At 51.1% G+C, this 278,075-nt stretch overlaps 14 protein-coding genes across 41 annotated transcripts; 8 read left to right on the top strand and 6 right to left on the bottom strand.

Moving 5' to 3' along the window:
- Positions 1-58,839: 58,839 nt before the first annotated feature.
- On the bottom strand, positions 58,840-81,612 carry HAUS8 (HAUS augmin like complex subunit 8). The gene is made up of 11 exons (XM_036893343.2): positions 81,391-81,612; positions 76,978-77,042; positions 73,990-74,057; positions 66,623-66,704; positions 64,542-64,634; positions 64,333-64,430; positions 63,679-63,744; positions 63,447-63,605; positions 61,998-62,139; positions 60,035-60,176; positions 58,840-59,255 (listed from the first exon to the last, which is right to left on the bottom strand). The coding sequence occupies exons 1-11, from the start codon at positions 81,417-81,419 to the stop codon at positions 59,057-59,059; spliced, it is 1,143 nt and encodes a 380-aa protein (XP_036749238.2). The 5' UTR covers positions 81,420-81,612; the 3' UTR covers positions 58,840-59,056.
- An 83-nt stretch (positions 81,613-81,695) lies between these two features.
- MYO9B (myosin IXB) lies at positions 81,696-175,701 on the top strand. 11 transcript variants are annotated; one of them, XM_036893348.2, is made up of 42 exons: positions 81,696-81,831; positions 97,068-97,963; positions 125,682-125,776; positions 137,627-137,689; positions 138,123-138,222; positions 138,477-138,577; positions 140,373-140,502; positions 141,945-142,034; positions 143,367-143,483; positions 143,780-143,914; positions 147,669-147,790; positions 149,406-149,547; positions 149,997-150,201; positions 150,767-150,845; positions 151,981-152,070; positions 153,235-153,348; positions 154,788-154,827; positions 155,814-155,936; positions 156,820-156,900; positions 158,713-158,823; positions 160,016-160,138; positions 161,147-161,296; positions 161,379-161,545; positions 162,190-163,110; positions 163,749-163,821; positions 164,020-164,144; positions 165,728-165,861; positions 166,106-166,296; positions 167,437-167,535; positions 167,647-167,817; positions 167,906-167,947; positions 168,277-168,388; positions 169,431-169,501; positions 169,896-170,088; positions 170,208-170,336; positions 170,626-170,731; positions 170,987-171,118; positions 171,992-172,115; positions 172,849-172,896; positions 173,227-173,360; positions 174,039-174,166; positions 174,287-175,701. In XM_036893348.2, exons 2-42 carry the CDS (start codon positions 97,124-97,126, stop codon positions 174,700-174,702), a joined length of 6,567 nt encoding a protein of 2,188 aa, XP_036749243.2. In that variant the 5' UTR covers positions 81,696-81,831; positions 97,068-97,123; the 3' UTR covers positions 174,703-175,701. The 11 variants fall into 11 exon arrangements, with proteins under 11 accessions (XP_036749243.2, XP_036749244.2, XP_036749241.2 ...); XM_036893349.2 differs by having other exon boundaries at positions 150,764-150,845; positions 167,909-167,947; XM_036893346.2 differs by having other exon boundaries at positions 150,764-150,845.
- A 745-nt stretch (positions 175,702-176,446) lies between these two features.
- USE1 (unconventional SNARE in the ER 1) lies at positions 176,447-180,715 on the top strand. Of its 2 annotated transcripts, none has more exons than XM_036893358.2 (8): positions 176,447-177,071; positions 177,363-177,412; positions 177,534-177,642; positions 177,726-177,878; positions 178,396-178,408; positions 178,854-178,881; positions 179,151-179,325; positions 179,568-180,715. In XM_036893358.2, exons 1-8 carry the CDS (start codon positions 176,931-176,933, stop codon positions 179,748-179,750), a joined length of 852 nt encoding a protein of 283 aa, XP_036749253.1. In that variant the 5' UTR covers positions 176,447-176,930; the 3' UTR covers positions 179,751-180,715. The 2 variants fall into 2 exon arrangements, with proteins under 2 accessions (XP_036749253.1, XP_036749255.1); XM_036893360.2 differs by having other exon boundaries at positions 176,534-177,071; positions 177,564-177,642.
- OCEL1 (occludin/ELL domain containing 1) lies at positions 179,741-183,965 on the top strand. Of its 3 annotated transcripts, none has more exons than XM_057490237.1 (7): positions 179,741-179,875; positions 181,686-181,888; positions 182,209-182,385; positions 182,515-182,717; positions 182,933-183,098; positions 183,336-183,389; positions 183,573-183,965. In XM_057490237.1, exons 2-7 carry the CDS (start codon positions 181,781-181,783, stop codon positions 183,693-183,695), a joined length of 831 nt encoding a protein of 276 aa, XP_057346220.1. In that variant the 5' UTR covers positions 179,741-179,875; positions 181,686-181,780; the 3' UTR covers positions 183,696-183,965. The 3 variants fall into 3 exon arrangements, with proteins under 3 accessions (XP_057346220.1, XP_036749257.1, XP_057346219.1); XM_036893362.2 differs by having other exon boundaries at positions 179,755-179,875; positions 181,660-181,849; XM_057490236.1 differs by having other exon boundaries at positions 179,755-179,875; positions 181,660-181,888.
- Positions 183,966-186,545: 2,580 nt separating this feature from the next.
- Positions 186,546-195,557, bottom strand: NR2F6 (nuclear receptor subfamily 2 group F member 6). The gene is made up of 4 exons (XM_036893379.2): positions 194,558-195,557; positions 190,959-191,053; positions 188,525-189,112; positions 186,546-187,288 (listed from the first exon to the last, which is right to left on the bottom strand). The coding sequence occupies exons 1-4, from the start codon at positions 194,839-194,841 to the stop codon at positions 187,014-187,016; spliced, it is 1,242 nt and encodes a 413-aa protein (XP_036749274.2). The 5' UTR covers positions 194,842-195,557; the 3' UTR covers positions 186,546-187,013.
- Positions 195,558-198,971: 3,414 nt separating this feature from the next.
- Positions 198,972-207,176, bottom strand: USHBP1 (USH1 protein network component harmonin binding protein 1). 5 transcript variants are annotated; one of them, XM_036893370.2, is made up of 13 exons: positions 206,895-207,086; positions 206,441-206,545; positions 206,211-206,350; positions 205,542-205,977; positions 203,389-203,508; positions 203,081-203,217; positions 202,764-202,904; positions 202,307-202,477; positions 201,366-201,615; positions 200,609-200,812; positions 199,773-199,879; positions 199,461-199,583; positions 198,972-199,229 (listed from the first exon to the last, which is right to left on the bottom strand). In XM_036893370.2, exons 2-13 carry the CDS (start codon positions 206,492-206,494, stop codon positions 199,049-199,051), a joined length of 2,064 nt encoding a protein of 687 aa, XP_036749265.2. In that variant the 5' UTR covers positions 206,495-206,545; positions 206,895-207,086; the 3' UTR covers positions 198,972-199,048. The 5 variants fall into 5 exon arrangements, with proteins under 5 accessions (XP_036749265.2, XP_036749266.2, XP_057346218.1 ...); XM_036893371.2 differs by having other exon boundaries at positions 203,081-203,184; positions 206,441-207,103; XM_057490235.1 differs by lacking the exon at positions 206,211-206,350 and having other exon boundaries at positions 206,895-206,911.
- A 1,510-nt stretch (positions 207,177-208,686) lies between these two features.
- BABAM1 (BRISC and BRCA1 A complex member 1) lies at positions 208,687-216,733 on the top strand. Of its 5 annotated transcripts, none has more exons than XM_036893383.2 (10): positions 208,687-208,832; positions 209,593-209,637; positions 210,032-210,358; positions 211,123-211,181; positions 211,897-212,017; positions 212,100-212,178; positions 212,961-212,985; positions 214,237-214,366; positions 214,574-214,660; positions 215,389-215,881. In XM_036893383.2, exons 3-10 carry the CDS (start codon positions 210,080-210,082, stop codon positions 215,590-215,592), a joined length of 984 nt encoding a protein of 327 aa, XP_036749278.1. In that variant the 5' UTR covers positions 208,687-208,832; positions 209,593-209,637; positions 210,032-210,079; the 3' UTR covers positions 215,593-215,881. The 5 variants fall into 5 exon arrangements, with proteins under 5 accessions (XP_036749278.1, XP_036749277.1, XP_036749276.1 ...); XM_036893382.2 differs by having other exon boundaries at positions 210,029-210,358; XM_036893381.2 differs by having other exon boundaries at positions 208,688-208,832; positions 210,067-210,358.
- A 166-nt stretch (positions 216,734-216,899) lies between these two features.
- On the top strand, positions 216,900-224,643 carry ANKLE1 (ankyrin repeat and LEM domain containing 1). 3 transcript variants are annotated; one of them, XM_036893377.2, is made up of 10 exons: positions 216,900-217,094; positions 217,168-217,320; positions 217,699-217,804; positions 217,910-218,048; positions 218,294-218,350; positions 218,846-219,028; positions 219,149-219,326; positions 219,615-219,774; positions 219,880-220,009; positions 220,265-224,643. In XM_036893377.2, the coding sequence occupies exons 1-10, from the start codon at positions 217,033-217,035 to the stop codon at positions 220,435-220,437; spliced, it is 1,341 nt and encodes a 446-aa protein (XP_036749272.1). In that variant the 5' UTR covers positions 216,900-217,032; the 3' UTR covers positions 220,438-224,643. The 3 variants fall into 3 exon arrangements, with proteins under 3 accessions (XP_036749272.1, XP_036749271.1, XP_036749270.1); XM_036893376.2 differs by having other exon boundaries at positions 218,294-219,028; positions 219,880-220,013; XM_036893375.2 differs by having other exon boundaries at positions 218,294-219,028; positions 220,265-223,210.
- A 139-nt stretch (positions 224,644-224,782) lies between these two features.
- Positions 224,783-230,667, bottom strand: ABHD8 (abhydrolase domain containing 8). Its single transcript, XM_036893340.2, has 5 exons — positions 230,411-230,667; positions 228,465-229,212; positions 226,549-226,719; positions 226,197-226,413; positions 224,783-225,475 (listed from the first exon to the last, which is right to left on the bottom strand). The coding sequence occupies exons 2-5, from the start codon at positions 229,202-229,204 to the stop codon at positions 225,308-225,310; spliced, it is 1,296 nt and encodes a 431-aa protein (XP_036749235.1). The 5' UTR covers positions 229,205-229,212; positions 230,411-230,667; the 3' UTR covers positions 224,783-225,307.
- Positions 230,668-232,275: 1,608 nt separating this feature from the next.
- On the top strand, positions 232,276-233,585 carry MRPL34 (mitochondrial ribosomal protein L34). Its single transcript, XM_036893342.2, has 2 exons — positions 232,276-232,500; positions 232,688-233,585. Exons 1-2 carry the CDS (start codon positions 232,427-232,429, stop codon positions 232,899-232,901), a joined length of 288 nt encoding a protein of 95 aa, XP_036749237.1. The 5' UTR covers positions 232,276-232,426; the 3' UTR covers positions 232,902-233,585.
- Positions 233,586-233,960: 375 nt separating this feature from the next.
- On the top strand, positions 233,961-241,039 carry DDA1 (DET1 and DDB1 associated 1). The gene is made up of 6 exons (XM_057489213.1): positions 233,961-233,975; positions 234,089-234,484; positions 238,425-238,505; positions 238,721-238,772; positions 239,477-239,538; positions 240,384-241,039. Exons 1-6 carry the CDS (start codon positions 233,961-233,963, stop codon positions 240,492-240,494), a joined length of 717 nt encoding a protein of 238 aa, XP_057345196.1. The 3' UTR covers positions 240,495-241,039.
- Positions 241,040-242,949: 1,910 nt separating this feature from the next.
- Positions 242,950-252,587, bottom strand: ANO8 (anoctamin 8). Of its 4 annotated transcripts, none has more exons than XM_036893334.2 (18): positions 252,258-252,586; positions 251,391-251,501; positions 251,132-251,264; positions 250,812-250,950; positions 250,635-250,731; positions 249,907-250,023; positions 249,698-249,825; positions 249,441-249,602; positions 248,964-249,116; positions 248,723-248,849; positions 248,542-248,597; positions 248,363-248,437; positions 246,795-247,583; positions 246,342-246,533; positions 246,096-246,227; positions 245,898-246,008; positions 244,385-245,051; positions 242,950-243,558 (listed from the first exon to the last, which is right to left on the bottom strand). In XM_036893334.2, exons 1-18 carry the CDS (start codon positions 252,361-252,363, stop codon positions 243,185-243,187), a joined length of 3,669 nt encoding a protein of 1,222 aa, XP_036749229.2. In that variant the 5' UTR covers positions 252,364-252,586; the 3' UTR covers positions 242,950-243,184. The 4 variants fall into 4 exon arrangements, with proteins under 4 accessions (XP_036749229.2, XP_036749230.2, XP_057346217.1 ...); XM_036893335.2 differs by having other exon boundaries at positions 245,898-245,987; XM_057490234.1 differs by lacking the exon at positions 245,898-246,008 and having other exon boundaries at positions 252,258-252,587.
- A 196-nt stretch (positions 252,588-252,783) lies between these two features.
- GTPBP3 (GTP binding protein 3, mitochondrial) lies at positions 252,784-257,812 on the top strand. Of its 2 annotated transcripts, none has more exons than XR_005026359.2 (9): positions 252,784-254,347; positions 254,785-255,032; positions 255,143-255,229; positions 255,318-255,520; positions 255,686-255,758; positions 255,853-255,996; positions 256,154-256,319; positions 256,608-256,957; positions 257,072-257,211. XR_005026359.2 is itself a non-coding variant. In XM_036893337.2 (9 exons), exons 1-9 carry the CDS (start codon positions 254,295-254,297, stop codon positions 257,295-257,297), a joined length of 1,479 nt encoding a protein of 492 aa, XP_036749232.2. In that variant the 5' UTR covers positions 252,792-254,294; the 3' UTR covers positions 257,298-257,812. The 2 variants fall into 2 exon arrangements, 1 of the variants encoding a protein (XP_036749232.2); XM_036893337.2 differs by having other exon boundaries at positions 252,792-254,347; positions 256,608-256,886; positions 257,072-257,812.
- A 3,492-nt stretch (positions 257,813-261,304) lies between these two features.
- PLVAP (plasmalemma vesicle associated protein) lies at positions 261,305-273,300 on the bottom strand. Its single transcript, XM_036893339.2, has 6 exons — positions 272,819-273,300; positions 268,553-268,649; positions 267,741-268,453; positions 266,017-266,074; positions 265,789-265,870; positions 261,305-261,980 (listed from the first exon to the last, which is right to left on the bottom strand). Exons 1-6 carry the CDS (start codon positions 273,185-273,187, stop codon positions 261,974-261,976), a joined length of 1,326 nt encoding a protein of 441 aa, XP_036749234.2. The 5' UTR covers positions 273,188-273,300; the 3' UTR covers positions 261,305-261,973.
- Positions 273,301-278,075: the final 4,775 nt, after the last annotated feature.

The raw sequence follows: 278,075 nt of genomic DNA, 5'->3' as shown, positions 1-278,075 counted from the left end.
ATATGATACTGAATCTTAGATAAATTTTAGAATTGTAGGCTATCTGTGGTAGGTATTTTTAAAACCTGCTTTTTATTATAGGGATTAAAAAAAGATTCTCACGGGATAGCTAAATAGAGCTTTTTAAGGTTTAATCAGAGGTTTGTTCCATTAGATACTATGAATAACCCCTTTCTAACTGCTGCTTATCTGCTCTGGGAATTCACATAATTGGTTTTCTACCCCACCTTCTTCACCATCTCTCTCAGTGGTATATCCTCATCACCTCTCTTACCTCTTTAGTGATATCTGTGAGTTTTTTTAAACTTGCTCTGATTTATCAAGATATGTTCTCTAAGCTATGTCAAGGAATCACACTGACACAACTGAGCTGCATAGTTATGTAGTCTTTCATTTGGCATAGACAATGTATTAGATAATTGGGGGTAAACAATACCAGACCTTGATCTGCCACTTTTTAGCTGTGTATAAGTAAGTTCTTAATTGACTTACTAAGATAATTATTCTTTTTAAACAAAGGAGCCTAGCATGCAGAAAGACGTACCCTGTCAAATATTCAGGAGAATCAAATTTCCTGACTATTCCAAAGTTTTTACTACATCCTCCTTCAATTTCTTGGGAACTTCTGGCTTAGCTATAACCTAGAGCTGCCCTACAATTTCCTAAATATCCCTGCCTTGGATCTGCGTCCTAAGGCTTTTGCTGAAATACCAATTTGATGTTCTGGGAAGGGTCATGATTCATGTGACTAGAAACACAATGTCTCTCCACCATCATGTGCTCTTTCCTCTAAACTGAGCTAAGAAAAAAAAATTCCTGGTGTAGTTTTATATTCCTCAACAATGTATACCTTCCAAAAGTTTTTATCTCTCTTAAAGCAGCCTTGTTAAAATACCAGTAGAAGGGAGACAGAATTGACAAGTACGACATCTGAAACAAGAGAAGAGTTTGACAGGGTTTTACCATTTGCTCAAACTTTTCAGCATGTTGGAAACATTTTGACTATGGGTTTGGCTGAATCTCAGTAATGTGCAGCTGAATTAAATTTTTCAAAATCCCTACTAACTACACATTCTTTAGAAACTAATTTTTTAAAAGTTCTACTAGCAACTGTACATTCTTTAGAGACTACATAACACTAAGCTCTTACCTAAGCCATGCCTCGGTGTTGACATGGGAGGCATCACAGTCCAGATTTTGCCAGTTGGATCAAAACATTCCATAGTATTTAAAGTTTTTAAGCCATCGCTTCCTCCGAGGACATAGAGCTTATTATCAATAACTGCAACTCCAAACTGAAACCTAAGGCTACTCATGGTGCTGTTATGTTGCCACCTGTTGGTCCTGAAGTCATATTTTTTCAATTGCATGTTTACCTATTAAAAGGCATATTGGACAAAGTTAAAATGTTCACATTTTATTTATGTACCTATAATTTATAGCATACAATCAGTGATTGCAACTCAAAGTAAAGCAAATAGACCAGATGATTCTTCAACTTGGCAGGCAAGAGAATGGTAATATTTTACCACTCCTGGATCCAAATGAGAGAGTGTGGGGAAGTTGGGGTTCTTATGGCAGGATCCTCACTGAACTTAAACCACCTGATGATGTAACTGGCCTGTTGCTAGGCTACCGCTTCCACACCTTTAGGCAATAAGCTATTATTACTCTATACAGAGAGTTTGGCTCAGTGCTCTGGGCAGAGGCAGAGACGCTAGTGCTCGACCTACCGCCGGCAGAACAAGCCAGGTAGTGAACCCTTTCACCCCAAAGAACATTTTGCTGTCAATTTCTCTGGTCACTTTGAAGCCATAGGAAACTTGCCCAGGGCTGAAACCCATTGGCAAGAAAAAGAGTCAGGATGAAATAGTTTATTTACTATATATGTCTTACACGCTCATAATGGCTTCTTTGACTATACTATGCTACTGGTAGTACTAACACACACAGGTGGCAAACAAAATTATCTTGGAATCTATCACTGACTTATTTACCCATTCACTATAGTTTTAACTACTTATTCATCCAATATATTATACATACTATTGTACCATTCAATATATTAATATGTGCCCTTTTAAAATTCAGCTTGGAGTGTGTTTGGGATTGATGGGGTTAATATATGATTCAAGTAATACAGAAATTAAATGTATAAGCACACAGGACTTGATTGTTTTTCCCACACACTCTGTTGATGTGTAGTGAAGGACTGAGTGATGAGAACCAAAGCAGTTCTCACAGCTCGGAGCCACCTTCATATGGTTTGGTATCCTTGAGAAGCGTCGTGTCCTTGGGCTAGACTCAAGGCCTGATAAGGATGTTCGAGTTCACTGTAAGTTCATTTGGTCAATAAATATGGGGAGTGCCTTTTCAGCATTTCTCTTCAGCTGTTATGCCTTGAGCCCCCTGGCTGGTCCTTTCAGGTCTTCATGTTCTCATCGCATCTCCCTTGTATGCGGGTCAGAGGTGGGAAGGGGAACAAGTGGCACCCAAACAGGGACGGTTGAAACTCAGAACAGGGACCATTGAAACTCAGAACGGCGACATTTGAATCCCAGAGCGGGAAAGCTCTGCTCAGGCGACCCTTGAAAAGCACAGCAAGCAGGTTCTGAAGATCTTCGATCCAGTAAGACTCCCAGGAAATTGCACATAGGGATGGATTGACACGTCAGGGACACTATAATGGGCCAAACTGAAGCTAAAGCTAAACTGGAGGATTATTTAAAATTACTCCGTGCCCTCCTAAAAACATCAGGACTGAAAATTTCTAAGAAGGATTTTGCCCAATTGCATAAATACATTAAAAAGTATTGTTATTGGTTGCCACCACAGGGAACTCTCAAAGAAACTGATTGGGCTAATGTTATGAGAGATTTTAAGAAAGCTCGGAGAGCAATGCTATTTCTGTATCTGTCTGGTCTTTATGTAATTTGATCACTCTCACTTTGCAACCTTTACAAACCTCCCTTTTTTAGGGGATTGCTCAAGATAACCTCAGAGGTGAATATCAGCATCCAAGCCTGCCTTTTCTTTCACTGTCCTTATAGGAGGAAGCCATCTGTGGCACACAACATCGGGTGCTCGTCAGCCACTTAAATGGGACTAGCCTGGCTGCCGACATCAAACTCTCAAGTGACAGGTTCCCCTGCGTCTCCCTCAGTGGATCCCCGTCTCCCTTGTGAGCCAGGAAAGTCACCTGAGTGGAGGCCAGGATTCCCCTTCAGAGGCATCTCCTTGGATGCGAGGGACTGAGGAAGGCCGTGGGCAACTGCGAGAGTCTAGGCTGAGGCTACACTTCAGCGGCTTCTCAAAGGCCCGCGTGTCTGGAATCAGACCCCGACAGCCTGACTGGGTATCCATGAGGAGTGCCTCTCTTTCTGTCTCTCTTTGACTTCCAGCCTGCTTCTTCAGGCCGCCCTGGCTTCTGAATGAGGCAGAGGGCGTCCCTAACTCTCTTCTAACTTCATCAGTTTCATGGAACCCGATGCTCACCACTGCAGGGTAGGAGATCTACGCTTCGATCTTATTCCTGACTTAATACTGTGCTTTTTAATCCCATCAAAATGTGTCTGGGCACCCGTTAGCCACCTAAAAGACAATTGGCTTTGCCTACCAGTCTTAAGTCTCGAGTGAAAGGTTTCCTGGTGTCTGCCGCTCCTTGATCCCCCGCCTCCAGACAGATGGGATTGTCAGGGAGTGGCTGAGCTGATTTCCTACTTTCCTGTCCTCATCTGCGGACTCTGAGGACAGACCAGACCAGTAGACCGTGGTCCTTAGATCTCAGCTCCAGCTGATTGATCCTATGGCGCTGAGTGAACGTCTGGCTAGGCTGCTGCCTATGCGAAAGATGCAAATGATCCTCGACTTCTTATCTCAGAGATCACATTTCTTGCAGTGAGTGACTAGCAGGATAACTCCCAGGCAGTGGGAGAAACTGGTGTTTAAGAGCATAAACCACACCATAAATGTCCATGGCAGCCTCTAAATTTTATCTCTGGCCTTAGGAAAAGTTTCCCTGCTCCCCATTCAAAGCAGTCCTTTTAGGCATGTGCCACTTTCTCCTGTGTAATGTAAATGAAGTCTGTAAAGTGATTAAGCTGAACCCTCAGACCAACATGTAAATGGCTGTATTTTATTGACTCCTTTCCTTAGAGGCAGTTGTCCTGGGGCTAAGCATTTCGTTTTCTGCAGCCCCAGGGAAGTGAAACAAGCCTGTGACTCAGATCAAGACTCTAGCAGCGAAGTCACACAGTCCCTGCACTTAGGCAGGGGGCTCTCAAGGAATGACTAAAGCTTGAGCAGAAAAAACTAGGAAAACTAACTGGGAGCAATTCGATCCCTAAATTCTAAAAAAGAAGTGTCTTATCTTCTTCTGCACACAAACCTGGCCTCAGCACAAACTCTCTGATTAGAGAGGCTTGGCCCCTGAAAGAAGTATGCAATATAATGTTATGCAACTAAATATATTTTGCCACAAGGAAAGAAAAGAGTCAAAAGTCCCATGAACTACTACAATATGGAACTAGTTTTCTAAATTCTTTTTTTTTTTTTAATAATTATTTTTTATTGAAGGGTAGTTGATGCACAGTATTACATTACATTAGTTTCAAGTGTACAACACAGTGATAAAACATTTATATACATAATTCTAGGTTCCAACTATCAAACTACCAAGCTGTTACAATATCTTGACTATATTCCTTATGCTATACATTACATCCCGGTTACTTATTTATTTTACCATTGGAAGTCTGTCCTTTTTTTTTTTTTTTTTTTTTTTGTGAGGGCATCTCTCATATTTATTGATCAAATGGTTGTTAACGACAATAAAATTCTGTACAGGGGAGTCAATGCTCAATGCACAATCATTAATCCGACCCAAGCCTAATTTTCGTCAGTCTCCAATCTTCTGAGGCATAACAAACAAGTTCTTACATGGAGAACAAATTCTTAAATAATGAATAAGTTACATAGTGAACAGTACAAGGGCAGTCATCACAGAAACTTTCGGTTTTGCTCATGCATTATGAACTCTAAACAGTCGGTTCAAATATGAATACTCATTTGGTTTTTATACTTGATTTATATGTGGATACCACATTTCTCTCTTTATTATTATGATTTTTAATAAAATGCTGAAGTGGTAGGTAGATACAAGATAAAGGTAGAAAACATAGTATAGTGTTGTAAGAGAGCAAATGTAGATGATCAGGTGTGTGCCTGTAGACTATGTGTTAATCCAAGCTAGACCAGGGCAATAAAACATCCACGTATGCAGAAGATTTCTCTCAGAACAGGGGGGGTGAGGTTCTAAGCCTCACCTCTGTTGATCCCCAATTTCTCACCTGATGGCCCCCCTGCGACTGTGCCTGTCTTAGGTTGTTCCTCCCTTGAGGAATCTTACCCGTCTCTGGCTAACCAGTCATCTTCCGGGGCCATACAGGGAAATGTGAAGTTGGTAAGTGAGAGGGAAGCCTTATTGTTTGAAAAGGTTAGCTTTTTACTTCTTTGCATATTTATGCCCTGTGGCTTCTATGCCCAGCATTTGTCTTGAGGTATCTTTACCACTTGGAAGAATTATGATACTCGGTAAATTTGATATGAGGCACGAATTCTATTTAAGGGTTGTAATTAGGAAGGAAGAAGAAAAGCTATAGAAGTAGCAGGCGGAAGAAAACATGGGAAGATTGATTATTTCTTTGACATATCTTCTTGTAGAGTACCTCAGCATGTATAGGTTTTAAGCTACTACTTAAATTGCGCACACACATTAATATAATAGGAGTATAGTTACATAACCAAATCATATCTGTAATTACCAGCCATCTCCAGTGAAACCAAGAAAACCAGTTAGGCACCTTAGGCATTTGTGAAAACTTATCTATGATATGGTGGATATTGTCCAGCTGAACTTGAACAGTCTGAGAGAAATCAGACAAATTAAAACAACCCATTCCTGGGGAACGTTCACATGCCATATGTTCTTTTAACAGTAAATAGTCTGTAGTTGTAAGACTTTGGAGCGCTACAATTTGCACTTCTCCAAATTCTTGGTTGAGTTCCAACAGTATAGATCCAGTCAAATTTGTTGTTTTACTGTATGCACAGGCCAGCTTAGATATCTCCTTCCTCATTCCCATGGCAAGTCCAGGAACTGGTGGGATGAGTGCATCTAGAGCTGTAGCAGTGTGTGGATCTTTGTTGGGGTTTTTTGATGATCATCTTCTGGCATGAGTCTTCCAGAGAGTGCAGATGTTGGAAGTTCTTTTTCATATCGTATCTTAGTTCATTTTCGGGGTAGCCCAATTAGGCTTTGATCCTCTGTATAAAAATGTTGTAGAATCACTACTTGCCTTCTCTGTGTTGTACAGCCCTCCCTTTTCTCCTACCTCCCCATGCATGTTAATCTTAATACCCCCCTACTTCTCCCCCCCTTATCCCTCCCTACCCACCCATCCTCCCCAGTCCCTTTCCCTTTGGTACCTGTTAGTCCATTCTTGAGTTCTGTGATTCTGCTGCTGTTTTGTTCCTTCAGTTTTTCCTTTGTTCTTATATTCCACAGATAAGTGAAATCATTTGGTATTTCTCTTTCTCCGCTTGGCTTGTTTCACTGAGCATAATACCCTCCAGCTCCATCCATGTTGCTGCAAATGATTGGATTTGCCCTTTTCTTATGGCTGAGTAGTATTCCATTGTGTATATGTACCACATCTTCTTTATCCATTCATCTATTGATGGACATTTAGGTTGCTTCCAATTCTTGGCTATTGTAAATAGTGCTGCAATAAACATAGGGGTGCATCCGTCTTTCTCAAACTTGATTGCTGCGTTCTTAGGGTAAATTCCTAGGAGTGGAATTCCTGGATCAAATGGTAAGTCTGTTTTGAGCATTTTGATGTACCTCCATACTGCTTTCCACAATGGTTGAACTAACTTACATTCCCACCAGCAGTGTAGGAGGGTTCCCCTTTCTCCACAGCCTCGCCAACATTTGTTGTTGTTTGTCTTTTGGATGGCAGCCATCCTTACTGGTGTGAGGTGATACCTCATTGTAGTTTTAATTTGCATTTCTCTGATAATTAGCGATGTGGAGCATCTTTTCATGTGTCTGTTGGCCATCTGTATTTCTTTTTTGGAGAACTGTCTGTTCAGTTCCTCTGCCCATTTTTTAATTGGGTTATTTGTTTTTTGTTTGTTGAGGCGTGTGAGCTCCTTATATATTCTGGATGTCAAGCCTTTATCGGATGTGTCATTTTCAAATATGTTCTCCCATACTGGAGGGATCCTTCTTGTTCTATTGATGGTGTCTTTTGCTGTACAGAAGCTTTTCAGCTTAATATAGTCCCACTTACTCATTTTTGCTGTTGTTTTCCTTGCCCGGGGAGATATGTTCAAGAAGAGGTCACTCATGTTTATGTCTAAGAGGTTTTTGCCTATGTTTTCTTCCAAGAGTTTAATGGTTTCATGGCTTACATTCAGGTCTTTGATCCATTTTGAGTTTACTTTTGTATATGGGGTTAGACAATGGTCCAGTTTCATTCTCCTACATGTAGCTGTCCAGTTTTGCCAGCACCACCTGTTGAAGAGACTGTCATTTCGCCATTGTATGTCCATGGCTCCTTTATCAAATATTAATTGACCATATATGTCTGGGTTAATGTCTGGATTCTCTAGTCTGTTCCATTGGTCTGTGGCTCTGCTCTTGTGCCAGTACCAAATTGTCTTGATTAGTATGGCTTTATAGTAGAGCTTGAAGTTGGGGAGTGAGATCCCCCCTACTTTATTCTTCTTTCTCAGGATTGCTTTGGCTATTCGGGGTCTTTGGTGTTTCCATATGAATTTTTGAATTATTTGTTCCAGTTCATTGAAGAATGTTGCTGGTAGATTCATAGGGATTGCATCAAATCTGTATATTGCTTTGGGCAGGATGGCCATTTTGACGATAATTATTCTTCCTAGCCACGAGCATGGGATGAGTTTCCATCTGTTAGTGTCCCCTTTAATTTCTCTTAAGAGTGACTTGTAGTTTTCAGAGTATAAGTCTTTCACTTCTTTGGTTAGGTTTATTCCTAGGTATTTTATTTTTTTTGATGCAATTGTGAATGAAGTTGTTTTCCTGATTTCTCTTTCTGTTGGTTCATTGTTAGTATATAGGAAAGCCACAGATTTCTGTGTGTTGATTTTGTATCCTGCAACTTTGCTGTATTCCGATATCAGTTCTAGTAGTTTTGGGGTGGAATCTTTAGGGTTTTTTATGTACAGTATCATGTCATCTGCAAACAGTGACAGTTTAACTTCTCCTTTACCAATCTGGATTCCTTGTATTTCTTTATTGTGTCTCTTTGCCGTGGCTAGGACCTCCAGTACTATGTTAAATAACAGTGGAGAGAGTGGGCATCCCTGTCTAGTTCCTGATCTCCGAGGAAATGCTTTCAGCTTCTCGCTGTTCAATATAATGTTGGCTGTGGGTTTATCATAGATGGCCTTTATTATGTTGAGGTACTTGCCCTCTATTCCCATTTTGCTGAGAGTTTTTAACATGAATGGATGTTGAACTTTGTCAAATGCTTTTTCAGCATCTATGGAGATGATCATGTGGTTTTTGTCTTTCTTTTTGTTGATGTGGTGGATCATGTTGATGGACTTTCGAATGTTGTACCATCCTTGCATCCCTGGGATGAATCCCACTTGGTCATGGTGTATGATCCTTTTGATGTATTTTTGAATTCGGTTTGCTAATATTTTGTTGAGTATTTTTGCATCTACGTTCATCAGGGATATTGGTCTGTGGTTTTCTTTTTTGGTGGGGTCTTTGCCTGTTTTTGGTATTAGGGTGATGTTAGCTTCATAGAATGAGTTTGGGAGTAACCCCTCCTCCTCTATTTTTTGGAAATCTTTAAGGAGAATGGGTATTATGTCTTCCCTGTATGTCTGATAAAATTCCGAGGTAAATCCATCTGCCCCGGGGGTTTTGTTCTTTGGTAGTTTTTTGATTACCGCTTCAATTTCGTTGCTGGTAATTGGTCTGTTTAGATTTTCTGTTTCTTCCTGGGTCAATCTTGAAAGGTTATATTTTTCTAGGAAGTTGTCCATTTCTCCTAGGTTTCCCAGCTTGTTAGCATATAGGTTTTCATAGTATTCTCCAATAATTCTTTGCATTTCCGTGGGGTCCGTCGTGATTTTTCCTTTCTCGTTTCTTATACTGTTGATTTGTGTTGACTCTCTTTTCTTCTTAATAAGTCTGGCTAGAGGCTTATCTATTTTGTTTATTTTCTCGAAGAATCAGCTCTTGGTTTCATTGATTTTTGCTATTGTTTTATTCTTCTCAATTTTATTTATTTCTTCTCTGATCTTTATTATGTCCCTCCTTCTGCTGACCTTAGGCCTCATCTGTTCTTCTTTTTCCAATTTCGATAATTGTGACATTAGACCATTCATTTGGGATTGCTCTTCCTTTTTTAAATATGCTTGGATTGCTATATTCTTTCCTCTGAAGACTGCTTTTGCTGTGTCCCACAGAAGTTGGGGCTTAGTGTTGTTGTTGTCATTTGTTTCCATATATTGCTGGATCTCCATTTTGATTTGGTCATTGATCCATTGATTATTTAGGAGCGTGTTGTTAAGCCTCCATGTGTTTGTGAGCCTCTTTGCTTTCTTTGTACAGTTTATTTGTAGTTTTATGCCTTTGTGGTCTTTAAAGTTGGTTGGTAGGATTTCAATCTTTTGGAATTTTCTGAGGCTCTTTTTGTGACCTAGTATGTGGTCTATTCTGGAGAATGTTCCATGTGCACTTGAGAAGAATGTATATCCCGCTGCTTTTGGATGTAGAGTTCTATAGATGTCTATTAGGTCCATCTGCTCTACTGTGTTGTTCAGTGCTTCCGTGTCCTTACTTATTTTCTGCCTGGTGAATCTATCCTTTGGGGTGAGTGGTGTGTTGAAGTCTCCTAGAATGAATGCATTGCAGTCTATATCCCCCTTTAGTTCTGTTAGTATTTGTTTCACATATGCTGGTGCTCCTGTGTTGGGTGCATATATATTTAGAATGGTTATATCCTCTTTGTTTGACTGAGCCCTTTATCATTATGTAGTGTCCTTCTTTATTTCTTGTTGCTTTCTTTGTTTTGAAGTCTATTTTGTCTGATATTAGTACTGCAACCCCTGCTTTCTTCTCACTGTTGTTTGCTTGAAATGTTTTTCCATCCCTTGACTTTTAGTCTGTACATGTCTTTGGGTTTGAGGTGAGTTTCTTGTAAGCAGCATATAGATGGTTCTTGCTTTTTTATCCATTCTGTTACTCTGTGTCTTTTGATTGGTGCATTCAACCCATTAACATTTAGGGTGACTATTGAAAGATATGTACTTATTGCCTTTGCAGGCTTTAAATTCGTGGTTACCAAAGGTTCAAGGTTAGCCTCTTTAGTATCTTACTGCCTAACTTAGCTCGCTTATTGAGCTGTTATATACACTGTCTGGAGATTCTTTTCTTCTCTCCCTTCTTGTTCCTCCTCCTCAAATCTTCATATGTTGGGTGTTTTGTGCTCTGCTCTTTCTAGGAGTGCTCCCATCTAGAGCAGTCCCTGTAAGATGTTCTGTAGAGGTGGTTTGTGGGAAGCAAATTCCCTCAGCTTTTGTTTATCTGGGAATTGTTTAATCCCACCGTCATATTTGAATGATAGTCGTGCTGGATACAGTATCCTTGGTTCAAGGCCCTTCTGTTTCATTGTATTAAATATATCATGCCATTCTCTTCTGGCCTGTAGGGTTTCTGTTGAGAAATCTGACGTTAGCCTGATGGGTTTCCCTTTATAGGTTACCTTTTTCTCTCTTGCTGCCTTTAACACTCTTTCCTTGTCCTTGATCTTTGCCATTTTAATTATTATGTGTCTTGGTGTTGCCCTTCTTGGATCCTTTCTGTTGGGGGTTCTGTGTATTTCCGTGGTCTGTTTGATTACTTCCTCCCCCAGTGTGGGTAAGTTTTCAGCAATTATTTCTTCTAAGATACTTTCCATCTCTTTGCCTCTCTCTTCTTCTTCTGGGACCCCTATAATACGGATATTGTTCCTTTTGGATTGGTCACACAGTTCTCTTAACATTGTTTCATTCCTGGAGATCCTTTTGTCTCTCTCTATGTCAGCTTCTATGCGTTCCTGTTCTCTGGTTTCAATCCCATCAATGGCCTCTTGCATTCTATCCATTCTGCTTATAAACCCTTCCAGAGTTTGTTTCATTTCTGTGATCTCCTTTCTGGCATCTGTGATCTCCTTCTGGACTTCATCCCATTTCTCTTGCATATTTCTCTGCATCTCTGTCAGCATGTTTATGATTCTTATTTTGAATTCTTTTTCAGGAAGACTGGTTAGGTCTGTCTCCTTCTCTGGTGTTGTCTCTGTGATCTTTGTCAGCCTGTAGCTTTCCCTTTTCATGGTGATAGGAATAGTCTGCAGAACTGGGACAAGTGACGGCTGGAAGGACTTCCTTTCTTGTTGGTTTGTGGCCCTCCTCTCCTGGGAGAACAGCGGCCTCTAGTGGCTTGTGCTGCGCAGCTGGGCGCAGACAGGGTTTCTGCTTCCTGCCCAGCTGCTATGGAGTTAATCTCCGCTGTTGCTGTGGGCGTGGCCTCGCTCGGGCAGCTACTCCAAAATGGTGGAGTCGCGTTGGAGCAGGAGCTGCTGGGAGGCTATTTATCTCTGTAAGGGGCCTCCCTGCTCCCTGCAGCCCAGGGGTTAGGGTGCCCAGAGATCCCGGATTCCCTACCTCTGGATTAAGTGACCCGCCCTGCCCCTTTAAGACTTCCAAAAAGCACCCGCGAAAACAAAACAACAACCACCAGAAAAAAAAAAAAAAGAAAAAAAAATTTTTTAATTAAAAAAAAAAAAAAAAAGGTGGTCGTTCGTTTTTCTTTATTCTCCGGTGCCAGCCTCAGGCCTCTGCTCACCCGTCTTTCTGCCCTGTTTCCCTAGTATTGGGGTCCCTATCCCTTTAAGACTTCCAAAAAGCGCTCGCCAAAACAAAACTGCAAAAAAGCAAAAAAAAATGGTCTCACGCTTTTCTTATGTCCTCTGTCGCCCAGCCTCCAGTGCCTGCTCACTGTTCTTGCTGCCCTGTTTTCCTAGTATCGAGCGCCCTGCACTCTGGCCCGGATGGCTGGGGCTGGGTGCTCGGCAGCCCTGTGCTCCGTCTCCCTCCCGCTCTGCCTGCTCTTCTCCCGCCGGGAGCTGGGGGGAGGGGCGCTCGGCTCCCGCGGGGCCAGGGCTTGTATCTTACCCCCTTCGCGAGGCGCTGGGTTCTCTCAGGTGTGGATGTGGTCTGCTTATTGTCCTGTGTCCTCTGGTCTTTATTCTAGGAAGGGTTGTCTTTGTTATATTTTCACAGATATATGTTGTTTTGGGAGGAGATTTCCGCTGCTCTACTCACGCCGCCATCTTACGCCCCTCCCCTAGTTTTCTAAATTCTTTTAGTGAAAATCTATTCTACTTATTAAGTTCATCGTTATCTTTGAAAATTGGGAAGTCTTAAACTAGACTCCCTGAGATAGAAGAAATTAATTTTTTACAATACTGGCTTTAAATAACTGGTGCTAAATTGTACTTTCATTTCATTTCCAGCTCTCTGGACACACACACACAGTCTCTATCAGCTCCGAGCCTTCATCGGCCCTTTTAGTCTGGGGCCGTCTAAACCTTAACCCAGTTATGTAAACTGCTCGCCCTTAGAGTGTGTTCTTGAAAACTGAAGTACGTTTAATCAAGTAAGCTAAAAAGAAAGAAGGCAATTGAATATTAGTAACTCAAATCTTTATATCAGTTTGTCTGTCTGTGTATGTTTTTATGTGAAAAGTGTTGCTAACTGTAGTCATTATGTCTCAGTCTGTATGTTTGTGTGTCTGAGTGTGTAAATGAAAAGTATTTTCCTACCTCTGGATGGTATTAGTAAAAATTGATTTAAAGATAAGTGCTTGTGAAAATTGGGCATTCTAAAACTTCCAGAAAATCTAATAAAAAATATTAAGCATTAATGCTAATTTAAGTTGAACTGAAACAGACATGTCTTTATAGCTATTAGTTGCCAACGTTTACTTAAAGTCACTTAAGTTAATGTTACCTGTTAAATATTTCAAGAAGATACTTAAAGAAAAGCTTGACTTTGATGTTTTATAAGTAATCTGGCATGGTTGCTAAAAATAAGTAAAGTGTAGCAAATGAACATCTTCATAATAATAGTGTATTAATGTATAACAGTGTATGTATCTGCAAACAGCCTGATAATTTTTGTGGTAACCAAAATTCTTAAATTTTGCTAAGTTATATAGACATATTTTATGCTTAATAAGAAATTGTGCTAACCAAAGGCACATTTCTGAAAATGATCAAATTTGTGCATAGATGTATTGATATGAAGAATGCTGGTGTAACAGTTTACAATGGCCTTTTTTCAGTGTTCACTGAAGGTTAAAGTACCAAATGGTTTTAAGTTCTAATGAAAACTGCTTAATATAATAAGGAAAACATTTCTGTATGCTAAAAATGTATGTTTTAATAAGAGAAGGTATAAGGAATATAAATGCATTGTATTGAAAGTAAAAGAAGATAACTTCAAAAGTACAGCTGTTTGTTTAAAGACAGTGAACACTGAATGTGAAAGGAAAATTATAAAAAGTTTATAAAAAATTGATATAGTCATGTTATGTGAAATTAAAGCAAATAAATCTTGTTATCAAGTACACAGCAAGACTAGAATTTTTGTTAAAAGAACAAAAGTTTATTGCTCTACCTTTAATGTTGAAAGATTGTAAAAAGTTTTCTGATTGTTTATTAAAACAGTTTCTTATTCTTTAAGTCTCAATGACTTGTCTGAGTATTTAAGAAAATAAGATCTTAATATTTAAGACTGTAAGCTAAGTGTTGTTAACAGCTGTGTAACCTTCTGTATTTGCTTTTAAACTGTCTTATTATCATTCTGGTTAAATAATAAATGTTATTTCATAACTATAATTCTATTTAGGCAAGTGCCTTAAAAACTTCTGACAGCTTCCCAAGACCAAAATTTTAAAAGTACTTCTACCTTTAGTTAACTCTGATATTTTCCAGAGGGCCCCTGGAACATGTCAGTGGAATTTCTTCTCATCAAGGAAAATATTTGACTAATTTGGCTTATTTACCTGATATATACTTACCTGGAAAGTGCTGTCAAAAGAAATAATGCTAAACTTTATTATTGAATGTTTAATGTTACAGAAATATCACTCTTCCCCCTAAAGCACTTACTCCTGATGCCAAATTAAATTTACCTGTTAGCACTAGTATAATTAGATTGTGTATGTATTAATTGTACTCATGTACCCTCTTGCTGTAATTCTGCAATCAATGTAAAATGGTCTTCTAGGTATAGACTTCCAAATGGTTGGGTATTTTTGTGTAATAACAAAACATATCAAGTCCTTTCTTCACACTATCAAGGTGTTTGTGCCGTGAGATGCATTCTTCCTGCCCTAATAGATCATCCTGGATATAAGCACAAGAGACTTCTCCGAGCTCTGCCATCTGATTGCAATGACAACTTGAAACTTTCAGATCCTCCCACTGTTGCAGTTGCAGCTGCATTCCTCCTGCCGGTTCCTGGACTTGTCGTAGGAATACAGAAAGAAATATCCAAGCTGGCCTGTGCATACAGTAAAACAAATCTGACTGCTTCTATATTATCTGAACTCAACCAAGAACTGGGAGAAGTACGAGTTACAATACTTCAAAATCGTGCTACTATAGACTATCGTTAAAAGACCATATGGGATAAAACTCTTAGAAAAAAACACAGGCAAAAATCTCTTGGACATAAACATTAGCGACTTCTTCATGAACATATCTCCCCAGGCAAGGGAAACAAAAGCAAAAATGAACAAGTGGGACTATATCAAGCAGAAAAGCTTCTGTACAGCAAAGGACACCATCAATAGAACTAAAAGGCACCCTACAGTATGGGAGAATATATTTATTCGTAAATGACAGATCCGATAAAGGATTGACATCCAAAATATATAAAGACCTCATGCACTTCAACAAACAAAAAGCAAATAATCCAATTAAAAAATGGGCAGAGGAACTGAACAGTTCTCCAAAAAGGAAATTCAGATGGCCAACAGACACATGAAAAGATGCTCCACATCGCTAGTTATCAGAGAAATGCAAATTAAAACCACAATGAGATATCACCTCACACCAGTAAGGATCGCTACCATCCAAAAGACAAACAACAACAAATGTTGGCGAGGTTGTGGAGAAAGGGGAACCCTCCTACACTGCTGGTGGGAATGTAAATTACTTCAACCATTGTGGAAAGCAGTATGGAGGTCCCTCAAAATGCTCAAAATAGACTTACCACTTGACCCAGGAATTCCACTCCTAGGAATTTACCCTAAGAATGCAGCACTCCAGTTTGAAAAAGACAGATGCACCCCTATGTTTATCGCAGCACTATTTACAATAGCCAAGAATTGGAAGCAACCTAAGTTTCCATCAGTAGATGAATGGATAAAGAAGATGTGGTACATATACACAATGGAATATTATTCAGCCATAAGAAGAAAATAAATCCTACCATTTGCAACAGCATGGATGGAGATAGAGGGTATCATGCTCAGTGAAATAAGCCAAGCAGAGAAAGACAAATACCAAATGATTTCACTCATATGTGGAGTATAAGAACAAAAGAAAAACTGAAGGAACAAAATAGCAGCAGAATCACAGAACCCAAGAAGGGACTAACAGTTACCAAAGGAAAAGAGACTGGAGAGAATGGGAGGGTAGGAAGGGATAAGGGCAGGGAAGAAGAAAGGGGATATTATGATTAGCATGTATAATTTGGGGGGTGGGGGAAAGGGGCGGGCTGTGCAACACAGAAGACAAGTAGTGATTCTACAACACCTTGCTATGCTGATGGACAGTGACTGTACTGGGGTTTGTGGGGGGGGACTTGGTGTAGGGGAGAGCCTAGTAAACATAATGTTCTTCATGTAATTGTAGATTAATGATAACAAAAAAATAATAATAAGGGAGGTATTACACCCTGATAGGATAAAGTTAACTGCAAATCAGCGATTAATGCATGCTTTACATATCCTTAATTTTGATCTTTTAAAGGGTGCCAGATGATCAGCTATGGAAGTACATTTTTCTGATAATATTTATTTATCTTTAAAAAAAAAAGCAGTTCCTGTGTGGTGGTCTCCAATAGGTTCTTCACAATGGTATAAAGGTCACGTCAAAGTGTGGGCAAAGGATTTGTTTGTGTTTATACAGAGGACCAAAACCTCATTTGGCTACCCAGAAAATGAATTAAGATATGATATGAAGAAGAACTTCCAACATCAACATCCTCTGGAAGAGTCATCCCAGAAGATGATCATCAAAAAATTTCAACAAAGATCCTGGCGCTGTTGCAGTTGTAGCTGCATTTATCCCGCCAGTTCCTGGACTTGCCATTGGAATGCAGGAGGAGATATCTAAGCTGGCCTGTGCATACAGTAAAACAACAAATTTGACTGGTTCTATATTGTCAGAACTCAACCAAGAATTAGGAGAAGTGTGAGTTGCAGTGCTCCAAAATCATGCTACTATAGACTATCTACTGTTAGGAGAACTTATGGGATGTGAACAGTTCCCAGGAATGTGTTGTTTTAATTTGTCTGATTTTTCTCAAACTATTCAAATTCAGTTAGACAATATCCATCATATTGATAAGTTTTCACAAATGCCTAGGCTACCTAACTGGTTTTCTTCGTTTCACTGGATATGGCCAGTAACTGTAGGTCTGCTTTTGTTATGTATCTGTATTCCTATTCTGTTAATGTGTGTACGCAATTTAATTAGTAGTTTGTTAAAACTTATCCATGCTTATGTTACTCTACAAGAAGTTATGTCAAAGAAATAATCAATCTTCCCATGTTTTCTTCCATCTGCTTCTTCTATAGCTTTTCTTTTTCCTTCCTAATTACAGCACTTTAGTAGAATTCGTGCCTCATATTGGAAATTACCGAGTATCATAATTCTTCCAAGTGGTAAAGATACCTCAAGACAAATGCTGGGCATAGAAGCCACAGGGCATAAATATGCAAAGAAGTAAAAAGCTAACCTTTTCAAACAATATTGCTTCTCTCTCACTTACCAACTTTACATTTCCCTGTATGGCCCCAGAAGACAGCTGGTTAGCCAGAGATGGGTAAGATTCCTCAAGGGAGGAACAACCTAAGACAGGCACAGTCACAGGGGGGCCATCAGGTGAGAAATTGGGGATCAACAGAGGTGAGGCTTAGAACCTCATCCCCTCTGTTTTGACAGAAATCTTCTGCATCCGTGGATGTTTTGTTGCCCTTGTCTAGCTTGAATTTATACTTAGTCTGTAGGCACAGACCTGATCATCTACACTTGCCCTCTTACAGCACTAAATTATGCTTTCTATCTTTATCTTGCATCTACCTACCACTTCAGCATTTTATTTTAAAAAAAATAAGGGAGAAATATGGGATTCACATATAAATCAAGCATAAAAATCAAATGAATAATCATATCTGACTTGATTGTTTACAGTTCATGATGCGTGATCAAAACCAAAAGTTTCTGTGATATGACTGCCCTTGCACTGTTCATCATGTAAGAACTTATTCACCATGTAAGAACTTGTTCACCATGTCCGAACTTATTCACTATGTAAGAACTTGTTCACCATGTAAGAACTTGTTCATTATGCTTCAGAAGATTGGAGACTGTTGAGAGTTAGGCTTGGGGTTGATTAATGATTGTGCATTGAGTCCCCTATACAGAATTTTATTGTTGTTAACAACCATTTGATCAATAAATATGAGAGATACTCTTTCAAAAAAAAAAAAGAACATATGGAATGTGAACAGTTTCCGGGAATGTGTTGTTTCAGTTTGTCTTATTTTTCTCAAACTATTCAATATCAATTAGATGATATCCATCATATCATCAATAAGTTCTCACAAATGCCTGAGTTATCTACCTAGTTTTCTTGGTTTCATTAGATATGACTGGTAATTGTAAGTCTGCTTTTGTTGTGTATCTGTATTCCTGTTCTGTTAATGTATGTACGCAATTTAATTAGTAGTTTGTTAAAACCTAAACATGCTTACCTTACTCTACAAGAAATCATGTCAAAGAAATAATCAATTTTCTCATATTCTCTTCCATCTGCTACTTCTGTATCATTTTTTTCTTCCTTTCAAAATACAGCTTTTTATTAGAATTCGTGCCTTATACTTAAAATTGCTGTGCATCATAACCCTTTCACTGGCAAAGATGTCTTAAAGCAAGTGCTGGACATAGGCCATGGGGCGTAAATCTGTAAAGAAGTGGAAAACTAACCTTTTCAAAGAATATTGCCTCTCTCTCACCTACCAACTCTACATCTCCCTGTATGGCCCCAGAAGATGGCTGGTTAGCCAGAGACAGGTAAGATTCCTCAAGGGAGGAACAACCTAAGACAGGCACAGTCACAGGGTGGCCATCAGGTGAGAGATTGGGGGCCAACAGAGGTGAGGCTTAGAGCCTCAACCCCCAGTTTTGAGAGAAATCTGCACCCATAAATGTTTTATTGTCCTTGCCCAGCTCAGATCAACATTGTCTATAAGTATAAACCTGTCACCTGCACTTACTTTGTAACTGCACTAAATTCATCTTTTCGTTCTGTTTAATGTAAATTCAAGAAATAGACTTTTATTTTATACTGTAGTATATGTTAAAAAAACCTTCCATTAGAAATTTTCTTCTTATTGTACTCATATCTGTGCACTACATAAAAAGGGGAAATGTGGGATTAATGGGGTTAATACATGATTCAAGTAATACAGAAATTAAATGACTTGATTATTTTTCCCACACATTCTGATGTGTGATCAAGGACTGAGTGATGAGAACCAAAGCAGTTCTCATGGCTCGGAGCCACCTTCACACGGTTTGGTGTCCTTGAGAAGCGTCGCTTCCTTGGGCTAGACTCAAGGCCGGATAAGGATGTTCGAGTTCACTGTAAGTTCATTTGGTCAATAAATATGAGGAGTGCCTTTTCGGCATTGCTCTTGAGCTGTTACACCTTGAGTCCCCTGGCTGGTCCTTTCAGATCTTCGATATCTCATCGCATCTCCTCCCTTGTCTGCAGATCAGAAGCGGGAAGGGGACCGACAGGTGTGTGTATGCTAATCTAAAATGCAAATGACTTAAGGAGCAGGAATGATAATTCCTTTTAAATGGGTCTTTGGTGTTGATTCATAGAAAGTTTCATGATGGTGACACAAAGGATTATAATTAAGATTAAAATTAATTATTGATATTAAAATATGACATTGAGTTATTATCTGCTTTATGTGTTAATAGTTCATTTTCTATTCAATTACTGAAATACCAAGTTTACTACCATAGTATATTGTGAAAAGTTTAGGGAATCCCAATCGCACAAAGCCAACCATACAAACAAACAAAAGCAGCTTTCACTTGTTTTTCTACTTTGCGATTTGTGGAGAAAATATAATCTGTTAGCTATTATGAAAACGTAATTAACATCTGAAGCATCTCCACTGGCCAATTATAATGCTATGATAGGAGGTGAGATCAAGTCAGTATTTAAGCAGGATAGATTTTACATTTATAGCTGCTTCTGAAAGTTTTTCTGTGTATAATGGATTGGTGGCAACGTTTCTTTTCTCTAATTTTAAGTCTTTTCTGGTGAATAGTACACTGTAAGTATTTATGTCCGAACACTTTGTATTTTCACAATAAATCTTGTGACTATACAGGCACTCATTTACCCTTTCTCTTTAATCCCTGCATCTTTCACTGATAATGTGGATTTGGCTAAAGGCTGATTGACAGATCAGCAATTGCTATACTGACTACAGTTACTACTGAGAGATCATATACCCCACCTAGCAGAGTGTCTTTTCTAAACTCTAAACAAAATATCTCCAGGTGGTATCATTAAAACTGTAGTATCTACAAACAGACACACCTCTGCTTTCACTCTGTCAATCATCCAATTTTCTGTTTTTATGTTTTTTTATTTTATTTATTTATTTAGTTTTATTTATTTTATCATTAATCTACAACTACATGAAGAACATTATGTTTACTAGGCTCGCTCCTTCACCAAGCCCCCTCCCACAAAGCTCATTACAGTCACTGTCCATCAGCTTAGTAAGATGCTGTAGAATCACTACTTGTCTTCTCTGTGTTGTACAGCCCTCCCCATGCCCCCCCCACATTATACATGCTAATCGTAATGCCCCCTTTCTTTCCCTGCCCTTATCCCTCCCTTCCCACCCATCCTCCCCAGTCCCTTTCCCTTTGGTAACTGTTAGTCCATTCTTGGGTTCTGTGAATCTGCTGCTGTTTTGTTCCTTCAGTTTTTCTTTGTTCTTATACTCCACATATGATTGAAATCATTTGGTACTTGTCTTTCTTCACCTGGCTTATTTCACTGAGCATAATACCCTCTACTCCATCCATGTTGTTGCAAATGGTAGGATTTGTTTTCTTCTTATGGCTCAATAATATTCCATTGTGTATATGTACCACATCTTCTTTATCCATTCATCTACTGATGGACACTCAGGTTGCTTCCATTTCTTGGCTATTGTAAACAGTGCTGCGATAAACATAGGGGTACATCTGTCTCTTTCAAACTAGGCTGCTGCATTCTTAGGGTAAATTCCTTGAAGTGGAATTCCTGGGTCAAATTTTATTTCTATTTTTAGCTTTTTGAGGAACCTCCATATTGCTTTCCTCAATGGTTGAACTTAATTACATTCCCACCAGCAGTGTAGGAGGGTTCCCCTTTCTTCACAACCTCGCCAACATTTGTTGTTTCTCTTTGGATGGTAGCGATCCTTACTGGTGTGAAGTGATACCTCATTATGGCTTTAATTTGTAGTTCTCTGATAACTAGCGATGTGGAGCATCTTTTCATGTGTCTGTTGGCCATCTGAGTTTCTTCTTTGGAGAAGTGTTCACCTCCTCTGCCAATTTTTTTATTTGATTATTTGCTTTATGTTTGTTGAGGTATGTGAGCTCTTTATATATATTTTGGATGTCAACCCTTTATTGGATCTGTAATTTATGAATATATTCTCCCATACTGTAGGATGCCTTATTCTATTGATGGTGTCCTTTGCTGTACAGAAGCTTTTCAGCTTGATATAGTCCCACTTGTTCATTTTTGCTTTTGTTACCCTTGCCCTTGGGGATATGTTCATAAAGAAGTTGCTCATGTTTATGTCCAAGAGATTTTTGCCTATGTTTTTTTCTAAGAGTTTTATGGTTTCATGACTTACATTCAGGTCTTTGATCTATTTTGAGTTTACTTTTGAATATGGGGTTAGACAAATCAGTTTCATTCTCTTACATGTAGCTGTCCAGTTTTGTCAGCACCAACTGTTGAAGAGGCTGTCATTTCCCCATTGTATGTCCATGGCTCCTTTATCATATATTAATTGACCATATATATTTGGGTTAATGTCTGGACTCTCTATTGTATTCCACTGGTCTGTGGGTCTGTTCTTGTGCCAGTACCGCATTGTCTTGATTACTGTGGCTTTGTAGTAGGGCTTGAAGTTAGGAAGTGAAATCCCCCCTGCTTTATTCTTCCTTCTTAGGATTGCTTTGGCTATTTTGGGTCTTTTGTGGTTCCATGTGAATTTTAACACTATTTGTTCCAGTTCATTGAAGAATGCTATTGGTATTTTGATAGGGATTGCATTGAATCTGTAGATTGCTTTAGGCAGGATGACCATTTTGACAATATTAATTCTTCCTAGCCAAGAGCATGGGATGAATTTATGTTTATTCGTGTCCTCTTTTATTTCTCTTAAGAGTGTCTTGTAGTTTTCAGCGTATAGGTCTTTCACTTCCTTGGTTAGGTTTATTCCTAGGTATTTTATTCTTTTTGATGCAATTGTGAGTGGAGTTGTTTTCCTGATTTCTCTTTCTGCTAGTTCATTGTTACTGTAAAGGAGTGCAACAGATTTCTGTGTTTTAATTTTGTATCCTGCAACTTTGCTGAATTCAGACACAATCAACTCTTAATTACAAAATCCTCACCCCACTGTTTTGGCAAACCTGGGTCTACCAACTTATGTGTAAAAAGGTCAGAACTACAGAGAAATAGGTTCTATGAACAGTTCAAAGTAAAGATGATGGCTTCAGAAATGTTTCCTTATTCCTGTTGATAAAATTCTTATTTAAAATCATTACTTTATTCCAGGTTTTAACTGCAGATCTTTTTATCCTTACTTCAAGATTCTTGGTAAACTGGCCTTTGAGTACCTAGCAGAAAACTGACATCAAGGAGTTAGAGGCCACTCTTCTATTTCTGACAAAAATCAAATTTGGAGAACTTGTCCCTTCCGCTTATGATGAATTTTAAATAAGTTAACTTTGAAAAGATTTTATACTACAGAGCAAATGTTCGTATTTAAAAATTGCTGCCACAAAAGTACCTGTTCAGAGTTTAGCCAACACTAATAAAAGGGTTATATCCTGTAAGAAAAAAAGTCACAGTTATGTAAAGAAGCCTAAAATTAGCTTTAGATGCCAATATTTAAATATGGCTTTTATACCACCCTCATAATTCTGAGGGTATTGAGAATATATCCTCTCTTTAAAATGATACTTCCATTTAATTAGCTTGTTCCTGCCACCTTTCACAGCATCCACGTCTACAACAGCATAAAGCGCCCCCACAGTGGATTTTCTAGGCTTGGTCCGAGGGCTTTACAGCATTCGTCTTCTCTCAGGCGAGAGCTGATACTTCATAGCTCCTATCAGAAGTTTTTGGCTCAAGATCAGCAGTAAACACAGGGCTCTCATCAAGACCTGCCAGTAATTAAAAGTAATAATTTACAGTATATGAAATGAGCCCACCATTAGAAAGAACATATTTGTGTGGAGAAATTTGGAGAAAACGAGCTAATTCAAATGTAGAAATGCTATCATTTAATATTTTAAGTTGCTTAGTGACACACTCACTGATGATTTGAAGTGACTAAAGGCCTCCATGTAGTAGCTAAAGAGCTCTGCAGATTTGACATATTATTTGTCTTTGGAATACATACACATTCACTCTCAAGGGGCGAAAGTGAAAAAGAACCCATGAAATGTGCTTTTTAAAGCAGTCAAAGCAAAGGACTGTTGTGTATGTACACTAAGCAAGCATCTCCCAGTCTACTGCATGTCGCTAGACAAGGAGCCACCTTTAATGCTGGATTTAGAGGAGGGAATGCAGACATGCCCACTGAAAATGAAGCAGCACTGCCCGCAGGGTGTCACATCTTTATTATCAAATCACTTTTGTAGGGTATTCTGAAAGCAGGTGCTTTTTATCTGTATGCATGTACATGTGTACATCAATGAAATACATATGTTAACAAGAAGGTAACACATCAGCAAGAGTAGATGGCCAGTCCTTTTTGGCCAAACCATCCCTGCCTGACAGACAGCAAGACCCGAACTGAATGGGATAAACATTAGGTATAGTATTTTTCCTGAGATGAACTGAGAAATTAAGTTTGTTTCAGAATTTATCAAGCATCATTTAGATTGGGTCCCTGGAGTTTGGGGTCCACAGTATCACAGGACATTGAGAAGAGTATCAGATTGTTGTAATAAAGGTGCTGATTTCACTCCCTAAAACTTCCCTGAAGTTTCCTGTTCTGCACTGGTTAATCTCACCTCTTTTCTCACCTTACCTATAATTTCTGATGGATCACTATTTTTACTTGGCTGGTGAGACCATAGACATTTCCTAATGCATACACTGCTGAAAATAGGTTTGAAAATTGGGCTATGTAATTTATTTTCTTCCAAAAATACTGTTCAAAGGTTTACTACATTCTATTCATATATTTCATTTCTAGAATATTTAAGGTCACTTTCAAAATTGTTTTGTAAAGTCTGTATTCTGTATGCCATTACCCACCACTGCCATCATCAGCAAAAGTCCCCAGGAGCCCCCATTCTAGGCTCTAAGGTCTGCTCGGGGGTGGCAGCCCAAGGCACCACTGGTTGTATGGGCTGTAAATGTACCCACCTTCTAACAAAGTAAGAGAAGTCCAAACTAAGCACTTTGCTGAAAGAATGTCATATTGACTTAAAGCAGTGTAGAGTCAAATGTGTCTGATCCTTTATACCAGTGCATCTCAAGTGTTTACATACCTAAGAATCATCTGGAGAACTAGTTAAAACACAAATTCCTTCTCTCTGTCCCCAGAAATTGTTTCAGTATGCATGTGGTTGGGATCAGAAACCGAGTTTCTGACAAGCTTCCAGAGAATGGCATGCAGCTGCTCCAGGGACATTCTGAGTGGCATTGCCTTAGAAAATCTGTTACACTGTATAGGCCCTCTCATGAGATAAACACACATAAGAACATTAACATACAATTTCCATAGATTCTGAAACTTGGGTCTAAGATTACATGCATATTTTAATGTTTCTCTTTTTGGTGTGACTACTGCCTTGCCCTTTGAATAATTTGCTATACCCTGGAGAGCAGTCAATGTTTTTCATTCCATATGGATAGATTCTCAAGCTTACTAGAGTTCCATGGAATTTAACTTAGAGCTAAAAGTAAAAAAGAAAGTAGAGAAATCAGCAAATGAGCATTCTGTTTTTCAATATTAACATTTAATTAGTAAATTTTGTTGAAAATCAATGAATTTTTTAGTGTCTATGACACCACTGATCCACTAGGTCCAGATAAGGTCCTCCTCCCAATGTGGATGATGTTTCAGGACTTTAGCCACAGGCTCTGTATGAAGTGTACAATATATTCATATATATGGTACATAAAGGATATCTACTATTGATCAATTTGCTACAAAGAAAAAAGTGTGGCTTTCACTAATGGTAGAATTATGTAGTGGGATGGTACTCTGCCCTCCCTAAACATCACATACTAAAATTCATTATGAGATGGGTCAGTCCTGAATCTTATCCAAGGGTGTTTGTTTCTAGAATCATTTCTAGGATAATCTTTCAGCATGCATGATGAAGATGCTGTTATGATGGTCTAGTGCATCCGACTATTACAGTATGCTTTCAATCACAGCAGTTAATTACCCATGTTGGTAGTGATTATCCTGAATCTAACTCTCTCCTAGAGTCTCCTCTGACATGCTACTGTACCAGTTATCATCGCCTTGCCTGGAAGGTGGGCAGAAAAACACAAAGAGTTAACCTAGTCACTTTCCTTCGTTGTTACAAGCACCATAGGGATTAATGGCAGGGTTTCAAAGAAAATCCTTGTTTTCTCTGTCTTCATCATAAATATTGCTAATTGAAGCTTGCATATGTCCTTCAAAAATCCTGTACACTCCAACTATCAGAAATCCTCTACATAAAATAAAACTGGGCAACCAAGGAATAGATTAATGCCTAGTGGTAGTTCAGAATGAGAGTTTGGTCTGCCTGGGTAGATGCCCCTGCCTTTTGGTGGCAGTAAGGGCACTCTGATGTAAGAGCAGCATTGCCAGGTCTTGCTGCCTCACCTGCACATCATAACTCACCCACTGCATGACAGCATTGAAAATGGTTTCCTCATCATTCTCATTAACATCATGACTGCACAGAAGTTTGGAAATCCCATTATCTGGAAGCAGGAGGAATTCTTGGCTCTTTATTACCTCAATGGTCTTCTACTGAAACCTCGTACTTTGGAAACTTCTTAACACAATGAAAATATCAAAACATTTCACTTTGTTACATTTCAGAAAAGGCCATAGAGACAGACATATGCATTTATACTGCCTGTGATGGGAGGCATGGGTGGGGGGGGTTGCTTGTGAGGCTGAAGAGCCAAATGCTTCCACTAGGGATATTTGTGGAATACAAGGAAAGACCATAACTGTTTCACGGGCCATGCAGTGAGTAGCCGAGTTGATTTTCTTTCCTAGCTGTTGTGCGTTGCAACAGCTTATGACTCCAGAACTGATGTTGAGTTGGTCTCTAGTCCAAAACCTTAAAAGAAAGGCTGAAAATTTTCAAGGTGGGTACTATGTTGAAGGCCTGGGAGGGGTAGCTCTGGCTGTGCATTTGAGGGGAGAACATGCTGAATTCCTCTGAGATGAGAGGAAGAAATTGATGAAAAACTCTTTTCTCTTATGGCAAAACACGATTTGCTATTAACCAAGGCAAATGTTTCTTTTATAATGGACAACACTTTCTAGAGTCAGGATAATCTAAAAGGGACTCCTGTGGAATTATTTTGGGGGGACAGTGGAACTCTCAATTTTTATATATTATATCTCCATTCTCCCTTCTGTCACGGTGTTATCTTGTATTTTGTCAAGTACAAATTTCAGGCAGCTGTGTTTCATTTTTTATTTCTCAAAACTATTTTTTTCTGATTTATAAGGTCATACATTTTCTTTGAACACAATTATCATTTTCAACATTTTTTTCAGTAAGGATCTCATTTTCAATGCAATGAACTTTATTTCTGAAGTACAGATAAACATGTCTAGTTGGCAATTTATGTTGCCCACTGAATAGATTTTCTGGAAGAAGCGAAAGACACCCTCTGAATAACTGGAGGATCTGGATAAATCAGAACAATCAGCTCCACTCTGAGTCTGTCACTGTGCAACTGAGTTAGCCTAATAGAAAAATATTTCATTTGATACCCCATCAGGAAACTCTGATACCATAAACTCTGAGTTAACTTGCTTGTTTAGACCAAGAGCCCTTTTGTGACTGAAGCAAACAATTGAGAAAGACCTGATGATTTACTGCAGCAGATATCCCCACAGGAAAATCCTCTCACCTACAGCAAAAGAATAGAACTAGTACTGTTCCTACACCTCGTCGTACATCACATTTGTACAGTTCTTCACAATTTACTGGTTTCTTTCATGAACAACTGTCATCAACAATGGGATTTTAAGGGAGGTGGAAATCTTCTGAGGAGAAAAAAGGCTGCATGAACTGTTTGATCTCCTGTGCAGTAAACAGCAAGTATGGATTCAGACCCAAGCCTTCAGGTCTACTTCATTTTGTCTGGTACTGAAACTGCTTTTCATAAGTGACATAATTTTTGTAAAAGGGTTCAGAAAAAGATAAAGCACTGCAAAACTTGTGGTTTCCCATTACTGGTACTATATATACACTCTGAATAGTATAGTGTCAATACTATAGAAGACTCCACACTTCCTTTTCATTTCTATCCACTCTCTAATGTAAAAAAAAGAAAACAAAGTAAATGAGATGATGGGAGGGAGGGAGAGAAGGAGAAAGGAAGTGAGGTGGCCGATATGGATCATAGTACAGTCTATCAGATTGGTTCATGCATTAGAGAAAGCTAAGATGTGATTAAAATGCTTTACATGAGGGTCATATTTAGATATAAACATAAATTAGGTTTTTTGATAGAATTGATTGTGGCTTCAGAGGACCTGCTTAATGAGATGGTTGAAAATTGTTTGTGAATACGAATTAATCTAAATAAAACATAACCATGTGTTGATCTAAAATATCTACATATGGCACTACCATACCCAGTACTATAGAGAAATAGTGAGTCAAGATAAATTCTAAATTGCCTTATATAATTATTTTGCTCCTAATTTCAAGGTAAACACTCTCCTCCATGCCCCTTCCTAAGAGTCTTCTTTTGTGCCTCTGGTTTTGTATTCTTTTGTTTAATCCACACTTAGACACTGTGGTAAAACTTATTAAAGAATATAGCACACTTGCTCAAGGTTTCACTGATGCCGGCTACTGCTTATGTGATTATGATGCTTAATTTTATGTCTCACCTTGAGCCGTGGAGTGTCCAGACTTTTGGTGAAATACTATTTTGAGTGTGTCTGTGAGGGTGTTTCTGGATGAAGCTCTCTCACATTAGGGAGGGCAATCTGTTTACTCAGTGTACAAATCAAGCAACTGTAATTAATTCTTGGAGTATAACACTTTTCTAAGACATTAAACTTATTTGCATTTTATACTATCAATAGTATATTACAAAAGAATTATTACATCAAAAACTATACTTATTTTACTAAAATAACTAAACAACAAGGATTTGGATTGGATTAAAGATGGCGGTGTGTGAGGTGAGGCAGAGACCTCCTCCTAAAACCACATATAATACAAAAATATAATTAATGCAATGCATTCTGAAAGAGTAACAGGAAAGGAGGCTGTACCAGACTGCATACACCTGGAGAAAAGAACAGACCTCACGGAACAGGGTAATGTACCAAAGCTGTGACCAGTGGGGCCCAAGCCCTTCCCCCACACCAGGTCACAGGTGGGAGGAATACAGAGTGGGGACGGAGTGGAAGCCTGGGACTGCTGAACACCTAGCCCTGCAGATATGCTCTGGGATCATGAACCTACATTGCATGGTGCTCTGGTGATTTAGTGAATTTGGAAAGCTAAGACAGGCAAAATACCTGGAGAGATGGAGATTCATGCTGCTTGTGGAAAACAGGGATTCATATCTGGTGGATCTAGGTGGGCAGTCTGAGAGACTTTATAAAACCAACAGGGCTGCTAAAGTGGCAAGGATTGCACAGAGCTTAATGCTCAGGAGAAAGGACACGTAGACAAAATTGTCCAGGTGCACTCTGTGAAGCAGGTTGGGGTGAAGCAGATTGGGAGATTAAATGATCTTCAGGGGCTCCAACCACCTGACTGGCTATGCAGATCCAAGACCCACCACAATGGCACGCAGCCTGCTGTGTCTTCCAGCTAGCCTACACCTGGCTCAGACTTGCAAACTGGCAACCCCTGCCATGGCCTCAGGCCAGCTAGAGGGAAGCCCCACCTACAGCAGCTACAAATGCAAAGCATAGAGGATGACACCTGTGTGTTTGGCACTCTGGTTCTGGTGACAGGCAGAGCAGCCAGGGAACAGAAAAAGCTCTTTCCTCTCCCCAAGAACAAACACCTCTACCCTGCGACCCCCAACATTGCACCAGGAGCCGAGTAGCTCCAGAGAGTAGAGCTTCTGGGCACTAGAAGGCAACACAAATTATGAAATGTTAAAGGAAACTGGTTCAAAGCAAAATTATGAATACACCTGAAAAAGATTCAAATGAAATTAACCTTATGAATCTTCCTGAAAGAGATTTCAAAATAAAAATAATTAACATGCTCATGGAGGTACAGAAAAATATTCAAGAATTCAGGAACGAATTTAGGACAGAGATCCAATCTTTGAAGAACACTATGTGTAAGGTATTAAAAGCAGAGTAGACATGGTGGAGGAGACACATGAAACAGAAATTAGAGAAGAAGAGTACAAAGAAGCTGAAGCATAGAAAGAAAAAAGGATCTCAAAGAATGAAAGAATACTGAGAGAACTGTGTGACGAATCCAAACAGAACAATATTTGTATTATATGGGTACCAGAGGAAGTAATGCAGAAAACTTCCCCAATCTGGGAAAGGAGATAGTCTCTCATGCCATGGAGATGCACAGATCTCCCAACACATGGGATGAAAGGAAGACAACACCAAGAAATATAATAATTAAAATGACAAAGATTAAGGATAAGGAGTGACTATTAAAAGCAGCCAGAGAAAGAAGTAAGATCACATACAAAGTAAAATCCATCTTGATATCATAAGACTTCTCAGCAGAAACCTTACAGGCCAGAAGGGAGTGGCATGATATATTTAATGCAATGAAGCAGAAGGGCCTCAAACCAAGAATACTTTTTCCAGCAAGATTATTATTTAAATTTGAAGGAGGGATTAAACAATTTGCAGATAAGCAAAAGCTGAGAGAATTTAACTTCCACAAACCATCTCTACAGTGTATTTTGGAGGGACTGCTATATATCGAAGTGTTTCTAAGGTTTAATACCTGTCACCAGAGGTAATAAGAAGGGATAGACAAAGAGAACAGAATATGATACCTAATATATAAAAAATGGTAGAGGGAGAAAAGGAGGGAAAAGGGGAACATTTAGATTGTGTTTGTAATAGCATACTAAGTGAGTTAAGTTAGACTCTTAGATAGTAAGGAAGTTACCCTTGAATGTTTGGTAACCATGAATCTAAAGTCTGCAATGGCAATAAGTACATACTTCTTGATAATCACACTAAATGTAAACGTTCTGAATACACCAATCAAAAGACATAGAATCACTGAATGGATAAGAAAACAAGACCCAACTATACGCTGCCTACAAGAAACTCACTTCAAACCCAAAGATATACACAGACTAAAAGTGAAGGGATTGAAAATTATATTTCATGCAACTAACAGAAAAAATCAGGTGTTGCAGTACTTGTATCAGACACAATAGACTTACAAAAAAGAGTAACAAGAGACAAGGACATTACATAACGATAAAAGGGTCAATCCAGCAAAAGGCTATAACCATTATACATATCTATGCACCCAACACAGGAGAACCTACATATGTGAAACAAATACTAACAATTAAAAGGGGAAATAAAATGCAATGCATTTATTCTAGGAGACTTTTAATACTCCACTCACTCTGAAGGACAGATCAATCAGACAAAAAATAAGTAAGGGGACAGAGGTATTGAGCAACACATTGGAACTGAAGAAACTACCAGACATCTCCAGAACTCTACACCCCAAAGCAGCAGGATACATATTCTTCTCAAGTGCCCATGGAACATTTTTAAGAATATATCTTTCACATGGCCACACAAAGAGCCTCAGTAAATTCAAAAAGATTGAATTTGTACCAATCAACTTCACAGATCAGAGTATAAAATGAAATAAATTGTACAAAGAAAACAAAAAGGCCCACAGACACATGAAGGCTTAACAACATGCTCCTAAATGATCAATGTGTCAATGACCAAATTAAAACAGATCAAGCAATATATGAGACAAATGAAAACAACAGCACAACACCCCAACTTCTGTGGGATGCAGTGAAGGCAGTTCTAAGAGGAAAGTATATAGCAACCCAGGTCTATTTAAAGAAGGAAGAACAATCCCAAATGAATAGTCTAAATTCACAATCATTGAAACTGGGAAAAGAAGAACAAATGAGGCCCAGAGTCAGCAGAAGGAGGGACAAACGAAAGCTCAGAGAGGAAATAAATAAAATTGAGAAGAATAAAACAATAGAAAAATTTAATGAAACCAAGAGCTGGTTCTCTGACAAAATAAACAAAATAGTTAAACCCCTAGGCAGACTTATTTTTTAAAAAAGAGAGAATCTACACACATAAACAGAATCAGAAATGAGAAACAAATAATCATGATGGACACCAGAGAAATACAAAGAATTATTAGAGAATACTATGAAAATCCGTATGCTAACAAACTGGATGACCTAGAAGAAATGGACAACTTTCTAGAAAAACACAACCTTCCAAGACTGACCCAGGAAGAAATAGAAAACCTAAACAGACCAATTTCCAGAAATGAAATTGAATCAGTAAATTAAAAACTACAAAAGCACAAAATTTCTGGACCAGAAAGATTCACTGCTGAATTTTATCAGACATTTAGAGAACACATAATACCCATTCTCCTTAAAGTTTTCCAAACAAATAGAAGAGGAGGGAATACTTCCAAACTAATTCTATGAAGCCAGCATCACTGTAAAATCAAAACCAGGCAAAGACACCACAAAAAAAGAAAACTACAGACCAATATCCTTCATGAACATAGATGCAAAAATACTCAACAAAATATTAGCAAACTGAATTCAAAAATACATCAAGAGGATCATACACTGTGATCAAGTGGGATTCATCCCAGGGACGCAAAGATGGTACAATGTTCAAAAACCCATCGACATCATCCACCACATCAACAAAAAGAAGGACAAAAACCACATGATCATCTCCATAGATGCTGAAAAAGCATTTGACATAATTCAACATTGTAAAAACTCTCAAAAAATGGGTATAGAGGGCAAGCACCTCAACATAATAAAGGCCATATATGACAAACCCACAGCCAACATCATACTTAACAGTAAGAAGCTGAAAACTTTTTATCTAAGATTAGGAACAAGACAGAGATGCCCACTCTCCCACTTCTATTCAACATAGTACTGGAAGTCCTAGCCATGTCAATCAGACAACACAAAGAAATAAAAGTCATCCGGATTGGTAAGGAAGAAGGTAAACTGTCCCTGTTTGCAGATGATATGACATTGTGCATAAAAATCTCAAAAGAATTCACTCTATAACTACTAGAACTAATATCTGAACTCAGCAAACTTGCAGGATACAAAATTAACACACAGAAATCTGTTTCATCCCTATACACTAATGATGAACTATCAGAGAGAGAAAAATCAGGAAAACAATTCCATTCACAATTGCATCAAAAAGAATAAAACACCTAGGAATAAACCTAACCAAGGAAGTGAAAGACCTATACCTGAAAACTACGAGACACTTCTAAGAGAAATTAAAGAGGACACTAATAAATGGAACTTCATCCCATGATCTTGAGTAGGAGAATTAATATTGTTAAAATGGCCATTCTGCCTAAAGCAATCTATAGATTCAATGCAATCCCTATCAAAATACTGACAGCATTCTTCAATGGACTGGAACAAATAGTTCTGAAAGTCATATGGAACCACAGAAGATCCCGAGGAGCCAAAGCAATCCTGAGAAGGAAAAATAAAGCACAGGGGATCTTGCTTCCCAACTTCAACCTCCTGAACAAAGTCACAGTAATCAAGACAATTTGGTACTGGCACAAGAACAGACCCATAGATCAGTGGAACAGAATAGAGAGTCCAGATATTAACCCAAGCATACATGGTCAATTGATATACGAAATAGGAGCCTTGGATATACAATGGGGAAATGACAGCCTCTTCAACAGCTGGTGCTGGCAAAACTGGACGGCTACATGTAGGAGAATGAAATGACCATTGTCTAACCCCATACCCAAAAGTAAATTTGAAATGGATCAAAGACCTGAATGTAAGTCATGAAACCATAAAACTCTTAGAAGAGACCGGTGTGGTTGCTGCTTGAGCAGAGAAGAAAGACGGCCTGGCACTGCAGTTTGTGAGAAATAAACAGGTTTTAAACTTTATTTCTCCCTCTGACTGATTTTGGTTTTTAGGGGCATTTTACCCCAGGATTTCCTTTCCCCTGACTTACAATTGGCGTAGTATTGGCAGGATTCCTGTGAACCTGAAATCTGTCATAATGGGTGCGACCTTTGGGAGGGATGCCACTAGAAATGATGGGGAGAAGCAGCGCTCGTGACAAAGGACATGTGTCTACATTCCTGTGGTCGTGGAGGTGCCAACACCACTGCTGGCTGCGCCGACCCCAGCCTAAGCCTAAGGCTTAGTGGCCTGAGCCTAAGGCTACTGCTTCTGCCACTGCTGCTGCTTTTGCTGCCAGCCGGAGCCTGGCCACAACCATAGAAAGGAGCAGAGGTCCAGGTCATCTTGAAGCAACTGGCTGCTGTGTACCATGCCTTGCTGGCTACAGAGCTCATCGCTGGAACACCTCTGACCAAGGTAATAACCTCCTATCCCATTGTGGGGTGGGTGTGAGACTGGACCCAGAGGCCATGGATTGGCATGGCACAGACACCTCAAAAGACAATGTGTAGTGTCCTTCTTTATCTCTTGTTACTTTCTTTGTTTTGAAGTCTTATTTTGTCTGATACTAGTATTGCAACACCTGCTTTTTTCTCCCTATTGTTTGCATGAAATATCTTTTTCCATCCCTTGACTTTTAATCTGTGCATGTCTTTGGGTTTGAGGTGAGTCTCTTGTAAGCAGCATATAGATGGGGTTGCTTTTTTTATTCATTCTATTACTCTGTGTCTTTTGATTGGTGCATTCAGTCCATTTACATTTAGGGTGATTATTGAAAGATATGTTCTTATTGCCATTGCAGGCTTTAGATTCATGGTTACCAAAGGTTCAAGGTTAGCTTCTTTACTACTTTACTGTAACTTAACTCACTTATTGAGCTATTATAAACGCAGCCTGGTGATTATTTCTCTCCCTTTTTATTCCTCCTCCTCCATTCTTCATATGTCGGGTGTTTTGTTCTTTACTCTTTTTAGGAGTGCTCCCATCTAGAGCAGTCCCTCTAAAATACCCTGTAGAGGTGGTTTGTGGGAGGCAAATTCCCTCAACTTTTGCTTGTCTGGGAATTGTTTAATCCCTCCTTCATATTTAAATGATAATCGTGCTGGATACAGTACCCTTGGTTCAAGGCCCTTCTGTTTCATTGTATTAAATATATCATGCCATTCTCTTCTGGCCTGTAGGGTTTCTGTTGAGAAATCTGACGTTAGCCTGATGGGTTTCCCTTTATAGGTTACCTTTTTCTCTCTTGCTGCCTTTAACACTCTTTCCTTGTCCTTGATCTTTGCCATTTTAATTATTACGTGTCTTGGTGTTGTCCTCTTTGGGTCCTTTCTGTTGGAAGTTCTGTGTACTTCCATAGTCTGAGCAACTATTTCCTCCCCCAGTTTGGGGAAGTTCTCAGCAATTATTTCTTCAAAGACACTTTCTATCCCTTTTTCTCTCTCTTCTTCTGGTACCCCTATAATGTGGATATTGTTCCTTTTGGATTGGTCACACAGTTCTCTTAATATTCTTCCATTCCTGGAGATCCTTTTATCTCTCTCTGCGTCAGCTTCTGTGCATTCCTGTTCTCTGGTTTCTATTCCATCAATGGCCTCTTGCATTTTATCCATTCTTCTTATAAATCCTTCCAGAGTTTGTTTCACTTCTGTAATCTCCCTCCGGATGTCTGTAATCTCCCTCCAAACTTCATCCCTTAGCTCTTGCATATTTCTATGCAGCTCTGTCAGCATGTTTATGATTTTTATTTTGAATTCTTTTACAGGGAGACTGGTTAGGTCTATCTCCTTCTCAGGTGTTGTCTCTGTGATTTTTGTCTGTCTCAGATTTTGCCTTTTCATGGCGATAGAGATAGTTTGCGAGCTGGGGTGAGTGATGGCTGGGAGAACTTCCCTTCTTTGTGGCCTTCCTCTCCTGGGAGAACAGCGACCCCTAGCAGCTTGTGCTGGGCAGCTGCTCACAGATGGGGCTTCTGATTCTTGCCCAGCCGCTATGCAGTTTAGCTCCGCAGCTGCTGTGGGTGTGGCCTACCTCAGGCTGCTGCTCCGATATGGCGGAGCTGTGTCAGAGGGGAAATGGTCGGGAGGCTGTTTATCTCCACGAGGGGCCTCCGAGCCGCCCTGCTGCACAGGGGGTTAGGGTGCTGAGAGTTCCCCTGGATTCCCAGCTGCTGGGCTAAGTTTTCTGGGACGCTCTCGTCCAGCTATGGGGTCCCTGTCCCTTTAAGACTTTCAAAAAGTACTTGCTTTTCTTTGTTCCAGGGGCGCCGGCTGTGGGGACCTGCTCCCAGGTCTTACTGTCCTGTTTCCCTAGTATCCAGCACCCCATGCACGCACTGTGTCTGCGGTCTGGTGCGGATGGCTAGGGCTGGGTGCTTAGCAGTCCTGGGCTCCCTCTCCCTCCCCACTCCAACTCCTCTCCTCCTGCCAGAGGCTGGGGGTGAGGGGCGCTCGGGTCCCGTCGGGCCGCGGCTTGTATCTTACCCCCTTCGCCAGACGCTGGGTTCTCGTGGGTGTAGATGTAGCCTGGCTGTTGTCCTGTGTCTTCTGGTCTGTCTTTTAGGGAGAGTTGTATTTGTTGTATTTTCAAAAATATATGCGGTTTTGGGAGGAGATTTCTGCTGCTCTACTCACGCCACCATCTTGGCTCCCAGCCATACATTCTTAATCTTGTCAAGTTGCTCCAAAAAGGAAAATCCAAATCCAGATGTTGCTACTTAACCTAATAACATGATTTGTCCTATGTTGCCTAGAAGCGATAAAACTGCAAATAGTAATAGAAATGGAACCCGGAATAGAAGCGCCAATCTTCTGAGGCCCTGTCAACTGACCAGTGATAGAGACCTAACTGCACCCCGTACTGTGCCCTCTCTCAGCATGAAGCAGCCAGAGCAGTCGTCGCCCCCTTTCCCTAGCAGCAGCTAGGATCTCCATCTGTAGAGGGGGGAATGAGACAGGGACCTTGAGCTTAGACAGAATAGGGTGAGGGCCTCCGGAAAAAGCAAGACAGGATAGTTGCAGTCAGAGCAACGTAACTACATGCAAGGAAACCGTCTACCAAAACTCTGTGTTACACATTAAGCTCTAGAGTCATTCTTCACTGAGATCAGTTAAAGCTCAAAAGGCCGGGAGCAACTTGGCCTGGAATGTTTGAGTGTTCTGCAAATAAAGAAGGGTGTCTCAGCATGACCCATGACTTCACTGTAAACAGCCCTAGCAAACAGACAACAACCCAGCCCACCTTAGGGGCAGGACAGGTGATACAGGTCCACACCCTAGGCCCTCTCTTCCCATTACCAAGGTGTTTGTCGCATAGGATGTATCCTTCCTGCTCTCATAGATCATCCTGGATATATGCACAGAAGATTTCCTCAATCCCTACCATCTGGCTGTGATGACAACTTGAAGCTGTTGAATCCTGCTGCTGTTGCAGTTGCTGCTGCATTCCTTTTGCCAGTGCCCGGACTTGCTACTGGGATGCAAAATGAAATATCTAAGTTGTCCTGTGCGTATAGTAAGACTACAAACTTGACTGCTTCTATATTATCTGAACTCAACCAAGAACTGGGAGAAGTACGAGTTGCGGTACTTCAGAATCGCGCTACTATAGATTATCTATTGTTAAAAGAACATATGGGATGTGAACAGTTTCCAGGAATGTGTTTTAATTTGTCTTATTTTTCTCAAACTATCCAAAATCAATTAGATAATATTTATCATGTTATTGATAAGTTTTCACAAATGCCTGGATTATCAAGTTGATTCTCTTGGTTTCATTGGATCTGGCCAATACTTACAGGTTTACTTCTATTATGTATTTGTCTTCCTGTTCTAGTAATGTGGGTACATCATTTGATCACTAGCTTATTGAAGCCAATACATGCTTATTCGACTTTTCAAGAAGTAATGTCTAAAGAAGTGATTGTTCGCTGTCTACATTACCCCCCATGAAAGTCCATGCAGTGAATAAGTGTATTTTGTGATTTTTATGATTATGCCTGGACATAAGAGTATGAGAAAAGCATTGACCTACTTCAGATGCCTCTTTTTGCTGCATGTTATCTCCCTGTACGGCCCCGGAGGATGGCTGGTTAGCCAGAGATGGGTAAGATTTCCCATGGGAGGAGCAGCCTAAGACAGGCACAGTCTCAGGGGGCCAACAGGCGAGGAGAAGGGGTCAACTGAGGCGAGGCTTAGAACCTCACCCCCACATTTACGTGAGGTATTCTCTGCTGCCCTTGCCCAGCTCAGGTCAAACCTCCGTCTAAAGGCATAGACCCAATCACCTGCAATTACCTTCTATTGGCACTACATCTATTTTCTGTCTTTATTTCACATCATATAAATTTAAGAAGCAGACTTTTATTTCATACTGCAGAATTTGGAGAAGTAAACTATGTCAAAAGCCTTCTGTTAGAAACTATTTGCTATGTTCCTCCTTATATCTATCTACTACTTAAAAGAAAAAGGGGAAAATGTGGGATTAATGGGGTCAAAACATAAATCAAGTAATATAGAAATCAAATGTACAAATATGTGTGGCCTGATTATTTCTCCTACAACTCCTGATGCATGATCAATAACAGAATGAGTAAAGACAAAACAGTTCCTACAACTCGTGACTGCGCTCACATGGTGTTGGTGTCCTTGAGGAGCATCACGCCCTAGGGCTGGACTCAAGGCAGATAATGATTGTGTTTTGATCATGTGTTGAACCCCCTACTCAGAATTCTTTGGATGTTTAAGTTCATTTGATCAATATATATGAGGAGTGCCTTTTCGGCATGGCTGTTGTGCTGTTAGGCCTTGAGTCCCCTGGCTGGCCCTTTGAGGTCTTCGATATCTCATCGCGTCTCCTCCCTTATCTGCGGGTCAGAGGCAGGGAGGGACCGACAAGGTCCCTTACTTCGGATTCTCAGTAGCCAGTGTTCTGATCCTCCTTGTCTTATGCCTAATCAGTATTTTCCCACTCACAGTGAGACCTCATTTGTTTCAGAGAAATTTGTCTGCGTTCTGGCACCAGGATTATCCTGCTGCATGCTTTCATTTTCAATCTCCTCTTCAGCTTGAGCTTCAAAGCCAGTCCTGTTGGTTTAAGGTATTTTCCCATTACACTTAAACACAAGCTATAGTATTCTTTCACTTCTAGTTATGCTACTGGCATAAGTTTTGTATGGTTTTATTTTCTTGCCTTGTTGATCTGTATGGGTTTTGGAGCATGTATGGAAAAATTAAGATTTAGGAAGCTGCTGTTAACTGAAAGGAAACTCAGAGATCTGAAACAATTGTTGTATGTTTGAAATCATTTTTATGTTTTACATAACTAAGTCTTGCCTTGGCTTCTGAGTTAGTCCTTACTCATAAAGGGGAAGGGCTTTAAAAAATACACAATGTCATTTTGTTATAAGACTTACAGTAAGTTTAGCCTTAATTCTCACAGTTTGTGACTCTGAACCAAGTTACTTGTAATATTTGAGGTTCAATTGCACTAATCTGAAAATTTTAAATACAGAGTATTTTTTTCTTCTTCAGTCCAGTTCTAAGCTGGTGCCTGTCATTGACCTCAGGCATATGAGCTTGGTTTTGATTCTCTCTGACCCTTTCCTGCATTACCTACTGGGCTCCTGGACACACCAGGTTGGTAATGCTGAGAGGAAGGTTACTGGGTGGAAGTGCAAATTCCTCCTGGATGGTGGATGATGGAGACTGAAGCTCTGTTCCCAGACAACAGGAAGGAGTAAAGCATCTGCCCCACAGCCACGCTTAGGACTCAACAACCATGTCTCATGCAGCCCAAGGCGGCGCATGCTGAGGGACTCCAGCAGAGGAGAAGAGGAGGTCCACCAGCTCCCTGTGTCGGCTCGTTGGGCACATTTCCCTCCTGTTACTCCGGCCTCTAAGCAATGGTTTCCCTGTGGGACACTGGTCTGGACAGAAAGGAGAGTTTTCCTGGAGATTCTGGGTTCCCAATAGACCAGGTTAGAATCAAGTGAATCTTGTTTTTATTAGTCCTTCCTTATGAAATCTGCTGGCTTCCAGAGTCCTCACTTCCCGACACTGTATGCCAGCCCTAAATGAAAATTTTCTCCAAATTTAAGACTGACCAACCTGAGTTCATTGGACCCCTTGAATCCACAAAATTTTGACTTGTGCTAGAGACACACCCCTGATATCTGCACAAAATTTCTCTTCTGATCAACAAGAAGGACTAAGTTCCTTTGATATAAATCTTGAGCCCCACCCTACTTGGCTTCGTGACAACTTTGCCAAACAATGAGGAATTGTTACAAGTTCAGAGCTGTCACTTAGTCCCTCATTGTGAAGTATTTATTAATTATAAAAAACAGATTTAGGGTTTTTTGCCCCATAATCTGAGCTTGGAACAGGAAAGCATATAGATTCTTCCCTGTAGTCTACACAAGGAACCCAGCCCTGCCAATATCTTGATTTTTGCACAAAGGGACCCATTTCAGGCTTCCAAAACTCCAAAAGCATAAATGTGTTTGTTTAAATTACTATTGTGGTGATTTTACATTAGCATTAGGAATTGAATACAAACATTTATCCAATAAAATTTTGTTAAGGAAACTGAAATCATCATCCTTAATTCATTCATTTAGCATTCACTGGGTGAAGGCTAGGGAATTTTTTGTCCTAATACATTAAGTAGAAGAAATTTAAAATCAATTAGGAGTTATTCACCTTCTTTATCTGGTAGGGTATTTAGAGTATTTCTTATTGCATAAATGGAAATGTGTTTCAGATTTTGATATCTTTGGTGCACTAAGCTATGAAAAGCAATTCATCCTTTAAATTTATGTCTACTGTTTAATTCAATCTTTGTGTCAAAAATTCTACATTCCTCTAATTTCATTCAATTCACATGTTCATTCTTTTCACTTCTGTCCTCTCCACCACGCTCTCAAGTTTCAACATGAGGTTATATTTATGTACATATATCTGAGTGAGTATATTTATTTAAAATAATATTGTATACAAATAAACACACATACAAACTCACATGACCCCATGAACATTTTCTGTGCCTCAACAAGTATGTCCACACATTTCACTTATTTCTTGCAACATTTGTCTGGAGTTATGTTTACTGTCCCATGTTACCTTCAGAAATAAGGAAGTTGAGGCTTAGGGAAATTAAAATTTTAATTATTACATAAAAATGTCACTAAAGCTTGTGCATTTTATGGAAAGATAACAAAATGGAAACATTCAATGTGTATTATAATATTTGTATGGCCTCTTAAACTCACCTAATTGTACATTTTAAAAATATGTGTCGCTTATAGTAGGCAATTATACTCCAGTACATTAGTTAGCAGGTGCAAAAATCTACTGGCTCGTTGATCAGTGTGGGATCTAGAGCACCGATGGCTGATTCACACTGAGCAGTGGCAGGAAAGGCGCCTTCTAACCGGGAAGAAAGCAAAGTGTCACATATAGACATAGAGACAGCAGAAGGAAATTCAAACGATTCCCTCCTGATACTCATTTCTCCATGATATAGAAGATAAATATAAGGATATAGAGTTAACTGATCATATTTTGGTTTAAGAGAGAAGAGCACCATGGCCATGCATGTCATACACAGCCTTAAAAATCACAGTTTACAGACTCACAGGTCATAACAACTCCTTACCATCCAATCGCATCATTTTCTTTTAGCGTGACTTATGCTGCAATAACTAACTCGTGCAACAATCAAAGTGAACAGAAAAAAAGACAATTCTAATAATCTGCTGCTGCTTATTGTTGGCATTTGTTACTTTTTTGAAGAGAGCATCTGTGGTTACTCTGTTATTAATTTATTTCAGACAGCAGTTTTAAAAAGTGTTTCATAGGTTCCTTCACAGATAACCAGGAAATGTCAAAAGGACATGTATGTTTGTGTAGAAAAAAGGTGACTGACATGACTTAACAAAAGTCAAAGCTGTCTTTTGAGTCATTCTTGGGCCATAATGATGAATAGGTTCCTGAGCATAAAAAGATATATAATGCATAACATGGATAATGAACATTCACCATCACTTTAGTGGTTATAATATATCTTAGAAACAGGGAGATATTTCATTTAGAGCAATGCAAGGAGTCATATTATTAGCAGCACTGGAAGTTTTTTCACAGAAACAAGAAGAAAATTCCATAAAACATATTTTCAATAGCCAATCCATCACTCATATGTATAAACCTCCCTACACACGGACACCAACTCTCCATCATCCAATGAGCAGATGCACAGCATGAAAAGTAACATGAACAGAGTGCACAATAACACATTGTGTGATTTAAAAGTTTGCTCCTTATCATATTTAAGGTTACCTCTGACTCTGGGGCCATATACATCAATCCATTCATTAAAATTTGTCTTTCAATGAAGACCTTCTCAGAGACATGCATTTGATGACTGGCTTCTCACAAGGTCAATGTTTGGCATAGTGACACTGAACTGGAGAACAGGATCCTAATAAGGAGAATCAAATTCAATGACCAGCTATAAAATGCACTGTGTGTTAAACATGACATTTTCAGGTAGGGCAGTTAAGGTAGTGGTATGCCAAGAATTGATGTACGCATAAATGTACATACATGTAAGCTCTACTTCCACAGTCTGATCAAAGAGTTACAATTCCTGACTCTGAGGATTTGAGCTAGACAACCACAGGCACTCCATGGGGTGAATGTTCCTTCTAAAGTATTCCCAGCAAATATTTCATAGACGTTTTTATGTCTTCTTTCTGAAAGTGTAAATGAAGGGGTTCAACATGGGCATGACCACAGCGTACATCACCTAGGCTGCTGCACTGGAGTGTGAGCTGGGGGTCTCAGCAGAGCTGAGGTGCAGTCTTAGACTTGTACAATAAAATAAGGAGACAACTGAGAGGTGAAATGCACAGGTATAAAATGCTTTATAGTTCCCGTTAGCTAAGGAGGGTTCACATATGGAGGAAGCTATCTTAGTGTAAAGGACGCAAGGGAGGGTCCACCACCCAACAGGCAAGCTGGCCCACCTGATTAAGGTCACAGAGATAGTGGGGGATTTCCAAGTCTTTGTAGATGGACAGCTGCAACACTATTGTTTGTCAGAAGGATGTAGGGCACTGATGCTCCAGGACAGCAGAATCAGCAGTGCAAAGAGCTGAGGGTTCACAATGACCATGTCATGCAGGGAGTGGCAGGTGGCCACATATCAGTCACAGGCCATCACAGGCAGTACAAAGTGGTCCCACCCTTAAAACTGTATGAAAAACTACATCTGAAATATGCAGTCTTCATAGACTATACCTTTCCTCTGGGTCCGTGTGTTCAGCAGCATCTTTGGGATGGTGGTGTAGGTAAACAAATATCTGAAAAGGACACGTTTTAGAGGAAGAAGTACATGATCATTTTGAGGTGAGAGTCAGAGTTGGTGGCCAGGATAATGAGTGATCAGGTACATGGAGAGGAAAAGCACATCATATTATGGGCTGCAGATCTGGTGTCTCTGAAAATCCCAGAAGAGGAAAATCAGAAACTCCCATGAGGTTCCCTGGTTCCATGTGGTGAAAGTTAGTACAAGAAAGGAGAAAAATTACATGATTAATTATCATGCAAATTTGTGTTATTCACATCACTGAAATGCTAAATTTACATTTTGCAGTCAGGAAATTAATGTCAATATTCTGTGTTGGGGACCTAGTCCCCTTGTCAGTCAGATTGCCCCATGTGCCATCTCTGACTTAGAAAGTTTCCCACACTGATTTTTTTCCCAGGTTGTCATGTATCCAACAGTTAATGAGAAATTCTATTATTCATTCTTAAAAAATATATTGATTGCTGACAATGTTCCAAGTTCAGTATCTTCTAGGCTATCTTTAAGGCCCTATGTGGCAACATATGTTATGTTTATGGAAGCTACCATCATACTAAATTATGAAAATATGAAATGTTTACCTCTATGATCAGGAGCAACAGAAGGGTATTACTCCCACCACTCCTATTCCTCATGGTACTGGAGGTAATCAGGCAAGAGCATGGTACAAAGCAATCAGGCAAGAAAAATAAAAGATCCTACTTGGAAAGGAAGAAGTAAAATTGTCTCTATTTGCAGATGTTATCATTTTATATACAGAAATTCCTAAAGACTCTAACAAAAAATAAATCTAAGTCAAATCAATGAATTCAATAGAGATGCAGGATACAATATAAACATACAAAAATCAGTAGTGTTGTGGAAAGCAGTATGGAGGTCCCTCAAAAAACCAAGAATAGAAATACCATTTGACCCAGGAATTCCACTCCCAGGAATTTACCCTAAGAATGCAGCAGCCCAGTTTGAAAAAGACATATGCACCCCTATGTTTATCACAGCACTACTTACAATAGCCAAGAAATGAAAGCAACCTAAGTGTCCATCAGTAGATGAATGGATAAAGAAGATGTGGTACATATACACAATGGAATATTATTCAGCCATAAGAAGAAAACAAATCCTACCATTTGCAACAGCATGGATGGGGCTAGAGGGTATTCTGCTCAGTGAAATAAGCCAGGTGGAGAAAGACAAGTACCAAGTGATTTCACTCATCTGTGGAGTATAAGAACAAAGGAAAAAACTGAAGGAGCAAAACAGCAGCAGACTCACAGAATCGAAGAATTGACTAACAGTTACCAAAGGGAAAGGGACTGGGGAGGATGGGTGGAAAGGGAGGGAGAAGGGGAAAAGGGGGGCATTATGATTAGCACACATAATGTAGGGCTGGGGCATGGGGAAGGCAGTATAGCACAGAGAAGACAAGTGATTTTATATCATCTTACTATGCTGATGGACAATGACTGTAATGGGGTATGTGGTGGGGACTTGATGATGGGGGGAGTCTAGTAACCATAATGTCACTCATGCAATTGTAGATTAATGAAACCAAAACAAAAAGCAAAGCGAAACAGAAGGAACAAAACAGTAGTAGACCCATAGACAGAAGTGATTAGTGTTTACCAAGGGGGAGGGATTGGGACAGTGAGGGGAATCAAGGGGCACAAAAATTCTCAATCATAATATAAGTAGGTCATGGGAATGGTAGTACAGCATGGAGAATATTGTCAATGATTCTGTAACATCTTTCTACACTGCTAGATAGTAGCTACACTAGAGGGGGTGACTATATGATTAGAGCTACACTAATCATATGGGTACTGCTTAACCACTGTGCTGTACATTTGAAATCAGTTAAGATTGTATGTCAATGATACTTTAATTTAAAAAAGAACAGCTGCTACAAAAAAAAAAAAGAAATACAAGACCCCTCTCAATCAAGTCTATCTGTCCACGCCTGGCCTCTCACTCTCTCCCAATCCCTTCAATACCCAACACTACACTGGTCATACAGTGCTCACTTACCACTTACCACTCCCATGCCCAGGCTACAGGAAGCAATCCACAGACCCAGAGACCTCCAGCCATGGCCTCTTCCTCTTGCTCAGTAAATACTCCGAATGCCTGCCCCTCTCACCAGTGTCCCCAGAGCCTCTGCCCCCAACCTCACACCGGGGCGACTTCACCTGGGCTCTCCTCCTTCACACACAGCCCTCTAGGCCCACTGCCCTCACAGAGTTCCCCACCTACCCCTCAGGGTCACCCACATAGGACTTGGACTGGGTAGTCTGGACTCACTTTCTCAGCCAGCTTGTGAACCCCTCGAGGACAAGGTTGGGATCATCTCTGAGTCTGCCACCAGCACAGAGAAGGCACTAAAAGCTGCTTGTCAGGTGAGTGGCGGTGTGGCTGGAGGGCCCAGGAGCACAGGTCCCCAGCAAAGCCCCAAGCCTAGAGTGAACACTGTGCCCCCTTGGCCTGGGCCCTTGCCCCCATCCTCCCTGAGCCAGGCTGTGGGGAAGATGTACCTATGATGCAGGCAGTAGGCTGTTCAGACCCAAGGAGGGTGCTGTGTGGGACCCCAGGGGTAAAGGCCTCACTGCAGCTCCCATCCACCTGCACCTTCTCCCAGATGCAGAACTCACCCAAGGAGCCCCAGCCAGTGGAGAAGCCAAGGAATCGGCCCTCTGGTGGCTTGGGGAGGTTCCAGGCCATGATGACAGACTCACTGGAAGGTCCTGGACCGTAGCTAACCTGGAAAAAGAGGCCAAGCCTCCTGGATGCTGGAAGGAAGTATGCAGTGGCACTCAGGCAGTAGTGACATGCCATACGGCCATTGGCAGGAAAACTATAGTCACCTCATCCATTAAAACGGTTAACAGAGACCAAAACATGGCATCTACAGATTCCAAAGTCACTGGGCTCCCTGGAACCTGTGGGCCTGTGCACATGCTGTTCCCTCTGCCTGGAACATCCTCCACTCCCTGTTTTGCCTGTTGAACTACTATTCATACTTCAAAACCCAGTTTTGCTATGCCCCTTCTCTGGGTAGCTATGTTAGCTGCTCCTTCCCTATGTCCCCTTTGCTTGATCCAGAAAGCACCACCAGCATCCATTTCATCTCACACTCACTTTCTCCCTGGCCACCTCAGATCCCAGATACCTACACACTTCCTCTACCATGGCTCTCACCACGGTTTTCTGGTAAGCTACTCCAGGCAACATAAACAACATGAGGCAGTATCCTATCTCATCCTCCCTGGCCCCCATCAGAGGCCCCCCATGCCCACTCCAACCAGCCCTCCAGCCTGGATGAGCCCGCCATGCCAGCTGATCCAGAATGTCCTGAATTCATCCCAGGAGAGGATCTTGGCTGTGTGTGCACTAGCCAGGGGCTCGCCCATCTTGCTGGTGGAGACCCAGGACCTGCCATTCTGGTGCACCCCCAGGACAGTCTCGATGATGCCCACTGTGTCCTGGGGCCCAGAGCACAAGGCCACGAGGCCATCGTGAGCTCGCACGGCCGCATCAAAATAGGTAAGGCACCATGGCCGCTGCACATACTGGAACTCATACTTGTTAAGTATGGCGATGTGGACTTTCTCTGGGGGGAGGGAAGAAGAGGGGGTGTTGAAAGTGCACATGGAGGCACACCCTGCCTCCCCTGCCTGTGCCTGGAGCTGAGAACCAGGACTGCAGGGGGCTGCTCTTACTATGCTCTGTATGCAGGTGCAGGACACATGGCGGAACAGAGCTGGCTTAACAGCTTTGCCAGTAGCACACAAAAGATGAAATGCTCACAGAGATAAATCAATCCTACAAGATCTGTACGCTGGAAACTGCAAAAAGCTGCTGAAGCTGACAAAGACCCAAATAAATGGGGGGCTAAACACATGCACGGGACAGAAGACAATAAATGCAAAGATGTTAATTATTCCCCAAATTGATCTATAGATCTAACGCAATCCCAGCAAGGTCTTTTGGAGAAACTAAAGCTAATTCCAGAATTTATCTGGAAATGCAAAGACTAAAAATAGTCAAAACAACTCTGATAAAAAAGAACCAAGTTAGAGGATTCACACCATCCGTCATTGAGACTTACTCTAAAGCTACAGTGATCACAACAGTGTAGTATTCGTGTCAACACAGACAGATGTTCAGTGGAAGAGAATCCGGAGCCCAGAAATGGACACACACATGTACGGAAAACTGATTTTCAACAAAGGTGCAAAGGTAATTCAATAAAGATAGTCTTTTCAACAAATGGTGCTGGAATAGCTGGCTATCCAGATGCACAAAAATGAATGTTGATCCACACCTTGCAGTCTCCAAAAATTAGCTCAGAATGGGTCACAGCCATCTTATAAGGCAAAGCCTAATACTATAAAACTTTGAGAAGAAAATGTAGGATTTGGCAAATATTTCTTAGATACAATAATAAAAGCATAAGCCATAAAAGAAAATGATTGGTTAACTGGACCTCACCAAAATTAAAAACTTCTACTCCTTGAAAGACATGATTAAAAGAAAGACAAGCCACAGACTTGGAGAAATATCTTTACAAAGCGTTTATCTGATAAAGGTCTTGTATCCAGAACATATTTTTTAAACTCAATAAAGTCTAGAGATCTGAACTTCGAGAAGATATACTAATAGCAAATAAGCACATGAAAAGATACTTGACATCATTAATCATGATGGAAATGCAATGAGATACCACTAGATACCTAATAGAATGGATAAATTTAAATGGACTGACAATTCGAAGTGTTGATGCGGATAAGGAAGAATTGACCCTCACCCACTGAGGCAGAAGTGTGTGACTGGCCCTTCTCTGGCCATTGCGCTTGCTGGACACTCTCTGTACCTCTGTACCATTTCCTCTTCATTAATCATGAACAGGTATAATGTCAATTTCAGAGGATCAAGGCGGCACCTTCTGGAACCCACCTTAATTTCCCATGTGCCCCCTTCTGCCCCAGGGCTCTGAGTCACCCTTGTTCCTGGGGCTTTCCCCTAACATGGCCTTAAGACCTCTCTTCCTTGCCCTCCTCCTGCCTGCAGCCGACAGTGTATGCCCTCCCTTCCCACAGGGTAGATGCTCCGTCTTCACTCCGGCTCATGGATGTCCCGCACCTGGACATCACATTCTCTGCTGCTGTGTCCTCAGCTCCTGAGGAGGGTAGGCACCCCCTTCAGCAGCAGGACAGCTGCAACACTGTGTGTGTGTGTGTGTGCCGGAGAGGTAAGGGCCACCGTCCTCTGTAGGGTCGGAGCAAGGACTCACCACTGGGTCAGAACAAGGCATTGTAGGTTTATGCATGGGGGCTCCTTCAGGCTGGAACACAGATATGGGGGGCAACTGAGTGCCAGGGGCAGCTGCCCTCCCGTGGCAATGGCTCCAAGTCCATCCCCTACAGGATGATGCCAGTGTCACAGGTGCACAGAGAAGGACTGGGCTGCCTACCTCCCAGGCCCAGGAGGGGGAACTGAGGATCACTCTCCCTTCCCCAGGCTCTGCACAAACAAACTCAGCAACTGCTCCCAGACTTGTCATGCTTCCTACACCCTCACCCTGTCCTGGTTACCCCCTTCCTCCCAGGTCTCAGCCCTGCTTCTCCCTCTGAGCGGAGAACACTGCGGTAAGAAGGCTATCAGGACCTCCATCTGACGTCTGTGAGCACAGAGAAGGGGCCACGCAGGCTGCCGAGGATGGTGTCTCCGTCGCACTGTCCAACACCTTCCTTGTCTCCTGTCTCTTCCCTCCCTGCTCCTGCTTTTGCCCCTTCCCCCAAAGAGTAGAAGGCAGCTGGCTTGTCCTCCTAAAAGGGGGCACCCAGAATTTAACCTGATATACCTTTCAGGGTGCCATCTGCCCAAAACAAACCCTGTGGGGTTCTGGCTTTTCCAGACCTCTTCTGGCAGTCTCACCAATCTGGTAAGTGGGGGCCACCTGTCCTTAGGTCAGACCTCAAAAGTATGATGCATAGCTGCTGCAGCCAGGCGGCTTCCTGGGGTCCCCACACCCCCTCTGTGACAGGTTGTTTTATGTGTCAACTTGAACAAGCCACCGGATGCCCAGATACCACACCAAACATTACTCCTGGAGGTGTCTGGAAGGGCATCTCTGGAAGAGGTCAGCATTTGAATTGCTGGGCTGGGAAAACAGAATGCCCTCCCCAAGGTGGGTGGGCCTCGTCTGACCTGCTGATGAGGGCCTGGTTATGGAGGGTGGCTGAGTTCTCTCTCTGCCTGGCTGCTTGAGCTGCGACCTCCCTCTCCTCCTGGTTCTCAGCCCTCAGAGTCAAGCTGGAATCTACACCACTGGCTCTCAGGCCTTTGGTCTACAGCTTGCAGATGGCAGATCATGGGACCTGTCAGCCTCCGTAATTGTGTGAGCCACATCCTATAATCAATCTCTTCCTAGAGAGATATATATAATATTTCCTATTGAATTTTTTTCCTCTGGGGAACCCTAATTAATACACCCACTCTTTGCTGGGTGACCTGCGGCCACTGACCTAACCTCTCTGGGCCTCTGTTTTGTCATCTCTAAAGTGATGAAGGGACTGGCCTCCCTGCCTTGTGGGAGTAGGTGTACTCCAGACAGGGTTGGACATCTTCTCAGTGCTATTGAACAATCAGCTCTTGTTCTATTTTCTTATCCCTCACCCTCCACCTACCTCCCCTTTATCTTCTATTAAAGCTGCAGAGGTGGACCTCTTACCCTATGTCTGTACATCCAGGAAGTACCTTCCCAGATCACATCCACTTCCTGCTTTCAGCCCAGGACCCGACCTGGGGGTCTGCACAGGGTCCTGCCTCACCCACACAAGCCACAACCGGACACCCTGACTAAGCACCTCACCAGCAAGTCCTTAGCAAAACTGCCATGGCCCGGGCTGACAGGCCACACGCACCCTTCCAAAGACACAGAGCTGTCCAGCAGGTCTGACATGGTGCCCCAGGGCCGTTCACTCAGCTGGGTTCCAGCGCAAGCCTCTGAGGTTCTGCTTGGGCCTTGGCAGCCCTGCCCTACCAGGCCAGTCCTTTGTCAGGAAAGGGAATGGGGACACTGGGCAGAGGCCTGGCCGTTGTGAGCCCACTGCCGCTTTTGAAGGCTGCATAATCATAAAAATGATTTATAACCAGATGTCCATCAATGGATGTGTGGATAAACAAAATGCAGTCTATCTGTACAATGGAATATTACTCAGCCATACAAATGAATTCATGCACTGATTCATGCCACAGTGTGGATGGACCTTGAAAGCGTCATGCTCAGTGAAAAAAGCCCGACACGTGTTGTGTATGAAATGGCAAGAACAAGCAGATCCCCAAAGACAGAACGCGAGCCTTCTGCTGGTGGTGAGCACACCCCCTGGCTCAGTCTGGCCACCTGGGGCCATCTGGGCCCCTCTCCTCTGCTAGCTCTGCTCCCAGGGGACCCCAGGACCAGCCTCTCTCCACTGCCCGTCTGCCTTGACTTTGCTCCTCCTATTTTAGCCAATCCCGAGTTCCATCTCCTTCACCTCTGTGCTAATACCGGCTCCGGGCCGGGTTCCAGAACGTGACCCCAGTATGATGTCACTATTAATACCTTCAGCAGGACTTTTCTGCAATAGTCACATTCCTGTCTGTTCTATGGATTTGCCCATTCTGGGCATTTCCTATACATGGAATCACACACACATGGCCTTTTGTGTCTGGCTTCTCTCGGTATGATGTTGTGGTCCATCCATGTTGCAGTGTGTCAGGGCTTCATTCCTTTCTGTGGCTGAGTAATATTCCATCATAGTGGGAAACCACGTTCCATGGCACCATTTTTATTTATTCACTCAGCAGCTGATGCACAGTTCCTAAAATGGAAAGGGAGTCCCTGGCTCATATCCAGGATCCCCCAGTGGACCATGACATGACTGGATGACAACAGCTTGAATTTCTCTAGCATACAGGCCAGGCACCACAAAGACCCTTCCTGGGCACACTCTCATTTACCCATCCAGTGGTTTCCGTTTGGGCCCAGGGCTCTCACCCCAGAGCCCACCTCTGGCCAGGAAGCCAGGCCTCCCCTTTCCCCCATGACGCCCACCAGGCTCCTCTCGGGAGTCTGAGTATGTCGGCCTCTTCCTTGTTCCCATAAACTTGACTGAGACGTGCTGTGGGGACTGAACGCTCTCAGCCTTCCAGCAAAAGCGCAAAAGGTCACAGTCCCTGCACCAGCTGGGAAGCCAGATGTCAGCCCCTCCTCCATCTGGCACAGCGCCTGCAGTGGGGCACAGCCATCACCATCTTCCCCACCATGCACTTCTTGGGAAAGCCACTTCTGTCATTTTCACCTTTTCCAGCAGGTGGCACATGGTGTCTCAGGTGGGACCACCAAATGAACCAGGCACTGAGAGCTCTCCAGCACGGTGAAGCTGGGAAAGGGCTTTCCTGTTCTATCAAGCCACGCACCAGGCACCTCCTGTCCAAAAACCCGTTTCTCTAAATCATGCTTCATTTTTGACATTGACATTTCAAGTCTTCAGATGCCTAAATCTCACGTCCCAAATCCCAGAGCTGCCTACAGGAAGTGCACCAGCATATTCTGCAGACTGTTGAGAAGCATAAACGGAAGGAAAAGCTCATCGGCAGGGGTCTCTTGAGATTTCCTCTTCTGTGCATTGAGAAGTTTCTTCTGCAGACAAAGGAAGCAGAATTCCAGGCCTTCAAGTCTGCCTGGCAACTGGGGTGGGGAGAGGGAGCCCTGCTGTCTCCTCCTGTGGCCCAGACAGCATTCCTGGGCCGAGTGTCAGAGGTCTCTGAGTTTCCTCTTGAGACCATCCCATCGTGCTGGCTCCTGGGGTCACATTGCTCATCCAATGACATGCTTGTGCCAGAGGAATCCATCATGCCAACCACGAAGTGGCAGCGATGATCCACCCACCTCCAGGCGAACACCCAACACATGTGACTCCAGGTGGCCATGGAAACTGTGCTCAGCACCACCAGGACCTCATCAGGGAGGAAAGCAGTTGTTTGCAGGGCTCTGGTCTCTTGATGCATCTGAGCAACCCCAGATGAGGCAGCATTGCAACTGCATGCCCAGTATCCAAAGGCGTCATGTGCATTAGCTCCAGCCCTCCCCACGCTGAGGGGTGAGCGTGAGCACCCGTATTAAGGAGCAGGGTGGTAATACCAGGACGCTCGCCCAGACCCACACTGACAGATCCTAGATTCACAGCCAAGAGGTCTGGGAGACCCCAGTGCCCAGGCCCCCATGCAGGCTCTGTGTCCTTCCTGCATGGCCATTCCAATGAATCGTTCCCAATGCTACTCACAGTCCTTATAACTGCCTACGACAAATAGGGAGTCAGGAGACAGAGGCATGCCCTCCTCCAAGATGGTCAGCATGGGGGCCAGGAGATACTTCCCTGTATCCCTTCTGAGTCCCCGGCCACTTCACCAAAGCACACTCTGCAGGAAGGCAGAGGCGGGATGCGGCAGTCCTCCAGCAAGGAAGCCCCCTCAGCTGCCCCAAGCCCAGAGCAGGACCTGAGGGGTCTGCGTTGGTCCAGGCTCAGGCAGGGACCACGAACTCTCGCTGGGGCCCCGCCTCACGATTGAGGGAACAGGGTCCTAGCCAAGTGCCCCATGTGAGAACCTGAGCTTACCTCAACCACCACGCTGCGCCTGATGTGGCGCCTCCCAACGGGGCCCTTTCTGTCGGCAAAATTCTCCTCCAGGTGTTTGAGGAATTTGCCGTCCCGGCAACAGCTTGTTTCTCCGTAAGCTAGGGCTTTGGCTGCGGAGATGTGACAGCCCTCGGAGCTTGCTGTCAGAATAGGTCCCCACCGGGGTGGGGCTGCCCAGGTGAAAGCCCTGTGCATCTGTGTGTGCTGCAGGAGTCTGACCCCAAGGGCCCCTTGCCCTACACCCTCACCATTCCTGTGGGCCTGCTTCCCAGATGCTGCCTGAAAAGGGGGAAATTCTTGAAGAGAAGCACAGGGCTCCCTCCTGTGATGTTGCTGAGACTCGGGTTTCTTGGTCAGATGGCGTTTGCCAGGATGCCCAACAAACCGGATGCCCTTGAGAAATGCCATCTTCACATACACCTGCAGAGGGTGACGTGTGCTCATGGTGCCTGGGGTCTGTGTGCCCTCTGCCACTACCCTCCGTCACCCACTGTGAACCCCACCACCCACTTGTCAGCCCTCTCCCAAAACCTCACTGTCCTTGCAAGGCCCACTTTCTGCTTCCAATCAGAACCAACTATTCACCATGGTCTTGCCCAGAACCCCCTTTTACCCCAGTCCTTCCACCCCCGACAGGTTCAGCTCCCCTCAGTACCAAGGCTGGTTGATGGGCAGCTTCTCCTGCCATGTTCCCCCTGGGGCATCAGATGGGAGGGACCTGCAGGCCCCACAGCGCACTTCTTCTGGCCCTCTCTCCATCCGCTGAGGTCCACAGCGGCATGGTTGAGCTCTGTATGTGTGTAACTGCTGAGCATGTATGCACGTGTCTCTATACGCATACCTATGTGCATGTGTGTAAGCATGGCATGTGCACACATGCACAAATGCATATGTGTGCCTGTGTGCTTATACCCCCCCAACCTAAAACAGGCTCTTTGCTTCACATCCACTTTTCCAACCAGCATTTATGAAGCACCTAATCCATGCAGGCACCCTGCTTGGAGCTAAAGAAACAGAACTGAATGGATGCAAGCGACCCCTGGGCCACAGAGGGTCAACACACCTGTCACACATGCATACAGGTGTCATGTGAAGGATACAAGGAAAGCCGACAGTGGCAAGAATGACAGGGCAGGCATCTGAATCCTTCCAAAGTTCAGGCCCAGCCAGACCCCAGTGTAAACAGCTGGTGCACATTCCAATGAGATGGTGTTCTTCTGGCAAGTTCTTCCAGGGAAGAAAGAAGAAACTCAAGAGCCGAGTGTCAGTGAGGCACATTTTCTGGGTCCTGGTGGGACTGGCTGTCTGTGCTGACGGGGCCTGGATGGGCCTGTCTCCTGGGAACTTGAGGATGGGCGCGTGGCAAGGGCGCTCCTGAAATTGGTGTGTGGCTGTTCCTGAGCATGCTGCGTGGCACGGCTTCCTTCTTGCTGCCTGACAAGCCAACCACCAGTGAGTGCTCGGAGCTGGACTGTGCACGGGTCCTGCCTGCAGATTTGGCAAACAGCCTCCCTTCACGGGGGCCACCCTGTAAATCACAGACCAGGTCTACAGTTTTTCTGCTTTTTTGAAACCAGAGTCCTACTCCTCTTGGCCATAAACTATATAAAAAGAATGGCAAAGGATGGATCATAAAGGTGCTGGGCTTTGGGGCACTGCTCCCAGGCTGACTGCTCTGAGCCTGAAAGCCCCACCCAGGCCATCCCAGGGGCCCGGCCTTGTTCCCACCACAGGGGACCTCACCCAGATGAATGCACAAACCTCAGACTTCCTCCTTCTCTCCTGCTTTCCCCTCCTCCAGACCCTAAAGCTCAGCCACACTGCATCATGGGCAGTTCCTGGCACAGGCCAAGTGGTCTCCTGCCTCTGTTGCTCGTGTGTGCTGTTCCCTCTTCCAGAAATGCCCTTCCAGGCCCTGGTGCCCAAATCAAATATTGCCCAAAGACTCCCACATTCAGTGGAGCTGCCCATTCTTGGGGCTTTCCTGGCTCCTGTACCCACACAATTCTAACACGCTTCTGCCCCCCACTCCCTGGGGGACCTGAGACATAAGACAATGCTTCTCTGAGCTTCCCGTCCAGGAGGGATTCCATCACAGGTCATGTTCCTTGGTGCACACTAGCATTTGGTAATGATAAACACGGCCAACTCTTCAGCTCAGTGCCAGCCGCAGAGGTGCATGCCCGAGGAAGCTGAGTCACTGGCGTCAGAGCTCTGAGGTTGAGCGTAGGCATGTGTCCCATGTCCTGGGCACTGAGGTCTTGTCTTGCCTGCACAAGGCCTGGCCCATGACGGGCGTGGATGACTTTTTGATGACAAGGACTTCGAATCACCGATGTTTTACACCGAGGAATCCTTTCTGGCAGCCTCTGGATGTTTCATTTCTATTCCAGAACCTGTGGTGACCACTTTTTTTTCCAAGTTGGAAATTTCCTTTAAAATACTCAAGGGACAAGAAGTTCCCGTGTGACAGTAAATTATGTGTGGCTTCTACAGAGAGTCAAGTATGCATCGGGAAGCCACAAGCCAATGCGTGCAGCACGCTCGCCCTGCACCAGCCTGACGGCCGTGTGAGGGATCCTTTACATGAGACTCACACGTGATTCCACACAACTCTTCTCAAGCAGGTGTAATCATTCTGTGGAGGAACAGACTGCATAGGAGAGAGTATCACGTAAGCTTGAGGCCACCCTTTGGGCTGGGACTCAGAGCACTGCTGCCCCAGCACTGGGCCAGGCTCAGGTACAATCACAGACCACAGCTGTACCCGTAGAGACTCTCAAGGGACCCTTGCAAATGCTCTCTCCCTCCTGCCCCAGAGCAGCCCGTGGGGTTGAAAGGGGCCGGCGGAGCTCCCATGCCCACTTCACAGACAGGGAAATTGAGGCAAGATGAGTCTGTAAATGGGTATGTCAAGCTAAAGCCCAGAGGGTCTTCTGGGGGCAGCAAGACTCAGATGTGCTGGGACCACAGCTGCACCGTGGGGGCTCTGCCACCCCACTCAGGACCCCCCACCCCCCAGCAGCCTTCGGCCTTAGAGCTGCAAATCCCAACCATTCCTTTCTCTGCATTTTTTCCGGAAAAGCCGAAAGTCTATTTTGGGGGCGTGAAATCTCTTGGTTTCCACAGTGTCAGGGTGAGGCTGCTGCCCACATCTGCCCTTGGTGTGGAATGAGCCAGTGGCCTTGAGGGTGCCCAGGCACTTGGGCAGGACCAGGCTGGTGGGAGCAAGCCTGACACCTGCAGCAGGCCTCTAAGCTGACCTGAGGAGAGCAGCCTTCCCCGACCTGGACCCCTGGCCCTGGGCCCCCCTCGCCTCACTATCTGAGTGGCTCTGACAGATCATTTGGCTGGCAAAGACTGAAATAACTTAATCTGGCCCTTTACACAGAAAGTTTGCAGACTTCTGCTCCATGCCATTACACCGGATTCCTGTGCCCCCATGGCCCAGCTGGGGTGGGAGTCAGGGATGGCGGCTCCATCACGTGTCACCCCGACTCCCCCACATATGCTCACATCCCAACCCCAGCCCCGCCCCACTTCGATGGCCAGTGATTTAGAAGGTGACCCCATCCTGCTTCTGCCACCCCAGCATGACAGAGGCTGTCCCCCATGGCCTCTTCAGGGTGACCCATCCTACCCTTGCCTCTCTGGTAACAAAGCTGACGTTGATGCCGGGGTTCTTGTTTGTGGAGTAGAAGAATGAGCTTCACAAACACTCAAGGGAGGAGAGCCAGGGAGAGGCTTTCACCGAGGGATACAGTGAGAGGACAGAGCTCCCGGCTCAGGCCAGGAGGGGGAGGGGGAGCCCGTGCTGGTGCCTTGTCCAGGGGGTTTATAGGTGCTTGAGAGGCAAAGCGCTGGGGACGCAGACCTGCCAGACGGCCTTCGGGGTTATTGACAAGAAATGTACTGCTCTGATTCCCTCCCAGGATAGCAGCTTCCAGGTCGAGAACATGGACCAAGACTGCCTGCTCTGCTCCCAAGGTGAGCTGAGTTATTGTCTGTTAAAGAGTATAAGAAACTTACTTTTTAACTAACTGCGTTTTAAAATGCAATCCCTTTTTAGTACAGCTGTTATAATTAGAGCACCTACCAGAGTTCTGTGAATTGTCCTAGCAAATTATCAAACTTGGGGGTGGAGGCCGTGGTAATTCCTTGTAACCCTGGAGAGGAGGTCCCACTCCTGGTGACGAACTCCCCGACAAATCCAGTGGGGAACTGACTGGCCCTCCCCTGGAGAGGATTCAAATAAAACTCACTCTGCTTCACTACTGTGTCTCTGTCTTTCACTTCTCTGTTGCAGCAGGGACAAGAACTGAGGAGGAAAAAACCTCAACCTGGAACAACTCTGTCACATTTTGGTAATTCTCACAATATTTCAAACTTTTTCATTATCATATTTGTTATGGTTTTTATTAAGGTATGTGCATTTGTTTTTTAGACAGAATGCTATTGTGCACTCACAGACTCCAGTGTAAGGTAAATGTAACTTTCATATGTGCTGGGAAATCAAAAAATTCATTTGACTCATTTTATTGTGATACTCAATGTGGAAGTGAACCCACAGTATCTCCAAGGGTATGCGTGCACGGGGGAGTGCTGGGTCACATCTTCGGGACAAACCAAGGTCAGATGTCTGTCCACCTGGGCTTTGGCCACCAGCCTCAAAGCTGCCCGGGAGGAAGGAAGTTATGCAGCACCTCCTAGGCCTCTGGTCACCAGGAAGTTCACCCACGACACAGGGGAGGGCAAACCACAAAATAACCGACAATGGAAGGCATGGCGTAAGAGTTGCTATATTTTGCGCATCAATACAGGACTTGCAGCTCACCATGGAGCCATCAGACAGCTGTCCCCATACACGTGGGTTATTCCTGAGAAGCCAGCTGGGTGGACTACTGTAGGGTCTGCTTCCCTTGAGAAAGGGGAACTGTCCAAATCCCCCTATAAATGCCAACCAGGGCAGCCTAGATAAAGTAACTGATGTGCTTGGGTATGCAAACCATGTAGGGCTGGCTTTATGGTAACTGGGATATTCACCCTCTCAATATAACCATGACTTAGGTCATGGTCAATGGTGTGGCTTAGGGGGGCCCTTTTGCATGTGAAATCTTTCATTCTAGCCAATAGCCTGACTGCTGCCAAATCAAGCAACAACCCCACAAGCTTGATGTATTTGCCTATCTTCCCTTCCAGGGTCTAACAGAAGTTAGTGGAAACAGTAGATTAATGAACAGAGTTAGAAGAGGACAGGAGCTTCTTGAGCAGATAGAAAGCATTAGGTGCTTATTAAGAAATGAGATGATAAAACAGCCCACGATGGGGTTGAAGCAGGGGTCTAGAAGGGTGGGTGGACCCAAGGGACCCCCCTTCTGCTCCTTGAATATTCAAGAGCCCTGAACATGTCTGCTCGATTTACCCCAGTTTGGGGAAATTTAAGAAGCTGGCAGGCAGGGTTATGAGAAGCCTGCCCTGGACTCGCCTGATCATCGGGCTGCTCAGGGAATGTAATGACCCAAGAAAAGCACCAGGGTCCTGGGGCATCCCTTCTGTGGGCCCAGTGCTTTTCGCACACAAAGGGGGAGAGGAGGAACTGGTGGAAGAGAAGTTTCTGGGACTCTTTGACACAGGAACTCCATGGGAAGCCCTAATGAGGGCTTCAAATGGACTTGGAGAATATGGGAATATAATGGTTGGCAGGTTTATGGGGAAGCGTGGATGGAAATCAGAATGTTCAAGAAGGCCTCAGTTGAAGAGCTTGTCTCCTTCACTTAGATATTTTACAGGAATGGCTATTACTAGGGAACACTTCCCCTACCTACAATTGTAAATCCAAAACCTAGTCCCAGTTGGGAGTGGAAAGGTTGATGGCATCAAATAGAACAGACATGTCTGAACAGGCTTTAGGCAAAGTGGATGTGGATGTAGCCTAAACACACACTGATGATAGAGACCGTGTCTCGCTGGGGGTCGTTTCCTCTCCCCAGTGTCCTAAGACAGGGGGCATGGCAACAGGAAGCTGTTAATTGTCCACATGGGAGGCAGTAAGACTGCCAGAGCCCACACAGTGTAGTCAGGGCTGCGGAGCTGGCTGCGCAAATTCTGTGCCATTGGAGTCTGGTGGCATACAGACCACAGCTTGTCTACACAGGTGCTGCCTGGTGATGGCCCTGAGGACTCTGAACTGGATGGAGAGTTTGCATTTCAGGCCCAAATCCTACCTTGCTGCCAGATAGGAAACATGTGACTAAGGGACATGATGCTGTCTTGAATGTTAAGCACAGCTGACCTTGAACAACATGGGTTTGAACTGCACGGGTCCACTCACACGCAGATATTTTTTTCAATAACTACATTGGAAACATTTTTGAATATCTGCACAATTTGAAAAAACATTTTCTTTTCTCTAGCTTACTTTGTGGTTGAAGAATACAGTACGTAATACATAGAACATACCAAGTATGTGTTAATCACCTGTTTAAGTTCTTGGTAAGGCTTCCAGTCATCCACAGGCTATTGGTAAAGCTTCCAGGGAGACAAGAGTTCTACGTGGATTTTGGACTATGTGGGGGTCGGTACCCCTAGCCCCCATGTTGTTCAAGGGTCGACTGCATCCATAATGTTTCCAAGGTCCCGAAGCTTGGGACCAGCTGTTCGGAAGACCTTGAGACAACACACACCTTCTATTGCTCCCTTACATAGAAACCAGGGCTCAACTGCAAAAGTTTTATTTTTTAAGTATCAAGTGAGATTATCATACACAAATAGCTATGCTGCTAAACTGAGTGTCTAAAGTGCTTGAGTTTCCAGAATCTCACATACACACACTATGGCACACAGGTGCCCTGAACAAGGACATAGGATGTGTCTTCTTCCATGGTTTGCAGGAAGCTCCCCTCTTAGGGTGGGGACACAGCCTGCATGTGGATTCATGGTGCATCTGGCTCATCGGTGCAGGAGGGAAGTTCACCCCCAACTGCTCCTGAAGCTTCCCTGGCAGCACCTTCTTGATTGAAATACCACTGGCTGGGTAATGTAGGGCCCTGGGCTTCTTCCCAGACCTCCTGGTTGATTAAGGCTGCCTCTTTACTTGCCTCGGCGGAGAGTTCCTGCACCTGGGCCAGGCACCTGCGGAAATGACAGGGTGATGAGGCCTTGCCCCCCTCTGTGCTGAGAGTGGGACGAAGCCTGAGCATTTTGCCTTTGCAGCTGCAACATGGGAGGGGGCTTCAGGCCAACCCTCCTGTGTGCTCACGGGAAAAGTATGGGTACATAAGTTCTGTCTGAACAGAACCTCAGACAAGGAGGCCTGCAAGAGTAGGACCAGGCAGTGGGGAGAGAAAAGATCCATTTGTTTAAAAAGTATTCAGGGCCGCCATGTCAGGACCCAAACTAAGAATGGGTGACAGAGCCGGCAAGGGGGTAGCATGTCAGCCCTCCCATAACATAAATGGCACTGGGGAAGTAAGTACTGACAGAGCAGGTCTGGCCCCATGAACCTATGACCCCTGCAATCTAGAGCCCCTTGGTGTGCCCTGATTTCACCCAAGGGCATGTACAGAAGGAAGCGCCAGAGTAGGTGGCAGCCATTTTCTTAGGAGCCCCTTTCAAATGTTTTAGGCACCTCAGGAAGTATATTAAGCATTGCAGAGAAGAAGAAAACAGGATTCCCTTGTTTGGGAGATGTGGAGGAAAGCCCCACATCTTTCCTGTGGATGGCAGAACTGGGTTGAAGGCACGTTGACCATTCCCTCTTCCGGCCTCCGTGGCCCCCTGCGGACGCCAGGGCTGTCTGCCCTCCAGAGCACAGCGCGCTGCTCCAGCCAGGGAGCCGCCAGAGGCCCATCTCCACCTGCCGACCATGTGGCATGGGGGAGTATCTTTTTCTTAATTATTTTCCGAAATACCTTTGGAGTTCCAGATCCTTCTTTTGGGCCACTTCCTTGAGTTCCTCCAGCAGGTCCAGGGCTTTCCTGTTTTCTTCTGAGCTGCTGATCCCTAGTTCTCCCAGCAGATGGCGTGTGGTAGTCAATTCCCGCTGCAAATGGTCTGGAGGGAAAGGGGTTGTCACCAGGGGTTTCAAGTATGGGACAAGCTGGCGGGGGGACTAGACTTGTCTTGTTTCACTGGAATGTTATGCTGCAGTCATGAACCCAAAGGCAGGAAGGGCCAGGAAGACATCTGTGCGCCGGTGCTGCCTCTGTGCCCCTTTGCCTGAGATCACAGTGGGCCTGGGCCCAGAACAGACCTGGAATGACGCTCTGCTGTCCTCAACAGAAATGAATGCAAAAGGGAAAGAATGCCTGTGCTCCGAGCAACTTAAAAACAAGCCTGTGGCTCCCACTCCCTGACCCCAGAGTCTGGGCACCACCCACCGCAGCAGAGAGCCACCTGCAACCACACCTGTGTTCCACCCCCCACCCCCCCCCACTCTAAGGAAACCAGCGTCTCTCCACTTCAGGCACATGGAGCACCTATACATGTCTAGGTGTCACAGCTGTACAGACAACATTTGGGAAGCCTTATAAGGGTTCTTACAAACACACACCCTGTGGACCCTTGGTGGGGTCTGAATTGTGTCATCCCAAAAAGAAATGGTCAGGTCCTAACCTCAGGCACCTGTGAAGGTGACTTTACTGTAAACAGGAGCTTCACGGATGTGAGTTAGAACAAGGTCACAGGGTGGGGCCTAATCTAGTAACTGGGGTCCTCCTAAGAAGAGGGGAATTTGGACAGCAGAAGCACCCAAGGACAAGGCCTTGTGAAGACAGAGGCAGAGACGGGAGCCATGCAGCCACATGCCAAGGGAGGCCAAGGACTGCAGGTGACACCAGAAGCCAGGAGAGAGGCATGGACAGATTCTCCCCTAGAGCCTCTAGGAGGGCCAAGTCCTGCAGACACCTTAGTCTTGGGCTCCTGGGCTCCTGAACTGGGAGGGAATACATTTTTGTTGTTTTAAGCCCCCTGGTTTGTGGCCCTTTGTTACAGCGGTCCCAGGCCACTCACCACATCCAATCCCAACTCCTGCCAACTGCCTAAGGAACTGGTCTGAGGTGCAGGTCCAGGAGTTAGATGTGCAGCTGACTGCAACAATTACAAAGCTGGTAACCCAGACACAGATACTCGTTTGATGAGGCCCATTTCTCAAGATCCTATGTCATACATGTACTGTCTCACATTGGAAAAGGCCCAATTTTATTAAAAATTGTCTGTGTGAGAATACCAATACTGCAACACACTTTGTGATCTCAAACTGCGTTTGTGGAAAGTTCTGGAGAGAAAGGCTACAAGACTTTAAGTGGAGCTCTCTTACTACAACAGCCTCGAACAAAATATACTCAGACGGCTCTCCTTAGAAATAACCAAACTTATGGGAAGCTGAGACTTGCTTTGAGAAGATGCTCGTTCTCAAGGAAAACTTAAGATTGAGCACTCTTCACAATTGCCAACTCCTTCAAGTGAAAGATCAGCTGGGGATCCTATTCAGGAAAGGGACCCCCGCAGCTCTGCTTAGAAGGCAGGACGGGGTGGGGGTGGGGGTCAGCAGCCCGATCACTCTCCAGCCACCGAGGCACCTTTGAAGAGTCCCCCAAAGCTGGGGCACTGCAGGCTGCTCCCCAGAAAGCCTTCCAGTGTTGGGAAATCACTGGTGGGAGTGGGGGGCAATGACTGAATCCCAGCCTAGTCCTCATGGACCCTGGACAAACTGCAGCCAGCCCACTGCATCGTCTGCCATTCAATGGAGGATGTGCCAACCCCTTCAGGCGCCTGTGACAGAACACGAAGGGATAGGGTGCTCAGCACACAGGAAGCACCAACCACACTTGCCATTCATCCTGCCCCCTGCCTGGCAGACACCCCATTTCCTACCTAAGAACTGCTGCCCGTCTGCACCCAGGTGGACCGATCTCACCGGAAGTTCATGCCTCGTGGCATCCAGCGCTGTTGCAAACGTCCTGTACTGCTCCTTAAAGCATTCGGCCACGGCCACGCAGGGCAAGAGCATCTCGATCTGTAGGCAGCAGGAAAGAGGTCAATAAGATACAATCCTGCAGCCTCTACCCAGGGAAGTTTCACAGCGCATACAGTAAGCAGAGCCCTGTTCATCAAGGGTCTCCTTAGGGATCCTCCAGGAAGCTTCCAGGGTACAGTGAGCTTGCCCCTCACTCCTGGACACCGAGATGGCCCAGCTCATAACAAGGTGGCCCAGGCCTCCCCACCATGAACACACCTTCCAGCACCTTCCTGGGCTGGGCCCTCAATTGGCATCACAGTGGCCCTAGGAAGGCTAGACCCTCCTGCTTGGAAGCACTGAACTGAGACGCCTGGCCCCTGAGACACCATCTCCAGCAACCCACATCAGGGTCCTCATAGGGATTTGTAAGATTCATTTGTTTACCTGTCTTTTCATTTCCTTCTACTGTTGAGTTCCACGAGGGAACCCAGTTCTCAACCCAGGGCCTGGCTTCAGCACATGCCCACACACACATACTATGTATTACAGGAGGAACTGTGTCCTTGCAAATTCCTCTGTTCACGTCCCAACCCCCAGCACCTCAGAATGTGGCCTGACTTGGAGACAGGGCCTTTAGAGAGGTAATGGAGTTAAGGTGGGGTCACTGGGGTGGGCCCTGATCCATGACTGGTGTCCTTATGAAATGGGGAAATTGGGAGACAGACACACCCAGAGAGGATGCCAAGCGAACAGACATGAGGGGACACGGCATCTACAAGCCAAGGAGAGAGGCCCAGGGCCCATCCTTCCCTCACAGCCCTCATGAGGCACCAACCCCGCCAACAGCTCCATCTCCAACTTCCAGCACTGGGAGAGTAAGTGTCCGCTGTCCAAGCCGCTCTGTCTGTGGGACTCTGACAGCAGCTCCTGGACGCACACATACTGGGTGAGGGGCCCCACCCGCCAGGCAGCCCTCTCCAGGTCCCAGGGATTTTCTCCATTACCTTCCCCAGTGTGGACACCTGTCAGGGCACTGAGCCAACAGCCCCATGACAGTGCCTCCCACTAGCACCCTGGCCCCCCAGGGAGGCCCAGAGCGCGTCTCGGCTTCACCGGAACAGGGCCACATGGCCTGACGAGTATGCACACGTGTGTTTTGAATGGACAGATCCCTCTCACTGGTTAGTACATGACATTACGGCCTCGTCTACTTATAAGCTGTCACACACCAACAGCCAAAAGTGGCAAAAGCCAACCAGAGTTAGAGCCAGGCAAGCAGAGACACCCACCGTGAGCACTTCAACCTGCCTGGCAGGATGGCCTTGCCAGCACCACGCAGCCAGGAGACCACGGTCACAACTGACCTGTGAGTCCAGGATGCCCTCCAGCTGCCACGTCCTCCGACAGAGGAGAAGTCTGCGCTTCAGCTCGTAGGCTGTTCTCTGCAGTTTCTCCCTCTCTTTGCACATCATTAGTAAATCCCTTTCTGCCTTTTCTTCAAAAGAAGCCAGGCCCTTCTCCATCTGGGGAGTGGAAGACAGGAGCTCAGACCCGCGGGGGCTCCACCTCCGAACGCTGCGCACGAGCTGCTCTCACCTTCACGGTGAGCAGAGTCAGGAGCACCGTTTGGGATTCCATCATTTCCATCGATTCAGACAGATCCTTACAGAGAGAAAGAGATGCTTTGAGTTGCCAATGAACTGGTGTCAATCCAGCTCTCTCCTCAGAAGGGGTAGAAACCTCATTTGTTCATGTGTACTTTATTTAATGATAATTCTCTATACTGTATTTCAACCCACTCTGATTTTCTGTTTAATCTTTTCAGGCACTCTGTGAGAAGGAAGAGGATGGTCTGCCCGCCTCCCAGTGGCTGGACAGTCAAGCACCAGCTGGAGGGTGCACGCCTGCTCAGTGGCCGGACTCAGGTCTCCAGCCCCAGTGAGACCACAGCCTGGCTGTCCTTCCGCTGGAAGACAAGGCCTGGCACCCTCTCTACCATGGCTTCAGCGAACAAGGCCCCAAATCCCATTTTTCACATAGTCTTTCATTTGTATCTACTGCTGCACGTGTACATGAGGAAACCTAAATTGTATGAATATTCCAAGAACACGTGTGGTCTCAAGTTTGTTCTGAAATGCAGGACTGGCTCATGCCCTTTTGGAGCCCCAGGGCCTTGCGTGGCATCTGGCATTGAGCAGGAGCTTCATCAGATTTACCCGTCACTAGCAGTTTCCTCTTCATCTCACTTACCAGGCTCCTTTTGCACGAGGCAGAAAATGATGATGATGACTCCGTTTTCTGTGACATCCTTTTATGTAATTGTGGAGGTTTTCTAATCATGCTTTTGTCTAACATCAAGAAAAGCATCTTTAAGATGAGAAGAGAGCATCCTTTGGAAGCATGCTGAGATGCACGACAACCCCCATGAAGGAAAAGAAGGGCCAAGAGGAATGGCTTACCACTGATGGCCGAGAGATCCAGATCAGGCGGGGCAGCACCATGCCCTTCCAGCAACGTGGACTGCAGGTTACCTTTGCTGACTCCACTACTATCTGTGGGCCCAGTGAGAACCCCCAGAGGTCAGTACAGTCTGCAAGTACTCCCACATCAAAGCCAGGCGGCAGGCGGCTTTTTTGTACCATACCAACTTGGCTTCCAAAAATTTAGCTTCCTCCGAGACAGCACTAGAGAAGGCTAAAAGGGCTTCTCAAATTTCCAGGTATCAATTCGAGTACATTAGAAAAGAGAAGCATCTTCAGAACTGAAAGATGCTGTGATTGGGATAGGAGAGTCTGACCCAGGCCATGTGCCTGTTCTCTCCTCTGCCCCTTCTCCTCTTTCTCCAGCAGCTTCTGGACTGTTCGTCTTCCCTAAGCCTCCCCTCATCTTTTAGTCTCTATTTAAAAATGTGATATTATGCATTGTAACATCTAAAGTGGGCATTGATATACTGCATGCTTCCATTAAGGGCTCCAGAGGATTGTAAAATTAACAGATGGTATGCAAAATACACTCTGCCATGTTAGGAACTTGACAGAAATCTATTTCATGAATAACTACACAGCTGAGAAAACAAATTCAAAAAGAGCAAGCCCACAATAACCCACAATAATGTGCAGGGCACGGGACCATTTGTGCTCAAATTCTTAAGAAGTTCTAGGTGGATAAACAAAAATCTATCAACAGCAGCTGCCTCCTGAGATGGGAGACGGTGACTCCATCTTTTATTGCTATTGCTTTTGCACTGGTTAAATGTTTTGCCATCTGCATGTATGGCATTTCCATTAAGAAAAGTCATTTTAAGGTGAGGAAGATAAAGAAAAATTATTTCCTATAATACCACACAGCAGAATTCAAACAAACAGTACCTCTAAATAATCATACGTATGCTTAAATTACAGTTTCTCAACCTTGGCACAATTGACATTTGCAGCCTGATAGTTCTTTGTTGTGCAGCCACGTTGTGCACTGCACAGTACGGACCTGCAGCATCCCTGGCCTCCACGCACCTAATGCCAATAGCACCACCCCAAGTCATGACAATCAGAAATGTCTCTAGAAATTACCAAGTCTGAGTCACCTCCAGGTGAGAAACCTGATGTGAAGATGTCACAGGCCCAGTTTCTGACCCCTCTGGCCACAGATTTCCCAGCCTCATGTATGGTCCTCAACCAAGTGCATGAGAAAAGACTAGAAGGCCAGCTCTGCCTCCACATGCCTGCTTCTCAGTCATGCCTGGGTCAAGAAGCAGCACACATTCTGACAAACATTTAAACCAGACTCAGCAAACTCGCTTGAAAGCCAAATCTGAACCCCTATGTTTGTAAATAAAGTTTTATTGGGACACAGACATGTTCCTTTGTGCACATATGGTCTGTGGCTGCCTTCATGTTGCAAACAGCGGAGGTAAGTCTTTGTGACAGACACTATCTGGTCTGTCACTGGATGACCCTTCCCAGATTTAAAGAATGAGCACACTGACTAGGACTCAACACCCAACACAGCACTAGCAGCGGTCCAAGTGGCAGATCATGAGTGAGCTTCTGCCCTCCTGGTCAACATTTTCCATTTTTCTATAATGAATAATATGTATACAATCAGAAACACCAAAAGCTTTTCCCATCACTTTGGTGACAGCTTCTAACAGATATACGAGATCATTACAATGAAGACCCGACCCCAGGTGGTTGAGAGGCAGGGAGAGGAGGCCTCCTGCCGATGATGCCTGCTCTCAGATCTCTAGCCGGGAACCAGCACATGATCAAGGAACTGGTGCCGTAAGGGAGCACCGTGACGGCCATGGGGCTCTTCTCTGGTGCCACAAAGGCAGCACAGGAGTGCCCCCAGTCCCTCTGCCATCCGCCTTCAGCCTACCACGTGCTCCAAATCCATCCTTACACTGAGGCTCTTTGCCTACCTCATTCTTCTGAATGAAAAGAGGCAGTTTTAACTTAGCATACTTGAAAAAAAAATTCACCACCACGCTCAACACTTCCCAAGCTTCAGAGCTGTTCTGCACCTTCCCTCCATCTTTACGTACCTTTGCTCTTCTGGAGCAGGCTGGCTTTCCTTCCAACTTCAGGCACCTTCTCACTGGTCTTTAACTCGTCTGTTGCAGGAAACTGTTAGGGAAACATGTGACATTCAGGAGATAAGACAGCCCCCTTCACAAGAAGGGGGCTCCTTTGTGGTCTATGTAGTTTGCAACTACTCTTACTTTGAGGGACAGGATAGACTTAAGGAGTTCTGACAGCGAATCATGTCTATATAGGATGAACTCATTTTGCCAAAAAGGATACCCTTACATGCCTAGAACATAGGAAGTCACAAAAATGTTTGCTGTTTATTATCTCTGACATGGCAGATTACAGGTGACTGACTTTCTGTATACTTTTTAGTATCTGTAAATTTTATAGAGGGAACATATTACTTTCGTTGTCAGGAAAAACAAAATTTTTGTACAGGTATTGGACTTCAAAACTTACAAAAAAGCAAGCAACACACCGACCTAGCAAGCCATTACAATAACATAAAAGCAGAAAGAAAACCCTGTAAAGAGTGAGAATATTTCAGTGTACACACACCACTCCTATTCAACCTCCTACTGGAGATCTTAGAATAAGAGATAAAAGGTACCCAGTTGGAAAGCATGGAATAAAACTTTCTTCTTGCAGATATGACTCACCACATAGAAAATTCCCAAACATTAAAAAATGCTACTAAAGATAATAAAGTAAGGTTAGCAAGACTGCAGGATAACAAGGTCAATATATATAAAGATTGTATTTCTAGCAATGAATAACTCTGGAAATTAGAATTAAAAGACCATACTATGTAAAAGTTCTCAGCAAAGAAAATAATTTTGTAACCGTGTGTGGTAACAATGGAGCTAACAAGACTTCCTGTATTGATCATTTTGCAATATATATATAAATATTGAATCATTGTTGTAACCTGAAATGAATGTTATGTGTCAGTTTTATCTCAAGAAATAAGACTCATCAAAAAAAAAAAAAGACAGTACCATGTATAACAGCACTAAAAAACATCAAATACTTAGGTGTAAACCTAAGAAAACACAGTAAGGTCAAGACATTGATGAAAGAAATCCAGGAAGACCAAATAAATGAAAACGTATATACCATGTTCCTGAATTGAAAGACTTTGTGGTGTTTTTAGGATGTTATTCTCCCTAAACTGATGCACTGATTCAATATTATCAAAAGCCCTGCAGAAGTGTAGGCAGAAAATGGCAAGCTAAATCTCAGACTTAATAATGCAAGGGCACAGAAACTAGAATAGCCAGTTTTGGAAAAGAACAGAGGAGTTAAATTAACACTACCTGATTTCAAGACTTACTACAAAACTACAGTAATCTTGGCAGAGTTGAACAGGCCTAAAGATGGACACATAGTGAGGAGACCAGCTCCACAAACCAGCTGAAACTGAGAAGAGTGGATGAGGAGCTTGAGGAAAACACAGAGAAAGATACAAGACACGGAAATCAAAGCTGGGATCAGGAGGTTCACTGCCCACGGATGGCGGACAAGTGACACAGTTTATTTTCTGAGCACCACTTACATACACAAGCTCATAATGACGTCATTTCCGTTTCCGGTGATCTCACTTCTGGTGATATCACTCCCTGGTGCCCAGATCCCGAGATGTCACTTCCAGGGTGACATCACATCTGGCCCTCCACATCTCCCCCTTTTTACTTTATTAAAAATGAACGTGATAAAGGTAGTAGACATAATAGAGATTATAGAAAGTCTTCCCTTAAATATCCCATTTTTCATATAGCCCTTCCCTTAAGTTCCCTTAGTGAAAGAGAAAAATGGGGTTATGTCACCGCCTGGTTCTCAACCTGAGAACCAAACCTGGGCAGCAACGCAATCATGGGAGGAGGAGACTTTGCTCAGAAATGGTGAAAATGCAGGCCTCTGCAGAGTCGGCAGGGGGGGAGGATCTGTGCCTCACCTGTCAGGCCCCAAGTTCTCTCCTGATGGCCCCCCTGCGACTGTGCCTGTCTTGGGCTGCTCCTCCCCTGAGGAATCTTACCCGTCTCTGGCTAGCCGGCCGCCTCCGGGGCCAATCAGGGCGATGTGAGGCATGGGGGTGAGAGAGAGGCGGTGGCAGTTTTCATCTCCTTGGCTGCTTATGCCTCTGCGGCCTCCATGCCCAGTCCCTGCTTTAGGGATCCCTTGCCAGCAGGCACGGTCCCAGCTCAGGTAATATATTTTGAGGAACTCAGGCCAGTTTTTTTGATGTAAGATATTTTTTCCGAAACAACAGGGTAGTGAGGTTTTAGAAAAAGTTTGACTTGATAGCAGACCTGACCTCTCTTCCAGATAAGCACGGCTGCTGGCATCTAGTTCTTTATCAGTTTAGGAATAATAAACTATAAATGACAAAAGACTTACAATTTACAGTGGTTAAAGATCTGAGGAGAATTTACTATAAGACAGTTGATACAGGATATTTGGAAATATCTGTAATACAAAATATTCAATAAAGTTTAGCATTATTCCTTTGACAGTGTTTTCCAAGTAATTATATATTAGATAAATAAGCCAAATTAGCCAAATATTTTCCCTAATGAGGAGAAAAATTCCTCTAATATGTTCCAGGGGCCCTCTGGAAAATATCAGAGTTAACTAAAGGTAAAAGCCCCTTTTTGAATTTGATTTTGAGAAGCTGTCAGAAGAAAGTTGTTAAGGCACTTGCCTAAAAAGAATTATAGGTTATTATTAAGTAATACTTATTATTTAACCAGAATGACAATAAAAGGTTTAAACACAAATACAGAAGGTTACCCAGTTGTTAACAACACTTAGCTTACAGTCCTTTTAATATTAAGATCTTATTTTCTTAAGCACTCAATGAACAGCTGTACTTAAGAACAAGTTACCTCCTTTTACTCTCAGTACAATGCCTTTCCATTCCTTCTATCTTCTCTTAGCAAGACACACATTCTTTAGCATACAGAAATGTTTTCCTTATTATATTAAGTAGTTTTAATTAGAACTTAGAACCATTAGGTACCTTAACCTTCAATGAACACTGAAAAATAGGCCATTGTAAACTGTACACCAGCATTCCTCAGATTGATACATTCATAAACATTTTATCATTTCTAGAAATGTGCCTTACAGCACAATTTCTCACTGAGCATAAAATATGTCTATATAACTTAGCAAAATTCTAAGAACTTTGGTTACCACAAAAATTTTTAGGCTGTTTGCAGACATACACAATGTTATACATTAATATACTATTATTATTAAGATGTTCACTTGCTACACTTGTTTACTCATTCTTGGCAACCATGCTAAATTACTTATAAAACTTGTACCAAATATTAGACAAACTCAAGCCTTTCTTTAAGCATCTTTTTGAAAGATTAAACAGATAATATCTGATAGAATCCGGACCTGAGTACCGCCGTCACCGCCGTCGGAATAAGCCCACCCACCATCTCAGAGAGACCTCGGTGTCGTCTTCCCTAGGCTACAAGCATCCTCCAGAGGACGCGTCAGCAAGCCACAAGCCCACCTTTCCCCTGATCCCTCCCTTTAAAGAGCCCGCCAAAGCCCTGGCCATAAAAAATAAAAAGCCTCTTGACTGCTAGAGACCCTTTTCTTTCCTTTGTTCTGCCGGACAGGACAGAGGGGGCCCTCTCAGGTTCAGTAGTAAACCTGCTTGGACTGTTGAGTTCACACCCCCTCTCTTCTTTCAACATCAGCTTAAATGACTTTAAGTAAACTTAGGCAGCTGATAACTATAAGGACACGTCCGTTTCAGTTAAATTAGCATTAATGCTTAATATATTTTATTAGATTTTCTGAAAGTTTTAGAATGCCCAATTTTTACAAGTGCTTGTCTGTAAATTAATTTTTATTAATACCATCTGGAGGTAGAAAAATATTTTTAATTTACACATTTAGACATACAAACATACAGATTGAGATGTAATGACTACAGTCAGCATAAAAGAATACATACACAGACAAAAACTGATAGATTTTCTAGTTACTAATATTCAATTGCAAAGTGATGTAATTATGGATTGAGCTATTGTCTGTTTGCCAAAAAGTAAGTTAAAGATGTTATTCATTCTGCCTACTATGTAGTTTATGGCTGGGCTTGCATGCCAAATTAACTGCCCAGTTTGCCAATTACTAGAGAGAATGAGGTAGACTTGCAAAGGGAGGGAGCAGGAGATCAGGTTATTTTAGGCTTTCCAAGGTCAGCGAGCACTGACTCGGAGTCCTAGGCGGGTCCACGTACTCATTACACTCCCCCTCCCCCACCATGACCCGGATCCTTTCTGAAAGTATTGTTGTTTCTTCTGGGTTAGTTTCTGCTCATATTCAGGAGGCAAAGATTCATCACTCTCTAAGGCCGGGGATTTTACAAGCGCCTCATAGCCAGTCACCGCCTGCTTAAGTTGTTCAGCCACAACGTTCTCTCTTCCAAGAGGTTTATCCGGCAAACGGGAGGCTGGGAGGGAGGAGTCCAAACTTTCTTTCCCTAAATTCCACAGGGCAAATGTTTCCACGGAAAGACCCAAGGCCCATGAAGGGTGAAGTGCTGTTTAAACTGCAGCCCCACTTCTTGCCAAGTCTGCTTAAAAGCAAGAAAAGATTTTAACTGCCAGCTGCGCACATTACTGCCCCGGGCATAAAGCATAGCTTTAAGCCCAAGTACAAAGAGCGACAGGTCTTTTGATCCAGACAGACCCAAAGCTAATAGCGTTAAAGGTACAAACAAAAATTTGAGGGTCTGTCAGTCCTTTGACCCTTGTTATCCCAAGTTTTATTCCTGATGCTAATACTCCCGTAATACCTCTAGGACTTCACCAAGTCCGTACCTTATAGACGCATGTCTATTCCCCAACGGGAGCCGCTCCTCACTGAAAGTGCCAGCCCTGCACATGAGACCTGACTCTTCTCAGGTCCCCTTCACTCCGCACTCAGGTCCCTGTTTGGGCACTAACTGTGGAGACCAGCTCCACAAACCAGCTGGACCTGAGGGGAGTGGATGAGGAGCTTGAGGAAAACACAGAGAAAGATACAAGAAAGACACGGAAATCAAAGCTGGGATCAGGAGGTTCACTGCCAACGGATGGTGGACAAGAGACGCAGTTTATTTTCTGAGAACCACTTATACACACAAGCTCATTATGATGTCACTTCCGTTTCCGGTGATCTCACTTGAGATCACTCCCTGGTGCCCGGATCCAGTGATGTCACTTCTGGAGTGACATCACATCTGGCCCTCCACAATGCAGGACAAGGAATAGAGTCCAGCAATGATGCATACTTATGTGGTCAATTCCTTGTCCACAGAGGTGATGAGACAGTACAATGGGCAGAGGAAAGTCATTTCAACAAATGGTGTTGAAACAAAGGATATCCATACACTTAAAAATGAACTTCAATTCCATCATCACACTACATACAAACATTAATTCAAAATGGGTCACAGACCTAAACATACAACCTAAAACTATAATACTCATAGAAGAAAACATGAGAGAAAATCTTTATGATCTTGGGTTAGGCAAAGATTTCTAAGATTAAACACCAGAAGCATAAGCCATAAAAGCAGAAATAGATAAATCTAACTTCATCAAAATAGAGAACTTCTACTCCTCACAAGACACGTAAAAGAATGAAAAGACAAGCTATGCACTGGGAGAAAATACTGGCCAATCACCATGAAGGGTACACAGGTACCCAGGATACAGAAAGAATTCTCAAAACTCAATAATGAGAAAACAACCCAATTAAAAGATGGGCAAAAGATTTCAATGGACACATCACGAAAGATATGGGAATGGTCAACACACACATTTTAAAAACGCTCAATATCATCAGCTGCTATGGAAATACAAATTAAAACCACAATGAGATACCACTTCAAACCCACTAGAATGGCTTCAGTGCCTAAAGGTACTAATCAGAACTCTCCTGTGTGGCTGACCAGAATTCAAAGAGGTGCAGCCACTTTGGAGAACAGCTGCACGGTGTCTTACAGAGTCATACATATACTTGCAATTCCCCTCCTGGGAGAAATGAAAAGATGTCCACACAGAAGCCTGAGCAGGAATGTTCAAGGAGGTTCTATTCATAATTGCCAAAAACAGCAAACAAACCAACTTCCCTGGAGAATGGCTGACCACACTGTGGTCCCTCCATACAGTGGAATATTCTTCAGCCATCTGAAGGAACCAATACTATCTGTGACAGACAATGACAGAGAAGGACCACCAATGTGCTCTTTATGTGAAAGAAAAAGCCAGGTGCAAGAGGCGGCATTCTGAATGACACTTTTTAAATTGAAAAGGCAAAGTTACAGGGACGGGCAACAGATCATGGCCGCCTGGGGTGCGGAGGGGCTGGCTCTGTCAGAGCACAGGGGGACCCTGGAGGTGACAAACTATTCTGTGCCTTGATCGTGGTGGGTCCATGACCGGATGTATCTGTCTACACCTACCAAAATATACACAGAAGAGACTGACATTTACTCTTTGTAAATTATACCTTAATTTAAAAGATGGGGGGAAAAAAGAAAATGGGTAAGTTCTTAAATCTAAAATACTACAGCATACAGACACATGGGGGTGCTATAACCAAATTTCCAGGGCAACATTAAAATTAAGAAGTGTGGACTGTGCTACTTTACTGAAAATCACTTCCATTACTGTAAACCACAGACTCTGGGTGGTGGTGTGTCATACAGGTTCATGAGTTATAAATATGCACTATGCTGGTGGGGGGTGCTGATAAAAGGGGTGACTATGCATGTGTGGGTACAGGGGGCATATGGGAATTCTCTGTACCTTCTGCTCAATTTTGCTGAGGAAAAACTGCAAGCTAATCTAAAAATATAAGTCCACTTTAAAAGAGATCTCTCTCAGAAGTGTATCCATTTGGGCAAAGGTATCCTTTCTCTTTAAGCTGTATCTTACGTCACCCTGTTAACCTGACATTCACCACCTGACCAGAGTAAAAGATAAGTAGCAGAAATTAAGACTAACAACCTTCACCACATTCTCAGTACCCACACACTGCCACAAAATACATAACTGGGTAATCTACTAATTGTGTTAATTAAACATCACACAAAACATGTTCTCATGTTGTTATGTGTTTTACGCCATCATTTTCAATGGTTTTGTTAACAGCAGATAGTTCGCTAGACTCTTTCCATAGTAATGGGTGAGCAGGCATGTCGTTTTTCTTCATTTTTCTCTAAACCCTGCAGGTGTTTTAAAAATGCCAACCACGGCCGGGGAGCATGTGCTTGTTCCCTTCAGGACCAGGCTGTGCCCAGCTCCCAAGACTTTTCTCAGAATTCCAAGTTCATCAGAACTCCGCTCCCAAACCGTTTCAAACATACCTGATGTGTCACCTTCTTAGTGGCTTTCTTCTCATACTGCAGGTATCGGGACGCGACCACTCTCCCACCTGTGGGGAACACACTCGTTTTTAACAAAACTACGAGGGGAGGATGTGAGGACCCACCGTGCACCCAGGACCCCTGCACTAGCCCTCGGCCATCAGCCCTCTCTGCTCAACAGGAGGACGGGGAGCTGTCCATCATCCTCGAGCAGGGATGGGATACCTACTGTATGCACAAACATTTATGGGACACCTATGACATACAAGTCCATGGGCTAGGGGTAGAACCACAGCGATCCCCAGGAACTCTGATCAAGGAAGGGCAAGGAATGTGCTCCCAAAGGCCAGAGCAGGAAGTTGACTAGGGTGGGACGGGGAAAGGAAGAAAGACCTGCCACAGAATGCTGCTGCGTCTGCCTCCCTCCCCAGTTCACTCCCTGTGGTCGGGACCCCAGTCACCCCTTCCCCAACATGGGCCTGCCTCTCACGTCCTCTCAGCCCCTCCCTAACTCAGGACTGCTCTGGAGCCACTGCACTAAGGCCCTTCACAGACCTAGCCGCATCCCCTGGTGAAAGCCCAGCCCCAGGCCCCCCTCCATGCCTGCCAGGGGCACTGACATGGACGGAGGCACCCCACCTGCCCTCCCAGCCGCCAGGGACACTCACTGCAGCCCGCGGTCACCCAGTCCCCTGTCTGCTCCTCACCCCTCTCCTGGACCTTCCCTCACGCGCTGTCCCCTCTCCCCTCCCACCTCCCACCCCCCGTGGGGCCCCTCCCTCCAGTCAGCTGGTGGCCTTCTCCTGCTTCACTGGGAAGACAGAGGCAGCTCTAGGACACCCTCTATCCTCGGCATCCAAGCTGCCTCCCAGCCTCAGGGCCCTACCACAGCCCCAGCACCCACAGGGACCTCTGCACCTCAGGGTAAGGTGACACGCCCCCCTGCTCTGGGTCCAGAGCCAAGCACTCACCACATAACAAAACGGCCTTAGCAATCCCACCCCCACGTTCCCCCAGTTCCTCCCTCCAAGGACCAGCCTGCTAATTGTACCCCACCCACCCCTCTGGCTCATCCCCCTTCCCTGCGCCCCTGGACAATGGCAGCTCCTCACTCTCTGTCTTGAATCCTATTCCCAACCAAGTCCAGCTCACGATCGCCACCACACCAAATGAACACCTCCAGCAAGCCGGCTGGCCGTCCTGTCCTCTGTGCCAGCAGCGGCACCCAGCACACTCTTCCTTGAAACATCCTGCTCTCCAAGCCAGCCACTCCTCTGGCAGCTGAGAACCGGCCATTCTGCAGGCCTATTAGCTGGTGCAGCCTGAGCACCTCCAGGCACCTCAGGTCCCACCTGACCCGCGGGTCATCCCCCATCTCCCTCACTCACTGTGCTCCCACCACCGCCACCCCCCTTTGCTGTACGGCTCTGCTCAGCCCAGCACCTCCCTCAGACCCAGAGGCTAACCCCCGTCCTGCTGTTTTTGTCCACAGCATCCACCATTGTCCAACACAACCTGTATTCCTTTACTTCTCCATCTGATGCACCACCTGTGTGCCATTTTGATTTAACTGCTACTTAAGCTGTTAAACAATAGATATTACTTTTTTATTCAGGATATATTTCAGCTTAAAGTTATATTATTATGTGTGGATATACATGTAGATTTGGTGTTTTCCAAAAAAAAGACCCAAGGCTCCCCAAGGAGGGGAAATTCTGTCTGTTTTACTCGCTGCCACCTTCCACCACTGCGCAGGGACCAGGTGCTCAGCCATACATCAGCTGCATGATTTCACACTTCTAGGGCCTCTAAAGCTCAGGGGGCTCCCATTTGACTGACAAGACCCAGGGAGAGTGACATAGTCCATGTCACAGGGCTTGACAGTTTGGTTGGGTGAGAGAGACTGTGATTTTAACCATACTGTCCTACCAAGACTTGCGTCTTCTGTTGGGGATTGTGGCTGCATGTCCCAGCCACAATCCTGAGAGGGAAGGCGGGGCACCCAGTGTTAAAGGGGAGCCTGCAGCTGGACACAGAGCCGGTGATCACTCCAGGCACAGAAGGTCATGCCTGAGGGGTGAGTGGGCTCAGATGATCAGGGGACGCCTAGAGCCCGGGGGAAAGAAGGGTCCACCGCTGAACATCCTGCGAAGGATAGGGACGAAGGGCACCCCAATTCCAAGCAGGGGAGACAATCCTGCCTTGGGTCTTTCTAACACTGTCAGCCAAAGAGCTTTGCTTATCTAGGTAGAATCTGAGGTTCCAGGTTCCTTGCACAGTCAAACAGCAGACTCAGCTTTCTGGAAAATCAGAAAGCACCTGTTTGTAGGAAATGGTGGTGGAATTTCCATGGAAGCAATGTCATAATGAAGGGTATAATTTGTGTTCAAGAACTAGATCATGTGTAAATGTAACAGATGTTATAGACAAACCCCAGCAATGCTGTAACGTATAAAACCCCAGTCTTTGGAAGTGTTTCTGCTATAGGTTCTGACATGCATGCTGACCCCAACACACTTCAAGAAAATACTTCGCTGTGTCCAAGGCTTAAGCTCCAATGAGATTCGAGTCTACTGCCCACATCAGGCATGACCAAGAGCCAAGGAGGGCTGTTAACAGTGATCTCAGGCCCACAGTGGATATCAGACACGTGGGCACCCCTACACATACAGGGAGGAAAATGAGACTCTGATGTTCAGTAATGAGCTCAGGTCATGCTCTCCTCACCCTCAGCTTCTGAGTGGCAAGTCCAGGGCACAGCTGGCAACCCCCATGGTGGAAGGGCCCACGGCCCTGGATGACTCACCCTGCTGCTGGCTGCAGGGCTGGGGGACCAGACTGGGAATCCCCCAGGGTGTGACCGACCAGAAGGAAGACAAGCCCTGTCTCCTCTTCTCCAGCCTGGGTTTCCATTCCACCAAGCACTTACTGGTGGAAAAAAATCACTTTTTGTTTCACTCAATCAAGGTAGATTCCGATTTTGCTCACCTTGTATTCTTCTTTCTTTAGGTTTAGCGCCAGAAGGGGCACCAGGACCCCCTGAGGAAGGCTTCCTAAGGAACAGAGAAGGTTGGGTAAGAAGCTGAGGGAAGCCAGCGAGGAGTCGTCCCAGCACCCCACCGCCCACACCGATCTCTATGAGGTGGCAATTTCTTAGATGAGATTTCTCAGATCACCTTGACAGGACAAAGGACACAGAGCCCCAGTCCTGGTCACCTGGGGCAACATAGCACAGCCCAACACCTGAGCTGAGAAGGGCACAGAGCAAGCAGAGTGAGCGTTTTTGCCAAGCACTGAAGAATTCAGGTTAATTCATAGGACCTGTGTGCCCACTGTGTGCCACTGGGGACTCTCAGTGAACAAGAGACAGAGCTCCTTCCCAGGGAAGGTAGGGCATCATTTTCTTGTCAGGCCTGCATGGAGAGTGTCCCAGACAAAGAAGGGAAGGGCAGGAGGGGGGAGCGACAAAGCACCTCTTGCTCAAGTACATGGGGAACACTCTGAGACAGGGGTCAGCAAGGCCAGGGGCACAGGAGAGAGAAGGAAACAGAAAGAGAATGGATGAGCCCTGCGGCTTAGCTGGAGAAGACAGACCAGGACACAGAATCAGAAGGACGGGGTACCAGGCTAGGCTGGCAGGGCTCCAAATTCCCACCTTAACGGCTTGGACCTGTTCCTATAGCCCAGAGTTTCTCTGTAAAAGGGCAGAGTAAAAATTTCCAGGTTGGTGGGCCATATGCTCAAAGTAGCATCTTGCCATTGTAGCATGAAGCTGCCATGGACCATATAGAAAGGGGTGGTACTATATTGCAACACAACTTTATTTACCCACCATGACATTTCCATTTCATACAATTTTCACATGTCACAAAATATAGCTGACACTTGATGGATGCAGGGGTTCGGGACACTAAACCCCCATGCATCCAAAATCCATGTATAACTTGTGACTCTCCCAAATTTAACCACTAATAGCCTACTATTGACTGGAAGCCTCATTGATAACATAAACATTCAATTAACACATGCTTTGAACGTTCTGTGTCATATACTGTATTTACAGTAAACTAGAGAAAATTTTCAAATAGTCACAGGTCTCCAAAAAAAATTTTCCAATATTTTTATTGAAAAAAAAAATCACATATAAGTGGACCCACAGAGTTCAAACTGTGTTGTCCAAGGGTCAACCATTTTCTTCTTTTGATTTTAACAACCACTTAAAAACATACAAAACACTCTCAGATCGCCCACTGTACAAAAGGGCGGGGGGTGCTCTAGCTTTCGCTTGCAGTCTCTTGTGTGTGGAGCCCTGCTACAGGCAACAGGAGAGGGTCACTGTTAAAGCTGTATTTCATGAAGACCACTGGCAGCTGGGAATAGACAGGCCCTCAGGTTCTAGAAGGACAGGGACCAAGTCTGCTCCTCACCATTCCCCAGTGCCTATGTATTCATCTGCTTGAGCTGCCAGGACAAAACACGAGGCTGGCGGCTTAAATAACAGATTTTTACTTCTCACAGTTTTGGGGGCTGGAAGTCCAAGATCAAGGTGTGGGCAAGGTAGGTAGCTGCCTTCACACTGGGGGTTCATGTCACCTCTTGTGAGCACAAGGTGGGCCAGGAAAAGCCTTCTGGAGTCACTTATAAGGACATCAGTCCAATTGGATCAGCACCCACCTTTATGACCTCGCTTAACCTTAATTCCTTCCATAGAGACCCCATCTCCAAATACAGCCACACACGGTTAGAGCTTCAACATATGAATGTGGGGATGGGTGAGGGAGACACACAAATACTCAGTCCATAACACCCACAACCTGGCAGATTAGGAGGCACCTGATAAATACCTGTCAGACAAATAACTCAGAGGTGTTCACTGGAGGGCAATTCTGACCCCTGGAGACATTTGGCAATGTCTGAAGATGTGTGATTGTCAGAATAGAGGAGGTGGTATTGGTATAGTGGGTGGGAGCCAGGGATGCTGTGCAACACCCTATAGCACACAGGATGGCCGCAGAATGTCAGCACTGTCAGGACTGAGAGCCCCCAGCATGGGGAATGGGTGATCGAGAGCATGGGACTAAACAGAGAGAATTCCGAAAGCTGCTACAAAATGATTGGACGCATCAACAAATAATGAACCCTGACCATTATTCAGGCCTAAAAAGGAGTCAAGTACTGACATTCACCATGATGGCTGACTCTCGAAAACATTACCCTGAGTGGAAGAAGCCAAACACATTAAGGCCACATGCTGCATGATCCCATTTATATGAAAAGTCCAGAACAGGCAAATCTATAGAGACAGAAAGCAGGTTGTGGTGCAGAAAAGAGCAGGGAGTGACTGCTAATGGACACAGGTTTCCTCCTGGGCAGATGAAAGTGTTCTGGAATGAGGTACAGGTGGTGGCTGCACAACACTGTGAATGTCTTCATGCCACTGAATCTCTCACTTCAAAATGGTTAATTTGATGTTATATGCACTTCAGCTGAATTTAGAAAAATAAAGAAAGAAGCCTGTAGTAGAAGAGAGGGGTCATAAGGTGGGAATCACTAAGCAGCTGGTAGGTGCTCAAGAGTCAGGGATGCTGCCTAGGTGTCTGGTCTGGGAGAGCACAATGCCACGGACAGAGACCAGCCATGCAGGAGAAGCAGGATGAGGGGCCAGGCAGGGACCTGAGAGCTGTAACCTCTGCTGACAACAGGCTCTAGCAGTGGTGGCTGCCTTCCTGCGGTCACTGCAGCTACCTCCTGGTTATCAGGCTCCAAGGAACCCAAGGTGAGACCCAGGCAGTGTTGGGGGCAGCTCCAGCCCAGTCAGGAGTGGCAACTAACAAATGCTTGCTGGGCCCCACAGAATCCTCTCAACCCTACAAATACCTAATCATTGACTTGCTTTATCCTCATTTTCCAGACCAGAAGGCTTAAATGGGTCACCCTTGGCGAGTTTCAGAGGAGGAAATGGGCAGAGCAAGAATCTACCTAATGGTCTACACCTGCGTTGTGTTAACTACATGTGTTGTGTTAACTACACTCGTGCCAATCTCAGGCACCTCCCCCACCAACCTCGGATAGGCTAATGTCAATCTCACATTTAAGGCAAGGGGCCATGGAAAAAAGACAAGTGATTTCAGTTGGTCTGTTAAATTTTAATTTGCTCTGGGACAATAAACATCAGACGACTAGTAAATAAAACAATCACAGCCCTGGAATCTCACCTCTGTTCTTGTTCTTGCTGTGTGACCCTTAGCAAATGACCTTCCCTCCTGTCTTGCCAATGGGTTTCAGCCCCAGGGAAGTTCACTATGGATTTAATGTGACCAAAGAAATTGACAGCAAAACGTTCTTGGGGTGAAAGGGTTATACCCTTTATTTCCAGGTGGCAGGTCAGTCACTAGAATCCCATCCACTCAGAACGAGTCTTTATGCAGCAAGCCGGTCTCTGCCTCTGGGCCTCTCTGTCTGCACAGCCATCCTCTGGGCCTCTGTCCTCTGCTCTGCTCTCCTGCAGCCTTGAAGCCCTGCCACCATGTCGCGCCCAGAGTACTGGGCGGAGCTCTTTTATAGAGTCAACAGCCATGTATTGCCCACAGGTGTGCAGTGAGCTAGTCAGCCAGGGCCAGGTGAGAATCCTGGCCACAGGAACTCTCATTTTATCCACACCTCCCTGAGCCTCTATCCTCTCATTTGTAAATGGGAGGCATAGGAAAAGCGAGTGGGAAGACTAAAGGAGATACTTTAGGGGCCCAACCCTTGTCCACTACAAAATGGCCATAGTAATAGCGACAGATTAACATTGAGGGGCCGAGCACTGTAGGTTGAGCAGTGGTGTCACAGTGGATAAAATGAGAGTGGCAGCGCCAAGGACAGAGGCCCTGAGGACGGCTGTGCGGAGAGAGGGGCCCAGAGGCAGAGACCGGCTTACTGCATGCTGACTCGTTCTGAGTGAACAGGATTTTTGGGACTGACCTGCCACCTGGAAATAAAGTTGGGTATAACCCTTTCACCCCAAGAACGTTTTGTCGTCAGTTTCTTTGATCACACTGAATCCATAGCGAACTTGCCCGGGGCTGAAACCCATTAGGAAGACAGTCGTCAACATCGCTTCGCAGGGGAAGAAACCAAGACACACACACATAAGTTATGCCACTTAACCAGAAATCACCCAAGATCGAAGCGGCGGACGGAGGACTCGAACTCTTTCGGTAGGGAACTGAGCCCACGTTCCTGAACATGCGCAGAGGCCTCCTCCCGCCTTCCACAGCTGCGCATCCTCGGGGGTCCGAACTGGACTCACCCGAGGATACCCGCACCCAACTTTGCTCCTTCCCTGGCCCAGCCCTCGGCCATAGTAAGTCTTCCCGCCAGCACCCACAAATCCGGACCCATAGCGCTTCAACTCACCCAGCACCGCGCCCCGAGGAATCCGCCATTTTCCCGCCTTCAACTCAAAGGCCCACTTCTCAAGTCCGGGTCCCACCCCCTCGCCCCGGGCCGGGCTATATTGCTGCGCCGCGGGAGGTGTGGCTGCGGGCCTCGGGGTGTCTGGGTGCGGGTGAAACGGGCAACTCCTGAGTGCGCGCCTCTCTGTCCTCCCCTCACACTTGGTTTCGCCCGCCAGCGGCAGGCGGAGGGGCCGGGACCGGGAGGGCGGGGATTCCTGGCGCTCCGCCCCGAGGCGCGCAGGCGTCACGCCCTCGGCCCCGCCCCCGGAACCCGGAAGCAGGAGCGCGCGGGGGAGCGGCGGGCGCGGCGGGGCGGAGCGGAGCGGCCGGACCAGCAGTGGGCGGGCGGCCGGGCAGGGACCCGGCCCGGGACCTGCGGCGCGCGGTGGCCAAGGCCCAGGTGAGTGCCGGGCAGTCCTGGGTCGGGGGCTCGATGTTGAAGCTCTCGTAGGCGGGGTGCCTTGTAGGGGGACGGAGTGGAGGAAGAGCGAAGACGGGGTCGAGGGGGCGGAAACGAGCTTGGGGGTCGTGAAGGGGTTGCTGGAGACCGGGTGGAAGCGGGACGAGACTGGGGAAAGCTGATGGGATGGGCCTCCTGGTGAGGGAATTTGCGGCGGGTGAGTGGAGGCGGTCTTGTGGCTTCGAGCAGCTTCTGTGAAGAGAACGTGGCTTAAGTGGTAGTTGGGGGGTCGCAGGAAATGGGGCTGGGAGGGGGAGAGGCAAGAAGGCAGACTTGAGAGGCCCAGGCTAGGGGAGAGGGGCAAGGCCGATGGAGGCACGGCGGGGTGCGATTGGGGAAAGGGGTGCGGGACGGCTCTGGGGCTTCCGACCGTGGCTGGAAGAGAAGAATGGTACCGAGGGAGGGCGGCGCCTGGGACTCAGTGGGTGCGCGCGAAATGCGAGAGGTCTGAACCCACTGGGTGGGGGCCGGCGCAATTGGGAAGGGAGGAAGTGGGGAATGAGAGGGGTAGAAGTGGGGAAGCTGTAGCAAGAACTAAGGTCCCGCTGTGGGGGCCTGGGAAGAGGGGAGGGAGGGGAGTAGAGTAGCCCCATACAGAGAGGTTGGGGTGCAACTCATGGAGATTGGAGGGGTTCCCTTCCCCTCCTGATTTATTTTCTTCCTGACTTCACCCCCAACGACTGGGTGACTACCGGCGAGTCCCAGATATTCCAGTATTCCGAACTTGCAAACGGCACTACTCTCTTCTTAAGACAGGAGCTGGCTGGAGCCCAGGGGTCCCGGGGAGCAAGGAAGAAGCCTCTGGGCCTCTCTGGGGCCGGAACTGGGTTTCAGAGGAGAGGGAGTGGGTGTGCACGCACCCGTGTGAGCTGGGCTGTCACCACCTCCTCCGAGTTGCATCCTTGGACTTAAATGGGTAAAACAACACACAGGAAATTTGTCCCCCGGCGGCCGTGAGCTCAGCCCTGGAAGCGTGTCCTGCCTCCTTCCCAGGGCACCCTGAGGACTGGGGTCTGTAGGGAAAGCCTCTCCTACGTCTTCGTGTGAGGGGGGAGCTGTTGGAGGGTCCCAGCTCCTGCCTTCCTGATCCGTGTTCTAGGCTTTGAGTCTGCAGACTCTTCAAGCATCCAGGTACAGGAGGAGTTGACTTGGGCTGCTGGGAGGTTGTTCTACCATCCGGTGGGCCTGGGCCTTAGACTGGGTGGTTTTGATCAGCATTTATTTCTTTCCCAACTGTGGGAATCCTTGTTTGGGAAAGGGCTGGGGAGCCTGGGTTTATAGTTCATTTAAATGAATCTGTATAGCTTGAATGTAAAGAGAACCACAGAGAGGTAACCATCCTGTTAACTTCCAGAATGTTCTGGCCCTTAGGCCTCACTTTGCCCAGGACACACATTGAGCATGGGCTTGCCCTGGCCAGGACACCTCCTGAACAGGACCGTAATCTTCAAGTTGCATGGCCCCAACTTCTGTCCCCTCCCTGAGCCAGGAGCATAACCAGGCAGGCTGTCACAGAGGGTCTTGTGTTGAGGGTCCTGACCCAGGTCAAGTCTCTCTGTCTGCTTTGTCACCTGCAAAATGAATGGATCGGTCTCAGTCAACCTTTTTCAACTTTGAAACCCAACCCCCTCTTGACAATATTGGCATCCAGCACATGGCTCCCTTGGATTTCATGCAGCCCTGCAGTGGTGAATCAGCATTGAAACTCGCTGCAGCCATCTGACTTTGTTCAGCTTTCCATTCTACTTATGTCTGGAACGATTTTTTTTTTCCACTGGTCCCTTATCTTTCATATAGAAAATTCCACAAATACTGTATGTGCTTTTGCACATTGCACCTGTTCCCAAAGCTTCCTCTGCATCCTTCTGGTTGGAAATCCCTAGTAAGACTGTCCCTCAGGTCCAGGCCTGTGACTCGGGAGAAGCAAATGGAGACTTTAGTCTCCCCTTTCTGTCTGGCTATAGGATCCATTTTCTTTCCCTAATAGGGGCTTGTTAACTTGCTCCTTCCCTTTCCCTGTCTTCCCAGAGGCATGTATCTTGGATGGGCCCAGAATTCACTTTAGCAAAAGCTGATGGTACCAGGTGCTGGGGGATGAGTCGTCATGCTCTGGAGAAAGGACATGTTTGTCATCGTTCCCCCAGCACCCCATCCTGGGACTAACAGAGTTCAGAGTGGGTGGTCAGTGCAGCAACAGAGGTGGTGCACGAAGTCGTGGGGACAGAATCAAGGATGATCTGCAAGCTTCAGAGCATGGAAAATACTGTCAGGTTTCCTCAGAAGAGGTGGCTGCATCCAACCAGGCCTTGAGCACAGAGGTGTCAAACCAAGCCTGGCAGAGAATTCCCTGCATGGCTCTGCCCTTTATTGAGCATCTTTTGAGATAGATACTTCTATCCCAACTCTTTTATTCTTCCAGACAGCAACCAGGGAGGCCTTGTTCTATTTCTCCAGACATAGAAACTGAGGCTCAGGCAGGCGACAAGATCAGAGATGGCTCCCTGGGCTTTCTAGAGACAGGATCATTGCTAACCTCAAATTGGTGAAGAGCAAATTGCTAGAGCAGTTGCTCAACCACAGCACCATTGACGGTTGAGGCTGGGTTATTCTTTGCTATGAGGGCCACTCAGTGCATTATAGGACATGGGGCAGCAGCCCTGGCTTTCACCCACTAAATGCCAGTAGTGAACGTCCCACTGCACAAGTTGTAACAATGAAATATGTCCCCAGATATGGCTGGCTGTGTGTCCCCTGGAGAACAAGAATCACTGCTACATGTACTACAGAATCACTGCTCTCTGGTAAATTCTGGTTCCTGCCCTAGGCCCACCATTGCCTCTAATGAATCCTTGGTGTTCGTTGACCTGCCAGCAAACCACTGCCAAGGGCAGGTGTGGGGAAAAGAGACCAAAAACTGAATTATACCTTCCAATCAGTTCTTAATCTGGAGTCCTGATAAAAAAGAGGCACTACTGGGAATGGACCATGGGGGAGTTAGCGTGCCCCAAGAATGAACAGCAGAAGGGGGAACAAGCGGTGAGCCAGGGCCATCTTCACGAGCCAGGACAGTAGATGCCATTGTCTCTCTCTCCTTTGTCTCACACCCGACCTGGATTTCTGCAGGCACCACCGTTGTCTCAGAACAAATTGTTGCTTGTCTGCAGGCACCGTCCATGTATCAGAACAAATTGTTGCTTTTCTTCCGAGATTAGAGGTATATTAGATTCTCCTCCTAAGAGCTGTTTTGGAGGTGGCTCCGGATCAGTGTGACTCTTGAAACTATATTATCTCCTGTTTGCCCTCTCGGCCCCAGATGCTATTCGGTCCTCAAGAATAGACAAACTTTTGCTCTTCACGTGTCCTCTGCTCGTTCCCCAACTGTGACATTGCTGCTTTGACTTCCTGGGAGGAAATGGCACGTTCTGAGACCATCCAACCCTTCTGGGTGCTGCTCTCCCACCCCCAATCCCCATCCACCAGCCCTTTGTGTGCCCAGCATCCCCAGCCGACTGTGCCAGGCAGCCCCTGCTCGGCCTCCCTGCAGAGCAAGACAGGCCCTTCTCTCTGTCCGCTTCCGAAACGGACAGTGTAGCAGAACAAAGGATTCTCTCTGAGCACCACTGAGCCCCCGACAAGCCATCCCTCTGCTGGCTGTGGCTCAGAGCTGTGTCATTTCACCTTCCAGTTTTCCTTTTGGCCCAGAAAGGGCTTCGGAGATTAGGCATGTCTTGAAAATGCAGCCGATGAGTTTGGGGTCTACTCATTTCCTCATCTAGACTTTCTGAGCCTGAACCCATTGAGAAATAAAGTAGTGATTCAGGGGTTGTGCTTATAGATTAATTAGAGCAATGAATAAGCTGTCCTGCTCTGACTCATTCGTTTTTATCCAGCTCTGCCCCACTCCACGAGGTTGTGTGTGCCCGAGGGAACCCAGCTACAGGCATTCCATTATTGCCACTGCCTGGTGTATGAGTTTCTTGGGGCCACAGAGAATGGGCAGCTTAAGCCACAGACATTTGTTGTCTCTTGGATCTGGAGGCCACAAGTCTAAGATTAAGGGGGGTTCCTTCTGAGGGCATGAGGGAAAGTTCTTTCCAGGTCTCCCTCCTTGGTAAGGCTCCCCGTGTCTCCCATCTGCTTGTCCGTGTCTAAATTTCCTCTTGTAAGGACACTAGTCCTGTTGGAGCAGGTCCCACCCTAATGGTCTCATTTTAACTTAAGCACCTCTTAAAGACCCTTTCTTCAAATATAATCCAGTTCCGAGGAAGGGGGTTGGGGTGGGACATAGTTCATCCCGAAACATTGGGTAAGAGACAAATTTCATTTTTATTCAGCAAAGAAATTTAGATAAAAAGTCAGACCAGTTGAGAGTGAGTTCATTTTGTTAAGTCTCACTCATTTAAATAAACATTTCAAGGGTGGTGGGCACATTGGCCACTTTGGCAGCATCCCATTGGGGAATTTTCCAGATCTCATTCAAGTCCTCACACTCAGGGTGACCAGCCCAGCCCAGGGAGGAGCAGGTCTTGGGAAACTCCACAATAGGCATGTTTATAGCTAGTCTTGGGAGCCCAGACCGAGATTGATAATTGGGGTATGGGGCTCTGTCCTCCGTTATGGCAATGGTCAGGGGAGGGGATCTAAAAGCAACTCTGTTAATGGGTCAAAGGGACTTTGGGACCAGCTGCTACCCCAGGTGATTGGACAAAAGAAGCGTCTGGGAGATCTGAAAATCGTTCAGCCAAAAGTAACAAGCAGGTGCAAAGCTGGCTCTCGGGGATACGGAGAGAGCAGAAACAGCTTCATCTATTACCAAAGGTGCCCAGCCCCAGGGGAGCTTGCAACCAGAGCCGGGGCCCAGGTGGAGGCTCGCTGGTGGAGGAAGGTGACCTGGGAGCCCCCAACCTACTGACAAGCCCTGATTTGGTTGTCTCCCATGGAGCCTGCTGCCTCGGTAGTGAAGTCAGAGCAGCTCATTGGCAGCAGGACCCTTGGGGCTTGGCCGGGATCTTCCTCTCATGTCAGAATATATCCCTTCTCATCCTGGGGCAGGTGGAACCTAGGGAGCTGAGGCATGACATTTGAGATTTGGCCTCTCAGGTCCCTGGAACACACCTGGGGCTTTCATTCCCCAGTGAGTGTACCAGGGTCCATGCCACTGCTTGGTTAAATCACCAGGGTCCTCGGCAGCCACGCAGAGATGCTGTTTATCAGGGGTGGGCTTGGGAACAGGTGACACAAAAGTCAAGACCTCCAGGGAGCCTGTCTTTTCCCCCGGATGGTCCCTGTTGCCCATCCACCCCCCCGGGTTTAGCAGGGAAAAGAGACAGTGAAGATGGGGAGGCTGAGGAGTGGGACGTTGGGTAGAGAAAGTGGCCTGAACGGGGGCACATGTGTCTAGGCCCTAGGAGCTAGGTCACCCCACAAGGCTGGCTCCCTCCCTCTCTCCCTCATCCTCAACATTCTGTGCTCAAGTAAGCATGGCCTGGAATCTTGAGATGTCTTCTGGGCCTCTGAGGTGCTGGGGCGACCCTAAGGTGTGTGAATGTGCTTTTCTTTCATTTAAAGCACAGTCTCTCAGCCTCAGCATTGGTAGCATCTGGAGCCAGATCGTTCTCTGCGGTGGAGCCATCCTGGGCTCTGTAGGATGTTGAGCAATATCTCTGGCCCCCACCCACTAAATGCCAGTGGCACTCCTTCCCCCACTTTGGACAATCAAAACTGTCTCTGGGAATTGCCAAGTGTCCCCTTAGAGGAGTCACTCCCAGATTGAGAACCTCTGGGTTAGGGGTTTGTGGAGCTCTAAGGGACTTTACATCTGTAATTATCTGACCTGCTGAAGTCCTGGGTTGCTACACACATTTAAATACACCAACTGGGCAGGAAGTGAAAGGGGAGGTAACTCACAGACCCTGATTGATATCATGTAACCCATCAGATATGTATTCAGGTGTATAGTGTGAGCTACCTACATAAACAGATTTTTTTCCAAATAATCAACAGAGCGTTTCTCAGCCTCGGCCCTGCTGACACTTGAGGCTGGGGGGTTCTGTGCCTGGGGCCCATCCTGTGCATCAGATGGTATTGAGGATCATCCCTGGGCTCAACCCTCTGGATGTCTGGAGCTCCCCTAGCCCTGCCATGGTGACAACCAAAATATTTTCAGTTGTTGACAGATGTCCCCGGGGCCAGAGTCAGCCCGAATGAGCCCCGCTGGTGTCGGAAATGCCCAGCTCCAGGGCAGGAAGAGGTGGCTGAGACGCTGAGTGTCAGGCCTGTGGCTGGCCCACAGGGACACCTTTACGCTCTGCCTCTGTGATGGCATTTAGATAGGCTGGGAAGGGAGCCAGTCAGTGGCTGTCACCACAGATGTGGTTAGGGCAAAACTCTGGGCCATTGGCCATCCGGTTAATGGGAGGTCAAACTGAGTCCACAAGTGGAGGCAGGTCTTTGTGGCAGAAACCAGAGGGTGGGTTTTGGGGCCAGGAGAAGAGGCCCTTGCCTGTAACGAAGGTGGAAGGGAGGGGCAGCTGTGGGGATGGAGAGTACCCCACACTGCAGCCAGAGTGTCAGGGGGACTGGGTGGGGCTGGCAACAAAGGTCTGCAGGAATGGAAAAGGACAGGCACAGGGGTCTTGTTTGGAGGACGAGGTGATGGCTGAAAGGGGGTCCCTTTGAGATGGTGGCAATGTCCCAAAATGGACCATGGCGACAATTGCGCACATCTGTGGATATGCTACAGGGCATTAAAAGTAAATAAAAAGCCTACTACGATATATTTATGCAGTACTGAAGTCGCTTCCTGGTAGGCTGTAAACATGAATTGTGCAGCATGTGAATTCTGTTTCAGTAAGTGCGTCAAAAGAAAGAGAGCTTCGTGTGAGAACGAAACAACACTGTTTAGAATTAAACCAGCGGGCTCCCTCCACCCCCAAGGGACCAGCCAAAGGGGGGGATATTAAACACTTGGTGGGAGGCAACTAGTGGTGGTCAGGTGGTAATAGCCTGCCTGCTGGGAGCTCAGAAACCAGCATTTCTGGAGCAGCTACTTTGTTCCAGGTTCCAGGCATGAGGCTTACAGTTCGCAGGCGTTGGTGCCCAAATCCCACATTGCAACCTGTGAGGCAGGACCTGCTCCCCAAGCAAGATCCCCTAGGGGCTGCAACAGGGAAGTTCCATGAGGACAAGTTCCCGTGGACCGGAACAGCCAACCCCAACGGAACACTCAGGCTAAGGCCCAGCCAGCCTCTGTGACCTGGGCTGGCCCAGGAGTCCCCTGCCCCCAGCCCCGCCCAGGGCCTGCAAGGCCCCAGATTGCCTTAAAAGCATAATAGGACCCCATGTGCCACATCCCTGCCTCTCCAGAGCTGCTCACTAGGCTCAGCCCACGAGAGGTTCTCAAAGTGGCTTTCCATCTGTGTGTGAGGACAGGTGGACCGTGTGATTTAGAGAGGGAGTCGTGAAGGATCTCTTCTGCCTGTCCAGACCCTCTTCCTAGAGGCCTTGTATGTCTCCATTTAATGAGCCCACCGATGACCCGGGAAGGACCCAGGCCTATCCAGGGCTGTCCCAGTCCTCCAACCCCACCCCAGACACCTGCTAGAGCCACTGAATAGGTGCCCTTCCCACCTCCCCCTGCCACCATAGTCCACCTGCCATACATGGCCTGGCTGACCCCTTCCTGATGTCATTCTTGTCCTGGGGTTTCCTGCCTCCAACAAACTAGGACTCCTTGTTGGACTTGCGTGAAACTCCAAACTCCTTCCCACATTCATGAAGCCCCACAGGATCTGACCTTCCCGACCTCAGCCCCTCCGCCTCCAGCTTTGGCCCTGCTGGCCACACTGGCCCCCTTGTTCTGAGGCCAGCCCCGCTGCCCCTGCCCTTGGTGCTCGCCGCCCTCGCCTAGGCCTCCATCCCCAAGAGCTCAGCCCGTCCGCCTCCTCACTGTGCGGGCCTCAGCTACCGTCCCCTCTGAGTGCTGCCCTGCCTGCCAGAGGCCCAGAATGGCCACCTTGCCCTGGTGAGTTTCTGTTCCCACCAAGGCACTGCTGACTTCTGAGAACAGATCATCCTCTGCGGTGGGGGCTGTCCTGTGTGCTCAGAGATGTTGAACAGCACCCCTGGCCTACCCAATAGATGCCAGTAGCACCTCCCCATGCCCCAGTGGAGACAGAATGTCTACGGCCTCCAACTGTTGCCAGGTGTCCCCCCGGGGCAGGGCAGAATTGCTTCCAGGAGAACTACTTTTCTACCACACTTGGCTAGACTTTTCCTTTCCAAGGCACTCTTGCTATGGGAATGCCTATTTGATCCTGGGGTGATTTGTCTTCAAGTTCCCTCACAGCCAGGCCTTTACCTCCACATTCTCACTCTTTCCTGGGCTGGGGAGAGCACTGGAGAGACATTTGTTGATGTGTTGAAAGAAGACAGCCTCCTGGGGGGTAGGGTACATAGCCACATAACCTAGGGAGGAGGACCAGGCCTCAAGGTCAGGGCATGACTGCGAAGCCTGCAGCACACACCCGGAGGAATGGCTCTTTCCTGGGGCCCGACCAGAAGTCTTTGGGAGAGGGGCAACTCGAGGAAGAAAGGGACGAGTCAAGAAAGGGTGTCTGGGGTGAGCTTCTGGGGGATTCAAATGAGGCGGAAGGAAGGCTGTGGCCCCTCTTGGTCGGCCGCCTCACTCAGAACATGGAGCAGGTGGTTTCTTCTGTGCCAGGCACCTGGACACATTTCCTGGGGCTGCCGTACTTCAAGCTGAATAGCTAAACAATAGTAATGTACTCTCTATGTGTTCTGGGGGCCAGAAGTCCAAAATCAAGGCATCCGCAGGGCCGTGCTCCCTCCAGAGGGGTCGAGGGTGGGGATCCTTCCTTCCAGCTTCTGAGGGCTCCAGGCGTCCCTCAGCACATGTCCACCATGCACCTGAGATTGCCCCCTCCAGCCTAGTTGAGAAATACGCTTACTCTGTAGCTGTTTCTCAGCCCATCCATCTTCTCAGTAACTTCTTGCTATCATTTCTGCGTCAGAAGTCTCAATGGGCTCAAGGAAATGCACTGAATTTTAAATGGTGCCTCCTAATGCTTCTGCCGTACTGCCGGCCTTCTTTTAGCTTGAGAATGATTTCATCCAATAAACATGTGGCTTCAAATTATGGCCTTATATAAACGAAGCAGCTACACGACACTTTCTGGAGGCCCTGCTCACCCTTTTTTCCCATGAATTCTGGGCCACTCACCAAGCCAAAGAACCTTGCTTTCCTGTGCCCAAGGCCTGGGCCAAACCTTGAGAGTGGCTCATTGATGTTTGTCCACTCGCCCCCAGGGCCTAATTTTTGGTTGCCTCCCTCTCTCTCCTGGGCCTCCTTTCTCTAAGAGCATGTGAGAAAGGCCCTGAATTGAGATTCACATCTTCTCAAAGTGCAGAAAGCATACCAGTGTGGTATCTGTAAAGCATTTTAAGTGTTGATGGTTGAGGTTTTTCGGTGATTTCTTTTACAGTAGTAAAATGCACATAGCATAAGATTTACCATTAGTAACATACAATACATTAATAATTTTGTGCAACCACTGCCTCTGTCTGGTTCCAGAATATTCCCAACACCCTAAAAGGGAACCCTGTCCCCATGAGTAGTCACTCCCCCAGCCCTTGACAACCACTGATGTGCTTTCTGTCTCTGGATTTGTCTGCACTGGACATCTGGTATAAATGGACTCATACACCATATCAGTCCGGCTTCTTTCACTCAATGTTTTCAAAGTTCATCCATGCTGTGGCATGTGCCAGGGCTCCGTTCCTTTTTGTGACTGAGTAGTGTTTCACAGTGTGGATGGACCTCGATTTGTTTATTCATCAGTTTATGGGTATTTTGTTTCCACCTTTTGGCTCTTTCAGTGGGGAATTTCACAGTCTGCCAGCTAGATTTCCATTTGGTGATGGGGCATAGAAGTCCCACAAGTTCTGGGAGACAGATCCTATTAGTTTGGGGAAGGGTTTTGCTTCCTATTCACATTGTGTGCTTCAGTGAACGTTCATTGGAGGGTAGAATGGCAAGATGGCTCAGATTAAGGATGGACATGCTAGGTTTGCAGGACTAGCTGCCCCTGACACATGGCTGCAGCCTGGAATTACTACTTGACCAAGCTGTGCACCAGAAACTGCCGTCCCCCGTTCCTTAGCCCCAGACCTGTTTCCTCTTGTTCAGAGCACGGTCTGGGGATTCTTAGGGCACAGGTTTCACATCCACTTGTGACCAGGACGCTAAGTTACAGTGTGACTAACTTCTAGGTCTCAGGCTCCATTAAGGTTCAAAGAGGAAGGTGTGCTTGAAAGCCAGAGAGGACAGCTTAGCCCCTCCAAGAGAGCTGTCATTGTTTAAGAACGTCCCCTGAAGCTGTGATGATCAAAGTGGCCTGGCACCACGCAGGGATCAGCAGCCCGGAGGCAGACCTGCATGTGTAAAATAATATACCACTGGTGAGAGGAGAGAAGGATTTAAAATGCATTAAAACAATTTTACAGTCCTTGGAGATCATCTGAATCCCCATTTTACCCCACACTGTGCCAGACTGATTAGTGTTTACCCAAATTCATATCCACCCAGAACCTCAGAATGTGCCCTTGACTGGGAATAAGTTCTTAGAGAATATAAATAAAAATCACGAGATGGACTCAGTCTGAATCCAATAACTGGTGTCTTTTTGAGAAGAGGGTAAGACATAGGGCCTGAGAAGGGCACCATGTGATGATAAAGAGGTCAGAGTGGTGTATCTATAGACCAAAGGGTTTGCCAGCAACCACCAGCAGCCAGGAGAGTCACGCAATGCATTCTGAAGCCCTGCTGCTGCTGTGGCTTTAGGTTCATCCAGAAACATGCCACCATGTGTTTCTGTTGCTCAGAGCCTGGTGCTCAGGGCTTTGTCCCAGCAGCCCCCGTTCACCCTCTAGAATAGATTCTCCTTGGATAAAAGCTCAAATGGAAAGAGCAGATCCAGAAGAATGGGTAGCAGACATCATGAAGTGCCCGACAGATCTGACTGCCTGGCAAATGAAATAATTGTATCAAAAAAATGCCATAAGCAAAAGTAAATTGGTATGAATCAGTTTCTAGCTATGATGAAGCAGTAATACCCTTTCTATATAAAGAGCTCTTCCAAAACAAGCTAAGTAGCTGTGGTTCAGTAGGAAAAATAGACAACAGGCATGAACAACTTAAGAAATATCAAAACAGTTGCTCACTACACATAACTTTAAGAAAAACAAAACCCCAGCCTTACAGTCAAAAGAATATCAGTGATAGTCTTCTGTGGCCACTGATGGCTGGGGATTGAGAAAAGCCTCACTGGTACTTGGTGCCAGTGAGGATGCTGTGAGGCGGGCGCTGCCGTGCTTCTCCCGGCAGACCTCTAACTTGGGTGGGTCTCTCCAGAAGGCATTTTGGCAGAATGGACAGAGGGGATATGGCCCAGTTTGTAGGTGAAAGGGTACCACTGGTGGCACAAGGAGACTCTGGGTCTGTGCTTCTGCTGTTGGGGTGACAGTGCACCCTGAGATTTTGTGTTGGGGGCAGAGTTATTCAGGAACTGGTGGAGGGGATCCAGGGGCATTCTGACCTTGAGGACAAGCTTGGCAACCAGGGGAGGCAAAGGTTTGGTCAGTGTCTCACAAGGCTGCAGCCCAGTCCGTGGGGACCAGACTTCCTCCTGTAGGTGGGGAGCTCTAGGCAGCTCCTGTCTGATTGGCCTGAGAAGTCCCTGCAAGGTCAGGCCTTCAAACTGGGCCCAGCTGGGTTAGGAGTGGCCAGCCTGAGTGGGGACCGTGCCGTATCAGGCCTGACGGCCAGGGACTCTGTGGGCTGGCTGTGGGGTCCCCCTAAAGGGCTCTGTATCTAGACCAATCTAGACCCACATCTAGACCAGTGCTTTCAGGGACCCCTGCTGTGGCCTGGGGGAAGGAGGAGGGCCTCCACGGAGGGGCCCTCCTCACCCACTGGTGAGGCAAGAAGGCAGTTCTGTGGACCCCGTGACAACAGGATGTGGTCAGTGGGAGGAGCATGGAACAAGCCCCCTGGGTCAGGGCATGGGGGGGAGAGGTAGCCACAGTGGGCTGGAGGTAGGGCGGATGTCCCTAGGCATGAGCGTGGCACCTGAGGTGTGCGGTAGAGCTGAGCCTGTGGGGGCAGATCCAGGTGTTGCCACTGTCCCAGGGCTGCAGAGCACGTGAGCTGGATCAGAAGAGGCCTCTGGCCAGCAGATGTGACTGACGGGAGCTTGGTGACATCATCTGGAGAGGAGGCATTGTTTTTATGGCGTGGGGGGATAGTGGGCCACAAGGCAAGCGGGAACAGGAAGGGCTGGTTCCAGGCTGCGTGGAAGTGAGGAGGGAACCAGGCTCTACCCTGGCCCAGAGGATCTATAAGTGTCCTAGGCACATGAGCTGTTGTAGTGGGAGGGTCCTCCCCTGGGCAAGTGCCCAGAAGAGGGGAAGGGAGCTACTCGGGGAGGCTACCTAGGGAGAGGGGCCAGGAGAGAGCCACACGGCAGGTCCAGGGCAGGAGAACTCCCTGCAGTGCCCAGGGGATGTCTGCCCCACTCACCCGTTCTCTCTGCTGTCCCTTTCCCACAGCCCTGGCAGTCAGCAGCCATCTTGAGCGATCTTTATGTACTTCCTGCTGGCCCAGGGGGAGGGGCGAGCATTGGCTGGTCCTGTAACTGCCCCACGGTCTCCCAGTCTCTGAGCAGGGAGTCTCCTCCCTGCACCAAGTACCAGAGCTGCAAACATCCCCCATGGCTCTGAGGGCATCTGATGACGGGGTGGCACAGACTACAGCTGACTGAGCTACCCTCAGCCCATCCAGAGGTCAGCCAAACCCTTGCCAGAGCAGGTGGCAGAGGTCTCCAGCAAGAGCAAGAGCATATTGTTTGGCTCTGATGGCTTCTTGATCAGGTCAGCATCTGCTGGGAGGAGAAAGCAGGTGCATCTGTGTGACCCCTCTACCACCTGCCCCCAGGCTGCTTGGGTGTGAGACAGTCCAAAGCCCCTCCTCATCTGTGAGAACCTCCTTGTGGAGCCCACCAGTCGTGTCCTGAAAGCAAGTCAGAGAAGGAGCCAGCTTTGCCTGAAGCCTTGGCTCTGTGCATGTGTGTGCACGTGTGTGCATGTACATATGAAAGTGCTGTGCACATGTCCGTGTCTGCACATGTGTGCCCACAAGCATGCGTGTGTGTGCGCACGTGCATTCATGTCACTGTGATGAAGTTGCATGACTAGTTTGACTCCTGTGTTTCTGACCTAGCTTGGGAACACGTAAACTGTCCACCTGCCACATCCTTGCCACGCTGCCCATGAACCTTCTGTGGTCAGCTCATTCTGTCAGGGTTGGCCCAGGTGAGCAGCACCACCTGGCACTTCTGAACGCCTGACACAGAATCCCAACTGTTTCCTTGCTGCGGCATCTGATTGGGCTCAAGGGATGAATATTTCTAAAAGAGAGCAAGAAGTTTTAAAAAGATGCACTCTGAGAAAGTGGGTTTTTTCATAATCCACTTGATTTTTTAAAACAGCTTATTTGGTATAATCGACACACTGTAAACTCTTATTTAAAGTGTGAGATTTGATGAGCCACTTTCAAACACCTGTGAGCCCACCGCCACAACCAAGATAGTGAATACATCCGTCACCCAGGAAGTCTTCCCAGGCTCCTTTGTCATCCCCCTGCCCCCCAACCCCAAGCAGCCACTGATGAGCTTTCTGTCTCTACAGATGAGTTTGCATTGTCTAGAAATATATATACGTGGGATCATATAGTATGTACTCTTCTTTTTAAGACTTTATTGAGGTAAAATTCACCTAACATACCCTCTTCCCTCCTTTTGCTTTCCTGTTGAACAAACTCCTCTTCATCCTTCAAAACCCTTCTTAGATGTTGCTGCCTGCCTAAAGTATTCTCTGCTTCTCAGGGATAACTGCTTCTCTGTGCACTTAGCTTATACAGCCTCACATTTGTTTGTATATCAGCTTCTCCCACTGGGCTCCTAGCCAAGGTCTGGTTCATCTTTGTATCCTCAGCCACACTTGGGTGGCACACCGTGAGCCCTCACATGACCACACTGCATTTATGTCTCCTCCTTCAAGACAAAAGGAGCTGTTGCTGCATTTTCTTTTTCCCACAGTACTTCAGAAGCAAAGGTTTTTTTTAAAAAAACTTTTTCTTTGGAGTCACTTTAGATTTATAGGAAGGTTACAATGACCTACAGAGAGTCCCCTCTACCCCTCTCCCAGCTTCCCCAAATGTGAACATATTACATTATCAGGGCACGTTTGTACAACTAAGAAACTGACATTGGTACACTGCTATTGACCAACCTCCTGACATTTTCCAGATGTCACCAGTCTTCCATTCATGTTCTCTCTGTGGTCAGGGACCCCTCCCAGGGAACCCCATTGTATTTAGCTGTCACATCTCCCCAGTCTCCTCTGGTCTGGGAAGGCTCTTCAGTCTTCCATTGTTGGCTCATGACCTTTGCAGTCCTGGAGAGGATGCCCCCACCTAGCTCCATCTGATGTTCTTGGGATTAGAATGGGGTTGTGAGTTCTAGAAGCAAATGCACTCTGAACAATTCTCAAGAGTGAGTTTTTGGGAACTCTCCTTGACACACTTTTTCTGTAAAGGACTAGAAAATAAGTATGTTCAGCTCCCAGGCCTTAAGTTTACTATCTGTCACAACTATTCATTTCTGTTGTTACTACAAAAGCCAGCCAGAGATGATGTGTAAATGAGTGGCATGGCTACATTTCAATAAAATTTTAGTTAGAAAAACAAACAGTGAGCCTATCACAGCCTCTTCCCTCCTTTTGCGTTCCTATTGAATGACCCACTTCTCATCCTTCAGAATCCCTCTTAGATGCTGCCACTCACCTAAAGCCTTCCCTGGCTCTCAGGGGTAACAAGGTTGGGTCTTGGGGGACTCTGGTGATGTCAATGCAAGAGATGCAAACCTTGGGTCAGAGGTCCCATTTAAGGTCAAATGGAGGCTCTTCTGTCCTGGCTTTTCAGGAGAGCCCTGTCAGCAGCTGGGGATTTGAGCTATGGGTCTAAGGTTGTTTATCCGGGGGCAGATGTCAGTGTCGCTCTGCCCCCACCACTCTGACCGTGACACCCCCTTCTCTTCCAGTTCCAGGACACGCACCCTGAGCCCGGAAGGCATGCTGAGGCCAGGCTGCCAGCACGATGAGTGTGAACGAGGCGGGCAGCTCCAGCTACCTGGGGCAGGCAGCCTACCACCTGCACATCTACCCACAGCTGGCCACCAGCGAGAGCCAGGCCTCATGCCTTGTGACCGCCACCAAGGACAGCACCACATCCGACGTCATCCAGGATGCCATTGCTCGGCTGCAGCTGGATGGCACCAAGTGCTACGTTCTGGTGGAGGTCAAGGAGACGGGTGGGGAGGAGTGGGTGCTGGACGCCAACGACTCACCTGTGCACCGTGTACTGCTGTGGCCACGGCGGGCACAGAACGAGCACCCACAGGAGGACGGCTACTACTTCTTGCTGCAGGAGCGCAACCCGGACGGCACCATCAAGTACGTGCACATGCAGCTGGTGTCCCAGGCAACAGCGGCCCGGCGCCTGGTGGAGCGTGGGCTCCTGCCCCGGCAGCAAGCAGACTTTGACGACCTGTGCAACCTCCCTGAGCTGACAGAGGAGAACCTCCTGAAGAACCTGAAGCACCGCTTCCTGCAGCAGAAGATCTACACATACGCAGGGAGCATCCTTGTGGCCATCAACCCCTTCAAGTTCCTCCCCATTTACAACCCCAAGTACGTGAAGATGTACGAGAACCAGCAGCTGGGCAAGCTGGAGCCGCATGTGTTTGCGCTGGCTGATGTGGCCTACTACGCCATGCTGCGGAAGCGTGTCAACCAGTGCATCGTGATCTCGGGTGAGAGTGGCTCTGGCAAGACACAGAGCACCAACTTCCTGATCCACTGCCTCGCTGCCCTGAGCCAGAAGGGCTATGCCAGCGGCGTGGAGAGGACCATCCTAGGCGCAGGACCAGTGCTGGAGGTGAGCAGGCAGCCTGCGGGAGGGGCCTCTGTCTCAACGTGAGGGTTTTGTTACTGTCCAGGGTCCAGCGAGGCCGCCGATCTGCTGAAAATGGTTTGCTCAGCCCACGGTTCCCTGGACATAGGAGAATCAGCAAGCCACTCAGAGCCACCAGGGAAGCACCAGGGTTGGTCCAGAGGCAGGGGAGCAAAGGGGAAAAGCGGGCAGGGCAGGAGGCTCTGTTGTGGTTTTCACAGGAAGAAACAGGCGAGACAGGGTAAGCAGGCTTGGCTGACACGCTCGTTTGCCAGTGTGGATAATTTCGGGGCTCTGGGGTACAGGGGCCACCCTGGCTGTCTGTCACCTGGCCTTGCAGGGGGATAGTGGCCCGGATGTAAGAGCCGGATAAGAAGCAGGGCCCCATAGGCCCTGGGTCAGTTGTTGGCATTCAGAAGGTATGCTTGCGGGCGAGTCCTTTGCTCCGTCTAGGAATTGGCCAGTACTGAGGGGGTCAAAGTTTCAGAATATAGAAACTAAAGAGGCCTGGTTAATAAAGCCACCCGTGACCTCTGTGGGACAGCAATCTGTACTATAGGTGTAGGACCCTGAAAGAAAAGGATGGCTTGTCCAAACTGAAGAGTCTGTGATGGGGCATTTCCAGCAGCAGAGGCCATGGGGTGGAAGAAAACCAGAAGGCGTGGTCAGGCCAGGGGCCTGGGGGTCAGTGAGGCAAGCAGAAGGGGGCTGCCTGGCATCACTATAGAGATAGCAAGAGAGGAAAGGCCCTCCTTGCAATGTCCCCATTGGTCAAACCACATGGAAGCCATTGATGGGTCGCATGGTGAGCTTTCTAAATTCGGGGGAAGCAGAAGTGTCTTCGAGATTGGGGTCCACAACTCTGCATTTTTTTCTGCCTTTTATTTTTTTAATAAGATGGTGTAATAAATACTTTTAAACAATTTATTTTAATTTGCTACCTTAAGTAATCAAGCTTCATTAAATACAATAGTACAAATTGTTACATGTCTTAGAGCAGGTTCAGGTTAATAGACACATTGACAGGACAGAGAAGTCTAGGCTCCAGAGTCTATTACTAACCTCTTTTCTTAGTGTGGTAGGCGGTACATTTGTTAAAGGTGGTGAGCTGACACGCATTATAATTAAAGTCCACAGTTTACATTGGGGTTTACCCTTGGTGTTGTGCATTCTGTGGGTTCAGACAGGCATGTGTCACAAAGGCTCTGTTACAGGATTGTAAAGAATAGTTCCACTGGCCTAAAAGTCCTCTGTTCTTCCCTCCTTGCAGCCCCAACAGGCCATGATCTTTCTACTCTCTCCCTCATTTTGCCTTTTCCAGAATGTCGTGCAGTTGGGGTCATACCACCTGTCACCTTTTCAGACCTTCTTGCCCTCAGCAGTATGCATATAAGGTTTGTCCCTGTCTTTTTGTAGCTTGAGACCTCACTTCTGATTGACACCCCATTACACAGATGTGCCACGATCTGTCTATCCATGGGAGCCCAGGCCCTCCCTCCACAGAGTGGAGTGCAGGGGCCCTGCTCTCTAGAGGATTGACCTCCAGCATCTGGCCAGGCCCCCCATCAAGCTACAGGTGTAACTCAGCCCCCTCGGAGGGCTGCCATGAAAATTCTCTGAAATCATATCTAGGCAATACCTGCTGAATATACTTAGTTCCTCTTTCTCTCTGATCATCTCTGAGATCACCCACAATAAATTAATTGTACTTGTACAGCCTGGTCCCGTGCTAACATGCACAGTTTTCCTTGTTAATGTTCCTGTCCCCTGCCCACATTGCCTCCTCTGTTCTAATAATCTGATTATCCTGCAAACAGTTCATGCACATCTGCCATGTGCCAGGTGCCATTCTAGGCTCTAGGCTATGGTGTGGCCAAAAGTGACAAAATAGCCTGCCCTCATGGAGCTGTCACCCCAATGATGAGGCAGGCAGCAAAATAAAGAGCAGGCCAGATACAAGCACACTGGTCAGGCCGGAGGAAGAAGGGGACAGGAGGCAAGCAAGTGACACTGAGCTGGGCACAGGAGGGTTGGTAAGCCATGTGGCATCTGGGAGGCCATAAGGTGCAACGGCTGGGAGGCTGGACAATGCCTGGTGTGTTGGAGCAAGGAGCAGGACAGGAGGAAGGGGACAGGGAGGTGACAGGCAAATCGTCTGGGGCCTTGTGAGCTATGGGAGACTCTGGTGGGAGCTAGAGGGTGTCCCTGGGTTGAGCGGACTCCATCCCAGCTCCAGAAGTCAGCCTCAGTGAAGCTGCCAATGACCCCGCTGCCTCCCAGCAGTGTCCGGGGACCACAGTGGGTACTCTGAGGCAGAGTGTTGGTGCCTGGCCCTGCGGTCCTAGCTAGCACGGAGCAGGCCGTCAGTGGTGTTAACTATTAAGTCCAGGAACAGGAAGGTGGACCCAGTGTTTAGCGAGTCCAGCATTTTGCCAGATGGGCTGCTCATCTGTCATGGAACCAGGCAGGCAGCTGGGTGTGCTGACATTTGGTGAGGACACCGGGGGGACAGGATTGACACCATGGCGCAGCTTCCTTTTGTAACTGAGGGCCATCCAGGGCCAGGACGAGTGTTCTGGGGCTTCCATAAAAGATTATCACAGATAAGGGGGTCTTAAGACAACAGAAACTTACTCTCTTATAGTTCTGGAGGCTAGAAGTCTGAAATTAAGGTGTCAGCATGGCCACACTCCTGCCACAGAGCATAGAGGAGGGTCCTTCCTCGTCTCTTCCAGCCTGTGGTGAACCCAGGCATCCCTTGGCTTGTGTCTGCATCACCCAGTCTCTGCAACTGTGCTCACATGGCCTTCTCTTCTGATAAAGACATCAGTCATTGGATTCAGGGCCCACCCAAATCCAGGATGACCTCATCCTAACTAATTACGTCAGCAGGGACCCCATTTCCAAATAAGGCTACATTCACAGGTTCCAGAGCTCAGGACAAGGCTGTGTGTTTTGGGGAGACACAAGTCAACCCCTAGGCAGCCCCTCTGAGTAACAGATGGTGGTTTCTGGGGCCTTTTTCCTTGAGGAAACCCACAACCCCTCCCACTGGCCTCCAAACTCCTCCCCTGCAGTTGCCGAGAGGGATTCTGGCATATTCTTTGAGGGCTGTTAGTCACCCTCCGTGGTAGGCGTCTGCAACCATGACTCAGATGCCTCTAACCTCACCCGGCTGCCTCCCTGGAGCCTCAAGCTTCAAGGCCAAATTTCCCTAGCGGTTAGGAGCTGCTGGAGGGCGGCGCCCACCCTGCCAGCTTCCAAAACAGGCTTGAGCCAAGTCCACGTCAGCCATAAACATGCATCCTGGGGCGACTGTTTGGAAAGAGAGGAGATTGTTTTAGGTGTGGAGCTGGGCTCCTCAGCCAGAGTGCCACTGATGCCTGGGGTCAGGTCATCCTCTGTGGCAGGGCCGTCCTGGGTGCTGCAGGTGCTGAACAGGAACCCCTGGCCCTCGCCCACAAAGTGTCAGTAGCTCCTTTCCCCCCTCCTCCCAGCTGTGGCTGTGACAGCTGTCCCCCAGACATCATCGAGTGTCCCCCAGGCAAAATCTCCCCCAGGGGAGAACAACTATGCTAAAGGATCCTTTATTAGAGGGGCTGGCCATTTAGAAATTGTAAGTCCTAGCCATTCTGAGCTAAATCAATAGTTACTTTCCAATAACAGAGGTAATTAGTTATTGGCCTTTGGGCCATGGTTTTTATCCCCCTATTCTGAGTCCCCTGGATGGCTCTGCACATTTTAAAGATGAGACATAGTGCCAGAGAGGCACGCGGGTGTGTGAGTGTCCTGGGGCTGAGTCACAAAGCACCACAGTCCAGGGGGCTTACACAGGAATTGGTTCTCACAATCCTGGAGGCCAGAAGCTTGAAATCAAGGAGGATTCCTACTGGAGGCTGTGAGGAAGAATCCACCCCAGGCCTCTCTCCCGGCTACTGGTGGCTGCTGGCAGCCCTTTGGTATTCCTTGGCTTGTGACCACATCAGCCCCATGCTGCCTCCATCTTCACCCGGCCTTCTCCCTGTGTCTCTGAGTCTCTAACTTCCCTTCTCTTATAAGAACACTTGTCACTGGATTTAGGCCAACCCTAAATGTAGAATGATCTCATCTTAAGGTCCTTACTTTAACCACATCTGGAGAGACCCTGTTTCCAAATAAGATCCCGTTTCATAGGTTCTAGGGATCAGGAGTGGGACATACCTTTTGGGGGAACACAAGCCAACCCACTGCAGTCTGAGTTCCCCTGAGACCGCACTGCAGGCAGCCACAGCCCCACCGGGGTCGGCACTGGGCCTGAGCCTGAGTCATGGTACCTCTCTGCGTCTTTGTGAAAGATTTCCTCTCTCAGCCCCAGCCACAGAAGCCCAACATCGGCACAACTTGCAGTGTTTGGGACTTTTTCTCAGCTCCCCGAAAGGAGAAGTTGAGTTGTTTTGAGGTTTGGGTGTCAGTGGGCGCCCCCACCCCAGGGCCCGGGTTGCAGCCTCACTGTGCAATTCTGACCAGAAAACAGGAAGGGGGCACTGTGGAAAGCTGGTTCCAATCAGCTGATCTGCCCACCCCTGCAGCTAACTGTTACTGTCACTGTTTCACACAATGTCACTCAGCTGTGCTCAGCAGCCTGCCCGCCCAACCACCCCGAGGAACATGTTTGTATGGACTGTTGTCTTGGCTCAGAAACATTAAAGGTACAGAAGGCAGGCTCACCGGGACTGTGAGCGACCTGGCGTTCTTCCTCCTCCTCTCTGGGGCCCATCGCCTGTCCCAGGTGCCCTTGCTGTTGACTCCAGGTGCAGCAGCCCCTGGGCTGGCCACACACCATGCCCGGGACATGCTTGCTTCTTTGGGTCTGCAGACCTCAGCATCAGGGCTGTGGGCAGGGTGCTTAAGGCCCGGGTTCTCTGTTTCTCCTGAACTGTAACAGTGCCACCAGTACTGATTTTTATATCTGGGTAATATTCCACTGTGTGGATGGACCACATTCTCTTTATCTTTCACCAGTTGTCTCAGGACTTCCTTCCCAATACACGTGGGGCTTTAATTTCAAAAGCAGAAATGAAATGAGGATATTTACTGGCCTGGCCATTTTCCCAAGTGGCCAGAAGCTACTGTGTGCCAAGGTTCAGGGTCTTCCTATAGCCACCGTGGCCCAGCCCACATCCCAAGCTGCCTGGCGCAGAAGGTCGGTAACCTGGAACAGCTAGACATGGGACCCAGGGGGTCCAGGAGCTTGCTGTTGCCCCGACACACCTCTGTCCTGGACTTGGTCCTGAGCACCAGCCACCCCAAGGGACCCCACAGACCCAGTCTCATGTGATCCCAGACTTCCCTGACCCCCATTCTACCTTTTAAGTCTGTTCCCACTACCCTCCATCAGCACCAAGCTGGCCCACCCAGCAGGTCACCCAAAACCACATGGCGTCTTCCACCTTGACCTTCGCCCTCAGGGACAGCTGCCCAAGCCCATATCCTTCCCTCAGGGCACAGACAGGGCAGCCTCTGCCCAGCACTGGGAGCACATGAGGGAAGCCACTCAGCAGGGGTAACAGAGATAGGAGGTTCTCAAGTCAGGGTGTGCCTCTGCAGTTAGGGTCTCTGTTTAAGAGCTTTATCGAGGTATAATTCACCTATTTAGAGTGAATGACTCAGCATTATTTTAGCATATTTACAGTTTCATATGACCACCACCTCTGTCGGGCTCCAGAACATTTTCATCAGCCCAAAAGGAAACCCCTCCTCCACGAGCAGTCACTCCCCATCCCCTCCCCAGGCCCCCGGCAGTCAGTGATCTGCTTTCTGTCTCTGGATTTGCCTGTTCTGCACATTTCATATAAATGGAATCATATACTCTGTGGCCTTTTGTGTCTGACTTCTTTCACTCAGCTTGGTGGTTTCAGGGTTCATCCACATTGTGGCATGTATCTGTGTTTCACACTTTTTTATAGCTGAGTAATATTCCGCTTTGTGGATGGACCACATTCTCTTTATCTTTCACCAGTTGTCTCAGGACTTCCTTCCCTCTGTATGGCTGAGTCTGTGGTTGGATTTTCTCTTAGGCCCCTGCCCTGGCCAGGCTGGTGTCCCCCCCATCAGTGACAGGAGAATGGACAGGTGGGCACATGTGGAGATGATCCCACGGGGGACTCTCAGGGTTGACTGAGCCAAGCCAGATGCAAGGCAAGCAAAGCCATGGCCAGCTCTCTGCTCTGGGTGTATAGGCCCTCTTGGGCATGCATAAGGCTAGATGGGGGCAGGTAGACATGCCTCTTTCTGTCCATTCGTGCCTGTCACCTAACTGCATGTGCCCACAGCACCTGCTAAGATGCCGGGAGCCAGAGCAGGTCTGGCATTCAGGAGCAGTGGGCTTCAGGAAGCAGACAGGAGCACTTACACATGCTATTGGACTCCCCGAGCCCGGGTAGCAGACCTGCAGAACCCGAGAGGGGAGAAGGCGGGGTCAGAGATGGCTGCACAGTGCTGACTGGGGCTGCTGCTGGAGTGCTGGTGAGAACTATGCTCTGGGGAGCTTTGTCCAGGGAGCCCTGAGCACAGGCAGCTCACAGACCCCATAACCCCAGCACTTGCTGGGCCTTAGGGGGCCACCCAGTCACACAGCCCAGCAGGCTGCACGATCAAGAAGGGTTGGGAGCAGGTGGCACGCCGGGGTACCTCCTGGCCAGGCTCTCACCCCATCCCTTGCGTGTTAGCTGCAGGAGGAGGTGAGTTTGCCACAAAGTAAGAGCAGGTGTGGAGAAAGGAGCCAAGGACAGGCCTCCAGGGACCCGCTTCAGGGCCATAGTGGTAAGGAGCTTCAGGACGGGAATGGAAGGAGGAAAGTCACTGGGTCCCCCACCTGCAAAGGAGGGCCAGGGCATTTGCAGCAGGAGGAGTGTCAGCCAAGAGCCTTTACCTAACACTTCCCTGTCTTCCAGGTCTGAGAACCCCAAAGGCTCAGGCTATGACAATAAGCAGTGGGTGGGGAAAGGGCATGGGCTCAGGAGGTCTGGGGCAGCCCCACGGGGCAATCCAGAGACAGCTATGCTGGCCAGACAGGTCCAGGGGTCTGCAGGCACACACTGGAGCCCTCCAGGTCTTCCTGACTTGGGGGTGAGCAGGGCGAGTGTGCATCTTGCAGAGGGATGGGCGTGTGCAGAATCCAAGTTCTCAGAGGTTGTTCCCACCTCCCGGCCAGCAGTCAAGCCTCAGGCTGGCCTCGGCCATCCTCGGAGCTGGATGGCTGGAAAGTCAGCACATCGACCATTGGGTTCACCCATGGACAGGGGTGTGAGAGTGAAAGCCCAGGTGGGGTCCCAGGAGAATGGGTGTCAGGGGGCAGGGGGTGGCGAATGGGAGAAGATGCTGTGTGACCTGGCGGCCAAGCTGAGAGCTGGAGAGGGAGGTACCCATCGCCTCCACCCCAAGCAGCTGCTGGGAGCTAGGAATTGAATCTGACTGCTTCTGTCCCCTGCGTGCCTCCCCAGGAAGTTTGGGGAAGTAGCCTGGGGGCCCCAGGTCAGCAGAGCAGCCCAAAGGAGGGTAGGAGCTGAAGCCGGAGCTCCAGGCAGAAGGGGGACAGGGGCAGGGTCAATCATACAGAGGACAAGCCAGTGACTAAGGCCTTGTGGGGGGTGGGCTTCCAGCCTTGCAGACCGAAACATGGGGGTGAAGCTATGCTTCTTGCACTGCTCATGTCTGCGCCAGTCACTCTCTGTGGGGGGTCGGCCTGGGCACTGTGGGGTGCTGAGATGTCAGTAAACCCCCCCATGCCCCCATTCAGGATGATCAGAAACCCCCAACTGTCACCAAGTGTCCCCCAGCCCCCAACCCAGGAGCAGCATTGTCCCAGTTGAGAATAAGTTTTAGGCCAACCATATGCAAAGAACAAGTTCAGTGTTGCAGATATTCCTGCCTGAATAGTTTCAGGGTTTTGTTTAATAACGTTATGCCCTTGTAGATAGACATCGATCCAATTATATTCAATTCAATGTGGCAGGGTGGCTGGTGGGCAGGGGTCACAGTTGCCACTCTTGATCATGACCAGGAAGAGGTGGCTGGTTCTGCTGCTGCTGCAAGGCCAACTAGCACCAAGCAAGTGGTCACTGACCACTAGGACCAGAAATCTGTCTTTGTCACTGTTGCCCAAAGCACTCTTGGTTGCAAGGGTTGGGTTGTCCACCGAAGAGTTTGATCTTTCAGGCAGACTTTGAGCGATGTCTTGTAATGGTATTTTAGACCTTCTCATCAATGTCAATAAATGCGGTAGCCCATTTGAGACCCCCTCTGAGCTGAGGAGTCATATGCCCCCTGTGGGTTTGCTTGCAGAGGAACATAATCAAAGTGGGTAGTGGCTTGCTGATTCACTTAGCACTCGTTCCTGTGCCCTGGAATCTTGTCATCCCTCCACCCATCCTCTGGGGTGACTTTCTGAACCTAATGTCTGGTGTTGGCTGAGGTTTGACTCATGTCTCCTTAAGCGTCTCCCTAACAGGAAACAAGCCAAGGCCATGGTAGTTTTTGTTGCACAGCATGTATGGTTATCTGTCCCACTTTGGCAAAATTGTGGTGCATTTTATTATCACTTTTGGTGCCTCCTGGCTGCTTTCTTTTGCTTTTTTCATATAGTGCTTCATTTTTTTAGTATCTTACTTACTTGAGCTATAATTTCTTGTATATACCAGGGATTGGCAAACCATTAGCCCACAGGTTCAATCTGCCCAGGCCTGTTTCAATAAATAAACTGTTATTAGCATATGGCCATGCCCATCCATTTATATATTGCCAGTGCCTGTGTCTATAAATAGTTTTATTGGTTCACAGCCATGCCCCCTCATTTACATGGGCAGCTTTCATGCTATGATGCCCACTCAGACCTGCTGCCACAGACAGCATATGGCCTGCAACACCAAAAATATTTACCTCCTGTCCCTTTACAGGAGTTTTGCTGACCCTTCAGGTCTCTGCATGCACATAGAACATTCCAGAACTTTACACAGGTGCCCTCTTCTCACCTTCTGCTCAGGTCCCCCTACCCAAATATAAGGAAACCAGGCACCCACTCTTATTCCAGAGGACCCCTATGACCAACTCATCTTTCCGGATTTGTATCTGTGCCATGTACCAATGTGTATATTCAGAAAACATCTACCCACAATGGGGTCTGTGATGTTGTCATTTATGATAAGAAATATATATTTGGTCTTCATCCCATTCCTGCCACAGAGTTCCTGAAACCCTTGGAATTTCCTGAATAGAGTGATGAGGGTGTCTTTGTTATGTTAATGGAACTTAGAGCGCCTAAGGATGTGGGCTAGTTGCCAAGAGAATCTCTTTGTGATTGGAGGGGTGGAATTCCGATCCTACCCCACTGACCTCAGGGGAAGGGAGAGGGGTAGTGGTTCAGTCATCGCCAATGGCCAGTGACTTCATCCATCATGCTTGTGTAAAGAATCTCTCTGTAAAAACCTAAAAGGAGGGCATTCAGAGAGCTTCCGGGTTGGTGAATAGGTGGAGATGGGGGAAATGGTGTGCTCAGGGCACAGAAACTCCAGTCCTTTCCCCACACCTTGCCCTACGCATCTCTTCCATCTGTCTATTCCCAAGTTACATCCTTTAATAATAAACCAAAAATCAAGTGAGGAAACTCGGATCCCAAGTTCTGTGAGCCGCTGTAGAAAATCAGTCAAAGCAGAGGCACTGGTGATGACCTGGGCTTGCAGTTGGCATCTGATGCAGAGGGCGGTCTTGGGGGACTGAGTCCTGAGCCTGTGGGATGTGACACTTTCTCTAGGTAGAAAGGGTCAGAATTGAGTTGACACCCAGCTGGTGTCAGAGAGTTGTTCGTGTATAGGAGAAAACCCACAGTCGGGACGGTGTCAGAACCACAGGGTCTTAAAGCAGTTTGGAGGGGTTGGGAGAGGAGGACTCAGGTACAGCCATGCCGCAGTCTGATGAAGTCCAGCAGGGCCAGCCCCACCTTGCAGCTCTGTGGGGGGCTCTCTCGCCCTCTGGAGTACTCACCTGCTCTGTGTCACCCAGCTGGAGTATTTTCACAGCCAGGGTGTTTGAGCTCTGGCTGAGGGTGGCAGGAGCCGTGGGACCCCATCCCGCCTTGTATCCTCACAGAGTGCCCTCAGTGGGTTTCCAGCCACACTCTGGGTCCTGAGGCCCCCTGCATCCTGCCTGCAGGACAGCACGGTCTCCTTGGGGCACAGTGAGATGAGGGCAGTGAGTGAGACCCCAGTATCACCTGGGTACCCTCTCACCAACCCCTGGATCCTCCATGAGCTGCTGGGAGAGGCAGTGTAAACACGGTGGAGCAGACAGGGCCTGATGGGAAGTATGTACCCAGGACCACAGCACCCCTAGAGGAAGCTGGTGTCCGTAGTGTTGGATGTGTTCCCAGGAGGATGCATTGGAGCTCACAGCTGGGGGATAATTCCACCAGAGAGGGGAGCCAGAGGATGGGGGTCTCATAGGACAAGAGGGTGTCCATATGGGTATAGAGAGGATCCAGGTATCCAGGGGCCCCTGGGAAGGGGCAGCCCCCCAGCACTCTGCCCTTCCCGGACCCTGCACACCCACCAGGCTGCCTTTCTGGCCTGCTGCCTACAAAAAGGCGCAGAACCCTGACGCTTTGCAACAGCCAAAGGGGGAAGTTACATTTTTGAGAACACTACATCTCAGAGGAAAGTGAAATTATGGGGTATATTTTAAGCACCTAGCAAGGCCTCCTTGGAAGTTGCAGAATGAGTTGATTGCAAGGCAAAACATTGAGTGGGGCCTGGGGCACCCCCTCCCACAGCCGCTGCCCTTTCTGAAAGTTCTAGGTACTGGGCATTGGTCTGACTGTCTGTCCGTCAGCTCCACCTGCCTCACTGTTAGGGGCAGGGACATGGCCAAGCACTGAGCAACCACAGGGCCTGGGGGCTGATTTGTTTCTGAGCAATTATCCAGGATGGAGCCGCTCCAGGGACCTATGCCCAGTGTCACTAGGGAGCTGCCCGCTGAAGTTTCCTCTGCATCAGTCTGTTACCCACCGGCCAGAGCCAGTGCCTGAGAACAGGCTCCGCAAAACCTCAGTTACCTGATGCCCCAGAGGTGGCATGTCTGGGGAAAGGCAGAGGGATCAAGCCTGAGGCTTGCAGTCACTTACCCAACTGCTACCTAGCCCTGTGCCCCAGGCTGGTGGTTGCTGACCAGCTCCTCCTTAATGGAGGGGAGAATGGCACCAGCTGGCGATGGCCAGGTGCCTGAGCCAGAGTGTTCCAGGAGGCGGGCTCCTGGGAGACACTGGACCCCCTAAGGCAACTTGTGAGAATTTACAGGGTTCTATAGGGAGCTCCAGGGCAACTGATTTGTTGTTGTTATCATTAATCTACAATTACATGAAGAACATTGTTTACTAGGCTATCCCCTTCACCAAGTCCCCCACACACACCCCACTATAGTCACTGTCCATCAGCGTAGTAAGATGCTGTAGAATCACTACTTGTCTTCACTGTATTGCACAGCAGGGCAACTAATTTTTTAACTGAGTCTGCAGCTCTGTTCTCCGTCAACGGCAGTTCTGCCCACAGGCAACATCTAGAGGCTGGCATCTGGTAGGGGGATGCTGCTCGGTGTTCTAAGATGCACAGGGCAGCCCCCTCTGCAAAGAATGATCCGGCCCCAAGTGCCAGCAGTGCTGAGGCCTAGAAACCTGCGCTGGTTTAGGAATGTTGAGGATGGGCAGTTGAAAATCCAGCCTGGGGCTCCTGACAGAGTCAGCAGGGAGCTGTGTAGAACCTGGAACCACCACCTGGACAGAGCTGGTCACTGGGAGGTGTGAATGCCTTGGAGATTGTGGGGAGGGGCAGAGGGAAGGTGACAAGAACTCACAGTCCCAAAGGTTACATCCCCAATTCTGCCAGAGTGCCTGGACAGGCTCCTACGCAGCCTGTGACTGTGCTACTCCCACCAGAATTTACTACCTGCAGGACCTCTGAGCCAAGAGCTGCCTCCAGCCAGGAAGCTGGGAATGGGACCAGGCAGCCCAGCTCAGCCATCCACCCACTCTGTGACCTGCAGTAAGTAATCTCTCAGCTCTGACTCCTGATCTCTCCTGCCCCAGGGCCTTTGCACATGCTACACCCTCAATCTGGAATGTTCTTGTCCCCAACATCTAGCTGAGTTCCACCCCGAGGCCTGCTGAGAGTCAGGGAGAGATCCCTGCCTTGCAGGGTCATGGCAGAGGGCCAGCACATGGTGTGGCTCCCACCACCCCACACCCTGAGGCTCTGAGTGTTTATTTCTTACAGCAAACCAGTCTAGTTCAGTAGCCCCAGGTGTCAGCTACAAAAGAAGAGCAGAGAGGGAATGAGTGCTGAGATGAGGTTTCGGTGACACCCAGGTAGGGGGGTGCCCCATGGGGAGCTCTGGGCAGCCTCCTGTGCTTGGGCAGGCTTCCACACCCATTCTGGAGCTGCCCCACAAAGAAAAAGGAAACGCCAGGAGAAAGGCCACAGGCCTGTGATAGAAAGTCAAAGGATTGCATCCACCCAAATAAAAGGTGGCCGGGCACTTGCCCCAACAGTGTGGATATCAAAGGGCCTTAGGATCCAATGGTCTTCCTGGGCTCAGGTCAGCACCAGCCACGACTCTCCCAGACCCAAAAGGAAGACAGAGTGACCCACCATGGCAGGCAGGCTGTGGTTTCTACTACCCCTGGTCAGGGCCATACAAAGGAAAGAGGCCGTGATACACTACAGTGTGGACGGGCCTCAAAACCTGAGTGAGAGAAGCCAGACACAGAAGTCCACATATTCTGTGGTCACACCTTATGAAATGTCCAGAACAGGCACGTTCATAGACACAGAAAACAGATCAATGGTTGCCAGGGGCTGGGGGACAGGGAAGAGGAGTGACTGCCCATGGGGTTGGGGTCTCTCTTTGGGGTGATGAGAATGTTCTGGAACTAGATAGAGGTGATGGTTGCACAACATACTGAACATACCAGCTCCTAGTGAATTGTACATTAAAATGGTTAAAATGGTGAATTTTATGTAAATGAGCTTCAGCAAAATTAAAACGGAAATGCAGAGTGCTCTTTGGCACAGCTGGAGCTGCCATGACCCCTTCTCGGATTCCTTCCCCTAGCCCTTCATCTTGCTGCCATCCATACCTAGAGAGGGGGGTGTTACAATGAATGCAAGTCCCAGACCAGATCCCGGCAGGCATGCTTTATTAGCAGACAGGAGCCGGGCTGCCCCAGAGCTGTGGACCCTGGCCTCTTTGGTGGCCCCAGGCCCACCTCAGCTCCACCATCTCCTGGAGCCCCACACAAGCCCCTGATCCAGCAGTGGGACTGATTTAGGGTCAAACCTGAGCCCTGTCCCTAAGGAACAGGCCCCCAACCCTTCGACAGGATTTCTGAAACAAGGACAGCAAGTAGCTCGGAAGTGTTTGATCCAACCCACTCCTCCACCTAGAGAACCCACTCAGAACACTCGTAGAGCTAATTGCTGAAATGCCAACATTGTTGAGTGGTGATCGAATTGGTCAGAATGAGTTGGTAATGGCCGTTCCCAGGGTATATGTATCCTGGACCAAGCTGTCTTTATGCAATAGCTCAGACCAGAGTTCTGCCAACTGCGTCTTTCAAGGGCCAGAGAGCCATCATTTCCAGGTGTTAGGGCCACACAGTGTCTGTCTCAAATACTTAATACTGCCCTCACAGAGCAAAAGCAGACACTGACAATACATAAATAAATGGTGGGGCTATGTGCCAATAAAACTTTGTTTAAAAAAAGGGGTCGTGGGAAAGAAGCATCAGACAGACTCAGATTGAAACACATTCTACCAAATACCCGGCCCATCCTTCTCAAAGCTATCAAGGTGTCAAAGACAAAGTCTAAGAAACCCGATGTGGAGACTTCAAGGAGATGCAAGATCCTCAGTGGGATCCTGAAACAGAAAAGGGACATCAGGAAAAATGGAAAACATTCAAATAAAATGTGAACTTAGTTACTAATAATGTCTCAATCAATCTGGGTTTGTTAATTTATGGTTTGTTGCAGTTGTACCACTGTAATGTTAACAATAGGAGAAACCAAGTGCAAGGTGCACAGGAATTCGCTGCAGTATTCTTTCAACTTTCCTGCTCTAAAACTACTCTAAAATAAAAAGCTTATTTTTTAAAAAAAGTGTCAAGCCAAGGCCCAGGGGGTGTGACGTGGTTTGTGGACCCCCAGCTTAGACAAGCTCCCACCACCCCCAGCGAGGCATTAAAAGCAAATCTCAGACAGGTAAGGTCATGGCAGGCTGAACTTTGACCCCATGTCCTTCCGCCCTCCCACTTCCCCATTTTGGTTAGGTAGGCCCATCACCCACAGCCTTTGGTGCATTCCTCCATCCCCCGTGTGCTTGTCGTCATATCCTGCTATTTCTTCCTCTGAAATGGTTCCCACCACTGCCCGGGCTCCTGCCACAGTGGCCCCACTGGGGTGTGCAGGTGAAGACATCCGGCAGCTAGAGTGGTATCCAGAGCATGGGCTCTCCAGCCCGGCCAATGTCAGGACACAGCACAGCCCCTTGCCAGGGCTTGGGGCAAGCCACTGAACTCAGTTTCCCAGACAAGCCTTTGCTTCTCAGGGATGTAAGGATTCAAAGCTGGGAGAGGCTTTCTGCAGTGATTTCTTCTCCTGTGCCTGTTCTGGTGTCATCAGAGAGACCTGGTTGTGGGGCTGGGGTTGGACCCGTCTGGAGTTGTAGTGCAGATGGGGAGTGGTCAGTCTTAGCATAGCCCTAGACCATGAAAGCTTCTCATCTCTTGGGGCCAAGCATTAGGAAAGCAGTCTGATTAAACTTAAGTATTCTGAACTCAAACCTTTGTTTCATCCCACCCTTGACTATCCACACTTCTACTCCAAATGCTCAATAAAGAGGAAAGAGTGTAAGTTCACATCCTCTTGCTTTATTTCTCCAAGGATACTTCATTCTCATAATAAACCCTAGAGCAATAGTTCTCACCCTTCCAGGAATTAGAAGAACCCCTTGGGCTCTGGTTTAAGAATTTATATCCTGGTTTTTCCAGAAATTCTGCAGGTCTAGGATGAGACCCAAGGCTCTGTATCTTTACAGCCTATATTTGGGTTTTCAACCTTTTCTCTGTCTCACCCCAACCCCCAGAGCTGCAAGGTAGTGGTGACTCACTGTGGGGTAAGGGAAGACAAATTTGGCAATTCTGATTCTCCTTCCCCTACTGCTGTAAGTAGAGGAACCCAGGATGACAGATTTACTCACCCCAGGTATGGAGGGTGGGCCCGTGGATACCCAAAAGGTAGCCCCCTCCCCAAGGATGTGAAGAGGGCTTACTGCCTGCCAGAGGGTGGAGGAATACTCTACAGACCACAGACTCTCCCTTCAGCCCACCCCAGGGAGTTCATCTTTCCTCAAGCATGCAAATACTCTGGTGTTGGGTGCATAGAAAGTACCAGAAGTCCTTGCTGTTAGCAGCAGCAGCAGCAGAGTCCTAGCAATTTAGGGATTGTGTAAGGAAGCAAACATCCCAAGATGAAACCTCCCATCATGAGCCTCCCACTTAACAGAATGAGCCCCCAACTCACACTCCCCTCTCAGCTCAGCCTAAGCATGGCTCCTTCCAGTCAGTGCACCAGACCCAGTAGGTCCTCTCTCCCAAATGCATCCCACCACACAAACACAACATAAATCAGTTGCAAAGTGAGCTTGAGAAATCTTGCAAAGAGTGCAGGGTGTCAGGAAGTCATCAAAAGCGACCCAGTCCTTCAGCCACACCCACAAACAGCAGGTGAGGGAGAGCTCGTGATGGTAGCCTGAGCTTCAGGAGGAACAAGTCCATTGCACTGCTCAGTTTAAGTGGGTGCAATCCACCTTTTACAAAGAGAGGATTCTCAGCTTAGCTCACAAAGCAAACATCAACTCCTTGCATTATGAATGAGACACACCTAGATCAAAGTGGTTCAGGAAGCTAAAAATAAAGGGACAGGCAATTATAGAAATTGGAAAAAGAAGAACAAATAAGGCCTAAGGTCAACAGAAGAAGGGACATAATAAAGACCAGAGAAAAAATAAATAAAATTGAGAAGAATAAAACAATAGAAAAAATCAATGAAACCAAGAGCTGGTTCTTCGAGAAAATAACAAAATAGATAAGCCTCTAGCCAGACTTATTAAGAGAAAGAGAGTCAACACACATCAACAGAATCAGAAACGAGAAAGGAAAAATCATGACAGACCCCACAGAAATAGAATTATTAGAGAATACTATGAAAACCTATATGCTAACAAGCTGGAAAACCTAGGAGAAATGGACAACTTCCTAGAAAAACACAACCTTCCAAGACTGACCCAGAAAGAAACAGAAAATCTAAACAGACTAATTACCAGCAACGAAATTGAATCGGTAATCAAAAAACTACCCAAGAACAAAACCCTGGGCCACATGGATTTACCTCGGAATTTTATCAGACATGCAGAAATAACATAGTACCCATTCTCCTTAAAGTTTTCCAAAAAATAGAAGAGGAGGAAATACTCCCAAACTCATTCTATGAAGCCAACATCACCCTAATATCAAAACCAGGCAAAGACCCCACGAAAAAAGAAAACTACAGACCAATATCCCTGATGAACATAGATGCAAAAATACTCAACAAAATATTAGCAAACCGAATTCAAAAATACATCAAAAGGATCATACACCATGACCAAGTGGGATTCATCCCAGGGATGCAAGGATGGTACAAAATTCAAAAATCCATCAACATCGTCCACCACATCAACAAAAAGAAGGACAAAAACCACCTGATCATCTCCATAGATGCTGAAAAAGCATTCAACAAAATTCAACATCCATTCATGATAAAAACTCTCAACAAAATGGGCATAGAGGGCAAGTACCTCAACATAATAAAGGCCATATATGATAAACCCACAGCCAACATCATACTGAACAGCGAGAGGCTGAAAGCTTTTCCTCTGAGATCGGGAACAAAACAGGGATGCCCACTCTCCCCACTGTTATTCAACCTAGTACTGGAGGTCCTAGCCACGGCAATTAGACAAAACAAAGAAATACAAGGAATCCAGATTGGTAAAGAAGAAGTCAAACTGTCACTATTTGAAGATGACATGATATTGTACATAAAAAACCCTAAAGACTCCACTCCAAAACTACTAGAACTAATATTAGAATTCAGCAAAGTTGTAGGATACAAAATTAACACACAGAAATCTGTGGCTTTCCTATACACTAACAATGAACTAATAGAAAGAGAAATCAGGAAAACAATTCCATTCACAATAGCATCAAAAAGAATAAAATATCTAGGAATAAACCTAACCAAGGAAGTGAAAGACATATACCCTGAAAACTGCAAGACACTCTTAAGAGAAATTAAAGAGGGCACTAACAAATGGAAACTCATCCCATGCTCCTGGCTAGGAAGAATTAATATCGTCAAAATGGCCATCCTGCCCTAAGCAATATACGGATTTGATGCAATCCCTTTCAAATAACCAACAACATTCTTCAATGAACTGGAACAAATAGTTCAAAAATTCATATGGAAACACCAAAGACCCCGAATAGCCAAAGCAATCCTGAGAAGGAAGAATAAAGTGGGGGGGATCTTGCTCCCCAACTTTAAGCTCTACTACAAAGCCACAGTAATCAAGACAATTTGGTACTGGCACAAGAACAGAGCCACAGACCAGTGGAACAGAATAGAGACTCCAAACATTAACCCAAGCATATATGGCCAATTAATATACAACAAAGAAGCCATGGACATACAATGGGGAAATGACAGTCTCTTCAACAGATGGTGCTGGCAAAACTGGACAGCTACATGTAAGAGAATGAAACTGGATCACTGTCTAACCCCATACACAAAAGTAAATTCGAAATGGATCAAAGACCTGAATGTAAGTCATGAAACCATAAAACTCTTAAAAAAAACATAGGCAAAAATCTCATGGACATAAACATGAGTGACTTCTTCATGAACATATCTCCCTGGGCAAGGGAAACAAAAGCAAAAATGAACAAGTGGGACTATATCAAGCTAAAAAGCTTCTGTACAGCAAAGGACACCATCAATAGAACAAAAAGGTATCCTACAGTATGGGAGAATATATTCATAAATGACAGATCCAATAAAGGATTGAAATCCAAAATATATAAAGAGCTCACACACCTCAACAAACAAAAAACAAATAATCCAATTTAAAAATGGGCAGAGGAGCTGAATAGACAGTTCTCTAAAGAAGAAATTCAGATGGCGAACAGACACGTGAAAAGATGCTCCACATCGCTTGTCATCAGAGAAATGCAAATTAAAACCACAATGAGATATCACCTCACACCAGCAAGGATCACCATCATAGAAAAGACAAACAACAACAAATGTTGACAAGGTTGTGGAGAAAGGGGAACCCTCCTACACTGCTGGTGGGAATGTAAATTAGTTCAACCATTGTGGAAATCAGTATGGAGGTTCCTCAGAATACTCAAAATAGAAATACCATTTGACCCAGGAATTCCACTTCCAGGAATTTACCCTAAGAATGCAGCACTCCAGTTTGAAAAAGACAGATGCACCCCTATGTTTATCGCTGCACTATTTACGATAGCCAAGATATGGAAGCAACCTAAGTGTCCATCAGTAGATGAATGGATAAAGAAGATGTGGTGCATATACACAATGGAATATTACTGAGCCATAAGAAAAAACAGATCCTACCATTCGCAACAACATGGATGGAGCTAGAGGGTATTATGCTCAGTGAAATAAACCAGGGGGAGAAAGACAAGTACCAAATGATTTCACTCATATGTGGAGTATAAGAACAAAGGAAAACTGAAGGAACGAAACAGCAGCAGAATCACAGAACCCAAGAAAGGACTAACAGTTACCAAAGGGAAAGGGATTGGGGAGGATGGGTGGGAAGGGAGGGATAAGGATGGGAAAAAAGAAAGGGGGCATTACGATTAGCATATATAGTGTGGGGGGGGCATGGGGAGGGTTTTGCAACACAGAGAAGACAAGTAGTGATTTTACAGCATCTTACTATGCTGATGGACAGTGACTGTGAAGGGGTATGTAGGGAGGACTTGGTGAAGGGGGGAGCCTAGTAAACATAATGTTCTTCATGTAATTGTAGATGAATGATACCAAAATAAAAATAAAAATAAAGGGACAGGCACAGATGTAGTGGGCACATAGAAATAGGATAGAGCAGAGCTGCAATCCCAACGTGGAGAAGGTAGAGCTCAGACTTCCAAACATTCCATGTGATGAAGAAGATTCATCATTAGTGCCAAATGCCTCAGCTGGCACTTAAGGTATAATAGTCAATATCTGTGCACCAAACAACACAGCTGCTGCCTTTACAAAGTGGGAATCATAAAAGATACCAAGAGAAATAGATACAAACACAATAGCACATGGCTGGTTGAGTGGACAGTAAATAGGCAAGGATATTTGAAACACCCAGACCTGTCTTTAGGCAAATTGCAAACCCTTCACTCTGATATGAAAATAAACCTTAAGCATTCATGGAATGGTAGCAAAACTCATTCCTGTATCAGGTCACAGATAAAAGTATACAGTACTTTCAAAAGTAGAAATATTACAAGCAGCACTCTCAACAGTGCATTAAAACTGGAAATTAATCTTTTTAAAGACCCTTCTAAAATGGAAATTTTTTTTTAAAGAAAACTAACCCTCTATTGAACAACACTTGATTGAAGGGGGAATCTATAAACCAACAACTACAGGTTTTCTAAAAACCAGTGACCAAAACTATACAATATCAGAATCCATGGGACGCATTTAAGGCAGTCATGAGAGGACAATTCATAGTCATAAACACTTTATAAATACTTGCAAATGAAAGTAAGTATTAATTTTGCACATTAACTCAGAAATCTAAGTAAACCCCAGAGAGACTCATCTATGTCCAATGGATAAGATGAGCCCCCAGGGATCTTGATAAATTCCTCAAATATTTTTTGTGCAATAAGAACCAAGCAAGACCCTCCCCATCAAAGCTGGATCTTCTTTATTCTGTCTGACCTAGCACGTGGTTTCCTTACATCCTCAGCCAAAATTTAGTGAAACAGGAGGTAAAATAGCTTCTTCATATTTGGTTTTCTTTTCTTTTTTTCTTTTTTTAAGATTCCCTACCCACACCCCAGCACTGTTTGCCATGAAACTTTGGCACTTGGCAGGGATTTGCCCCTTTCAAAGGGCCTCATTGTGGCCCTCCAGCCCTTACTGTGTTTTCTGGGCTCTCTGAGTATCCATGGCCATCAGCTGGTGCCATTCTAGAGAAGAGTGACAGAACCTGTTACAGACTGGGGCACAGAGGCGGGACAACTGCCACATGTCTTTGTCGCTGGGCTCTCTGCATATTGCCTGCCCTTCACCCATCCATTCTTGCAGCGGCTCTCTGTCTGTCAAGGGCCTGCCCAGTGCACCCAGCCCCGTGGGCAACAGGAAGAGGACAGAAGCAAGGTGAAAGCTGGGTGCTGGAAGGCCTCCACTTCCTCATCTTTGCTTTGGGGAGCCATGAGGTTAGGGGTCACTCCTCCGCTTCCTGCCTGGCACTCAGAGGTCCATCAGGCCGCCTGCAGCTGCCACCTGCGTGGCTGGGCAGGATTGCCCTGCGTGCCTCATTTCCCGGTCCACCACTGCCTCTCAAAACCATCACCGCCGTGATTTTCCCAGAGTCGTGCTTGTCCCCACCTGGCATCTTCCCTCCCACCCCTGGTGTTCCGTGTGCCTGCTCCCTGGACAGCCGTTTTACAGAAAGCAAGTCAGCTGTGCTTTTCTCTTCTCCCACCTCCTGCTCCTCTGCTCCCAGTGCCCAGAGAGCAGGCTTCTCTCTCTCTTCTCACCCAGCCCCATAGGGCCTGTGAGCCCCGAGCCCATGCCAGATGGGCCCCTCTCCGTGCTTCCACATCCTGCTTCTTTGGGTCCCCACTGTGCCCTAGAGGGAGACAGCCAGCCTGGGCAACACAGGTCTCATGCCCAGCCACCACGTGTCTGTGTGTCAGAGCCTTCTCCCAGCCCCAGGGCTGCCCTGGCCCCCTTTGGGGGAAGGGGACTGTAAGTCCCGGGAAAGGAAATCCCAGGGCAAAATATCTCTCAAAACTGAAATCAGTCAAAGGGAGAAATAAAGTTTAAAATCTGTTTACTGCTCACAAACTGCAGTCCCAGGCCATCTCTCTCTCCTGCCCCAGCAGCAGCAAAACTGGCCCTCACCTCCCTTCCCCTCCCCTCTCAGGTACAGATAAGCCCTCCTTTGCCCAGGTAATTACCCACTGATACGGAGATGAACTTCTCCACCCCTGAGGAATGATGCAAAGGCACTAAAGCCATACTTCTTTCCACCTCTGAATGCCTGTTGATATGCAGATGTACTAAAGCCAGGCGAGATATTCTGGAAATATCACAATTTTACCCACAGGGGTGTTTAACTGAGAGCCCCTAGAACAGTGGCCAAGGCACTTTTCCTACAAAGAATCCCAGGGTTGGTATTTTCTGCTGTGCCCATCCCCATCAGGACCCCTCCACTCTGCCAGTAACAGCCCAAACACAGACACAGGACACACATACGCAGACATGGCAGCATGCCAATACAACTTTACTCGCAGACACTGAAAGCTGAATTTTGTATCAGTTTCATGCTTTGTGAAATACTCTTCGTTTTTCTTCTCAAGCATTTAAAAATGTCAAAACCATCCTTAACCTGCAGGCCATACAGAAATGGGTGGCTGGCCATAGTGTGCTGACCCCAGTGGAGATCACCTTCCAGGCCTGCCCCCACCGCTGGGCATCAGAAGGGTGTCCTCCACATGGCCAAGTTCGTACTTGCACAGACCATCTTTGACCACTGCACACTACAGGGGCAAAGTTGGCTCTTGAGGACAGGGCCTAAAATATTATCTGGTCCTTGGCAGTACAAGTTTGCAAGTCCCTTATTCAATCTCATTTTATCCTCAAACCTGGGTAGGCAGGGGATTTTTTCCCTCGTTTCACAGGAGATGAATCTGAAATCCAAGAGCAGTGAACTATAATTTGCCCCAAGTGATGCAGCTAACGGTGGCCTTGGGCCTCCCCCACTTTCCCTGGAAGGACCCACTGGAATCCCCTGCGGACTCAGGCTTTTCTACTGGGCTCCTTGCCAGAAATAGCCCTCCACCTCACACAGGCCCTGGGGGATTTCCCCAGCATTTCCACACAGGAAAGCCCCCGGCTCCACTGGATGCTCCAGGTCTGTTTACTCAGACACAGCAGCAGACCCTGCAGACTCCTCAGGGCCTGGGCCACCAGGGCAGGGCTCTGCCCATGGAGTTTCTGGGCTCCATGCAGGCCCCGGGGACCTGGCCTCCAGCCTCCTCCTGCCAGGTCTGACCGGCGTCTGTGGCCCCAGATGGGCACAGCCTGTCAGTAGGCGTGGGCCAAGCACTGTTTCAGGCAGAAACGGAGAACACTCGGGAGCAAAGTAACTGGTTCCAAGCAGTGAGGGCAATGTGCCAGCACAGGTGTCCCGGTCTCCAACCCCACCCGCGACTGGAATGAGAAGGCTCCTGAAGGCCGGCAAGGGGGAGACAGTGTTCCTCTTCCAGCCCATCTTCACGCTTCATTGTGGCCTGACAAATGCTGAATGATTTCTTTTACCAATAACAGCCTCTCCCTGCAACACCAGTCACTCCTCCAACTCTACATCCAGCCTTGACCAGACACGAGAGACCCAGGAGTCCTGCACAGCTCGTGGTCTTGGGGGGCCAAGGGCTTCACCCAGAGGTGGCATTGCAGAGAGAGGGGCGACCCACCCTTCCTGGATGGTTGGTGACACCCAAGCCATGGCCAAGGCAGAGGTGCAGGGTGTGCCCATCGGAGCCCCAACCAGAAAGGTGACTCTCTGAGGCCAGAACAGTGCCAGGCACACAGCAGCCTATCAAGAAATGGCTGTCAAGTGAGTGAACAAATGAGTAAGTGAATGAATGAATGAGACCACATGTGAAAAGCACTGCAAACACTTGAGAAGTGAGGTCCCCTTGGCTAGAAGATCAGATAAACAGGGCCAATCTGCAACCAAGACAAAGCCAGTGGAACAACTCAGAACTTACCTCTGAAAAACGACGGCTGCAGGTCAATCTGGGGGCAGTGGAGTTGCCCCATGTCCCACCACCGCAACCTGGCTAGGATGGCCACCCTGCGTGACAATACTGGGGGATTTCCCTCTAGGGGAACCCCATCTCAGGCTCACCTGTCAACACAGGAACAGGCAAGCACATTCGCCTTTGTGAGTCCATTCCACAGGCCTTTCAGGTTTTAAGATCTGAAAGCAAAATGCCGTTTGCCTAATGTGATCCATCTCAACGTTCGTTTGGTGTTCGAGGGGGATGAGCTAGAGGACTCAGGAATCCACCTGCCTAGCTTGAGGCATGCCAAAAGGGCCCAGGCTGTGGGGACCAAGGGGTGAGCAGGCAGGTGTGGGCTGGAAGTGGGGGTGCTGGGTTCAGGACTGCGTCAGCTACCTGCCTGTTCATGGACTTTAGGGGGGCAGTGCTGGCTGACCTCTGCACCTAGGTTTCCTCATTTGAAATGGGGGCAGCATGTCTGTCCCTGAGAGCAGTGCAAGCAAAAGAAAGAGCTCCATGTCACGCCTGGCTCAGTACTGGCAACTCACCATGGGACACTCTGTGACACAGTCATTACCATTCTCCCTAAATCATTTACTGTGCATTCCAGCAGGGAGCAGAGACATCCGGTTCAGGAAGATAACGCACCTTCTAGAAATTCCTGGCTAAGTGAGAAGCTCAGCCTGATGTCCCCAATTTAAGAAGCCTTTTTGAATGTCTCAAAAGAAGAACCTCAAAGACAAGAAGAGTTGGGAGGTGGTCGGGGTGGCCCCCAGCCTCATCATCCCTGGCAGGATGGGAGGTGGCCTGCTGGGCACACAGTGTTCCCCTGAGCCCAGGCCGGCTCTGTCCCTGTCTGGCAGGGTGGCAGGGAGGACGCTGCTGCATTGTCAGTTTTACATAGAAACCATGACTATGGGGGTTTGAATTGTAGGGTCATATCTTTATAGTTTTTTTTTCCCTTCTGCTGGGTAAACTTTTAATGTGAGTCTGTGTATTTTTTCAAAGTGTATGATTATACTAGAAATGTGGACTTTATGTCATAAAAGGGAAAAAGTGTTTCCAAGCAAGCAGAGGCCTTTCTCACATAGCATCTTGCCAGCGCTATGGGTTTTGGGGCCTGGCGGGAACACAGCATTAGCATGCAGCCTTCCTAGCCAGTGCCAGGTTGCACTGCATCGTTGTGGCACCTGGGCCCCGCTTCCTCCCTCCAGTCAGCTCTGGCCCCAAGTGGTGCCAGAGCACACCAGCCGCCCTTGTGCTCTGAGGCTGTAGCTGCCCTGGCTGCCAGGCCAGCATTTCCTCCTTCTCGGACATATAATAGCACCAACCGGATATTTTTAGATTGGCTTTGAAATGTCACAGTGTGCTAAGACCGCATACCAGACACGTGAGGTCACTGCGGCCACCCACCCCCCACAACCAGCCCAAAGCCAGGGCCCCACAGGGCCGCCAGACCCCCATTTCCTGCAGAGTTTGCCCCTTGTGGTCCCCATGGTGCTGGTCCAATTGTTTCCTTGGAAATCGCCAGTGAGACTTGTCCTGAGTTGAGAAGGGACCGCCTCTGGGGCAGACCTGCCCTGGGGAGCTTCAGGGCCCCCAGCACAGAGAGCTGCCCGTGGAGGGGCCCACAGTGGGCCTGGCATCACTCTGCCCTCTGCTCTCAGGAGTTCATTTTAGCTTCAAGTGGGGGGTGGGGTGAGGAGAGGCTGCGCTCAGCTCCAGGGCCTCCCCACAGGGTCTCATGAGCATGGAAAGAAAGGAGAAGGATCCAGAGGGCTCTCCCATCTGCTCTTCCCAGAGCAGGTCCTCAAGAGTCCGTAGGCTTCACTTCAGACAAAAAACACGGTTCTGAGGCGAAACTGGAGATTAGACCTGGAAGACAGTTTTCTTCCCCAAAGGACCCCTCAGCTACCCCAGTGTGTGTGCAACAGGAGAAAGGGCTCAGGGAGCCCCATAAACCCTTTGGCTTTATTTGTATATAGCAGCACTCCTCAACCGGGGAGGTTCAGCCATCTCTGGGGACATTTTTGCTCCTCCCAGATGCTAAGGGCAGCTGGCAGGTGGCCAAGGGTGTCCATCAACACCCTGCAGCACGGAAGTCATGCTCCTGATGTCAGCAGTGCCAGAGCTGGGACCCCCACTGTGGGCTTTGTGGACGCTTGGGAGAGCATGTGGACCCAGACCGGGCCCCAGCTGATGGTTGCGCAGCCGCTGGCCAACAGCTGTCACGTGCATTAGGGTTCCCACCGGCTGGCAAGCCCGTTCGAATCCAACCCTCTGAAGACATTTTCCAGCCCCAGCAGGTGGACCGATGGACAGGTCCTGGGGAGGCAGCTGCAGAGAGGAGGCCAACAGGCTCCATGTCTGGTGCCTCCCTTGGAATGCCCCACCTTCACAAGGCCCTGTGGAGACACAGCCCCGAAGCCCCCATCTGCCACCCCACCCTGAGCAGAACCCCCTATGCAATTTGGGGCAAGGTCGCCCCTCCAGGTCCCCTCCTTCATCATCACGCTTGTATGGTGACTCAGCAGTCGACTCAGGTTCACAGGGAGGCCCTTCCCAGGGATCTGGAGCCCCGGGGGCAGTGGGGCAGGAAGACGCTTGTCCAGTGACCCAATCAGCCAGGACTGGCAGGAAGTTGCTCTTCCTGTGACCCCATCAGCCAGGCCCCCAGCGTCCTGGTGGTGAGCTATGCTGAACAGATCTGGTCTCTGAGGAGCTGTCCCAGGCCTTCCACCAGCAGACACATTTTTATGGGGCTTCTGCCTTCAGGCTGCCACACCAGAAGCTCCAATCAGTGATCCCCCTGTGGAATGAGGCCCCCAGAAACCCCCAGCCTCTCTCAGGGTCAGCCTGTCTCTCTGTTCCTGACTTCCCTGGAAGCCTGGCAGCCTCTCCCAATGCTGCCCTTGTCACCCGCACCCCTCCTGACCTTGGCAGTGGCCTTGCTATCTTCACCCTGCTGCCTACCCAGCATTCCCCACGGCTCAGCCTTCTCAAACTGGAACATCATCAGCCTGATGCCCTGCTCCCTGCTCCCTCTGCCATGCTCTCTTTTCTGTGTGTGACTGGGGCATCCCCTCTCACCCTCATGTCACCGTGTCCCCTGCGCCTAGGGCCCCAGGGGCTGGATGGATGGCCTGCAGGCTTTGTGACCAGCTCTGCCCTTCTCCCCACATCTGTGCAGCCCCACCCCCCTGAGACAGCGAACCCCCAGCCCCAGCACCTTCCCTACCCTTCCTGCAAGGTTCCATCACACCTTCTCTCCATCTGTTCACCCCTTGGGGGCAGTGTGCACCTCATGGGAAGGAGATACCCTGGGAACCTGATGGAGGGTGTTCTCTGTCTTAATCTGGGAGGTGGTCACATAGGACGGACGCCCCAGAGGGGGACCCCACTGAGTCGCAGGCTCTGTGCACTATACATACTTTCCTCTGTGGCTTGGGAATAAAGACCTGATTCATATCATGATGTAGAGGAACCCCAAAATGATCATGCTTAGTGAAGGAAGCAGACACAAAAGGTCATGTATTCTATGACTCCACTCTTATGAAATGTCCAGAACAGGCAAATCCATACAGACAGACAGCAGATCAGTGGGAGGAGTGATGGGGAGTGCTTGCTAACTGGGACAGGGTCTCCTTTTAGGGTGATGGGAATGTTCTGGATCCAGACAGAGGTGATAGTTGCACAACATCGTGAATGCACAAAATGCCACTCCATTGTTTCCTTTTAAATGGTGATATTTCTGTTATGCGAGTTTTACCCCAACCAAAAAATGTTTGCTGTGAACCTACTCGTCATCCCATGGAATTGCAGGAACCCCCAGGGTGGGACCTGCCTCCACATCTGCCCCCCCACACCCAGCCTGGTGCCTTCCTGGAGTCTGGAGCCTGTGTCAGCCCTGGGCCCGGCAAACTCCTTCTGGAAAGGGCCAGACAGTAAATATTTTCAGCTTTGCAGGCCAGACGGTCTCTGTCACAGCTACTCTGCTGTTTCAGCAGAAAAACAGCCATGGACGATGCATAAATGAACATGCCTGGCCGTGTACCAATAAAAATTCATTTACGGAAACTGAAACGTGAATAGAATTTTCATATGTCAGAAAATAGTACTCTTCTTTGGGTTGTGTGGGTGGGTTTTGTTTTGTTTTGGTTTTTAACTATTTACAAATGTCAAAAACACTGTAGGCTTGCAGGCAGTACTAAAACAAGCAGCAGGCCAGATTTAGGCCATGGGCCAGAATTTGCTATATGAATGATTATAACTGGAGAATTCCAATGGTTGGCATTTTTAATTTCTAAGACTTAAAACTTGAGCCCCTCCTGCATGGAGATAAAAGAGTTAAGAATGTTGTGGTGCACCTGGACTGCACACTTTTGTCGTTTCCAGTGCTCACGCGGGCCGCTAAGTGACCTCCAGCGAGCAGGTGTCTGCGTTGCTCGGAGGGAGCTCCAAGGCCCTGGGCCGAGGCATGTAGAGGTTTCATCCTCATGATCTGAAAATCTGCTTTTGTTTTCTTCACAGGCTTTTGGGAATGCCAAAACAGCCCACAACAACAATTCCAGCCGATTTGGGAAATTCATCCAGGTCAACTACCTAGAGAGTGGCATCGTGAGAGGGTGAGTTGGTAGACACCCCTGTGTGCCACCGGCCTTGGTCCGGAGTCCTGGGCGTCCTGCAAAGGGGGAGCCAGCCTGGAAGCTCAGTACTGAAATGAAAACATCTGTGAACTGTGCAGGGAACCCAGTGTGATTTTATGCCGTTGATGGGAAGGTCCGAGCAGTGGATCGAGGTGGGACGTATATGGGCAGGGGGGATACCCCCATCCTTAGGGCGTGCAGCTTGGGCCCAGTTGCCCACGAAGCACAATAAGCTAGAGGTGCTAGCATGATAGGGTTTGCCATGAACAAGCAAGGACATACCAGCTAGTCATGAGGTTTCTAATTCAGTGGATCTGGGAATGCCAGACTCGGTGTGGACTCTGGCATTTGCCGAACATGTGCCCCTTTAGCCAGAAGGGGGCATGATGCTGGGTAGTGAGATAGTTGTCCAGGAAGTACTGAAGGGAGGGTGAGTTGGTGGGTGGGTAAGAGGGAGGGAGGAAAGGAGGGTAGATAGACTCTATGGATGGATGGATTCACGGGTGTGTAGATGGATTTATGGAAGGGTGGATGGATTTGTTTGTAGATGAGTAGATTTATGGGTATATGGATGGATTCTTTGGTAGATGGGTAGATTCATGGGTGGATGGGTAGTAGACTGATGGATTCCTGGATAGATGGATGGACTAGGTAGGTGGTAACTGGATTGTGAAGTTGGTTGTCCAGTAGAAGTAAAACCAGACCAACATTTTGTGCCAAAAATGTGAGTTCCCCAGGTGGAGATGCAGTTACTTCAACTAAATGTGTAACATTGAAATTGTGTTCATCTGTACTCTGCACAGTGATTATGATTATGAGAGTGTCCAGCAGGTGCAGGTGAATTAATGTGATAAGGAATTATCTGTTTGGTCATAGTATTTAAATCATGTCATTTCAGAATTCAGTTCTGTAGGATTTTTTTTTTCCTCTGGAGGGTGTATGTCTAGGTAGTTTCAATTGGTTAAAAAAAATAATAAGTGTGATTTGATACTACATAGTGTTTGGGGTAATTTTTTAAATATCCAAAAGTCTTATGAGCCAATAAAACTCAAAGTTAAAAAAAAAAGTATTTGAGGGCAGTCCACTGTCTGGTTTCTCAAAGGAACCCTCCCTGCCTCCACATTCTGGTAGGAGAGTCTGTGGTGGCCATGGATTGGAAAGGTTCCAGGTGATACTCAGAGCAGAAGGATGGGCACCCCTGAATGTTAGCCATGGGGAGGCCTGAGCAACAGGCTCTTGGAGGTTGAGAGAAGGTGCTGGCATTTGAGGGCAGGCAGTCTTCAGGTATGACCAGGGACTGGGGACTGATTCCAAAGTATATAGGATCTTCTGTCCATCTAAACCTGATTGACAGTCATTTCGGCTGACAGTTCACATTGAGGATGTGAACAAGAATGTTATTTTCCCAAATCTTTCAGCCTCTGACTCCTTTCCAGTTACCTGCTGCCCAGACTCCAACAGGCAGTGATGTAGGTGGGAGCCTCTTGGTAAATGCCGGGTCTGCGCCCTCAGCCCCTGGGAGCACTTAGAAGCTGGTGATTCCATGCCCTCCACCCCACTACTGGCCATCCAGTGGTCCCCACTCCTCCCGAGCACTAGCTGGGTAGCGCCACCCACCCACAGGATGTGCCCTGGTGAATCAGAAACACCTGGAGCAAGGCCCCCCACCTGCCCCACAGGCCTCTCCCTTTTCTCCATAAAAACCCTCATCTCCCTCATTTTTTTTCTCCCATGGTTCCATATTCTGCCCAGTTGTGTCTGCCATGTCACAGAGCCTCTGACTAGCAAGAGATGCCCAGAGTATCCTGTTAGGCAGAGGACACAGAATTATACTGTTTCTGCAGTTCCAGGGGCTCTCTTGGGAGAGCAGAGACACTAAGAGGCTCCCTCATATTTTCCTGGGTCCCAGGCTGGCTCTCCAGGCCACAGGCCAGACACCAGAACCTTTGCTCCCAGAGGCCACTGCCCCCAGTTGTTGCCCAAGCTCTCTCCTCCACATGGCCCCTATTTGTTAACAAAAACCCCACAAACCAGGGAGCTTAAACAACAGAATTTACCCTCTCATAATTCTGGAGGCCAGAATTCTGCAATCAAGGTATCAGCATGGCTCTGCCCCCTTCTGGGGCTCTAGAGAAGGGTCCTTCTTAGCCTCTTCCAGCTTCTGGGGGCCCCAGGCTTTCCTTGGCTTGTAGCCACGTTACCCCAAGCTCTGCCGCTGCTGTCACATGGCCTTCCCTAAGTCTTCCTGTGTTCTCCTCCTCCATCTTGTAGGACATTTATCCTTGGAGTTCAGCTCTACCCAGATCATGAAGGATGATCCCATTGTCTAGATCCTTTGCTTAATTACATCTCCAAAGACCCTTTGCCAAATAAGGTCACAGGTTCCGGGTGGACACATCTTCTAGGGGCCACCGTTCAACCCAGTACACCAAGAAGGCTGGCCCCCAGCTAAGTGGTCCAGCCTGCCCGACCTGCCATAGCCTCCTGTCAAGCTCAGGGCCAGTGGCCCTGGGTGGCCGGGTCTCACCCACCAGCTCTGGAAAGTCATTATCCACAGCCTCGGGTTCAGGAAAAGTCCTGCCTTGGCCTGTGACCGTGGTCTGTCTGTGCTGAGGAGGGAGGTACAATTCCCACCCAGGGAGCCGTCACAGCCAACTCACAAGGAGCAGGCTGGGACCCGGTTCTGCTTTTGGGCAGGTGACATTTCTCAATGCTGCTTCCTGCCAAGGCCCAGGGTCAAGACAGCTCAAGCCTTCCTTTCCCCAATTCGCAAGGCCTCAGCTTCCTGTGGGTTCAAGGGCTCCTTGCTAGCGCATCCCTGGCCCCCTACACACCCCCATAGATGCTTAGCTTCAAAAATGATTAGGAAAGGGAAGAGGCTGTCCATGTCAAATGAGGGCTCTGTGCCCGTGAGGGACTGCCGTCCTCCCCCATACACAGCACAGGGAATTGGCCAAAAGTGGAGACGCAAACAGGAGTCTGATTCTAGAACCAGATGCAGCCTCCCTCTCCAGGAAAACAAACTGGTGATAACTAAAACAGTTACTAGATGGGGGAAGGAATAGAAGAAAATGGGCTTGAAAGAAAGGAGGACACAGGCCAAGCCCTTGGAAACCCACCCGTGCATGTTTTGTGTGCATTTGCCACATGCAAGGCAGCAGACAGAAAACAGAGAGAGGCAGTCAGGCCCACAGGCCAGTGCTGCCCCTTGGTTCTGCCCCCCTACTGCCTCTCCTGTGAAACAGGATGGACCCGGATGAGGGTGGACCCAACCCCTCCCTCACTTGGCCTAAGGGGAACCCATGACACATCGAGGGAAGAGGGCCAGTGCCAGACTCAGGTCCCTGCTGGGCCACCTGCCTCCTGTGGGGTCCCTGGCAGCATGTGGCCTCTCCAGTTTTTAGTACTGCATCCATCAGTGGAAGCCACAGTGCCCGCCCCAGTGGGTGGAAAGATTCAGGGCATTCAATTGCTGCAAAATGGCACCTAGGAAGTAGCAGATCCTCAAGGAATGTCCACCGTTACTACCACAGGTGACCATTGAACAGCATGGGTTTGAACCACACAGGTTCACTTTTGCATGGATTTTTTTCAATAAGTATATTGGAAGAAATTTTGGAGATGTGTGACAATTTTAAAAAATGTTTTATCTTTATTATAAGAATACAGTATATAATACATACAACATATGTGTTCATTGACTGTTGATGTTATCAGGAAGACTTCCAGTCAAGCTTGGCTATTAGTAGCTAAGTCTTAAGGGAGTCAAAAGTTATATGTGGATTTTCAGCTGCACAGGGGGTTAGCGCCCCTAACCCCTACATTGTTCAAAGGTCAACTGTGTTAGCATTTGAGGGTTTGGCTGCGGAGGTGCCCAATCCCGCCTATGTCCACCAGCCAGTGGATAATCAAAACATGGTGTGGCCACATCTGTAGAATATTATATAGCCAGGAAAATGACTGAAGTTCTGACCTTGCTACAACACGGCTGAATCTCAGGAGCTTGGGGCTGAGCACGGCAGACCCACTGTACATGCTGGATGATTCTGTTTCTTTAAAATTCTAAAAGATGCAAACTAAAGTGGGCCTACCGAGTGGTTGCTTAAGGGATGGATGACCAAGGAAATTTTTCAGGCTGGCAGATGTGTTCACTGCCTCCGTTGTGGTGGTGGGCTCACAGGCTTTCTGATGTGTCACAGGTTACCGAGTTGAATGCTTTCTGTTTATTATTCATCCATTATACTCCATAAAGCTGTTTTTAAAAATCTCATAGATTATGAACAGAACCAGTGAAAACAGATTACATGGCACATTTTAAGTATGTGCAATATATATATATATCAATAATCAATAAAGCTGTAAAAAAAAATAGAAAAAGTAATCAGTTAACTTATATTTAGATGTTCAATTGGAGAAACCTTTCATTCCTGGGTAGACAATGGGAGCAGGGGGTGACCTTCTGTGATTCCCACTCATCAGACACCAAATGTAATTGTTTATTTTCCTCCTACATACATGTGTAACAACAGTATTGTACACAGCAGTAATAGTAGTATAACTTCATTCGGGTTCCCGGACCCGATTCCCATGTGTGTAAGTATGTGGGAGCGGGGGTCTTCCCACACATACTAACACCAAGCAGTTCTTGAACATCAGTAGGGTGTTGGAGAACTTAATTCTGAATGCCAACTGCCGGGAGACAGCACCAGGCCCATCCCAGGTGAAGGGCCCTGTCCTACAAGACTGCCCTCCACCCCGACTCCAGGTGCCAGTCGCAAGCCCCAGGCAGTTCCCTGTGCTTCTGACCTACCCACTACAGACCGGAAGTTCCCACGACCTCCCCCTTAGGTCCCATTAATTTGCTAGAGCACAGCTCACAGAACTCAGTAGAACACTTATGTTTACCAGTTTAATAAAGGACACCATAAAAGATACAAGTTAGCAGCCCGATGAAGAGAAACAGAGGACAAGGGCCCGAATAAGGGAGCTTCTGTCCTCGTGGAGCGTGGGGCCTGGCACGGCGGCTCTCTCCCACCAAGAAGGATCCAACCGATCAGACAGAGCAGAGCCAGCGAGAGCACGCAAAAAGCTCTTCCTAGGGGATTTTGTGAGGGCTTCATTGCATAGTCACAATTGACTATATTATTGGCCATTGGCTGATTCAGCCTCCAGCCCCCGCCCTTGGGTGGGAGGGGTCCAAAGCTTTCACTAACAAAACTCACTCCACAAAACACGTGTTTCACCTTTAAGACTCTGCAGTGTTTTCAGGAACTGTGGATGAAGACCAATATACCTGGGTGTGGGTGGGTAAGATTGTAACATTTCCAGAGTATCTCGCCTGCTTTAGTACATTTGCATATCCTCGGGGGTGGAGAGAAGTTCATCTCCATATTAGTGGGTAATTACCTGGGCAACTTAGGGAGTGTCTGAACCTGAGAGGTTAAGGGGAGGAAGCAGGCTTGCTTCCTTCCAGAGCAGGGGAGAGAGAGGGCGCTGGACTGCAGTTTGTAAGCAATAACAGGTTTTAAGCTTTATTTCTTCCTTTGACTGATTTCGGTTTTTACAGGTGTTTTGCCCCGGGATTTCCTTTCCCCGGACTTACACCTGGCGACAGCCGGCAGGGTGCCTTGAACCCGAAATCTGTCATAATGGGTGCGACCTTTGGGAAGGGTGCTCCGGTGGATGGTGGGGAGGCCCCGGCGGATGCAGTGACAGAGAGTGCCACTTCACCTCTTACTATCCCCCCAGCTGTGGGGCTTCCAAGTTGGGGACCCCTAGTGGGGAATTGGTCTAGGGTAAAGTACCTCCTAGAGGGGTGGGCCTTCCCCAGAATTGCGGAAGGGTGGAAACACCGGAAGCTGCAGAATTAGCCCTCCGTGAGTTGGAAGACTGCTTGGAGACCTTAGGGGGCTGTGTAGCGGCTGGCACTGTAGGGTCTCTTTTCATCCAGATACAGGAGAAAGAGAGGATTATGGAGAGGGTTAGGGAGGAGAGAGAGGGACTTAGAGGGAGAGAGATGCACTTCAGCATCGCTTGGGGTTGCTGGGCGATAACCCTATGGGATGCCATTAAAGAAGAGAGACAGTTACTGAAAAGACAAGTCATGCTCCGAGAAGACTCCTTAGCGGCAAGTGGGGACAGTAGGAAAAGCCGCATTGCAGGAGGCCATGGGGAGGGGGAGGAAAGAGTACAACCTTCAGCCCCTGAAATGGTAGAGGAGGAGCAGTTGGGGGAGGAGCCCCAGGGAGAAGAGGAGGCGTAGGGCCATTACGGATCTGCTACCCAGGCCACCGCCTGCCGGAGGTAGCATCTTCTGTTTTAAAGGCCCAGCCAACTGTAATTAAGAAAATAAAAACGAAACAACCACAGGCTCCTCAGGGGGAGGAGCAGCCCTACCCAGGTTGTGGAGCACTCCATGCTCCACCCCTACACCCAGGATGAGCTGGTGGACATGAGCGCCCGGTATAGGCAGAGGCCATCGGAATCTCTGCCTACATGGCTTTTACCTCTCTGGGATATGGGGGTGGAAAACATGGTTGTGTGGGGTACTGAGATGAGTAGAATGGCTTCCATCAGAATAGTTTGGCCTAATCAGGGTGATTTACCATATTTTCCCAGTAGATGGAAAACGTATGCAGGGCTCCAGCAGGTGCTGTGAGGAATTGGGTATGAAAAATACCATCTATAACATGGACCCCCAGGGCCCTGATGAGGAGGTGTTCACTATAGGAATGAGAAACCTGGTGCTGCACACAGCTCCCACATCTCTCTTTGGGTCCCTAGTGAATTGCCCCCATCCTAGGGAAACCCATAACTGAGGCTACTCATACTTTAGCAGATCTGGGGGAGGTTGAAACAATAAGGGCACAGAAGGAAGTACGGGCCACGACTGAAAGGAGACGTGCAAAAGGCCCCATGAATGTCTCGAGGACCCAGATGTGGTTGATGTGATAAAGGCCGGGGTAGTGAAAGAAAAACTCGATGGGCAGCCCAATAGAGTATTGTTAGAACTGTGGCACCAATTAAAGCCAGAGCAGCAGTTCCAGCCGCTGAGGGCCAGGACATGGAAACCAGAGTCAAGGCCTAATACCTGGACTGTGACCCTGCAAAACTTCATGGTACTCAGGATTCACCCGAGCCCTCACCCCACAGGAGGATGATTGGGCATCACGGATCGACTGGGGGTGGGGAAGTCAAAGTCCCCACCTTGGGGGACATGGTGGGGACTAGAGGCCACATGTAGAATTAGCAATTCATTGGTTCCCTGTGAATGTACGTGTCCTGGCACTGGTGGACACAGGAGCTGAGTGTTCTTTGATTCATGGCAACCCTGAACGTTTTCCTGGGACTCCTGCTGGGATAGATGCAATTACAGTGAAGAAAGCCCAAATCTCACTGGGGCTAGGGCATTTACCCTACCCGCAAAGGAGTATACCGTGTACATTTCTCCCATCCCTGAATATATTTTGGGGGTAGATATCCTCCTGGGCCTGTGGTTACAGACCACTGCAGGTGAGTTCAGACTGAGGGTACGTGTGGTAAAGGCAGTTCTGAGGGGACATGCTAAGCGCTCACCTGCAGCTCTGCCTGTACCTCAGGGGGTGACAAATATTAAGCAGTATAAATTGCCTGGGGGGTGGCACAAGGAAATTGGAGAAACTCTACACAAGTTGGAGAGGATGGGCATCATAAAGCCCACTCATAGTCCTTTTGATTCCCCAGTGTGGCCAGTGAGAAAGCCGGACAGCTCCTGGCGTATGACTGTGAGCTACAGGGAATTGAATAAAGTCACACCCCCTGTGCATGCTGCTGTCCCCTCTATAGCAGACATTCTGGACACCCTCAGCCATGAGCTGGGAACATATCATTATGTAGTAGACCTTGCTAATGCCTTCTTCTCTATTAACATAGCACAGGAAAGCCAGGAACAGTTTGCCTTCACGTGGGAAGGCCGGCAGTGGACATTCACTGTCCTTCCACAGGGTTATCTCCACAGTCCCACCATTGGTCATGGACTTGTAGCCCAGTACTTGGCCACATGGAGGAAACTGCAGTGTGGTTGTATCACTACATTGATGATATTATGCTCACCTCTGATTCTCTTCCAGATTTAGAAGGGGCAGTTCCTAGACTGTTGCAACATCTACAGGGGAAAGGATGGGCTGTGAGCAGCACCAAGGTTCAGGGACATGGTTTGTCTGTGAAAGTCTTAGGGGTTGTCTGGTCAGGTAAAACTAAAGTTGTTCCTGAAGCAGTTAAAGACAAAGGTCCAGGCTTTCCCCACCTCTACCACTGTGGCAGTATTACAAGAGTTTTTGGGTCTTTTGGGCTACTGTAGAGTATTTATCCCACACTTGGCACAAATTCTGAAGCCCTTATACCAGTTGGTATCAAAGAGCATCAGGTAGGACTGGGATGAGACGTGCAGCTGCTTTTACTGCTGCCAAGCAGGCAGTCAAGGCCATACAGGCCTTGAATGTAATGGAATCATCAAGGTCCTATGAACTAGATGTTCATGTAACCAAAGATGGTTATGGATAGGGTCTTTCGCAGCAGCTTGAATGGACATGCCAACCTATTGGATTCTGGTCACAACTGTGGAAAGGAGCAGAGGTCCGGTACACCTTGATAGAGAAGCAACTGGCTGCTGTGTACTATACCTTGCTGGCTACAGAGCCCATTACAGGAACAGCTCCGACCAAGGTAATAACCACCTATCCCATCGTGGGGTGGGTGCAAGACTGGACCCAAAGGCCAGAGTGGCATGGAACAGACATCTACACTGGCCAAATGGGCCACATATTTACAGCAGCGCAGCGCCCTCTCTACTAGCCCCTTAAGTGGAGAAGTCCAACACTTATTGAGGCCAGTGACCTATACAAGTGGAAAGCAGGAAGAACTTGCTTTTCAGCCCTTGGTAGCCAAGGCTCCTTATCAGGATGGAAAAGTTCCTATACCTGAAGATGCTTGGTACACAGACGGCTCCAGTCATGGGCAGACCCGAAGTGGAGGGCTGTGGCTTTCCATCCTAAGACTGAGACAATATGGATGGAGGATGGAGAGGGGAAGAGCAGTCAGTGGGCTGAGTTGTGGGCAGCATGGCTCGTGATCACCCAGGAGCCCTCCCCCATAGTTGTCTGCACTGACAGCTGGGCTGTCTATCGGGGCTTGACCCTGTGGCTACCGACATGGTACCATGCCAACTGGATGGTGGGTCACCAGCCCCTTTGGGGGCAAGAGTTGTGGCAAGACCTGTGGGCCTCTGGTCAGACTAAGGCACTTACCGTGTATCATGTGACTGGCCGTTTGCCTTTGGCATCCCAGGGAATGATGAAGCAGACACACTGGCCCAGGTGCTCTGGCTACAAGGAAAGCCTGCCTCTGATGTGGCTCAATGGCTGCACTAGTGTTTGTTGCACATGGGGCAAAAGAGTGAGTGTTGGCTGTAACCTGTCGGTGGGGCTTGCCATTGGCCTTTGAAGACGTCAGCAGAGCTCGGAAGGAGTACCTTGTGTGCTCTAAGAGGGACTTACACCGAGTCCCACAGCAACATGGGATAATAGTAAGGGGGCCAATACCCCTGGTCAGGTGACAAATAGACTATATTGGGCCTCTGCCCATATCAGAAAGATAACAGTATGCCAATGACTTGTGTGGACATGGCCACTGGACTGTTGGTTGCTTTTCATGAACATCATGCAGATCAGCAAACCACCAAGAGGGGCCTGGAGCATCTATTCACAGCCTATGGCTGGCCACAGGTGATTGAGAGTGATCAAGGCACCCACTTTACTGGACATGCATTACAAGAATGGGTGCAGCAATTAGAAATAAAGTGGAAATTACATGTACCATATAATCCTACCAGGGCAGGCATGATAGAAAGGTACAACGGTTTGTTGAAATCTGGCCTGAAGTCGAACACCAATAGCCTACGTGGTTGGTCAGTTTGCCTATGGACAGTGCTGCGGCGTTTGAATGGGAAGCCACGTAAAGGAGCTTTGAGCCCTGTGAATGTGCTCACACACCTTGCTGCTTCTCCTATACAATTATACGTCCAAACCAAAGAAAGCTATTGAAGCCAAAATATGGCCAGCAGAGCAACATCCTGCTGCCAGTCCCTACTGCCTTAAGCCCTGGAGACACTTGAATGGACCTGGCCCTGGACATTTCAACACATGGACCAGCGATGGCTGGCCCTTCTGGCATCTTGGGAGAAAACCCCGGAAGCTGGCCTTGTGTGTATTCCTGGAGTAACAGCTGAATGGCCCCCAAAGGTCACAGTAGTATACCCAAAACGTCCAGGAGGTAAGAGGTAAGGCCCTCAGCTACTGCCAGGCCTGCCTATGGAATGGACGGGCTATGGGCTTAATCTGCATAAGACTGAACCTAGCTGAATCCTCTGGCTTGAGAATTATCATGATTGTGTTGTTGTTGTCAAGAAAAATTGCTTAAAGAGAGGCTTGACTTTGTAATGTTTGGTAACGTGGTTGTTAGGAATGAGTGAACAAGTGTAGAAACATATTTTGTGCTGCATAGGCTGAATCCTCTGGCTTGAGGATTATCATGATTTTATTCTGCTACTATTGTTACGTTATTAGTCTGGTTACAATATTCCAGTTTTCCCGCCCAGGGACCATTGCAAAAGAAGGGGAATGAGTAGATTGTAAGGCAAGATTTTTGGAGGGGTGGCCTGTGGGTAAAATTGTAACATTTCCAGAGTATCTGGCCTGGCTTTAGTGCATTTGCACATCCTCAGGGGTGAAGAGAAGTTCATCTCCATGTCAATGGGTCATTACCTGGGCAAGGGAGGGTATGTCTGAACCTTAGAGTTTAAAGGGAGGGACTGGCTTGCTGGCTTGCTTCCTTCAGGAGCAGGGGAGAGAGACGGCGCTGGACTGCAGTTTGTAAGCAATAAAGGGGTTTTAAACTTTATTTCTTCCTTTGATTTCGGTTTTTAGAGGTATTTTGCTCTGGGATTTCCTTTGCCTGGACTTACACTGGGAAATACATATTTGGTCATATGAATGACCAAATATGTATTTCTTATAACTCATTATATCACACCTTCCTATATTCTCCAGGAACTCTTGAGTACAACGGCTCTTATTCACACCACCTGCTGGGTTCCCACATGCTGCTTCTATGCTTCTGTGCAGTAGCCTGAATCTGGCCTGGGGAGCAGAAGTGACCAACCCAGTTACCTTATTTTTATGAAAACTAGTCCTAGGCAAGGTGACATTGATGGTGATATGCAAAGCTGACCCTTGAACAAGTGGGGGTTAGGGGCACCATCCCCCTGCCCTGTCTAAAATCCACTTATAACTCTTGACTTCCCAGAAACTTAACTACTAATAGACTACGATTGACCAGAAGGCTTCCTAATAAATAGTCAATGAAGATATATTTTTATGTCCTATTATTATACACTGTATTCTTATAATAAAGCAAGCTAGAGATAAGAAAATGTTTCTTCAGATTGTCACACATCTCCAAGAAATTTTCCAATAAATTTATTGAGAGAAATCTGCATATAAGTGGACCCACACAGTTCAAACCTGTTATTCCAGGGTCAAGGGTATATGACATTTAGCGTGGCTGTATTTCTGACATGAAGGGTGATTGTATTCACAACCCTTAGACTGATTTTATTTGTGACATTTAGGGTGATTATATTTGTAAAGGTGATTATGTTTAAGTATCTATATTTAACTTTGCATCAAAGGAAATTAATCCATAGCTGGCTTCATCGTGGTAACAAACTACTCCAGTTCTTCAGTGAACAATATCAAAATATAAGTCTTTATTCCTTTTTTCTTCTTCTGACAGAGCTGTTGTGGAAAAATACCTGCTTGAAAAGTCTCGTCTGGTCTCTCAAGAGAAGGATGAGAGGTAGGAGGATGCTTCCCGGGTGAGCCACCTCTGCTGCCTTCCTCCCTATAAAGCAGATGTCCCGAGATCAGGGAGGTCCCCGTGGCTCTCCAGGCAGCGGGGTCCACTCTGTGGCTTCTAGCTCGGTGTTGTTACCACTTAAGCTACCTTTTTTGTGCCTACTGGGACTTTTACCTGGAGGACGGCTTGGATGTGTGCCAAAATGTGGTTAGATAAGAAACATCTCTGATCAGCCCATGAACAAGACAACCCCTACCCCAACCCCCAAGAAATATACCCACTGGAGGAGTTCATGGTTTGAGTGTTGTTTCTGTTTTTGTTTTTAAGATCTAATAGGAATCAACTTATGGCCTCAAATCCGTACATAGCTGAGGTACTTTTTCCTCTCTGGCTCTGCCTCCAAAAGTAACTTTCTCCTGATTCTGAATGGCAGGAATTACCACGTGTTTTATTATTTGTTACTTGGCGTCAGTGAGGAAGAGCGGCAAGAGTTCCAGCTTCAGCAGCCTGAAGACTATTTCTACCTCAACCAGGTAAACAGCCCTGACTCCCGGCCACAAACGCCACCTCTGTTCCCCGTGGGCTGTTTATACCCCGCCGGGAGGTCGGAGGCCGTCTGCCCTGGCCCCATCTGGCCCCCAGACTGGCTGGAGGAGGTGGCACAAAAGAGCCCATTCATTCTCCAAGCCCCGGGCCCCACCCCACTGGGCCCAGCCAGAATCCCTCTTGACTGCCACCCACAGCAGTCCAGAAATGCACCCAGAGCCCCGCCGACTTTGTTTTTCAGCATAACTTGAAGATCGAAGATGGGGAAGATCTGAAGCATGACTTTGAAAGGCTCAAGCAGGCCATGGAGATGGTGGGGTTCCTTCCTGCCACCAAGAAGCAGTAAGTGGGCGCCATCCCCCATATAGGCACCACACCTCCCCTGCCCCCAATCTTGTGGTCACGCTCTGCAATCTGACCGACACCCCAGTAGGAGCTGAATTCAGTAAGGAAGGTAGCCCAGTGACAATGAACACCCTCAGAGAGACTCTCATTAGTCATGGGGAGATGCCAGTCACAACCACTGGGGATCTTGCCTAACACCGCAGAACTGTGTGGTTACCAACAGGTGAGATGGTAGATTTTATGTAACGTGTATTTTCCCACAGTTAAAACTTTCAAAAAGTTTTTAAAAATCACACACGGAGTGCTCTCCACACCCACCAGGAAGACCACCACACCCAACAGAAATGCCCACGTGCTTCTGGGAGGGACCAACAGGCAACCACTTTGGAAAACTGATTGGCAGTTTCTCCTACAGCTGTGTACAGCTACAGTTGACCCTTGAACAACATGGGGGCTAGAACACCAACCCCCCTGCACATACCTGCATATAACTTTTGACTCTGCTGATATCCTGCTGTTGATAGGAAACCTTACTGAGAACATAAACAGTTGAAGAACACATATTCTATGTAGTCTATTATACACTGTATTCTTCTAATAAAGCAAACTAGAGGGGAAGAAAGTTTCTATGAAATTGTTGCAAATCTCCAAAAAAATTTCCAGTATTAAAAAATATCCCCATATAAGTGGACCCATGCAGTTCAAACTCTTGTTCAAGGGTCAGCTGTGCACAATAATATGCATACATTTGCTCACCCGAAGACACACGGGAATACACACAGCAGGCTCGTTTTTAACAGCCAAAAACACTGGAACCCCCTGCCCCAAATGCCCATCCATTGGAGATTAAATAAACAAATGGCAATACATATATGCAGGTGTCAACAAATTTTCTCTAGAGGTCCAAATAGTAAAATTTTCAACTTTGAGGGCCAGGTGGTCTCTGTGGCGTGTTCCTCTTCTCTGTGTCTCATTCTGTTTTGTTTTGTAAGCAACACTTTAAAAACTTAAGGACCAGTCTTAGCTCAGGTACTTTACAAGAGTAGAAACAGTTTGCCAACCCCTAGACAACTCCACACACAGCAATGGGTCTCACCCAGACTTGCCCTCGGGACACATGGCCATGTCTGGAGACATTTTTGGTTGTCATGCTGTGTGGAGGAATGGAGGGAGGACACTGTCACCTTCATCTGGTGGGTGGAGGCCAGGGATGCCGTTGAACATCCACAGCATACAGGGCAACCCTGCCACAGCAAAGCATGATCAGGCCCAGGTGTCAGCCACCCCAAGGCTGAGAAGTGCAGGTCTGTGGCATTGAGAATGAATAAATAGGGCTTCATGCAGTACCTGCACACACCCCATCAGTTTGCCAGTGGCAGGCCAGATACAGGTACATACGATTTCATTGATGTCAAGTTCACAGACAGTATTAGACATCGGTTCCTCTGTAGGGGTGGGGGAAGGTTCCAGGGCCTGCTTTGTTCTGTTCCTTGTTCTAAGCACCAGTTACCAGGATCTGCACATTTTGTGATGGTTCATCAAGTTCTGCACTTGGGAATTGTGTGCTTTGATTTTTAATACCCCTGCCCAACACCAAAGGAAAAAAAAAAATGAAGTCAAGATATCTGCCTACATTCGCATTCCACAGAAAGGGTCCCCGACACAGGGATTAAACATTTTTCACACTTGATGTGTTCCAGCTGGCACTGGCCGGTTGTACAAATTCAGACCAGTTGGCTGGAAGCTCCACGGTTGGGAAACTGCCCTAACCTAGGCGCCTTTGCTCCCCCAGGATTTTTTCTGTCCTATCAGCCATCCTGTACTTGGGCAATGTCACGTACAAGAAGAGAGCCACGGGCCGAGATGAAGGTCTGGAGGTCGGGCCCCCCGAGGTGCTGGACACACTGGCTCAGCTCCTGAAGGTACATTCCCAGCCCTCCAGCCACAGTAGCCACTGAGAGCACAGAACTGCGAACTGCCTGCCCTGGCTGCACTTCTGTAGGCTAGGTCCTGCCTGTCTGCGTCCTCCCCTCCCCTGCGCCATCTCTGCAGCGCCCCTTCTCATTCCTTCTCTTTGTCTTTTAATCAAGGCATCCTTGGCATAAATTTTATGTTAGTTTCAGATGTACAACATAATGATTTGATATTTGCTGATACTGTGAAATGATCACCACATTAAGTCCAGTGATCATCTGTCACCCAGTTACAGAATTTTTTTTTTTCTAACAGTGAGGACTTTTAAGATCTACTCTCTTAGCAACATTCAGTTATGTGGTACACAGCTATTAACTACAGTCACCAAGCTGTATGTTACATCCCTATGGCTTATTTTATGACCAGAAGTTTATACCGTTTGACCCCCCTTCACCCATTTCACCAGCCTCTCGCAACCACCAATCTGTTCTCTATTTGTGAGCCTGGTTTGTTTTTTGGTGGGTTTTTTTTGGTTTGGTTTTAGATGTGTAAGTGAGGTCATCCGGTATTTGTCTTCCTCTGTCTGACTTATCCCCTCATGGACCATCCCTCCCTCTTTTCAGAGGGACCTGGGCAGGGCTGCCTACCCACCTCAGTCCCTCGAGTGAATGGCTCTCTAAAACCATAAATGGGTCAGCAAGTCTCACTGGACCTGCCACCCCCCAGTCCACTGGTCCTCAGCCCAAGGGGCATTGTACAACTTGTGGAGGCATCCTTGGCTGTACACTTCAGCATGCTACTGTCCTCTGTGGGGTGGAGGCCAGAGATGACATTCAGCATCGTCTGACATACAAGACAAGCTTTCCCACAGCAAAGAGTGACCCGGCCCCAAATATCAGTGGTGCCAAAAAGGCTGAGAAGCCCTGTCCCCTGCTTCCTGTTCTCTTAAGTGTTCATTTCATCGGTGGCTCCTCTTAAATTGTGCCTCATGCGGGAGCCCCAGCTTCTATTGTGTTCATTGGGCTGAGGGAGCACACCAGCCAGGAGATGCCCTGCTTGGCTTGTGAAGGGGGCCTAATGGTCAGGGAGCAGCAGGCCCCTCACCTGGCCCCTGCACACAGGCCTGGAACCTGCTCCAACAGTGACAGCTATAAGCACAGTTGCCAGGCAGTACATGGGCCCATGTCCCACAGCGACATCCAGGCCTATGTGACCACATTCCCAGGGCCGTTGCTGAGCCTCTGGGTGGAGTGCTAAAATTCTGAAACACGCGGATCATAGCACACATCACAGGTCAGCAGCTCTCAGTGTGAACTTCAGGCCCAGTTCCTTCTTCTGCCTTCCGTGAGCATCAGGGTCTTGTCTCAGTGACACAGGGACCCACCTGACAAACTCTCCATTCCCCTCCCCTGCTCCCTGCCCCTGTTCTTCCTCCTTGACCTTGAAACAGGTAAAACGAGAAATCTTGGTGGAAGTTCTGACCAAAAGAAAAACAGTGACCGCCAACGACAAGCTCATCCTTCCCTACAGCCTCAGCGAGGTGAGCACTGTCCTGGGCCTTCACAGGGCCCCAGGCCCCAGAACACGAGCTGGTTCTCATTGGAACCCAGGCACAGCATGAACCAGCTTACAGAGCGAACTACAGCCTGAAGGCCAGAGCTTGGGCCGTGGGTGTGTTTGTCTCAGCGTTTCCAGATGCTTAGTGAGCATTCTGGTTCCCACCAGCACAGGATGGCCCCCTGTGGCCCACAAGCCTAATCTGGCCCACTGCCTGCTTTTGTAAATAAAGTTTTATTGGCATGTAGTCACCCCCATCTGTTTATGTGCAGCTCTCCTGCTACAGCAGTAGAGCTGAATAGTAGAGCTTGAGACCATCTTGCTCTCATAGCTGAAAATAGTGACTCTCTGGCCCTTTCTCAAAAAAGTTTGCTGGCCCCCAGGCTAGCGCGTGACCTTCACAACCATTATGTGGGTCCCTAAATCTCAGTAAAGCGCTGCCCTCTGGCCTTAGCTCCAGCCTGGATGCTTTCTTGGCGGCGTGTTTTCCTTGCATGTTTTCCTCTGGAACAACGTGACTTGCAGCTTGGACAGCAGCAGGAACACACCTAGCCACCGGGGGGATTTTTAGCTGACAGTAGAAGCTGTTGGAGCATCTTTAACGGGCACAGTGGACACTGCCCCCACTGACCCCAGTGTTTGGTAGAAGTTGCTACAGGACACCTGATACCCCAGGAGGGTGGCTGCCCCCAGGGGTGCCAGTCTGAATGAAAGACGCCAGGCTTCTTGTTGTCATTCCTTTTAGCTCCATTTCTACGACCTCCCTAGAAAGGCAAAACCCAAGAGATGTGTTCTAGATTTTGATTGGAGCCAAATACATCTCTCACAGCTTAGATCTGAGTAAATAAAAAGAAGGAATTCCTTGTATATCCATTAGACCACAAAAAGCCTTTTTAAATATATTTAGAGGTCATCACTGCTTTTATACACCCACTGGTGGCCCCACAGTGCTCCCGAACTGCAAGGGGCCTACCTTTGAACCCCACTCAGACTCCTCGCTAGTTCTCCCACGAGGGTGGTCTCAGTTCCCTCCCTAAACCTGCGTCCCAACCTCAGCAGTCCCTGGGTTGCTCTGAGGAGCCAGCTGACACCCAAGAAAGACTTGGCTGAACCGCAGGCCCCTGGGCTTTGCAGTCCATGCTTCCAAGTACAAGGGCATCCAGAGCTGATGGGATGACGTGTAGAGTGAGAAGGGACATGTCAGATGAGTTGGGTGTTCAAAGCCTCTCCTTGATCTCCCCGTGCGCACAGACCTCAGGGTAGTGCAGTGCAGGGCCTGCCTTGCCAAGGTGTGACGCCCACTCTGTGCACACAGGCTATCACCGCCCGTGACTCCATGGCCAAGTCGCTGTACAGCGCCCTGTTTGACTGGATTGTGCTACGGATCAACCATGCTCTCCTCAATAAGAAAGACATGGAAGAGGCCGTTTCCGTGAGTGCGCCCCCTCCCCCGCCTGCCCTGTCTGCTCCACTGAGCTGCGCCAGGGAGGCCAGGCCCTCAGTGCCCCACGTTCTCAGTGGACAGCCCGTGACTTCAGGAGCCAAGGCAGCTGTAGTCAGTGTCAGGTCCCAGAACCAGGGGCAAGGTGCAGTATGATTCTTGGGGCCCCACTCCAGGTGAGAACAGGGCCCTTGTTCATACGGCACAGATTCCGAGGCAGCAACAGGTTAGCAGGTGTAGGGAGGTCAGCAGCCGACCAGTGACCTCTGCTCCCTCTACCTCCCCAGTGCTTGTCCATTGGGGTCCTCGACATCTTCGGATTCGAAGACTTCGAGAGGAACAGCTTTGAACAGTTCTGCATCAACTATGCCAATGAGCAGCTCCAGTATTACTTCAATCAGCACATTTTCAAACTGGAGCAGGTAAGGAGATTATGTCTTGTCCATCCAACCCAGAGAGGGATGGAATGAGCGAGAGCCGGAATCTCCCTCAGGGCCCAGTTTATTTGTGAACCCGCCCCAGGATTTTTTTCTGTAGAAGGGAAAGTAGGAAAATCACACACACCCTGGGAGGCTAATGTCAGGGTTGTTTTCAGCCATGGGTCAATTTTGCACCTCCGCTCTTCTCAAATGTAAAAGTCCTTTGGATGAGAGAGAAATGGAATTGGCTTATTTGAGTCTGTCTTTTCGCTGCTAAATACTTAACCATCTGAAATACCTGTACCCTGAAAACTACAAGAAACTCTTAAGAGAAATTAAAGAGGATACTAATAAATGGAAATTCATCCCATGCTCTTGGCTAGGAAGAATTAATATTGTCAAAATGGCCATTCTGCCTAAAGCAATCTACAAATTCAGTGCAATCCCTATCAAAAGACCAACAGCATTCTTCAACAAACTGGAACAAATAGTTCTAAAGTTCATATGAACCACAAAAGACCCCAAATAGCCAAAGCAATCCTGAGAAGGAAGAATAAAGCATGGGGCATCTCGCTTCCCAACTTCAAGCTCTACTATAAAGCCACAGTAGTCAACACAATTTGGTACTGGCACAAGAACAGACCCACAGACCAGTGGTGCAGAATAGAGAGTCCAGATATTAACCCAAACATATATGGTAAAGGAGTCATGGACATACAATGGGGAAAATACAGCCTCTTCAACAGCTGGTGTTGGCAAAACTGGACAGCTACATGCAAGATGATGAAACTGGATTATGGTCTATCCCCATATACAAAGGTAAACTCTAAATGTATCAAAGACCTGAATGTAAGTCATGAAACCATAAAACTCTTAGAAGAAAATATAGACAGAACTCTGTTGAATATAAACATGAACAACTTCTTCATGAACATATTTCCACAGGCAAGGGAAACAAAAGCAAAAATGAACAAGTGAGACTATATCAAACTAAAAAGCTTCTGTACAGCAGAGGACACCATCAGTAGAACAAAAAGGCATCCTACAGTATGGGAGAATATATTCATAAATGACATATCCAATAAGGGGTTGACATCCAAAATATACAAAGAGCTCACACACCTCAACAAACAAAAAGCAAATAATAAAAAATGGGCAGAGGACCTGAACAGACAATTCTCCAAAGAAGAAATTTAGATAGCCAACAGGCACATGAAAAGATGCTCCACATCGCTAACCATCAGAGAAATGCAAATTAAATCACAATGAGGTATCACCTCACACCAGTTAGGATGGCCACCATCCAAAAGACAAACAATAAAAAATGTTAGCAAGGATGTGGAGAAAGGGGAACCCTCCTACACTGCTGGTGGGAATGTAAATTAGGTCAACCATTGTGGAAAGTAGTGTGGAGGTTCCTCAAAAAGCTCAAAATAGAAACACCATTTGACCCGGAATTCCACTCCTAGGAATTTACTCTAAGAATGCAGGAGCCAAGTTTCAAAAAGACATGCACCCTATGTTTATCACAGCACTATTTACAATAGCCAAGAAATGGAAGCAACCTAAGTGTCCATCAGTAGATGAATGGATAAAGATGTCGTACATATACACAATGGAATATTATTCAGCCATAAGAAGAAAACAAATCCTACCATTTGCAACCACATAGATGGAGCTAGAGGGTATTATGCTCTGTGAAATAAGCCAAGCGGAGAAAGACAAATACCAAATGATTTCACTCATCTGTGGAGTATAAGAACAAAGCAAAAACTGAAGGAACAAAACAGCAGCAGACTGACAGAACCCAAGAATGGGCTAATAGTTACCAAAGGGAAAGGGACTGGGAGGATGGGTGGGAAGGGAGGGAGAAGGGGGAAAAGGGACATTACGATTAGCAAACATTACATGGGGTGGGGGGGGCACAGGGAAGGCTGTATATACAGAGAAGACAAGTAATGATTCTACAGCATCTTACTACGCTAATGGACAGTGACTATAATGGGGTATGGGGTGGGGACTTGATAATGGAGGGAATCTAGTAACCACAATGTTGCTCATGTAATTGTAAATTAATGATACCAAAAAAAAAATACTCAACCATCTTTACCCTAACAGGCTATCCTCATAAAAAAAAACTGATGGGTTTATATAAAGATTTAGCTGACTTTACTATTACAACTTCCTTCTGGCTGTTGAGCACTTGAAACATGACTGGTCAAATTGCATTGTGGGAAGAGTAGAATACACAGCAGATTCCCAAGATGTAGTACAGGGAAAAAAGAATGTAAGATGCCTCGTCAGTAGTTTTTTATGTCCATCACATGTCAACAGGATTGTACTTTAGATATAGTGGATTGAGTGCATTATTAAAGTTAATTTTGCCCATTTTCTTTTTTACATTTTTAATTGTGACTATTAGAAAATTTGAAGTTAATGTGCTTCACTCACATTATATGACTACTAGACATTTCTGTTCCAGAGCAGGAGCCAGCAAACGACAGTCCACAGGTCAAATCTTAACCCACAATCTGTTTTGTTTTTTTTCTCTTTTAATTTTTTTATTTTGGTATCATTAATCGACAATTACATGAAGAACATTATGTTTACTAGGCTCCCCCTTCACCAAGTCCCCCCAACATACCCCTTCACAGTCACTGTCCATCAGCGTAGTAAGATGCTGTAAAATCACTACTTGTCTTCTCTGTGTTGCACAGCCCTCCCCATGCCCCACACACATTATACATGCTAATCATAATGCCCCCTTTCTTTTTCCCCACCCTTGTCCCTCCCTTCCCACCCATCCTCCCCAGTCCCTTTCCCTTTGGTAACTGTTAGTCCATTCGTGGGTTCTGTGATTCTGCTGCTGTTTTGTTCCTTCAGTTTTCCTTTGTTCTTATACTCCACATATGAGTGAAACCATTTGGTACTTGTCTTTCTCTGCCTGGCTTATTTCACTGTTGTGGAGAAAGGGGAACCCTCCTACACTGCTGGTGGGAATGTAAATTAGTTCAACCATTGTGGAAAGCAGTATGGAGGTTCCTCAAAATGCTCAAAATAGAAATACCATTTGACCCAGGAATTCCACTTCTAGGAATTTACCCTAAGAATGCGGCACTCCAGTTTGAAAAAGTCAGATGTTTATTGCTGCACTATTTACAATAGCTAAGATATGGAAGCAACCTAAATGTCCATCAGTAGATGAATGGATAAAGATGTGGTACATATACACAATGGAATATTACTCAGCCATAAGAAAAAAACAGATCCTACCATTTGCAACAACATGGATGGAGCTAGAGGGTATTAAACCCACAACCTGTTTTTATAAATAAAGCTTTATTGGCACACAGCCATACCCACTTGTTTATATAACATCTGTGGCTCCTTTCCCAGTACAACAGCAGAGCTGAGTAATCATGATAGACACCATCTAGCTCATAAAGCCTAACATTTACCATCTGGCTCTTTACAGAGAAAGTTTGCTTACCTTGGGTGATTTTAAGTTTGCTTTTAAGCACCTCACATGATATATGTTTGAGAATTTGTTTCTGTTTCCTGATGTTCATTTAGCTAATACTTTATGATCATGAATGTACTTCTGTTGACCCATTAATATGTATTCTGTTGTTCACATATTTATATGTAAATGTGTACATGCATACACATATGTTTACAGTATATACAATGTGTGCTATGTAAACATTAACATAGCAGTGAAATAATGAAATTGTCAAATGTCCCCTGAACCCTGCAGGAGGAGTACCAGGGTGAAGGGATCTCATGGCACAACATTGACTACATGGACAACGTCGGCTGCATCCATCTGATCAGCAAGAAGCCCACTGGCCTCTTCTATCTGCTGGATGAAGAGAGCAAGTGAGTGTCCACAGCCCACTGTGTGTGCCAACCCAGGCACTCAGTTTGCTTCCTGGCACCTTACCCTGAATCCAGACCATCCCCGGGAGCTTCTGAGTTTCTCAGACTCATTTGGCCATAACTCCTGACCTCACAGTTTGCAAAATGCACATATCATTTAGACTCACTGCTGGTCCTGGCACCTCTCCTCCACAGGATGCAGGGAAGGCTGGAAGGGGTATTTCTCAGGTGCCTCTCGCTTGATTATCCAGCTGCAGCCTCTAAAATTCACTTACTGAATTACTGTCCTGCAGCTGCTGTAATAAATGACCACAAAGCAGGCAACTTTAAACAATAGGGATTTCTTCTCTCAGCAGTTCTGGAGGCCAGAAATGCAAAATCAGTATCAGTGGACTGGAATGCAGGTGTGGGCAGGGCCCTGCTCCCTCCAAAGGCTCTAGGGGAGAATCCTTCCCCGCCTCTTCCAGTTTCTAGGGGCTCATGGCTGCATCACCCAGTCTCTGCCTCTGGTCACATGGCTTTCTCTTCTTTCTGTCTATGTCTCCCCTCTCATGAAGACCACTCATGTTGGGTTAGTGCTCACCCGAACAAGCTCATCTTAACTAAGTTACATCCACAAAGACCCTATTTCTGAATAAGATCATGTTCACAGGTCCTGGGGGTCCAGACTCCAGTGCATCTATCAGCATCTCTGTTGGCCGCCAGAGTGAACTGGGCTCACCTTCCAGGCCAAGTCCCTGTCCAGGACTCAGATGGCCATGTCCATTTGCAGCCAGGATCCAGGGAGAGAATGTTCAGATAGGAGAGGGGTCAAGAAGCTAGGAAAGGTTTAAATTGTCTTTCCCAGGACACCCCCCAGACCTGCATCTGGGAGAGAAATGTGAGGCAGCCCCAGGCTGATATGTCTTTGTTTAAAAACTTGTTCATCACAGATTTGGATTTTGTCAAACAGTGCGCTAAAATGTACTTTACGCCAATGATGGAGTGGACCCCTTGCTCCCCACACCCTCTCCAGCCCCCAGAAACAGCATGCTTCGTAGTTACAGGTCAACCCCTCCTGGCCCCCTTTGCTCCCCTGTTAAGCCGTGCAGCCCAGGGTTGGGGAGTCAGAGACATATGGTACTGCCCGTGTCTCTGGCAAGGCCCGGCATGGGTTGGGCATGCCGAAGCCCACTGGGTGTTTCCTCCCTGGGAGGCAGACATACCCAGGTACAGCAGGTTCCTCGTTCTGTCCCCACCCCTCTGCCTGCTTCATCCCCATCTCCCAGCCCCTCCCTGTAATAGGGGAGCATGGATAAGACACCCCTACCCCCACCACAGGATACAGACAGATCCAAGACCAGAAGTCACCCCATCCTGGGATTACTCCCAGCAGCTGCCCACAGCAGGCCCAGGTTCCAGTCTTGCCTGAATGTTCATTGGGCTGCTCTGCCCAGTTCATTCTGCAGCCCTGAGTCTGTCATTTTGCCCTCGGGCCATGTGTTCAGCTTCACCACCCAGAGCAGCCCAGGCAGGCACCCACCCGCCTCCTCCATGGAGGACCCGGGACGTGGAATACAAAGCGGGCGATCAAGCCGCTCTTCCTGCAGCTAAAGGTTTCAAATCCTCCTCCCAGCTTTCCCCATGCCACGAGCCAGACCCTGCTGGCCAAGTTCAAGCAGCAGCATGAAGACAACAGGTACTTCCTGGGCACACCCGTCTTGGAACCAGCTTTCATCATCCAGCACTTCGCAGGGAAAGTGAAATATCAGATCAAGGTGTGCACCTATCGGTTGCCATTAGCAGCCGAGTTACCCTTTGCTCGGGAAGCGGGAAAGGGACCATGTGGGCGTCCCAGAGGCCCCTTCCCTCTGCCTCTTGCTCTGTCCTTTCGTCTTGCTTATTACACTGGGTGAGGACTGGGGGCTGTCAGACCCAGTGCACCAAATCCCTGGCTGTACTGTGGAACGTAGTGAGTGAACCAGGCTCACCTTCCAGGCCAAGTCCCTGTCCAGGACTTGGATGGCCATGTCCATTTGCAGCCAGGATCCAAAGAGAGAATGTTCAGATAGGAGAGGGGTCAAGAAGCTAGGAAAGCTACCCAGAGGCACAACCCGCTTCTCTGTGGTAGAGAGGGGTCCCATCCCACTACCACCCCTTCGTGTGCCCGCCCCTAGGGCCATAGCAATCTCTGACATGTGACCACCCACCTCCAACTCCCTGCCAGGACTTCCGGGAGAAGAACATGGACTACATGCGCCCGGACATTGTAGCCCTCCTCCGGGGCAGCGACAGCTCCTACGTGCGGGAGCTCATCGGCATGGACCCCGTGGCTGTGTTCCGTTGGGCTGTGCTCCGAGCCTCCATCCGGGCCATGGCCGTGCTCCGGGAGGCTGGGCGCCTGCGGGCTGAGAGGGCCGAGAAGGCTGCAGGTAGCAAGGGACCCCCAACCATCCCTGTCAACGTGGAGACCCTGAGGGTCCCTCTTAAAGTGTCAAGTTCTGTGGCACTTAGCACCTCCACAGTGCCATACAGTCATCCCCTCTGTGTAGCTCCAGAACGCTTTCATCTTCCTAGACAGAAATGCTGTATCAGGGTATATCTTTTAACTTCATCATCTTCCCAAAGCAGGAAGACATGCCCCATGTCTCTTTAAGGACACCCTGAGGCCCGGGATGGCTGCATGGCTCCCCTAGGGGCACTCGGCTCCAGACGCCAGGGGTGGGGCTCTGTTTCATGAAGGGCATTGATTAAAAGGGGGACTAACAGGACCAGGCCTTTACAATAAGCAGGACTAAATGGCATGGATTAGGGGGAAGACCAAAACATTTTAACATTCCCTGCTGTGACCAAATTTGAGTGTCAGGCTGTTTTCTTAAAATGAGTTCAAATCAGGATCTCAGCCTCTGTGGTAGAGACAAAGGCCTTGGGGCTCTGGGTATACCCCACTCCACCTCCACCACCCACCAGATTCCATCTACTCTCTGTACCCAGAAGGTATGGGCATCTCCGGCACCCAAAGCCACCCAGCAGAGCTGCAGAGAGGAGCCAGCACCCCGTCGGAAAAGCTGTTCCGGTGAGCAAGGCCTTGATTTGTCCAAACTGAGGCCACTAGGCAACTGCATTATTAAAACAAGGCCAGAAACCCTACCCCGCAAACCCAGGCTGGGGTTGACCCAAATAAGGGACCCCGAAGTCCTTTGTACCGAAAAGACCCAGAAACAATGGCATCTGGTGGCCGCTTTTCTGCGCACAGAAAGGGAGGCCTCCCTGCATCATCTGCATTAGGGCTCAGCGTATAGATGGTCCTTTTCATGGCCGTGGGGGCGGGGCCAGGGTGCCACTGGTCTCGCTGAGCAACAGCTTCATGTAAAAGGAGTTCCTCCCTTCGCCAGGCTGGGTTATGCCCAAGCAGCTCTGCTAAGATACTTTGCCTGCAGTGAGAAACCCAAGGTGCCCTGTGGCACACCAGATAACACAGGGTGTTCTGTGGCCACCCCACAATGACCGAGGGGTCTCCACATACCCTGGTTTGTGCTGAGTATAAACGTGAGCAGGGATGCACTCCCACGGGGCAAGTTGAGGAAGGCCACACAGGACAGACCCCACGCAATGACAAAGTCAGAGGAGGGACACTTCTGGCACCTTGTGAGAGCCAGGCAGGCTGAAGTCCCTGAAAAGGGATTGAGCTGGACAAGGAAGGCAGGGTGCACTGGAGTGGGAAAGGGACACCAGCACATACATGCAAAGACCCTGGGGCAGCCAAGTCCCCAACTTCTCTCCCAAGATTCACAAATACCCAAGGAGAACGTGACTCAGTTTTCAAATGTGAAAAGGTCACTTTATTTTTGAGTCCTCTGTTCAAAAAATTTCTTCAAGAGATTCATAAGAGTTTGTGTGTGGAATACCAAACTAGGCCCTAGGTAACACTGTATGCTTTTGGTCTGAAAGCACAGCATGTCGTTTTCCTGCTTTTACAAAGGTGCATTTTCAAATCAGCTCTTTCAAAAAGTGGGCACAAGATAAAAAGCACTTACCCTATTTGCTTTTGGGTCATTGCTTTTAATTCCACTCCCACCACTCCACCCCACCCCCCGCAAAGACCAGTCTGCCACCACCAAAGCAAGGCCTGTCTCCCCAGGGCCTGGCCCACAGGCTGCGGGTCCCCCAACCCAGGAGCGCATTCAGTTTATACAGATTCTCCCTTTCAGCTGCTCAATGCTAGATTTCTCATTTGACTGCTCTGAGGAGTTCGATATTAACGCTTTTGAGGACATCATTGCTTTGTATGAAAGCAAGAAGTAAGTAGAAGCGAGGGCCTTCGAACCTGAGACCAGGGAGGCGCACAGAGAGAAGCCATTGTCCCCAGGCCCTCAGCACAGCATCCAGGGCCCGGAGAGGGAAATTGGCACACCAGAGCCCTCAGGGGGCACTATGGCCAGATTTGGCTGGGTTGGGGGGTGCAGATTGAAGCCATGGACCTCTGCACTGACTGCTTTTGGGGTATGGATGCAAAACATGACCCCTCTGTTGTCTTTGCTCTGTGCCTCCCTGGAGGGCGAGGGAACAGAGGTAAGTGGGGCCAGTCAGCCCCAGGCATGGTGCATGGAACACAGACAAGGGGCCGCCGGTCGGGGTCTTTCCAGGCCAATTGTCCAGAGCTTAAACATGTATTTGAGATAACCCAGAATGAGGAATTTACTAAAATGAAATGAAAACCTGATTCGTCCTGTTTGATCATTACCTTGTTCCCAGAAGTTTCATCAAAGACATTTGTCATTCTTCACGATAGCCTTTTCCATCCCTAAGCCATGCTCGTTTTCATGCATCAGTATCAAAGGCTGGGCCTACATCCTGTGCTCAACACCGAACCCACAGCAGCTGGGCCAAACGGAAGCAAACGTGGGAAGAAGATGCCCTCCGTTAGGCTTTCTTGGCCCTCTGCCCGGTCACTCTCCACGGTAGGGCCGTCCCATGGAGAATGTGGGGGCTGAGGAGCATCCTGGCCTTGACTCTGCCAGGAACCAACCCTCCACGCCCAGCGACGAGAGCCAAACAGTGTCTCAGGACTTCACCAACCATCCCAGATAGAGCTGCTGTGTGCATTCTGGTTCATTCCTCCTGTGGCCTTTCTAGAAGCCAACGAGGAGTTTGACCTGTGGCCGCAGAATCACCCAGAGCACTGGGTGAATCACTAAACAGCTGCTTCCCACAGAGACCCTCTGGTTTTCCCTTTCCCTTGCTCCTTGATTCCAGAAGTCCCTTGCAGAGGAGGCTCTTTGCAGTGAACTGAGATGCCATGTTAGGAAATATCCTGGGCCCCTTCTCCAGCTACATGTTTTGGCTCCAGTGGCCTGGGGAGGGTCCTGACGGTGCTGGGGACCCTGAGGTGGTGGGCCCACTGCTCTAACTCAGTCTTCTCTCTTCACCGCACCCTCCCCTCCCCCTCCCCCTCCCCTACTCAGTGAATTGCATGACCAAATCATCAAGACCATCAAAGGATTGCCCTGGCAGGGTGAGGACCCCCGTAGGCTCCTCCAGTCCCTCAGTCGGCTCCAGAAACCCCGCACCTTCATCCTGTGAGTCCCCCCGAGGCTGCGGCACCCGCCCCCACCCCATCCCCACAAGTGCAATGACCACCTTCCCTGCTCCCGAGGACTCCAGCCCTGCAGGCTTCCCAGTGATGCTGAATCAGCCACTGCCAACACGATGGTGTCTCTTGGCTCTGTCCTCACACCAGCCATTGCTGAGTGGACGCCATAATTCTCCCACCCTGGGGTCTGGGCTGCAGCCCAAATCCTCACTGGCTTCCCCATTGCCTAGCACAGCTTGGCAATAACGCTGGTCCTACAAAGCATCTCGTTTTCTGCCCCCAACTGTGCAGGGCAAGGCTTTCCTCCCTGCCCACTGTGAGCTCGTAAAGAAGCCGTGGGAAGTAGGGCGTGTGATTTCCCACACCTCCATCGCCAACCGTGGCCCTGCTTTGTGTGGATGGCAGTGTGATGTGGGAGGAAAGGCCAGAAGCCAAGCTACCTACACTCACTGCGTAGCCTGGGTGCTCTGAGCCTCTGGGCTCTGTCTGCAAGTCAGGGGTGACAACTTTCACACCCATGGCACCAGGTGGACTGTGGTATCAGCCAATGGAGTACCTGCAGCTATTCAGCTGAGAGCAAAGCTTGTGACCACAGGAGAGGCAGATTTCAAATCGCTTTTATTATGCCTTATTCCACCCCACAGGGATTCAGATTAAATCTGACACATAGAACTTCATGGCTGAGCATTTTGTAGATGAGTGGGGCACCATTTCTGCAGCCGATCTTTAAAATGAGCCAAGCTGTAAATTATTTTAAAATTTTTCTTTTGTCTGCAAGATTCCATAAAGTATTCAAGAATGTGGGAGCCATCCCCACTCCTTCAGCCAAAAGATTGGCTTTCATTTTTTGCCTTTCTGCCACTACAAATCCAAAACGCACATCTACCCAGGCCCCATTTCTATTCTCTGCTGGGCAGACCCCTGCCCCCGCCGCTGGGAGTCTGGAAGGGGCTCTTTGAGGTTTGCCAACATGTAGGAAATAGAGCCTGGACACCTGGTAGGTGTCAGAACCACACAAGATCCCTCAAAGTTCCATTTGGGACAATCTCTGTCATTTTTGAGATCTGCCGGCTCCCCCATAGCCAGTCCTGCACAGATGGATGCTCTGCCTTGTAGATTACCAGCCAGCCCCTCCTAAATCCCTGGACATCCAGGTGGTCCCTAAACCAGATGCTCCCACTGCCTTGGGCAGCTACTGGTCCAGTGAAGTGGGCGCAAGTCACAGGGCAGCCCACACACGTGCAGAGAGCCTGGCGGGTCCTTGGAGAGGCAGCGGCGGGGGCTTCGTTGCACTTGCGCTTCTGGACTCTCCACTTCGTCTGCTCTCGCTCCTTCTAACCTGCCAGGCGTAGCTTGCCAAACTAACCCAGATCCAGACAGCATGTGTTCCTTGTGTTCACAAAACCATTTTTAATATTTTGACAGGAAAAGTAAAGGTATCAAACAAAAGCAGATCATTCCGAAGGTAAACGCTCGCGAAACCCTCTAATGCCACCTGGCTGTTGCCCACTTGAGAGAGCCTGCCTCAAGGGGCTTTCTGGAAAATGGGGGTGGGGCGGGGGCGGGATTTTAACTTCCCTGGCTTTCTAGTTCCTTCCTCCTCCCACTGTCATCCCTCCCCACCCCAGCTCCCACTTCCCTCCAAAAATAATTTTTCATGTCAAAGTAACTTGCAGCTGTCTTTGAGTTTACTTGCAGCAGGGCCTGAGATGGGGAACAGGCGTGTGTTAAGGGGCACTCCCAGGAGAAGCCTGAGGGGTCAGGAAGCAGCTAGGATGGGGGCAGGACTGTCCTGCACAGGAACAATGCAGTGCTTCTGTCCCACCACTGTATCACAGGCCTATAGGTATAAGCCACCTCCTGAGGGTGGGACAGAACACAGCGTTCCTGGGAAAGGAGGCCCTTCCGGCCAGGGTGGTCCCACCAGGAAGGGGCAGCTGTGCCTTGCTGACAGCCAAGACCCCAGCAGTTGGCCTTGGGTAAAGCACACCCAGTGCCCAGGCTGCTCTCCAAGTACAGAGTGCAGACAGATGAAATTTGCAAAAATAAGAACATCTTCTCAGTCTGGCCCACAGGACAGCGCTAGTCCCCTTCATAGCTGATACTTAAGGGTCAGCAAGCACACGTGGGAGGACCCCCCAGAGAAGCGCAGTGGGACTCAGCACTTCTGTTGCTGTGTAGGGGAGGAAGGCACTCTGTAGCCTTTGGCTTCTGGGCACTCAGCCACAAAAGATGCTGTAATCCATCCTCCGGGAGCTGGCCCTGTGTGCAGGATGCCGCCCAGGGTCACCCCTGCTGCCCACCAGGCCCACAACCCCTGCCCTCCAGCAGCAGTGTCCCAAGAGCTGCCACCCCAGAGGACATAGCCCTGGCTGTGTGGACGTCTGTGATGTCTCCAGGTGCCCAGTGGGGCCTGAGGAGGGCAGGCCAGACCCTGTGTGTCTGTCCTAGAATCTGCTGGACTCCAAGTCCCTGAAGCTGATCATCAGCATGACCCTGCATGACCGGACCACCAAGTCCCTGCTACACCTGCACAAGAAGAAGAAGCCACCGAGCATCAGCGCCCAGTTCCAGGTGGGCAGAGCAGCAGGAAGTGGCACTAGGCTCAGTCTGATTTAGCCAAAGCAGACCCAGCGAGTCCTGGTCCTGGGGCTGCACGGCCTCGGCGCAGCCTGACATTGAGGCCGGACCATTCTCTGAGGTGGGAGCCGCCCTGTGCACTGCAGGGTGCTGAGCAGGATCCCTGATTTTTGCCCTCTAGGTGTCAGCACCCTCCAGTTGTGACAAGCAAAGCTGGCTGGAGACACTGCCACAGACCCCCAGGAGAGGGAGGGGGGCAGAATCATGCCTGTTGAGAACTACATAGTTAAAAAAGTAACGAGTTATCGTATTAGTTAGCGTGACTACTGAGCTGTGTTCTTGGCCAATGTTCCCCGTTTTCCCTAGCCTCCAGGAAGCTCAAAGATAATTTTTTAAGGGAACCTAACAGCTGTTGACACCACTAGTGCTTTTGTCCCTTTCATTTTTCCTCAGTCTAAATCTTCTGTTTCCACTTTCACCTTTTTTGCAATTACCCTACCTTGGAGCTCCCACAAATCCTTTTTGGAAATAACAGGTCAGAAGCCAAAATCACCACATCTAGTCCTGTCTAAGGCTGACACACATTTTTTTAATTCCCAGAAGTTTCTCTGGTCCCACCCCCACCTTCTCCCTGAGACAAAAGAGCTGGGGGTGACCCTGAGAAAATGGTGGCAGTCAGCACAGAGACCCCAAAGCTCCCTTTGGGGCTCCCAGAGATAGCACAGCCTCTGGTCAGAGCATCCGGCTGCACCTCCCGAGTCATTGGTGTAGACACACCAACCCCCGCACACTGGCAGCTACGGGTGACCTGGGTCCTATGCCACTGACAGGCGCTGCTTTGGGGCCCCAGCTCAGCGCCTTCTCTCTCTTGCCCCAGACGTCCCTTAACAAGCTCCTGGAGACCCTGGGGAAAGCAGAGCCCTTCTTCATCCGCTGCATCCGCTCTAACGCTGAGAAGGTAAGAGGCTCCTCCGCCTCGGAGGTAAAGGCTCCTGTCTTGCAGCTCAACTGGGGGCGCCCCTGTGTGGTGCATCCTCTACGGAGCCAGGAGGCCTCAAGGAACCACGTGCTCACACAGGCTCTGGGAACTGTAACTGGCGAGCTGTGGGTAGGGGCAGTGGCGGGGTCAGCAGGAGGCACCAAGGGTGGCCCAGGGGCTGGCCAAGAGCAGGGACATCACCTAAAAGTGGAGGGGCCCCAAAAGGTTTGCTCAAGGAGGCTCAGGTCCATGGTGGTCTTCACATGCATCCTGAAGTCAGCCAGGACAGAGAACATAGCAGAGGTGGGGCAGGAGCTGAGGCTGTGCAGCGGGAGAGCCCCACTGCTGCTCCGGAAGTTTCTGGAAAGACTTGGAGCTCCTTTGGGGGCTCCAGCAGCAGGCTCAGCCCTCACTGCCGGACTTCCTTCAGACGTGGGGTCTACTGATCATTCCACCTCCTCGGGGACTTTGCTGGGGGCCATTCAGGCTCTGCTCCCTCCCCTCTGGGTGCAAGTAGGTGCCTAGGCAGGGGCTCCTGGGGGCTCTGTTTGCTCACCACCGCATTTCTCTTTCCTCTTCCCATTTCCCTGCCTGCCCCCTCCCCCATTCTCCTGGGACATTGCACTGATCCCCAGAGCCTGGCTTCTCCCAACCAAGTACCCCAGCTTCCAGCCTCCTGGGCAAGGACCTGGAGTCCTGGGCTCTCCCACCTACCCTCCTGTATCTGTTCCCCATTAGAGCCTCAGAGAAGCTCTCTGCCTGCCATTCTTCCTCCGGCAGCAGATGGGCCCTTCTTCTATCAGGGATTTTTACACAGCTTTGGACAATTCAGGAAACGCTCCCTCAAGACCTGCTCTGGGCAGGGGTTGTGCCCGCAGATAACTTTGCCACAGGGGGGCCATCCCGCGTGTTGGCGGGTGTTGGGCAGCATTCCTGGTCTCCGAGAGCTCACCAGATGCCACCCAGTTGTGCAACTGCCACACCCTCATGTGGTACCCTCTGTCCACTTTAAATAACCCCCACCAGCATGGAGTCCAGGCCTCCTGAGCTCCAAACTCCAAGCACACCAGGGGAGCCTCATTTCCAGCACCTCCTCCTCATCCTTGGCTCTCCAACAACAAGCCTCCCTCTGTGCCCCTGTCAGCCCCTTGGCCTCCCCCTCCTCCTCTGGGCCTTCACCTGCCTGTCCCTGCCTCAGCCCTCAGGACTGAGCCCAGAGTCCTCCCTCCTGCAGTACCTCCCACAGGGACCCAGGCAGCATCCACCCTATTCGCACATGCACCTGCCTCCCACCCCCAGACCGTGTTCTCTCTGCTGAATCCCTAGTTTTCCTCCCAACCCCAGTGCCTGGCACAGAGTAGGAGCTCAGTGCATGTTTGGGGTGGGGCCCTTAGGAAATAACTTTTCGTGGCACTAATGTGAAAGAAAGGTAATTCTTCCGTGGCACAGTTAGGCAGTAAGAAGCAGCCTCTGCCTCCCAGACACCAGGAAACAGAGCAGATCAGATGCCCTATTTTCAAGAAGAGATGAATGCCTTAAGCATCACTGCCAGGCAGCCCTGTCTCTTTATTCCAAAAAGAATGTCTGGAGCAAGGAAAGATGGATCCTGCGGGTAGCCATGGGTGCTGCGCTGGGAACATCCCCCAGACCAGCCAGGCCCGTGTGTGCACCCAGATCACAGCCGTAGCCAGAATCCCCAGGGGCCTCGTTCCGTGGCTCCCTGTCCCCAGCAGCCTGTGCTTAGGCATCTAGCAGTGGGCACCTGCCCTGATGGTTCACATCCCATTCCAGAAAGAGCTGTGCTTCGATGACGAGCTGGTACTGCAGCAGCTGCGCTACACGGGCATGCTGGAGACCGTGCGGATCCGGAGGTCAGGCTACAGCGCCAAGTACACGTTCCAGGTGGGAAGAACCTACAACAGGAACCTGGACAGTTACTTTACAGCAGAGCTTCTCCACAGTACCATTGACATTTGAATCAGAGTTCTTTGACATGGGTCGGCAGGGCAAGTGTCCTCGGAAGAGGTGGCTGGGCCCAAGCCAAGCCTTGGAGGACACAGAGGTGTCAAACTGAACCAAGCAGAGGGAATTGTACAAGCAGGTTCCTGCGTGGCTCTGCCCTTTATCTAGCACCTTCTAAGGTAGATGCTTTTATACCAACTCTTTTATTCTGCCACCAGCAGCCAGGGGACCTGGTTCCGATTTTCCAGATACAGAAACTGAGGCTCCGGCAGGCGATGCCTTCAGAGTTGGCTCCCTGGGCTTTCTAGAGACACAAAGGACTGTTAACTGACCTCAAAATGGTGATGGGCAAATTGCTAGAGCATTTTCTCAAACACAGCAAGCACCGTTGACATTTGAATCTGGTCATTCTTTGCTATGGGGACCACCCCGTTATCATGTACACGTACACACACACACACACACACTCTCTCTCTCTCTCTCTCTCTCTCTCTCAAGCAGTCTCCACCCAGCATGGCCCAGGTTGAGTAGCCCTGACGCATGCCACAAGCTGACACCACTTGTGTGGTGCTTAAGAGAGCACTGGGCCTGGCACCAGGGGTGGTGGCACCCGGTCCCTGTTCAAGCTTTTCCCCATATGGCCCCAGGGAAATGTCTTCGTCATGGCATGCCTCCATTTTTTCACCCACAGAATGGAAATATCTTTCTGACCCTGTAGAAAGAGGGTAGACAGAATTACAGAAAAGAGAGAAAATGCCAATGTGTCTTCCTCTTGGCTCTTAAAAATTTGACATAGTTGTTGATGTAAATGGTGTGTACCTCCAGCTATGATCCAGGCCTCTAACAAGCCACAGACTGGGGGTGCCCCAAGGCCACCCCCAACAATGCCAGCACCCAGCCGTCAATAGCCACTTGCCGCCTAACCGACCATCCGGTACTCCACATCCGCAGCAGTCTCTCTGCAGCTTTAGGCTGTTTCAGAGTCCGAGGTTTTAGCTCTGTTAGTGCCTTTCGTGTCAAGCTAAGTTTCAGCTTTAGAAACTCGGCTTGACCGAGATGTTGCTGGTACCATGTCCCTTCTGGTGGCAGAAATGCTCACGTGGATTCTCTTTTCTCGGCCACAATCACCTAGGATTTCATAGAGCAGTTCCAGGTGCTTCTGCCCAAGAATGCCCAGCCCTGCCGGGAGGTCATCTCCACCCTGCTGGAGAAGATGAATGTGGACAAGAGAAGCTACCAGATTGGGAAGACCAAGGTCAGCAGACCCACAGCCTTGGGGCAGCTGCAGACCCACCACACTCTGCCTCCCGCCGCACCCAGGTCCTCTCGTGGCCCAAGACCCAGAGCCACACACTGACAAATAAGGAGTTCTGTTGAGGAAATATGTTTCTGGGGGCCCAGCACATTTTCTCGTGAGAAGGCAGAAGGGTACACCAAGCAGTCAAGTTCAGGTCTGTTTCCCATTTTCTCACACGTAGCTTAGGAGAGCTCACACAACACCCCAGAGTGTAACCTCTGTAATACCTACCAGTACGTTTGCTTCCTTTCTTTCCTCTCCCAAAGCCATCTCCACCTCCAGGTATGTGTTATTTGCATCTTGTTGTCGGGGTACCACCCGACTGTCTCTGGCAAGTGCTAAAGTCAGCTTCCCTTTAGGGCTTTACCTGGCATGAAAAATCTCCTCACAGCCCCCCAACAAGTGAACCACAGAGTTACCATGACCCAGCAGTTCCGTTCCTAGGTGTGAATCCAAGATGCCTGCACATAGGTGTCCTAACAAGTCCTCGTACACACAGCTTCATAGCAGCACTAGTCACAGTCGGCAAAAACTGTAAACATGCCATGTATCTATCATCAGATGAATGGATAAACAACATGTGGGCCATTTGTGTACTGGAGCATAATTCTTACTCAGCCTTGTGTATATTGCGATGTGCCCAGACCTCAACAACATGTTGAGAGAAAGAAGCCAGACATAAAAGGTCACATGTTGTAGGATTCTGCTTACCTGAAACATCCATGAAATCCATAGACACAGAAAGCAGATCAGTGGTTGCCTGGGGGAGGGTGAATGACGTTGGGGTGGGGTTTCCTTTCATGGGGATGGGATGTTCTGGAACATTGGGACTGCACCAAGTGCCACTGAATTGTTCACCTTATAAAGGTGACTTTCATGTAACAGGACTTATATCTCAGTAAATTAAAAAAAGGGCCTCCCGGGCACAGGATTCCCACCCTCTACCCCTGTGCCCATGCCCTCCAGGTTTTCCTGAAGGAGACGGAGCGGCAGGCCCTCCAGGAGACACTACACCAGGAGGTCGTTCGGAAGATCCTGCTCCTGCAGAGCTGGTTCCGGATGGTGCTGGAACGCCGGCACTTCCTTCAGATGAGGCGGGCGGCTGTCACCATCCAGGTACTGTGTAGACCCCACCTGGCCGGGCTGGGGGCAGACAGGGTCACCATGCCCAGCCCCTGAGCACCTGCCCCTCCCTCAGGCCGGCTGGCGGTCCTACCACGTCCGACGGTCACTGGAGAGGACACAGGCGGCCGTGTACCTCCAGGCTGCATGGAGGGGCTACCAGCAGCGGATGGCCTACCAGCGCCAGAGATGGGGCATCATCCACCTGCAGAGCCTCTGCCGGGGGCACCTGCAGCGCAAGAGGTGCTCAGAGCAAACCCCCCCAACCCAACCCAGAGCATTCAGCTCACCCGGGAGCTGCCCTGGGTACGGTCTAGCCCACGGAGACAGGTGCCAGGAGACTAGCCAGCTGGGCTACGGGGCTGGTGGGCAGCACCTGCAGAAGCAGCACCAGGTTACCCACTGGCCACATGTAGACTCCCTGAGGGACACCCCCCACACACACTGCACCCATCTGTCCTGAGCTGGTCAGTGGAGCACCTGGATTCGGAGGCAGAGGGTTCAGGCTACCAGGACCAGCCCACATAGGTTCCCCTCACCGCATGCTCACATACGAAGCTTGGGTATGCTGGGCCAGGGACCCAGAGGAATTCAGGGGCTTTGATTCTTCCCCAAACAGACCTAACGAAGGTCCCCCTGAGCCAGCTAGGCAGAACCAGGGTGGAGAGGGCCGTAGTGACAAGGGGCCACTCCTCTATCCCCTTTTCCTGGCTAGGGACGTTTTACCTTTCTAGAAGTCTCTCTAAGGGCTGGGGTCTGCCACTCGGCAGAGTCAGAGCGTGGCCCCCAGCGCACCGGTGGCACAGGGGTCTCCACCCCATGGGTGGATTCCAGAGGTGGCCTGCACATTTGTTCCTGGATCTACCCACTTTGCTTTCGCACACCAGCTTCAACAAGATGGTCGCGGAGAAGCAGAAGGCAGAAGAGAAGGAGCGGGAAGGCCAGCAAGCCTTGAGGGAAGAAGATGCAGAGGGCAGGTCAGGCCAGGCAGCCAGGCAAGAGCAGGTACCCGGGCAGGGCCCGGAACCGTCAGAGGACAGCAAGCATTTGGCACTGGATCCACCGGAGCCCAAGACGCAGCCGAGCACTGAGCCCCCGGCAGAGAGCGCCCAACCAGAGGGGGTGGTCCCCAGCCTAGAGAAGGCTCTCCCACCCGAGAAAAGTGCAGCCGAGAGCCACGAGAAGGTGCCCAGCAGCCGGGAGAAGCGGGAATCTCGGCGGCAGAGAGGGCTGGAGCACGTAAAGCTCCAGAACAAACACATCCAGTCCTATCAGGATGAGCACACCCTCAGAGAACTTTCTGGAAGGGCCATCCCAGAGCCAGAAGAGAGCCTCCTGGAAGACAGGAAGGAGGGCAGAGAAGAAGAATCCCCTTCAGATGCAGGGCCAGAGATGGAGGATGCTTCTGAAATGCAGCTTGAGGAAGCACTGCAAGCCATGCCAGTCAGCCAGGTCTCCAGAGAAACCCCAAAGGTTCCCCAGGATGGGAGCCCAAGCCCCAGCCACAGGGAGTGGCCACCCAGCCTGACCCTGGACGGTACCCCCGAGACCTTGGGCACCACTCCCGAGACTCCCAAGGACAAGAGCGAGCTGGGCAGTGACCTGAGCACACAGGACAAGCCCGAGAGCCCTGGAGGCTCCACCCAGATCCAGCGGTACCGGGACCCGGACTCGGAGCGGCTGGCCAGCGCCGTGGAGCTGTGGAGGGGCAGGAAGCTGATGGCTGCTGCTTCCAGCACCATGCTAAGCCAGTCCCTGGACCTCAGCGAGCGGCACTGGGCCCCCAGCACCGCCCTCACACCCACAGAGTAAGCCCTCCTTTGTCCCAGCACTGTGGGTGCCAGGCTGGGGTGGGCAGGGCGACACAGAGCCCAAGGACAGGGACAATGCCATGCGTCCCCAAAAACAGATGAGCAGCTCCGTGCCCAAAAGCTGACCTCAGGTGTGTGAGAGCCCCAAGGAAAGAAGGTGCAAGTCTGGGGGGTGGGGGAGTGACAATGAGGCACCTGCAAGGGGCCTAGCTGGGACCCTGAGTCCCCCACCAGAACAGGCCATGCACACCCAGCATCCCCACTCCCCTGCCCACCTGGGCCTCAGCTTTCTCACCAATAAGCAGGAGTGATTACACTCATCCAGGAGTTGAAGGAGACAGGGGCCGACTCTCAATATGCTGTTAGCTAAATACCGGTGACCCTGAGTCCCCTGCCCTTCTCCCAGAGAGCTGCTTGGCCAAAGGAAAGAAGAGTCAGAGAAACAAGTAGCTGACACCTGGGCCTGGCTTGCTCTCTGCAGTGGGGCCACCCCAGGCCCTGTGGGTGCAGAGCAGCACCCTCGGTCTCCACCCTTGAGATGCCTGGAGCACCTCCTTCCTCCCCAAGTCAGGACAACCGAAACAGTCTGCTAACCTGCTACCATTGATAAAAGCCTCATTTCTGTGATCTCACAGGGAAAGGCGTATCTCCTTCTCCACGAGCGACATCTCTAAGCTCCTGCCATCCCCAACCCAGACCAAGACACAGGTAAAGTTCCAGGCTGCTGCTCCCATCCGTCAGGGCCCCAGCCAACTTCCACTCTGGCCACCCAGGCTCTACCCAAGGACAGCTTGAAAGAGCAGGGAAGCTGGTGGACAGAGTGCAGGGTGACTAGGAAATCCCCGCTTTGCTATCCCTCCAGTGAGGCCTGCCTGCCTTTGCTCATGCAGCCCTGGTCTCTTGCAGCCTTGTATGGAAACTGTGGACGGGCGGCAGGGCACAAAGAAGCCAGCTGTCCAGAAGAAGAAGTCAAGCGACGCATCTGTTGGCACAGACTCAGGGCTGTCTCCAGGCCCCCAGGCCGACTCTAAGTAAGTGTGGAGTTTGGGGCTGAGCTTTGGACACCTGAGGATGCCCAGGGTCCCTGCCAAGGCTCCAGCCTCACAGCAGTCTGGTCTCCTACACCCATGGTGTTTGCAAAACACTGCTGGGCAGATGTTTGTTCAGTAGCAGTTCCAAGATGGGAGCTCCCACCCAGAACCCAGGTGGTGACCTCCTCAAGGGTCATGACCTCTTGAAGCACCAGCATGGCCTCGTCCCACTGAAGCCCAGAGCCAACCTGGGTCGCATCCTCTAGGCCCCCCACACACCCCATTACAGTCACTGTCCATCAGCTTAGTGAGATGCTATAGAATCACTACTTGTCTTCTCTGTGGTGTTAAGCTTTTTACAGAATCAAAACCAACTCTTGGCTCCCCTGTCCACCGCTGGAACCCTTCCTGGGTCCTTGGGTAGAAAAAACTCTGTCCCCAGAAAGCCCCTGCAGACATCCTAGAGCTGCTTGCATCTCAGAGCAGACAGGAGCCATGGGACAGGGCGGCCTGGGTCCCGGTACAGAGACGGGAGGCCCGACCAGACTGAGCACCATAAGCAGGTGGCTGGGACAGCAGTGGTCCGCTCTCTCCCCCGTCTGGCGGCCGTGAGTCCGGAGTCCAGGTGTGGGCAGGGCCGCGCTCCCTCAGAAAGCCCTGGGGAAGTCTTCCCGCCTCTTGCAGCTTCTGGGGGCTCCAGAAGGCTCCGGTTCGTGTCCGCGTCACCCGGTCTCTGCCTCCACGCCCACAGGACGTTCTGTTGTCCTCTGTGCCTTCTTTTTCTGTCTCTTATAAGGAACCTTGTCCTGGATTTAGGACCTGTGTGATCCATGAGTCTCTCACCTCGAAGTCCTTCGCTTGGTGGCTTAGTACATTCAGGCTGCTATGACAAAAATACCAAAGACCAAGTGGCTTAAACAACAAACATTTATTTCTCACAGTTCTGGAGGCACCAGTAGATTCAGTGTCTGGTGGGGGCCGCTTCCTGCTTCATAGATGCCACCTTCTGGCTGCATCCTCATGGGGCGGGATGGGTGAGGGGCCAGCCTGAGTTCTCTTTCATAAGGGCACTGATCCCATTGTGGGGGCTCCACCCTCAGGACCTCATCACCTCCCACAAGCCCCTCCTCCTGACACAGTCACACTGGGGTTACTCTCCCACCTGTGAAGTTGGAGGGGACACATGCATTCTGACCATGGGACTTAGTCACATCCCCAAAACCCTTTTCCTAAATAAGAGGCTGATGGGTAGTTGTGGACACATCTCTTCAGGGCCCACTGTCTGCCCCACTGTGCACCCAGTAGCCACAGAACACGAGTTGGCATTTATTCTGATTTCTCCCCCTAACCTTGTGCCCACAAAAACACATGAAGGGAGCAAAGGGTCATTTCTTTTTTATATGACAGGCCATAGCAGCTTTTTTTTCTAACCCCCTGCCAAACTCACACACAGAGACCTCATTTTCAGTAGCACTCCATTCCAAGCATTATTTCTCTCTTCACAGTGAGATGGCCCTTTTGGCAGCCTCTCAGTCATTTTCACTTCCTGAGGTTTAAATGGAACCCCTTACTTTCTCCTACAGATCTACATTTAAGAGGCTTTTCCTGCATAAAAACAAGGATAAAAAGTACAATCTAGAGGGCGTGGAGGAGATGGAGAATGCCGTACCTGGGAACATTATTCTGGAAGCTGCCACCATGAAGAAGAATCCAGAAGGTTGGTTGCCCACAGTCTCAGGATGGACGGCAGAGCCACCAGGGCCCCTGGGGATGGGCACGGTCCCCAGGTCAGGCCTTGGGCACAAGGCTTCAGGGCCGGTCCCAGTGCCCTGGGAGCACTCTCTGGCTGGCATGTGGCTATGGGGGGTCCTGGGTCTCTGCATTTGTGACCCTGCCCCTCAGAACCCACCAGCATCCCTCCCCAGAATCCACAGTGACCAGCCGCTCCTCCTCCCCCTCAGTTCCCTCCAGCCACCAGCACCGCCATGCCATGGGTGAGAGGCACACCAAGGAGCCAGGAGGCAAAGGGAAAAAGAACCGGAATCTCAAGATTGGCAAAATCACAGTGTCGGAGAAATGGCGGGAGTCAGTATTCCGCAAAATCACCAACGCAAACGAGCTCAAGTACCTGGACGAGTTCCTGCTCAACAAGGTGGGTTGGCCAAGGGACAGGTATGGCAGTGGGTGGGTGTGGGGACGCACAGAATGGGTGTCGCAGCCCGGCAGTTTTCTGAGCCACCACGCCACAGCCCTCAGTTGGCTAGGAACAGAAAGTTGCAGAAACCAGAGGCTTCTTCCTAAGTTTGCATCAGCTCATTTTCTGCAAAAATACGGCCTGGGCTCACGTCGGACCATTTTGTCGCCTTGTTCATCCTACTCAACACAGACATTTACATTTTGTTGCAATGTCAGTGGGTCTTAATCACAGAGGCTACAGAATCGTGGAACCAAGCTCCATCCAAAGCATTTGATTCTGGAACGTGCCTGTCCCAATGGCCTTGGGCAAGGGTTTATGGCCTGTACTGGATTCAGCACACGCACATGTGTGTGCAGATCTGTGTGGGCAGGCCGGGCACCAGGCAGGTGCATTTTATCCTGCAGCTTCTATCTAGGAAGACTGAAATCTACTATCTGAAGACATTTACCTGTGTGTTGCGTCACAGCACCCCTAGGAGGTGACTGCCCCACTTTCTTGTGCACCCGAGGAAACAGAAGCACCAGGAATCCAAATAACCTTCCTAGACACACCCGCTGCCTGGAGGCCCTGCGGCCACGCCGTGGCTCAGCTGTGGCATGGCTGTGGATTTCTTATTTTATTTAGAATACACTTTTACAGAAGTCAGTGGGTCTTGTGCTAGGCACTGATTGAGCACTTAGTGTGTACCGTGGAGATAAATGCACTGTGGTGTGCACTGCGGGCGTGGCCTAGCATTGAGCATCTGTGTAAGGCAGCAGGAAGGGCTCCAGCCACACCAGCAGCTGTCCTTAACCAGGACACTTCTGCCCCCAGGGGACACTGGCTATGTATGCAGACATTTTTGGTTGTCACACCTGGAGTGCTCCTGGCATCCGGTGGGCAACAGTATCTCACATTGGATGATCCAGCCCCCAGCGTCAGGAGTTCTAATCCGAGCTGCAGGGATTGAAGAGACCAGGCTTGGCCAGAGGGCCTGGATATTTTTCTGCCAGCCCAGAGAAAGACAGGAAACTTGGGACAAGGCAGAGGTGACTGACCAGTCAGATGTTCCTCTGGAGGCCATTCAGGGTCAGACATCTGTCCCTCCCTCTCCAGATAAATGACCTGCGTTCCCAGAAGACTCCCATTGAGGGCTTATTCATCGAAGCCACTGAGAAGTTTAGGAGCAACCTCAAAACCATGTACTCCGTCCCGGTACGTGCATCCCCCAGCCCTCAGGAAGCTCCACAGCCATCGCTGTGCCCCCTCCAGGCGCCCCCACCCCCCGTCTGACACCCTGCGGGTCATGCCTTTCATCCCCCACAGAACGGGAAGATCCACGTAGGCTACAAGGACCTGATGGAGAACTACCAGATCGTTGTGAGCAACCTGGCTGCTGAGCGTGGCGAGAAAGACCCCAACCTTGTCCTGAACCTCTTCCAGTCGCTTCTGGATGAGTTTACCCGCGGGCATAAAAATGATTTTGAGCAGCCCAAGGTGGGTGGGGCCACTCAGCAGGGGGCAGGCCAGCACGGGCAGGGCCATGCCAGGCCCACCCAGACCTTACCTTTGTGCTCCCTCGCAGCAGAGCAAGGCTCAGAAGAAGAAGCGGAAGCAGGAGCGTGCTGTGAGTATGTTTGCAGGTGCCTGTGTGCATGGCGCTGCATATGTGAGCACGCAAGCACCCCTGTGCATGTGTGTGAGCATGCCCCGTGTGTGTGTGTGTGTGTGTGTGTGTGTGTGTGTGTGTGTGTGTGTGTGTGTGTGTGTGTCTTCCCACCCAGCCCCCAGGAACCCCCAGGTGGGAGGGAGGGGCGTCCAGGCCCTGAGTTGCTGCAGACTGCATCTGTGCCGGGCACCCCTCCGTCCCTGCCTCAATCTCCGCACCCACAGCATGGCAATCCTGTGGGGGACTGCTCCCCAACCCCAGCTCCCACCTTCCTCATGGCCCTGCAGGTCCAGCAGCACAATGGGCATGTGTTCGTCAGCTACCAGGTGAGCATCCCCCAGTCATGCGAGCAGTGTCTCTCCTACATCTGGCTCATGGACAAGGCCCTGCTCTGCAATGGTGAGTGCCCCTGTGCCCCGGCCCCCACTGCACCTCCTGATCTCCTAGCAAACCCCCCACCGGCCTCCCTGCCATGCCCCCTGACCCCTCACCATACCCCTTGGCCCCCCCAACCATGTCCCTGACCCCTTGCTGTGCAGCAAGGCCTTCACCCCCAGCCACAAGGCAGATCTTTCTGGAACACTGCCCCAGCCCCATCTCACTCAAACTAACCGCCCCACCAACTGTCACCCTGGGGCAGAGCCCTGTTCTCTGTGGACCTGAGGCCCCCACCCACCTCTGCACCCTCCCCTCCCCTGGAAAGGTCACCCTATGTCCTACCTCCAGGCTTTGTACACATTGCCTGCCTGCACTGTCTGGGCTGCCGGCCCCTCCCCGGGCCCCCATAGTCCCTCCCCCACGTGCCAGGCCAAGCCTGTCAACCCCCACCGGGACCCAGGGAGAGGGGCTTAGCCCAGAACGACCCCACCAGCGCGACGAGGCCCAGGCCAGGCCGCGCAGCCTTGAGCCTTGTGGTTCCCACAACAGCCTGCTGAGCCTGGCTCTTTTTTTGGCCCAGTTTCCTACTCTTTGGCCCCTGTGCAAGGAGCAGCCCACCACCCATGTCTATCATCAGTTCCCAGCAGTGTCAGTGTGCTGAGACGAAGACACCCAGATACCCCCTCCTTTTTGTCGTAGCTGATTTTCCCTCTCCATGTGTGACCTCAGCTAGACAGACCGGGGGCCATGTGGTTGGAAAGGACGAAAGCATCACTCCTGCCGCTGTCATGGGCCAAGGCCCCAGGGCCACCTCCCCGCAGGACCCAGACCCAGGCTCCCCAGACTCCTGCCCCCTGTCCTGTCAGCCAGGCTGCTCCTGAAGCCACTAAGAGGCCCCAGCTATGACCTGCCTACATGGCTCCCTCACCTGGGAATCAGCGGAGATTCGCAGGACTCAGGTTTAGAAGCTGATTGGTGGGCCCCCAGCCATCAGAGCAAGCAGCCACAGGAACCTGGGTCACAGACACCTCTGTGACGCCCTGCCCCCCCATTGGCCTCCTAGTGTGTAAGATGACCTGTCACAAGAAGTGCATGCACAAGATCCAGACCTGCTCCTACACGTGTAGAAAGAAGGTGAGCCCACTGAAGCCAGGAACCTTCCAGAATGACACCTGGGAGGAGACCATCCTGAGAAACAAGTCTCCACAGTACAATGCCAAGGTCGGGGGTCAGGCAGGAACAGGGAGCCAGCAGGAGGGACTGGCCCACAGTAGAGTGCACCCCAGTTCTGTTGGAGGTCCTGGAGGTGCCCCAGGGCAGGGGTTGGGCTTGTGTATGCATCTCAGACCCCCAGCCCCACTCCTCTGTCCTCCAGGTGGAGGGCCCATCTACTCTGCACAAGGGAGACGGGGTCCCAAGTGCTGGGGTTTCAGCAGGAGCCAGACCAGCAGCTCTAAGAGGCAGAGAGGGAAGGGATGGCTAAGGGGACAATGGGCCCAGGCCTAACACTATCCCCCTGGTGTTGCAGAGTGAGCCAGGTGCTGAGCCAGGCCACTTTGGCGTGTGTGTGGACAGCCTGACTAGTGACAAGGCCTCGGTGCCCGTCGTGCTAGAGAAGCTTCTAGAACACGTGGAAATGCACGGCCTCTACACCGAGGGCCTCTACCGCAAGTCAGGCGCTGCCAACCGCACGCGGGAGCTCCGGCAGGCACTGCAGACAGGTGGGTGCTGTGGGAGGAAGGACCTGCAGGCAAGCAGGTGTCCAGGGCAGACAGGCTCTCTGCAGGCCCAGCCCTCCTGCCTGCACTTCCCTCACTGGCTCTGCCCACTGTTCACACAGACCCCACAGCAGTCAAGCTGGAGAACTTCCCCATCCACGCCATCACCGGGGTGCTCAAGCAGTGGCTGCGCGAGCTGCCCGAGCCCCTTATGACCTTCGCCCAGTATGGTGACTTTCTCCGAGCTGTTGGTGAGTCCCATGGTCACAGCGAGGGTAGCCAGATGTTCAAGGTCAGGGACTGGAGCCACGAGTGTTTGCTGTGACCATCCAGGGAGGTGGGATGACTTTGTCACAGCTGAAAACCAAGCCTCAAGCCAGCATAGTATGGGTCCCCAGCCTACATGGGAGGCCGGGAACCCTCTGTGGTCCTGCATTTTTGCCACATGCCCATTCCAGCCCTCACAGCAGGAGGCTCCCCTATGCCCTGGGGCATGTCAGGGCCAAGGCCACAGGGAACTGATGCCTTGGGCTCTCCTAGAGCTGCCAGAGAAGCAGGAGCAGCTGGCCGCCATCTACACTGTCCTGGAGCACCTGCCTGAGGCCAACCACAACTCCCTGGAGCGGCTCATCTTCCACCTGGTCAAGCAAGTGTCCACCACCCACTCACTGTGGGGTGGGGCCCCAAGCAGCACTCTCTTGTGGTTCTGCACCAGGCCGCAGACCCATGTTGGGGGGTCTGGGAGGGGACCAGCTCCTCCCTGGTGCCTCTCTGCCCTGTGGAAGTGAGTATTGCCCACCTCCAGGCAGCAGTGGAGACACTTTGCCCAAAGCAACCCCAGGGCTCTGGACTCTGGTCTTGGAGCTCCCTGGCCACCCACTAAATGCTGCTCGCCGTGCAGGGTGGCCCTACTCGAGGACGTGAACCGCATGTCACCCAGTGCTCTGGCCATCATCTTCGCGCCCTGCCTCCTGCGTTGCCCCGACAACTCGGACCCGCTGACCAGCATGAAGGATGTCCTCAAGATCACCACGTGAGTGCCAGGCCCCGCAGGGCCCCCACAGCATCCCTCCTCAAGCAGCAAGGGCATCGCTTCTGAGTTCTCCTGAGGCTGAAGAACCAAAAAAGAGATGAAGAAGCTCTCCTGTCCAGTTGAAGGGTTAGGGGTGGACAGTGAGCCCTCATATTCCCAGCCTCTGGTCAACAGTGGCAAACAAACAATTATCTGGAGGTTTCTTCTTCCCTCTGAGCAACTGTCAAAAGTTCTCAGAATGTTCTTCAAAAGAACGTGGAAGGAAGTAATCAGACATTAGTCACCACGAGGACATTGTTTAGGTCGTATCGCCAGATTTGCTTCCAGCCTCTTTTGGCGTGTTCTTTGTCCCCTTTTTCCTTATGTGGTTGTGATGGGAAACCTGAGTTATGGCTGCCTCTCCATCCAGGCCAGATCCCCCCACACAGTGACCCCACAGGCTGAGTGTCGCCTGGTGCTGACCACTAAGCAGATGTGCTGCAGGTCACAGCGTGCCTTCCGGAGCCCTTGGGGCCGGCTGCCCACAGCCCATAGCACAAGCCTCCCAGCTCTGCTGTGCCCCGTACTTCTGTGTGAGGCATGCACCTTCCTACTCTGCAGGGTGACTGAGGGTCAGGTCACTTTGATCCCTGCCACTGTACTTCCTCCTCCAAACAAGGAAGCTCATTCAGAGACTGGGGCTCAGAGAGGTAGAATGAGCCGCCTGAGGTCACACATTGAGGGAGGTGGAGCCCCAGCCGCAGCCATTGCTCTGCGTGGTCGCTGGGTCTCTCTTCTGGCCACTCTGCCCTAGTCCCCCCCCACCACCTCCCTAGATGGGGGGTCCCCACACCGGCCATTGCCGGGGCGGTGACTGAGTTGCCTTCTCTGCAGGTGCGTGGAGATGCTGATCAAGGAACAGATGCGGAAGTACAAGGTAAAGATGGAGGAAATCAACCAGCTGGAGGCCGCCGAGAGCATCGCCTTCCGCAGGCTGTCGCTCTTGAGACAGAACACTGTGAGCTTCTGGCGTGGGGGTAGGGCCTCGGGGTGGGGTCTTGGTGGGAGTTGCCAAGCGGGGTGGTGTCAGTGGGCAGGGTCTGGGTTAGTGGGATGGAGCCTCTGGGTGGGACTTTATTTGGGTGGGCCTTGTGGGCGGAGCCAGTGGGGCTCCAGGGGGCGTTGTCAGGGTCTGTGTAATGGCATCTAGGGAGTGGGGGCATGGTCAGGTGGGTGGGAAGCTACCAGAGGGGCAGGAGTGAAGGGGGGCCGTGTGTGGACAGGGTCTGGTGGGAGCTGCCAGGAGGCAGGGCTCTGGGGGCATGGTCTGGGTGGGCACCGCCTAGGGGCTTGGGTGTCAGGGCATGGCCTCATGGGTGGCAGGGGTGGGGTCTCACTTCTCAACCAGCATTCCCACGCCCCCTTGGCCACAGGTGAACTGGTCAGGGGTTGACTCTTCACCGTGGCCAAATGGTCACAGCCCTCACTCAGCCACAGCCACCTGCCCCTTGGAGGGCAGTAGGCAACCTGTTACTCACTTGGTGGTGGTTCAGGTCATCCACCAGCCTCCTCCCTTGCTGACCTGGGTCCCACCCACAGGGAAGTGTTCCCACAGTCGGGGGTAGGGAGGTGGGAGGGTCCTGGGTTCTAGGAGGACCCTGGCCTTGTCCCCTCAAAGTCAGTGCCCGTGATTTGCACCTGTATCATGTTCACGGCCCCGTGTGGTCACCTTCTGTTCATCTCTCCCCCAGCCATGGCCTCTCAAACTGGGGTTTTCATCTCCCTATGAGGGGGTCCTGGTATGTACGTTTCACAGGCATGCCCTGCATGTCTCCCGGTGTAGGTGCATTCTGGGGTTCCCCTGGCCCCTCCTGGGTCCCCGTAGTATAGACGGAGCATGTCCCAATCCTGCAGAGGTGCATGCCTGGGGAGGCCCACTGCCTGCTGCCCTCCAGTGCCAAGGATGACTAATCAGCTGAGCACCAGCCCCTCAGTCCCCCGTGACCCCTGCAGAGGCCTCACTGCAGCACAACTAACCTCCTCGAGAGCCACTCACACCCTCTCTCCACCCCCTGGCGCTGGCCTCACCTGCCCCAGGGCTGGCCAGACCCTCGGCTTCTCCGTTACAGAACAAGAGCCCCAAAGCGAGCAGTGGCAGGGGGAGCCTGGAGGGGCTACCAGAGGAGGCGGCGGCAGCCGGCGGCGACGAGGACCGCGAGAAGGAGATCCTCATGGAGAGGATCCAGTCCATCAAGGAGGAGAAGCAAGTGTCCCTCCGTCTCCTTTCTGCCCTCAGCTACGCTGTCTGGCCTGCATCCGCGGGCCTCTCTGCTGCAGGGGGCCTGGCCATTAGGACTGGCTGGGCTCCGTCCCATCATGCAGCGCCCACCCCATGGGACCCTGCTTTCTGAGAGCACAGCCTAGGGCTCTGTTTAAACCCTGTGCTCTACTGCAGAGATGGGAGAAGCAACCAGCAAGTGGGGCCCAGACTTTGTCTTGAAGTTGGTCTTAGCTTGGGTGACTGACTGATCTGTTCTGTAGTCAAAACAGAAGCGTGAAGGAGGGTGCTATGAAAAAATCCTGCCAGAACAGACATGACCCGGGCCAGCTGGCCACCATAGTTGTAGGAACAGGCGAGGGCGTCCCAGGCAGAGCAAACAATGTGTACAAAGGCCCTGGGACTCCTAGGAGCCTGTCACTAGGTCATTATTAGGGCAGCTGCCCAGCTTCCCTCAGCAAAATGGCACATACCTCCCATGAGCTTCACTGGGTCAGGGCCATTTTGGGCCAGAAGTGCTTTTGGGGTAGGGAGTGCTGGGGGCGGGGAGTCCCGTCCAGGATTAGGATGGCCTGCTCTGTCCCCTAAGTGCCTGGCATTTTTCGTGGGGTGGTCTATCCTCATGGGTACAGTCTTGGACACCTGTCATCCCCTCACCTCCAGGGAGGACATCACCTACCGGCTGCCCGAGCTGGACCCTCGGGGCTCCGATGAGGAGAACCTGGACTCAGAGACGTCAGCCAGCACCGAGAGCCTGTTGGAAGAGCGGGCCGGGCGGGGGGCCTTGGAAGGTCAGTATTAAGGTAGCGTCTGCTTCTTTCCTTCCCACGTCCACCCCTGGCAGGCCCAAGGGTACAGGTCCGTGTACCAGCCCTGAAGCTGCAGTAACCCTGACGTCTGTCTCTCAAAAGGGCCCCCCGCGCCTGCTCTCCCCTGCCCCACTGTGCCCGCCCCAAGCCCCCTCCCTGTGGCGGCCGCCCCTCCACGACGAAGGCCGTCGTCCTTCATGACGGTCAGAGTGAAGACCCCCCGCCGGAACCCCATCATGCCCACAGCCAACATCAAGCTCCCGCCTGGCCTGCCCTCCCACCTTCCCGGGCGGGCGTCAGCTGGCCAGGAAGTTTCTGCCCCAGTGCGGCGTCGAGAGCCACCTGCCCGCCGCCCAGACCAGGTGCACTCCGTGTACATCACGCCCAGCGCTTGCCTGCCTGCACAGGGCACTCAAGAGCCCCTGGATGAGGACAGCCAGCCTCCTGGGGCCAAGCGGAGGTACTCAGACCCCCCGACCTACTACCTGCCCCCGACCTCGGGCCAGGCCAATGGCTGAGGGCCCATGGCTGCCAGAGGCCACGTGTCCCAGGACGGCCGGAGCTGGTGCTGAGCTCCAGGGCCAGCATTCGGCTCTCCAAGAAGGATCCGGAATGAAAAGCTCCAAGAGCCATGCAAGGTGGGCACCAGCTCCCAAGCGCAGAGTCCCAGGCAGGGGGAAGCCAGCCGAGGCCCAGCTGCCCTTGCTGTGCCCCCACGTCTCAGACGCACTCGCCCACAGCATCAAATCATGGCAGGCATCCTGGCGTTTCCCACCTCCCCTTTTGTACGTTTTTATGTTAACTGTTTCTTTGTGTGTGGTTTACGTAACTTTAAACTGTAACAGCCTTAACAGAAGACCAAATTGTTTTTTATATGGGTATGTACAAACTTTTATGTTAATGCCTTGCATCTCCCCATAACCTGGACATGAGTCTTCAGAGCAGAGCCCACATGGCTGCCACGCTTCGGAGGCTCAGACCTATGCTAAGGATGCTTCCGGGGGCAGTCCAAGGGCCAGGACCGTACCTGAGGCATTTGGGCCCTTGGGGCATCCGACTGCTCCAAGTCTGTGTGGAACTTGTTCTCCGGCGTGGCCAGCAGCCACCTGACCACCGTGCATTCAAGGGAGCACTGGGGCTTCTGTGGAGATCAAGGCTGTTGGCCAGAGCCAAGGCACAACTGGTAGGAGGCCCCCACCCAGGGCCCCACCGCAGGCCCCAGGTCCAGGAGAGGCTGGAATGTGACTATCACTCTGGACACGGGAGGCTGAAGGAGGCTGCCCTTTGGCACTGCCTGCCCACATGGCAGAATAGGAGCCCAAAACTCAGGACCAGTCATGGGCCAGGAGGTCAAGGTCTGGGGTTTCCTGTCCCCACAGGTCAATGGTGACAGCCTGGGATCTGACATTCGAAGTGGGGCTCCTCCTCTCTCAGGCTCAGCTCACTCTCCAGACACATGGCCACAGGTCTGGGAGGCACCCCACAAGCTGTGTGAAATAAAAAGTGCCTGAAACGTTTTTATGCCATACCTGCTCAGACCAGCTCCAGGGTGGAAGAGCAGGGACCATAGGTGGGTGGGAATCAGCCCTGGGTCCTCGGGCCAAGAAGGGTACAGGGCTGGGGGTTGTGCCCCTTGTCTGGGAAGACCTGCCTTGTTCTTCAGCAAACAGTACTATTGGAAATCACTTGCATTGCTCAGTGAGGCAGGTGGGCTTCCTGGAGATGCTTCTTGGTGATCCAGAAAGCCAAGGGAGCAGGGAGCCCCTGGCAGAGCTGCATTCAGGCAGAAGAGCTCCCAGGGAACTGTCAGGTGGGGCCTGTGGGGGACCTTGAAGAACCCGAATCCAGACTACATTGAAGAGACTTGGAGAGCTCGTCCAAGGCCACACGCTGTGATGGGGTGGGTGGCGTTAGGGTTCAGATCCTGCCCTGTCTGCCTCGAGACCCCCTTTATCCACCGTGGGTTTGGTCTCCTCTGTGGTAGTTTGCAAGGACACCAAGCCCATGCGTATGACCAGGACACAGGTGACCTGTGGAGTGGGGAGATGAGGGCTGCATGCCCAGCTTCAATCCCTGTGAAGCCTCCATCCTCACTCTGTCCACTGCAGGAAGGGGCGGGCGCTCTGCAGGCCTGGGGTGTAGGGGGAGTCCGCAGAACTGACCAGCTTCCTGGGCACCCAGGTGGGGTTCCCTCCATGAAAACCTGGTCGTTAGGGATGGCCCCGTCCCACCCGTCCCTGAGGCAGGCACTGTCACACTGCCCATTTCCCAAGGGAGGAAACAGACCCAGAAGAAATTCGCTCAAGGCCACCGCAGGAGGTGGGGTCAGAGGCGGACCCGGAAGCTCATAGTTGCAGAAATGGGGGCCCAAGGCTAGGATTCCTAAGTCCCAGGGCAGGGCGCTCTCCTCCAGCAGAGCCCGGGGAAGTCCTCCTGGACGCGGAAGCGCTCACTGTGGGAAAACCGAGGCAGGAGTGGTCTACGGAAGAAATTTTGAGGTTGGGGAAAGGAAGAAGCAAAGGACTCGTTCCACGCTGCCCCGACCCCAAAGGACCCGGTGCGTTTAAACATTCCGTGAGGCTGAAGCCTCGCGAGAGAAAGACGCGGCCCAGTCCTGAATAAATATGAACCAGACGGTGCCTCTCCCTGAAATATGGCATTACTTCCGCCCCAAGCAAAGATGGAACAGCGGAGCCCGTCTGTCCGGAAGGAGGCCCCATAGAGGTACTTCCGCCCCCCCCTCAAGATGGCACCAGCGGAAGCGGCAGGGAACCGCTGGGTGGCGATGGCAGCGTCGAGGCTGGAGCTGAATCTGGTGCGGCTGCTGTGCCGCTGCGAGACGATGGCAGCAGAGAAGCGGGACCCGGACGAGTGGCGGCTGGAGAAGGTGAGGGGAAACCGTGCGGCCGCGTAGAGCCCGACCCCCGGGGGGAGGTCCCCAGACATGGCGGCCACTGGACTCAACTCCCCCGCCCCAGCAGCCATTGGCCACGCCCTTCCCGGCCGGCTCTGCCACGTCCACCTGCAGCCCCGGCCCGGCCCCGCCCCCTGGGCTCTTCTGGGGCCGCCCCCTCCCCTTTCTGGCCCAGCCCCTCACCGGTTCTGACCCCTCAGAGCGGTACCTGGAGAGCTGGGGTCTGGAGGGGGGTCAGAGTGACGCTCCACTTTTCCTCCGCAGTACGTGGGGGCCCTTGAGGACATGCTGCAGGCCCTGAAGGCTCAGGCGAGGTGAGTGCAGGTGGCTGCAGGGAGTTTGAATCCTGGGTGGGAACCAGTAGGTCAGCTCCTGTTTGGGGGGGATCCCTGGGCTCCGGCCCCTGCTGAGACCCTTCCCTGAACTGGGGGACAGTGGGCAGGTTTTCCTCTTCTTGACTTCCAGCAAACCAGCCTCAGAGGTAATCAATGAATATTCCCGCAAGGTGGATTTTCTGAAGGGAATGCTGCAAGCTGAGAAGCTGGTGAGTAGGGGTGCCTCCCCCATCAGGCTCACCTGGGTCCCCAGGAGCCACCCTTCTGGTGACCCCTCTCCTCTCTTCTGCAGACCTCTTCCTCAGAGAAGGCACTAGCCAACCAGTTTCTGGCCCCCGGCCGCGTGCCAACCACAGCCAGGGAGCGGGTGCCTGCTACCAAAACAGTGCATCTGCAGTCACGAGCACAGTACACCACCGAGATGAGGAGTGAGCTTCTAGCCATGGTAGGGCTCCCTCTCTGGTCCTTGGGAACCATTGGTCAGCGACAGGAATTCAGTGCCTGGGGATGGCCAGATCAACAAATACTGTCAGGGGCAGGGATCCTGGGGGCCCAACAACCTCTGCCCTGGGCTATCCGACAAGGCTTCCCAGCAGAGAGGTACTGTGGCTGGGGCTTTGCTGGATGAATATAGGAGTTTGGTACAAGGCAAAAATGGCACCTGTCTGGTTAAACCCCAGAGTTGTCCCAGAGCAGATGAGTTTGTCTCCTCTTGCCACAGACAGACCAGTTTTTCATCTGTAAAACAGAAAGACAAGTGCCTTTCTAAGGACCATATGTGGATCAGCTACACCCTTCACAATATGAGTTGTTACCAGTTTATAGATGAGAAAGCTGAGGCTCAGCAGTCACAGGACTTTCCCAGCGCCCTGACTGAGGCTGGGGAGTTTCTGAGAGCAGAAAGAATGGATTTGGGGGCATGATGAGATGGGTAACTTCATGTCCATCCTTTTTTCTCACAGGACTCTGCTGGAGGTGAGTTATCCTAAGTAGAACAGGACTCAAAGCTCAGCCTGGTAGAAGACATGTAATGTATCCTTGCTGCCCCACATCTTTCAGGCCTTCCCTGGCTACTACAGGGTCTTCTGCAGGCCAGGGAGAGTTACGTCCAGGGGTCAGAGGACAGAGCAGAGGAAGTCATCACCAAAGGAAACAGCTGGAGATGCCCACCACATGAGGCCAAGATTATGCTGGCAGGAGGGACCTGGAGCTGGGGGGTGCCCAGATGAGCATGAGAAAAATTTCCCAGAAGACAGGGCATTTGATCTAGCACTTTGAAGCATAGTTAGGAGCCCAGTGGGTGGGAAATAAGACAGGAAAGGACATTATCAGTAGCAGACACATCACAGGTAATGGTCAGAAAGCTGGAAAACAGAAACTGACCTTCCCTTTCTTCCTCCTTGGCCTGTTTTGCTTCCAGAGCCTGAGCTGGATGTGAGGAAGAGAATGTGAGTGTCTTCAGCACTTGGGCAGCACGGTGGGAAGGGGGGCTGGACAAACCAGGCACCACTGAGGCACTAGCACAGGCTTCTGAGTCACCAATCAGAACTTACTTCTAGGGCTGCTCTTCCCAGAAGCCCAAGCAAAGAAAGGAAAACTGAGCCCCAAGCAGGGCAGTGGCTGGAGTCATAATCTCTGGGTTCATTGGGAACATGTCAATCTCTTCCTCTCCCCTACCCCATCTCATTCCCAACTGTGCACCCACATGTGGGGTCAGTGGGGTGTCAGGGCCCAGGCCAGTGGATGAGAAGCAATCGGCAGCCGAACTAGACCTTGTCCTGCAGCGACATCAGAATCTCCAGGAGAAACTGGCAGAGGAGATGCTAGGCCTGGCCCGGAGCCTCAAGACCAACACACTCGCTGCCCAGAGCGTCATCAAGAAGGACAACCAGGTGTGAGAACTGTGAGAACGTCCCAGCCTCTGCCCTGAGGCATCAGAGAAGGCTTCCCAGTATAGGGGCATTTTGGGCAGGGCTTTGTTGGATGAATAAGAGTTTGATGGAAGGCAAAAGTGGCATTCTCAGCAGAGGACACCTCACCCCCTTGGGCCAAGAGGTTTAGACTTGCCCCAGAGCAATACAGAGACCATATGTGTCCATAGCCCTGTTGACACTTTCCCCACTTCCCCCTACAGACCCTGTCACACTCACTAAAGATGGCTGACCAGAACCTAGAGAAGCTGAAGACAGAATCAGAGCGGCTAGAGCAGCACACACAGAAGTCAGTCAATTGGCTGCTCTGGGCCATGCTTATTATTGTCTGCTTCATCTTCATCAATATGATCCTCTTCATCCGTATCATGCCGAAACTCAAATGAAGATCTGACCTAACTCATCTTCTACCCTCCATCTGTCCAGGGGTGCCCTTTGGGGTTGGCAACAAGATATGAGGGTTTTTGAAGGTTCCTGAGAGCCACAGAGTGTGCATGAGCAGGAGAGCAAGGTCAGTCTGCAGGGGTGGTAAATCAGCAAACTCTCCTTCCATTCCTCACTGGTACCTTCCCCACACTGAAAAAGACTGAGCCCCAAGAACCCCCAGTCTAGTGCAGTGAGAGCCGAATATAATGCCCTTCAGCCCTGTGGGGTCAGGGTGATGCCTGGAATGTGGGAGAGGAGTGGGGGTGGGGGTGCCTGGAGGTCAGCCTGAAGGAGGGGCCATCAGTGCTGGGGCTTCCTTGGGATTAAAGGTGGTAATTCAGGGACTGGGCTCAGCCCAGCCATAGCCTAACTGTTTAGGAAGCTGTATAGGTTTCAGGCAATCATTCAACAAACACGTAAGGGTCAGTGGAGGCTCTGCCCTGCCCTATCAGGTCACAGTCTGATCATTGCAGAGAAAACGGGTGGCCACTGGAGTTGGGACCCTGGAAGAGGTCATAGAGTGGGAGTCCCAGGGGAACCATTGGTCCTGGGCTCTGCTCACTCCCACTCCAGATTCCTGGGGCAAAACTTATAGCGGGGTTGACCAAGGGAGTTTTGTGAGGGAGAGTGGACAGGTGACATGGGGCTATGTGGGGAAAATGGAAGTTCCTGTAGCCAGGATCCTCACCTGACTGTAAACTATTTGATGACGTAATTGGCTTATTGCTAAGCTAATGCCTCTACACCCATTAGCAATGAGCTATTATTGACTGAGTTGCTATATAAAGCACTCCACCTAGTGCTCTGGGCAGAGTGCTCCATCAGAGATGGAGGTGGATTACGGACCTGCAGACTACCGGATGCAGACATGATTCTAGTGCTCAACATACCACCATGAGAATAAAGCTGGGTATAAACCCTTTTACCCCAAGAATGTTCTGTTGTCATTTCTTGGTCTCACTGAATTCATAGTGAACTTGCCCAGGGCTGAAACCCTCAGGCAAGACGGTGTCTGTCCCAGACCCGTGGAAGCATAGGTTAGACCCTATGGGCCATGCATGGATGATCCCACATGGACACCCCCCCTCTCCACCAACAGGAGGGCAAAGCCACCAGGTAGACCTTTTTATCTGCTCTAGTGGCAATTTTTTAATAAATAGATCATAAGAAGGCTCACACCTGAGATATGGAGATAATTCATTAGGAAGCCTGTCATTAAGGCAACAGGAAACAAAACTGTAAACAGGGCGAAATAATACTTTGTACTAATAAGCATCCATTACTCAACAGCTCTTAATGAGGAATAGATGGATATTTTCCTTACCTAACTGAAAAATCTCAAGCCAAACCAGCACTGTGGGAAAACCAGCATTTCCCCGGTGCAGGTCAGGTGAAACCTCACTGAAGAAAAACTTGACCATATCTTTCCAAATAAAATACACAGGTCTCCTTGCCCAGGCAAATACACTTATAGGGATTTGTGTGACAAATCCTACCTAATAAGTGGCCGAGAAATTTGCGCCTGAGTATTTCTTGCAGCACTGTCTGTAATGAGGGAAATATTTACCTTTGTGTTTCATTTAATTAGGAAACAGAAGAAGGCACATTACCTGCTGCCCCTGGGGACAGAGGTGGATGAAAAGCTCACTTTTGCCTTAATGTATCTTTTCTATTGCTTTAATTTTTCTAAATATGCCAATAGTGATTAAAGAAGCACTTTTTAAATACAACTGTGAGTAAGTAAGTACAAGTTCGCCAAAACCACCAGGTTTTCTGACCAAAAAACTGAGGGTCAGAGAGGGTGTGGGTTACCAGCCTCCAACACAGTGCAAAACGCAGTCTACGTTAGACATGAACTTGCGCTTACAGGGTGTGAGTCTACTTCCCGTCGTCAGGCCCTGCCCCCTCGCCGCGAACTCCACCCCATCCTGTCGGAGCCCGACCCGGCCCTGCGGAGCAGCCCCGCCAGTTGGGTCCAGCCTTGAAGTTAATGCACAACTTCGACTCAGGCGCCTCTCTGGAAACGGACCCAGGCTCGAAGCCCCGGACGCTGGGACAGGTTGATCCCCCGGCCGTGCGACCCGCAGCTGGGGCGGAGGTCCTGGGGGGCTCCTCGGGGGCGGTGTCCGCGGACTTCACGTTCCCTAGTGGGTGGGGCTACAGCAGCACGGGAGTTAACTTGAGCCAGGCCCGGAATGCGAGGTGGTGTCACGGCTCGTTTGCATAGCGCCCTTCCGGAGTACGCAGCCAGAGGCGGGGCCTGGGCTGTTCTGAGGGCCAATCGCGTGGGACTTATGCAAATAGTGGCGGGGCTGTAGAACGCGCCTGCCGGTGGTGAGTTTGTAGCTCTGGAGTCCGCCTCCCCTGTGGCCTCCCCCCTTGCCAGCCTCCAGGTGCAACCTCCTCCGGTGTCCACAGGCCGCCCGCCGCCTGCCCCCGCCACGCGCGGGCCACGACGCCCCCCGCAGGACTCACCCGCCGCCCCGGGGACGCCCGAGCGGTGCCTCCCCGAGGCCGATGCCCACCCGGGAGCCCCAGCATAACCGCGGCTCCCGGGGGGACCTACAGACCCACCCACCTGGCCCTGGGCCCCCGGTGAGTCTGAAAGGGAGGAGGGTTCCAAGGCCGAGCCTAGGCAAAGGATTCATTCCCCCCCAGGTTGAGGGAATCCGGCCTCCCGATACCCTCTTTAACACCAAACCGTGATGCCTGCGGCGTCTGCAGCCACTGGTGGTGCCTCGTGTCCTGGAAACCAGCCCCCGCCGCCCTATGGGGCAGCCCCAGCCAGAAGACCACAAGGCAAAGCCCAGGAAGATTGTATTTGAAGATGAGTTGCCCTTCAGGGCCCTCCTGAGCACCAAGAAGCCTATAGGAGCTGTTCCTGGGGGGCATATGCGTAGGCCCTGCCCAGTGCCCGACTATGAGCTGTGAGTCCCCATGCTGTTCCTGATGCCTGAGAACAGGGAAGGGGAACTAAGGCTGGGCTGGGGCTCTGACAAATAAGAGTTTACCAGATAGTAAAAAAGGAAAAAGGAGTTTGGGGCAGGGAGCTCAACATGGGTAAAGAAAAACCAATTACACTCTTTGGGGGAAAGGAAGGGATTCTTTACACTCACACTCTGACCCCCTTTGAACCTGGCAGTAAGTACCCACCCGTGAGCAGTGAGCGGGAACGTAGCCGCTACGCAGCAGTATTCCAGGACCAGTACACAGAGTTCTTGGAGCTCCAGCAGGAGGTGGACTCTGCACAGGCTAAGCTCCAGCAGCTGGAAGCGCTACTGAACTCACTGCCCCGTGCCAGAAGCCAGGTCAGCACCCAGGCAGAAACCCCTGTCCCACAGCCCTTCCAGTTGGCCTGAATACGGCCTCCAAGACATCCCAGTCTTTGGGCCCCTTCCTCCTCCAGGCTGGGTGGGCACTACAGCACATGGGCCAAGGTCAGCCCTTGAGGTCCTCCATAGACAGTTTGTCTCTCTGAGTCTCAGTTTCCCTGTCCCTCTTTGGTGCCGGCACTCCCTGAGCACTCCGTCTTTCTCCCATTGCAGAAGGAGGCCCAAGTTGCTGCCCGTATCTGGAGGGAATTTGAGAAAAAGCAGACAGTGAGTCGTGCCTCCTGAGTCCCACAGGCTGGCCTTTGTACCCCTGACATTCCTACGAAACTGGGACACATGTGCCCAGTTTCAAAGACAGAAAACTAAGGCTCAAAGAGGAAAAGGGTTGAGCAGCTTGAGGACTGTAGGTCACACTGCCACAAGGACTTCCCCGGCTCTCACCCTGCCCAGGACCCCAGCTTCCTGGACAAGCAGGCTCGCTGCTGCTACCTGAAGGGCAAATTAAGGCACCTCAAGATGCAAATCCAGAAATTCAATGAGCGAGGAGACAGTGAGGAATCTGTGTACTTCTGAGCATCCGGGCAGACAGAGGGACACACTGGGGTGCCCCACCCTACCTTCTCTCCCTACCTCCCAGCCTTAGCTCTTGCTGTTCACTGTGACTGGGCAATTTTCCCTGATTGCAAATGCCTCAGTCTTTGAGGCCTGGCTCTGATGGCCCCTCCTCCAGGAAGCCTTCCTAGGATCTCCTCTGGGACACCCAGCCCTGACCCCAGATCTCAGCCCATCCCCTAGAAGCAGTTCCTGCTTTCCATCCCAGTGGAATAAACATTTATTAAGTTCCTACTGTGTACAGTTGCTTAACACTCCTGACCTCACTTAGTTGTCACTGAAAAATTGTTCTTAAAAAAACCGAGGTTCCAGGAAAGGGACTTGTCCAGGGTCTTCGGCCAGGGTGTGAACCCTTGTCTGTCCAGAAGCCTACCTCTACTACAAGAGCTTCAAGTAGCCTTCCAGTGGGAAGCTGAAGGGCTGACATCCAGCATCACCTCCTCAGCCAAGCTTGGGGTTGGAGAGCCCCAGGGGCCAAGAATTTCTATTAATCCAGTAATGGAAGGAAGCAGGTCTAGAAGAGGCTCAGTAGTCTTGCTGGGACAGCATCCCGAAGACTTCACATGGTGTATTTCTGGAAACTGCCTGAAAGAGGCAGACAGCCTGGGAGCCCTGCAGGATGCCTTGATGCCAGCCCACATAAATGGAACCCTAAAGTTCTCTTCTCCCAGGACACTGCAAACTGAACAGCGATTGAAGCCAGGTGCTGTGTTGAGTTCATGCACCTGATCCTGCGGAGGGTCACCTAGTGCCCACCTCTTGCTGGGCCCTGGGTAGGGTGGGTGGGCACTGATAGGGCCAGGTGGTCCCTAAGGGGCTTTGTGATAGTGGGCCAGCGGCTGCTCTCTTTGAGTCTTGGCCTCACAAGAGAGCCTCAGGGATACAGACAATCAGGGAGGCAGATTGCAGGCAGGAAGGGCAGTGCCAGCCACTGAGTCACAGGACTCAGTCCAGGATGAATCCTCACGGAACCCCTGTCCACAGGGAAGACAGTCCTGTGCCCAGTGTGGTAGAGTAGTAATGGAGAACTGGATAGCAGAGTCTTAACCACAAGGGAGGCTCAAGATGTCTTCTTGAAGGAGGGGCAATATGGGTAGGGCTTTGTAAGAGAAGTAGGAGTTCAGCATCAGGCCTAGACAGACATCCAAGTCTCTGGCCTGGGGACTGGACATCAGGTCAGACAATGCAGTGGGTTCACTCAGTCCTCAAATATCCTGCAAGCCTCAGAGGTTGTTGCTCTCCAGCCTGACTGTAGTGGGCATACATTCCCTTACCCACAGGACATCTTGAAAGATTGTGATGCAGGACGGAAACCAGTCCAACCTCCATGGGAACCCAGTATCCTCTTAAACCCACTCCTACCTCAGTCCCATTCTGGGGGCAGGGCATACCTAGGAGACCCACATTCATTCACAGGAAATGGCCGTTCCCTGCACCTTACCAGGCCTCCCAGGATGGATAGTAAGGCTGGTGTCGGCCCCTCCCCGCCTCTGACCCACAGATAAGGTAGGAGAGGCAATGAGATATCGAAGACCTGAAAGGACCAGCCAGGGGGCTCAAGGCATAACAGCACAAGAGTGGTGCCGAGAGGGCACCCTTCATATTTATTAAGCAAATGAACCCAAACATCCAAAGAATTCTGAGTAGGGGGTTCAACACATACATGATCAACACACAATCATTATCTGACCTTGAGTCCAGCCCTAGGATGTGACACTCCTCAAGGACACCGAAACCATGTGAGGGTGGTCACGAGTTGTAGGAACTGTTTTGTCTTTACTCATTTTGTTACTGATCATGCATCAGGAGTTGTAGGAGAAACAATCAGGGCATATGCATTTGTACATTTGATTTCTATATTACTTGATTTATGTATTAATCCCATTAATCCCACAGCTGGGTTCTAAGAGGCTGCATTTTGGAATAGTGGGACTGCCTTTTAAGGGCTGAGTGCTAACCCAGCCTGTGGGTGAGACCTGAGTTCTCTGTTTTCAAAGGGGCATCTTTGATGGAGGGCTTGTCTGCCTGGCAAGACCACATTCAGGGCCAAGAGGTGCCACCCCCACCTACCACCATCCAGGCCCTTCCTACCCACCCCCAGAGCCAGCGTCCTGCCTTCCCCACCTGGGCCACAAATTATAAATGAGGCCAGGATGGCAAGGTCCTGGTGCTTTGCATCACCCCACATCAGCTCAACTAAGTCCACCTTTGAAAGTCTGTCCTTGAAAGTTCCCAATTTCCAAATGCCATTCACCAAAACAGGAGTCTTCTAGTTACTCGTGAGAAGAAACCAAACTCAAATTGCCTCAGGCACAAAAGGGGAAAGAGGCTCGTGGAACTGAAATACCTGGGACCATCTCAGTTATAGCTTGATCAGGAGTTCCAAAGGTATTCTGGGAAATTGGTCTTCCTCTTTTGACTCTGCTGTGTGCTTTGAATTATATCCTAATTCCAAATCCTACCATCAACTCTCATTGGCCAGCTTTGGGCCATGTGCCTTCCCTGGACCAATTGCTGTGGCCAGGGGAATGGAAGGCTGGCTGGGCTGAGGGCATGTGACAAAACTAGCTCCAAACGTTACTCCTGAGGACACTGGGGCCCAGATACCATCTGCTGGGTTCAACTCCTACAAACTCACTGGCTGACCTCAGGCCCCCCTCTCTGCCCTCAGTCTCAATCTCCCCACAAAACTGTCTTAAAAATAGCAAGTAGGGCTCTTGGGTTGTGGATGTTCTGGATGGCTGGGAGTGGGTACCCATGGTAGGGTGCCCTCCACCCCACGCCCCCACCCCAAAGATGACAGAGGCTATGTGGGTAGGAAATGTCTTTATTATTGGCCTTAATTCATTCATCATGTAGTGTCCAACATGGATTACATGTCCAGAGAATCCACCTGCCACACACTACCCCTGCCTGGCCTGTGGCTGCCCTTCCAGTCCAGACATCAGGCCTTTGTCCATGACACAGGGAAGCCAACCCCACTGTCCCACAAGTTTATGCACGGGGCACTGAGGGACCGGGCTGTCCCAGGATTGGACCCTCAGTCCCTCCCCACCCCATCTTGGCCAGGGGTTCCGGGGAGGATGAAGCTGGAGTCTGGACAATCAGTCTCTTTTCGGTTTCATGATCATTTTAAAAAAAGAAAAGACGAGCATTTCAGTCTTTAAAAAATAGTCTGAGAGAAGCCAGGGTCCTCCACCTGGGGCCGCACTCCAGACCCAAACATCCACGTCCCTTGAGGTCTGCAGACCCAGCCACAGCGCACCAGGCCCTGTCCAGTCACTGGCCTGAGCCATAGGGCCAGTTGAAGGTACTTCCTGACAGCAGCATGTCTCGGATCAGCGTTTCAATGGGCGTCTTACCTACCAGGCGCATGAAGAACAGCTGGGAGATGAGGGAGGCTGGGACGGCGCGCAGGGCTGGGAGCCGCAGCAGCAGGCGCCCGAAGCGCTGGGGCTGGGACGGGTATTGGGCCCGCACGTACTCGGTGAGGGCCACCTGTGCCTTCTCCTGCAGGCTCTCCACGTGTGCTGGGTCCGAGAGGCCACATGCATCTGGGGGCACAAGAGCAATGTCAGGAGTGGGAGGTGGTGGGAGTATGTAGAGTCCCAGGGGACTGGGGTACACCACTCGGGGCTGTGGATACGGAGGGCAGAGGCACTTGGAAGTGGGAAAGGGGAGCCTGGGGCGCGAATGGGGGTAATCTAAGGAGTGTCAGACCTCATGATTTGAGGTGGTGTTATCTGAGGACAATGACACAGGGATGCAGGCAGTTAGGTTTCAAGGGTAGGGAAGCCTCAAAATGATGCCTTTGGCAGGGAAACAAGTTCTAATCAAACTCAAGGGGAAGCAGAGGTCTGGGGAACGGCTTGGGAAGTCAGGCAAAGCCCAGAGGGGCCTGGAATGTGAGTGAATGTGATAGCGTCCCATGAAGCGGAGAAGGGGCTGAAAAAATACTCTTATGAGGAAAGAGAGGCAAAAGCCATATGTATCAAATGAAAGCCACCTCCCAGAGTGGCCTGGTCTGGTTCCTGCATCCCTGGTCCCAAGGAGACACCTAGTGGGATCTGGAGCCTTCTGGAGCCTTCCAGAGCCAGCTCTGCGGTAAGGTAGGGCTTCGGCGGCTGGATAGTTAACTAATGGCAAGGAAGGTATTCACACAGCCTTGCCTGTCAGTGGGAGAGGCCTCCAAGCCATGGTCCTACCCAATCCAGCTCAGCTTGCCTCGGGCTGGAAGCCCTGGGCCAGAGGTCTGGGGCCAGGAATCGGGGAGTGGAGAGCCCAGAACCAGCTGTAAGGGCACCCCTGCCTGGCAGCCCTCTATAAGTACTTACAAAGCAGGAAGAGCACCCTGATTGGGCGGAGTGGGTTTAGAGAGCAGAGATCAGGAACTGAGAACCAGGCTGCGTGTCAGGGACCTCCCCACCCTTGCCTCCACCTCTAATTCTGCTGTCAGTGCTCACTGAGCACGAAGAACACCTTGATGTGGGGGGGCGGGGCAGTCTCAGGGAGCCTGGGAGTCAGGGAGAAAGGTCGTGGGGACCTGAGTTCCACCTTTGGGCCTGTGGGGACAGACTCTTGTTAGACCTGGGATCAATGGGGCGCATCAGAGTGTCATACTGCGTACATCATCCCCTCCACAGTCCCCCTTCAGCGTTCAGGTTGCGTGCTGGACCGCAGCTCTGGGAGTGGAGGGCTATGGGGCCCGGGGTCAGGATCAGAACCTCCCCACTCCTACCCGTAAAGCCTTGGCCGCAAAGCCCCGCCCTACCCCGTCGAGGGCATCTCACCAGGAGTGAAGAGCGCGATGGCCTTGAGGCAGCCATACTCGGCCGAGTCGACCTGCAGGCGGCCCAGCTTGTCCACCTGTTCCTGGAAGGCGCGCACCTGGTCCATGAAGGCCACAGCACGCTCGGCGGCCATGGGTGCAGCGTGCAGGCCTGCGGCGGCCAGCAACGGCGCGGTATGCAGAGGCAGCGCCGCCTGCGCCGCGTTCAGCACGAAGAGCTCGCTCCAGCTGAGGCGCAGCAGCGCCACCTGGTCGGCCACGGGCAGTTCGGGGAAGAAGGGCGCGTGGCGCGCCCACTCCACGGTGCTGAAGAGCAGCCGGGCCGCCAGCTCGCACACGTTGTCGATGCCCAGCACGGCGCCCGCCGCGCCGCCCCCCGCGCCGAACGCTCCCGCCAAGCCCGCGCCAAAGCGCCCGGCCGCCGCGGGGTAAGGCTCCGCGCGCAGCAGCTGCGCGATCAGCTCCGACACCGGCTGCCCCGGGAACAGGTCTCCGCCCGCCGCCGCCGCCAGCGCTGAGCCCGGGGGGCTGCCCGAGGAGGCAGCCACTGCGCCGGGCAGCGAGTGCGGAATACGGCCGCGCTGCACCGCTGCGGTGGTGGAGGGAGAGGACAGGGTGGCGGGAAGGGAGATTAGGGCCCCCACAGCCGGGGAGAGAAGGGACGGGGAGAGGGGATGGGGACCAGGATCAGGGCAAGGGGAAGGGGAGAGGAGACAGCGGGATGAGGAGGGGATAGGGTTTGGGGAGTCATGGGGAGGCCAGAGGGCAGAGTGGGACGAGGGGGAAGGGTAGGGAAGGAATAAGGGGTAAAGTGGGTATCCAGAAAGTCATGCAGGGCAGATAGGAATAACGGGGGAGAGAGAAAGCCATCAGAGGGTCACTCAGCAGCTCCCCACAAAGTCCCCCATGCCCTTCCCTGGACCCCCAACTCTACTCCAGGGGTGTACAGCCTGGCTGGAGACCTGCAGCCTCAGCCACTGTCCAGCCCCTCCCCCCACCCCTGCCTCTTCCCTACCCGAATGGGACTAATGACAGTGAGGGCCAATTCATCTCATGCCCTGCCCCCACCCACTGGACTGTGTAAGCCCCAGGCTCAGCAGCCAGAGGCTCAACCTATCATTCATGCCCCCATCTGTCAATTATGGAGAAGCCAAGGGCTGAGAATGGGGTCAGGGAAGGGGGCACCTTCCTACTACTTGGGGCCCCTGACAAGCCTACCCCAAAAGTGAGTGACTCTCCTATGGAGGTGGGATCCTTTCTACAGCTCCCAGCCCCATCTCCCAGGTCACAGTCCCCAAGAGCAGGTTGGTTGGTCTGTCTAGGCCCCTGCAGGGACCCCAGTACTAGGTCCTAGTCTTTAGCAGGTGTTCAGTGAACATTAGCTTCCGTTGGTAGCCTTGCCTGTAACAGGGGGAAGATCCATCTTTGGCCTCAGCCAGTGTCCCCAGTGATCAGGTGGGTGGCAAGAGGGAAACTGACAGAAAGAGGAGGATGGTGGCCTCATGTCTGCCTGGCCTTTGTCACAGGATCTGAAGCCCTGATTTGAAATACAGCAGGATTTTAGGTCACATGGACAAGTGGGGGAAAAACCCAGGCTGGGGCAGGGAGCAGGAGCATTGCCCCAAACTTAAAAGGACCAAAGGGAGTATCAGACTGTTTTAAGAGAACAACTCTGAGCAGGGGAGTGACTCAGGTCAGATGCAAGGAAGAAATGCCAGCCTGACCTATGGCAGTCCAGGCAGAGACACGGCCCCACATGGGGTTCTCATCTAACAAGCCAGATTCTGCTCCCAAACCCCCAGGCTCCATTTGGAAGCCTCTGGGTTCCACTTGAATTCTACGAGTATTTAGTTGACTTCTAGGCTCAGCTGCCGGACGTGTGTCCTCTCAAGTCCCCAGGGCAGAGACAACAGGCTGGGCCTCCCTCTTGCTCCCAGTGCCCAGGGTCAGGCGGAAGGATAAGCTGCCCTTCGCTTTAATCGGGCAAGTTCCTGCCTTGGGCAAACACAAAGCAAGGGGTGGAGGGTGGAGGGAAAGCAAATCAAATAAAAATATATATCCTCATTCATAAAATGGTGGCCAGGCTGGAGGGCAGAGGGGCACTGCGGTGTCAGGGACAGGAATCCGACCTCTGAGGCCAGGGGGACCTAGGGAGAAGGGGCTGGGGACTGGAGAGCAGTCCTAACATGGGTCTGAGTTCAAGAATCCATTGCGTCCCCAGCTGCACTACAGCAACCAGGCAGCCCCGGATAATTGGATTCCTTCCGCCCAGGGCCAGACTAAGGCCCTCGGGATCTCAGTATCAGTGGTAATGAGGTTAGCAAGCACCCTCTGCAGCTCCCAGACCCTGCCCTCCCCAGCCTCCGCTGAGAGAAGGGGCTTAGGGGAAGGCTATTTGTTCCCCTGCACTGTACACCAGCCCAGCAGGTGCTCACCCTCCTTCCTCATGCCGACCCGGAAGCACTTCTTGAGGCGGCAGTATTGGCACTGGTTTCGGTGATGCTGGTCAATCTGGCAATCACGGTTGGACCTGCAGGCACACAGAGGCCACCGTGATAGTCACCATGACACCCACATCCACTGCCCCTGATCCACCCTGTATACACCACCTTTGAAGGCTGCACCTGAGAAACACCATGCCAGGCTGGGCAGGTGGCCCCAAAGGGGCACAGAGACTAAGCCTGCCAGGTCTGCAAAGAGGAAATGGCAACCAGAGTAGGTAGTGACAGATGAACAGGAGTATGTGGCAAAGTAGACTGGCACACTAGGGAGGATACGTTAAAAGAGGGTTTTGAAGGATGAATAGAAGTTTCCCAGGTGACTAAAGAAACAATGCCAGGCAGGTGCTGCAACAGGAGCAAAAGGTTGGAAATGCAAAGATGTGAAAGCCTGAACAGTTTCATTTTTCTTGTCAATGTCAGACTAAAGGACAGGTTCTTTATCCCAAGGGCAAGGTGAGAGCAGCAATGGTACATGATCTGATCAGAGAGACGGGCTATGTGAGTTGACTAAGAGATGGAGGCCAGGCCAAGCCAGGGCCAATCTTCTGTGGGCTCACAGCACCCACCACAAGGCTACCACAAATGAAGGAAGGAACCAAAGGAAAGAAGGAGGGAATTGTTTCCCCTTTAAGATCTCACGCCCATGTCCCGTCTTCTAGGAAGACCTTCAACTCCTGAGCCGAGAAGCTTCCTCTGGGTGGCCTTCAGAGATTGTCATTGCCTCTTCCAGGAAAGAGAGAGGGAGCCACCCCATGAAAGGCAGTGAGCTCCCATCTAGGGTCAGTCCCAAGCAGAAAGGTTCAGGGCTTTGTTCTTCAAATGTCCCTAGCACCTCTTCCCCTTGGCCTCTGACCCTGGCTGGGCTCAGGGCTGTCCAAGGCTCAGACTGGGGCAGACACCCCTAGGTTCCCGCTGGGCACCACATGGATACCCAGAGACAAAATCACAGAGTAAAACACTCCTTAAAGTTAATCAAACACATCTAAGCTGCAGACACCCAGCCCTGACCCTCGGACAGCAACTTCTCCAATGAGCCTCGGTTTTCTCACCTGGAAGTGGGAGGTCACATGCCAGCTCCATATGTGATACACTAGATCTGGGGCAACCTGGGGAGCTATGGAGGATGGCATTGAGACCCAGGCCCCAGTTGGAAGTCCCAATGGCTGGTTTCAGAGAGCCCAGGCCTCTGACCCCTGCCCAGCCCGAGCCCCCAGGAAGAGGCCCTGCTAGGGTGGAGGGAGCTCAGGCAGAACCAGAACAAAGCCCAGCAGGCATGCAATGGGAGGGTCTTGGGCAGCGGGGTGGAAACAGCCAGGTCTGGGGTGGGCAGGCAGGCAGGGGCTCAGCTCAGGGTCCCCTGACCTCAGTGGAGGCCCTGAGACTTCTGCCTCAACTTCCCCAGCTGTGCAGCTGGGACAGATCTCTTATGCCTCCAGATGGGAAACCAGTAAGTCCTACCTGTTATCCCATCTAAACAGCACATGTTTTGCCCAACCTCGTGGCCCAACTCAACCTACTCCCTGGCCTCCTGGCCTCCAGCCTAATTTGATCACAGCCCTCCCTTGCCCTCACACACATTCTTCGACTTCCTGTCACCCTCAGTCCAGCATTTCAGGTCCACTCAGCCTTAAGTTCTCCTGTGCCTGGGAGACTCTTATCACACTGCATCCTCACCCTGACACTCAGTGTCTGCCTGAACCACGCTCTCTGCATGAGTGCCTTTCACCCCCTTCTACCTGCAAAACCCCTCATCCTTTAAGGTCCATCTCCTGTGTCTCTCCCTCCAGGCAGTCCTCTTTGACTCTCAGGCAGAGACCCTTCCTCCCTCCTGGGATTCCAGACCCATCCCTCCTCCTGGCCCAGCCCAGACTACACAGGCTGGGGGCATCAGCATCTCACAGACTGGGAGAGTGGTGAGCTTGGAGCTGGGGTCTATTGGGGACTGGCATAGAACCACCCAGGCCAGGCCCTGAGGAGACTTTGCTGAATCAATCTGAGGCTCAGAGAGGGGCAGTGACCTCAGCAGGTAACCCAGTGCAGAGCGTCTGAAGAACGTCCCAGCCCCAATGAATGCCCCTCTCCCCTGCCTTGATGCTCCTTGCCCCTGCCCTGAGGACGTCCCTGGACCCCAAGCTGCCTAAACCCTGCCCTTGCCTTCCCCAGAGACCTGGCCAGAGAGCAGGCAGCTATTCCGGCAACAAGAATGAGGACAAAGTCTGGTGGCCCAGTTAGCACTGGACGAGGGGGCAAGCCACCCCAGGCAGGTCCTGACCTAGACCTGGGGCCAAACTCCAGCCTCAGGTCCCCAGGCCCCACCCAGTGGCCTTGCCAACAAGCTCTCCATCAGCAGCTCTCCATGGAGACACCCTGAGCAGAACTCAGATGCCCCCACTCTTCCCAACCCACAATTCCCCTTGCTAAGCCCCAACTGGGGCAGGTCTCTCCCTGGGTGACCCAGGACAGGTGCCACTACCTCTCTGAACCTCAGTTTTGCACATCTGGGAAATGACTCCCCAGCCTGGCTCTGTAGAGCCTGGGTGTGTTCATGGGGGGCACAGAATAAAGGGATATCAATGGACAAAAGGACATTCACCCCAAGAGTGGTGGAAAAGGGGACCCTGGGCAGGATACCCAACCCCCAGCACTTTATCCTGGGGACCTAATACCTGTAGCAGTAACCAGACCAGAGAAGCTGGCCACACCTGTCTACAGGGACTCTAACCTAGGACAGCCCAGGATTCCTCCTTGGAAATATTCACCCCCACCGTCTCAGAGCCATAGAAGTTTCAGCGATTGTTCCAGGAGCCCCCGATCCCCACGCATTCCTGTCTGTGGGATGGAGCAGCTGAAGTGCAGTCACATCCAGCTGCCCTCTGGACCTCCACTGGCGGTTTCCAGTGACCCAAGGCACAGGGTGAAGGGGGAAATCCCTCCCATAGGGATGCCCAGCTCCCTCCTCCCCACACACAGCAGGAGCCCCCATGCGAAGGAGGCCGTCTCTGCCACCCCAGCCTCTCTCCGATCGCCGCGTCGGTGGCCAGAGCGACTTTGGAAGTGATATTTGACCCCAAGGGCGCGCCGTATCGATCCGCGCGGCCGCAGACAATGGCTCCTGGACGCTGCGAGCTCCACAGTCCAAGTTCCACGTTCGATTCCCGCAGAGTCCCCGAAGAGCCGAGGACCCCGAGAGAAGGGATGTCCCGGGTTTGGGTCCACCCCTGACTGCACCCCCAACTTCCCCCCAAAGCAAAGAAGACTCCTTTCCGTAGATAATAAGGGAGGGAGGTGGAGCGAAAACTGCGGCGGAAGCAGCAAAGAACCATCTGATCGAGGGGGACCTGCATCGATTCAGCGCCGACTGTATACATGCCAGGAATGTAATGGAAAAGGGTGAGAGGGTTGTGGCCCTATTTCTGAGGGAGAGTAGAAGCCCAGGGAAGGTCAGCGCCAGGCCCAAGGTGACCGAGCGGGTCAGAGGCCCGGCCCAGGCCGGGGCAGGGTGCACAGCGGCGGTACGCTGATAGGGGGCTCACCGGCAGGTGTAGCTGAGGTTGCGGCGGATGCTCCGCTTGAAGAAGCTCTTGCAGCCCTCACAGGTGAAGACGCCGTAGTGCTTGCCGCTAGACTTGTCCCCGCACACCACGCAGTCCACCTGCAGCCCCGGCCGCTCCTCGTCGCCCGGCTCAGCGTCGCTGGCGGCACCAGGGGGTGAGGCTGAGTCTTCCTCAGCCGCGCGCGGATAGCCGCTCGTCTTGTCCACGCCGTTCGTGTCGCCGCCGCCGCCGGGGCCGCCCCAGCCGCCCGTCACCATGGCCATAGCCTCAGGGCAGCGGGGCCGGGGCGCCCCCTCCGCGCTCCTCCCTCCGGGCACTCCTCTCAGCCCCGTGAACACTATCCGGCGCGCATCCGGCAGCGGCGCGCGGGGGGCACCAGCTGCACCCCCCAAAAAAGTTTTGCAGCAACTTCCTGCGACCGGTCCGCGCGCCCGGGCGTAACTGGTCCGGCCGGTTCCAGGCCAACTTTCCCACGCGTGCGCGGGGCCGGGCCTGGGGCCGAGGGGGCGCACTAGAGGCGCGGGCCGGGGGCCCCGGGGATTCGCGCCCCGCCGCCCTGGGGCCCCGGCGGGGGACCGCGAGCCATGGCTCCGCCCAGGCTGCGCAGGGGGCGCCCTCTGGCCTGGCAGACGCTCGGCCGGGGGCTGCGGCCAACTTAGCGGGCTGCCATCCGAGCGCGGGAGGCCGGGGGTAAAGTTTGGCCGCAAGTTGCGCTGACGCCCGCGGCTGGGGGGAGGGGCGCCGGACGCGCGCCTGAGCCGGTCGCCGCGCCCCCTAGGTCCCCCGGGCCCCCAGGCGGCCGCTCGGGGCCTATAGGGCCGCGGGCCGGCGTTTCCCAAGCTGCCGCCCCTGCTGCGGCCGCGCCCGCCCGGCCTGGGCCTGAGCCTGGGCCCCAGCCACGCTCTAGCCGCCTCCTCCGACCCCGCGCGCCGGCCTCGCGCTGCGGCCGGCTTGACACACAACGTTCCATTCGCGAGGCGGGCGGGGGGCGGGGGCGGGGGCAGGGGCGCGCGCCGAGGGCTGGGGGCGGGCGCTCGTTGCCCCGGCGACGGCCGTCCTTATAAGGGCATGGGTGGCCGTGCGCGGCGCCCGGTGCCGGGGGCCGGCGGGTGGGGCGAGGGCGGAGCGCTGGGCCGCACTGCCTGACCCACCCCCACTCCTCCTCCCCTCACCCCTATCCCCGCCTTCTCCCGGCTCCAACCTTAACCCCTGCCGGGCCGCGGCGGGAACGTGGGCTGTCGCTGCCCTCTGCCCTTCCGCAACCTAGCCAAGATGTCTCTCCAAGGCCCTCCCCTCCATCTCAGGCCTTGGACATTGAGTCGCTCCACCGCCCTCGAGGCGCCCCACGGAACCCCATCCTTGCATTCTCGGCTAAAGCAATAATGGGGGTCAGTTGCACCCGGGGAGCACACCCCTGCGCAATACATACACGCGCGCGCGCACACGCACACCCTGGGGCATTTCTTTGCACAGTTGCTTGATGGATTGTGTTTGCTTCCTCTTCCAGAAAGTCGCCCCGCTGACCCCCACTCTACCCTTTTTCTGCTAAGGCTAACACCCGGTGCTGGGAATCTCCGGGGGGAAGGGATGAAGGTCTGCGGTTGGAAGTTGTGGTCTGCGGCCTCCGGGGCGCGAGGTCAGGGGGCCCCGCGCCAGAATTTCAGGCCTCTGGGGGCAGAGCGCCTACCCGCTCTGCAAGGCTGGAGGCGGCAGGAATACCCACCATGCCTGCTGGGGCCGGCCCCTTTTCCTCTTTAATTTCCTTTTTTTTTCTCTGCTTCACAGAAATGGCTTGGCCAAGCCGCCGGCTGGACTGCAGATATCTCCTCCAGGCTCCCTGGAGCCTCCCAGCTGCTGCCCCGCCTCCTACCCTCCAATCTAGACCTTGGCTGGGGCCAACCAACATTTATTAAGCACCCTTTATATCTTGCCCCCAAGCCCTGGCCGCCCCCAGCCAGGGGAAGCCTGAACCTCCAGCTCTGGACCTGTTAACGTTTAACCGGCTGGGAAAGCCCTTCCTGCAGTGACCTTTCACCTTGGAGTCCCACAAGTCCAAAGCGGACCTACTCTCTCTCCCGGCCCGGGCTCCAGAGCACACCAGGACACGTGACTGGGCCTGTGAGGGCTGTTCTGAAGGACAAGCAGTGCCCTCTGGCCCAGATGGCCCCTATGCCCTCCTCTCTTAGGAAGGGACTTTGGGAAAACATCTGGGGGGTAGGCCTATCTCCAGCACCTGGACAGGTTAAGGGGGAAGCAGGCAGATGTTTGAAGATCATGCAACACAACAGGATAACAGGGTTCTGGAATAGTCAGGCACTGCTCAACCAGCCCTTGGCCTCTGGGCCTTCCAGGGAGGGTCTGACTGAAGGCCAGGTGGGGGAGGTTTTAGCAAGTACAGAAAGCAAGAAGGACTATAGTTAGACATACCTTCCACCGGCTTGACAGGAGTGGAGCTCTCTGCCTTGTAAGCCCTGCTGGGGGCCTTTTTGGTTCTGAGGCTGCCTGGGAATGTGGGAGCACTGGCTGGTTGGTTGGGGTGAAGACAAGGGTCCTAGGTCCCAAGTCTGGACTTCCCAGTATCCTTGGGGAGGGTGGGTTGGTCTCAGAGAAGGAATCAGAGCAGTAGACTTGGAGAGAAGGCTCAGGGCAGGAGGTCAGAGGGGGGCTGGAGACAGGAGGGGAGAGGGAGCAGGGTTTGAGGGACACAAGTCCGGAGGCTGGGAGCGGTTTGGAGACCAAGGGAAGATCTATTGCAGGTCCCAGAACCTCACGTTAGTTCAACCCCTGGGCCACTGCCCCTCCCTGTAGCCCTGCCATCCCCCCAACCAGCCCCTCCCGGGCCCTCCTGTGGGTGGGTCGAGGTCCAGCCCCGCCCACCTGACCCCTGCCCGCGGCCCCGCGGTGACATTTGACCTTGCAGCAGCGCAGACCAGGGACAAAGGGGCCTGGGCCCATCTGCCGCGGGGGCACCCGTGGGAATGGCCAGACCCTGCTCCCAGAGGCCTGGGAACATTCCCCTGCCTCCTCCTCCAGTACGAAGTCCTTCTCCAACAGGTGACCTTGTCTCCTTTCGCTGCCACCCCCACACGGGCAAGCTGGTATGTAGGGGGGTGATAGGGTCATTCTCAGACCCTTGGTGAGGGAGAGGGACAAGAGGCTGTAAGGTCGGCTCAAGTGGCCGGCCACAGAACCTTGCCCTTCCGAATTTCCCTTTCCTCAAAGCCAGCCTGTATCCAAAGAGTTGCACGGGGTCCAAAGGTCCTCACCCCTAGCACTCTCAGGGCGTCTGTGGTCAGGAAGACGGGTGAGTCCATGCAGCTGACAAGCATTAACCTGAGGCATACCTTTCCCTCTCCTGGGAGAGGCAGCCACTAGAATACACCTGCACCGTGCGGCCTGGAGATCCCCCCACCACGCCACCATCAGGCTGGGGCTGCAGAGCTTCCTAATTCCCGTCTTGGGTTTTGGCTACAACCCAGGAGGGGACAGCTAGCCACTAAATCCCTCCTGGCCAGCTCTAGCCCAGCCCTCCTTGTTTGGGCAAGGAAATGTGGCCTATGCAAATGACATGCAAACAATTGCCTACTATTAACCTGACACTAACACCCCCTTCCATTGCAGGTGAAACCTGGAACTTCTCAGCCTGGCTAGGCGCTGCCCCGTCCCTCAAGAGGCAGGCCAGAATGTGCCTCCTTGCCCACCATTAGCAGGCACCTTGAGTGACCGCACTCAGTGTCCACCTTTGCTGTGATCCCCCACCCAGATGTCCTTTACCCTACCTCCACAGTCTTTGAATGCAAGTTCCAAAAACATGTCTGATTCCTCTTCCCCCCACCTTCACCCTGGGAGCCATTGCTCTTCCAGCTAACATTCCACACCCTAACAAGGAAAACAAATAACAGGGATCTCATCTGAAGGCCGACCAGAAGGGCTTCCTGGAGGAGGTGATATCTGAGCTCAGACCTGCAAGAGTGGGAGGATTTAATTAGGCAAAGAGGGAAGTAACTGGTGTTCCTGGCACCTCCTCAGGCTCCTTTTTGGGATATGGGCATCTTCCCCTTGGGAGCATCTACCAGGCCAAACTCAGCACCATCCTGGAAGGATGCCCTACACCTACGGACTCTGCCCAGGGCCTCTGGAAACAGATCAGAGCTGGAATTTCAGCTCTCACTGACCCCTGAATTCCATTAGCCAGATCCTATCTCCACAGCCCAGGCTGCCTCTGACCTGAACTTGGCTGACATGTCACATTCACATGCCACATGGTGCCAGGCCAAAGACATCAAGTCTTTCTCAAATGCCCAACCACCGCCCCCATGAGGCCTCAAACACTGAGACATCAGCTCCCATCACACAGGTCACGCCTCAACGTACAAAGTCATGCCACATGATATAACATCACTCCAGGACAGTTTATGATGTGGCCAGCCACAATTGTCTGGTATATCCAGATGTGACCAGGCATACGGCCTACAGAAGTGTCTCCCCACACCGGGAAGGTGGCCTGGGCTTCTGCAGAGCCCGCATGGTGGCTTCCAGCACAGCCAGTTCCTCTGCCTGTCGGGCCTTCATGAATGCCATCTGTTGCTCCATCTTCCGCTGTCGTTCCTCCTGCTTCCGGTGGGCACCTCGGAAGGCCAGGACCAAGGCACTGGGGGTGGGGTTGGGGGCTGAGTACTCCCAGCCCCAGAGAGACCTTTGAAATTGGGTCTTCCTGGTGTCCTAGCATCACTCAACAGAGGCCAACATGTATTGGGCATCAGGAGAGTTTGTGGGATGGATTTAACTTGCTGACCACCTTACAGGTGGGGAAGCTGAGGCTCAGAGAGAGCCACAGACCCTTCTGAGATCACTCTGGGAGGTACAGGGCAGGGAGACCCACCTATGAGCCTTGCATAGGTCACTGTTCAGCTCAGCACTCTGAGCACGTCTGGCTCGCCCCTTCTGAGCCACATGTTCCAGCTCTTCCCTCAAAGACTGCAGCTGCTCCTGCAGTCCCAGGGCCCTGGTGCAGGGGGTGGGGGAAGGGGGTCACAGCCATAGCCAGTCCTGTCTACCTTCCCTCCTCCCACCCACCTGCCCATGGTGTTTCCATGTGAACACACCCATACACGGGTGTACACCTAGCCCTCAGCAGCGCACAACACCCCCATGGGTTCACACATCCATCCATCAAGCCTGCCCAGACACACACCGGGTAAGTGATGCCTCCAGTTCCTGAGATAGCTCCTCTGGGTCCTGCACTTTGCCCACCTGACCTCCATCAGTGCCCCTGCCTCCACCAGGGACAGCAGGAGGGCCCTGTGGGAGGCAGAAGGGAAGGTGGTAACATTAATTTAGGCCAAGTATATGATCAGCCCAAGTATCATAGCCACAGCTCCTGCCCTCTTAAAAGAGCCCAGTCTGGTGAGATACCCCAATAAGGGTAAAATTACTCCCTAACAACGGAAATAGCAAGGGATCTCATCTGAAGATAATCCAAGAGGGCTTCCTGGAGGAGGTGATGTCTGAGCTCAGACCTGAAGGAAACTGAGGATGTAATTAGACAAAGAGGGGAGGGACTGGTGTTCCTGACAGGGGCACAGAATGTGCAAAGGCTTGGAGGTAGGAGAGATGATTCAATGTAGGGTTCTGGCAGCCACTGAAGGCTTTAAGCAGAGGACATTCGTGGGGCAAAAAGGACAGAAAGGGGCAAAAGGGGCCTCAGAGAATAAGCTGGAAACAAAATTTAAGAATAGATGATTCATGGCTGGCTATTGGAGAGGAGAGGGGGAACTATGAACAGGCCTGAGGGTGGAAAGGAGGAGGTACAGATTTGAGTGGAAAACACTAACCAACCCCTTTGAGGGTTATTGGGCTCAATATCCACAAAGAAAGAAACCCCAAAGTACAGGTGTAAACTTCGAAATGCAGCTCAACATTTGACTCATTTTGTTGTGCAGCAACAGAAATCAAGGCTCAGGGAAATGGAAACTAGGGATGATTGACCAGGGCCACTTGTCCCTGCTGGGTCCGGGCAGGGCCACTCACCTGGGACCACTCCTCATCCCCGCTGCTGTCCCCACCACTGCTGCCGGCGCCACCGCCCTGGAGCTGTGCCTGCTCCCACTGCAGCTGCTCCAGCAGGAGTGTGTGGGCTGGGCCCTGGGCTCGGAGGGCGGCCTCCCGCAGCTCCAGGCCCCGTTTCTCCCGCTGCACCAGCTGCAGCCGCAGCAGCAGGTCGGCCAGCGTCTCCTGAGGAACCAGGGAGAGAGCCGATGAGTTGCATTCTAGGGACAACAGCTGAGGAAACTGAGGCCCCGTGAAGGACCCACTGAGGGTCGGTCAGGCAAGAACTCAAATCCTCACCATGACCTTGTGTGGTGGGAAATATCCTCCCATAAAAACTACCTCTGTAGACATGGCAGTTCAGAGAGGGCAAATATCTTAGACAAGGTCAGGAAGCAGCACAGTGGACGTATCTGGAGTGTCTCCGACTACAGAACCTGGGTCTTTCATGCCAGGCTGCAAACCTCAGAGTACGTGCCCTGCTCCCATCTTTTTTTCATAGAAAGGGTATTTTAGAGAGTCAGATGCTGACTCTTACGAGAAACTGAACTCCAAAGGACAAACTCCATTTACCCCCTCAAAACCCCAATTCCAATTCTTCTTTCTCCAGGAAGCCTGCCTATAACCCAGCAGAACTCCCCCTTGCTACCTGCTTCCCCCAATCATACCCCTCTTGGCCTCAGCAAATGGCTTTGTCCCGCAAGAAAAGACTGGTACAGTGACCACTGCCCAAGAATACCCGTGTGGCTGCCAAGTCCTGCTGGATCTGCATCTTCTCCAGCCGGGGTAGGGCTGGGCCAGGCTGGGTCCCCAGAAGAGCTTTCACCATGGCTTCTGCACGGGGCACAGTAGGCATGGGTGCCAATGTGGGGCCAGGCTCTGGGGGAATCTTCACCAGAGCGCGGCGATCCTGGAGACACTGGACATAACCCTGGAGCCGGGTAGCCACCTCCTGTGGTGTGGACTTATGCACACTGCTGCCCTCAGGGCTACAGAAAACAGAAGAGGGGCCTATGTCAATCTTGGTGGGCATGACTGTGCTAACTTCATGCCAGCTCTGGTGGGCTCCATTATCTTCCATCCTACTGACCATGATGGATCCTATGAAACCTGCAGTGAGTGCCGTCATACCAACATGGTGGACACCAATAATGTAAACCCTACTAGGCACCATCATCTATCAGGATAACATAGTGAACATCATAATGCCAGTGGGTACAGCTGCTGAGGCCATCGTGGTGGACACCATATGCCAAATCAGTGGGTACCATTGCTCATACAACATGGTGGATACCATCATGCTAACCTGGTGGGTACCACTGCTTAGCCTGCAAACCCTGTTTGGCAGGACATGCTAACCACAATGGGTACCAACATCAGGTCAATGCCATTGAGCACCATCATGCTAGTTCTAATCAATGGGTACTATCATCCATCTTCATGCCAGCTCTGGTGGGTCCTATACCAACCCCAATGGCTGTCAACCACCATACCAACTTTGTTGAGTAGCAGCTAGCCAACTCCAGTCGAGCCTCACGCCAACCAACGACAGAGAGACCTACACAAACCTTGTTGGGCATGGCCATGCCAAACCGCAACATGGACCACCTTTGCGATGCCCATTCTCCAATAAGGACCCCACCTACTGGCCCACCCAGTCCCCAGGGTTCTCAGGTGCACCTTGGCCATGGATCCCGCAGTGCTCCTCCATCCACGGCAGCCTCCTCCTGTGCCAGCAGCCTCTGGGCTCCCTTCTCAGCTGCCTCTAGGTCGCCTGTGGGGGCCTCTCCTGGTCCCGGGTCTGCCTTCCGGAGAGTGAGCAGGGCCTCGTACGCTTCCTCACAGTGCTCACTGTGGGGCACTGATTCTGAGTGCTCAGGAGCACCCAGCGCCACCTTGCAGGGCAGCTGACATCCCCACCTGCCCCTGCATACCTTGTTTCTTCTCCCACCCCCACTCCTGGGAATGTGCAAACTCCTTCAGCACCCTTGGACTACACAAAATGCCGTAAATTAAGTTCTGTGATGGGAGGAAGTGATTTCCTGAAAGGGCCCTGCCTTTCTCTGTGTATAAGAGCCACCTTCTGAGCATGCCCATTCCCTTACAGTTAGTGACGACATGGGTGGGGTGCACTGACCTGTACTGCAAGGCCAGGTGCAGAGCTGTGGCCTCAGACTCCCGCCGGCCCAGCTGCATGCTGAGGCCTTCACACTGACCCTTGTACCCCCGGAGCACAGCTGACAGCAGGCGGTTGAAGCATTTGAGCTTCTCAATACTCCTGCCTCCAGAGGTGAGGAAGAGGGCAAGTGAGAGAGCTGGCAGGCAAGGCAGGACCCTATTGATATCTATCCTCCGCCCTCCCTCCCCACCTCACTCGAGCTCCAGGCTCTGAGGTTTGTATCCCAGCAGGGGAGGCGCCAGTGTCCTTCAGAGCTCAGCATTTCAGGGTCTTACCCCCGAAGTCGCTCCATCTGGGCTTCCATGATGTGCATCTCGGGGGCATGAGGCTGGATGGGGAGAGACCCAAGTGTCTGGATGCTGGAATCACTGCAGAGGCGCTGGATCATGGGGTGAGCCAGAGAGAAGGGGTCCTGTCAGAAAGAGGTGACTTGATTCTCCCCCAGTCTCATTAAGAGCCCAGGATCGTGGGTTTAGGTCTTTTCCGATCTGAGAAGCGTGTGGATTGCATTGCCAGGACTTGAGTCTCACTGTTTCAAGTCCTAAGGATACCAAGACCATGGTTTTGAATTTTCCACACTTACCTGAGTCCCCCAGAGCTCCTCATCTACCCCAGAGTTGCTGGACCCACTGTCCGAAGCACCACCTGCTTGGCCACGGGAGGGAGGTGGGAAAGGCTCCAGGGAATCCTGCAGCTCCTGGACCTGAGGGCAGGAAACGGCAGGCCAAGCCTGGGAGGCCAGGGGGGCCCAACCATCTGCCACCCTCCCCAGATCTCTTCCTGGGATAGTGGCAAGAGCCCCAGCGAGAAGGCAGGAGCCCAGCTACTCACCCCACCAAACCTCCCACCATACAACCTTGGACAAGTCACTCAGCCACTTAAGTTTTCTCTTTCCTTAGACATACAGATGGCCAACAGGTACATGAAAACGTGTTCAACATCACTAATCACTAATCATCAGGGAAATGAAAATCAGAGCCATAATGAGATATCATATCACACCTGTAGAATGGCTATTATAAAAAAAACAAGAAATAACAAGTGTTGGTGAGAATGTAGAGAAAAGGGAACCCTGTGCACTGTTGGTGGAAATATGAATGGGGGGAGCCACCATGGAAAACAATATGGAGGTTCTTAAAAACAGCACTACTATATGATCTAGCTATTCCACTTCTGGGCATATATCCAAAGGGAATGAAAGCACGAACTCAAAAAGATATCTGCACCCCCGTGCTCACGGCAGCATTATTTATAATAGCCAAGACACTGAAGCAACCTAAATGTAAAAAAAAAAGAAGGGAATCTTGCCATTTGTGACAACTTTGATGGACTTTGAGGCATTATGCTAAGTGAAATAAGTTGAGCAGAAAAAGGCAAATACAGTCTGATGTCACTTATATGTGGAATCTAAAACAAAACAAAAATATTGAATCCACAGAAACAAAAAACTGATGGGGGGGCCACGAGGAAGGCAGTACAGCACAGAGAAGACAAGTAGTGATTCTATAGCGTCTCACTACACAGATGGACAGTGACTGTAATGGGGTTTGTGGGGGGGGACTCGATAATGGGGAGAATCTAGTAACCACAATGTTGCTCATGTGATTGTATATTAATGCTATAAAAAAAAATTTAACAACTAAAACAAAAAACAAAAAACTGATTGGTGGTTGTGGGGGGAGGAGTTCGAAATTAAAATAAAAAAAAAAAAGACTTCTCTTTCCCAGCCAGGAAATGGGCTCCACCCCTTGTGCTGGGCTCCAGCAGCCTCCAGTCTCACCAGCCTGGTTCTGCCTGCATGGGGGCTTGCTCCCCGCCACCTCCTTCAGCACGTGGCTTTAGATTCCATCCGCATGCTGAGGATGCCCAAGCGTGCCCCTCCCACCCTGATATCTCCCCAGGGTCTGGACACAGACATAGACCTGTCCCTTTGGTGGCCCCTCAGGGGTGGCTGCCAGGCATGTTGAGCTCATCAGGGTCCAGACAGCCTTGTTTTCCTCCCACCAAACCTGCCCTACCCACAGCCTCCCCATCTCTGGCTTCCACTTCCACGGGTCCCCAAACTCAGGCCCTCTCTAGTTTCATATGTACGTACATCTGCCAGCTTCCCCATCAATATCACCACAATCTGCCCCTTCCCTCCACCTGTACACCTCACACCAGGAGGTGTCTGGACCTCCAGGACTCCGCCCACACCCCACATGGGCTGTTCCACCCAGTGCTGCCAGAGGGCGCCTGTGAACACTTCAGCTGGTCCCGCCCCTTTCTGCTCAGAACCCTGCAATGCTCCCACTTTGCTCAGAGCAAAAGCTCAAGTCCTCCTGCAGCCCACAAGACCCTGTGGGATTCTGCCCTTGTCATCTCCCTGCCCTCCTCTCCTCTCACTCACCGCAACATCAGCCTCCTCACTGTTCCTTGAACATGCCATTACACTTCCACCTCAGGGCTTTTGCATATGCTCTTCCCTGTCTGTCTGTTGTGCTGTTCACTCAGTCAGATTCTTGCAAGGCTCCTTTCTCACCTCCTTGTGGTTTTTATTCAAGTATTACCTCCTCAGTGGGCTTCCCTGACCACTTTAACTAAGATCTCCCAAGCAACTAAGACTGAATGCTAAGCAGTCAATCAACACTCCATAAATTTTCTCAAATGAACTAATGACTGAAGATTGTCTACATTGGGTCTGCCTCCTCCCTCAGACAGGGAGCGCTCAGAGGCAAGACTGCACTGCTCACTCACCTCTCTCTGCAGCATCTCCTTCTCCGCCTGAACGGCCTGCAGGGAGGCCTGCATGTGGGTCAGCTCCTCGTGGCGGCAGCCCAGGGCTAAACGCAGCCATGCATTCCTCTCTGTGAGGCGGGCCACCTCCCCCTGGCAGCTCCCTGCTTCCTGCTGCAAGCAGGCACTTGGTCCCACTTCACTTCTATCCTCTGCCTCCATCAACCCAGGACAGCTTGGGGGCTGGCAGCGCCAGGCAGCAGCCGCTGCCTCCAGAGAGCTCAGAGCATGCTCAAGAGTCTGAAACACATCAGGAGCCCCAGGTCCATAAGGGACAGTCTCCGTGTCCTGCGGGGCTGCCTCCGGAGCCTGGTGGGCTTCATCTGCAGGCTCATGGGGTCCCTTGTGGACAGAGGCCAGTCCCCTGATAGAATCCCCATCAGCCTTTTTGTCGGTCCTGTGAAGAGTTGAGAGATGGAAGGCTCTGGAAATGGAGTCGTCTGGGGTGGCTTGCACACAGGGTCTGTGTGTCAAGGCTGGGGCTGCATTATGCAGAGTCTTGAAGGTAGGGCTGAGGAGGGCAGTGGGCAGCCATGGTATGTGTGTGAGCAGAGGAGGGACATAGACAGATCTGTGGGCAGGAATGATGCCCCAGGGTTGAAGAGGGGAGCATAGACCAGTGGGCCTTACCTGCTCCCCAGGCCCTGCACACTGGCCTCCACCTTGGGCCCCAGCAGCTCAGGCTTACAGCTGTCCTGAGATGGCTGAGGGCCCAGCTCAGAATTTACGCTGGCTGCCTCAGCCTCTTCTGCCACAGGGTCCAGCTCACCCTGCAAATGACCCCAAGAGCCAAACTCTGAGCCAGACAGGGCTCTGCATGGCCCCAAGACCTGCGTGTGGAAAGGAGAGGGGACACTTACGGGCAGAGCATGTCTCCCTCGCCGGCTTCGGGGACGTGTGGCCCGCGCACTCATTGCTGTCCAGAAATTTTCAGTGTCCTCTGAATCCACCTCCTTCCTTACTCCCTAAAACCACAGCCTCATGTGAACTCATGTTCTGGGCAAATGATAGCCTCAATTTCCTCTTCCGTGAAATAGGCAATGATTTCCCCCTCCAGAAGGGATCCTGAAGTATCAGTGTTGATTTGGCACATACAAATGCCTCCCTGGATAGGGAGCTCACTGCCCAAGTTACCCTAACCTCCCCACTCTCCTATGCCTCCTTCTTTCTTTATCTTTCACTACCTCTGTCCATGCCTCCCTCCCCAGTCTGGATCTGGAATGAAGACTTCAAGGGTTCCTCTTCTCCTTAGGGCCCTCCTGAAGCAGAGGCCCCAATCTTTAGTCCCCTCAGCCTGCTTCTACTTCTCTGTACCTGTGGGAGCACGTTGGTCAGAGGCCTGAGTCCCTGGACACTCTTGGGGTCACTTTGGCCACTGCCAGCTCAGGCCTGGGCTGGACAAGGCTGGCCTGGGAGGCGCCAGGAAACAGGAAGCCCCCTCCCCTGGCCATGTGACTTGTTATTGTGTAGTTTCCTCCTCAAGGACATCAGCTTCCTCCAGCCCCAGCAGGGGACTCATGTCCAGGTCCCTCCCGAGATGTCAGTCACCTCTTCACCTTAGCCTCTGAGCTTCAGTTTCCTTATCTGTAAAATGGGGGTAGTTATAACACTTTTCTACAGTATTATGGGGTTTTTACCAAGCACTTTGCACATGGCTGGGCACCATTGGGAAATGGAGGCATGACTCACCCTCCCTGTTCCCTACCACCCCTCTGGTTTTACCATTCTCTGTTTCCTCTGCCAGCTGCTCTTTCTCCTGCATAAATGCTGGATTCCTCAGAGATGGTCCCTACATCCTGCCCATTTTTCCTGCATCTGTCTGTAAAGGGCCTTTTCTCCATCTATAGTCACAGCCCAAGCCTCTCCCCTCCTACCTAGATGCCAGCTCAGCTTCCTCCCGGGCTCCCCAGCCACCTCTCCACTTCCTTCCTGACACCCAGGCCCTGAGACAGAGATCTCATTGTCCACCTCCGGATCACACACCCTCCATGGCTTCCCATTGCCCTTGGGCAACATTTCAAGCTCTTCTACCTGGCATTCAAGGCCCTTAAAATTTATGCCTGCTGCATGCACTCCATGCTCCGGCCATGGTGACCCTCAGTGAACAGTTGAAGGTTCTCAGTGCTCACACCCCGGAGCCTTTGGCCATGCTGTAACCTCTTCCTGAAACACCTTTTCCTTCCTTCTGCACTTGGTTTAAACTGTGCAGAGCCTGGAGTAGCCTGAGTCTTCCTGGTCCCACTGACAGGCCCTAGGAGGCTGAATCTTCCTGCTTCTGTGTCTCCAAAGGTGGTAGGGAGAAAAATTGCAATTTTCCGACTTGGTGGTATCCAGGTGCATTAAAATCCTCTCTTCAACCTCTGCTCCAGTATAATAAGCTGTTAAATGCTCCAGCACTCGAAGGCTCTTCAAAGCCTCCAGACCTTTGCCCAGGAGGTTCCTTCTTCCTGTTTTTTTTTTTTTTTAATCTCTTGTTTTTCTGGCAAATTCTCCATCCTTCAAGGTTCAATTTACACAGCCCCTCCTGGCTGTCAACGAATTAGCCAGTCAGGTTGAGGTGGATAGGCTTAACTGATCCTTTTACAAATGAAACCGAGGCTCAAAGTGGATTTTAAATGGTTATGGGGGTAAGAAAAGTGTGAATGAGGAAGGAAGGGTGACTTGAAATAGCTCTGGCTTAGTATTTCTGGTTTTTGCCAATATATGTAAAGTAAGGAGAATCAAATATTGGGAGGGGTTTGGAGCTTGGGACACGCCCACCTACGTCCATAAAAACCCGCCCCTCGGTGAGGGCCGGGTCAGCTCTTCCAATCACCAATCAGGCTCGCCTCCTGTTCTAAATCCCGCTCAGCTAATTCCCACTCAGTTTAGGCCTTCTGAAGCCAGGCCTTCTTGGTCCCTCTGACACTACGCCATTGAAGACGCCACTCCCCACGCCTCGTCCCCGGTAGAAGCGCAGACCAGCGCCGTCAGATTAGGCCACAAACGTAAAAGCTCCGCCTTATCTTGCTTTAGCCAATCATATTCAAGATACCGCCCCACTCTCTCCCGGTGATCTCATTGCAAATCCCACCCCCTAAGCACATTCCCAGCCTATCAGCTTTCATGGCTCTTCAGCATCCTCCCCTTCTACTCTCCGCGGGACTACATTTCTCAGGGAGTGTCAGGACCGGGTGCCGCACCACTTCCGGCTGCCAAAGATGGCGGCTTCCTAGTGAGTCCGGGGCTGAGTTGGAGCCGGCTTAGGCTATGGTGAGCAGAAGTTGGGTGATGAAAACGTACGAGGGTCCATCTCTGGAGGCCCAGCTCCCCTACATCCAGAGGTCCAGTTCCTTGTCTGCCCTGAGGCTTCCGCCTTCAGCTCTAAGTCCTGGTCTAGATTCCATCCCTCTTGCTGAAGCTAAAACTTTATTTTTCTTAGAGGTTGTGGGGACTGCAGTGCGCTCAGAGGACGTGCCAGGCAGCCTGCACCCATTGCCCAGATAGGCCGACTCTTCCACTGTCATCTTGTCTTTTCTCAAAGGGACCTGTAACACCCGATCCACACCCTTTCCTTGTGCAGACACCCTCCAGGCAGCCCAGCGCCCACGGGAAGGGGTGAGGGAGTCCCAGCGGCTATTATTCTGTTAACCATAAAAATAAAGCTCAGTTATTTTACCACCACAGATGGTAGAGAATAGCAGAGAACTTCAACTCCGGGAATACAGGCTATGGCAAACCATTGGCAAGTCCAGAGAAGGAAAGGAAGGCTTTCTCTTTTACAGAGAAAAGTGGGGGGAATTGAAAGGGGCTGCTATAAGCAAAAAGCCCATTGGAGGAAACCGGGAATAGCTGAGTTGTGACAGCCTTTTATTGGCTGGGCAGTTGCCAGGCCAGGAGAAAATCTTCCTCCTGCTATGGTAGGAAAGTAAAGGCTTTGTGGGTCTGCAATTGATCAGGAGTGGTTGCGCATGAGAGCTCCCCCTGCTGGACTCCCAATTCTATGTAAAATGAAGTTTTCTTTGTTTCACAGGTATAGCTGGATCCAGGTGTCCCGAAGTCCATCTGCCGTTTTCAGGTGAGCATCACTTTAGGCAGGCTCTATTTCCCCCCTTGGCAGCGCTCGACTTCTATCCTCCCGGCACTGCATTTTTAACGAGTCCTTCTTCCCTAATAGCACTGTGGGAAGCCTCAGAGCTGCCTCTCGCTAACCTGTATTGGCTCATGTCTGCATCTCTGAGCCATCGGCCAGATGTGCTCATTGGCCAAGGGGGAAGGCGGGGTTAGCTCTACAGGAAAAATAAAATGTAGACTATTACCTTAAGTCAGAGTGAATGCCAGGCTGATGCTAAAGGCCCCCATTCTATAGATGGGTAAACTGAGGCCCTGCGAGGGGTGACTCTTATAGTCAGTAAGGGCTCATGCCCTGTCCTCTTGTCCTGTAACCAAATGTTTTTAAAACCTCCAAGGAGAGGATCCTGGCTTCCCCTATTCCTGCTCCATCCAGCCACTCAGGAGCCATGGAGGTGGTGGAACCCAGCAGCCCCACCGAGGAGGAGGAAGAGGAGCAGTCAGCCGAGCCCAGGCCCCGCACACGCTCTAATCCTGAGGGGGCTGAGGACCGGGCGCTGGGGGCCCAGGCCAGTGTGGGCAGCCGCAGCGAGGGTGAGGGTGAAGCTTCCAGTGCTGATGACACTATGCCCAACCCTCCAGGAGCTGGCCCCAAACCCTGGCAGGTACCCCCGCCAGCTCCTGAGGTCCTAGTGCGGACGCCAAGGGTCAACTGTCCAGAAAAGGTGGTAAGTGAGGGGCTTGGCCTGTGGCTTTGAGGTATAAGGGAACCTTCAGTTAAACATCCTTGCCTTTTGGGATTCACTCTGCAAACAGTCCCTTTGGATGAGTTTCCTAGGACTGCCACACAATCAGCACAAACCAGGTGGCTTGGAATAACAGAAACTTATTCCCTCCCCATTGTGGACGCTACAGTCTGAACTCAGGGAGTCAGCAGACATACCCTCCCTCTGGAGGCCTAGGGAGGAGATGCCCTTGCCTCTTCTATGACTGGCCTCCTGGCTTGCACCAAACCACTCTGGTCTCTGCCTCTGTTCCCACATGGCCTTCTCCTCTGTGTCTGAGTTTTCTCTTCTTTCTCCTGTAAGGATGCATCATGGAGTCAGAATGATCTTATCTCAAGATCTTTGTCTTAATTATATCAGCAAAGACTAATTCCAGTTAAAGTCACATCCTGAGGTTCTAGGGGACATATATTTTGGGAGGCCTTATTCAACCCACGATGCATTTGTTTTCTTGCTTCTGTGTGAAATGTTCCCCAGTTCGTTTACTCACTCATAAACCTGGGCTGCTAGTCCAGTGCTCTGTTCCTGGAGTTGCTGCCTTCCAAAGTGGATGGCTTGGCTGGGAATTGGAAGTCGTCATCCTGCCTCTTTAGGCAGAGCTGCTCGTATTGGGCCAACTCAGAGTGGTGTGTAGGGGGTGGTGTTACCATCCAGTTACCAGGTGCTGCCTGTCACTCACCCCTTACCACCCTCCCATGTCCTTGCAGATCATCTGCCTAGACCTGTCGGAGGAAATGTCACTGCCAAAGCTGGAGTCATTCAATGGGTGAGAGGGGACATTTCAGGGCTTGAATTTGCAGCCACAGCTGGGGGGGCAGGGGCAACTGAAAAACACAGGACTCTGTCTGAGACTCACACAGCTTGGCTTGGCCTGGGACCTGGTGGTATCACAGAGCAGAAACAATTGATAATGATACAGCTGTGGTCCTTGGGGCCCTGTCCCAAGCGTGTGACAGCTGTCACATGCCACCTATGTCACAGCAATGCCTCAGAAGCTTCCAGGAGCAAAGTGCCTTGACCAACGCCTCTCTGCAAATAGGCAGAGCCAGGATTCAGACCTAGGCTTAAGTGGCCCCAAATCTCTTCCTCTGCATGGCTGAGTCTCTGTGGGGCCGGACAGCAGGGCCTAGACTTGGCCCGAGTTGCTTTGGGAGATGCTGAGAGCAAGCCCCCCTTCCCCTTGCTGGCACCCCCTCTGACCACTGTGACTGAGTGGGCCCAGGGGAGCCTTGGGAGAATCAGCTGTAAGACTCACATTGGCCAGAGGGACCGATGTGGAGAGGGCAAGAGCTGGAGAGGGTCAGCTGGGCGCCGGTTATGGCTGGGCTCTGCTGCCCCAGTGCTGGATGGCCTGGGCCTCGGTGCCTGGCCATGGAGCTTGTGGACAGTTCCCCAGGATGGGAAGGTGAGGAGACAACCTCTGGGCCAGAAGGCCTTGCCTTGACCACTGTGCTCACTCTGTATCCCAAAACCCTCTGTAGCTCCAAAACCAACGCCCTGAATGTCTCCCAGAAGATGATCGAGATGTTTGTGCGGACAAAACACAAGATTGACAAAAGCCATGAGTTTGCACTAGTTGTGGTGAATGATGACATCGCCTGGGTGAGGCTGGGGTAGGGCTGGGGTGCCCTGGGGTCCCCTAGGGGCCCGGGAGTACCTCACTGAGGCCTGTGCTTCCCTGCAGCTGTCTGGCCTGACCTCTGACCCCCGTGAGCTCTGCAGCTGCCTCTACGACCTGGAGACAGCCTCCTGCTCTACCTTTAGTATCCTTCCAGGCAGGGGCAGCCTGCGGAGAGGGCTGGCCCGTCCTGCTGTCCCCAGAACCAGAGAATCTTGAATCATGGAGGGGGCTGGCTCAGACCGGCTCAGGTCCACATCCCAGCTTTGCCCCAACAAGCTTGGGCCAGTCTCTCTCTGAGCTTCAGTTTCTTCATCTGTAAAATGAGAGGCACAAAAATCTCCTACTCAGTAGGGCCTCTGTGAAGAAAATGTAATACAGAAGCAAAAATAGCTGATTTGTACTCTGCATGTCAAAACTGCACCCACTTTGGGAGGACTCCATGCAGGGCTAAACATATACTTGGTGCTCAATAAATGGCAGCATGTGACTGAAAAGTCACAATCACTGCTACAACTCCTTCAACCTGGGTGCAGCACATTTTATGTTAGTTTGACCATGAAAGGCTCATGTGAGGCCCAAAACTTAAATAGAATGTGATCCTTGTGAGTTAGAATACAATGCTAAGTGTTGGGAGATGGGGACAGGGACACCCATGGCTCTTTCATTGTGGGAAGAGTGGCCCCAGCCCTGAGGGAGATTTGAATTAGCAAGGGTCTTCAGGGCATCTATTGCCAGCCCCCTATTTTGTGGTCAGTGCTAAGGGAAAACAGCCTCAGAGAGGACAAGCGACTGGGCCGGATTCACACAGCGTGTCTCCAGCGCTGGATGGTACCTGCTCTCTCCTGGCATCAGGTTGGGGGAAGCCACGTGCCCCTGCCCTTCCATGTGCACTACCACTGGCTTTCTCCTCAGCATCCTTGCCAGATCTGGAAGGTCTCTTCAGCCTCATGTAAGTCCCCCTTCCCCGTGACTCACCTTCCATGTTAGTCCTGTCATGATCCTGTGGCCCTCTACTATATTTTTTAACCCAGAGGATGGCAAACTTGCTGTAAAGAGCCAGGTAGTAAAAGTTTCTGGCTTTGCAGGCCACATGGTCTCTGTTGCAATGACTGGACTATGCCATGGTAATCCAAAAGCAGCCACAGGCCATACATACACAAGTAGGTGAGCTTTGTGCTCATAAAATTTAACTGATCACACTGAAATTTGAATTTCATATCATTTCCATGTGTAATGAAATATTCTTCTGATTTTTTTCCGCACCAACCATTTAAAAAGGTAAAAACCATCCTTAGCTCATGGGCCCTAGTCTTCCAAACCCCGTTTTCACCAGCCCCTCTAATAATGGCCATGGAGCTTATTTTTGCCTTTTCTGTCATGATTAACCTAGTACAATCATCTCAGGAAAGTCTGCGAGTAAATCCATGGGGTAAATTCCTAATGGAGGACCGTGGAGGACCAGGACCTAATGCTGGATCCAGTGGGTGTTTGTTTTTGTTCTTTTTTAATTTTACTAGACTTTCCAAAGCACATTCTCAGAAAATTAACCTTCTTTATCTCCCCGAGCACTGAAGTTGATCACCTGCTGAAAGTTCTGCTTGTCTGATAGTGGGAAGAGACTACATGTTGCTTTGCTGTGCTTTTCATTGAGCCTTTTTTCATTCCTTTTTAAGCCATTCAGTATTCCTTCAGTGATTTATTTGTCCCCTTTACCTTTTCCTGGGGGATACCAACTTTCCTTGTCAATCAGATTTGCTTTTTACATATTAAGGACATTAGTCCTCTGTCTGCCTAGTGCCCTTTGCTCAACATGAGATCCAGCTGCAGCTATGGCTAAGCAGGGACGTGGATGTTGACTTAGCATGTAAGATCAGGTCCCTGTCTAAGAGTCTCCTGGCCTTGTGGGGCAAGTCCAACTCAGGGCAGTGATGGATGCTCAGGGTGCTGAGAGTGGCCAGAGAAAGCTCCAGTTTTCAGCAAAGCCTCCCTGATGGCGCAGGAGAGGTCAGGCAGGAGGGTAAGGCTGCGGTGGTACTCCAGGCAGAGGGAATAGCATGTGGTAGGGCTTAGAGGCAGCAGTGAACTTGGGAGGGTTTATGGGGGGCCTTGCATGCCCAGTGAAGAGGAGCTGGGCTCTCCAAGGGTGTCAGAGGGACCCCAAGACCAAGTTCTGACCTGTCTCCCTATGCCTGCTATGCAGCCAGCAGAAGACAGAGCTGCCAGTCACGGAGAATGTACAGACAATTCCGCCCCCATACGTGGTCCGCACCATCCTCATCTATAGCCGTCCACCCTGCCAGCCCCAGTTTTCCCTGACGGAGCCCATGAAGGTGAGTGAGGCCTGGGAGAGGGCAGGATGTCTGCTGTCAGCAGGATGGGTGGTTAGACACCTGGAGGGACTTCCTGACCACTGGAGCTGTGGCACCTTCAGGCAGGTTCCCAGAGTCCAAGGCAGAAGCTGGGGGATGGGGGGCATGGGAGCGTGGAGCGTGGGGTGCCCTTGCCCTTGCCCAAAGGCTGGTGTTCTTCCCCTGCAGAAAATGTTCCAGTGCCCGTATTTCTTCTTCGATATTGTTTACCTCCACAATGGCACTGATGAGAAGGAGGAGGAGATGAGCTGGAAGGTGAGACGCTGCTGTGTGGGTGGGTGGCGGGTGGGCATAGATGGGGTTTCTCAGAGCCCACCTGCCATATGCCTGGAGGAGCCGTCTCCACTGCAGCCCTGGATCGCTGGTCCTACTGGATCGTTGTTATTTAGTCATTCAGCAACCGCTTCCACACCTGCTGTGAGCTAGTGGGGAATGTTGGCATGCTGGCTCCAGGAGCATGTAGAGTCCTGCCCATATCATCTCCTCTCTCTTCCTGCCTTTGTTCTTGCTGTGTCCTCTGCCTGGAGCCCCCTTCCCTCCCTGCCTTCACATCCCAGCCCTGAACTAGCTGTAGGATCCTGAGTAGGCCATTTATCTCTCTGAGCCTTAGTTTATCCAACTCTGAATAGGGAGAGTTGAGACCAGTTCCTACCTATACCTCAATACCCTAACGCAAAAGTCCCTACTCTGGGAAGCTTTCCCTGCACGCCAGGGAAGATCAGCTTGGGGACTATCACTAGTGTGTATCTGACTGTGTCTCTCCAGACTAGGGGCTCCAGGACTAAGACCTCTTGAGGTTGTAACACTGGGAGGTAGGCTTGGGGTAGGGAATATTTGCCCAGTGTAGATATATTTTTTGTCAGGCAAACTCCTCTTCATCCTTTAGAACTCACCTAATGCCCCCTCCTTTGGAAAGCCTTCCAGGGGCAGGGAGGGCCTGTCCTGGGAGCCCCTGCCTGAACAGCCCCTCCCTGGCCCCACAGGAAATGTTTGCCTTCATGGGCAGCCTGGATACCAAGGGTACCAGTTACAAGTACGAGGTGGCGCTGGCTGGGCCAGCCCTCGAGCTGCACAACTGTATGGCCAAACTACTGGCTCACCCATTGCAGCGGCCCTGCCAGAGTCATGCATCCTATAGCCTGCTGGAGGAGGAGGATGAAGCCACTGAGGTTGAGGCCACTGTTTGAACCACACTTGTGTACCTTATTACATCCTTGTAACTTTGTACAATGAAACCCTTGGCCTAGAATGCTGGTTCTTAAACTGGACTCTGTGGGACCCTGTGGGATTCCAGGAGGTACTCAGAGGACCTAGGGGACCCTGGAAGGAAACTCAGGCTTCCAGGAAACATGGCAGGGACTCTTTGGCACCCGTTTCCCAGTTTCCCAGGCTACATCCCACTCCCAGTTTGTCGATTGTAATTTTTGTTCTCTGTGTGATTTTTGTCATCAAAATAAAAATCTTGAGGGTCCCTAACTGAGGTCCACAACAATCACCTTGTGTTAATTGAGCTCTTCTTGCAAGTGACAGAAAACCTGCCCACCGAACATAAAGGGAAAGTCTTGCTTCTTGTGGATGAGAAACCAAGGTGCAGCTTCAGGCTTGGGTGTATCCAGCCATTCCGACATTACTGTTGGGAGTGGGCTAAAATACCCTGGGTGATGTTAAGTGTGCCCTGCTTGTCTCCCAATCCGTGGAAAGGGATGAGATGGCTGGGACCACTCTGCAAACCCCAACCCAGGTGAAGTGAGGGTTCCCAGCACTAGCATACAGCCTTGCCTGGGCCAGGTGACCTTGCATTGGGCCAGTCATGGGCCACAGTTGTGGGATGCCCTGACTGGCCGTCAAGCCTTTCTGGGACGGGAGGATTTACAGCTCCATCAGGAAACTGGGTGCACTGTGCACTCTAGAGGAAGGGAGAGGCCCACCATTCAACTATCTGTATAGCAATTGTGAGAAAAAAAAAAGTTACCTACGAGGTTCTCTCAGTGCCATATAAAATGAAAATAGCTTTTTTGAACAACAGCTATTCCTCCTTATGAGCATTTATTGGGCACCCAAGTGCCAGACCCCAGTGATGAAAGCTTTGTTCAACTTAACAGCATCCTGGAATAGATTATTGTCCCATTTTGCAGATGGTGAAACTAAGGCCCTGAGGCCCCCGCGCTACAGTTACAGAGTCCGGGCTCTGGGGACATGAAAATGGGCCACTCAGAGCTTCTGGAGGCGGTAGCTGTTAATCAAAGGCTTACATAGTACGGGTGCTGTGCGAGCTTAGGTGCCTTAACAAAGCTGTCCAGGAGACTGTATGCCCCGGGGATATCCGTGGGTCCCATTCTGCCCGTAACTCCACCCACTCCGGCAAGGTGCCTTCCCGTTCCGTTTAGAAACGAGATAAGCCACCCGTCCCTGCCTTTATCGGCAGCCCCAGGTCCCGCTGGAGCTCAACTTGGTGTCGTGGCTAGGGAGGGCGCAAAATCTCCCCAACCCGGCTGGCTTGAGGCTGCTGCGCGGTGCCAGGGAGCGGGGACCGGAGTCGAGGGGCGGGGCGGCGCTTGCGCACGAGGGCGCCTCAGGAAATTGAAAATCGGCGGGCCGGGCTGCAGGGTTCGGGGTCGTGCCAGGGCATGGGCGCTGGGGCTGACCTGGCGCTGCGGCTGCGGGCAGCGCTGCGGGAGGAGGAGCCGCGGTGAGGGCGGGGCCCTGGGGGCCGGCTGGGTGCGGGGCGGGGGTCATGGTCCACTCTGACCACCTGCCCGTAGGGCGGTGGAGGAGCTGCTGCACCGCGGCGCTGACCCCAACCTGGTGCTTGCGGATGGCGCGGCGGCCATACATCTGGCGGCCGGGGCCCGATACCCGCGAGGTGTGCGCTGCCTGGAAGCTCTTCTGCGCCGAGGAGGGGACCCCAACGCTCGGTGAGGCGGGGCCTGGGCCAGGGGTTGGGTCTTTGAAACAGGGGAGTGGTCTCCAGAGTGAGGGCGGGAACTCGGTTCCCAACGTTGGGGCTTGGCGATTTTGAACTCAGAGTCAAAGGGCAGGCAGGGTAGAGTCCCAGACTGAGAGTGGGGTATGAGGCTTCTCTGGGGCCGAAGTGGGATCGAAGCTACAGATCTAGAGGCAGAGAGGCTCTAGGGTCAGAGAGCAGAGGTTTGGGTCCCAGCCCAAGGGCTAGGATCTAGGTTCCGAGGGTGGTCTCAGGGCAGCAGGTGGAGATGGGAAGCCGAGGGCCAAGGCTCGGGGACCCGGGGATCGAATTCCCTTCTCCGCTGACCCTTCCCCGGTTCCTGCCCCAGATCGGCCGAGGCGTTGACACCATTGCATGTGGCCGCCGCCTGGGGCTGTCGCCGCGGCCTGGAGCTGCTGCTGAGCCAGGGAGCTGACCCCGAGCTGCGCGATCAGGTGCGGCGCGCAGCGTCCATAGCCGCAGGGCGGACCCAGAGAGATTGGGAGCGAGAATGGAGGGAGGAGGGTGTCGGGCGCCCCCTGCTGACAGCACCGCGGCAGGACGGACTCCGGCCGCTGGACTTGGCTGAGCAGCAGCTGCACCAGGACTGCGCGTGCGTCCTGCGGGATTTCGACAGGAGGACTTGGACTCGGACAAAGACCCAGGAGCCTGTGCCTGAGCCTGAGCCCGAGGCTGGCAGTGAGTGGGGCCTGCGCTGCCTGTGGGGCTTAGCCTCCGTTCTAGCTTTGTGTGTCTCTGATGTCCAACTCTCTCCAGATCATTCTGTCTCGCATCCAGCGCCTCTGGCCAAATCTGGCTGCTTCGGATTCTCTCCATCTTGCCCGCGCCTCCAGCGGTTTCTTCCTGTCTGATCCGACTCCCATCTCTACTTCTGGCTCCCCCCTCCCCTACTCTCTGACCACCACTCTCATCTCCTGCTTCAGGCCCAGGCCCCTGGGGACCTCCTGATGTGATGCCGGACTCTACAGGCCTGGGCGGAGGTGACAGCAAGGATACGGGCTTGGAGGCTGGTTCTGGCTCTCCCAGCCTCTGTGCCCACCCTGAGGTCGCCATGAAGGATGAGAGCTCAGATTCCCCTCTGGGGCCCTGGGACTGCAGCTCAGATGACTCCTTTGTCACTGCTGTCGAGGCCTCTGGAGCCGAGGACCACATCTCTCCCTGGGGTGTGTCATTGCCTCAGACCAGGCAGGGCCTCCTGTCCATTGTCCAGCCCTCCCAGAGAGTGCCAAGGTCTCCAGGTACCCCACAGTGGGTGCATCGAGCCATCATGGCAGGCAGGGAGGCAGAGCTGAATGCCTGTCTAGAGGCCCTGACTCTGACCTCCTCAGCTGCCTCCCTCTCCCCCACATCCCTCCCAGATGGGAGCCCCATTCGTAGTCCCCCTCAGGAACCACTGCCTGGATCCCCTGACCTCCACCTCCTAACAGACGACCAGTTGTCCCTTGACAGTGATGTGTTCATCCTCTGGCTCTCAGAGGATGAAAGCTCCACAGGTGGCAGGGACCTTGCACCCTCTTGCCAGTGCCTGCCGGTACCTGCCTTGTCTGACCTGGAGTTACTACAAGAACTCCGAGCTCTTGGCAAGAGCCCCGGCCCCATCACACCCTTCACCCGGCCATGCTATCTCCGACAGCTGGAAGAAGCCCAGGCTGTTCCTGGTTAGTTCCTTCTGGGCACCCAGAGAGGACCTCCAGGAATCCCTGGAGACCCCCGACTCTTAGTCCTAGTCTGGGAACCACCTCTTCCTGTGTCTCCCTTGACTCAGTTTCCCTTCCCAGGTCCAGACTTTTCAGGCTACAGCCCAGAGCTGGCTGAGGCTTTGCGGACAGGCTGTATCCCCAATGCCCAGGCAGATGAGGATGCGCTTGCCCAGCAGTTTGAGCGGCTGGATCCCAACAGAAGGTGGCGGGAGGGAGTTGTGAAGTCCAGTTTCACGTATCTGCTGCTGGACCCCAGGTACGCAGAGCAGGAATGACCCAGAAGTGGGAGCTGGAAAGTTCTGAGATGGATTCTTATTTGCTGTGTGTCCTTTGGAAGGACTGGCCCTCTCTGGTCATCAACTTCTCTATCTGTAAAAGGTTGGCTGGATTCAGTTCAAGCTGCTGAGTGTCCTTGGGGAGCAGCCACCACTCTCTGCCCTATAGAAGGGGTCACTGGACATGGGTTCAAGTTACTCTGTGACGTTACAGACTGTCTTGGGGGCGACTCTTGTCTCTTCCTCTCTGAGCCACACCCTTCATCCAGAGAGACTCAGGACCTGCCAGCTCGAGCCTTCTCACTGACCCCAGTTGAATGCCTTCAGACTTTTGTTCATGCTATCTTCTATGTGGGCAAGGGGACACGAGCCCGACCAGATGTCCACCTCTGGGAAGCCCTCAGCCACCACAGGCAGCTGGGAAAACAGGTGTGAGGATAAGGACCAGGGTCATGGCAGGGACAGCTGGGCCATGGGGAGGTAGAGGAAGGAGGGAAGTGGGGTACTGACTCTTGATCCCACTCTCACTCCAAGGCCTGCCCCAAGGTACACCAGATCTTGGACATTTGGGCCAGTGGTCGTGGTGTTGTCTCCCTGCATTGCTTCCAGCATGTGGTCGCTGTGGAGGCTTACACTCGAGAGGCGTGTCTTGTGGATGCTCTAGGTAGGCACGTGCATTGTCAGGTGTTGGTGGGGGTCACATGAGGGGCACTTAATCTACCAATTCCCTCAGTCTTTCTCAGGGTTCTTCATTCATGCAATTAGCAATTATTGAGTACCACTCTGTACTGCATGAACACATATTTTACTCCATTGGTTTATCCCTGCTCGAGGGCAATACACAGTGGGTTCACTGTCACATACTTCTGCCAGGGGTTCCCTGAGGCTGCTCCTGTTACCTCACCCTCAATCTCTCCAGGGATCCAGACACTGACCAACCAGAAACAAGGGCACTGCTACGGAGTGGTGGCAAGCTGGCCACCAGCCCGGCGCCGCCGCTTGGGGGTGCATCTGCTGCACCGTGCCCTCCTTGTCTTTTTGGCTGAGGGCGAGCGAGAGCTGCGGCCCCAGGACATCCAAGCCTGCAGCTGAGTCCTGGGGAATTGGCCATCCAGCCTAAGGTGTTTGAGTGTTGCGGCTGCCCCATGCTGAAAGCAGCCACCGACCTCCAGCTCTACCCAAGTTGCACAGCAGGGCCGATGTCCCCCTCAGGCTGAGGGGAGGTTTGTTACAGATGGAACTGCTGGAGAGGTAGTGAGCTCCCATCATGGGAGAACAGATAGGGAGCAGAGGTTCTTTGAAACATTTGGTGACTGAATATGCTGGTGCTTTGGCAGTTTGGTCCTGTCTGTGTGGACAGAGTCCACTTTGATCTCCCTGGTATGGGGGACCCACAGTGTGGGCTGGGCTGGGTGAATCTGCCCAGCTCAAGAGCTAGATTTTGCTACTTGCCCACTGTGGGACCTCAGACCAATAATTTGTCTCTCTGAGCCTGTTTCCTCCACTGTACAGTGAGAGGAGACATTGAAAGGTCCTACCTCAAGGGATCATTGTGGAAATCGGATTCAATGAAGTCATGTGGCTGAAGTATGTGGCTCAGACCTGTATCAAGCCACAGTTGCCCTTCAGCCCAGGTGGAAAGTCTTCAGGGAAAGGGTAAATGCTGTGAAGCTCTCAAGGGCCTGACTGTGTGTGAGCAGGGCCGGGGAGGTCTTCAGGGTGTGGGTGAATTACTAACCCTCCACAGGATCAGTGTGCAACTTGAGCCTCCTGGTGTTGCCTCTCTGACCCTGTTTCTTCTACTATAAAATGGGATCAATAACCCCAACCTCCTGGTGAAGCAACTTGATTTCAGATCATTCACATATGTTAGAGCATGGGTAAAACTGTAACATTTCCAGAGTATCTCACCTGGCTTTAGTGCATCTGCATATCCTCAGCGGTGGAGAAAAGTTCATCTCCATATTAATGGGTGATTACCTGGGCAACGGAGGGCTTGTCTGTACCTGAGAGGTGAGGGGGAGGGCCGGTTTTGCTGTTGCTGGAGCAGGAGAGAGAAACAGCCCAGGACTGCAGTTTTGTAAGCAATAAATGAGTTTTAAACTTTATTTCTCCCTTTGACTGATTTCAGTTTTTAGAGGTATTCTGCCCGGGATTTCCTTTCCCCAGGATTTCCTTTCCCCAGACTTACATCTGGCGTAGTCAGTAGGATTCCTCTGAACCCGAAATCTGTCATAATGGGTGCAACCTTTGGGAGGGCTGCCCCGAGAAATGATGGGGAGAAGTGGTGCTTGTGCAGAGGGGTGTGTGTCTACACCATGTGGTCGTGGAGGCGCCACCACCGCTGCTGGCCGCGCTGACCCCAGCCGGTGGCCTGAGCCTAAGGCTACTGCTTCTGCCACTGCTGCTGCTTCTGCTGCCAGCTGGAGCCTGGTCACAACTATGAAAGGAGCAGAGGTCCGGGTCACCTTGACAGAGAAGCAACTGGCTGCTGTGTACCACACCTTGCTACAGAGCACATCGCCAGAACAGCTTCAACCAAGGTAATAACCACCTATTCCATTGTTGGGTGGGTGAGAGACTGGACCCAAAGGCCATGGAGTGGCATGGCACAGACACCTACCATATGTCATGTGACTGGCCATTTGCCTTTGGCATCCCCAGGGAATGATGAAGCAGATGCATTGGCCCACGTGGTCTGGCCAGAAGGAAAGTCTGCCTCTGATGTGGCCCAGTGGCTACATCAGCATTTGTTGCATGTGGGGCAAAAGACAATCTGGGCTGTAGCCCATCGGTGGGGCTTGCCATTGACCTCTGAAGAAGTCAGCCAAGCCCAGAAGGGGTGCCCTGCATGTTGTGCAGATCATCAAACGACGAGGAGCCTAAAACATCTCTTTGCAGCCTATGGCCAGTTGCCGGGGATTGAGAGCGATCAAGGCTCCCACTTTATTGGACATGTGTTGCAAGGATGGGTGCAGCAATTAGGAATAAAATGGACGTGGCCCTGGACATTTCAACACATGGACTGGTGATGGCTCCTCTGGCACCTTGGGGAAAAGGCCTGGAAGCTGGCCTCCTGTGTATTCCTGGAATAACAGCAAAGTTGCCCCCCAAGTCATGGTTGTTTGCTTCTGCAGTCCTTGTGTCCTGGATGCGCCCCCTGACTGCAGCTGCCGTGTGATGGCTGGAATGGACGAGCTTTGGACTTAATCTGCATGGGACTTTGAACCTAGCTGAACCCTCTGGCTTGAGAATTATCATGATTGTGTTGCTGTTGTCAAGAAAAAAATGCTTAAAGAGAGGCTTGACTTGTCCCTAATGTTTGGTAAAAGTTTTGTGAGCAATCTAGCATGGTTGTTAGGAATGAATAAACAAGTATAGAACATATTTTGTGCTTAGTGAGAGATCATGCTGTAAAGTACATTTACATAATCTGCATAGGCTGAATCCTCTGGTTTGAGGATTATCAAGATTTTATTGCTGTTGCTATTGTATGTTATTGGATTGGTCAGAAGAGGGGGAATGAGTAAATTGTACGGCGAGATTTCTGGAGGTGTGGCCTGTGGGTAAAATTGTAACATTTCCAGAATATCTCGCCTGGCTTTAGTATATCTGCATATCAATAGGCGTTCAAAGGTGGAAAGAAGTATGGCTTTAGTGCATTTGCATCATTCCTCAGGGGTGGAGAAAAGTACATCTCCATATTAATGGGTGATTACCTGGGCAACGGAGGGCTTGTCTGTACCTGAGAGGTGAGGGGGAGGGCCGGTTTTGCTGTTGCTGGAGCAGGAGAGAGAAACGGCCCAGGACTGCAGTTTTGTAAGCGATAAACGGGTTTTAAACTTTATTTCTGTCTTTGACTGATTTCGGTTTTTAGAGGTATTTCGCCTATCCTCTCCCCGGACTTACAAAACTGCAGTCCCGGGCTGTCTTTCTCCTCTGCTCTGGAAGAAGCCAGCAAGCAAACCAGCCCCCTCCCCTTAACCTCTCAGGTTCAGACACGCCCTCGGTTGCCCAGGTAATTACCCATTGGCTTGGAGATGAACTTCTCTCCACCCCTGAGGATGTCCCAAAGCCAGGCGAGGTATTCTGGAAATACTACAATTTTACCCACACCAAGCCACCACCCTGGTGAGCTGTTGGCAGGATCATTTTAGGCTTTCTAGAAGTTTCTTCATAGCATCCAGTGAGTTTAGGGACCACGGATTATCTGCTGCCTCATTGGATTCACCACCAACTCAGCAAACCAAATCCTGCAGGCAGCGGGCTGTACTGCCTGCAGAAGTTCCCACCTGCCTGGCTCTGGTACTGAGTTCCTCCCTTCTCTGGGGCAATGGCTGGTATTAGGGGCCTGGCCTCAGGAGTGGGCCTGTGCTCTACCTTTTTAACCCAGCTGAAGAAACCTCTCTCCAGGCTTCTGTTTCCTCATGTGAAGACTGGGAGGCCTGCTAGACACCATGTCTTGATAAAGTGGTAGCAATTCAAACAGCATGCCATCTGCCCAGGAATTCACAAACAGGTCACCAGGAAAGAATCCAGTGACTGTTAAAAGACCCCAGATTAACAAAATTTGCCTAACAGGGTTTCCCAACCACAGCCCTAATGATACTTGAAGGCAAATTAGTCTATGCTGTGGGGGCCATCCTATGCATTGTAGAATGTCAGGGTGGCATCCCTGGGTTCCACTCACTAGATGTGGGTAGCACTACCCCCACCCCTGTTGTGGCAATCAAAAATGTCTCCAGAATATGCCAATGGAAAACAGGGGCCTGGTGAGAACCCTAGGCCTAAAATGCAGGTAGGCTCACAAACCAGTGGGGAAAAGACCAAAGATGTGGCAACTGCAGGGATAACGCTGTCCTCTCACTGTCCCATAAACCAAAGATGCCCCTAGATATATATGCATTCGAATAAATACAGAGGAACAAGAGCATGGCTGTGGGTAGGGAAACCCGCCAGACACACAAGGAAAAGATTCGGTGGCTTCAAAATAAAAATCAATCTCCATGACAAAAGTGGCCCTAAATCAAGTTGGAAGATAAAATGGGATAGTAAGAGGTACAACTGGCCAGTGGCGTACTCAGCGCAGGGCCTTGTATGCAGCTGGCACTCCATTATGGCTGCTGTAATCTCATGCAGCATCTACTGATCCTCACCTCGACCTCCACATCCACCTCAGTTGGACCTCCTCCTCCCCTCCCGGGCCTGGGAGCTCTCCCCTGACTTACAGCTTCTGCTCGGGCAATGCTGCACAAGCAGCCCTTGTGTTCTGAGGAGGGTAGGGAAACTCAGGATGCAGGCTTGGCCGACGGACATCCTCTAGTCTCTGCAGGTCAGCCTGGAGAGGGAGGTACACACATCAGCTCAGTATGTAGATGGGGATACTAAGGCTCAGGACAGCTCTGCCCTGTGGTCACCCAAGCACGGGCTCGGAGACTCGGATTGTCACTTCTTTTTATTGAGTTACAAGTTGAGATGTGCAGATTCGGCAGCACCCCCCAATCCCTCCCACCTTGGGCAACAGTAGCTCCCAGCGCCTAGGAATGGGGGGTCGGGAGGGTCTTGGGCAATGGGGCAGGGCCTTGAGGGTCCCTGAAGGGCTCATGGGTCCCAGGATCAAGCATGGCTGACACAGAAGACAAAGGGAGGGCTGGAGGGCCTGCCTTGGCCATGGCCTTGGGGGAAAGGGGGCTTCTGTACAAGGTCATCCTCTACTGGGGTTCTGGCTGGGGTCCTGAAACACTGATAGGCCTCGCAGGACACAAACTGAGAGCAGGGCGTTCACCTGGCTCTCATGGATGCCATGCCCTGTCCAGCTGACCTGGGGCCATCTCCCTGACCCAGCCCCGCTCACCGGAGCGAACGGCCTGCCCAAGTGGTCTGGCTCTGCAGACCTGGCACCATCTCCAGCTGCATCTTTCTGCTCTTTGGCTCACCAAGCGATGCCCACCCGGCGAAGCGACTACTTATTCTCCACGGGTGCAGGCAGGGACTCTGGCAGAGCCTTGGGCGAGGGTTCGGGCTCCCAGAGAAGGAATTCGTGGAGCAGCGTGTTGACCATCTCTGGACACTCCAGCATCACCATGTGGCTGCCTTCATCAATGAGCTTCAGGAAAGCCAGGAGCAAGATCTACAGGAGATGTGGGCCAAGGCAGGTGATGGCAGAGCAGTGGCTGCCCTGGGGCTCCCCTGCAGTCTACCCTTCATCCCCCCACTTCCACCCAAGGGGGAGCTGAAGGATGGCCTCTTCTGTGTCATGTTCCCCACCCCTGCCAGTGAAGCCTGACTCCGTATGAATTCATTCCATACTTAGTAAGTGCCTGTGATATATCCAGTGCAGGATTTCTCAACCAAGGCACTACTGACATTTGGTGCAGGATCATTCTCGGTGCTGGGCGCTGTCCCACGCCTGGGAGGATGTTGAGCAGCTTTCTAAGCCTCCACCCACCATTCCTAACAACCAAAACAGCCTGCAGACATTTTCAGGTCTGGGGGTCAGAATCATCATTGGCTAAGAACCACTGTGGTCCAAGACTATTGTAAGTGCTACGGATCCCAAGACCCTTTCTTGGGAGTCTCTGACCTGGAGGTCCCCTGAAACCCTCTCCATCCCCAAAATCATGCAGCATGTCATTGGTCACTAACATAAATCCCAGCTGTGAAGAGAGCCTTTGCAGCAAGGAAAATGAATAATCCTAACACCTGTCCAGGGTAACCCAACTTTCTGGATTCTATCTTTGACTCTTGATTTAAGCTCCCACTTCCCTGGGGCTGGAGCACAAGGAAGAATCCACCTGAACTGCCCCTGCAGGGAATATGGGGATGTGGTAGATAGGGTGCCATGCCCCTACCTCAGCCATGCGCTGGTCTTCCTCCACTGGCACAAACTTGTCATGCATGCCATGGACAAGCAGGACGGGCACGGTGAGCTCAGCATGATAGACCTCGTCGCCCTCAGGCCAGTATTGGCCACTCATCATGGCCCGCAGCACGAAGGATGACACATTGAATGCATTGCCCTCCTTCAGCAGCTGTTTCTCTTTGGCCCCTTGGCGGGCAAAGCCAGCCCTGGTGGTGGGAAGGCACCACTGGAACCCTTGTGCCAGCTTGGCCACCAGAGTTGTCCCCAATGCCAGCCCTGGCTGTTCCACTTCCCCTCCCACCGAACTCAGGGAGATGCCAGGGCCCACCAGAGTCACTCACTTGAGAAAGCTCCAAGCCAGGCAGGGTGACAGGCAGTGCAGGATGCACGTGGGCATGTTGAACACAGAACAGAAGCTAGGCTCCAAGGCTGTGGGGCCGCCGCCATTGATCATGATCACCTTGTGCACCAGGTCTGGGTACTCGTGTGCCAGGAATGTGCAGAAGGAGACCCTGCCCGATGGGTGGGTGGTGGAGAGGGTGAAAAGGCAGTGGTCAGTAAGGGATATAGGTAGTAAGGGGGTTAATGCCTCCCCTCACCCAGGGGCAGGTCTTTGAAGGTCAAAATTCTTCCCCTCAGGCTCATAGGCACCAGATGGGGGTGGGAACGGCATCTTCAATGCCCTGAAATTGTGAGACTGTGTGTGTGTGTGTGTGTGTGTGTGTGTGTGTGTGTGTGTGTGAACGTGGATATTTTTTTGCTTTTTTAAAGAAAGGATCTAAATCCAGAACTTTCATCAGATCCCCAAAGGGGCAAGAAATACTCACTGCCAAGTATTAGGACAGCAATCTGATTAAACACACCCTTCTTTGGCTTCCCAAAGGTCACCATTTCCTGCGTATCCCTTCTCTTTAAGGATCTTCTCTACCTGGCCTAAGCTGCTTTATGCAAGGTGGAAGGACGTGGCCTGGGGAGCTCCCACAGTCTGAGTCCTCATTCCCTCTAAAGCAGGGTTTGTTTGGCAAATTATGGCCTGTGGGCTAGCCACTTGCTTTGGTAAACTAAGTTTACAATTTTGTAAATTTGTAAAATATTTTGTAAATAAGGTTTTATTGGAACACAGCCATACCCATTTGTTTATAATTCTGGCTGCTTTCCTGCTAGGACAAAGGGTTGTGAACTTCTAATAGAGACCTACCATGTGACCTGCATCCCAAAATATTCACTATCTGGCCCTTTAAGCAAAAGTTTGCCAAACCTCGCTGTAAAGACAGATGGGATACTAGCAGGAGTCAGGTGGACTTGACTGTGCCAGTGACTTGCTGTGTGCCCTTGAGCAGATTACTTAACCTCTCTGAGCTTCCATCTCCACATCTATTAAATAGTAACTGTGCTGACCTCAGAGCATTGTTATGGGGTCACAGGAACTACCACAGAGGGATGCTCATTTAATTGGAGGAATCATTTAACATAAGCATACTCTTTGGGGACGTTATCTATAAATAAATAGAGCTGTTACTTCCCAGCTTGGCTTCCCTTCTTTTGGAAGCATGTAACATTTCTTTCTTTTGTCTAATTGCATGGGCTACAACAGCTAAAACAGTAGTTCTCAACTTTGCTAGCTGATAAATCCTGCCTTTCCTCCTGGCTCAAGGAGAGAATACCACTGGGCAGTGATCAAGTGGCCAGGTCCAGAACCTTCTATGGAATTCATTCTCATCTAAATGCTAGATTATCTATCACCTCTTTAAAGATGAGTGAATTACAGCAACCTATGCCCTTATAAACAAAATTATGGGATTCCAGTTAGCCCTTCCTTGGAGTTCATCGGGTCTCTAGAGCAACTGAGTTTTGAACTCAGTTGAAGACAGTGGTTCTAAGCCAGAGGTGATTCTGACATTCTGACTCCAGGGAAATTTTGGCAACATTCAAAGACATTTTTGATCGTCACGACCTTCACTAGACCATTGTGTTAGCAGCATCTAGTGGGTAGAGACCAGAGACGCTGCTAAACACCCTACATCCCCATGAAAACCCCTCATAGAAAAGAATTACCTGTTCCAAAATGTCAATAGTACCGGAATTTAGACACACTGCTTTAAAAGAATGTGAAACAACAGTGGTGCTGGCAGGAATCCCATCTTGTTGCAGATGTTAATGGAATTTTTCAAGGAGAGAAATCAGCCATTTGTGAGTGGGTCTCCAGTCCCTGCCACACCCTCCTCTCACCCCCATCCCCACCCCAGCTCTGGCTCACCCGTAGGAATGCCCAATGAGCACGTTTCGTTTCTTGGCATAGCGCTTGAAGATGGCGCGCATGTCCTCTGCCAGCGCATAGAAAGTGTAGGCTGCAGCCACCTGGGGCACCGAGCTGGCCCCATGACCGGCCAGATCAGGTGCCACCACCTCATAACCCAGGCGCAGAAAGAAGTCCAGCTGCTCCTTCCAGATGGCCAGAGAGCCACCAACACCATGGATGAAAAAGAGCACCACATCGGTCTGGGCACCCTTGCAGCTGGTAATGCGCTTCTCACAGTCAATGTGGATGGTCCGCTTGGGGCGCCGGGCTCGTCGTCGTCGCCCTCCACTGCCATTTCCAGCACTGCCTGGGCCCGAGCGGCTATCACTGCCCACCGGGTCCGCCAGCTCCACCTCTAAGGCGGCCGGAGGCTCCCCCGAACCATTCTGCCCATGCAGGAGGTCAGCTCGCGGTGCTCGGCCCAGATTCTCCACCAGTAACCGCCCGTTGCGGTACACAGTGATTCGGCGCTGGCAGCGGACCAAGCCTGACCCGTCCCCCTGGGCAGCATCTGGCAGTGGTGGATGTGGGTTGGGAGATGGAGCGGGTCCAGCATGCTTCACCCGCAGCACACGGCCAGGCTTGACCTCCACAAAGGTGTAGCCATCACTAGACTCAATGCTCTCCAGAGGTCCCACAGCGTTAGAGGGTGCGCCCAGCAGGCAACAGAAGATGCCATCGGTCACCCCGGTCAGCATGGTGTGTCCTGTGAGTGGGGTGACAACCAGTTCAGGGGCTAAGTGAGGAGCCCTCCACCCCCACAGCACCCACTCCCCCCACCTGGGTCAGGTGAGCTGCACTGGGAGGTCCCATTCAGTCTCCAGACCAGAGGGCCAGAGCCAGCAAAACCCTGAGATATTTTGTCTGGTCAGTGCCTGTGTGGTGATCTGCTACACCCCTGGCCAGCCTAGTCTATCCTAGAGAGAAGGACCTGGCTATGGCTGAAGCCAAGAAGCATCTATTGACAAGGTGGTGTAGTCAGCGGGTACTTCCTAGAGGAGGTGACATTAGACCAAGTGTAGCCTAGCCCTAAAGACCCCTCCTCTGAGCTCAGGTTTATAGCAGTTATGGCTTTTTAAGCCAATTCGTTCACTCATTTATCCATTCATTCATTCATGCATGCACTCTTTCATTAACTCACTTTCACTAAACCAGCACATTCTGGGGGCCTCCAAAGGCACCTAAAAAGGTGCAGATCCCAGTGAGTTCCCATTCCAGGCTTCTGCACCTGGCTCCTAAAATGTGACGTCCGAGGGAAGGGGTCCTGGATTGAGCTCCAGAAGGCCTTGTCCTGCTCCCCAAGACCATGGTGCACTGGGTCTGTTTCACAGATAGACAAGCTGAGGCCCAGACACTCTGCCACTCTGCACCCCTTGGTCAGTACCCTAGGTCTGGGGGTCTGCCACACAACCCCCAGTGGTAGTGGGTGGGAGCCTCCAGGCCTTCACCCTGCTCCCTGGGCCATCCACCACCGCCCCCGTGTCCATGGCAACCACAGGCAGTTACATAACTCAAGGGGGACACCAGCGCTGCGCACCCCTATTGTTTAGGGCTTGGAACCAATCCCTCCCCTGTCCCCACCCTGGGCTCTTTGGTGATAACACACGCCGAAAGCCCAGCCTATGGTGGCCCGTACTTGCCGATGGAGGGAGATCAGGCCTCGTCCCAACCTCCGGCGGGGTCCCAATCCCTGATTACAGAGGGGTTTGCATATGCGCCACGCCAGCCCCCATTCCCGGAGCCAGGTCTCTGCCTCCCGGGTGCCCATCAGCCCTACGGCGCGGTCAAGGCCACTGGGGCTCCACGGCTTCCTAAGCCTGAGCACAGTCTCTGTGGACACCTCCATCCTTCATGGAAGCCTCGGGGTCCTCGATGTCCCATCCCAGTGTCCACTCCCTGCTCACCTCATATAGGACTTGGGCCCGAGGACGGGCGGACGGGTCCTAGACGGAGAAGCCAGCGTCCTCCTGAGGGCACTGTTTACATGGTGGCACCGGCTCAGACCGGGTGCGTCTATGCTGGCGGGCACGAGCCCAGAGCGGTCAGCGCAGGGACACCCCTTGACTGCTTGGCAAGCCGACCCTTTAAGTCTCTCCGGGGGTCGGGCCGTGCGCCGACTGACGGGAGCTTCCACCAGTTGCAGCTGCGGACTGACCCGGCCTAGTTAGACTACCAATCAGAGGCGGTATCTCCGGGACAGAGGCGGGCTCAGCAAGCAACGGTCGCTCCCACTCCGGGGGCTTACAGAGGTGAAAGGAGGGATTGGCCTGGCCCTGGGCCGAGAAGAGGGGGCAACCTGGGGTCTGCGGAGCTCCTGGGAGGGGCAGCCGGGACCCCGTAGTTGCGACTAGGTTCCCCTCGGCCAGCCTGACTCCAAACTCTCCTGTCCTCTCTAAACGGAGTCCCCATGGCCCCTTCTCTGTGCTGACCTTCCCGTTCTAGAGAATCCCAGACCTTTTCAGGTGGGAAACTGAGGCTCATAAAGAGCACAAGGTCACAAGGCAAGCCAGGCACAGAGATGTGCACGATTAAAACCACGCTGTGATTCCAAAATGTGGATATTGTTACACATTAAACCTTTAAATAGACGTCTTGGAGTTATGGGTAATTAGGGAATTGGAGTTTCACAGATTGGTCAGTTTAACTGTTGGCCAATTTAACCAGGTGACTCTGTGGTCCTAGCTGGGGTCAGAGAGTCCAGGGTTCAAATGTGTCCTCTGCCCTTTGTTGATTTGTGACCTTGGGCAAGTCGCTTCCCTGACATTACATTTATTTCTTTGTGAAATTAATCCTCTCATGAGTTTGCTATGCAGGTAAAAACAGCACGATAAACGCTGGCAACATTACTGGTATTATCATTGTACTGGTGTAGCAGTGTAGTAAGTATTGTAGTGGTTTGCCAAGTGATGAGCTTAGAGGACAAGGGGTTAAACATTCCTTGCCCACTCCCATCTCCTGGAATTTGCTGCCAGAGCTGTATTAGGTCCAGCCACCCACTCTTGCCCACACAGGGTGCTCCAGAGAGACTACAGTTTATTCATGCAGCAAACACTCCCCTTCTCCCCCCACCCCCACTCTGGGTCCTCCCCAAGCTGAGAGATGCTGGGTGCCTGCAGGAATTCAGTCCTGAGCCTGGCCCTTGAGGACCCCCTGGTCTTCAGAGAGAGGAGGATTTTAAAAGACGAATAGGGGAGCATCAGGAAGGTGTGGCTGAAATTTAGGGTGTGTGTCGCATGCCTGCCAGAGGATCTGGCTATTTTCCCTGGGGCCATGGGGAGCCATAAAGGGAAGGGGCTCAGATTTGAGTATTAGAAACATTTTTCTAGGACCCGCATGGTGCCAACCTCCAGGGGCAATGTACAACCCATGAGTTTCACAGATTGAGAGACTGAATCCTGGAAGGGAGCAGGGATCACCCCAAAGAACATCCAGCCAACTGGATGGAACTCAAGTCTCCTGGGCTCCGTGCCAAGGGGCGGAGACGTGGCTGGGGCCAGAATAAAGCTGCCAGTCAGCTGTGTGCCATCCGCCCGGCTCCCGCTGGGAGTGGGAGGACCAACTTGCGTCCGGCGGCCGCCACAGGCTGCTCCACGGCCACCCCGGGGCTCCCTCTGCCAGGGGACAGGAAAAAGGAACTATAACTCCCAGTCGACCCCGGGACAAAATGTGTTGCACGCACGCGCAAGCCGAAGAGGTGCCATTCGCCTGCCACCTGTTGGTTGACATGAAGAACTATACCCCGTTCCCTCAGGGACGCGCACGCGTAGAACAAGAGCTCTCCCCACCCCCACCCCGGCTCCGAAGCAAAGCGGGCTTGGCTGTAGGAGAAACTACATTTCCCAGAGGTCTTCGTCCCACCGCTGCGAAGCCTGTTGTTTTCGGAGTAGCTGGCGCCGGAACGGCGTGACCGGCGGCTCGGCATGGCTCTCTTGGCCGGATCCATCGGTCGCCAGTCGGGCCTCGTCAGTAGGTCGGCGGCGCTACTTGATGCCAGGTAAGTCCTCAGGGGCCCCGTCCCCAAATCCGGAATTAGGACAGCAGCGCCAGCTGTTTTTGACCTTTTGCAACCAGGCTCCTTACCGCCACGGATCGGGAAGCTGAGGCTCAGAGAGGTCGAGCGCCAGGCCCGAAGTCACACAGCGCCCTCTCTTACCTTTCTCGCCTTCCCTCTGATCCCGCAGGTGGCTGCAGCCCCGGGCCTGGCTGGGGTTCCCCGACGCCTGGGGACTCACCGCCACGCCACAGACCCGGGGCAAGGCGCGCGGGAACGAGTATCAGCCGAGCAACATCAAACGCAAGCACAAGCACGGCTGGGTTCGGCGCTTGAGCACGCCGGCTGGCGTCCAGGTCATCCTTCGCCGCATGTACAAGGGTCGCAAGTCGCTGAGCCATTGAAGAGCGCTGTGCTGCCGATGGAAAACCACCCCCACCCCTATTCTCACCTCGGACCTCTCCGGCTGCTGGGGAGCAAGGGCGACTCAGACATGAGTACTCCTCAGATTGTGGGGTTGGCCCAAGGACAGAAGTCGGGTTGGACTGAAAAGGGGAGTGGGAAGTCAGACTTTGCCAAGTTGCCTTTTACGCTTTTGAATTAGAAAGAATTTTGAATATATGGCACCAGTCCACAGACTAGTACAGTGAACCCCGTTTACCCAGTACACGGCTCTGACAACCAGTGATCCACACTCTGCCTGCCCCCTTCTGTGTTAATTAGAAGCAAGTCTCAAACATCTGGTTATTTCTTATGTGAGTATTTCAGAATGCATCTCTCCAAGAAAAGGGCTCTTTAAAACAATCACAAAACTTTTCGCACCTAGAATAATAGTCAATAATTTCTTAATACCATGAAATGTCTTATAAATGTATAAACTTCCGCTTGTCTTACATGCATCATAACTTTAACAAGTCTGGAAAGGCTTGTGGGGAGGTAGGAGGGGTTTGAATCCTTTGCCTGATGGATTGTGTGATCTTGAACAAGGTCTTAGCCCTCAGGCTCATTTGAATCCTGTAAAATGAGATGCTTGTTTTTCATTTGCTGTGTTGTTGGAGTAATAATACTTAGTGGTTTTCACATAGTAACTTCCTGAGTACTTCTCTTTCTGGGTGCCCAGTCCTGTCCTCTGCAGATATCAGTCTGGTGGGGTGGGGTGGGGACATGAACTGATTTATACCTAGATCGCTGGGACACGAGTCCAGGCCGGAAGGAGGATTGTCAGGTACGGGAGCTGCCTAACTTGGCCTCAGGAAGAACGCAGTAAGCGAAGGCTTCCTGGGGTATGTAGTAGGGTGTATGAGGGCCCAAACGGAGGAGAGATTGAAATGGATCAGGATAAAAGGTAAACGAGGTAGGACAGATGGGTCGAATCCTTGGGGCACTGGGGACCCACGGGTGTTTGAACAAGAGTCTGAATTGTCAGTTCACAGATACTCGAGCAGCTAGTGCGGGAGCGGTTTATGCGGAAATCTAAGGTTGGGACGTCGGCGGGGAGGCTGGGAGGGCTACAGGGGTCCCAGACTTCCGGGGCTGCTGTGATAACCAGGAAACCCGCCATATAAAAAAGCGCAGCAAGCGCTAGAACCAGGAGAAAGCTGCAGAACCTCAGGAGTTGTGGACCACAAATCCCGAGAGGTTTCGGGGATGCGGCCTCCGCCCACTTCCGAATTTTGCAGCGCCCACCTCCACCCCTCCGCCAAGTCCTGGGCGGGGTTTTGCTTCCTCAACCGAACTTGACCACGAAGGGCGTGGCGACCAACGGGCTCGCGATTTGGTAGGATCTGGCCAATGGGAGCGCGCAGAGCACGGACATCCTGGAGGCGGGGCTAGAGGGCAGACCAATGACGGGAGGGTGACGGCGCCATCGGCGTTGGCTGTGCGGTGGCTGGCAGTTACTGTGCGGCGGTGGCTAAGAAGGGGGCTGTGGTGGCTGCGGTGGCGGCTGCGGTGGTGGCTGAGGCAGCGACGGAGGAAACAGAAGATGGTGAGGGCAGCTTCCGGGCCCGTAATCCTACTCCGCTCAATAAAATGGCGACGCGGGCCTTCCCACCTTTAGCAATCCCCTAGGCCCCTCACCTCCCGGCCCGGCCCCCTCCAGGCCCTGCCCCGCCCCTCGTTCTGACCTATGACTTTAGGCCTCAGGGTCCTTGCTGCAGGCTTCCTTCTGACCCCACCTCGGCTTCTTCGACCTCTGACCCTATCTTGACTTCCAGGGCCTGGCAACTCATTCATTTCCGGGTCGCGTCTCCCCCTGGAAATCTCTGGGGGTGGGGACGGGGGTACCTCGAGATCCCCCAGCTCAAACCTCGTCTTTGGCGCTCGGGGCTTGGTTTCTCCAGTTCAAGAGGGCTTGGGAGGCCGACCTGAGAGTCGGGGCGGGGGAAGGGGCTTGACATGGTGACATGCGGGGCTTTGTTGCCAAAGGAAGTGCGACATCACGGACTCCTGGTCCCCCAGAGCTCTGACACCACCCCGCCACCATTCGGGTCCCCGACTTGCTCCAAAGAAGGAGCAACTTCATTTCTCCTATCCTCACGCTCCTTCTGTGTTAAATGGGCATGGCGATAGTGCTTATAGGGTTGTGACAATTCAGGGAACTGACGTCGTAGAGTTTAGGACAGTGAACGCTCAACAGATGAGCTGGGTGACTTGGAGATGGTAACATCCTGTCTCAGCTGTCTGCTTGTCCTGAAGTGGGGATAATAACAGCTTGTTGATGGGAGGTTAAAATCCCCTTTGGGTCATTGGCTTGTCCTGGGATTTGGGTGTAGTGGTTCTTAGGGCTTGCTTCCTTCCCCTTTTAAAGTGGGAAAGTGACCCAGCCTCAGAATTGGGTGGAAGCCCCCTCCATCACTCACTGGAACCCCCCAAGGGTGATAGAGGTGATGGAAGCATTTGTTGGGGCAAGCAAAAATCCCATTGTTTCTGGACCCAGGGTCCCAGCCTAAAACCCATAATCCTTGGCCCTAGTCCATAGGCAGAAGAAAATGGGAAAGTGGGTTCCTAACATGCCAGTCCCCAAGCTTGGGCGTTGCCCTTGACTCATTGCTGCAGCCTCATTGTCCATGCCCAGTTTGTAAGAGTGCTTCCTGGCCTTGCAACCAGAGCATGTCCTAAATCTGTCCTCTCCTCCCCTCCCTGGTCCAGGCCCTGCTATGTCCTTCCTGGACGCCTGCCCCAGCCTCTTCCCTGGTCTCCTTGCCTCCATCCCTCCCTTCTGGCAGTCTGTAATTCACCCAGAACCAGAGGGAGTTTTTAAAGGTGTAAGTCAGATTATACCATTTTTCAGCATATGCAACAATCCAGGGACCTCTTCCCAGGTGAGACCCCAGCTCCCACATCAGCCCCTGAGGCCCCTACCCACCTCTATGACCTCATCTCCACCCTCTTCACCCCACTGTCTGCGAGCTCCAGCCATACTGGCCTTGTTTTCGGGTTCTCAAGGCTCCAAGTCCCTGCTTCCCCAGGGCCTTCGCACCTGCTGCTCCTTCTGCCTGGAATGTTCTTCCTCCTGTGAGCATCACCTCCTCAAGGGAGCCCTTCCTGGCTGTGGGAGCCCCCCTTGTCTCTCTCTTGGCATGCCATTTGTTTTCATCTCTCTCTGGTTGGATTGCTGGTGAGCTGTCTGCCCGGGGACTGGCACACACATGGTCAGTGAGTGTCTCCTGAGGCAGTGGACAGTTTCTGGGCTCAGCTGTGGATAGGATGTGTCTGGCTGAGGTGAGGATTTCCCCCCCTGTGTCCGAGGCCTTGTTTTCCTGCTAAGCTGACAAGAAGTTCTGGCCATGCCCTCTCTTCACATTTTCAGTACAAACTTATTGATGATAATTGCTGCCCTTGACGATGCTTTGTGCAAACTCAGAACAGGCAGCTGGGCAGGGAGGCACAGCCAGGGAGGGACCCAGCCGGGACTTAGTGCACATCTGGGGCCCCAGCACCTCTCACCACTCTGAGGCCTGGCCCCATGTGAGTCCTGCCTGTCTTATCCTCTGCCTTCAGGGAGGTGTCAGTCCAGCCAGGGAGGTGATGTGTAAACATGACCTTGTGGGGTTTGAGCGCACCTCTGGCAGAGGCTCCCCGAGGTGTGAGGCGAGGGAAGGGGCGGGGGAATTGTGAGTTGAGCGGACAGGCTGGCAGGTGTTTCTCACATGGGGAAAAGAAGGGCATTCTTGGAGGATAGCACAACACACAGCTGGGGGGCCACGTGGCCAAGCTGTGCCAGGACTCTGGGGGGTCTGGGCAGCACTCCCTGATGCCCCAAACTAGCCAGACCTTTCCCTGGGTTGTCCTGGGCTGCATGGCACCTTGTGGCACCCTGCTCGTAATGGCCATTCTGCCCTCCCGGCACAGCTCTTTGACCCACGTCTGTGTGTCTGTAAGTGGCTGGTGCTCCCTGGGGCCAGGAGCAGGTGTGCTGTGGCGCCCCCCCCAGGGCCCTGCTGCCTGGCACATAGTAGGCACCTGAGAACACCTGGCCGGGGGATAGAGTGGGCCCTGTAGTCTAGAGTGGAGCTGAAGTAGGGGTCCTGAGATGGGGGAGGTAGGCTTGAGGGGCTTTGAGCCGGCTCCAGGGCAGTAGGTCATCCAGATGTGAGGGCCACTCCTGGGTGGGAGGGGTGGCCAGCTTCCTGGCCGGCCCTCCCACCTGCCCTGGAGGGTGGTGGGAAGCACCCAAACAGCAGCTAAGGTCTGTGTAACTTACTGCCTGAGCTCAGATCTAGGGATAGATTTCCCGAGGGTTAATGCAGCCTGCAGGAGCTCTGAGCCCTCAAACTGAGGCACTGGTATGTCAAAGAAAGAACTTAGCTTCTGAGATTGAGCAAAGCTGGGTTCACTTGACTTCCTTGTTTTCTCGTTGGGACTGTGTGACCTCAGACGAGTGTCATGTGACCTTTTTGCCTCAATTTCCTCATCTTTACTACAAGGTGACTCCAGCCCTTGGCAGGCCATATGCAGAACCCCTCCCTGGCTGATGACAGCATTGCCCTTCTGCTGTGCTGAGAAGTCCCTCCCTTCACCAGGCTTTTGGCCATTGCCCCTCCCGAGCACCTCAGGCTCTCATGCCTCAGTGTCCTGGGAGTGGACATGGCTCCCGCTGGCCTTTACTACCCTGTCTTGTGGCTGAGACTCACCTCCTGGCTGACAGTCTGCTTTTGCCCAGAGTCAGAGTCTTTCCCCTCCAGAGCCCTTGCCCAGCTAATGCTAGAGTGTCAGAGCAAAAGGACTTTCCCAGGGTCAGGCTGTGAATGATCTTTGGCTTGCAGACTCCTGCCCTCCCTGTGAGAGGCCGGGTTGTGGACCAGGCAGTGTCGCCTCCCAGGGCAGCCCCTGAGCTGCCCCCTGCCCACAGACCTATTTACCTCTGCCCAGCCACTTTAAAAGTAGGCAGTGACATGGTAAGACTTAGATTTCTGAGTTTTCTCAGAACGCAGGAGCTCAGTTGACCCAGGACTCCCGTTTCTCTGTCCCAGCCACCCTGTCCCCTTACCCCAGGTCTCTGCTCCTCAATCCCCTTTTGTTGTCATGCAGCCTGTGGAGTTTCTTAGGATAGATGTGTCTTTCTCCATCCACGGTCTCTCAAGGTGGGTAAAGGGAAACAAGACCAGGAATATAGTACTCAACAAGCACAGAGGGCAGGTGTGCCGGGGACAGGCCTGGTCCGGCTCCCCCCTGATGCTTAATCCTGACTTTAATGTGACCGGTCCTCTCTGGGCCTATTTCCCTCCCTCTAGCCTGGTTATGGGTTGTTGTGAAGACCCTGAAGGAGAACATGCGCTTTCCCAGGGCTGGTTGCTTTTTTCTAGAAAACTTGAACAGAAAAACAGAAGGAGTGCAGAAGTGCCCTGGACACCCATCCCACAGGGGCCCCAGGGCTGACCCGGCCTGCTGCCCGGGTTCTCATTTCCCATTTCCCTGTCCTCTAGGCAGATTTTTTGAAAGGACTGCCCGTCTACAACAAAAGCAATTTTAGTCGATTTCATGCTGACTCTGTGTGCAAAGCCTCGGTGAGTGTGTTCTGCGTGCTGGGAGGAGTTGGGGAGCTGCCAGGCTAAGGGGATGATGTGCACCTCACGATCGGGGGCCCTTTAAACCCAGTCCTGCCTGAGATCCTTGGACGTCTTGTGATCGGGTCTGGGGGGTGGGTGCCAGGTCGAGGCATACGGGGACTCCAGTCCTCCTGCCTGCCCTCTTAACCCATGTCTTCCCAACCCTCCCCCAGAACCGACGTCCCTCAGTCTACCTGCCTACGCGGGAGTACCCGTCTGAACAGAGTAAGTGTTCTCTGTCAGTCTGCTGTGACTGGGCTGCCGAGGGGAAGGCGGGAGCAGTGGAAGCCTGGCTTTTTCCCAGACCCTCCGATCTCCATATGGAGGCACCCACCCTCGGGGGATCCCTCATTGGCCCTCTCCTGCTGCTCATTGGCCCTTCCCATCAAATTGGTTGTCCCCTGCCAGCTCTGTGACAGAGACCCTGAGACAAGTCCTATGCAACGGGCAGCTCAGGGAGGGAGTAACCAGCAGAGGGCCCTGCAAGAAAGGCCAGGATCCCACAGAGCAGGAGGGCCCCAAGGTTATTTTTTGTGGTTGTGACGCTTTATCTGAACTGTGAAAAAGAATTCCCTGTGCCTGCTGGGTGGGTTCAGGGCTGTGCTGCTGGTCTGCCTGAGCCTTCATGGCAGGGCTTGTTCCGCTGCCCAAGGGGGGAGTCCCGTGCTTGGCAGAGAACAGCCTCTCCCTGGGAAGCAGGGACCCAGGTGGAGCAGGTGGCTCTTGCTCCTGGCAGCAATTGTGTGCTCAGGAGTGGAAACATGGCTTCCCGAGCGCTCCTCCCTGGGGTAGGGGTGCAGACATGGAGTCCTGGGAAATCCAGCCAGGCAGATATGGGCCTGGAGACCAGGGGTGGGTGGCACAGGCCAGGACGGGAGCTGGGTCACCTGCAGGCTATTCCTGTGACTTTCTCTGTCTTTCCTCCTCAGTCATTGTAACAGAAAAGACAAACATCCTTTTGCGCTACCTACATCAGCAATGGGACAAAAAGGTAAGATCCCTGGGGTTCAAGTGCCAAGGCTTGGGACACGATGCCCAGCACTGGGGCAGGACAAGGGTGGCTGTGAGACCAGGTGTTCAGGTGGGGCCTTGAGGGCTGAATAGTTCACCAGGTGATACAGGAGAAGAAAGAGTGTCCAGAGGAACGAATGGCAGTGCAGAGGCCGTAGGGTTCTGGGGCTCAGGGACAGGCAGGGGCCGAGCGAGCACACCAAGGCCGGCGGATGCCAAGGGCCGGCTCCTGTGGCCTGTGCTGAGCATGGGCTTTAATGTCGCTACCTAGAATCTCTTTAATGTTGCAACGTTGTTTAAGAGCATAGTTGCAGTGAAAAGTTGTCTTTCTTTCCGTTGCCCCAGAGGCCGCCTTCTAACGGTCAGGTTTTTTGCCTAATTTTGGACATTAGTAGTGACCTGCTCTGGGCGGGGTTGGAGCATGACCCCTGACGAAGTGGCTGCTCAGACAACCCGAGCTGCCTGGCTCACCCCTTCTCCCTTCCCAGGCTTGCAGGCTGAGATTCCTGCCATCCGGGAGAGCAGACTTTCCCAAACCACCCTGCTTTTCTCTCTGTGGCCATGCGCGGTTCATGAGAGCCCTTTGGCCTCCAGACAGCTGGATGGCTCATCTGAGCCTTTTGGGCCGACTGTGGGTCATCACGAGGCATGCTGACTCCTTCATGCCCAGGAAACACCTGCAGTCACAGGCCAGCAACCCCAGGGGACTGTGCTTTAGGGCAGGAGGGGCTGCGAGCCACGGAGCCCTGGAGCCTGGGAGGGCATGGGTTTTGGGAGCTCACCCAAGTGAAGAAACACACCCCCTTTCCTTCCCTCGCCCCCCAGAATGCTGCCAAAAAGAGAGACCAGGAACAAGTGGACCTCGACGGCGAGAGCTCGGCACCCCCCCGCAAGGTCGCACGGACTGACAGCCCAGACATGCACGAGGACACTTAAGACTCTTGTTCCCCCACTGGTGCCTCCTGTCTTGTCTGCTCCTCGCCCAACAGCCTTGTGTAAGCACTGCCCCCCCCACCCCTGCCAGCCTGCCTACGCCTGGCTACCCATACCACTTCCAACCTCATAGGAGCCAATGTATTTATTTTCCTTGAGTTTTTATTTATGCTGTAAAATGTACCAAGCGATGGTTAAAGGGGACGTCAGACCCAGTAGTGTGATGTTGGTAGATGCTTTTTAAAAACATTATTCACCCAACACCCCCTGCCCTCAGTTCCTTTCCTCCTGCCCCCAAATCTCCCCTGGAGATCAGAGTTGTCTGTGAGGGTCTAGAGCGGCCAGCAGCACAACTGGGGGCCGTTCTTGCGTCCGTCCACTGGTCTGGGCCCTAAAGACTTGGCCAGGACCTATTCTGTGCCCAGACCTTGCTCTGAGCATGCACCAGGGGGAGAAGTTGGCCCTTACGGATCTTTCTCTTAAGTCGTTTTATCATGGACTAGTGCGTGCTCCATGTCCACCCCAATAAAAGGATCTTTCCGACTTGACCTCGCGTCTTTGCTCCGCGTGCCTCAGCCCCAGAGGATGGAGCCACTGAGTCATCCCATCGTCAACAAGCAGAGCTGAGCGGGGCCCACACTCTGGGGCCTCAGGACCAGCTGGATTCTCTCTTGGGCCTGCTGCGGCCACCTCACTTGGAGCCAAGACCTGCCTGGACCCATTCCCTGCCTCACTTACAAGGTGTCCTCAAGGACCAGAACACCCCTGAGAGACGGTCCATGCCAAGGACAGAGCTGTGGTCGACCTCATGCCTGGGACGCCGTGGGTCAGGGCGGTTCACCCACAAGCCACCAAAGACAGCCCAGGTGGCCTGGCCTCAACATGCCCTGGCTCAGAGGAGGCACTTGGGAGTGCCAGGGGACATTCGTCTGGGCCATAGGTCTGAGATACACGGCCACTCTAGGGCAGCTATTGGGCTGGGTTTGGCGCTAAGCTTGGAGACATAGGAGGTGTTAGGCTCTGGGCAGAAGGTTCGAGGCCTTGACCACTGGGCTTGGGGCCATGGGAACGGTGCTTCTCCCCAACCAGCCTCAAGTGGAGGCCACACTTGAGAGTTCAGCTTCGGGGTTGGGGGTAGTGAGGGGTTGGGCCATGGAGCTAGAGGGGATGTCTACCCCAGATTATCACAAGGGCCCTGCCTGGGCCAGACTGCTGAGCCCTGGGCCGCCTAGTGCCTCCCAAGGTGGAAGCATTGGCCTTTCCTGGGCCAGGCACCCAGTTGTGCCACAGGCCTTTGTCTCCCAGCCCAGCACCATCTGCACCAGAGCTGGGTCCCTGTGGTCATGTGGCAGACATTAAGGAAATGCAAGCTTGACCATGATTGTGCTCAGGTGGGCTGTGTCCCCAAGGGTACTCAAGATTCCTCAGAATCCCAGGGTTTCGGGTTGGTCCGGTCTTGGGCAGGCATGTGGCATTGTCAATTGCTAGCGTCTGAGAAGATGGCAGACTTCAGCTTCAAAGGCCCTGGGGCAGAGTGGGATCAGGTGGCACACCTGCCCTCTTCTCTCCAGCCCTGGCTCCTTTTCAGGGGCTGGGTTCCATCTGCTGCCAGTGTCATCTGTGGCTCTGGCAGGGGTCCCACATCCTCCCTGTGGTCGTCCCAGCACAGGCCTCTCAGCTTATCTTCACCCTCTTCTGCCTTTGGGGTGCCCCTACTCTGCCTTCCCATGACCTCTGTGCCTTTGCACAGGCTGCTGTCCTGCCTCAACCCGTGTCTCTTTTCACAGCCTCCCCAAAGTGCCCCGTCATCACACTGGCTCCCCTTTGGGCTTCCCCAGCTCTGGGCGGGCCACATCGAGCTCTGAGTCTTTGGATGTGGGCATGCTTGAGGGTGGGAGAGGCTACATCCAGTCCCAGATCACACAGTAGAGTCCCAGCAACTTGGGTCTGACAGATGTCCCACAGTAGGGTACCCTAGCCACTCCCCAGTGCCACCCCCTAACATCCCTCAGCACCACAACTCGGGTGCCAGGTGCCTTCTGATTTTCAGATACCAAATTATACCTGGGAGATGGGTGTGCCAGAAAATGGCCGAGGGGACTGTGTCACCCCTGTCACCCTGCATTGCTGAGGCCAACTTGGGACCCAGGCCCGGAGTCCAAACTGCTGAGTCCTTTCAGCACTTTGAGATTGCTCCCTTTGTCGAGGAGTCTGATGCCAGGGCCTGAGGCTCTCCAGCTCCTCCCAGGGGCCCTGGGGCCTGGAGTTGGCCCCCAAATCTGGGCTGACCCAAAAGCAGCACAGTCTGGAGTTTTCCGTCTCCAGCCTCAAGACCCAGTTCTTAGCAGGTGGCCCTCAAGGTTACAGGGCAGGAGGGGTGCCTCCCCCAGGCCTCAAAAGAGTGCCAATGTCAAGTTACTGGGCCCCTGGAGGTCCCATCCACTGCTCCGTCCTCTGGCACTGTTGAAATATACTTTTTATTGCATTTCTGCCGTTTTACAAAAATATGACGAAATAAATTAAAAACAAATAAATAATCGCCTATTCTGTGTTTTCTGTTGGGTTTTGGGGGGTTTCCTTTCGTCTCCCCCATCTTGGTTGAAAAGAAAACGGCAGATGGGGGCAGGGGAGGCCGGGGCCGGTCCAGGGCTGATATTGCATATGAGAACAGGAAGGCAGAGAGGCGGGCGGAGCTAGTGCCAGCCGCTGGGCCAGCACACGGCCTGGGGGCTCGGGCTGGCGCTGGGCGAGGGCGCCGAAGGCTCGGGGGCCTCGGAGTTGGGCGGCAGTGGTGGGGGAGGGAGGCTGTAGAAGCTGGCGTCCCCAGGCAGGGGCTGGGGGGCGGGCGGGGGCCCAGCCAGGGCGCAGGGCGGGCACTCGGCGAGGGCGGGGGCCTGGCGGGCGGCGGCGCCCTCGCCCCCGCAGCCCCACGGCCCGTCCCACTGCCAGCAACCGGGGGGAGGTGTCGGGGGCCGGGGCAGCGACGTTGGCGGCGGCGGCGGCGGCGCGGGGCTCCGGCTGCGGCGGGTGCGGAGGGCAGGGGCGCCCACCAGGGCCAGCTCTGTCCCTGCGGAGGCGAGAGGGGCCGTTCCGGGGGGATGCCGCCCCCGCCTCCGGACCCCGCTCGGGACCCTGCCCGTGCTCCCTCCCGGCCTTCGAGGCACATCGGGGGCCTTATTGCTTCTGATCAGTGGCACGCGGTGGGGAATGGGCGAGGGCAGCTGCGGGTGCATCCCTTGTTTCAGGCCCTGGGCCCCACCCCCCTCACGAGGAGGGGCCACCTCTTGGGCTCCCAGCGGATGGGCTGCTGGACCACAGGCTGGGGGTTGGGACTGTGGAGCTGGGAGGGGTAGTGGGGGCGAGGCCTGTGCCTCTGCTCAGCACAAATGTGGGTGCAGCCTGTGGCCAAGCACCCGGGGCTCCCTGGGTGGGCAGCCCTGGTCCTCTCCTCCAAGGAAGGCCTCCTGGAACATGTGGGTTGCAGGGTGGGGGCTTGCATAGAGGCCTAGGGGGTCCAGTCCCCCCAGAGTGAGCTGAGTATGGTGTCTGCTGGGTGCAGGAGATACTGGGCCAAGTGATGAAGGGGCCTCCCTTATCTCTCCTGTACTGGAGTGTGGTGGGCAGGGCGCCCCCAGATGGGTTCTTGGACGGGAGCTTTGGCATCACTCCGTGGGGTAAGGAGGCTCAGGAACGGGGCTCCAGGTTCTCAAGGATCCCGGAGAGACTGAGAAGGCTTTGCCAGAGAGGCTCCATGTACCACGTACCCAGGTCCCCACCTGGTGCCAGCGATGGGGCCTCCTCTGTCCCCTGCAGCCCTCTCCCCAGGCCTGGCGGCCCACCTCCCCCAACAAAGCCCAGCCCAGTGCCCCCACCCCCGAGTTAAAGCTTGTGACCTGAGGCTTCCTCTTCAGGCCTGGGGGTGTCTGGCTCCTCAGCCGAGGCCTCGTCTGTTGGCCCACTCCGCTGGGCCCGGCCTCCGCCACCGCTGGGGATCCCGTCCGGCCGGGCCTGCCCACCTGCCCCGTTGGCCCCGGCCTCAGCCCTAGCCCCGCCGAAGGGGAAGAGCTTGCCGGCATGGAAGGCCTTGGGGGGCGAATGGCTGCGCTCAGGGTCCCGCCGGGTCTCGGGTGACTTGAGGAACTTGAAGCTGAGGAAGGCTGGCAGGCGGGTGTCACTGCCTGTGGGTGACTGGGCAGGGGGAGCCCGGGCAGCCGGGCCTGTCCCTGCGCCAGCCAGCGAGGACATGGCCCCAGATGACAGAAATTTGCCCTGCAGTGGGATGATCTGCTTCAGCTTCATGACATTGTTGGGGGCCAGCAGGGACCCCGGGCGCTTGGGCCGCTCCAGCCCGTGGCTGCCTGGCCCGCCGCCCTTGGCCTTGGCTGAGGCCTTCTCAGGGGCAGCGGGGTCCAGCCTGGAGCCCTCGGCCCGCGCCTCCTCCCTGCCACCAGCGTCACGTTCCCGCCGGGCATGGTGCTCTGCATGGCGCTGGCGCTCCTCCTCCTCCCGCCGCCGCCGCTGCTGCTGCTGGTAGCGGTGCTGCGCCTGGCGCTCATGTCTCTGCAGGCAGAGTGGAGCCATTATGGGAGGGGGCTGGCAGAGGGGTGGGTGCGCAGATGCCATTGCCTGTGCTTTCTGTGCAACTGGGGAGAACCAAGCACTTACGGGGTGCCAGCTGCATCCCAAGACCCACCTTGGGGCTCTCTGGGGAAGTGGGGAGAGATCCAAACACTGATTGGGCACCAACTGCCTCCCTAGACCCGTGCCAGCACTTTCTGAGAATGGAGAAGAGGACCAACATTCCCTGGCCCCTAGCTCTGGCCCTGGCCACCTGCCACATAATGTCTTGGAAACCGGTTGAGCATAAACAGTATCAGGCCCTGCTGGTCCCCTGCTTTCTGGAGAACGGATAAGAGACAGAGCTGTGACTGCCACAGGCCAGAGTCCACCCTGGGCAGCCCAGTTGCCAGCAGCCACACGTGCTTTGTCAATATCAATTTAAATAATTAAAATAAAAGTTCTGTTTCCCACTTGAACCACCACCCCCTTTTCACATGCCCGGTGGCCACCTGCAGCGAGAAGCTGCATTGGCAGTGTGGACACGGATCATGTGCAGCCTCATGGGGAGCTCCTTGCAACTTTCTAAGGAATGTGGCAGAGGCTGTGCTTCTAGAAAGCGTCTGCCGTGTTGCTGGCCCCATACGCTGCTGGACTACACGTGCACAAGTACCAGCCTGGTGCTGGATACTGCCAGGATTCTGGAAGGTACCGGCTCATTTGGAGCAAAAATTAACGTACTGGGCCCTGCGTATTTGCTCTCCTGCGAAGGACCTGGCTGATGGCTGGGAGAGGTGGAGAGGTCCCATGGAGCAACAGAGGGCATGGAGCCAGGCCTAGCCCACACACCTTGAAGGCCTCCCGCCGCTGGTACTCAAGCTTGGCCATCTCCTCTGCCACCCAACCAGGAATGTCAGGGATGGTCACGTGAATGAGGTACTTGAGGAGCAGAGCGAAGTGCTGAGATGACAGAGGAGAAGGCTGCATGCCCAAGGGATGCCTGCCCACCACCCACCACCCACCACCCCACCCAGCCACCAGCCCCACCTCGAGCACCACCACCGACACGATGGCTGCCTCAGGGCTGAGCCAGGGAAAGAGGCGCTGCAGCTGCCCACACTGGCCGATCAGATAGCAGTTGACCACGATTGCCAGGACACCCATAGCCTCCATCACCTTCTGCAAGGGGACATGGCGGGGGTGCTCAGGTGGGGTCTGGCTACCGTGCCTGGTCTCCTGCTCCCCCCTGGCACCCCCTGGACCTTGGCTGCTTGCCCTCAGCCCTCTCCACACCTGCCACTGGCCGATGCTCTCCACCCGCTGCCCAAAGGGCCGCTGCAGCCCCGTGCACAGCTTGAGCGCGTCGCTGCGGATCTCGATGAGGTTGTTGACCAGGGCACACAGCGCAGCCAGGGGGAAGGCAGACGAGAAGAGCACGACATAGCCAAATTGTACGAACATCTCCTGGTAGTCCTGGAGGGTGTCCTGTGGGCAGGCACCTGGGTGTGGCCTGGAGCCCTCCCTCAGACCCGGACGCCGCCTCCCCTAGACTGCCGTCCTCTCTGCCAGCCCCCTCCCTCAGACTACCCACAGGGACCCAGAGCTCACCCGCTGGCAGGTTCCCACCCACACCAAGGGCCCCATCTCTTCCCCCCCACCCCACACACCTCTATGCTCAGACTGTGTGCCCCGCCCCTCCGAGGGCCCTGTTGCCACCCACAGTGGCCCTGCAGTGGCACTCCTCACCTCGTACTTCCTCATACAGCTCTCGAGCTCCGCCTGGGTGAGCTGGGGCGCGTGCTCCTCCTCAGGCGGGTCGATCCAAGATGACCTGTCCTGCCGCCGCCTCCGGGCGGAGTCACCAGGGCCCGGCTCTGGGTCTGGGCCACCGTCGGGCCCCTGGTCGCGGCCCTCACCCCCAGCGCGGCGGAGCAGGGCAGCTGGGGGCTCCCGCTCAGGGCTGCTGGAAGCCCCCTCAGCCTCATCGTCCTCCTCGGCCAGTGTGAGTACACCTGGCTCCAGCCCCTTCTCCACCATAGTGGGGCTCCCTTCTTCCAGGAGGGCCTCCGGGCTGGGCTGCCGCCACCCGGCCCCACGCTCAGCGAAGCTGACCTTCTTCAGCCGGAGCCCACAGTCCAGGGGGCCGCCCTCCTCGCCCTCCTCGTCGTCGGCCTCGGCCTCCTCCTCCTCCTCGTCCTCCTCCTTTCCCCCCCTTGGCCCATCCACCACTTCCCCGTCTTCCCCCAGAGGCCGCCGCTCCACTGTGGCCTCCTCCTCCTCCTCAGGTGCCCCACAGCCTCCACCGAGACACCTGCGGCCTCCCCCACTACTGCTGCCACCACCCTCTTCAGTCTGGGGCTCGAGGTGGCGGGGCGCAGGGCGCTGGAGGCTCAGCAAGCCCAGCAGGGCACGGGCCAGCTCCCAGGCAGCCCGCAGGCCGAGCTCGCCTCGGCCCAGCCGCCGGTACAGGTGCGGCTGCAGGACCTCGCGTACATTCTGGAGGAACTGGCGGGTGATCAGCAGGGTGGCCAGCATCTGGGGGCAGGAAGGGGGTGGAGAGAGGCCAGGTGGCAGGGTGGGAGAGGTCTGGGCACCTGACCGGCAGTTGGGACCTCCAAGAGGCCATATACAGACACATGCCCTGAACTCGATGCTCACCCACCCCTTTGGATATCCCTGGACATGGAGGTCCCAGCTTTCAGCCTCTGCAGCCTCTGCCACGGGTCACCTGCCACAAACCACAGCCCCGCAGGCCACAGTGCTCCTAGCCACATGGGCAGGCAATGCACGTCTCCACCCTGGTGGTGGTGGTGGGCTGCCTCCCTGCTTACAGCACTGCCCAGGGGCTCAGCTGCTGCCCAGGGCCTTGAAGGGCTCCTGCCACCTGCCCCACATCAGCTTTAAGCATGCACCCTTGGCTTGGTGTGAGGCCCCCAGCACACCATACTGCCAACCTGGCAAGGCCCTGTGGGCTTGCCACCTGCCCATACTTTAGCCCAGACCATGAGCAGGAGGCCCCAGAGGGAGAGGAGGAACAGGTGGAACCAGAGGGCCACGAGTGAGACCAGCACCGCCTGAAGCTGCTGATCAAGGCTCTGGGAGAGGGACAGGACGAGCAGGAGCTGTGGAAGGACTGATGGACAGATGGACGGACAGATGGGGGGACAGGCAGAGAGAAGACACATGGACAGGCGGACAGAGAGGAGAGAAGGATGGAGGAGGGGGAGGGGCTGGAGAGCCCATGGACCCCTTGGGCCAGGTCTGGCCCCCCGCTGGCCACCACTTGGGGGCACTGCCTCAGGTTGGGGCTTCACCTCTTTCAGGCGTTCCATGTCTTTGAGGTAGAAGCCAATGTAGAAGAGGCTCAGGTATGAGTTGACAAATTGGAACTGCGGGAAGCAGGCATGTGGGGAGTCACCCTGTTGCCCTGGTCCCCGAGAGCCACTGCCATGCCCCACGTGGACCCCCTACCCTCCTGCTGGCTGCCACTCACCAGGACGACCTTGATGATGAGGTGCTTCTCGTAGGCACTCTCCAGCCGGTAATTCTCTGGGGACCAAGGGGGCAAGTGAGGGGGCCGCCCAGGCCCCCTGAGAGCAATGGGGACCCAGAAGGGCAAGGGGGACCTTCCGCCTGGGATTGGGGGGGTGGGACATCCCCCTTGTGGCACTTACCCATGTCATTGAGCCAGATAGCAAGCTTCTTATAGCCTTCAGCACTAACACTGACCAGCAGGGCCAGCACAACCTTGGGCAGGAAACGGGCAAGACGGGGCAGCCCCTTCACGCTCAGCACCAGCTCCTGCAGAGGCCGGAGGTTCACAGGTCACCCTGGCAGCTGGGCTTAGCTCAGGGTGGACCTGGGCAGCTGGTCGTCAGGTCAGGGCCAAGGGCAGGGCTGGGGGCCAGAGGTCACCTGCAGCTGGAAGCAGCCAAGCATGAGCAGGAACACACAGGCCAGGGAGGTGAGACACAAGGGGAGACTGACAAGCAGCTGGAAGAGCATCCGCTTCCAGGGCGGGTAGTAGAATTCCTCCGTCCGCGTCACAGGGCTAATACGTCTCACACCCTGGCAGAGGGCAGGGGCCGGACCCAGCATGAGGCCAGAGTGGCTGCCCCTGCCTATGCCTTTGTTTTCACAGCGCCCCCCCACCAAGTGCACCCTTTTAAGTCCCTCAAATCCAGTTTCCCACCCCCTCTCCCACTTGGCAAACCCTTTTTGATGATGCAGCCCTATTTCACAACTCCTTGTCCTTGCCCCTATGGTGCCCCCTGCCTCTACCCACCCGTTCTTTTTTTTTTTTTAATTAAAAAAAAAATTTTTTTTTAAGTTTTATTTTCTACCCCCCATTCTTGGAGTCCCTGGACAAGACCCCCTCTACAGCTGACTGACCCTGAACTGGGGTCGTGGCTCCTCTACAGCTTCACCAGGGGAGTCCAGCGTTCCCCATTTGTAGGCCAGCTCTGCCCCCCTCTGTTTCCATTCCTCCAAGAAGAGTGTTGACCAGACCACGTTGAAAAGCGCGAAGACCACACATGACACATCCCGGCTTGTCTGGGGTGGTAGAGGAGGCTGAGTTGTTGGCCAGGCCGGCCTAAGGAGAAGGGTGTCTTGGGCGCCCCAGTCCCTGCCCGGCCTGCACCCAGCACCTGATCAGCCTCAGTGAATGTGTACAGGACAGAGCCAAAGACAGCTGGGTACACCATTGCCGATGTGTAAAAGCCCAGCCAGGCAAAATACATGGCAATCTTCACGCCAAAGTAGTCGCAGATCTCGTCTGTCAAGGGAGCAAGGGGATCCTGGTCAATGCTGCCTACTTCCTGGGACTCCTGTACACCCTCCGGCCCCGGGGTCACACCTAGAGGCTGGTTTTCACACACGGCCTGCACCCATGACTTCATCAGGCAGTTCAGGATGCGCTGCTCGTGGACCGGGAATACCTGCTGGATGATCCCACGGGCTGCCAGCTCAGGGACTGTTGGGGAACAAGAACAGGTAACCCTGCACTTGTGCCTGGCCTGGCCAGTCCTCTGGGCTGAAACCCAAGTCACGATTTTTTGCTTGCCCTTAAACCTGCAGAGTCTCCTCCCAGGGGAGAAGTTCTGGGTAGAACAGAATATCTGGTTCTCCTTCAGAATTTGGGAGGTGCAAGGGCAGGAGGGAGAGGGTGCAGGAAATTTGGGGGGGTGGGATCCTTTAGTAGGGAACCATATTGTAAAAAAAAGCCATTTGGTCTCAGTTAATGGCGCTGAACATCTGAGAAATGTTGCAAAGTTGGAGTCAGAAGGGGAAACTGAGGTCCAGGGCGGCACCACATAGTACGGGGGGAGTGCTGTCCATGGTCCTGCCACTGACTTACGCCCTTAAGTTTCTCCTGGAACTGCTTCCCAGGGGACAAGCCCCACCCCTCCCTTAGTAAGGCCACACCCATCCAGCGCGTTGATTGATTACTCACAGGCCCCGCCCATCCCACCAGCTCCTAAATGGTTGGATCTGAGCCCCCGCCTTCCTGCCTTCATAGGCTCTCCTCTAACAGCCCCACCCAACTCCCCGCGTGTGATTGGAGGTTGGTCCCGCCTCACTCACTAATTGGTTGGTCCTCCAGGAAGCGAACGTTGTGCAGGGCTTCGCCCTGCTTGGCTCGCAGATTCTGCAGCCAGAAGCGGATGATGCTCTGGCGCTCCTGCAGGGGACAGGGTGTCAGATTTGGGAGCAGCAGCCCGTGGGCTAGGGATGCGCGCTGGGGGCCAGAGTCAGCTGCACCTGGGAGGTGAAGAAGCGCAGCTCACTCTCCACATTCTCGTAGATGAAGTCCTCCTCGCAGGAGAAGCCGCGGGTGCCCCCGCCAAACTCTGCCTTCACTGCTTTGCGCAGAGCCAGCTCGTCGGCTCCTCGGAGTAGGCTGCCGGGAGGACAGGGGAGGTGGGATCACGGGGAGACCCTAGCTCACCATCCTGGAGCTAGGGATGGTGTACCTGGCGGCCTCCTGGGACAAATGCAGGGCGGCTGGACCTTGCAGTTGGCGCTCAGAAGGCGGGGAGCTGGGTAGCAGGGTCAGCGAGAGGCTAGGACCAGGGACTCGCCTCTCATACGTGGCAGTGACGAAGAAGGCATAAGCACGAGTGTGGCGGTGGTGGCGGACTTGCACAATGAGCTCAGGGATGCCCACGCGGATGTGGTTCAGCAGCCATAGCAGCGTGTGGTCATCCGTGGTGTCTGCCAAGGGGCACAGGGACCAATGGCTCTTGCCACAAGGGGCCCAAGGCCTCTCACCTACTCCCACTCAGGGACGCCCAGGTCAGGGGAGCCCAGTCTGGGCACCAGGAAGGTGGGCACAGGTACCTGGGAAGGTCATCAGCACGTCGCAGTTCTCTGTGGGCACTGTCTTCATCCATGCTTTGTGGGACACCAGGTAGCGACCTGCCTGCAGAAGCCGCTTCCCAAAAAGCTTATCTAGGGGCAGGTCGGGCAGAGCAGGGGTCAGGCCTCTCTGGGACCAGCACCAGCCTCCAGTCCAGTGCCTCCAGTCCAACCCCCTGTTCACACACTAACTACGGCTCCTCAGCACTCAGCCTGGCATTCAAGGCCCTGCGATCTCTGGACTTGGCATATTTTCTTCCCTCTACGTCCCTGCACCATCCAGGCCCTCCTCCAGGAATGCCCTTCCCCCAGGTCCTCCCTTACAAATCTTACTCATTCTTGGGGCCCAGCTCCGCCTCCAAAAACCACAATGCATGGGGCGCTCACTAGCAGCCCTGAACACTTCACCACATTATGTCAGGCGGGGTGAGGTTCTTACCCCCATTTCACAGGTGAGGAAACTGAGGCCCCACGCGTTTAAGTCATGAAACCCAAGGTCATACAGGCGAGCTGGAATTTGAACCCAGGACCGAATGATTCTGTATCCTCTGTGAAAAGGCTCTCTCAAGCGCATCCCTGCTCCTCCGTGATCAGATGGCTCAAAGGGTGACTGGGCTCAGCCCCAGGACCGGGCTCTCGGGGGGCGTGTCCTGGTTTCTGCGCTGGGACCCCCGCCCTCAGCACAGTCCTAGCCGCGCCCGCCGGGCTACAGCCGCAGTGCCGGGAGGAGCCGGCCCCTCGACTGTACTCCAAGCCCAGGAGAGCTGACCCCAATCCCCGTCTTCGTCTAGCTGCCGCGCGCATCCTAGGCACCTGCAACCCTGTTAAATCCAGCCGCCGCACACATACCCAGAACTCCAGACACCGGGGCTGCAGGTTCGCCTTCGGGAGGGGGCCTCTTGCCGCGCTCACCCTCCAGGGACGTGCCCCCGGCGCTGGAAGCGGCTTCGGCCATGGTCAGGGCAGGTCAGTTCAGGGGCTGCGGACAGCCCGAATGCTGCGGGGCCGCGGGCTCATGGGGCCGGTGCAGTGGCGGAAAGAGCCGGAGGAGACAAAGGCCGCTCCCGCCCGCGCCGGCTGCCGTCCCCGCGTACCCGGGCGCTGCTTCTCGTCCCCGCCCGCGCCGAATCTCGATTCTCCTTCGTGGCCCGGGGCATGTCGTTCTCGGGATCTTGACTCCGCCCATGTTGTTTTCTGGGGTTTGTTCTCGCCCGCCCACCTCGCTCTCTGGTGCTCGTCCCCGCCCGCACCGAAGGTGTATTCTCCAACTTGACCCCGCCCGCTTCATATTTTGAGTCTCGTCCCCGCCCGCCCAGGGCCTGTGCTTTCTTCCTGGAAATCTTAGTTTCCCGATCTGCAAAGACGGGGTTTGGAATCTGAGATGGGCGTGCTTTGACTACCCAGGGCGGGCCTGGTCGGGATAGATTCCAGGTAGCAATAACTTCATCACTGCAGGAATGTGAATAGATAATTATAGCAGGTCCTGCTGCCTCAGGACTTTAGCATATGCCGTTCGGCTTCCTAGGACACGCTCCGTGGCCTCTTCGTCCAGTTAAGCCCTGAACTCTTAAAGAGCCTACTGTGTGCTGAGAACCAGACCGGACCCCTGCTCTCGCTGGGTTCTCAGGCTAACGGAGGTGGCTACTCAGGATGGTCAGGGGTCCGGGTGCCAGACAAGATACAGGAAGCCCAAGTAAATGTGGATTTCAGATAAACAACGAATTACGTTTTGGGATAACTGTGTCCTGTGTAATTTTTTCGGTCATGCCAAATATTTACGCGTTTATCTGAAATTCACATTTAACTGGGAGGACTGTATTTTTATTTGCTAAACTTGGCAACTCTGTAGGTCCTCTCTGAGGAGGTAACACTCTGATGTATACTTTGTGACAGATGGAGCAGGGAGATGGCGAATGTCATCGTTCGTTTGTCCCACTTTTGCGAATGAAAAATTTGAGCAGGGCGGGGCATGGGGGCATTAGAAGTCTAGCCTGTCTCACCGATTCTTCCCAAAGTTCAGTTGCACCACCCGCCCGCTCCGTCCAAGAACCAGAGGATTGGCCGTGCGAAAGCGCCCGCGAAGACACAGCCCAGCCAGTGCCGGGAATTCAACCAACAGCGTTTTACTCCGCGATTCAGCACTGTCTCGGGTTTACCAGAAAGTAATCTCCGAGACTCCCCTCTGTGACTTTCGGGGAGCCAGAGACAGACTGAACGCTCAGCTCTGCGGTAACAGGCCGGGATCAGAGAAGCCCAGAGAGAATAGAGGGTTGTGCTGGAGGTGCCAGGAAGGCTTCCCGGATGAAGGGAACGTTGGAGCTAGGCTCGAAGGATGACTTTTTCGAGTGAAGAACGGGATCCGAGACGGAGGGGATGGCAGGAGGGAAAGCAGGGGAGGGGCGAGAAACTGGTGAGCTCCAGAAAGACAAGTAGGAACTTCCCAGAAGTTTGAACAAGATTTTACCAGGGCCAGATTTTGCGTGGGTTCCCCGGAACTCAACCATCCCGGCCTCCGACATACCTCACCTAAAGCTACGGAGAGGCCGGATGGAAACTCCCACAACCCTGTGCGGAGCCCTGTCCTTCCTCCCGCTCTTCATTTCCTGTGTCTGGAATCCCTGCAGCTCGAGATCCTAAAAGCCCGGTCTAATGTTGCTGGGGGAACTCCGTATAGCTGCACCGGGTGTGCAGTCCCCTACCTCGTCCCTGGCACCAGCCAATAGAAACAAAGACCTTTAGTCGGTGGGCGGTACGTCTTCCATGGGGCCCAATGATAACCGAAAGTCGTTGAGCATTTTGCCAGTGACGCCCAGAGTGGGCGGGGCTTCCCGCCGGACTCGAAGCCGCTCAGGCAAAGCTGGCTGACTGGTCGCTGGTTGTGAATCCATGTGGCGGCGACTTTGGACGCTGGTAGCCCCGGCGGCACGTGGGCCTCGCAGGTGGGGCGACCTGGGAAGGGTGTGACAGCGCGAGTAGCTGCTTGGGCTCCCAACCCTCCTCCTCGTATCTGGGGGTCCGTTCCCTGCGGCAGAGACACCTTTCGCTTTCGTCCAAGCCCCAATCTGTTCAACCCCCTCCGCAGAGCCCACGTCTGGGTCACCTCGGTCTCAGAGTACCAGTCGGGTCACCGTCTGACATCAGCCCCCTCACCCTCACAATAAACCCATCCTCTGGCCGCAGGACCCACACCTTGGTGAACTTACGCCCTCAGAGACCTCAAGCTGGTCACCTTCTGGCCTCACACCCCACAATATGTCCTTCCCCCGGCCGCAGAGCCTCCACATGGGGCATCTCCCGGCCATCGAGCCCTCAGTCCACCTGCCACTCTGCGGCACAGCCTCTTAGATACACTGACCCTCCTCCTCTCTGGGATCAGACCTTGCAGCCGTCTGGGCAGTGGCGGCCCGGTCCCCGGCTGTGGGGCCACTGTCTTCGCGCTGAGCTCCGGCCAAGGCCGCTGCGGCATCGCGGTGATCCGGACCAGCGGCCCCGCCAGCAGCCAGGCCCTCCGGAGCCTCACGGCGCCCCGGGCCCTGCCCCCGGCTCGCAGTGCCAGCCTGCGGGTGCTCTACGATCCCCGCTCCGGGGAGCCCTTGGACCGCGCGCTGGTGCTCTGGTTCCCAGGTGAAGGGCCCCGCATCTCGAACCTCCTATAGCTTCCATGACCCAGTTTACCCGCTCCAGGCATTTACGTAGGCTGTGTCCTTCTGACTCCCATCTCCTTGCCACACTAGGTCCCCAAAGTTTCACGGGTGAGGATTGCGCGGAGTTCCACGTGCATGGAGGCCCGGCGGTGGTGAGTGGCATCCTGCAGGCTCTGGGTAAGTCTGCAGCCCTGGTTCCAGCTCTGGCTCTGCCAGTGGGCCTGGGTAGGGGCCAGGGAGCTCAGGACCCGGATCGTACCCCCAGGCAGTGTTCCTGGGTTGCGGCCTGCGGAGGCGGGCGAGTTCACTAGGAGGGCATTTGCGCACGGGAAGCTGAGCCTGACCGAGGTGGAGGGGCTGGCGGATCTGATCCATGCGGAAACCGAAGCACAGAGGCGGCAGGCCTTGAGGCAGCTGGACGGGGAACTGGGCCACCTCTGCCGTGTATGGGCTGAGACCCTCACTAAGGCAAGCCCCTTTTTGTGCATTCCCTGCCTCAGAGACCTCACCTGCCCATCCTGTGCACAAGAGTGCCCACTCTGTGCATGAGCCTCGAATCTGGCCCCTTAGATCACATTCAGGGGTTGAGGGGTGGGCTCCTGGGTGATCACACCCCGTCCCTCCCTCCCCTAGGCTCTGGCCCATGTGGAGGCCTATATCGACTTTGGTGAGGATGACAACCTGGAGGAGGGCGTCCTGGAGCAAGGTGGTTCCACCTGGGGGTGAGGGGTGGGGACACCTGGTATTTCGGCCCCCAGGGCTTCCCTCACTTCCTACCCTCTGCTTTCTTCCATCCACAGCTGACACTGAAGTGCGGCGACTCGAGGTGGTACTGGGTGCACATCTTCAAGATGCTAGGCGCGGGCAAAGGCTTCGCTCAGGGGTGCACGTTGTGGTCGCGGGACCCCCCAACGCTGGCAAGAGCAGCCTGGTGAACCTGCTCAGTGCGTGGGAGGTGGACCGGGGTTAGGGCCATGAGCTAGGTTACTGGGCTAGGTTCACGTGTGGGAAAGGGGCCAAAAGGATGAAGGCTCAGTCCAGCCAGGGGAGCACCCTCCATCACCTGCACCCGACCCTTTCCTCTTTCACCTCCCCCCACAGGCCGAAAGCCTGTGTCCATCGTGTCCCCAGAGCCAGGGACCACCCGTGACGTGCTGGAGACCCCCGTGGACCTGGCTGGATTCCCTGCGCTGCTGAGCGACACTGCTGGGTTGCGGGAGGGCATGGGGCAGGTGGAGCAAGAGGGCATCCTGCGTGCCCGCAAGAGGTAGTCAGGCAGGGTGATAGAAGGGAGAAACTAGGCCCCCCCTCTCCTGCTTCTCCCTGTTGCTTTTTTGTTTTTCATTCTTCCTGAATCAGGCTGCTAAGCTCCCGTGAGTCAATTGATGATCTGGGGAGGGCAGCCCTTTAAGTTAGGCCCCTGTCCGCAGTACCCAACCTGCTTGGCCCCGCCCTCTCACCCTGGGCTCTGCCCTGACCCTCATGCTTGGCCCCACCCAACATCCTTAATTCAATTCTGTGGTCCCTGCTCAGTTGGTTCTCCCTGCTCCCCCAGGCTGGAGCAGGCTGATGTCATTCTGGCAGTGTTGGACGCCTCTGACCTAGCATCTCCATCCAGCTGCAACTTTCTGGACACCGTTGTGTCCCCCGCAGGAGTCCAGAGCCCCAGTGGGAACAGCCAGCGCCTCCTGCTGGTGCTGAACAAGTCAGACCTCCTGCCCCCTGGGGGTCTGGACCACCGTCCTGACCTGAGCCCTCACCTGCTGCTCTCCTGCCTGACCGGGGAGGGACTAGATGGCTTGCTGGAGGTCCTGAGGAAGGAGCTGGCTGCAATGTGAGCACCCCCCTCCTGTCCCACGTCCGCTGTCCATCCAAGTTAAGCGGGGACCGAGCCACTGGCTTTGGGTACATACCTGCCCCTCAGGCTCAGTTTCTATACCTACAAAATGGGTACGATCACCCCCACTTCAAATGGTAGTTGCAAAGGTTGAGATAGACCACGTCCTTTGTCCCTTCCAGGTGCGGGAACCCATCCACAGGCCCACCGCTTCTGACACGCGCAAGGCACCAGCATCACCTCCAGAGCTGCCTGGATGCCCTCAGCCACTACAGGCAGGCCAAAGACCTGGCCCTGGCAGCTGAGGCACTCCGCATTGCCCGGGGGCACCTGGCCTGCCTCACCGGTAAAGGGGGCACTGATGAGATCCTGAACATCATTTTCCGTGACTTCTGCGTGGGAAAGTGAGGGAACCACTGAAGAACTTGACCCCAAAACAATGAAGTCAGATGGCTGCCTTTGGGGGTAGTGAGCTTCCTGTTGCTTGTGGTAACCAAGCTAGAACTGGCTAGATTGTCTTTCACGGGCACGCAGGGGTGTGGTTAGGTGGGGATGTCAGGCCTGGAGTGGGGTTGAGCAGAGGTCCCTTTGGGCTTCCAGTTATGAGAGAATAGGAGTGGAGGGTCCAGGATGGAGGTTGGATGGCCTCAGCGGTCTTTCTTTCATAGCCCATAATTTATTTTGCAAATACCAATACCAAAGGAATATAAAAAACTCAGGCAATCCAGAAATGTTCAAGCAGGAAATCTCCACTTCCTGGCATCACAGCGAAACTTGTGTCCTTCCAGAAGTTTCTCTGCATGTTTGCATACCTGTGGATGTGCTTTCAAAATGTATGTTTTATCTTACATTTTGTACATAAATTGTGTGTTTATTGCTCTGTAAGTTGTCATTCCTTTTTTAGTATAAATCTTGAAACTTTACCTCTAGTGTCTGGAAAGTGACTTGCAAAATCCTGGGTCACTAGTCCCTCCCCAAGCTTTGTCATTCCCTTACTTGTTCACTCCCTTACTTGGTGAATATTTATCAAGCACCTGTTCGTGCTAGAATTATGTACATCATTTTATTGGGTCTTCATAATCAGGCAACATGGTGGGTATTTTGTTACAGTTTTCCTGAGTGGAAACTGAGGCTCACAGAAGCAGTTAGTTGCTACGGGTCCTTAGCTTTGGCACTGGCACATACCAGTACCAAAGGTCTGTTCTACTCTAGCTTGAGTGCACTGAGGGCCTTCTGTGCGACAGGCTCTGTACAGGGTGTTGGGAACACAGAAGGAAAGAAGCAGACGTCACCCCTGCCCTTGTTAGAGACATAGCTCCTTATGTTGAGGTCTGATGACTGCTGTGTGATCTTACAATGAGTAGACCTGCCCTAGTTAGGGCCTTGCAGGCAGGATGCCCCACAGGTGGCATTTACACTGACATCTGCATGCTGAGGAGGGAAGCAAGATGGAGGAGGCTAATGAGGGTATCCCAAGCGGAGGGCACAGCAAGTCCAAAGGTCCTGAGGTGGGAGCATTGTAGTGTGTTCAAGAAGTAGTGAGGTGGCCAGTGTGGATGAAACAGTGAGGGAGGCAGGAAGGAGATGAGATGGAAAAGAGGGGGAGGGCCTGTTAGTGAGGCCTTTGGTTCTGAGACTGATGGGGAGCATGATATGTTGGTGACAAGCCAGCAGAGGGCACCTCACTCTAATGAGATGGTCCTTGCGGTCACCCACCAAAGCTCCAGCCACTCAGGTCCTAGGACCCAGGCTTCCACACTCACAGCATGTGATGGCCTCTGAATGGTTAACTCACCAGAGGCCGACTGAGTCTTAAATAGGGTCAGGATCTTTTCAAGAATCACATGAAGAGCTCCACCTCCAGTGGTAGATGATACAAGCTCTCTGGTTTTAGGGGACCCATGAGCAGAGGCTGGGAGGTTCAAAAAGGGTTTTCAGGAGGTACCCAGAATTCCCTAGTCACCCCATTAAGGGGAACCCCTGATGCTCCGTCTTCACAAAGTTCATTGTAATATGTCACTATTTGTTGATTTATTTGCTTCTTCAACAACTGGGATCATCCCCGAATGGGGGGCTCCTAGAAGGAAAGGGTCCCTCTGTGAACTGAGTCGATTATACCCATTTTTCAGAGAAACAAACTGATGCCCAGAGAAGAAAAACAATAAAGTGGGTCTAGTGGGGCATGGACGTCCAGACGTCCTCCAAGTGGGGAGGATCTGGAGGGTTCCCAGGAGGGATGAGTGGGTCCGGATGGGGAGGGAGACATCCTTGGGGCAGATACCTGGGCCCCAACCACTTCCTCAGTCAGGGCCCGGCACACAGGTGGACCCCAGCACACAGTCAGGCCCCGGCACAAGGTCCTTGGCTACAGTCCCTTTTTTCCAAGAAGGATGAGGTGGTTTTGTGGGAAGCCATGGGGGTTATTTATAGAGGTCACAGGAAATCCCTAAAGAGTCAGTGGCTGGACCAGTCTGGGGGGTGGGTCTGCCAATTGCTCCCTGACTGCTACTCCATCCCTGCCTGGACCCCAGGGAAGTCACCAGCCTGGGGGAATCAGAGCTATGGGGTCAGGACTGCAAAGAGGGAGGGGTGGGTTTGGGAGGCACCCCCAGGGATAGTAAGGGCTACACCGGGACATCAAGAGGGCTGCTTGGAGGAAGAATCTCTGGGGCCAAGCCTTGGAAGAAGAATTTTCCAAGCAAGAGAAAGGCATCCTAGTCTGGGGGCACAGCACAAATTAAGTCAGTGAGCCTTTAGTCAGAAAATTTAATGTCCAGGACAGCTGGCAGCAGGGGCTGCACTGTGTGTGTGTTGTGGGGGCAGGGGCACAAGAGAGCTGAGGACCTGGTCTTTTTTCCCAGGGTAATAGGGAGCCACAGAGGGTGTATGAGCAGAAGGATGTGGCCAGAATCCTGTGATGGCACGATCCCTTTGGACAAGCATGGGGACCATACTGGAGGTGGAGGCTGAGGTCCAGTGGTTGGGAGGACTGAGCCAGAGCCAGGTGTGGGGGCCGATTGCAGGGCTGATATCCTGGGCTGATCTGGGTGGGAGGGACTGACCAAGAGTCAGAGACCTTTGCCTTTGTATCTGGAGAGTTTAGAATGATTATGATTACACCCATTTCTCAAATGAGAAAATGGGGACTGAGATAAACTTTGCCAAGATTGAAACCCAGGGACATCTGACAGCAGAAGCCAAGCTCAGACATACTGCGGTCGTGAGGACTAGCCAGAGTCTGCTCCTCTCCAGTGCTCCAGGCTTCCCAGGCAGTAGGCTTGGGGTCAGGGATGTCCCTGCTTCCTTGGGGCCTCCAAGACTGGCTTGTCTAGGCTGCCTGGCCTGGCTGACCCCCCTGCCCTGGCTTGGTGGGGCCCCAGCCGAGTGTTTCCTGCAGACGCTGTCTCTCGCCCGGGGTTTCCGTATCCAGGAAATATCACTCCTTTGTCCCTTCTGCCCTAAGTGCAGGGCTGCCAGCCTGGTTCCTCGTGACTCATCCCCTCCCAATCCAGGGCCCCAGGGGATGGGGTGGAGATGGGGAGGGAGATTTGAGACCACAATTTTTAGGCTGTTTTTCCACCGATGGCCATTTGCTTTGTTTCCTGGAGTTTTTGCTTCTCAGCAATAAAGTCCCAGGAATGGGGTTGCTGAGTTAAAGTGTTTGTGCATGTGTACTTTTATTAAATATTGCCAAACTAATTTCAGAAGGGCGATGATGAGACTTGCCTTTCAACCAGTCCCGTAGGAAAATGTCCTTTTCTGGGCATCTTTACCAGCAGTAGGTATTATGGCTTTTCAGCTTTTTTCCCCCAGTCTGGTGGGTGCAACATGATTTTCATGTATTTCTGTAACTTGCTTTTTCCCAGCTACCAGCTGATTTAGTGATTGGTGAGTTGATGTGCTCCCAAACTGAACACTGGCATCTCACCTTGCCGTGACAAAACAAAACAGAACAAATGGCCTGAGACTTGTGTGATACTGTTCCTGGCATCATTTTGGTGAGGAGGAGTTCCTGCAGTTCACGACAGTCTGGGGTCCCTTGGCAATCATTGTCAATACTTGGGGAAATCTTTGCAAACTAGAAAAGCAAAGGCTACAAAAGGATAATCTGCTTTTTAAGAAACTGCTTTTTCCATGTCTACTATTTTAAAGAAACATCAAATGACAGCAATGCTGGGGGGCTTTGTGGTCATTTCAGGAGCCTCCACTGACTATGACTTGGCCATTTCTCTTCCCATATGGAGATGCCTATACTTTGGGGGAGGCTGGTGCCCCACACATTTGTTCCAGGTTCAAGGGTTTCCTGGCCTGGGAATGTTGGAGAAAGGGGTTCTTCAGTTTTTTATCTTCTTTCTAGTCTTTTCTTGCTCACAGCCAGGTGGTGCCTTTTCAAAGAAGAAATCATGACTGGAGTATTTGAAAGTCTTCTATAACATTTATTTGGTGCCACTAGCATTTATATGGGCCACAGGCAGGCTTAGCTATGCGGGACTATGAGCACTAGGAGGGGGGTCAGTGGGCTGCATTTGCCCGTGGATCACGTGCTCCCAGGCAGGGGTGCCTGCAAACTCCCTGGCGGGAATGGAGGTGAATTATTTTCCTGTTGTCCCTTTTCCAGGCCTGATGCGCTGGGGGTGAGAGAAGCCTGGGAGATAAGGAAGCAGATGGGGGAGGGGGGTGGCAGGCACAAGGGTGTACAGGTGGGTGGGATGCCGTGGGTGCCTTGGCCTGCGTGCACGGAGGGATGTGACTTTGGGTGAAGGTTGGGCAGAAAGTGCACGGGACATTGTCGTTGTGTCTGTATGACACCACTGTAGTGTCTTTGTGCCTTCACCTTGTCGGTGTATGACATCGTCACCGTATCCGTGATGTTGTCAAGGCACCCATGGGAGAAGGATTGTGTGGTGCGGGTGTGGGCCCGTGAAAGAGTGTTAGGAGGTGTGGGAGGGGTGGGAGGGAGGACGGGTGTGCGGTGCAGGCCAAGGGTGCCCACTTTGGTGTGTGCTTGAGAGGTCGTCTGGCTGTGGGTATCTGCAGACTGGCGAGCTGGGGCCACCCCTCAGTCCTTGGGGCCTGGAGCTTCCTCAGCCACTGGGGCAGGAAAGAGATGGGAACATGATAGTCAGACATATGAAGGGCAAACCTCACCTGGTCCTGCCCCCTCCTAGGCATCCTGGGCACCATCTTGCTACCAAGGACTCTGGATCCTTTGGGGTTCAGACTCCTACTTGTTGAACGTCTCTTGCACAGCAGAACTTACATTCTCATTATACAGATGAAGAGACTAAGGTTCAGAGAGGCCACCTCTTGTGCTCCAGGCCTCTGCTGCAGTGTCTGACTCACCTTAACTTCCAAAGGCCATGAGGATCCTCGGAGTTTGCCCCAAAGCCCCCGCCCACCCCCGCTCTCCCCAGGCAGGGCCTCAGTTTCTCTGTTTTGTCTGCACAAAACTAACCCAAGGCAGGGAGACCCCACTCATTCCTAGGAGCATCTTTCCGATGAGCCTGCCCCTACTTGCACACTTGCCCTGGCTCCCCAGCACCCTCCCAACAAAGCTAGATCTTCTCTATCTCGCTTTCAAGTCTCCACCCACTGTGCCCCAACCAGGCCTCCTCATCAGGGACTCAAACCCTGCCCAAATCCTCCCAAATTCCAAGAGCCTTCACTTGGCCTCCCCTCTCCCTGCCTGCATGAGCCACAGGCTCGCCAGGATGCCCTTCCCCCTTCTTGGCCTGGCAAAGGTTCTCTGCAGGGTCAGGGGTTGGCGCGAGGCAGTTTCCTGGTGGGGGACCAAGGGGCCTCAGCCAAGTCCTGCTTCCGCTGGCCCCCTCCCTTCCTTCCCTGGCTCTTCCCTCGGGCCCAAGTGGCCTCACGTTCCTTGGCTGGCTCAGTTCCCCCTTCCCCTGCTCCAGCCTGTGTCCTCAACCAGGCTCCAGGCCAGCCCTGACACGTTCTTCACCCATTCCTGCCTGCCCGCCAGCCTGCATGAGAGGGTCGATGTTGACTCTGGCCTTTTTCTTAGAGACCAAGGCTGCTCATACCCCATGGTCTCTTGCCTAAACTGGTACAGTCACCTTTGCCTTGGTCCCTAGCTGCTCGGGCTCCCAGAGTCCACACTGCAGCCACCAGCTCCTGTCTAACCTGCCCCCCCGCCTCATCACCTCCTGCCTCTCTCGCCTGGATCACTCTGCTCCAGCCACACCAGACTTCTCACTCAAAGTCACTAAGCATGGTTCTGCCTCAGGGCCTTTGCATGGCTGTGCTCACTGCCTGGCATATCCTTCCTGGGATCTGTGCTCCCTCCCATGACTCTTCCCTCACTTCCTTTAGGTCTCTGCACAAATGTTGCCCTCCCTCAGGGCAGGGAAGCCTGCCCTGGCCCCCTGTGGAAAATTCCAGCCTCCTCACACTCCATCCCTTTTCTGTCTCCAATCACCAAGGGGCCCTGTAAGAGCCCATTCATCTGGTTTGTCATCCGCCTCCCCTACTGGACTGTGAACCCCACACGGATGGGGGTTTTTGTGCCTTATTCCTCCCTGTGTTCTTGGCACCCAGCAACTGCTCAAGAAACATGGTGTGAAGGAACAAACAAACCATAATGGTGCTGGGAATGCATTGAGTGATGCTTGCTGTATGCCCGGCTCAGAGGCAGGACTGAATTCCCATCTCCAACCTTTCTCCATTGCAACTTTGATCATATCTTTCCACATAGGTCCTAAAATACTATTCACTTAATATTTGTCTTCATATCAGTTGTCTATCTGTGGGTTTTGTTTTGTTTTTTAACTTAAATTGATGTCCAAAGGATACTCTCTTACCAAGTGAAAAGGAAAACTAGTACATTTGCCCTCAAGAGAAAATGACTTTAAAATGTCCAATTTAGAAGCTAGGCCTTTTGCTCAAGTCCAGCTGAGGCTTTGTGAACATTGGGTTGCTGCATGTGCCCAGAAAGAGTCTGGGAGAATTGGCACCAGCAGACACTTTCTGGAGACCCAGAAGGAATGAGTGGGAAAGGAGTCAACTTTCCTGATCATGGGGTCAATGACTTGATGCCAGACCTCAGACCTGGCTCCTGACTGGGGGCATCTAAAACTTGAATGGTGTGATTCTTCTGCCTGGGATTCACCCAGGGTTGCCCACTGAGTGGCTGGCAGAGCTGGGACTTAAAGCTAGGCCTGATGGTCCCATGTCTGCCTGTCCCTGGCCTCTTTCTCAGGGGAGGTGAGTCAAGGCTGGAGCCCGGCATACCGGAGGCCCTTCCTGCTGCTCTGCAGAGAGAAGCAGGAGAGGCCTAGGCTTAAGTACATATTGTTTTCTCGGCAGGGGGACGTCACTGGGGATAAACAATGTCAAGAGCTTTCCTGGTCTCAGCTGGGACTTGGACAGGCCTAGGCTGGGGGCCTGGCTCCAGCCCTAACTTGCTGACGCATGACTCCAGGTTGGTCACTTCCCCGGGGCCTCAGTTCCCTCTTCGGAGAAATGGGGATAATAATAGAACCTCCTTCCTTGCCATGATGGGTCTGGGCCAAGATGAAGGAGGACAACTGCATGTATACTCAGAGCTGGGCTTTCCCCCCACCCTCTTGCTTCCCTCTCTCTGGCTGCCCGAGGCTGAGGGATCCCTCCCAGGCTAAGCCAGCTAGAGTGAGAGGATGAGCTCTGCAAGGGGGTGAGCTCCCTGTCAGAGGTGGTATGTAAGAAGAGTCACAGTGGAGCGGGTATGGAGGATGGCAGGGAGCTGGAAACAGACCTCTGGACATCTGTTTGTCACCAAGGCCCGCATTTAGTACCCTGAGGCTAAAACAGACCCAGGTTGGCAAGAGCCTGCTGGTGAAGCCACTGAAAGCATGGGGTTTGGGGTCCAAGAGATCTGACTTAAAGTCGGGATGTCTCTCTGAGCCCCGGGTCCTAAGCTGCAAATAAGAATGCAAAAGCCGAACTCCTTGGCCAGGGGGTGGTCCTGAAGGGGGAGTGCAGCTGTGACCCTGGAGGGCATGCAGCGTGCTCTTGGGGCAGCGGCCTGAGTCTCCGTCCGTCCGCATAACACCCAGGCTGTGTGCCGACAGATGACTGGCCCTGGGACGCACAAGCATCCAGCCAGGACCTTAGTACGTGCCAGGTGCCGTGCACCCTGTTGAGGCCCCTACCTCCTTGCTCCAACCATTTGCAGACAGCACTTTACAGCTGGCAAAACAGGTTCATGCCCTTGATTTTGGATCTTCAGTTTTCTTGAGGTAGAGAGTGAGGCTCAGAGGGGTGGGGTGAGCAGCCCCAGGTCACTCTCAGATGCTATTCTTCCTCCTTCCCTTCCTCTGCTCCCCCCACCCCCCCAGTCCTGGCCCCTGTTCCCACTGCCCTGGCTGCTTCTGCCCCTGAGAGCGCCATTCTCCCTGTCCCCCCCAGGCCTCCGATCCATCCCCCAGCTGAAAGAACCCTCCTAGTTGAGGCACCCCTGCCCGCCTGTCTGGAGTCTGAGAGCCTAGGTTCATGTCCCAGCTCTGCCACTCTCTGGCTGTGTTACTTGGGGCATGGTGCACACCCTTTCTGTGTCTGCCTTTTCTCATCTGGAAGGCGGGGGTAAAGGTGGGGGTCCCCCTTTGGGACCACCAATTAGGATTGTAAGGTGTAGATGAGTGGATCATGCACCAGAGGGTCTAGAACGGTGCCGAACTCACAGGAAGCACCTAATGATTGTGGGCTCTCAGTCACTGCCTTTGTCGTGTCTCTCTCACACTCAGGGAGTTTCATGAACGAAACTGTGTGTGTCTTGGTCACTGCTGTGTCCCCAGGGCCCAGTATAAGGCCTGGTATACAGCAGGTGTTCTACTGAAGGAGCAGCGAGATGAACCTCCCTCTACCCCTAGTCCTGTCCCCAGCCACAGCCTGCGCTGCACCTCACCTGGATGGGGGTGGGATGTTGCCTGCAGTGAGCCGCTGGGACTCCAAGATCCTTCTCTTGAACTCCTCCAGGCTAGCTGGGTCTGTTGAGAAAGCGAAGGGTCAGGCCAGACTAAACACCCAGGTTCTGGGTGGCTGGCCGCCCAGGGTATCAGGGCTGGGGTGGGATAAGAAGTGGAAAGCACCCCCACCCCTAAGCCCCTTCCTGGGTCTGCCCTCTGTCACTCACCGATGGGCTGTGGTTTGGGGGCAGGGCCCACAGGCCTCGGCATAGGTATTGGCTGTGACTGTGGAAAAAAAGGTGGGAGGAGATTTTCAGAAGCCAGAACCCCTGGGCCGCAGTGTCAGGGAGGCTGCCTCCGCTCTATGCCCTTGGAGACCTGGGTCCGAGGTCCTTCCAGGTCAGGGAAACATACACCCATGGAGAAGGACACATGTGAAAATATACGCACAATCACTTACACCCACCTGCCCTCAAATGACTGGGGTCTCCAGGGACTGGCTTCCCTTAACAGCACCCCCCAAAGACCCTACTCTGAGGGCTGGCCTGTCATGGTCTCCATTACAGCCTCAGGGCCACCTTGGTCCAAATCCATGACCCCACTGAGTTCATCTACCCAACCCGGCTCCCCTCCAGACTGAAGCTGACTCACTCTACAAACCACCTGGACCCCAATCCTTAAACCATCCTTGAACAACCCTGAGCCAATACCCCAAACCTAAAATCCAAAGCCAGTTCTGAACTCAGTCCTAAGATAGGTCCTAAGATAAAATTGGAACCTTCCTTGGACTTGAACCCTGACCTAAACCCAATCCCAATGACAAATCTGAACTGACCATAACTTTAGATCTAACTCTGCCCCAACCCATCCCCTAAACCCAGTTGCTATAAAAACCCCACCCCAACTCCACTCCCCCAGCCCCAGCCCTGGGTTACACCAGCGCCATTTATAAGCACCTTCTGAATGCCACACTCAACCCCACTCAATCTGAGACCCCAGGCTTTACATGAATTGGAACCCCCCAATCCAGCCTCACTCCGAGATCAGCATCCCCACAGCTTCTACTCTACACCAAGCCCTGACCTTCACCCCAACCACGTGCATCCCCACCCTAACAACCCAGGGTCACCTCATCCTTCACTTCAAAGATATTCCAACACCAGCTCAACTCCACACCCAGCCAACCACCCTAACCCAACCTGACCTCAGGTCCTAACCCTAATGCTCATGAAATCCTAAACCTACCCTCGGCTCCAGATCTCGAATCAGCTCTAGGCCCACCAGTCGCCCGTGCCTACCTGGGCTCCAGCTCCAGCTTCGGTGCATGGACTCAACCCGACCTCAAGGCCACCGACACCCTAGCTCACCCCTCATCCAGTTCCAGACCCAGTGACCACCCTGCAGGCAGTGCCCCAAACCCAACTTTTTTGGATCCTCACAGTCCAAACTCCAAGTTTGACCTCAATTCTAAGATTGATGAAACCTTGGGTGGAACCCCAAACAACCCAAACCAAATCTAGACACAGTAGTCATCAAGAACTCACCTTCACCCAACTCTAAACACAAGTTCTATGCTCTGTACCTGCCTTAATCCTTCCTGCAGCTCCAGTGTCACTCCTGACCCTAACCCATTGCCTCCCACCAAACCTTGAACTCAACTTAAACATATCCCAACCCTTGACACCAACCCCCATGAATCCTTAAGCCAAACCCTGAACTAATTTTGAGGTCTACCAGCTGCCCTAAACTCAACCCCAACCCTTAACCCTTTCTCAGTGCCATTTCCAATTCCAAAATCCCCCTTATCCTAACATTAGTGAAACTCTCACATGAATCCTAACTAACCAACCTAGACAGGGAAGCCAACATCAAACTCAAGTTCAGCATCACCACCAATTTGGCCTCCAGACCCGACCCTGGTGCAACCTGAGTCTAGGGCCCTCCAGCCCACCTTGGCTCTGATGCAGGTGTCCAGGGCTGTATTGCTGACAGCCAGCTGCATCTTGAGCTGCTCGACCTGTCGCTTTGTCTCCTCCAGCTCCTTGGACAGGCTATCTCGCTCCTTTCGAATTGCCGCCTTCTCCTCCAGCGCTAGCTGGGTCTGCCGGGCACACTCGGTCTGGAGCTTGGCCTCCCGAGCCTGGACCTCCTTCTCTACCTTCTCCTTGGCCTCCTGAAGGGTCCGCAGGCCCTGCTCGGCCTCCAGTTTCTGGCGCTGGAGGTCTGAGTTCTCACGGGCCACACGCTCAATGCCAGCCCGCAGGCTGTGGGCCAGCTCCTCCACCTTCGTGGTCATGAGGGTGGGCATGTGGTCACAGGTTCTCCGGATGGAGGCCAGATCTGAGCTGAGGGGGTGGTACAGGTTGTAGCCTAGGGAGTCGAGGGTGCGAGGGATAATGGAATCCCTCCAGATGTTCCGCAGCTCCATCTCAAACTTGTCCTTGTCCAGCGGGAGGCAGAGGGTCTGCACCTTCAGCAGCCGATTCTCGGCCAGCTGCCGCTCCTGCCGCTGCTGCTCCCGGGCCTTACCACACTCAGCTAGCTGCTCCTCCACCACACGCCTGCTCAGCACCAGCCCATCCTTGTCTTTGCTGCACAGCTCTTTCTCCTTCGTCAGATCTGCCTCTAGCGCCTTGACCTTCTGGTTCAGCATGAGGAGCAAGGCTGCAGGCACAGGACAATAAGACTCAGGAAGGTTAGGGCTTACCAAGAGACTGGACTGGGAGTCTACCACCCTGGTCCCCTGCTGCCGGGATGACCCACCATTACAGCTCTTGTTAGTCTCCTTGAGTTGTTCTTGGCATTGCTTCTCGCTCAAGATGATGGCAGCCATGTACCGCTGGTTGTTCATGTAGACCACCTGTCCAGATGGGACACAGACAGAGCTCAGAGTTGGGGCCCTGCCTGCAACCCCCACTGGGCTTCCCAGACTTTCTGGGCTGGAGCCCCAGATCCTGAATGCAGGTGGCCTGAGTCAGCCCAGATCACAAGGGCATTGCTCCTTTATAGGGGATGCTGGTCTGATCCTCAAAAGTTGTTACAATTAATACTATTTGGCAGTAAAAAAGAACAAAGCAGTGATAAGAAGCTACCACTTGGATGAACCTAGGAAATATTAATTCACATTTATGGCCAACTGATTTTTGACAAGAATGTGGTTAGGGGCTAAATTGTGTGCCCCTCCAAATATGTATGTTGAAGTCCTAACCCCCAGCACCTCCAAATATGTGACAGGGTCTTTAAAGAGGTGATTAAGTTGAGATGAGGTTGTAGGGTGGACCCTAATCCAATACTACTGGTATAAGGGGGAAATTTGGACACTCAGACATGCACAGAGGGAAGACGGTGCCCAGACACAAGGAGAAAAGGGCTACCTACAAGCCAAGGAGAGTGCCTGGCACAGAGCCTTCCCTCATGGGTCTCAGAAGGAACTAACTGTGCTGACGTCTTGATCTTGTGCATGTGCAAAAATTAATTTCTATTGTTTAAACCACCCAATTTGTGGTATTTTGTCAAGGCAGCCTAGAAATCTAGTACAGGTGCCATGATCACTCCAAGAGAAGAGTCCTTTCAACATGGCACTGGCACAGCTGAATCTTCCATGCTAAGGAATGAATTTGGACCCTTACCTCACACCACATACAAAAAATTAACTCAAAATGGGTGACAGACCTAAATGTAAAATAGCTAAAGGTATAAAACTCTTTAGAAAAAACACGTAGGTGTAAACTCTGCATGACTTTGGATTCAGCAATGGTTGCTTCGACATGACACCAAAAGCACAAGCAACCAAAGAAAAAACAGATAAGGTAGACTTCATCAAAATTAAAAAATGTCTGGGCTTCAAAAAATATCATCAAGAAAGAAAAAAGACAACCTATAGATGGGAAAAAATATTTTTAAATCATGTATCTGATGATGGGACTAATACCCAGACTCTAGAAATGTAAACTCTAACAAATCAGTAATAAAAAGATAACTCATTTAAAAAAGAGGCAAAGCATCTGAACAGATATTTTTCCAAAGAAGATAAACAAGTGGTCGTCAAGCACATCAAAAAATGTTCACTGTCATTAGTTATCAGGGAAATGCAAATCAAAACCACAATGAGACGCCACCTCATGACCATTAGGATGGTTATAAATGAAACAAAATAGAAGAATGGAGAATAACTAGTGTTACTGAGGATGTGAAGAAACCAGAATTCTCAGATAGTACTGGTGGGAATGTAAAATGGCGTAGCCGCTTTGAAAAACAGTCTGGCAGTTCCTGAAAATGTTAAGCATAGAATTACCATATGGCCCAGCAATTCCACTCCTAGGGATGGACCCAGGAGAACTTGAAGCATGTGTCCAACAGAAACTTGCACATGTATGTTCACAGCAGCACTAAGCACAATGGCCAAAAGGGGAACAACTCAAGTGTCTATCAACGGATGAATGACTACAATGCGGTCCATCCATAAAGTGGAATATTATTCATCTGTAAAAAAGAATGAAGTGCTGACACACACTACAGTGTGGAGGAACTTTGAAAACATCACACTGAGTGAAAGGAGCCAGATACAAAGGGTCACATGCTTTATGATTCTGTTTATATGAAACATCCAGAATAGGAAAACCCAGAGAGACAGAAAATAGTTCAGTGGTTGCCAAGGGCTGAGGGAGAGGGATGGGAGGGGGCTGTTCATGGGGACAGGATTTTTTTTTTAACAGTTTATTATTTTTTGATTTTGGTATCATTAATCTACAATTACATGAGCAACATTATGGTTACTAGATCCCCCCATCATCAAGTCCTCCCGCCACACCCCATTACAGTCACTGTCCATCCGTGTAGTGAAATGCTGTAGAGTCACTACTTGTCATCTCCGTGTTGCACTGCCCTCCCCGCGCCCCCCCTGCATTATGTGCGTTGATCCCGATGCTCCTCATTCCCCTTCTCCCTCCCCACCCACATTCCCCAGTCCCTTTCCCTTTGGTAACTGTCAGTCCATTCTCAGGTTCTGTGAGTCTGCTGCTATTTTGTTGGGACAGGATTTCTTTTGAGAGTGATGACAATGTCCTAAAATCAGTTGTAAAGATGGCTGCATGATTCTGTGGCTACACTAAAAATCATTGAACTGTACAGTTAAAATGGATCAATTATACAGCATGTGAAATGTGTCTCAAAAAAGTGGTTTTTAAAGAAAGTTTTTACTGTTTCACAAAGGTAGTGTCTTTCCATCCCTAGAACAGAACCTCTGTGGCAACATAAAAGGTAAAGATATGAAGAATGCCAAGGATTGGTCTTTCTGCCATTCCTTGTCCTTACTCCTTTGGCTGCTGGCCCTGTGCTAATTGCCCTGTGGTTAGGAGGAGGGCAGAAATAGCTCTGAAAGTTCCACTGATTTCTGTTTTCAAAAATCTTAGCCATGGAAAAGAAAGACATAGTGAGATGGATTCAAACATGAAATGAGAAAGAGGTTTTCTTCCAGTTGGAGGAAGTCAAAAGGGAATCCCAGGGTCCCCACCCCTGAGGGGAGCGTCTGGGCGCCTTGACAAGATGTGGCCAATCTAAACAAAAAAACTGTTGAGTTAAACTCTCCTTTTCTCCAGGATCTGAGGGCCAGAAATGCAGTTGCATTAGCAGAGAATTCAAGAAAAATCGTATTTCTTAGCACCGCCAGAATGGGGGAAAGACCCAGATTCACCAGCTACCATCAGATACGTGGGGCTGCCGTGGTGAGGCAGGGGCTCCCCCCAAGTATCAAAGTTCCATCCTGGAGTCAAGGACATGCAGCCTGGGACCCGAGGAGCACCAGGATCTTCGGAGAAAACCCTAAGCGTTTCTAGCCTACTATAATTTGTCAACTTGAAGGGGAGAAAAGAAAATCCCTGAACCTATTATTTTCAAATTTTAAAGCTGTGAAGATCCAGCTACTTAGATTTCTAATATTTTATGATGGGAGAATTCAAGTTTCAGGGCTGCATGTGTCTCAAACTTTATAATCCTGGAATTCCTAACGGCTCCTGAACTGGATGGCTCTGAGCATCCTAGAAGATCCGAAATTCCTCGGAAACTGAGAAGCCTGAAGGGAGTCTGAAGGGTACACAGTCCTGCTCTGGTATCTGAGGAGCCAGCCTGCCCCCATTTGGGGTCTTGAGGGTCATCCACCCTGCTCTGGAGTCTGAAGGGGGACTTAGCCCGTTCTTGAGGAATGAGGGGACCTGCCTGGCCCTGGGGTCTGAGACAGGGAGACACAGCCCTTTCCTAGGCAGGCATGAGGAGCTCCACTGCACCACCACCGCCTCAGCCAGCCAGGGCACCTCCTGGGGGAGAAACCGAGGGTGCCCCTGCCTGCTCCCGATCCCATCTCCCCAGCTCTCACCCTGTCCCTGCCGAGACCTGAGGAGGGGTCTGTGTCCTCAGGGTCCCCCAGCACCGGGACCTCCCCAGAGGAACCGCATGTGTGAGAACACAGGCGACTATCTCTTGAGCAAATGACAGGCTCCATCAGACCCGGGGCGGTCTGTTTCTGCCCCCTGAGGAAGCCCATCTCCACTCCCAGGCCTCCATTTCCCATCCGTGAAAGGGTTTTGAACGTCTCTCTTTTCCTGGGATTCCATGATGTGATAGTATTTCTAAAGCGGACGCCCAGCATAAGGCAAATATGAGCCATTCATACTTATTATTACTGAGTAAGAGAACCAAATGCTCTCAGTTTTTATTCAGCCAGTTCTTACTGGCAGTGAGTGTGCCATTCTGGGCGCTTGATGCATATTAAATCATGGAGCCAGGGTTGCTGCCCGTTAACAGGATGCCCAGTTAACATTGAATTCCAGATAGATAATGAATAAAACTTCTCTAGCATAAGCATATCCCAAATATCGCATAGGCTATACTTAGGCAAATAAAATCTGCACTGCTTATCTCCTTGCTTGAAATGGAGAGTCTGTGTCCTCTGTGTCACAGATGAGGACAGTAAAGCTCAGAGAGGTGATATGAATTGCCCAGCATCCCCAGGATACGTCGGGCCCTTGGCCTTACCAGGTCAGCCTGGCACTGGCGGAAGCTGGCGTTGATTCGGTCCTGTTCTCGGCGGGTGTTCAGAAGCATCTGCATGAGGGACTCCTTGGTTCGGGCAGTGATGTTGAGCTCCTTGGACAGGTTGGCCTGGCTGGCCAGGAGCCCCATGACCTGGCCATACAGGCCGTCGGCCCGGCGCTCCGTGGCCTGCAGGTTGGACTCGGTGCCCACGTGCACGTTGCCGTATACCATGAAAAGTACGAGGCCCAGGATGATGAGGAGCTGGATGAGTGAGACGAAGAGGAAAAAGTAGCGCAGGTAGTACCAGCAGCCCCTGGGGCTGACCCCAGCCCGCGAATAGAGGCCCCCGTGCTCCGTCACCAGGCCCATCTTCTCGGGGGACTGCGGCCCTGCACACTGGCACTGCTCAGCGGCCGCCTGCTCTGGGAGGTGGCTCCTGCCCCTTCTGGACCCCGCCAGGGGAGTGTTTATATTACTCCTCTTAATACTTCCTCTGCCCAGCTCCTTCCTGGCCAGGAGGAAACGGGGCCGTGGGTTATCACAGCGCTCCCAACCGGGCTGTGAAGGGAGGGGCGGGGCCGAGGCTCTCTCGGCCTCTCTGATGTGCGCTGGGTGGGGCAGCAGCTGCGGGACGGAGCTATCTCGGCCTGTCAGGGCCTCAGTTTCTCCACCTGCCCTTGCTCTGTGCCAAGCGCTATTCTAGACGCTTGCTTCCTATTATCTCGTGTCATCATCCCCGTCGTGCAGAGGGGGAAACTGAGGCATGGGAGGGAAAGGGACTGTTTCTGGGTCTCACCTGTCAGTTCACAGAGCTGGACTTACCCCCTGGTGGGCTGGCAGCAGATATATGCCCACCTTCAGGGACAGTGCCAACTAAATGAGCTAAATCCATCGTGCAGAGCACTGAACCCAGGGCCAAGCCCCTAGTAAGAGTTTAGTAACTGGCACAGCAGGGCCTCATGGAGGGCTGATGTGTGGATGGCAGTGGCTTGGACTCCCCAAGCTGTCATGCCACAAGATGCCCCACTCACATAGGTGCTTAATAAGTGCTAGAAGAGTGAAAACTCAGAGCCAGGGAGAGCTGGCTTGGCCTGTGTGACTCAGTTTCCCTCTCTGTGAGAGGGCTATGAATGGTGTCTGTGTCATGGGGTCAGGGAGAGAGGCTGTAGGAAAGGATTGCTGTTGTCATTATTATTATTTCCTGCTGGAAGCATTATTTTGGGGCTCTGTGAGATGGTGAATAGTATGTGCTGGGTAGGTGGCAGGGGAGCTTCACTGTGGGTCACCCCCAGGTGGGTATGGAGGGGATTTCAGGACCAAGGAGCAAAGGATTCTGACTTTGCCCTCCTGCCCATCCCCCCAGAGCCAGGAGCTTCAGGGAAAGCCTCCATGAGAGGTGAGGTATCAGCCCAAGGCCCGGCTGTGAGGGGCCCACAGTCTTGGCAAGACAGAGCGGAACACCATAACCTCATGGGCTCGGGGCTGGCAGGAAGGACGGATTGGGCCAAAAGGAAGGGGCATGGAAAGAGGCCTGGACCCCAGGTGGCTGACAGTAACACAAATGCTTTCCACTGCCTGTTGGGGGCACACTGGGGTGAAGTCTGTGGCATGAGGACCTGTTCCCCCATTAGCTAGAGTCATGGAGTGGGGGGCAGTTGACAGTGGGGCAGGGTCCTCCAGGGTGTTGATGGTGTTCATCAAGGACACAAAAGTTGGGTTGGAAAGGAGGAAGTTCCCAGGGATGGGCAGGAAAGCCCCATCTGACCTTTGGCCTTTGCAGCTACCCAGTGATTCCTGATTCCGGACCCTTCCCAGTGGGTAGTGGGGGGAGGAGGACTGGGGGCTACAAGTGGTGCCCAACCAGCTATTTCTCTAGGTTGGCCAAGTCCACCCAGAGTCCCCTGGAGCTGGATGGGAAGAGGGCATTTTCCATCTTCCTTAAAGCGAGCCATGTGGACGGAGTGAATACATGGTTTCAATTTAGGGCTCCAGAGTTAAGCTCTGGCTGTGCCATCTACCTCCATATGGCCTCAGACAAGTGAATGCCCTCCTTAAGCCTCAGTTTTATTCTTTTTATTTATTTATTTATTTAGTCATCTTGATTTTTTTTTGTATCATTACTCTACAATTACATGAGGAACATCATGTTTACTAGGCTCCCCCCATCACCAAGTTCCCCCCACACTCCCCATGCAGTCATTGTCCATCAGCGTAGTAAGATGCTGTAGAATTACTACTTGTCTTCTCTGTGTTGCACAGCCCTCCTCATGCCCCCCTCCACATTATACATGCTAATCGTAATGCCCCCTTTCTTACCCCACTTATCCTTTCCTTCCCACCCACCCTCCCCAGTCCCTTTTCCCTTTGGTAACTGTTAGTCCATTCTTGGGTCCTGTGAGTCTTCTGGTGTTTTGTTCCTTCAGTTTTAGCTTTGTTCTTATACTCCACAGATGAGTGAAATCATTTGGTACTTGTCTTTCTCCTCCTGGCCTATTTCACTGAGCATAATACCCTCCAGCTCCATCCATGTTGTTGCAAAAAGTAGGATTTGTTTTCTTCTTATGGCTGAATAATACTCCATTGTGTATATGTACCACATCTTCTTTATCCATTCACCTATTGATGGACACTTAGGTTGCTTCCATTTCTTGGCTATTGTAAATAGTGCTGCAATAAACATAGGGGTGCATCTGTCTTTTTCAAACTTGGCTGCTGCATTCTTAGGGTAAATTCCTAGGAGTGGAATTCCTGGGTCAAATGGTATTTCTATTTTGAGTTTTTTGAGGAACCTCCATACTGCTTTCCACAATGGTTGAACTAATTTACATTCCCACCAGCAGTGTAGGAGGGTTCCCCTTTCTCCACATCCTCGCCAACATTTGTTGTTGTCTGTCTTTTGGATGGTGGCGATCCTTACTGGTGTGAGGTGATATCTCATTGTGGTTTTAATTTGCATTTCTCTGATGATTAGTGATGTGGAGCATCTTTTCAAGTGTCTGTTGGCCATCTGAATTTCTTCTTTGGAGAAGTGTCTGTTCAGCTCCTCTGCCCATTTTTTAATTGGATTATTTGCTTTTTGTTTGTTGAGGTGCGGCCTCAGTTTTAATCTGTCTAAAGTGGAGGCAACATAGCCAGTTGTGAAACACTTGCCACAGTTCCTGGCACACACTCAGGCTTAATAAATAACTTTTTAAGGTGGGACAGATTGTGTACAGCCCCTGATGCCAGGTTCAGGAGCTCATGTGTAGGGGAGGGCACTGCCTCCAGGTGCTGGTGCCCTGGGTCTGTGGGAGCATCAGGGGAAACAGGACACTACAGGGTAGATCCTGGATAACAAGAGTTCAGTGGAGATGCTCAGGCATGGGGGCAGTGCCCAGGCCAATACCAGGAGGTATGACAGTCTTGGTATGTACTTAAGACCTTGGCTATTCTTCATTATCTAGTCAAGGTGTTGTATACATGTGTATATGAACATGACATCTACTGTCAAAGAAAAAGAAAGGCAAACATAAACTCCCAGAAATTAAAAACCCACCCTGGACCTGATGGTATTGGTGTGCTACACTTTTGAGCAATTGTCACAGTGTATGAATGACAGTTTTAAATATGCATGCTAATATCATTTTTATCAAGTTCAAAACAATACACTGTTTCTTTTTGGCAATTTGATCTCACACCTTTGATTTGTAAGGCTTCTTTTTTGAGTAACTTGTTTTATGAGATTTTTTTAAAAGGAAAAAGTAATGATGAAACTTCTTTTTGCTCAGCATTGTCTTCGAGATTTGTTGATTCCTTTTGCCTACTGTTTAGGTTTTCACCACATACATTCCCATAATAATGATCAATGGGCATTTAGACTGTTTCCAAATTTTTTGTTTCAATGAAACAAAAGAAGATTTAATATCTAATGCCCACAAATGAAATTGCTGGGTCCCAAAGTAATTACATCTGACCTGTTGATAGCTGTCACCAAATTATCCTTCAAAGAGGTTGCTTCCATTGACACCCCCGCCAACAGTGTCTAAAATTTCTAAAAACAGACTTTCCAAACATGTTCTGTTTGCATCTCTGGCCAAAAAATTCCAGAGGGTGGCAGCAAGCAACCGGTCCTCAGATTCTCATGAGGTCAAACGTATCGGCCCCTGGGTGAGCATTCGTTTTTTTCCTGAAGACAATTTGTCATGTTCACAGGAAATTTTGCACATGAACCCCTCATCACAAAATCAGGCTTCAATTTTAAACTTTCTTTGTTCTAAATTAAAAACAATCCATTTCGTTTTCTTTGTTTGGGCCAAGAAGGGAGAACTGTCCTGAGGAAGTCAACTCCATGTCACTCCCTGAAAACTGACACTGAAGTGTGTTTTTTTTGTTGTTTGTTTGTTTTAATGAGGTCTGAAAAAATTCTCACAGAATTCAGGAAGACCCTTGAGGAAGTGACATTTCACTTCACTTGAAGAAGAATTTAGTGAAGTTCAGAAAACCCTCCACTTTTACATCAATGTGTTTGGTTAAATTCAAATGATGTTAAGTTTTGTGCTTTTGGAGGTGTCAGAGGAGGCAAAGTTGAGCCCTTTGGGAAGGAGCAGCCTGTCCTCTCTGGGCTGATGTGTTCCTGGCTGATAAAAGGTGACTCGCTTTCTTACCTGGGACTATAGGGCCTGTGCAATCAGGCTGCTGCTGTCCCAGGTGCCCCCCCGTTCTCCCCGAGGTGCTCCCAGTCCTAACCCACTCCCTGTCCTATGGGCTTCCCAGGGGCTCAGAGCCAGCCTCTGCCCTTCCCCAACCCTGACACTAAATCAGACTGTACCCTTCCTGCTCACACACCTGCCATGGCTCCCCATTTCCCTCTATCCCTGGAGCTGATTTTCAGGGGTCTGACAGGTATGGCCAAGACGGAACCAGCAGAATAAGCGAATAATGATCATGTTTTAGGTCCCATTTACAGCCCTTTAAATAAACCAGCTCTTGGACCCCATAGCTGCACAGTGAGCGGGCCCTAAGTCAGACAAAGCAAAAGCAGTCTCCTGGTTTCCAGTTCTGGCTGACTCCAGAAAGAGAAGCCATTTCCTGCTCACTTCTGGATTTATGCTGGGGTTAGGGGGTCTCAGACTCACCCTTAATCTCCCAAGCAGTGAGCCCTTGGTAGGAGGCAACAGGCTCTGCAGGCTGGGGCGGCCCCTGGTGGCCCCAGCAGAGCAAAGTGGCTAGAACCCTTCTATCTCTTCCCTCAGCCTCATCTCCTCTTTCGGAGGCGGTG

The sequence above is a fragment of the Manis pentadactyla genome, chromosome 12 (genome assembly GCF_030020395.1).
Source record: "Manis pentadactyla isolate mManPen7 chromosome 12, mManPen7.hap1, whole genome shotgun sequence".
In the NCBI taxonomy this organism is placed as follows: domain Eukaryota; kingdom Metazoa; phylum Chordata; class Mammalia; order Pholidota; family Manidae; genus Manis; species Manis pentadactyla.
Note: the sequence above shows the minus strand (reverse complement) of the source record. Positions and strands in the feature narration are given on the sequence as shown.

Coding starts and splice junctions, on each gene's coding strand:
- ANO8 (XM_036893334.2), bottom strand. CDS start 252,363: ATGGCCGAAGCCGCTTCCAGCGCCGGGGGCACGTCCCTGGAGGGTGAG. Junction 250,951..251,131: donor GTCACTGCCACGTATGAGAG/GCGAGTCCCTGG, acceptor TCCTCCCGGCAG/CCTACTCCGAGGAGCCGACG. Junction 248,598..248,722: donor TATCTGGCTCAATGACATGG/GTAAGTGCCACA, acceptor CTTGGTCCCCAG/AGAATTACCGGCTGGAGAGT.
- USHBP1 (XM_036893370.2), bottom strand. CDS start 206,494: ATGAGTGCGCGGGCCACACGTCCCCGAAGCCGGCGAGGGAGACATGCT. Junction 203,218..203,388: donor AGGAGCTCTGGGGGACTCAG/GTAAGTGTGGAA, acceptor TCTTTCTGACAG/GACCCCTTCTCTCTGGCTCA. Junction 202,478..202,763: donor CACCTGGCCTTGCAGTACAG/GTCAGTGCACCC, acceptor AGTGCCCCACAG/TGAGCACTGTGAGGAAGCGT.
- HAUS8 (XM_036893343.2), bottom strand. CDS start 81,419: ATGGCGGATTCCTCGGGGCGCGGTGCTGG. Junction 64,635..66,622: donor CCTGCTCCAGAAGAGCAAAG/GTACGTAAAGAT, acceptor CTGGGCCCACAG/ATAGTAGTGGAGTCAGCAAA. Junction 59,256..60,034: donor AAGGATCTGGAACTCCAAAG/GTATTTCGGAAA, acceptor TCATTTCCGCAG/GTGCCTGGCCCAGGTGCAGG.
- PLVAP (XM_036893339.2), bottom strand. CDS start 273,187: ATGGGCCTGGTGACGGAGCACGGGGGCCTCTATTCGCGGGCTGGGGTC. Junction 268,454..268,552: donor GACTAACAAGAGCTGTAATG/GTGGGTCATCCC, acceptor CTGTGCCTGCAG/CCTTGCTCCTCATGCTGAAC. Junction 265,871..266,016: donor CCCCAAACCACAGCCCATCG/GTGAGTGACAGA, acceptor CTTTCTCAACAG/ACCCAGCTAGCCTGGAGGAG.
- DDA1 (XM_057489213.1), top strand. Junction 234,485..238,424: donor GACGGAGGAAACAGAAGATG/GTGAGGGCAGCT, acceptor CCTGTCCTCTAG/GCAGATTTTTTGAAAGGACT. Junction 238,773..239,476: donor GGAGTACCCGTCTGAACAGA/GTAAGTGTTCTC, acceptor TTTCCTCCTCAG/TCATTGTAACAGAAAAGACA.
- ANKLE1 (XM_036893375.2), top strand. CDS start 217,033: ATGGGCGCTGGGGCTGACCTGGCGCTGCGGCTGCGGGCAGCGCTGCGG. Junction 217,805..217,909: donor ACCCCGAGCTGCGCGATCAG/GTGCGGCGCGCA, acceptor GCACCGCGGCAG/GACGGACTCCGGCCGCTGGA. Junction 219,029..219,148: donor AGAAGCCCAGGCTGTTCCTG/GTTAGTTCCTTC, acceptor TTCCCTTCCCAG/GTCCAGACTTTTCAGGCTAC.
- GTPBP3 (XM_036893337.2), top strand. CDS start 254,295: ATGTGGCGGCGACTTTGGACGCTGGTAGCCCCGGCGGCACGTGGGCCT. Junction 255,997..256,153: donor CAGCCTGGTGAACCTGCTCA/GTGCGTGGGAGG, acceptor CTCCCCCCACAG/GCCGAAAGCCTGTGTCCATC. Junction 256,320..256,607: donor ATCCTGCGTGCCCGCAAGAG/GTAGTCAGGCAG, acceptor CTGCTCCCCCAG/GCTGGAGCAGGCTGATGTCA.
- BABAM1 (XM_036893380.2), top strand. CDS start 208,830: ATGGTGAGCAGAAGTTGGGTGATGAAAACGTACGAGGGTCCATCTCTG. Junction 211,182..211,896: donor AAGCTGGAGTCATTCAATGG/GTGAGAGGGGAC, acceptor AACCCTCTGTAG/CTCCAAAACCAACGCCCTGA. Junction 212,986..214,236: donor GAAGGTCTCTTCAGCCTCAT/GTAAGTCCCCCT, acceptor CCTGCTATGCAG/CCAGCAGAAGACAGAGCTGC.
- OCEL1 (XM_057490237.1), top strand. CDS start 181,781: ATGCACAACTTCGACTCAGGCGCCTCTCTGGAAACGGACCCAGGCTCG. Junction 182,718..182,932: donor CCAGTGCCCGACTATGAGCT/GTGAGTCCCCAT, acceptor TGAACCTGGCAG/TAAGTACCCACCCGTGAGCA. Junction 183,390..183,572: donor AATTTGAGAAAAAGCAGACA/GTGAGTCGTGCC, acceptor CACCCTGCCCAG/GACCCCAGCTTCCTGGACAA.
- NR2F6 (XM_036893379.2), bottom strand. CDS start 194,841: ATGGCCATGGTGACGGGCGGCTGGGGCGGCCCCGGCGGCGGCGGCGAC. Junction 191,054..194,557: donor AACCTCAGCTACACCTGCCG/GTGAGCCCCCTA, acceptor GTGTGCCTGCAG/GTCCAACCGTGATTGCCAGA. Junction 189,113..190,958: donor GGTCGGCATGAGGAAGGAGG/GTGAGCACCTGC, acceptor CCACCACCGCAG/CGGTGCAGCGCGGCCGTATT.
- USE1 (XM_036893358.2), top strand. CDS start 176,931: ATGGCACCAGCGGAAGCGGCAGGGAACCGCTGGGTGGCGATGGCAGCG. Junction 177,413..177,533: donor GCCCTGAAGGCTCAGGCGAG/GTGAGTGCAGGT, acceptor ACTGGGGGACAG/TGGGCAGGTTTTCCTCTTCT. Junction 179,326..179,567: donor TCATCAAGAAGGACAACCAG/GTGTGAGAACTG, acceptor TTCCCCCTACAG/ACCCTGTCACACTCACTAAA.
- MRPL34 (XM_036893342.2), top strand. CDS start 232,427: ATGGCTCTCTTGGCCGGATCCATCGGTCGCCAGTCGGGCCTCGTCAGT. Junction 232,501..232,687: donor GCGGCGCTACTTGATGCCAG/GTAAGTCCTCAG, acceptor CTGATCCCGCAG/GTGGCTGCAGCCCCGGGCCT.
- ABHD8 (XM_036893340.2), bottom strand. CDS start 229,204: ATGCTGACCGGGGTGACCGATGGCATCTTCTGTTGCCTGCTGGGCGCA. Junction 226,720..228,464: donor CTCATTGGGCATTCCTACGG/GTGAGCCAGAGC, acceptor CCCATCGGGCAG/GGTCTCCTTCTGCACATTCC. Junction 226,414..226,548: donor CTGGCTTGGAGCTTTCTCAA/GTGAGTGACTCT, acceptor TCCCACCACCAG/GGCTGGCTTTGCCCGCCAAG.
- MYO9B (XM_036893346.2), top strand. CDS start 97,124: ATGAGTGTGAACGAGGCGGGCAGCTCCAGCTACCTGGGGCAGGCAGCC. Junction 143,484..143,779: donor ACATGGAAGAGGCCGTTTCC/GTGAGTGCGCCC, acceptor CTACCTCCCCAG/TGCTTGTCCATTGGGGTCCT. Junction 163,111..163,748: donor ACCGCCCTCACACCCACAGA/GTAAGCCCTCCT, acceptor GTGATCTCACAG/GGAAAGGCGTATCTCCTTCT.